The sequence below is a fragment of the Microcaecilia unicolor genome, chromosome 8 (assembly GCF_901765095.1).
Source record: "Microcaecilia unicolor chromosome 8, aMicUni1.1, whole genome shotgun sequence".
Taxonomy (NCBI): domain Eukaryota; kingdom Metazoa; phylum Chordata; class Amphibia; order Gymnophiona; family Siphonopidae; genus Microcaecilia; species Microcaecilia unicolor.
The window spans coordinates 50,157,331-50,441,055 of NC_044038.1; the positions used below are offsets into that span (position 1 = coordinate 50,157,331).

General features: G+C 44.8%; 3 protein-coding genes across 7 annotated transcripts; all 3 read left to right on the forward strand.

Moving 5' to 3' along the window:
* The first annotated feature begins 6,181 nt into the window (after positions 1–6,181).
* Positions 6,182–188,233, forward strand: SEPTIN12 (septin 12). 5 transcript variants are annotated; one of them, XM_030212735.1, is made up of 13 exons: positions 6,182–6,650; positions 59,919–61,325; positions 111,698–111,760; positions 118,036–118,197; positions 130,262–130,474; positions 173,702–173,827; positions 174,394–174,475; positions 175,161–175,298; positions 177,080–177,197; positions 177,817–177,912; positions 178,004–178,100; positions 184,919–184,970; positions 187,901–188,233. In XM_030212735.1, exons 1-13 carry the CDS (start codon positions 6,596–6,598, stop codon positions 188,064–188,066), a joined length of 2,775 nt encoding a protein of 924 aa, XP_030068595.1. In that variant the 5' UTR covers positions 6,182–6,595; the 3' UTR covers positions 188,067–188,233. The 5 variants fall into 5 exon arrangements, with proteins under 5 accessions (XP_030068595.1, XP_030068596.1, XP_030068600.1 ...); XM_030212740.1 differs by lacking the exons at positions 6,182–6,650; positions 59,919–61,325 and adding an exon at positions 96,953–96,964; XM_030212739.1 differs by lacking the exons at positions 6,182–6,650; positions 59,919–61,325 and adding an exon at positions 101,665–101,712.
* Positions 188,234–213,353: 25,120 nt separating this feature from the next.
* Positions 213,354–215,961, forward strand: LOC115475780 (myeloid-associated differentiation marker homolog). The gene has a single exon (XM_030211763.1). The coding sequence runs from the start codon at positions 213,690–213,692 to the stop codon at positions 214,548–214,550; it is 861 nt and encodes a 286-aa protein (XP_030067623.1). The 5' UTR covers positions 213,354–213,689; the 3' UTR covers positions 214,551–215,961.
* A 28,363-nt stretch (positions 215,962–244,324) lies between these two features.
* Positions 244,325–246,406, forward strand: LOC115475986 (myeloid-associated differentiation marker homolog). Its single transcript, XM_030212075.1, has one exon. The coding sequence runs from the start codon at positions 244,793–244,795 to the stop codon at positions 245,675–245,677; it is 885 nt and encodes a 294-aa protein (XP_030067935.1). The 5' UTR covers positions 244,325–244,792; the 3' UTR covers positions 245,678–246,406.
* The last annotated feature ends 37,319 nt before the right edge of the window (positions 246,407–283,725 follow it).

The window sequence follows — 283,725 nt, forward strand, 5'->3', positions numbered from 1 at the left end:
TCAGGATATCCACAATGAATATGCATGAGAGGCAGTGTATGCAAATTGATCTCATGAATATTCATTGTGGACATCCTGAAAACCTGGCTGACTAGGATTCCCCAGGACAGGTTTAAGAATCACTGTCATTAGACCATGCCGGGGCCAGCTGATGTTCCAGCAATGTGACTTCAGGTGGGTACAATTCATGGAGCATTAAGTGATACGGAGACACAAGATAAGCGCTGCAGTCATTCTTCAATAGCTTCTTGATTCTTTTTGTGTGACTGCTTGGGAGGCTCTGGACTGGAGGGGCGAGAAGAAAAACCTAGAACTGTCTTTGTATTTGTCCCTTTTTAACCTGGTACTCAAGTATCTCCAATCAAGTTTGCAATTCTATTTTGTTATCAGTATTAATATAACATTACCTGACAATTGGGTAAATTTCTCACAGCCTCGGTAGATCGTTTAGCCCAAGCCCAATCCTAGCAGCTCTGTCCTGAGCACTCCTGCTCTCCTCAAAAATCTCATCCCTCAACTAGACCAGTCTTTGCATTTCTGCCCTCTGCTTCTCTTCCTCTCACAAGCCCTCTATCTCCTGCAGCTTCCCTATCTTTCACTGACATCTGTACGTTCTCCTGGGACCCCACTGAACTGCACTGCCCTTCAGCAGGATAACAGCTGTAGGTTTCCCATTTGGTGGGTCTTCATAGCAAACCCCACAATTTGCAATAAACACCATTCTCCCCGAGCACATCATGTGTGTGCATTTCTGTTTGTATGTAATATATACTTTTCTCCTTGTTTGTTTCCCCCCCACTTTTGAGTAAATTTTCAAAGGCTGAGTCAACATCTGCACATGTAATTATGGGGAGTAAAATCATCATTGTCAACTTTATTTGATATACCACACAGTCAAAATGATATCTAAACAGTTTACAAGATTATCAAAGAAAAAATAACTAAAGTATAAGACAGACTAGGGGCCACAAAAAAGTAAAAGTTACAATGTGTTCCAAAGCACTGCATAGATAGCACTCTATTAAAGAAAAAAATGGGGGGGGGGGGGGATACTAGGAAGGAGTGCAAACCACAAGACCCAAATGATTACGAGCAAAGATAAGGAGGCTGCCACACCACAAACAAGGCCATAAGGCTGCTAACTGGATCCAGTTCAGAGTTTACCCCAGTGCATGCTGGGACTTGTAGTTATGCTTTCCTTAGGGAATGCAATGGGGAAATCAGAACTACAAGTCCCTGCATGCAATGAGATAAACCCAGCACTGGGTCAACCCTGTCCTGTGAATCTGGATCTAGTTAGCAGCCTTACCATATCCCCAAGACAGTGGTTCCCAAATAGTGGGTTCATAGAAAAAGTAGCGATTCACATCCAGTTGAAGCAAACCATTTATAAGAAAATGCCAGAAGAAATGTGCTTCCGTGGATAATCGCAGGGATTATTATATCCTTCTTCTTACCCCTCCCCTACATTTTTCCTATAATAACAACGTTATTATAATAACTATATGTCAACTTGTTATCCTGTTTTACTATGTAAGCCATACCGTTTTACTATGTAAGCTGCATTGAGCCTGCCATTGAGTGGGAAAGTGCGGGGTACAAATGTTACAAATAAATAAATAAACCTGGTCCTGGAGGCACCCCAGCCAGTCAGGTTTTCAGGCTACCCACGATGAATATTCATGAGAGAGATCTGCATGCACTGCCTCCACTGCATGTAGGTCTCTCTCATGAATATTCATTGTGGGCGTCCTGAAAACCTGACTGGCTGGGGTGCCTCCAGGACCAGGTTTGGGAACCACTGCCCCAAGATAATCAGAGGAGAAGGCTTGATTGTAATAATAACAGGTAGATTTTCTGAATCTTCATTAGTGGGTTCTAATTACAGTAAAAGGCCATGTTAAAAAAACAACACACAAACATTTAAGTTTAAAAAATGTACACAGGTATTAGATATAATGCTAACACATGCACTTTGTGCCACCACTGAACACTTTTGAGGTAAAATTTTAAAGCCATTTTTACACGTATGTGGCCACATTGATGTGTAAATGGCATCTTATAATTACGCATGTGATGACATGATGGTGCGTACATCACCAATTAGCATATACAGGGGGCAGAGTTCACAAGCTGGGGCATAAAATTTTAAAATACACTAATCCATATGCTTAATTGTGTGAGTTTTTTATAAAGACATGGATGGCCTCATTTTAGGCATGTTGTAGAAGTAGGAATTGAGATGTGCAGGTCAATGCATCTCAAGTTTCACAAGTATTTTCAAACAGAATCTGCTGATGTAGAGCCTGTTCTAATATACAGGAGAAATGGACATTTATGCACCAGCTGCCTACAACAGAAACACCCACTTTAGAAAAATAAATGTACACAATATCGATGGGTTCCACGCCAGCGCATAACCAGTTACCTTTGCTACCTTAGAAACATAACCAGCTATCATTCCAACACTATTATTGTGACCAGTTTCCCTTGCCAATTTGGCATTTGAGGAGGGAGGACAAAAACCAATGAAGGATTAAGGAGCAATCACCCCCCCCCCCCCCCCCAAAAAAAAAAAAAAAAATTCCTCCAGTGGAGTGCTGTTCAATAGCAACTGTTTCCCCAGATCCTAAATGTATTTGTTAGCAGGTGTAACTCCCAATGTTGCTCTTTTAAAGATATAGGTGTTTAGTCCCCTTCTGAAATGAGAAATAAATGTCTATTAACTTGTAGTGCCCTTGTCCCACCCAAAACACACCCAGACCACATCCTGTTGCCATTTGCATGCACTTGGGTTTAAAACATGCATATCATGGCTTTATAAAATAGAGGCCTAGACATTTTTGCAAGTTAAATGGTTAAGTGCTGGTTTATGGATGTATGAAATGTAAATAAGGCTTGTATAATGAGTTCCATGAGCAGGGCTGCCAAGAGACACAGCTGGGCCCAGTGCTGGACCCCACACACACACTTGGGCTGCCGCCCCCTATCTTCCTGTGTCTGCTCCTTCCTCGGTTTGTCGTCTCCTGCTCCTGTGTGCAGAGACCTGGGGTTATCGTGTTAACGGAATCATCTGGGTCCCAGCACACTGGAACAGGAGAGAGACAGACCCGGAAGCAGGCAGGAAGAAACTTCTACTTGCTCGAAACCTTGCCAGCACCAACCCCCCCCCCCCTTGGAGGCTGGGCCTGAGGAATCTTGCCCCCCTCCTCTCAGCAGCCCTGGCCATGAGCATCTATGCACCTACTTGTCCTCTTATACCAGTCACTCTGTTAGAAAATTACCTCTAAATGTAGGCACATATTTCAACCACATTGCAAGCCAATATTTAACCCCAGTGTACAGGGTTACCTTGCATTTGTAAATAGGTTTGTGTGGGCTGAGAAGTGCATGTGTTATTGAAAATGTACCCTAAATCTCCCTGCATATAAAGTGCAGTGGCGTAGCTAGGTGGGGCCATGGGGGCCTGGGCCCTTCAAATTTCCTCAGGGCCCCTGGTTGGCTGGCAGGGGTCCCCGGCCCCCACCAGCTGAAGATTTTGTCCAGCGCTGGTCTGCAGCACTGCCACCGCATTGCCTGCCCTGCTCTCTCTTCCCCTCACGACGGGCATGCTCCTTTTAGTGAAATCGAGCATGCTCAGTTTCACTAAAAGGAGTGCGTGCTGGACGTGAGGGGAAGAGAGAGCAGAGCAGGTAATGAGGCAGCACCAGAGACCAACGCTGGACGAAGTCTTCAGCTGCTGGGGGTTGGGGACCCCCGCCAGCCAAGATGTACAGCGGCAGAGGGGGGTGGCGAGACGGCAAGGCAACCAAAATGTCCCCCCTCCCCCCACCTTGGGCTCTGGCCCCATCCCAACTCGAGGTCTGGCTATGCCCCTTGAATCCCAGCTTTGCTTTCACCATGTCAAAAAGGAAATACAGAAGCAGCATGCCTACCATGCATGTATCTTCTGTAACACAGTTTCCAACCATGCTCTCACAATGCCTGCAGGAACGCTTCTTTTTTTACTAAGGCTACAACTGTGTGCATTTCAGGCAATTGAAAATCCACAAAGTTACAACACGTTTATGCCCAAGCATGTTTAGTTAAAGCAAATAGATCGCTACTAAATCTTTGAAACTGTTTTCATGTTACCTGCTTTTATAATAAGGGCACAGTTTTCATGCCAATAAAGTTTACTGGATGTGAATCAGAGAGAGGATGAGGGGTGTGCCTGAATTTGGGGAAGATTCCTGGTTAAAAAGAGCTTTCAAAAGAAGGCTGTTTATTTCATATTTCAATTAACAGCAGGTGGTAAACAGGACAATCGGTCCTTTGTTTTATGGCTTTTCTACATAGCCTCTCTGGCTGTGTTCCAGAGCTGGAGTTGTAATTAGGGGGAGAGATGGAGGGACTAAAATGAAATTTTCCAAAATGCCATTTGGAACCGGAAGATTTAATTGGGAAGGGAAGGAAGGTGAGGTAAAGTATGGTATGCGTTCAACAAACTGGGAGAAGCTCTCAGGCTGTCCAGATGTGAGTTTGGCAGGCTCAGTGCTTCTGGAGTGGATCACTAAAAAGCATCCTGGCCAGTGGGTATTAAGGATCCATGGGCCAATGCTCAAAATGTAATGCCGGAGCTAGAGGCAACTAGCGTCATATTAGCGCTGGCGTTAGTGAACACAGAACGCTGAGAGGGCTGTAGCTCAGGAGACAAATGGCATGCAAATGTAGTCAAATGGATGTTAATGAGGTCATTTCCTATTCCCTCCCATTGCTCAGAGAACTGCTCACAAAACAAAGCCACCCTTACCACTGAAAACATAATGCCAACTCAGAGCAGGTATTAGGGTGTTTGAAGAGAGGATTTCTCACAATGCTTTCTTTAAAATTTATCGGTTTTGATTTTTTTTTTTTTTGAAGAATGCCTGTACAAGTCTGTAAGCGCCGGTACTAAGAAATAAATGTGTGCGAGTCTGAGCAAACCTGAAAGTAAAGCACACATTGGCACCTGTTTCCTGCATTTAAATGTATTCCTTCCATTTAAATGCAGGAGAGGCTTAGTGGTTAGAGCACTGGTCTTGTAATCCAGAGGTGTCCCTTTCAAATCCCACTGCTGCTCCTTGTGATCTTGGGTAAGTCACTTAACCCTAGTGGTTAGGGTGGTGGACTTTGGTCCTGGGGAACTGAGGAACTGAGTTCAATTCCCACTTCAGGCACAGGCAGCTCCTTGTGACTCTGGGCAAGTCACTTAACCCTCCATTGCCCCATGTAAGCTGCATTGAGCCTGCCATGAGTGGGAAAGCGTGGCGTACAAATGTAACAAAAAAAAAACCTCCATTGCCTCAGGTACAAACTTTGATTGTGAGCCCTCCTGGCACAGAATATCCAGTGTACCTGAATATAACTCACCTTGAGCTACTACTGAAAAAGGTGTGAGCAAAATCTAAATAAACAAAATATTAAAAGGTTATATTTAGAGACCCAGATTGGGTTTGTCTGGTGTATGTGCACAAAAGCTGAGCTTACCACCAAACTCTTCTGCGCAAGCCCCAAGCACGTTCCCCCTTTGGTTTTTACAGTGTGCATATAATTTAAATACTATTTCCTTTGAGCATTGGCGAGTTAGTTTTCTGTGCTGTTCTGGTGGTATCGTGCTTCTGCGCTCTGGTGGTTTGGCAGTTCTGTGCTGTTGGATTTACCGCTGGAGTTACGAGCCAGAGAATGGTTTGGGGTTAAGCACTATATTGCCATTTGCTAAGTGCCAGGGGCTCTGATTTTTTAACACAATATTGCAACCTTGGCAAACAGACATTTGTGGACCCCCTACCCACCATAGACCCCCCTGGTTTATTTCTTTTCTCACAGGTACCTCCCACCCTCACATTTCACCTCTCAGAAGCAGCAAGGAAAAGGGCATAGCTTAGCTGTGGGCAGGATGGTAGTAATAATTTGTGAGGGAGCATGGGGACCAGACAAGCACCTCTCCTATGGAATGGCTTAATGGTTAGAGCTGTAACCCTATCCCCTGTATTGTGTATTATGAGACCTGAAGCACTGATTTCAAGGGCTAGAATCAGAAACTGCAAATAGCATACTGACTGAGCCCCCTCCCCTTCTCAGTAGAGAGGGAGGCTTTGCTCCTAAAAGGTGGAGGACATTCCTCCTCAGCCAATGTGATCCCAGTGCAGTGTGGCGAAGGGGGCTGGCCTGGTGGGAGGTGACTGTGATCGCCTCTCACTCTCATAGCGTGCACTGCTGCCCCTGTCTGTACAGCACAAAGCTACGCTCTCGGGAGGGCTCAGGGAAGTAGAGCTTGATCTCTGAAGCCCCTGTCCTTCCTCCACTGTCCCCATTTGTTGTATTTCACTTCTGAACTAACGAACGGGCGCTTGAAGAAAAAGAGCAGGGAAGAACTTTTCATTTGGTGCGCGTAGAAGTGAAAGGAGGCTGTGTGACTATGAGAACCGCTGGGCTCTGTGCATGAGAGGAGGGAGAGAGCACCCTACTCCTACGCCTGTGTGCAAGAGAGAGGGGACCCGCCGGGCTGTTTGCAAGAGAGAGGAGAGGAGCCCCTGCGCAGTGGTATAACGGAGAGGAGCGCGGGGAAGGCAGGATGGCGGAGCTGTCAGTCAAGGATCACCTGGAGGGCATTCTCTCGGATTTCGAAGGTATGCGCACAAATTGCACGCACGAGTGAGCCAGCGCGCTCTCTGTTCGAACTTACTACTACTACTACTACTTATAATTTCTAAAGCGCTACTAGACGTACGCAGCGCTGTACACTTGAACATGAAGAGACAGTCCCTGCTCGACAGAGCTTACAATCTAATTAGGACAGGCAAGCAAGAGATAAGGGAATATTAAAGTGAGGATGATAAAATAAGGGTTTGACTCCTTTAAACTCAGGCCAGGCAAATGTATCCGGCGGCTTTGATTTGTTGATTGTATTGAACAGGTGACACAGGACAGGTTTCCTCTTTCTGCCCTGCTAGGTAGCGGCTTACCTCATTCCTCCCAAAAGTGCCCTATCCTGGCAGCCGGTCTTCTGAACTTTGCTAGCAAGATCGCCCCACTCCACTCCACGGCAGTTGTTTCATTAAGGGATGTCGCCTTTCTTTTTTAGTAGTTTCCCATGTGGCTGACCAAAGTGCTTTAGTTACTCTTTCCCTGTTTTTTTTTTTTTTGCCGCCTGTGGCTGCTAATATCGAAGTTCCCCTGAATGCTGCTATCTGTATAAAAGAGCCATGTCCAGTAGACAGACAAGGCAAAGGGCCGGTGGTTGGGGGGGGGGGGGCGTAATGCTTTTCCCCTTCCCCTGCTACTATGATTTCCGTCCCCTTCCCCCGAGTGGGCAAACAGATGCTGCTGATAAAGAGGAAATGCAGGGATAACAATAATATGTATATGTTTTTATCAGAAGCACCTGGCTTGCTAGAAATAGCCAAAGTAGAACGAAAGCCAGGCGGAAAATAAACAGGCATTGTTTAGGTAATGTCTCCCAGTGGATTACTTTTGTGCATACCGTGACAGGACTGAGGCCTCACTCCTAAACCAGGTTATGCTAAGTATGATCCCAATACCAATCTAAAAAAATTAGTACTGGTGCAGACCCTTGCATTGTGTTAGAATGGCTTCCGGGGTGAGGGATGTTCCCCTCCCCCCCCCCCCCCCCCCCCCAATGCAGTCTCTCAGTTTGTAATGTGAACAGGTAACCTTTTAAGGGGAGAGAAATGGGACTTGATATACCCTTTCTGTGGTTTTTGCAACCAAGGGTGTAACCAGACACCCAATTTTGGGTGGGCCTGGGCCCAACATGGGTGGGCAGAAGAACTCTGCCCTGTCCCACAAGTGATTTGATCTCTCCCTCTCTTGCCTGTATGCCATATGGTCTCTCAAACATCCTCCCTCCCCCGCATAAGTAGCAGATTTTCACTGGCAGTGAGTAGCAACTGATACACAGTGCTCATGTTGGCCCCACAGCCTTCCCTCTGATGCAACTTCCTGTTTCCGCATAGGTGGGAATATATTAGAGAGAAGGCTGTGGGACCAGTGCGAACAGTATGTATCAGTTGCTGCAGGCGGAACATCTGCTATTTACAAGGTATGCAGGAGGGACAGTTGTGGGAGTTTTTTTGCTGGTAGCTTGGGGATCCCTGCCAGCCACTTCATAGGTGTGCTGCTATTGGGTGGGCCTGATCCCTGGTGGGCCTGGGCCCACCCTTGGCTACGCCATTGTTTGCAACTACATTCAAAGTGGTTTACTGGTACTTATTTGTACCTGGGGCAATGGAAGGTTAAGTGGCTTGCCCAGCTTCAGAAGGAGGGTACTCCTCGCAAATTTTTTTTTAAGCCTGTGTACTTAAAATATTTGGGATAAATTGTTTCTCTATGGGTAATGTCTCTAAATGGGTTAATTTTGCAGGATAGGTAGGCATGAACTTCACCCCTATACCAGGATATACTGGAGATTCTTAATCTCTGGGATTCACTGCTACTTTGTTTCTAGTTGAAGTGCAATATGTGGTGGGATACATGAGTACATAAAGTGCACTATATAGGTTTTACCAAGAAAATGTGACAGATTCAGAAATATTTCCCATGTTGTGGGTGCCGTATGCAGAGGCGTAGCCACGGGGGCCTGGGCCCCTGCAAATGTAATCCGGCCCCCTGGTTTGGCTGGCGGGGGTCCCCAACCCCCGCCAGCCAAAGCCTTCTTCAGCACCGGTCTCCGGCGCAGCCGCATTCGCTGCCTGCCCCCTGCTCTTCTTTCTTCTTCCTCCTCAGGGTGCACAGGAGGAGAAAGAAGAGCAGGGGGTAAGCAGTGAATGCGGCTGCCCCGGAGACCGGTGCTGAAGAAGGCTTCGGCTGGCAGGGGTTGGGGACCGCCACCAGCAAAAGTATTTGTTTGTGAGGGGAAGCGGCAAGGAGGCGAGGTGGTTGTGGGGGAGGGCAGCACTCAAAATGTGCCCCCAACCTCCGGCTCTGGACCCCTCCCACTGTGAGGTCTGGCTGCGCCCCTGGCAATATGCATATTAAAAAGAACTTCCAGACAAACCCGGATAAGTTGTCTATTTTAGACGCTTCAGAGAGTAGCTCTCTTTGACACAGTGCAAGTTTTACAGGGAGCATTAGCTGTAAATTAGAGACAAAACCATACTCCACATATCCTGGTTTAGGATTAGGAGTGAGGTTCATTCCTGTCGTAGTATGTGCCAAACTAACCTATTTGAAGAAATTGACCCATTTTACCAAGCATTTTCAACATTACGAAGAAATCTGAGCATAGTGCTACGAACAAGAGCGGATTTTTTTTTTACAGGATAGATTATATGACTTTGAAACTGGTGAGAGCCTTGTTTTGGAAGGAGTTTTGACCTGAGAGGTTTTGAAATCCTGGCTGCTCATCCCTGACCTGTCCTTGCTAAAATTAATGATGTGGATTACTCTCTTCGTTTTCCTTTATACTGATGATTCCTCTTAAGGAACAAATATACGTACAATAGATTAAAACTCACACCCCTTCTAAACTTTGGGATAATATTCCCCAATCAGACACTCTGGTTGGTGTGAAATTATGTATACTGCCTTCCTTAAACCAAAGTTCCTCCCAGGGCTGGCTCAGTGTATGGACCAGGTGAGACACTGGCCCAGGGCAACGGTGATAAAGGGTGCCGAAATCCATGTCCGGTCTACCTTCAATTTCCTAAAGGGATAGATGGTGGACTGGGATTTTGGTAACCTTTATTATCAGCGCCCCGAGCCACTGCCTCAGCTGGTACAGGTGAGGTGAGAAGGGGTAATGGAGGGAGAGATATCAGATTGCAGGTGGGGGGGGGGGGGGGGTCCCAATGCAAAAGTTGGCTCAGGGCACCACAGTCCCTTGACCCAGCCCTAGTTCCACCCCAGGCATTTACAAAGTAAAAAAAAAAAAAAAAAAGTACCAACATCTATAATCTAAAAAAGTATAATTACAAAAGTTGCTAGACCATGCCTAAAAAAAAATAAGTAAAATTTTGCATCAAAGCAGTATAGGCTTCAACATTGTTTGTGTACCTTTTAGCAGATTAAAATATACTTCTGTTTAATATGAGGACTTCGTCTGTGATTCCTAACACTTTGTTGTATAACCTTGATCAAATTGCTGAAATTTGGGAATACAACCTCTCTTTGGGGTCCTTTTACTAAGCCACATTATAAAGTGGACTTTACAGCTGTCAGCGCATGGGTTACCTGCGCACTGTGGCCACTTTTAACGTGGTAGTAAAATGGGCGTGTTCAGATTTTTTTTTTTTTATAATGGCCACTCGTTAATTTCCCCATCAGTGCATGGCCATTGCTGTGGGACCCCTTAGCACCACCTATTCAGGAGACAGTAAGAGCTCCCACACTAATCAGGTAGCGTGTGACAATGTACCAGTCGTACGTAGCGCTTCACAATTGAACATGAAGAAGAGACGGTCCCTGCTCTAGAGAGCTTACAATCTAAATCAGGACAGACAGACAGGACAAATAAGGGATAAGGGAAGGACAGACAGATAGAACACATAGGGATAGGGACTATTGAAGAGAGAAAGATAAAGGTTACGAACAAGTGAAAAGTTAGGAGTCAAAAGCAGCATTAAACACAGGTGCCTCCAGCATGTCCCATGGTTGTGCTCTTTTACCATGTGGTAGGCCCAGTACATAGCTACGGGGGGCCTTGGGGGCCTGTGCCCCTCAGCTTGGATCCAGGGCCCCTGGTTTGGCTGGCGGGGGTCCCCAGTCCCCACCAGCTGAAGCCTTTCTCCAGTGCTGTCTCTGTGCATTGCCTGCTCTGCTTCCTCTCGCGCATGCTTAGTTTCACTAAAACCGAGCATGCACACGATGTAACATATATAACATAGTAGATGACGGCAGAAAAAGACCTGCACGGTCCATCCAGTCTGACCAACAAGATAATTTCACGTGTGCTACTTTTTGTGTATACCTTACCTTGATTTGTATCTGCCATTCTCAGGGCACAGACCGTACAAGTCTGCCCAGAACTAGCCCCGCCTCCCAACAACCAGACCTGCCTCTGGCACAGACCGTATAAGTCTGCCCAGCACTATCCCCGCTTCCCAACCACCAGTCCTGCCTTCCACTACCGGCTCTGGCACAGACCGTATAAATCTGCTCAGCACTATCCCCGCCTCCCAACCACCAGCCCTGCCTCCCACCACCAGCTCCGCCACCCAATCTCTGTTATGCTCCTGAGGATCCATTCCTTCTGAACAGGATTCCTTTAAGTTTATCCCACGCATGTTTGAATTCCGTTACCGTTTTGATCTCCACCACCTCCTGCGGGAGGGCATTCCAAGCATCCACCACTCTCTCTGTGAAAAAATACTTCCTGACATTTTTCCTGACATATATCTTAGGTTACAGAATATCAACTAAGTACAGTTACATGTGCAACATGTGTAACTGCAAATTGGTGCCAATTAGCACCAATTCCAGGAAGCAGGGCAGGCAATGCGCAGAGAACAGCGCTGGAGAAAGGCTTCAGCTGGCGGAGGTTGGAGACCCCCGCCAGCTAAGGTATGTGGGGTTACAGTGGGGCGGGGGTTGTGGCAGGGAGGCGGGCCAAACTGCGCCCCCCCCCCCAATCTTTGGACTCCAGACCCCCCAAATGTTGAGGTCTGACTACGCCCCTGGGTAGGCGTACCATGCCTTAGTAAAAGGGCCCTTTTGTGCTCTGCAAGCTGGTAAATTGCTATCTTTATTTTGGGGGGGATTTATTAACCGCCTTTATGAAGAGATTCACCCAAGGTGGTGTACAGCAGGCACAGTTTAACATAAAACTTACAATTTTGTTAACAGCATTAACTGTCAAACGGTGTAGCTGTGCACAAATAATCATGGGGGAGGAAGCAGCCTGGAAGTGCTGGATTGGATTAGTTTAGATCTCTTCCATCAGAGGTAGCTGCAGGGGTGTAGCCAGACTTCTGCGGGAGGGGGGTCCAGAGCCCGAGGTGAGGGGACACATTTTAGCCGCCGACCCTCTTGACCCTCCCCCTCGTGCCGCCAACCCTCCCCCGCCGTCATCGTCGTCTACCTTTGCTGGCGGGGGAGGGTTGCGATCTGCAGGGCTTCGTTCTGTTTCTGTGAGTCTGACGTCAGGACGTCAGACTCAGAAACAGAACGAAGGAAGAAGAGGACCTCTGCTGGCGGGGGTTGGGGTCCCCCGCCAGCAAAGGTAGGCGACGGCGGGTTGACGGTGGGAGGGGGGGTCGAGAGGGTTGTCTGCAGGGGGGGTCCAGGGCCAAATCTACGGGGGCCCAGGCCCCTGTGGCCCTACGTAGCTACGCCCCTGGGTAGCTGACCAGTTATTATCATTGCCAGCCATATTGAGGTGAACAGAAGTGTGTTTTTTAGGGGGCCGAGGGGGAAGGAGGGGACCGTTTAGCAAAGTCAGCTGCATTTCAAATTGGAAGGGCCTTTTTACTGTCCATCTGGTCTCGGGGGGGGGGGGGGGGGGGTTCTCTCTTTAGTCTGATACAGCAGCTCAGTTCTGCTGGATTCTTTGGTAATGAGAGGCTGGTGAAGGGTACAGGCTGGGTCAGGCCTTCAGGTAGAGGATAACTCTGGCTCAGCCTGCCAGTGTAGGCAGCTCCGGTAATTAAGAAAGTGCCAGGCCCAGTCTTTAAAGGTCACTTACATTGGCAAGAAAATGCTGTCTGCGGCAGGAAAAATATAGTTTAACAGAAGCCTGTGTTTAAAAGAAGAGGAAGGGAAAAAAACCTTCCGATGAACAGATCTTAGGGTTACCATAGCTAACTGGACTCCATCATCAGAAAGGGTCAGTCCAGCCAGGTGACCTCAATTCCCTATTGACAAGGACTGAAACACACTGAGACAGCCAGTCCTGCTCTCCTACATGGATCCAGTCATAGGACCAGGGTTTCTGCCAGGTATTTGTGGCCTGGATTGACCACTGTTGAAAGCAGGATACCGGGCTAGATGGACTATTGGTCTGACCCAGTGTGGCTATTCTTATGACCAAACTATCAGAATAACACTGGGCCTAAAACAATTTTCTTGCACAACCTGCACCAAAAGCTGGGGTTTGTTCTAGGGAGGTCTCGGGGGTCGATGCTCAAAACTTAATGCCAGGGTTAAAGCTGATTAGCGCCAGACTACCACACATGTTAGTGTGCGCAGAATGTTCAGACGCTTCTAGCACAGGTATCGATGTGCATGCCAAAGACTGCTGCAAATTGTATTAAATGTGTTGAAATGGATGTTACTGAGGTTAGTGGAGGAGTGGCCTAGTGGTTAGAGCACCAGCCTTGCAATCCAGATGTGGCCAGTTCAAATCTCACTGCTGCTCCTTGTGATCTTGGGCAAGTTATTTAACCCTCCATTGCCTCAGGTACAGACTTAGATTGTGAGCCCTCCTGGGACAGAGAAATATCCAGAGTACCTGAATGTAACTCACCTTGAGCTACTACTGAAAAAGGTGTGAGCAAAATCTAAATAAATAAATAAATATGTGAGAATCTACATGGAATGTTGCTAGTGGAGGAGTAGCCTAGTGGTTAGTGCAGTGGAACATGGAATGTTGCTACTATTTGAGATTCTACATGGAATGTTAATGTTGGTATTCCACTAGCAACATTCCACGTAGAAGCCTGCCCTTGCAGATGAGCAACGCGGCTGCGCAGGCTTCTGTTTCTGTGAGTCTGACGTCCTGCACGTACGTGCAGGACGTCAGACTCACAGAAACAGAAGCCTGCGCGGCCGCATTGCTGATCTGCAAGGCAGGCTTCTACATGGAATGTTGCTAGTGGAGGAGTAGCCTAGTGGTTAGAGGTTAGAGCATCGCTCTTGAACTCCAGAGGTGCTTGGTTCAAATCCCACTGCTGCTCCTTGTGATCTTGGGCAAGTCACTTAACCCTCCATTGCCTCAGGTACAACGTAGATTGTGAGCCCTCCTGGGACAGAGAAATATCCAGAGTACCTGAATGTAACTCACCTTGAGCTACTACTGAAAAGGTGTGAGCAAAACCTAAGTAAATAAATAAATACTCAGTATTTCCTCCCAATGCTCAGACAACAGTGCAGAAAAAAATGCTGGCCTTAACACTGAAAACTTACCGCCAGTTCGGGGTTGGCATAGAAGGTTTTGAGGAGAGGTTTTTCTTCTGAATTTCTGATATTAAACTGCCGGTTTTGTGTTGTTTGGAAGTGGAAGGAAGCCCCTGCAGCCTCTAAGCGCTGATAGTGAGAAACAAATGTGTGAGTTCGGAGCAAAAGCTAAAGTGAAAGCACAAATGGGAGCCTGTTTTTCTATGCTTAAATATGAGCCTTTCAAAATTTAAAGGCTCAGAAGAACGTGTGCTTGCACTTCCGGTTTTGCTGGGCATGCTCGCAGGAGCTGCGCTGGCCACAAATCGTTTGTGTTCATGTTCCAGGCCACATTCCTCCCTTCATGCTTTTGGTTAATAGCGCTCATAACATTTGAATGTAATTTGCTTTGAGCATTGGTTAGCTAGGTTAACTCTCGGATCTGGGACTTGTTCACCGGGGCACATACACCCCCCACCTCCCCTCGCTCACATTCCCCTTTTAAAACCAGCCTCATCTATATATACAGTGGGGGAAATAAGTATTTGATCCCTTGCTGATTTTGTAAGTTTGCCCACTGACAAAGACATGAGCAGCCCATAATTGAAGGGTAGGTTATTGGTAACAGTGAGAGATAGCACATCACAAATTAAATCCGGAAAATCACATTGTGGAAAGTATATGAATTTATTTGCATTCTGCAGAGGGAAATAAGTATTTGATCCCTCTGGCAAACAAGACCTAATACTTGGTGGCAAAACCCTTGTTGGCAAGCACAGCGGTCAGACGTCTTCTGTAGTTGATGATGAGGTTTGCACACATGTCAGGAGGAATTTTGGTCCACTCCTCTTTGCAGATCATCTCTAAATCATTAAGAGTTCTGGGCTGTCGCTTGGCAACTCGCAGCTTCAGCTCCCTCCATAAGTTTTCAATGGGATTAAGGTCTGGTGACTGGCTAGGCCACTCCATGACCTAATGTGCTTCTTCCTGAGCCACTCCTTTGTTGCCTTGGCTGTATGTTTTGGGTCATTGTCGTGCTGGAAGACCCAGCCACGACCCATTTTTAAGGCCCTGGCGGAGGGAAGGAGGTTGTCACTCAGAATTGTACGGTACATGGCCCCATCCATTCTCCCATTGATGCGGTGAAGTAGTCCTGTGCCCTTAGCAGAGAAACACCCCCAAACATAACATTTCCACCTCCATGCTTGACAGTGGGGACGGTGTTCTTTGGGTCATAGGCAGCATTTCTCTTCCTCCAAAACACGGCGAGTTGAGTTCATGCCAAGAGCTCAATTTTTGTCTCATCTGACCACAGCACTTCTCCCAATCCCTCCCGGCATCATCCAGGTGTTCACTGGCAAACTTCAGACGGGCCGTCACATGTGCCTTCCGGAGCAGGGGGACCTTGCGGGCACTGCAGGATTGCAATCCGTTATGTCGTAATGTGTTACCAATGGTTTTCGTGGTGACAGTGGTCCCAGCTGCCTTGAGATCATTGACAAGTTCCCCCTTGTAGTTGTAGGCTGATTTCTAACCTTCCTCATGATCAAGGATACCCCACGAGGTGAGATTTTGCGTGGAGCCCCAGATCTTTGTCGATATGACAGTCATTTTGTACTTCTTCCATTTTCTTACTATGGCACCAACAGTTGTCTCCTTCTCGCCCAGCGTCTTACTGACGGTTTTGTAGCCCATTCCAGCCTTGTGCAGGGTATGATCTTGTCCCTGACATCCTTAGACAGCTCCTTGCTCTTGGCCATTTTGTAGAGGTTAGAGTCTGACTGATTCACTGAGTCTGTGGACAGGTGTCTTTCATACAGGTGACCATTGCCGACAGCTGTCTGTCATGCAGGTAACGAGTTGATTTGGAGCATCTACCTGGTCTGTAGGGGCCAGATCTCTTACTGGTTGGTGGGGATCAAATACTTATTTCCCTCTGCAGAATGCAAATAAATTCATATACTTTCCACATGTGATTTTCCGGATTTAATTTGTGATGTGCTATCTCTCACTGTTACCAATAACCTACCCTTCAATTATGGGCTGCTCATGTCTTTGTCAGTGGGCAAACTTACAAAATCAGCAAGGGATCAAATACTTATTTCCCCCACTGTATATATAAAACTCACCCTCAACGTTCTATTGTCTGCTGACGTCACTGAAGCCAAGGTTCGTATGTTCGAAGCTCTGAAGCCACGAAAATCACAGTCTCTGGGCCCCGCCCTCGCGTCAAACGTTATGACGTTGAGGGCGGAGCACATTCTCACCTCCAACGAACTACTCAGGCCACAAACTCCGGATTTCCACACTGTAGCTCTGCTCCGCCCTCGCGTCAAAATGCGATGATGTCGAGGGCGGGGCACGAAAACCGCTACCCCACACAGAGCTACAACGGAAACAACAGCGGTGCACGCCACGAACCAGGTAAACCGCGACGAGCCATGCAGCCATGAAACCCTTGCTAGCGTCCGTTTCTTTGCTCTCAGAAACGGGCCTTTGTTTACTAGTAACTCAATAAAACTCACTTCCAACCAACTTGGGACAACAGTAGGCCGCAGCTTAATTTATTAACCACTTTCAAACATAGCACATTAGAAAATAACATACATCCCGAGCTACGGGTGTCAAAAGGTAACAACATCCAAACCCCCCCAACCGCTGCTTGCTATGCCAGCAAAGCAGCAAATTCGCTTCCTGTGGTTGCCGCCAATCTCCGTCTTCCGGCTCCACCCTAGCAGCAAGAGCCCCATCTGGTGTGGCCTCCACACCTTTAATCAGGGTCACCTGACGCGTTCAATGACCTGGTTCATCCCCCATGAGCCATCGCTCCTGTAGCTCGGGTTTTCTGCTGAGACAACCCAAATCTCACCACCTGAAAAACAAGACTACATCGCAAATAGTCACACCTACCCTTGCCAACAAGACTGGGCGGGAGGGTGGGAAACCACCTCCGAGGAGCAGGAACAGCCTGATCCAAGGAGGGGGTGAGCATTTTAAGGGGCACTCATAACCTGCTTCTAACTATCCTTCCAGCCAATCCCCTAGCCGGCGAGTTCCTGGACGAACAGCTTTCTTTCAATTGCGCCAGTAGCCGTCACCCAGGACCCGGCAGCCCCCCCCCCCCCCCCCCCCCCCACTCACGTACTGAACTAGCCGCCAACAGACCCAGATCAACAGGCCCAGCCCTAATTTTTATCTGGATCTGTCGAGACAAACTCTCCGGCTTGGCTTTTCTGTGCTGCTATTCTGCTACGTGTTTTAGCGCTAGAGGTTTAAGCATCAGGCCTTTCAGTGTGGAGTAAGTCATAGGAAGTGGTGAATGTCAGTGGGCTTGTGTTTTGAGTTCTGCTTTTTTTTTTTCCTATGGGACAGCATGAGGATGACTTATTTGCAGTGGGAATGGTGAAGATGATGGCAACACTGCAAACTCTAGTAACAGAGAAGCATGAGTAATAGATGAAAGTTAAGAACCCCTGTACCTGTCCACTGCTTCCTTGTCCTTTGAACCATGTTTGTCCCCATCAGGTCCATTGGGAAGTTATTCTGTGCAGCTGTAACTCTTTATATGGAAAAATATTCCTTACACCGCTCCCAGGTCTGCCGCCCCCACTCCTTGTCTGTTCATGGCCCTTTGTTCTAAAATGGACTTTCTCGGTTCTACAGCTGCTGGTTAAGATTTGTTCCATTTTTCTGTTGGATAGAATGTTGTCCATTGTTTTCAAGCCATGTGCGTTTTGCAGACTCTTGCATGGTGAAAATAACACACTTGATTTAGTAAAATGTTTAGCAGAGTCTTAGTATGAATCAGTGGAACGTTAGCCCCTTGGCTCTTATGATTTTTTTTTTTTTTTTAACATATAAGATCAGCCAGTTGAGCCAGAGAAAGAACAGGGAGTGAAGGAGAGGGCAGGGAGTGATGCCTGAAGTAAAACAGATGTTTGCACAGAGGAAGGAGCAGAAGGGCAGGAAGATGGTGCAGTGTGTGTGTCTGACAAGAACTAAGAAGCACTGGATAAGGGAAGAAACAGTTCTTAATGGCTTTCCTAAATGGACAGGTTTTGTCTTTTTTCTGTTTTCTGGACAGAGTGAAATGAGAGTTGTTTTTGCTGTGGAGGAAGGAGGTTACTTCTGATGGGAGGGGAAGGTTACAGATTTGAATCTGAACCAGCACATCTCCAGGGAGGAATCTCTCTCTCTCTCTCTCTCTCATTTAAGACATACACACTCGCACAACCTTCATCTTAAACATTTTGGAGGGAGAATCTGGAATTTACCACTATTCTGTAGTTTCTTTGTCTTAGGATGCTACAACTTGAGACTTGGCCACTTCTCAAAATGACTCGGAACCGCAGACCCTTATTGGGATCTGAATAGAAAAAAAACTTCTAGCTGGCTCCATCTATTCAGGACACAGGTTGATCTAGGCCTGGTTTTATCCCACTGAATATGAATGAGTCCTTTCTAGTCTAGGTCCCACATACACACAGAGAAGGAAGAGTGTCTTATCAGATCCTGCTAAGGTCTATGTGTGCATCACGCACACTTCCTTCAAAATTTCTACCCCCCCCCCCCCCCCCCGCACCCCCAAACATTTGAATGGATACAGCTAGATTGCTAGGGGGTGAGGGGGGATATGAAACCATTTTAGTTTTTTAGTTGGGGAGTGCTGTGGGAAGGTGCAAAAGGGAGACCACCACAGGCCACTTTTTGACATAAAATATGCACAGTGACGTCTCCTTTTTTTTTTTTTCTTTGGCGGAAAACTCCTTCTTATACTCCCCATTTTTGTTACAATTCAGAACAGTCTGTATCAGGCACATAGCCAGACCTCAGACTTTGAGGGGTCCTGACCCCAAGATGGGTGGGGCGGGGGAACGACACACAATTTTGCCCCACCTACATCCCTGAGCTGGTGGGGGTCCACAAGCAACACCAGTGGAAGCCCCCCCCCCTCCTTGCGAAGGCAGGAAGTTGGCAGTACTTTTCCTGGGCGGCTGCTGCTCCTGTGCCATCCAAATTCCCCCCCCCCCCCACTCCACCGCTGTGCACATGGTTGGTTTTCTGTGAAACTGTGCATATGCGCGGGAGGCCAACCCCCTGTTCATGCACAAAACCTAACCCAAATTGAGAGGCCCAGACCCCCAAGGCCCTCCCTCTTGGCTATGCCACTAGTCTATATGCAAAATAAATCATTGGCTACTACTTTCAATAAAATAAATCTTTCTAGTTTTTGCTGGGGAATCATTCTGTGTAGAAGAGGGTTGGGGGGGGGTCCAGAGCTAAGACCAAACAGGGCTTATTAAAGACAGACAGGTCATTTTAAAGATGATGTTAAAACCAGAATAAAACCAGAACAGACACACATTGATGGAGATTTTATAAGCACTAGTCCGTGTGAAAGCTACGCAGGTTCCTACTTCAGGGTTATTTTATAAAGACAACACAGGCACCTTTTGTGTCTTTAAAGAAACTGTACATAAACAGAGGAAATAGTGGTTAAGAGACAGCATAAATCTGCACTCATCAAACAAGCTCATGGGGGGAGATTCTATTATGATGCCCAGGGGCGTAGCCAGACTTCGGCGGGAGGGGGGTCCAGAGCCCAAGGTGAGGGGCACATTTAGTCCTCCCCCCGCCACCACCAAGAACTTTGCCCCCCCCCCCCCGACGACGACCCTCTCGACCCCCCCCTCCCACCGCCAACCCTCCCCCGCCATCGACTACCTTTGCTAGCGGGGTATCCCAACCCCCTCCAGCCGAGGTCCTCTTCTTCCGGTGCAAGGCTTCGTTCTGTTTCTGAGTCTGAACTAAGCCTTGCACCGGAAGAAGAGGACTTCGGCTGGCAAGGGTTGGGGTCCCCCGTCAGCAAAGGTAGGCGATGGCGGGTTGGCAGCGGGAGGGGGGGTCGAGAGGCCCTTCGGCAGGGGGGTCCAGGGCCAAATCTACGGGGGCCCAGGCCCCCGAGGCCCCACGTAGTTACGCCACTGATGGTGCCTAAAATGTCGGCACTGAAATCAGTGCCAACTAAGAGTATTCTATGACGCCTAGATTTAGGCACCGATTTATAGAATAATCTTAGTTGATATTTCAGGGCCTAAAACTATGTGCATCCATTTACACCAATGAAAGTGGCATAAATCCCGGCGCTGGACCATATTCTGTAACTACTCACATAAATTTCAGAATGTCCACGAAATGCCCATAACCATTTATTTATTTATTTGCATTTGTATCCCACATTTTCCTACCTATTTGCAGGCTCAATGTGGCTTACATAGTTTAGTTATGATATTGTCATGCCCCTTATTGCCTGCATGCATTAGAAGTTCGGCCCACTTAGCAGAATACGCTTAGCAAGTTGTGCACATAAATTCAAATTAGTGCTCATTATTGCTTGTTAAGTGCTGTTTATCAGTACTCATAAGCTTGTTAAGTTATGCACATTATGTTAGAATCCGTTCTATTTCAGCACGAATCACTAGGTGCACTATTTAGAATCTGGGGGATGGTGTCTAATTTATAAAGTACATCTCAATTCCAGCCCCAGGAGACGACTTCTCAGATCACAAAGTAGACAGGAACGGGAACGGGAACGTTCTCTGCATCTGTTTTTACCCATTACCCAGGGCTGCCAAGAGGGGGAGGGGACAGGAGGGGCAAAAATGCCTTCAAGAGGGACCCAGCTCCGGGGTCTCTCTCTCTCTTTCTCTCTCCTGACGGGACCTTGGTGATCACGTCCCAACGGGTGCAGGACAGAGAACTCCTGCACCGAGCTTCCCTTGGAGGCTGGGGCGGAGCAGATACAGGGCTTCAGGCCGGGGCCTCTGGTTTGGCTGGCTGGGGTCCCCGAGCCCCGCCAGCAAAAGAAGTCTTCCTCCAGCGCTGTTTTTCACTCTGCCTGCCAAGTGGCTGCTTTTATTCTCAGGTCGCACATGCTCAGTTTTGAAACCGAGCATACGTGACGTGAGAGAAAAAGCAGCCGAACGGGCAAGGCAGGTAATGCGGCAGAGTGAATAGCGCTGGAGGAAGACTTCTTCTGCTGGCGGGTGCCATAACCTCTGGTTGCCTGTCACTATATGTACAAATGAAGCATTACATTTATAGGATATACAATGTATAGATAAATCACTATAAATATAGGATGTAACTATTCTTTTTATTTGATATCCTTCTATTTTTGTTTTTTTATTAATATTTAATATAATTTTAGAAGATTTTTTCTATATGGGTTTTATATAGAGCATGTTTTGGTATGTATCATTTTAGATTTATGTACGTACACTGATATAGACACTATATTTGTTGTATGTGCATATACATGTATGGTATATATATATATATATATAATATATAATATAATATTATATATGTTTTTTAGTGTGTAGTTAATATTAATAACAGACAATTTATATGTTTTTTATAGCCCCTGAAGCAGCCCAGTTGGGCGAAAACACGGCCTGTGTCGGGCTGTCTATATTTGATTACAAGTACAGTATATTGTTTGAAATAAACTATATTTGTCTTTTTACACGATCTGCTTTTTTTATCTTCCACCTTGGAGTTGCAGGACCGTCTGCCTTTGTGCATTTCTTGGCGATCTCTGCCAGGCAAGGTATTTGGAGTTGCGGCGGTAGTGGCGATCCTGGGGGGGGGGGGGTGGCCCTGCCCTCCCCTGCCCTGGGTCTGGCTCAGTCTCTTTGCAACCCTGCTATTATCCCTAGAGCAATATTATTAGAGTCCTTTTCACATGTAAAACAGGGTTACCCGGGAGAAAAGGGAGAGGTTCTGTGTAGCAGAATACAGTTGGAATCTTATGATTTTTTTCCTTGACTCTATAAAATAATGGCCTCTGGTTCTTTCATATGAGTGAGCTCCAGTCTCAGGCACAACCTCTGCTCATGCTTTCCTTGCGGGGACGACCAAAGTTCCTGGGGGCGTGTCGGAAGCATAGCGAAGGCGAGACTGGGGCGTGCTTAATACATGGGCGTCCTCGGCCGATAATGGAAAAAAGAAGGGATTCCCTGACGAGCACTTGGCTGACTTTACTTGGTCCATTTTTTCTTGCAACCAAGCCTCAAAAGGGTGCCCGAACTGACCAGATGACCACCGGAGGGAATCGGGGATGACCTTCCCTTACTCCCCCAGTGGTCACTTACCCCCTCCCACCCTAAAAAAACAATCTTTAAAAATATTTTTTGCCAGCCTCAAATGTCATACCCAGCTCCCTGACAGCAGTATGCAGGTCCCTGAAGCAGTTTTTAGTGGGTGCAGTGCACTTCAGGCAGGCGGACCCTGGCCCATCCCCCCCTACCTGTTACACTTGTGGTGGTAATGTGAGCCCTTCAAAACCCACCAGAAACCCACATGTAGGTGCTCCCTTTACCACTTAGGGGTATGGTAGTGTTGTACAGTTGTGGGGAGTGGGTTTGGGGGGCTCAGCACCCAAGGTATGGGAGGAATTTATGAAGTCTACTGCAGTGCCCCCTAGGGTGCCCAGTTGGTGTCCTGGCATGTCAGGGGGACCAGTGCACTATGAATGCTGGCTCCTCCCACAACCAAATGGCTTGCATTTGGTCATTTCTGAGATGGGCGTCCTCGGTTTCCATTATTGCCGAAAACCGGGGACGACCATCTCTAAGGACAACCATCTCTAAGGTCAACCTAATGTTGAGATTTGGGCATCCGCGACCATATTATCGAAATGAAGATGGACGCCCATCTTGTTGCCCTTCGCCGGGACGTCCTGTGAGGACGTCCTCAGGAAAACTTGGGCGCCCGTTGGATTATGCCCCTCCACGTTTTCATTAGAAGTCCTTGGTCCTTCCCTAGTTTTCTTGCTGTGTTCTGGTTGTCTTGTAGGTAATTTTTCTCCATTTTTCCCTTAGGGCTCCTTTTTACAAAGCTGCGCTAGCGATTCTGGTGCGGCAGTGAAGCCCATTCAATTCCTGTGGGCTTTGCTGCACTTGCCAGGTGGGAATCACTAGCACAGCTTTGTAAAAGGAGCCCTTGAACTATTATGGCACCAGACTCCAGGAATCTGACTTGTGCAAAAACTCAGCTGGACGGTTAGGGGAGGGGGCAAGGGTGGGGAAGTCAGGGGTCACAAACTGGAGACCAGCTGCTAGCTGCTTTGAAGACTAAATTTGTCACAAATTATTTTTAGAGAAGTCTGTGATTCAGGGAGAGATGCGGAACTAGGGACAAGAATGAGTGGATATAAGAAAGAGGACAGAATGAAAGCAAAGGAGAAGGAGAGTACAATGTGAGGGAGGCCCAAAGCATTGATGCTTTTCAAAGAGTGCCTAAAAATTTGTTGTTTTTTTTAAGGCTAAGCAGTCAGATCAAGCTGCAGGGAACATAGGTCTGTATCTATAATAGCACAAGCCCTTTGTCTGTCTTTCTGTGTGTCTGTATAATGCACTTACCTTCGCACATTGATTCTATTAGTCTGGAAGTGCTGGTAGAGCTTCCTACAGTGAAAACTGACCAAGAGCACAGTGCCCGTCTCAGTTGTCGGTCTTTCCCTCCATTCTCCAACCCCACTCTGACCCCTTTTCTTCATTTTCACCTTCTATGTCCTATCACCCAATGGTTCCTAAACTTGTCCTGGTGGCACCCCAGCCAGTCAGGTTTTCAGGATACCCGCAATGAATATTCAGGAGTTAGATTTGCATACAATGGAGGCAGTGCACTGGAGGGGGGGCATTGGTCCCCTGAACATTGTTTGCCCCAGGCCCGGCTTTGTCTTTCTGCAGCCCTGACCTGTAGTGCCAAGTCCCACATAGGGTTGATGGGTGCCACCGGGTACATGAAGAACACCGATAATTTTATAAACGGTTTTCATCTGTAAAATGCTGATTTATGTGCATAATGGCCTCTCATAAAACACAAGCAGTGTCTGATACAAGCTGGAGCGTGCTTGTATATTAGTCATGCAGCTCAGGGAATGGGAATGGGTAGAGTCACTACATACATGTGGATTTTATAAAATATGTACTTATTTGTGCCTGCTTAATGTGTAAATATAAGCGTCCACAATCTAAGTATGATTTCTGCAGAACTTGTGCTAGTATTTTATTTATTTATTGGGATTTATTAACCACTTTTATGAAGAGATTCATCTAAGTCTAAAATTAGGCAGTTTCCGATTAACCTATGTTGTCAAAGCAATATATTTGGAGGGTAATTTTATAATACATGTAGTAGTGCAATACCAATAAAGATTTCTGAATATGAATTTACCCTCACCCTCTCATTACACTTATCCTTCTGTCTTATTCTCATCAAGCATTAACTCCTTCCTCTGTTAGCTTCCCCCTTCACCCTCCCTTAATGCTTGCCGTGGTGTTCTGAACTTTTCCAACTCTAACTCCCCCCCCCCCCCCCCACCATGATCCTTGTCTTATATTGTTACTTTATTCCAAAGCCCCCCTCCTCCAGTTTGCCATCTCCCCTGGGTCCTTATCTCATATTATTTTACGCCAGCATCCTACCCCCTCATGTAGTTCTCATATTTCCTGGTTGCTTTCCCTAGCTCTCTGCCCCCTCCCCCTTTCTCCAGTTGTGCCCAACATCCACATCCCAGTCTTGTCCCTAAAGACAGAGAGAGTGTAAGTTCCTCAGTTTTATTTGATGAAAGCATCACTGGTGCTGTCACCCATTACGCCCTTTGACCTTTCACCTCTGACCCAGCAGGCTGTTCTTTAATCATGAGAATTTTTGTTTTCATGCCTTACAGGCATGTTATATATTTTTTTAGCATTCGCTGCCTGTTTGCAGCAGACCAGAAGAAACTTCATTCTGGTGGGGGTTGGAGAGGTCCGTAAATATCCCTCATGTACCTCATTCAGATAAGTAATGAGAGTTGAGCCTTATCACTACCGTGAAAAGAATGATCAGAATTTATCTTTAGAATGTTCCCTGTCACTGAGAGAGAGGTATGCTGACCACAGCCCCAGTGTACCCTGTTCCTGCCACAGCACAACTGCAGTGTATTCTGCTACTGCCCTAGAGATGCTAATATTTAGTACAACCCTAGTGTACCCCGTCACTTTCATAGAGATGGGTACATCGACACAACTATGGCTGGGGAGAGGTATAATAGAGGGCTATAAAATATTGAGTGGAGTGGAACGGGTAAGAGTTGAATTGCTTTTTTACTCTTTTTTTTTTTTTTTTTTTTTTTTTTCCAAAAATTATTAGGATTAGGAGCAGTGGTATACCTAGCTTGCTTGCCACCCAATGCGAGCCACCGCTACACCCCCCCCTCCCCGAGGCACGTCACTCTTACCCCTTCCAAAGTGCGTCACCCCCGTCACCCTTCCTCCTACAAAGGGGGTGCATGGAGCAGTTGCAAGACTGTCAGCTCTGCTGGTCCCCTGCCCCAGAACAGGAAGTAACGTCAGAGAGGGCAGGGGACCAGCGGAGCTGACAGCTGCGCAACTGCTCCATGCACCCCACTGCCCCGCCCTTGGTAACGCTATTGACTAGGGGCATGCAATGAAGCTACTAAGTAGTAAATTTAAAATTGGAGAAAATATTTCTTCACTCAACGTGCAATTAAAGTCTGGGAGGCCAATATTCAAACCATGGGAAGGTAGGGGAAAGGGAAGGGAAATGGGACTTGATATACCACCTTTCTGAGGTTTTTGCAACTACATTCAAAGCGGTTTACATATATTCAGGTACTTATTTTGTAGGAGATAGCTGGGTTGCCTCCCGCAGTCATCGTTAAGCCCAACTATTCAGTGCCGGGCTGTTTGGATATTCAATGCCAATCACTGTAGTCTATATTTGGCCGGTTTTAACATAACTGGTCAAACCGATATTCGTCGCTGGCTGATTATTTTTAAACTGGCCAAAGATATTCCAGGGTTTCATGCAGCCGAATATGGCTACCAAACTCACACTGAATCGGCGGATAGACAGTTATATCGGGCGATATAACTGTCTATCCGCTAACTGTCGGAAGCAGCGAGCTATCACCAGCTGAATATAGCCAGCTAAGTACCACTTAATTGGCTGATTAAATAGTTTTGAATATTGGGGGTGGGGTGGAATTCGTTGCCAGAGAAGGTGGTCAAAGCAGTTAACCAAACTTTTTTAAAACCCTGCTAAACTAACTTCATGAAAAAAAAACTCTACGCCGTTATTAACATGGACTTGAGAAAATCCACTGCTTATTTATACGATGAATAACAAAAAATCCACAGTGTGTAGATGCGAGTATAATACTTTCGAGGGCTATAATAATTATCTAAGGTGAGGTAGAGTCTCATACATTTAACCCGATAGTATTTATTTCACTCATAAGGTGAATCGCTTACTCGTGTTATTTACTTAATCATTGACTCAGCCTCCACCGCCCTCAATCCAATTACAAAAGTGGTATATATCTTATGTCTTATGCAACACTCTCAATATGATAATGCACACACCACTTATCTTATGCAGGTTGGTGCGCTCTTAAACCCCGACAGGTCCCCGTTTCGTATTGACTTTCTCAAGGAGGAGTGCCACCAAATCCGATTCCTGCCTCAAGCGTCTGTTTTACTTTTCTGTGATCTTGCCAGGTACTTGTGACCTGGATTGGCCACAGTTGGAAACAGAATACTGGGCTTGATGGACCTTCAGTCTGTCCCAGTATGGCAACGCTCATGTTCTTATATACAGTGTACCCTGTCACTGCCTTAGAGAAAGTTATACCAAGCATAGCTAAGGTATAACTTGTCGGTTCCAGAAAAACAGTTACACTTGAACAACGCCAGTGTACCCTGTCATTTCCATAGAGGTAGATATAGCTCCCAGTAGGTGCTACGGAGGTGTACTTATTTAATGAAGTGATAAGTCCCTTGCATCTATATATGAATGCACTTCAGTACGTTTTATCAATGGTACTGATGGAACTGGACCCTTTTTCCTCTTAATGCTCTAATTCTAGAGATATCTCCCTTGGTTATATATTTGTAATAGATTTATAAACCCTGCACATAGTAGAGGGATCAAAAGGCTTTCCGTTTATTATCGAATTTAGAATAACTTTACAAGAATAGCACTTGCTAAAAAAAAAGTGTTGGCAATTAAATGATGAAAGAAACCACAGCAAAACAACTGCAACATAGTAACATAGTAAATGTTGGCAGATAAAGCCTGCACAGCCCATCCAGTCTGCCATCAAGGTGGCCAGAATCGAATCTGCACAGATTCTACCCCATGATTAAACACTGGTATTTTATTTTATTTATTTATTTGTAGCATTTGTATCCCACATTTTCCCACCAATTTGCAGGCTCAATGTGGCTTACATTTACCGTAGTGGCGATTGCCATTTCCGGTCCATAGAATTGCAAATGATGTTGACATCATACTTTGTCCGTCTCTCTCTCTCTCTGACAATTTTGAGGCATGGACCATCCTACTTCCCAACTACTGGACTTGCAGTCAAAGCCCAGTCCAGTTTACAGGAAATGTAACTCCTGTAATTAAAGCCTACAATAAGGGGGCAGGGAAATCCATTAAGAGCCCTAACTCACAATAATAAAGAAGAAAGGAGGGGAAAGGAGACTATATTTTGTAGGTATGCTATCCAGATTCATCATTTAGGAAAAAAGATCATTGCGATGGATCAGAAAATACATATTTCACATACTTATTATCTTTACATGGAATTGTTCAAAAGAAATGTTGCTCTAAGGCAGCGATTCCCAAACCTGGTCCTGGGGTCACCTCAGCCAGTCAGGTTTTCATGATAACCTCTCTCATGCATATTCATTATGGATTTCATACCAAGGAAGCAGTGCATGCAAATCTGCATCATGCATATTCATTGTGGCTATCCTGAAAACCCGACTGACCGGGTCCCCCAGCACTGGGTTGAGAAGCACTACGCTAGGCCTCATAATCAAAAATTGTTTCCTTCTTTCCTGGGTAACCCTTGCTACAATCAGGAAATACAAATAAATGTGTACTGTAAAATAAAGAATGCCTATGTTTTTTTTTTTGTTTGTTTGTTAAATATGATCACAATCACTCATAGGCAAATTTTAAACTGTGGTAGCCAAGGAACATTCTTCTCTGGGGAGATCTAAATTAGGAGATATAGCCAAATTATACACTGAAATTAATCCAGTGCTTTTTTTGTAGAAGAAAAGGTGCTGGTACTCATTGTGGGCGGAGTCACCACATATGACTCCACCCTTATAACCACACCCACATTAGCCACACCCCTTATACCAGCCATAGCGCATATAAACAGACATCATTGAAAATATTATACTAGTATAGGAGAAAAAAATAGTGATTTTTTTTCATTATAAATTCTGTAAGCTGTTACAGCTCCAGTATACCCAGTGCAAATAAGACAGCAAATGTAAATTCTCAAATTGGACATATTCCAGACACTAAAATGAAAATAAAATGATTTTTTTCTACCTTTGTTGTCTGGTGACTGTTTTTCTGATCATGCTGGCTCAGTATCTGATTCTGCTGCTATCTGTCCTCTTAACTCCGTTTCCAGGGCTTCCTTTCCATTTAGTTCTTTACTTTCCGCCTTTCTTCTTCATTTCTTGCCCTACATCCGTATATAAAAGCTGGGTCCTCCGCAGACTTGACTGTCCAGTGGATCCAGCTTCTGCCTATTTTCTACATCCATGTGCAGTTTTTCTCCTCTCTTCCTTTTCCCTCATCTTATCTCCTTCCTTACTCTCTTCCCTCGCCTCCATCCATGTCCAGCATTTCCTCTCTCCCTCTGCCCTCCCCTCCATCCACCCACGTCCAGCAACCCTCCTCTCCCCCTGCCCCCCTCCAACCACCCATGCCATGCCCAGTGATTCTCCTCTCTCCCCTGCCCATGTCTAGCATGTATCCTCTCCCCCTGCCCTCCCCTCCACGTCCAGCAATTCTCTCTGCCCTCCCCTCTCCAAGTCGTGACGAGCCGGCCGGCAGTGAAGACAGCGGTACTCACTGAGGCAGGCACGCAGATGCAGGGCGCAAGCAGGTTCATCTCCTCTGATCTCACGTTGCTTCCCTCTCAGCGTGTCCCGCCTTCGAGGGTGGGACACGCTGAGAGGGAAGCAACGCGAGATCAGAGGAGACGAACCTGCTTGCGCCCTGCGTGCTTGCCTCAGTGAGTACCGCTGTCTTCACTGCTGGCCGGTTCGTCGCGATGAGGGGAGGGCAGGAGAGAGAGGTGACATGCCGGACATGGAGGGCAGGGGAGAGAGAATTGCTGGCATGGAGGAGAGGGGAGGGCAGGGGAGAGAGGAGAATCGCGACCGGCAATATTTAAACAGAGAAGGAATGAACGGGAGCAGGACCTCAAAAAAAAAAACGTGCCGGTACACTGTACCGGCGCATACCGGCACAAAAAAAAGCACTGAATTAATCATGTCTCAATCTGTTCTATAGCCACCATCTCATTCATAGTAGATGGAACAGAGTAAACATGAACCACAGGAGGCAAAGCTACTGGAGCCAAGTTCAAAATCTCCACTATATATTTAACATTTCTCTCAGAGATATATGTTGCTTTGGAAAATTAATACTTTGAAAGTTTCTGTTTCTAGCCAAATTTTCCAATGCTTCCAGTTTCCCTGGAGATGATTATTTTTAATCAGCGTAGCCTCATCTTGCTCCAATTTTTATTATTATTATTATTTTTAACTTTTCAATTTTAGATTGCAAGAAGAAATTGCTTCCTTGTGAAAAGACCTACAGTTATCATCTTAGAAGTTCTCTTTCTCAAACATTTAAACTGGGCTGAAAGCCTTCCCCAAATTTGTTAATGGCTAGCCAAAGCGTTTCCAATTAGGTTTCTCCAAATGAAACTCAAATATGTCTGCAGTGGAAAAAGAAAAAATAGTTGACGGTTCACCCAATAAAGATTATCAATAGAAATCAAACAAAATAAAACATGGAAAAGAAAATAAGATGATACCTTTTTTATTGGACATAACTTAATACATTTCTTGATTAGCTTTCGAAGGTTGCCCTTCTTCATCAGATCGGAAATAAGCAAATGTGGTAGCAGATAATATATATAAGAGAAACATCAAAGCATTACTTTGACAGAGTGGGAGGGTGGGGGTATGCATGGGGACATCAAAGCATTTCATTGATATTCTAACAGGATGTCCAATAAAAAAAGGTATCATCTTATTTTCTTTTCCATGTTTTATTTTGTTTGATTTCTGTTGATAACCTTTAAGAGTGGACTAACACGGCTACCACACCTCCCAATAAAGATGAAATTGATGAATTGCTGACTCCCAAGGCCACCAGGTCTCCTGTGGAGAGTCCAACACCAACACCTTCTATAAACACTAGCTTACACTCTGGGCCAAACCCATTATCAAGGCAGCAGGGTCAGGGTCTTCTCCGCGCCCAGAGTTACCTTAGACCTCCTCCAACTGACAAATCTCCCAGCAGCTGATCTCCCAAAGCCGAACATAATCTAGAGCTATGACAAACAAATCAATCATACCCCTTAGAGGGGAGGACTATGTAGAGGTCACTGAGGGGCGTGATTTCCCTGTCCTCTTGGCCATTCTTTTACAGAGGAAAATAAGCTGGAAAACATCATGGAGCACTGCACTAGAGATTCGTCATCTTGCTCTGACCCCTCCCCTGCTTCTTCTTTTTTTTGTTTTAATAGCAGAGTTTAAAAAGGGGTTGGACGGTTTCCTAAAGGACAAGTCCATAAACCACTACTAAACGGACTTGGAAAAATCCACAATTCCAAGAATATCATGTATAGAATGTTTGCACGTTTGGGAAGCTTGCCAGGTGCCCTTGGCCTGGATTGGCCGCTGTCGTGGACAGGATGCTGGGCTCGATGGACCCTTGGTCTTTTCCCAGTATGGCATTACTTATGTACTTGATCAACTGATTGCTGCAACTGTCAAAGCTCTAAAGAACGCATAGACATCCTGTGATAGGCACCTTATAACACACCAAGGCTACTACTGATGGGGTCCTTGTTCTTCTAGGTCAGGAGTTGTGAAAAGATCTGAGCTCAAAAGCTAGGAGTCTTGGATAAAGAAAAAGGAAGTCATACAATGTGAATCTCATTTTGAGGTGGAAACTGCCCAAATGCATATTGGGGGGGTGGAATAATGTAATAATGGAAACACTGTACACTCAGGGGCCAGTTCATTGAGGGGTTCTTTACCAAGCTGTGAGAAAAAAGGGCCCTGCGGCAGGGGCAGTTTTCCCGCACACCAGGGCCCTTTTTACCGCAGCAGGTAAAAAGCCCCCCAGACAAACATGGCCATGTGGAAAGATAACACTTACCGCTTGGTCATGTGGCGGGGAGCCCTTACTGACACCCACTGAGGTGGCAATAAGGGCTTCCATGGTAACCAGGCAGTTCGCGACAATGCCTGATTAGCACTGGGTTACCGCTTGGGACGGAACTGCCACTCACAGCTGCGTTGGGCCGGTGGTAGTCCCAATTTAGCGTTTGATAGGCCCACGTTAGGCTTACCGGCGCTTTGTAAAAAAGAAAAAACCCTCGGCTTGTTCCCTCATAGAGACAAACTGGGAAAATAGCCTCAGTGCAAATCTCAACTAAGGTCAGCTTTATGATGATTATCACAGCCCTTAGGTGATGATTTCATACAAAGCCACTTGGAAAAAAGGTGATCAAAATAATTAAATATTATTGTAAAAATTGGAAAAATATAAAAGAAGAGAATTACAAATAATTACACAAGGAAAGAGAAAATGTGTTTTCCCCCTTTTTACTCCTCCATTTTTAGCTCAATACTTGGGCAGCATGTCCAGGCAGGAATGGGTAACGTTAGTCTTCAAGGCTTATCTTTTGTGACATAAACTCACCTAAACTGTGTCGCTCTTTGGCCAGCAGAGTCTGCATGATGTAAGCAGACATCTTCTCTCCTCCCCCCCTAGAGCCTGAACCATCGGTGGCTAAGAAAGCAAATAGAATGTTAGGAATTATGGAACACCAAAATGAGAATGATCAAAAAGTCTGTGCAATTCTGGTCACCACATCTCAAAAAAGATACAGCGGAATTAGAAAAGGTACAGAGAAGGGTGACAAAAATAATAAACGGGATGAGATGATTTCCCTATGAGGAAAGGCTAAAGCAGCTAGGGCTCTTCAATTTGGTCTATAAAATACTCAGTGGAATGAAGTGGAAGGGGTAGAGGTGAATCACTTGTTTACTCTTTCCAAAAATGCTAGGACTATGGTGCACACAATGAAACTACTAAGTAGTAGATTTAAAACAAACCAGAGAAAATATTTCTTCACTCAACATGTAATTGAACTCTGGAATTCGTTGCCAGAGAATGTGGTAAAAGCAGTTAGCTTAGCAGGGTTTAAAAAAGGTTTAGATTATTTCCTAAAATTAGGAGTGGAGGAGTGGACTTTGGTCCTGGGGAACTGAGGAACTGAGTTCGATTCCCACTTCAGGCACAGGCAGCTCCTTGTGACTCTGGGCAAGTCACTTAACCCTCCATTGCCCCATGTAAGCCGCATTGAGCCTGCCATGAGTGGGGAAAGCGCGGGGTACAAATGTAATTAAAAAAAAATAAAGAAAAGTGCATAAGCCATTATTAAGATGGGCTTGAGAAAATCCACTGCTGATTTCTAGGATAAGCAGCATAAAGTCTGTTTTGCTGTTCTGCGTTTTTGCCAGGTACTTGCGACTAGATTGGCCACAGTTGGAAATGAGATGCTGGGCTTGATGAACCTTCAGTCTGTTTCAGTTTGGCAGTACTTATGTTCTTATGCATCATGATCAGGCCTGCCATCTGACTGGCCCCCAGTGAGCTTGTACCTGCACCTCCTTTGCCACAGCATTATAGCCTGAGCCATGGAGCCAGCCCCCTAGATGAGAGAGCATAGAGACATTAATTTTTAACAAAACAGGTACTGTCATGGGGAACACAAGAAGGTAAATCTGAAAGAACCTGGAGAAGTGTGCATGTGACAGCTAATATTCGGAGAGGCCATGATAGGTGGGAAGGGGGTACAAAGCATAGAGAAGAGAGGCCATGAGGAGTAGTGTGTGATAAGCAGCCACAGGAAGCCACAAAGAAAATCAAGTGAAGTACAGGAAAGTGATGATAATCCAGATGTATGTTTAGTTATTTCAGTTACCTGGTGACTTCAGGGGAGGACCTATGGAAAGATGAAGACCAAGGTGCAAGCAGGTGCCATGGATTTGCTGCATCACTATATAAGCAGTAAAGGAAAACCATGGCCAACAGATTAGCCTTCAAAATACTTTGTGTTGGAAGTCACATGCAGAAGGAGGCAAAGCCAAAGATGAACAAGGGCTTTTGGCAGGGGGATAAATAAATGAAGAGGGTGAGAGAGGGAGACCGCAAATAAGAAGTCCTCTTAAAAATGTTTCATTATGGCCACTATAGACGCTGCAGTATAATATAGTGTTCAGCTCTTGGGAAGTTGGAGGTTTGGGGGACAGTAGGAGAGGGAGAAGCAGTGAGGTGATAGGTTTTCAAATGGGGGTGGCAGCCTTTCTAGGCCCACTCCCTATCTTTCAGTTTTCCCTCATGAGTCCATTAAGAGAATGTTGGAACTTTGATGGATGTATGATCATTGTTTAAGCAGTATGACCGTGGAGGGGGTCATGCGTGTCTTTCTGTTACAGAAGAGGTGATGAGGGTGAGCTAAGTGCTGTTCCTTCACCTGCTTCTGTATGTCAGAGACAGTTACTAGGTAGTTTGTTTAAACTGAGGCCAACGGGTCATATCCAGAAGTAATCTGAGAAACCCTCCTTTCCATCTTGGAGATAAAATCACCTTTTTCTCATGGTACCTCTACAGTGAATTCAGCTTCCAGAAAATACCAGGAAAGGAATGAAAAGCAAATATTGTATACTTTTCATTAAGAAAAGTTCTTGGAATTGGGGGAAAAAGAAATGTCTTATCCGCTAGCTATACTTTCAGTTATGCTACAATATGGTTATCGGATCATCCTTCTACAGCAACCACAGTCCTCGATGGTCACAACCTAGTCTGGTTTTCAAGATTTCCACAATGAATATGCATGAGATTGATTTGCATGCTCTGCTTCCATTGTATGCAAGTAGATCTCATGTATATTCATTGTGAAATGCTGAAAACCAACTGGGTTGTGGCCCTCAAGGATGGTGGTAGCCCACCTCTGTCCTAGAAAGTGCTGATTGTATCTTCAGGAGGTTGTAAGTATTAAGGTACACATGCTGGTACATGACAAGAGTTGTGGCATTCAAACATGTCTTTAAATAAATACTGGAGCTTATCCCCTCAATTACACTGTCAGTGGTCTGAGGGGTGTAAAATTGGGACTGCAGAGGGGCACAGAGAGTGGGCCTGCCTCTGTGACCATATGGTGAAGAGATGGAAGTGGGATGGGGGAGTGAGCCTGCCTACAGGAGGAGAGTGGGTAGGGACACAGGGTACAACTTCCTGAGCCGCTACGTCAAGCTCCATCTCTGGTCGTCTTTAAATGTAGGCTAAAAGCCCACCTTTTTGATGCTGCTTTTAACTCCTAACGCTTACTCACTTGTTCAGTATCCATGTTTTATCATAACATGGGCAGGCTGCACTCGCTCACGCCCCCTCCCTCATTTTAACCTGTAGTGCCCACATACCAAGCATGACACAGGATTTTCCAGCGGGCATCCATGATGAGGTGAGGGACCCATAGGGCCCGGGCACGCGGGCGGTGATCTGGAGAGATCCCTCTGCTGACAGAAAGGAGGTTTGTCCCGGTCATGCGTTGAGCGGTATCTGCAGTGGTGTTGATAGCTGTCGCATGATGGGGATCTGCTCTGCTCGTGACGAGGATGGGATTGATGACTACCAGGACGTTCAGCTGATCTGTGACGTCTGGGGTTGCTCCTTGATCCGCAGGATCTTGAATCACGATGCTGACGAGGGGTCTGGGCGCAATCCATGCGCTGGGACCCGCTCGAGCTGCTGCTGGAGAAGGACCATCTTCTTCTCTGTGTGCCTCTTGCCTGCCGGCTCGGGGATGCGTGACATTGTAGCTTCGTTGAGGCCTGTGCTGTGCTGCTCGTGCTAGGCAGATCAGGCAGCGTTGGCTCCTCTGATGGTAGCTGTTGACCTGACGTATTATGCAGGGAAACAGCTTGCTGTCGGCCGCCGGTCTCCCTAGCTGAGGTCACCGGTGCCCGAGGAAGAGGCAGGTCGACCAAATCGATGTATCTTTCAGGGCGTCTCCTGCGTCTCTGTGACATGCGCGGGGACGCAGGGGCGGTCTCAGGTTGTCCCACTTCTGGTTGGCGTGGCGGTGACTGTACAGCTTGTGCTCGGCGAGGCATGTCGATCACGTGAGAAGCTGCGCTGCTGAAGTTTTCTTTCCGAATGTCCGTAGATGCACCGTGAAACCCTGCCGCCGAAAACCCGTGCACTTCCTGCTAAACCCGTGCGCTGCCTGCTAGCCGCCGAGAGACTCCCTCCGTCTCGTCGGCAAGCATTTAAACAGCGCACGGAGCCCGCCCGCTGAGGTCCCGCCCACTTCCGGTCTCCCCGCCAATGACGCTGGGGTCTTCCCTCTGCGTCGCCTGAGAGAGCGGGGAAGCCGGAAGCGGGTCAGATTCGGGCCGGGAGCTAACACACGAGGCAGCCGCCATGTTATGTTCAGCTGCTTCGTAATTACATCGCCGGCCTCCTTTTTCCACCTTAGTAATTCCCTTATTCCTTATTTGTCCTGTTTGTCTGTCCTAATTAGATTGTAAGCTATGTCGATCAGGGACTGTCTCTTTCTGTCCAGTGTACAGCGCTGCGTACATCTAGTAGCGATATAGAAATAAGTAGTAGTAGTAACTACCTGTGATTTCAGTAAATGCATATGATGAGCCAGCCTGTGACAGTGGGGAAGAAAAGAGGAAGTGAAAGAGGAGCCCACCTTTTACCTGCAAAAGGAGGTTAGCAGAGAGCAAGCCCACTTTGGGGGTGGGGTGGGGGTGGACACAGAGGTTCAGCTTTCCTGAGAACAGAGGGTAAGTACAGGGTGAAAGCTCTCCTTGCCTTGGATCTCTTTCTGAGGTAAGATGAGGAGAGCCTGGTACATTCCAGTCCTGCTGGGCTGTGACAGTGTAAAAAGGGCTTGTCCAGGCAGGTTTCTATGCCTTACTAATTTCTGAAAGACACTTTTGATCGCTGCCCATCAGTCTTACTCTCCAGTCATGCCATAGGGAACCTCCTGAGCGTGTGCACTTAGACTCTGGAGCAGAAGACCCTACGTTTCTTTATTTACCATCCCTGGTTTAGTCAGGCACAAAGTTGCCAAGACCATTGGAATAACCTGGGACATAAATTCACCTATCCCTAGGTATTGTGATATTTTCCTTCTGTGTAGTTCTGCGTATTAACTGCAGTACAGCAAGAGCAATACAATAGGAGAATTGGAGTATGAAGTAGTTAGTTGGTTAACAAAACAGTGGAGTGGCAATTAGGCATCCCAGTGAAAATTGGGTGAACTGTGTGTTAATTACCAGGTTTTTTGGCCAGTGATAATATCCAAGCCCCAGTGAAGGTGCTGAGTTGTGTCAGCATCTGGGTGTTTGAGGTCTTTCCTCGTATTTAACAGTTCACTCACCTACAGTGCATGTTTTCTAGTGAAAAAGGTCCCGGTACTCAAATGCCAGGCCACCCTTTAGGGGTGGGGTGATCACCTAGGGACCCACCCCACAATAGCCAAGCCCCTTGCAACCAGTCACAGAACCTATGACAAGGCAGAATTGGTGCGTAGAGCCTGAGCTCTTTCATTAAAACTTGGGGACCATGGGTCAATTTTAGCAGACAATAGAAAAGGTGCCAGTACCCAGTACCCCCTCAAAAAAAAGCCCTTCTCGCTTATCACTGGGTTCTATAGTTGGTAGTAGTGTGTACGTTGGTTTGAACATCAGTGTTTCTCCACTTGTATATTTTGAACTATTCGTGGTTATGTGGAGGCAATATTCCAAACAGCCCACTTGTGCAAAGTGTCCAGTGATTGTGGGAAAGATACTAGTACAGGTTAGTGTAAATGTGTAAGGGTATTAATTCTTGGATAATTTTAAAAGTGAAAACACCCCTATAGCAAGACTGTTTTTTTCACACGTATAGAATGACCCCTTTTTAGTGCAGATCTCTGACCCTAGTGACAGGATGTAGTGTGTTTTGCCTCTGGTTCCTCTGTAATAACACTCTGCTCTTCCCCCCTCATTTTCTCATAAAAATTTTTGATTCTCTGCCCAGTTGAGACAAAACGGTCTTTTCATGTGTCTTAGTTCCTCTGATGCTACAACCTGGTGTCCTTAAGTTTCTGGAATAATTATGTGGCTTGTCCTTTTCTACATCCAGTTTGTGGTCAGTCTCTCAGCTGAGGATTTGCCTTTTAAATTGAAATGAGATTCTGTGGTGGTATTTTATGTCTGTGCAGGCATCAGTATCAATCAAATTTGCCTTTCCCAGTCTGCACATCCTACTGTCAGCGAGTTGTGTTATGATTTTCTAGGCATGGTTCAAATAGTGTAATTGCTATAGACAGATGTATGGACAAAAGTGAACATCATCAGTATAATGGGTTAGTGGGGAAAATTACGGTGCAGATAAATATGGTTAAGAATGGACATCATTAATATAAAGGGTTGGTGGGTGCAGACCTAGTCCAGATAAATGTGGAGAAGTATGAATATCATTTATTTACAACATTTCTTCCCCTCTATTAATTAGGTGGGTTACAAAGCAAGCATGCATAGTAATTCAAACAAATCATGTACACCACAAAACCTACGCATCCAATTTTTCCTACATAAGCACCCAATTGTGGAACACATTACCAAAAGCCTTGAAAACCTCGTATGACCACCTACACTTCCGGAGAACACTAAAAACGTATCTTTTTAAAAAGGCATACCCTACCAACCCAACATAAATGCCTGATCTCTGCAACACAACAACACTAGAATTCAGAATGCACAAAACACAACTCTCCCGCTGTTCAATGACCTTATGTGGACGTCCCACCTGAACTTTATCTCATCTCAACATCACTCTGTATTTGTAAACACTGGAGTCTGCAAACGCAACTCCGGCACTATGTAAGCCACATTGAGCCTGCAAATAGGTGGGAAAACGTGGGATACAAATGCAAAAAATAAAAAAAAATATTCAACATACATTCTTTAAAATACTTTCTTCAACTTCATACAAATTTACCTAAGTATGCTTTTAACTGTTTCTTAAAAATATCAAGCTTCTGCAACAAACGAAACCTCAATGGTATCTTATCTGGGCCAATAGGGCCCACATAAAATTAATGCTGCCTTTGCAGTACCAGAAAGATGCAAATATCTCAACAAGGGAACAATCAGGCGCTGTGTATTCTGTGAACATAGGGGCTGTTGTAAGGGCACGCCAAAAAGTGGCTTGCAATAGTGTGGGCGTGTCTATTAGACGTGCACTGGACCATTTTTCCGCCATGTCTGGAAAAAGGGTTTTTTGGGGGGGAGGGGGCGGGAAATGGACATGCGGCAGAATTAAAACTGGCGTGTCTCTATTTGCTGCCTGAGCCCTTAACACCACCCATTGACTTAGTGGTAAGGGCTCACGTGTTACCCACACGATAACCGTCCAGGGCTTGCCAAGAGCTGATTACCGCTGGGAACGCTCCCACAGTACAAAATAGAAAATTATTTTTACCGTGGATTTTTGGCGTGCACCAAACTCTGAATGCTGGCCGGGTGGTAATGCTGATTTGATGCACGCTGCATGTGCGTAGGCCCATAGGTACCTTTGTGAAAGGGCCCCATAATGTCTGTGTAGGCTTATAACACTGCAAGACTTTCTTAAAATAGGCAGGAACTGAATCATGTAAGGTCTTAAAAATCAATAGTAACAACTTAAAACGAACTTCATAAGTGATTGGCAGCCAATGGAGTCATTGATATAATGGGTTATTGGGGGAAATCACAGTCCAGATAAATATGGTTAAGAATGGGGGAACCTGCAGTCCAGATAACTGAATTCTTCTGTAACCCTGAGATCGGGGTTCACCTCCACTGGAGAGGCACTGTAAAATGTAGTCATATCCTCCTACCTTTTCTTAAATGTAGCTCTTTTTATTGAAAGCTGATGTTGAATTACTTTTGAAGCACAGTAGGTGTTCTTTGGTCCCCACAGGGTCTTATTTACTAATGTGTGTTTAATGAGTTAAGCAGTAATTTGAGTTAAGCACTTAGAAAGTAATCCTGTAAGAGGGCGCCTAGTTTTACATGCCAAGAACGCACTTATTTAGAGTTTATCCTATAAAGAAAAGTGGGGGAATGCTAATTTTAACAGGTCAAATTTGTGCACTTACACCAGCTGATCTAAATGCTGTGAAATTGTGTGCATCAATCATAATATTCTGTACTTTGCATGTGTGATTGTCCGCCATGCCCAAACTCTGCCCATGTGAACACTCAACCTGCAAAAGTACATGCCATCAAAAAATAGCATTTAGCCAGAATATTTACATAAATATATAAGCATTGGTGTACTGGGACAGACCAAAGGTCCATCAAGCCCAGCATCCTGTTTCAAACAGCAGCAATTCAAGTCACAAGTACTTGGCAGGATCCCAGAAGAATAAAATAAAAATGTCATGCAATTGATTTTCTCAAGTCTATCTTAGTAATGGTTTATGGACTTTTTCTTCTATGAACTGGTCCAGATCATTTTTAAACCTGGTTACATTAACCCATTAGTGCCCAACGTTCCCATATGGGATTTTATTATGGGACATTGGACACTAATGGGTTAACCACTTTTACCACATTCGCCAGTCACATTGAGTGAAGAAATATTTTCTCTGATTTGTTCTTAATGAGTAACTTCATTGCATGCCCCCTAATCCTTGTATCTTTTGGAATGAGTAAACTAACAATTCATGTCTACCCGTTCCACTCCACTTGGTATTTTATAGACCTCTATCATATCTCCCCTCAATCATCCCTTCTCTAAGCTACCTCTGTAGCCTTTTCTCACACAGGAGTTCTTCCATCCCCTTTATCATATTGGTTGACTTTCTCTGTACCTTTTCTAATTCTGTTATCTTTTCTGAGATATGGTGACCAGAATTACACACCGTATTCAAAGTGTGGTCACACCATGATGAGAGACACTTCTCTGATTTATTTTCTATCCTTTCCACAAAATGGCTAGAATAGAGCCTGACTAAAACCAGAAACAAACCTGCAACCAAAACTGGACTCTGTTTTGATTAGAGCAGTCCTTGCTTGCTTGCTCATGCCCGTGTCGGTTCCAATCTCAAGATGGCTGCTGGAACTTCCTGCAGCAGTCCTGTGAGACTACTGTGGGGAGTCCTGGAAAGGGAAATGGGACTTGATATACCACTTTTCTGTGTGTTTTGCAACTACATTCAAAGCAGCTTACATAGTATATACAGGTACTTATTTGTACCTGGGGCAATGGAGGGTTAAGTGACTTTCCCAGAGTCACAAGGAACTGCAGTGGGAATCAAACCCAGTTCCCCAGGATCAAAGTCCACTACATTAACCACTAGGCTACTCCTCCACTCCAGTTTCACCTAGAGCTGGCCGTGCACAGGAGTAAGTGGGGATGCTCCTGAGAAAACAATGGGGCTTGTACATTAATGCAATTTAGTGCATGTTAAATGGCACATTAGTTAATTAGACCCAAAGTTTGAATCTTGAGACAACCGAGCATGAAATGACTTGTCAAAGGTCACAAGGCGTGCAAGTAGGAACTGAACCCTTGGTGCCCCGGTTTTCAGCTTGCTTGCCTAATAAGTTGCTTTAAACCTCAGATGCAAGTTCATGCCTTCAGACACCTACACTGGAGGCGAAGTGGAGAAAAAAAATGCCATTATCACATCCTATTAACTGTAATACTTTTGCTTATTTAGTATATGTTAATTATGTTTATGCGGTTTTGCAATTACCCAGAAGACATGATGCAGGAAGAGATTTCCTCTCATAATTTATCTTTGCTTCGTATCTCAAGATTAAAATTTTATTTAATTTTTTTATTTATTAGGATTTATTTACCACCTTTTTTGAAGGAATTCACTCAAGGCGGTGTACAGTAAGAGTAAATCAAACATGAGCAATAGACAATTACAACAGTAAAAACAGCAAATAACAATGCAAAGTATGGCATAGTATACTACTTACAATGTCAACACAAGACATAGTAGAACATTTTAGTTGACAATGTAGGGTATGAGCAAAGATGGAACATTATAGATAGGTAAGAGAGTAACAGGAGTTAGAAAATGAGGTGACTAATTTAAAGAAAGGTGCACATAAGGTCACAACGGGATTAATTGATTTAAGGGTCCCTTTTACTAATCTACGGTAAGCACTAATGCTTGCTTACTGCGGTAATGTGTGGATGTGCATGTGCTACTCATGCATGAGCGCTGGAGGTGGGGCAGAGAGTAGTTATGTTCTGTTTAAATTGCTTAGTACAGCTACTTTGCCGTGCACTGTTTAGCATGTGCTTAGCGTGTGAGCCCATGCTACCTACATAATGGGTGGCGGTAGGAGCTTAGAGGCCAATGGCCACACACTAATAGGAAAGTTAGCATGTGACCATTAATAGGGAAAGTAGAAAAATTGGTCCTTTAATCCCAGCAGTAAAAATGGCCTTATCCCACGGGAATGAGCTGCATAAGGACGTGGTAAGGCCACTTTTTACCACAGTTTGGTAAAAGGGCCCCCTAATACTTTTATATACTCCATATTGTGAATTTGGAAAGAAAAATAGATGGAAAATCTTTTGAAGAAAACAGTTTTTAAAATGCATGACTTGGAGAAGCTGCTGGGTGTAGACATCAGTGCTGGAATTCATGCCCTCTGTGTGTGGCCTGAATGAAGAGAAATCAAAGCACCAAATGGCTTTGTCCCACTTTGGAGTTGTCCCACAGTGGACCCAATGATTCTCAGGTCTGGGCTAGTCCCCACCTGACTCTGTTTACATAGTGACTCTGGACACAGTTACAGCTTTCTGATAAACCCCTGCTGCTTCAGCTAATTAATCTCAACATCCTCATGCTGCCCATGTTGTGGGCTTCAATGGTCTCTCCTTTCTTTATGGCATGCCTGCATGCACTGCTTTCCAAGGACTCCATTTGCCTCAGAGGGTAGGGTGAATATGAAGGGAGTTCAGTCTTCGTTTAATTCTAGTTCTTGCTATGGTGCATCCATGGCTTTCAATTCTAGAATTGCTAGGTATTTGTTTTTGACCTAGCAGTTGCCTTCTCCTTTAGGCTTCCAGCTCAATTGGAGTGGAGGAGTGGCCTAGTGGTTAGAGCACCTGTCTTGCAATCCAGAGGTGGCCGGTTCAAATCCCACTGCTGCTCCTTGTGATCTTGGGCAAGTCACTTAACCCTCCATTGCCTCAGGTACAAACTTAGACTGTGAGCCCTCCTGGGACAGAGAAATATCCAGAGTACCTGAATGTAACTCACCTTGAGCTACTACTGAAAAAGGTGTGAGCAAAATCTAAATAAATAAACCAACCAACCAACCAGGGTTGGGATCAGCTACCACGAATCTCCTCAATCACTAAGGGGCCTGTGAGGGAGTGGATAGTATATTGAAGAGCACCCTCATGGATGATGCAGTTCAGCCTCCTTAAATAGCCCACTAAATAGGTGGCAGTTAGGGCTCACTGAGTAAATAGCCACACACTAATTTTAATATTATCGCACAGCCATTTACTGGCCCATTCTAAAAAAGGACTTTTTCCTGCTGTGGTAAAAAGTGGCCCAGCGTGTGCCAGTTTCACGTGCCAAATATAGCGCAGGCCACTTTTTACAGTGGCTTAGTAAAAGGGCTCCTAAGCCTGGTCATTAGTAAGGATGTGCACAGGGCAAAAAATGTTTGGTTTGTTTCACACAGTTAAAAAAAAAAAATTAAAACGATTGTGCATTAAAACATTTTAATAATTGACATTGCATATTAATTCCTAGGTTCACATGAATTAAATTTAGTGCACACTAAAGTTTTTAAGGCACACAAATGACCTGAATGTGCACTAACAAATACACATCCAATAGTGTGTTGCTGTTCCATGATGACAGTGACTTTCAATTCTTCTCATCCCCAGGGTTGTCACTGTTGTCTCTGCTGCATCGGTAGCCTCAGCCAATCCAGGGAGCAAAAGACCTGGCATGGGACATGATTTTTCTGTATTCTATCCTCTGGGACTCAGGTCTCCCACATGATCATATTTAGTAGAGTTTGACCTGCACACTTTCCCCCGGATTCTATATAATGCACCTAGAGATCCGCGCCGAAATCCAAGCGTATTCTATAACAACGCACTTAATTGGCTTAACAAGCTAATCGGCATTGATAACAGCTCTTAGCAAGCATAATTAGAATTTACGCACACAACTAGTTAAGCGGATTCTGAAATGCAGTGCACCTAACTTCTAACTCACACAGGCAAAAAAGGACATGGTTATGGGCAGGGAAACGAGCGTTTCTTTGGTGTTCTAAAATTTGCGCATGTAGTTATAAAATGTGGCCCAGTATGCCAAAATCTACAAGCCAGGATTTATGCCGTGTTTTCATTGGTGTAAATGTGTAAATGGATGTGCGTAGTTTTAGGCGCTGAGATATTAACTAAGCGTATTCTAAAGACCTCGCCTAAATCTAGGCACCGCTTATAGCATATGCTTAGTCAGCATTGATTTCTGCGCTGATTTTCTTTTTTTTAGGCGCCATATGTAGAATCTCTCCCTTTATGTATAAATTAGTTTTCTTCTCTGACTCTTCAAAAAATCATTTTTTCCCCTATACTGCTTTGTAGAGGACAGAAGCTTAGATTAGCCCCCATGACCAAGTATTAGCACTCCATGCTGGGCAGAAGACATGGGCTTAGATTGGCCCACATGACTTGACATTAGCACTGCTGTGTCAGAGATATGGGTTTGGACTGACCCTGTGCATTGCTAATCAAATGATGGGGTTTGGATCAACGCCAATAACATAGAATTATCAGGGCTGTGGAGTCAATACACCAAATCTTCAACTCCACCTCCAACTCTTACTGGCATTAGGCTTTAAGGCTTAGCGCACACTAAGTACCCCGTGGCCAGGGGCGGCCCAAGACAATTTGCTGCCTGAGGTGAGGAATGAGCTGCCGCCTTCCAGTAGGTTGCCCTGCTGCCAGTCTCAGTCCCTTCTCTGTATTGTGGCCTGCCTCTCTGAAGTAATTTCCTGTTTCCTCGGAGGTGGGCTGTAGTAGAGAGAAGTGGCCAAGACTGGCAACAGGGCAACCTATGGGAACTGCTGCTGCCACCGTCACCGCCACCTTTTAAAGAACAAAAAAAAAAAAGAGGTAAGTTCGAAGAAGGGGGTTGGAGAAGGAACAGAGGGGGGGAGGTGCCGCCCCAGGTGGCTTAATGGTAGGACCTCCACTGCCCATGACCCATAGCTATAAAATAGGACATGCAGCATTTACCCCAGGATTGTATAAAGGTTGCCAAAGATGGGCGCACAAAGTAATTAACGAGCCAATTAACACCAATTATTGGAATTATTTGGAATTGCACTGCCTCTGCCTGTGTGCTATTCTATAAAGTTGCATGCTGAAACTGTCTCGTGCGCAACCCGGAAGGAGGCACGGGTGGGTCAGGAGCGTTCCCATATTTAGTCGTGATGTTATAGAATTCCAGGCTTGTGTGCTCAGGTTGCATGCCAGGATTTACACTACGTTTATTTGGTATTAGTCATGGGAATCTGCTCTAAGTGCTATTCTATAAAGGGCGCTTGGCACGGAGATTTCCAGCACCTAACTTTCAGCACCATTTACTGAATATAGCCCTTAGTGTGCGCTAATACAGATCTGCCAAGTCTCCCACTTTTGCGGATCATCTCCTGCACTCCCGCCAGGAAGCCGGAATCTCCTGCTGAACAGCCTCCGTTTTCAGTGACAGCAGTAAATGCCTTCATTAAATGTCATCTCCTGTTGCCGCTGGTCTCAAGGCAGCAGGTGATGTTTTATGAAGGCGTCCCCTGCTATTGCATGAAAGGGAGGCCCCTTTGGTGCTCCTGGCTGCCAGGGCGGAGCTGTGGGCGGTTCTGGGTGGAGCTATATTTGGACTGGGCAGAGCTATGGGCGGGCTAGGTGGCGGTATAGGCAGAGTGGGGCGGAGCTATGGGCAGGCCCTATATCTCCTGCTCAGAAGGCTGCCCCCCTTGGCAGCTCTGCTAATATCCATTAGTGTGTGCTGCGCTTTAGGAAAAAGAGCATCTAAATTTACTTATATTTACCAGTGCTTTAGATCCAGATCAAAAAAAATGTAATATATTATAATGTAAGGTTTTTTTTGTTTGTTTGTTTTTTTTTAATTTTGAAGCTGGAGTTGGAATCAGTACATTTTTACCAACACTGGCTCCAGCTTCACCCAAAATTGCTTCCGCTTCTGACTCCACAGGCCTGAGAATTAGGACTGTGACTGTGTAATCTGGCAAGAAAGATGGGTTAAGTTAGCCGTTATTGAGTGGTGCTAGTACTGAGTGGCAGGAGACGCAGGATTGGTTTGACACCTCTCTTCCCCCCCCCCCCCCCCCGAATAACTTGTTATTAACTGATGCAGTACTCACTCAGAAAAGTTGGATCAGCCCTCCCCCCCCCCCCCCCCCCCGACAAGTTAGGGGTATGCTGCATTAATTTCTATGCAGATGCCCCAGGTTTTTGTCATTTGTTCAAGTCCAGAGGTGATAATCTTTGTCTAGGAGGATTATATCATACCACAAATGTAGTTTCGGCTGACATATGAGGGAACAGAAAGGTTTATCTTTTGGATGAGGATTTTCTTTCACTTCTCTGTTTAGCATGGCAGCCTTAACTTTCCGGAGCACCACTTCTAGGGGTGGTGGTGATGTAGAAGTGGTGGAGGGAGATACAAACATGCATGGGATAAACACAATGGAATCCGGTTTAGAAGGAATGGTTCCATGGAATCTTAGCAGAGATTGGGTGACGACACCGGTAATTGGGGAAACAAAGCAGGAGCTGGGAAGACTTCTATGGTCTACGCCATAGGCGTAGTTTGACTGTTTCATGTGGGGGGGGGGGGCATATTAGCATATTCATTTGCATATATACATATGCTAATATGGAGGACGGAATTGAAATTTACAGGCAAAATATCACAGATGCACATTTCAAAAAGCTGACACATTTCAATTAATATATTCTGAATAAAATACTTGTTCTACCTTTGTTGATCATTTAGTTTTTCTATTTGCTTTGGTCCCAGTGTCTTCTGTTTTATGCAGTGTCTTCTTTCCAGTAGGCTTCCCTCTGCTCCCCACCCTCCCAGTCCCATCCATCTCCTGCTCCTTCCCTCTGCTCCCCACCCCTCCCAGTCCCATCCATCTCCTGCTCCTTCCCTCTGCTCCCCACCCACCCCTCCCAGTCCCATTCATCTCTTACTCCTTCCCTCTGCTCCCCACCCCTCCCAGTCCCATCCATCCCCTGCTCCTTCCCTCTGCTCTCCACCCTCCCAGCCCCATCCATCTTCCCTCTGCTGCCCCCCCCCCCCCCGCGAGGTCCAGGATCGTGACTCCGTTTACCCCCTCTCTTCCTCCCTCCCTCCGGTGCAGGCAGCAGTCTTCTTCAACCTTTCTGTGCTCCTGGCAGCGGTAGCGACGTATACACGCTGCCTTCAGTCTGCCCCGGAAGCCTTCTCTTCAAGTTCCTGTTCCCACCTATGCGGGAACAGGAACTTGAAGAGAAGGCTTCGGGGCAGAGCTGAAGGCAGCGTGTACGTTGCTACCGCCTCCAGGAACAAGAAAGGCTTAGAGAAGATTGCTGCTGCCTGCACCGGAGGGAGGTAGGAAGAGAGGGGGTAGATAGACATGCTCGTCTCTGTCCGCTTCGCTGCTTCCCTGCCCTCTCTGTCTGCGTCCCGCCTTCCTCTGACGTCATTTCCTTTCGGGCGGGACACAGACAGAGAGGGCAGGGAAGCAGCGAAGCGGACAGAGACGAGCGCGTGCCTGCTTGCTTTTTTTTTTTTTTTTTTTTTACTTCTAGCGCCAGTCCACGTCGTAATCGTTTGGGGGGGCATTGCCCCCCTCGCCCCCCCCCCCCAGTCTATGCCCATGGTCTACGCCCTGATTGTGACTGAATAGATAGGGATGGGCTGGAGTGTAAATTTTAAGGGGCTTTGACGTTAGCTTCAGAAGTTAGTACAAGAACAGTACTGGGCAGACTTCTATGGTCTGTGCCCTGAGAAAGGCAAGGACAAATCAAGCTCGGGTATACATATAAAGTAACACATACCATGTAAAATGAGTTTATCTTGTTGGGCAGACTAGATGGACCGTACAGGTCTTTATCTGCCGTCATTTACTATGTTACTATCCAGCTTATAATTGAAAGTAATCGCCGGCTATTTCCCGACACAAATCGGGATATGGCCGGTGATTTCGCAAAAGCGGCAAAAAGCGTATAATCGAAAGCTACATTTGTGATAGCTTCGCCGCTTTCCCTTCGCCTCGCCAGCAAAAGTTCAAAGGGGCGTGTTGGCGGCGAAGCGAAGGCGGGACATGGGCAGGCTTGGGCGTGCCTACCAGATGGCCGGATTTCGCGGATAATGGAAAAATAAAACCCGGCGATAAGCAGTATTTCGCCGGGTTTACTTGGTCCTTTTATTTTCACGACCAAGCCTCAAAAAGGTGCCCCAACTGACCAGATGACCACCGGAGGGAATGGGGGATGACCTCCCCTTACTCCCACTTGTGGTGGGTAATGTTGAGCCCTCCCAAACCCCCCAAAACCCACTGTACCCACATGTAGGTGCTAGGGTAATGGTGCACACTTGTGGGCAGTGGGATTTGGGGGGGATTTGGGGGACTCAGCACACAAGGGAAGGGTGCTATGCACCTGGAATCTAATTTGGTTGTTTATAAAAGATGTTTGAAGTGCCCCCTAGGGTGCCCGGTTGGTGTCCTGGCATGTGAGGGTGACCATTGCACTACAAATGCTGGCTCCTCCCAAGGCCAAATGCCTTGGATTTCGCCGGGTTTGAGATCGCCAGCAGTTTTTTCCATTATCGCGGAAAAACAAAAGTGGCGAACTCAAACCCGGCGAAATCCAAGGCATTTCACCGGGCCACACCGTATTATCGAAAAAAAAGATGGCCAGCCATCTTTTTTGAAAATACGGTTCCGGCCAGCTGTTGCGCCGTCGCCAAAATAGATCGCCGGCGACCTATTTCGCCAGCGACGTTCGATTATTCCCCTCTATGTTACTATGTAGTAGCAGACAAAATGAGAACAATCTTCCAGAAACAGAGTTTCTTATACCAGTCTTCAAGTACTGGAAACTCCTCTCTCACCATCTCCCCTTCTCCCTTGTGGTTAAATAGGAATTTGATCCTTGCCCTTCTCTATGTTCTGGTGACTTCTCCTTTTACTGGTTTCACATCTTCCATGAGGCTTTCTTCACACTGGTAATTTCCTCTAAATGAAAAGGATTAAATGTTCCCCTGCAGCACAGTGCTCTGACAAGAGTGCCAAAGTTCAAAAATGCTATGACAGATAGACTGATGTGTCCTGGGAATCTGGAGGAGGAACTCTCCTGGGCAGGGGGGTGGGGGTTCACTACCCATTTGCTCCTCTGTCACTAATGTATGATCCCTGGGTTACAAGGCCCCAAGCATCTCTCACCCTCTTCACCTTCAGGGGTTCTTCCATCCATTGAAACAACAAGAATAGCACTTCTTCTTTTTTTTTTTTTAAATAAGTTACATTCAGGAAGACTTGTGATCGGTATTAATGCTAACCACCTACAGTCATGCATAATTTTATGCTTGGAACATGCAGTCATGGTTTCTATGTAGAAAACATTTGGAGATCGGGAGCAGGGGGAAGGATGTTTGGGGGGCTAAGAAACATATGTGTAGAGTGACAAATGTTACTGTTCTGCCTATAACTTATATGCTTGTTAGGTCGGCAAAACAGACCAAAATTACGTGTATGAGCAGTGGCGTGGTCACCACTTATACATTCAGTGGTGCCCTTTAAATGTCCAGGTCAACTGAATGCAAACATAAAGTTGAGCGCTGATACTGTTGCATAAATTTAGCAATAATATATGCAGAATTTGAGTTAAAAATACATTTGTTTTCGATATAATGGTAAAGACCTCAGCGGTTCCACTTTGAGCTCAACAGTTTATGGCTGTAAGATTTACGCTCCCACCTCCTCATTGGTCAATCGTATGAGCGTAAATCTTACAGCTATAAACTGTTGAGCTCTAAGTGGCACTGTTGAGGTCTTTACCATTATATCTACTAAGTTTGGAAGGAAAAAAAACATTATTTTGAACTCAAATTCTGTATATATTATTGCTATTCTTTTTGAGTTCTTTACTTCATTTTGCCTTGTTTATTTGGTGTGTATATTTATGTATTAGGTGGGCTGACTGAAAATCAGGCCTGATAAGTTTTACTGATAAGTATTGTAGTGTGAGGTTCATCGCTGTACCTCACGTTACAATACTCACTCATATCAGTAATCATAGAAAATGGAATACAACAGCAAAAAAAGATCAACTGCTCAACTCTATAATCCTTTCCTCTCCTTCTATGCTTGTCCCATATTTTCTTGAATTCAGATCAGTGGCATAGCCACGGGTGGGCTTGGGCCCAACCACGTTGTGCTCAGGCTCACCCAGCAGTGACGCATCTCTGATGTGGCTGGTGGGACTCCCGGCATCTCTCCCCCCTCCCCCATAAGTTTTCCAGCATATCTCAGCTTCACCCGCAGCCCCCTCCCCCCATACATTTTAAGGTCTTCATTTCTTTGCAAGCAGCAGCTCATACCCACTGCTCACACAGGCCCAGAGCCTTTCCTCTGATGCAACTTCCTGTTTCTGCATAAGCAGGACTAGGTCAGAGGGAATCTCAGGGCTGGCATGTGCAGTGAGTATGAGATGCTGCTGGCAAAAGATTGAAGGCTTTAAAAAGTACGGAAGGAGGGGGGGCAAGTTGAGAGATGCCCAGTTGCCTGGAGGGGAGGGAGAGATATCTGGTGAGGGGGCAGAGTTCTCGTGCCCATCCACTTTGGGCTTAGGTCCACTCAAACTTGAGTGTCTGACTATGTCCCTGATTCGGTTATAATCCTCATCTCCATCACTTCTGCTGAGAGACTGTTCCATGCATTCACCACTCTTTCTGTAAAGAAATACTTCCTTAGATTATTCCTAAGCCTCTTCTCTTTCACCTTCATCTTCTGCCTTCTCATTTCTAGAGTTTCCTAGGTATTGAAAGAGGCCTTTCTGCTGTGCATTTATACCATGACGCTTTTTAAATGTTGTATGGTACCTCTCCTATCTCCTCTTTCCCCCAGAGTATACATACATATATTTTGATCTTTAAATCCATCCCTATATGTTTTATGGCAAAGACCAATGATAGTTTTATGAATTGCACTCTTAGTATTCTCAGGGCGATTTGTCTGGGGCTCCAAACCCAGCCTCTTTCAGGAGGGGTCACTGTATTTAGGGAATAATTTGAGCATACTAACTGAGGGAGTTTACAGAATCAGTCCTAGATTTCTTTGGTGCAGGACTGGGGTGTTGAGGGAGCCCTTCTACTAAACCATGTGAGTAGGGTTACCATATTTTGTCCCCCAAAAAGGAGGACACATGCCCCGCCCCACCACACACCCTGCCCCGTCCCCTGTCACATTTTCCCCGTCACCCCACTCCCCTTACCTTACTACTGCCCTGGTGGTCTAGTGACCTCTTCGGGGCAGGAAAGAGCCCCCTCTTTCCTGCCCGGAGCGCTGCCCTGCATGCATCCTTCCTGTTGCTGATCTTGGCGCCGATTCAAAATGGCCGCCGAGAGTCGAAGTCTCGCGAGGTCACTTCAACTCTCGGCGGCCACTTTTAATCGGCGCTGAGATCAGCAACAGGAAGGATGCATGCAGGGCAGCGCTCTGGGCAGGAAAGAGGGGGCTCTTTCTTGCCCCGAAGGCGGAAGAGGTCACTAGATCACCAGGGCAGTAGTAAGTAAGGGGAGGGGAGGCTAGCAATCTGCCCGTTTGTCCGCCCACCAGCCTGCCCGTTTGTCCAGAAATCCGGACAAACGGGCAGATTGGCAAAACCCGCCCGGTTGCCCGGACATGTCCTCAAAAAGAGGACATGTCTGGGTAAATCCGGACATATGGTAACCCTACATGTGAGGCCCTTAATAAGTACATAAGTAATGCCACACTGGGAAAGACCAAGGGTCCATCGAGCCCAGCATCCTGTCCATGACAGCGGCCAATCCAGGCCAAGGGCACCTGGCAAGCTTCCCAAACGTACAAACATTCTATACATGTTGTTCCTGGAATTGTGGTTTTTTTCCCAAGTCCATTTAGTAGTGGTTTATGGACTTGTCCTTTAGGAAACCGTCTAACCCCTTTTTAAACTCTGCTAAGCTAACCGCCTTCACCACGTTCTCCGGCAACGAATTCCAGAGTTTAATTATGCATTGAGTGAAGAAATATTTTCTCTGATTTGTTTTAAATTTACTACACTGTAGTTTCATCACATTCCCCCTAGTCCTAGTATTTTTGGAAAGCGTGAACAGACACTTCACATCCACCTGTTCCATTCCACTCATTATTTTATATACCTCTATCATGTCTCCCCTCAGCCATCTCTTCTCCAAGCTGAAAAGCCCTAGCCTCCTTAGTCTTTCTTCATAGGGAAGTTGTCCCATCCCCGCTATCATTTTAGTCGCCCTTCGCTGCACCTTTTCCAATTCTACTATATCTTTCTTGAGATGCGGCGACCAGAATTGAACACAATACTCAAGGTGTGGTCGCACCATGGAGCGATACAACCACATTATAACATCCTCACACCTGTTTTCCATACCTTTCCTAATAATACCCAAAATTCTATTCGCTTTCCTAGCCGCAGCAGCACACTGAGCAGAAGGTTTCAGTGTATTATCGACGACGACACCCAGATCCCTTTCTTGGTCAGTAACTCCTAACGTGGAACCTTGCATGACATAGCTATAATTCGGGTTCTTTTTTCCCCACATGCATCACCTTGCACTTGCTCACATTAAACGTCATCTGCCATTTAGTCGCCCAGTCTCCCAGTCTCGTAAGGTCCTCTTGTAATTTTTCACAATCCTGTCGCGAGTTAACAACTTTGAATAACTTTGTGTCATCAGCAATTTTAATTACCTTGCTAGTTACTCCCATCTCTAAATCATTTATGATTATATTAAAAAGCAGTAGTCCTAGCACAGACCCCTGAGGAACCCCACTAACTACCCTTCTCCATTGTGAATACTGCCCATTTAAGCCTATTCTCTGTTTCCTATCCTTCAACCAGTTTTTAATCCACAATAGGACATTTCCTCCTATCTCATGACCCTCCAATTTCTCTGTAGCCTTTCATGAGGTACCTTGTCAAACATCTTTTGAAAATCCAGATACACAATATCAACCGGCTCCCCTTTGTCCACATGTTTGTTTACTCCTTCAAAGAATTGAAATAAATTGGTCAGGCAAGATTTCCCCACACAAAAGCCGTGCTGACTTGGTCTCAGTAATCCATGTCCTTGGATGTGCTCTGTAATTTTGTTTTTAATAATAGTCTCTACCATTTTCCCCGGCACCGACGTCAGACTCACCGGTCTATAATTTCCTGGATCTCCCCTGGAACCTTTTTTGAAAATTGGCGTTACATTGGCCACTCTCCAATCTTCTGGTACCACGCTCGATTTTAAGGATAAATTGCACATCACTAACAGTAGCTCCGCAAGCTCATTTTTCAGTTCTAACAGTACTCTAGGATGAATACCATCTGGTCCAGGAGATTTGCTACTCTTCAGTTTGCTGAACTGCCCCATTACGTCCTCCAGGTTTACCGTGAAGTCAGTAAGTTTCTCCGACTCGTCAGCTTGAAATACCATTTCCGACACCGGTATCCCACCCAAATTTTCCTCGGTGAAGACCGAAGCAAAGAATTCATTCAATCTCTCCGCTACGTCTTTGTCTTCCTTGATTGCCCCTTTTACCCCTCGGTCATCCAGCGGCCCAACAGATTCTTTTGCCGGCTTCCTGCTTTTAATATACCGAAAAAAATTTTTACTATGTTTTTTTGCCTCTAATGCTATCTTTTTTTCGTAATCCCTCTTGGCCTTCTTTATCTGCGCCTTGCATTTGCTTTGACACTCCTTAGGCTGCTTCTTGTTATTTTCAGATGGTTCCTTCTTCCATTTTCTGAAGGTGTTTCTTTTAGCCCTAATAGCTTCCTTCACCTCACTTTTCAACCAGGCTGGCTGTCTTTTAGACTTCCGTCTTTCTTTTCTAATTCGTGGAATATGTTTGGCCTGGGCCTCCAGGATGGTATTTTTGAACAGCGTCCATGCCTGTTGTACAGTTTTTACCCTCTCAGTTGCCCCCATAAGTTTTTTTTTTTTTTTTTTTTTCACCGTTCTCCTCATTTTATCATAGTCTCCTTTTTTACAGTTAAACGCTAATGTATTTGACTTCCTGTGTTTAGCATAGGAAAATGGGCTATCATAAAATGTGTTACAGCTATCCACATGTTAACTTTAAAAAGTATTTTTGGGAGGGGGAGAGAATGGGTGTGGAAGCATTGCGCAGGTTCTGGTTACCATGCGCTAACTGATCAACACAGAGTTAACAAGGGACCACTTAATACCTCTTAAACAGGAGGCAGTAAGTGTTCCTTCATTAATTTTTTCCCAGGTACTGCACACTAATGTGAATATTAACATATGCCCTGAAAATACAAAAAAAAATAGAAAATACCCTTAAAAAAGTGCCACAGTGAATCTGGGTTTAGCTTGCGCTAATATGGGACGTTCCCATATGCTAAGCCCAGATTTCAGCATACTTTAGTAGTAGAAGGAACCCCTAGGTTGTTTTTCAACAGTAAGCCTCTTTATCAGAAATGTTTATGTATGTAGGCTGAATGAATGTTTTAGCCTTTTGTGGCATGATATATTCTCATCAAAATCTGTGAATCTCTTGAAATTATGACTTTCAGGTGAATTTTCGAAAGAGGACGCCCATCTTCCGACACAAATCGGGAGATGGGCGTCCTTCTCTCAAGGTCGCCCAAATCGGCATAATGGAAAGCTGATTTTTTGCGTCCTGAAATGCTTTCTGTCGCGGGTATGACCAAAGTTCACGGGGGCGTGTCGGCAGTGTACTGAAGGCGGGATGGGGGCGTGGTTAAGAGATGGGTGTCCTCGGCCAATAATGGAAAAAAAAAGGCGTTCCTGATGAGCATTTGGCCGACTTTACTTGGTCCTTTTTTTTTTTCACAACCAAGCCTCGAAAAGGTGCCCAAACTTACCAGATGACCACCGGAGGGAATCGTGGATGATCTCCCCTTACTACCCCAGTGGTCACCAACCCCCACCCCAAAACATTTTTTTAAACATTTTATGCCAGCCTTTATGCCAGCCTCAAATGTCATACCCAGCTCCATCACAGCAGTATGCAGGTCCCTGGAGCAGTTTTAGTGGGTGCAGTGCACTTCAGGAAGATGGACCCAGGCCCACCCCCCCACCTGTTACACTTGTGGTGGTAAATGTTGAGCCCTCCACCCCCCCCCCCAAACCCACTGTACCCACATGTAGGTCCCCCCCTTCACCCCTTAGGGCTATGGTAGTGGTGTACAGTTGGGGGGAGTGGGTTTTAGGGGGGGGTTGGGGGCTCAGCACTGAAGTTAAGGGAGCTATGCATCTGGGAGCAATTTGTGAAGTCCACTGCAGTGTCCCCTAGGGTGCCCGGTTGGTGTCCTGGCATGTGAGGGGGACCAGTGCACCTACGAATGCTGGCTCCTCCCACGACTAAATAGCTTGGATTCGGTCGTTTTTGAGATGAGCGTCCTCGGTTTCCATTATCGTCGAAAACCGGGGACGACCATCTCAAAAACGACCTACGGACGACCATCTGTATAGTCGACCTAAATTTCATGATTTGGGTGTCCCCAACCGTATTATCGAAACGAAAGATGGACGCCCATCTTGTTTCGATAATAAGGGTTGTGCCACCCCTTTACAGGGCCGTCCTGTGAGGACGCCCTCATGACAACTTGGGCGCCCCGTTCGATTATGCCGCTCCACATGTTCAGCAAATAGTTTCAATTGCTCAAAATCATGTGTGCTAGCTAGTAGGTTAAAAAAAAAAATGTTTTTGGCAAAAAAATCCTAAGTGGGCCGCATTTCGAGGTCAGGTGGACTGTATTTGGCCTATGGGCTGCATGTTGGATGCCTCTGGTATAGAAAGATTAATTTTAATGGTGTGCCAATGCTGTTAAGGCCACTGCTATTGCAAACTGAGCATTTTGAAACAATTATTTCTGAAGTAAATAGTGTAGGGATACTACCCTGTTTCCCCGAAAGTAAGACATCCCCCGAAAATAAGACCTAGTAGAGGTTTTCCTGAATTTGTAGATATAAGGCCTCCCCCGAAAGTAAGACCTAGCAAATTTTTGTTTGAAAGCAGGGCCGCCGAGAGCCGGACAAGGCCGCCCCCTCCACCCCCCCTCGCTCCCGGAACTAACCTTAAACGCCTCCTTTAACCTTCGCAGCAAGCAGCAGCAGGGCAGACCCCTCCTTCCTTCCGTGCTCCGCCCTCGCGGACGTTACATCATGCGAGGGCGGGACACGGAAGGAAGGAGTGGCCTGCCCTGCTGCTGCGAAGGTGAAAGGAGGCGTTTAAGGTTAGTTCCGGGAGCGACGGAGGGCGGGCGGGCCAACCCCGATGTTTCCCCTGAAAAATAAGACAGCCCCTGAAAATAAGACCTAGCGCATTTTGGGGGGCAAAAATTAATATGTGTGTCTTATTTTCGGGGAAACACGGTAGTAACAGTTCAGCTCATAGTCCTTCCAGTTCCAATATATACCAGAAGGAGGCGCTCTGGGAAAAACTGTGGGACTAGGAACTGTTGATTACCTCAAAGTCTTAGTTTAGGATTACAGGAGTAGCCTGAGAACCAGGGGAACTGAGTTCGATTCCCACTGCAGCTCCTTGTGACTCTGGGCAAGTCGCTTAACCCTCCATTGGCCCAGGTACAAAATAAGTACCACCAGTATATAATGTGTAAACCGCTTTGCTTTCAAACCCCAGAGAGGCGGTTTATCAAATCCCATCCCCTTTCCCTTAGCGGATCCATCTTCTTTTGGAAGTTTTCATAATCGGGCCAGTGTTGGGGGTGAGCTATCAGGATAATTGCCCTGGACCCCAAGCCTGCCTGAAGTTGAAGGAGGCCCAGCCTGTAAGTAACCTTTGGAGCCCCCCTCCCCAGTGTTTGATAAGGGCCCCATCACTTCTAACACTGGTCCTACATACAATGAACAGTATATTGTAGATGAACATAGGCCGTGGAGAAGATGCTTCTGGCAGGAGCTGCTCTGGCTGTGGGGAAGACTAGTAATTCATCCAGTGCCCAGGCTCACAGATTGGGAAGCACGTATGCATCATACTGCTACCTAGAGAATGACACGGGGACAAACTCCCTGCAGGTTTTGTCTCCATCCCCGCAGGACCTGTCTCTGTCCCCGCCCTGTCCCTGCAGGTTCTCCTCCTCATCCCCGCTTCATCCCCATGGGCTCTGTCCTCATCTGCAGAAGCCTCAAACAATTATGATTTTAAATCTTGTTATTAAATTATAAAAAGGAACAATATGCTGTGCAACTATTCTGCATAAATTACAAATGGAAAACAATAACAACAGTGAGCAGCTATAATAACCCTTCTTACCACCACCCTCTTCCCTTCCAACTCCAACAATAGGTGATTTCTACTACCCCAAGGAATCCTAATCCACCCTGTTAAAATGTCCAAGGGTACAAAATACAACCCGTTCTGTATGCCGTAGAGGGGAGAAATATGCCCTATGTAGCACTGTTATGATTTTTAAATCTGTGGATGAATAAGAAGTCATCAACAATCTCGGGATTCAGTCTAGCTCTCCTGTCCTCCGCAGTCCTTCCTGCAATAGAAGATGTCTTCTTAGAAGATGTGCTGGTAGCAGGATGTACAGGATCCCCCAATGCAAATTTTGCTAGTTGTGGCCAGCATGTTTGCTTGTTTTTTTCCAAAAGATCAAAATATTGTTGTCTGTATCACTTAAACATAAATAACAGTCCAGTTCATTAACAGATTTCAAAGTAGAAAATGACACATGGACAAAGTTTGTCCCTGTGGGATCTGGCCCCCCCCCCCCCCCCCGCAAGCTCTGTCCCCGTCCCTGTGGTTACTGTGGGTCACTGCCCCCGTGTCATTCTCTACTGCTACCTCCTAAAGTGGAGCACAAAATAGGCTGCTGTTCTGTGCCCTGAGATGTGTTATGACAATGACAGTAAGGTGGTGGTGTGAGCTGATTAATTATACCTGTCCCTCTAGGCTAGTATCCTTTGTAGGTGATAGTTTTAAGTGAATCAAGTGGTGTATGCAGCTCCTGAGGCAACACCTTTGAAGACATTGAAATAGACATAATCAAAGGCAGAGATAAGAGAAAAAAAACAATTAGATTGTATAGATTAGACAACAGGAGTCAGTTAATGAAATTGAAAGAGCCCTCAAAGTTCCTTCCCACTTAGATTATAATGAATGGATTGGGCCAGCGCTCTTATTTTCAGACCACTGATGGATGAGTTTGGGAGTGTGCCATGGTCCATGTGAATGAAGGATGGACTGGCATAATTATGTGTTCTCTGTGGTTTGGGACTTTGGTTCAGCATGGGATTACAGAACAATCAGGAGCTGCAAATGAAGAATAATCAGAAAGCAACAGTTGGAGCAGTCTAGTGCTTCCCTGTGTTCACCAAGGGAAACAGAATGAGTTTCTGTAGGATATGCCAAACATCACAGTCAGACTGGAAATAGTTTAAAGAAAAGCTATTCTGTCTTGGAGAGAATTGTACCCTCTGTGGAAAATTTATGGAGTCCTTTGAAAGCAGTGTGTGTATGTACGCTATACTATTCAATTGCAAGGAAAGCCGGGAAGGTATTTCAGCCGGGTCAGCTCTTATAACAGGCCGCTGTAAGGATTCACTGTCCTATCCTATTACATTTGTGAATAAAGTGTTGATCATCTTTTTGGTATGGCTCAATTGCCTATCCTATTGAAGATAACCCTCATGAACAAAGGTTCAGTGGTGTTACCCTTACTAGCTTTTATCCAAGATTTTCTTTCACTTGGGGGGGGGGGGTGGGATTTTAGAAAGGATTTTCATACGTAAACCTTGTACGTGTATAAAAGGCTTTTTAAAAAATATTATCCCACACGTAAAAGTATAATGATGAGACTTGTAATTTTACATGACCTGAGGATAGACGTGTTCAGGAGAGGAGCTTGGGTAGTGCAAAGGTGGAGTCGTGAAGGATGCATGTAGGTTCTAAAATACTTGCCTACCTGTGAGCTTCAACTGTACACATTTTATAGCAGCTCCAGATTTGGTGAAAATGCATGGCTGCATTTTTAACTGCAATTTCAGCTGCTTTTTTTATAAAGACATAGAAACCTATCGGCCTTATTTTCGAAAGTGATAGGTGCCCATATTTCGACCCAAATCGGGAGATGGGCGCCCATCTTGCAAAGGCGCCCAAATCGGTATAATCGAAAGCCGATTTTAGGCGCGTGCAACTGCACTCCGTTGCGGGAACGAACAAAGTTGATGGGGGCGTGTCGGAGGCATGGTGAAGGCGGGACTGGGGCGTGTTTATCGGACGAGCGGAGATGGGCGCCTTCAGCCGATAATTTTTAAAAAATGGCCGTTTTTAGCGAGAATTTAGGTCACTTTTTTTTTTACCCTTTTTTTCACAAGTAAGTCCCAAAAAAGTGCCCTAAATGACCAGATGACCGCCGGAGGGAATCAGGGATGACCACCCCTGACTCCCCCAGTGGTCACTAACCCCCTCCCACCAAAAAAGAAAACAACTTTAACTTTTTTTGCCAGCCTGTATGCCAGCCTCAAATGCCATACCCAGCTCCAATAACACCAGTATGCAGGTCCCTGGAGCAGTTGTTAGTGGGTGCAGTGGACTTCAGGCAGGTGGACCCAGGCCCATCCCCCCCTACCTGTTACACTTGTGGTGGTTAATGTTGAGTCCTCCAAAACCCCCCAAAACCCATTGTACCCACATGTAGGTGCTCCCCTTCACCCCTTAGGGCTATGGTAATGGTGTAGACTTGTGGGTTTTGGGGGGATTTGGGGGTCTCAGCACACAAGGGAAGGGTGCTATGCACCTGGGAGCTATTTTAAATGTTTTTTTTAATTTGTAAAACTGCCCCCTAGGGTGGTGTCCTGGCATGTGAGGGGGACCAGTGCAGTACGAATCCTGGCCCCTCCCACGACCCAATGACTTGGATTTGTTCATTTTTGAGCTGGGCGCCTTCGGTTTCCATTATTGCTGAAAACCGATAGCGCCCAGCTCAAACACGCCCAAATCCTAGGCATTTGCCCCACACAACCCGTATTATCGAAAAAAGATGGGCGCCCATCTTTTTTCGAAAATACGGTTTGTCCCGCCCCTTCGCATGGCTGCCCACGGAGATGGGCGCCTATGGAGATAGGCACCCACTTTCGATTATGCCCCTCCACGTGTCTTTATTTAAAAAAAAAAACATAAAAACAGGTGCCTACTCGGCCCTCCAATCTAAGCAACCTGTTAGAAAATTACTGTCCATGTGTCTAAGGGAAAAACTGTGCAATTAACTGGGCCTTTTCTTAAACATCTGTGTGTGCATGTGTAATTTTGATGCCTCTTTTCTGTACATCTGTATCCTGGGATGTCATTCTAATCTTTTTTTTTCTTTTTCTGCAGCCTTGAAGAGGTCTTTTGATATGGAGGATGTGGATGATCCAGAATTGTCACCTTCCTCCTCACTTAATTCTCCCTACAGCCCTAGTTCTGCTGGAATGATTCTTACAGGCAGCGGGGACAGCAGGAGATCTTCAGGTGCTCACCAACCAGTGTATCAGACCCACATCAGCATCAGTTCTAGTTCCAGTCCGGCTCACAGTCCAGTTCTGAAGACTCGGATCAGCAGCAGTCTGTCTTTCAACCGAGGCACCATCCAGATTGCCAAAAGCAACGGTAGCACCCGATCAAACCTTACTCGTGTCTCTTCATTCCAAACCCGGCTCAACCCCAATGGATTCTCCATGTTGGGACCAGGCAGTGACAGTGAGAGCCTTCATAGCTCCACCTCAAGCCTAGAGTGTCAGCCTGCCACCAAGTTGATTGCCTCTGTGCGGTCATCCCAGAGCCCCCTGGGCCAGCCTGAGTCTAACATCAGAATTTCCAAAATATCTAGCCCAGTTCTGAAGAAGTTCTCCTCCCATGGCAACGTTTTCCATTCTGAGATTGAACACCCAAGTGCTGGGTTGGCGCCCATGGCTACTGTGAACCACAATTCCTTGCCTTCTTTGGACTTACACATTGCTGAGGACCAGAGCCCTGATCTCATTCCTTCCCCAGATGCAGCCTACCCCTCTGCAACAGCATGGAACGCCCCTACTCAGAGCTGCACGGTGGTCCTTTCCAAAAACTCAAAGCCCATCAGCAGAGAACCTTCTTTCTCTTCGTCATCTACCTTGCCACCTCCTGATGTGACCAGACAGTCAAATTTAACTGGTGCTTCTATTCCTGTCTTCAGACCAACTCAGTCGCAGCTAAACAAGCTGCAGAAATTTCCCATCAGCCTTAAGGGTTTGGATGAGAAACCACCAGATGTTTCAAGTCTTGATTCTGGCAGAGATTCTGTGTCCAGACTGTTGCCAAGGACACAGCTGAAGGTCAACCTCCAGACAAACCCCAGCATCCAGACCAAACCCACATCCCAACAACCTATCCTTGTAGTTAAGGATGAAACAGCAGAACCCTTTAAAGGAATGCCTGTGATACCATCTCCAGTGCCTTTGCCCACTGACATGTCAATTGATGAGAGCTGTACATCAATTTCTACCCCTCAGGTACAGTTGGTGTCTCAGCTTGAAGCCGTGCAAGAAATGTCCTCAGTCTTCTGCTCCACCCCACTGCCATCTGTCCCAAAGGACTATCTAAGGTGTATGATAGAGAGAGCAAACTCCTTTACACAGACAGATGGTTTAGGATTAAAGGCTCCTGCTCCTGTCTCCACCCTCCAGAATTCTCCCTATGGTGGGAAAACATCCAGATCTTCGGGAGGCTTAGTGCAGGAATCGCACATTGCAGCACACACAAAGGAAGGTAAGCTGCTGAAAGTCCTTTTGAATTCTCAGTTTACTGGGTCTCGCTGTTAAGTGGCTAGATATGATCACACTGTATGAGAACAGTTAATCATTTGTGTTTGTTAAACTGAGAATACCAGTGCACTTGAGCCTCCAAAGTTGGCCAACCACAGAATCCGCACCTTTCCTGGGCATCTAGGAGCTGCAAGTCTCAGAATAATTGAGTTAAGTGGTGCACATTCACCATTAAAACAGCTTCGTCTATTTATTACGTTTAGATTTAGATTTAACCTGCTCTCTGTTGACGATTTCATTTGCCACCAAGCTGCAGAAATTAACTGGATGATATTCAAAATGATTTAACCGGCCAGAAATGGATGTTGACCAGTTAAATAGCTTGTTCGAGGCTATCCACAAATTTTCAGCGGCGCTTAACAAGTTTTTGCGCTGAAAATTAGCAGTTAACACCTAAGTGAAAGTTGGCTATTTTGAGGGCATTCCAGGGAGACATTGGCCCTTTGTTGATTAAGTGCTGATTTATTCAGCACTTAACCAGACAGGGTAATCACATAAATGGGACCGCATAAATCACTGTCCTATCTTTATGCGGCAACCCATGGCAGGTATCTTTCCACTTGGTCTAGGCCAGTGGCGTACCTAGCTTGTTCGCCACCCGGGGTGGGTTGCCGCTGCCCACCTTCACTGAGGTGCGTCACACCCACCTGAAGCGCATCACCCCACCACCTTTCCTCTTAGCAAGGGGGTGTGTGGCGCAGGCGCGTGGCTGTCAGCTCTGCCGGTCCCCTATCCCGGAAAATGAAATAACGTCAGAGGGAGCAGGGGACCGGCAGAGCCAACAGCCACGCTCCTGCTCCGTGCACCCCCTTGCTGCCTGTACCCAGGGCAGACCGCCCCCACCGCCCTGCCCTTGGTATGCTACTCGTCTAGGCAGATCCCCACTTGCATACTAGGATAGCCAAAATGCTCATTGAAAAGGGGTTATATAAGGTGGTCTCAGGCCTTCCCTACTCATTGGTAACTGAAGCTATTCCTCTTTAATCTTCTGGTCTTTCCCCTCACATTGTGAATATATATTGTTTGGTTTCAGGCCAGCAGGTTGGTGATGGCCAGGCATTGGCCAGCAAGGTGGTAGGGAAAAGGGAAAGGAAATGGGACTTCATATATCGCCTTTCTGTGGTGTTTTTTGCAACTACAATTAATTCCTTTTGTACAGACATTTAAAATGTTGGCACTCATATTAGGCACAGAGAGGAAGGATATTCCCATAGTGCATCTGTGTTAATCCTCTACTCATCTCACTTACACCTGACTGACTCAATCTGTCTTCCTTTATCTGGAGCCATAACACTACAGGTCACCTGGCAACAACAGGAAGTAAAATCAGAGTGCAGGCCTTTGAGCTGGTGTGCATTCACAGGCTCTGCTGCAGGGAATAGATAAAAGCTAGATCCTCTGGATCTACCCAATTCTCTGCAGTTCCACCTTAAATAGTATGCAGATGCGGTAGATCTGGCTCTAGAGAAATTGGCTTTTATCAAGGATGCACCTCCCTTCTCAGGGTCAGGGCAGATTCCCCCCCACCCCCAGCCCACAGAAGCTGTGTGGCGGATCCAGACAGTGGTGCCTTATCCATTCGGGGAGGGAGGTCCAGGGTGGACCCCCAGGACTGACAGTGACAACCCGGGCTGCCTGCTGGCCTGGCCTGGATGGGGGGGGGGGGTGAAGAAGAGGGAGTCCTTAACCCTAACGCCAGTTCTGAGCTGGCATAGGGTTAAGGTGGTAGGAGTGCCGTTGGATCAGAGCACAGTTCTCTGATCCTGCGGGCGGAATACCTTGGTGCGCCCGCATTTACCTTTGATAATCTGCCCAACAGTCCCCCTGCTGCAGAATCCAGGGCAGCGGGAAAAGTTATAGGAGATGATTGAGATATATTTGTCTGCACTCTGCAGAGCAGTGAGGAAGAGGATGGAGCAGAGTATGGTTATATAGAGAGGCAGACTGCAGAGTAAAGGGAGGGAGGAATAGGAAGAAAGTGCAGACAGAGGGACTCCCAGGGCAGTCAGTGAGGAAAGGAGTGGAGAGGAAGGCAGACTGTGTGTAGGGAGTCAGATCCTGGGAACAGACGGCAGCATACAGAATGAGGGCAGGTAGGCCTAACGGGCAGTGAGGGAAAGGATGAGAGATAGTGGCGTGGCTACGGGTGGGCCTGGGTGGGCATAGCCCCCCATTCTTGGCCCAGGCCCACCCAACAGCAGCACCCCACATCAACATCTCTCTTCCTCCGCGGCATCCTGACATCTGCCTGCCTGTCGCTGAACCCCATCCCTCCATGGTGTACCTTACAGGTGCCTGCAGAGATTCAATTATTACTGCCTGCGCCGGTCCTGCAGGCTTCCATCGGCCGGGTCCCGCCAGACAGGAAATGATGAAAGCGATGGCGGGTCCCAGCCAATGGAAGCCTGCAGGGCCAGCACAGGCAGCAATAATGGGATCACTGCAGGTGCCGGAGATGCCTGCAAGGTACACCAGGGCGGGACGGGGTTCAGTGACAGGCAGGCAGATGCCGGTATGCTGCGGAGGAGGAGAGATGTTGATGTGGGGTAGGTGAAAAAAATCTATATATTTTTAAATATCTTGTGGGGGGGGGAGGCTGTGGAGTGCCGTGGAAGGGCCTATCTAAGTTAGCTCTAGGCCCATCGAAAATACAGGGTTTGGCTATGCCACTGATGAGAGGAGAGTGTACATCAACACTGCTGGGATATATAAAATGTTGGTTACAACCCTAGTTCAGTCCACATTTGGGACTGCAACCAGGCTGAGGAAAAAAGTGGGTGGTTCTATGCCGACTCCACAGTAGGTGGGGGAATACAGTAGCTTCACAGCTGACACTACATTGACAGCCTAGAACAGCCACATAAGCAGCAAGGCAGGGCAGCCTGAGGGTGCCATTCTTCTTTGGCCACTAAAATGGGGTTGTGGCCACATAGTCTGGTAAACACTGGTGTAGAATATGTGCCTTAGGTGGGGAAGGGGCAAGAGAGAGCACCGACTTTGTACAGGATGTGTAGGAGTCAAATCCCAAGTAGGGCGAAGGGTAGGAGGAGAAGTAGTTTGCCTAGGAGGAAACCTCAAGAAATTCTTTGTATTATTTTTGATACTGGGGGGAAGAGGAGGAGGAGGAGGAGGAGGAGAGGCTGTTCTTTAAACTGCCATAAAATCAGAAGAAAGAGCTTTTAAGCATGATGCAACAGACACCTTCACACTGAGGTGGGGAGGAGAGGGAGGCCAGAGGAGGGAAGGGCTGGGAGTTAGATGAAACACATCTTAAATTCCAGTACTGTCACACTGCAGCTGGTGAGTTGGGGGTTACTTCACAGCAAAATCTGCCAGGATTCTTTAGCCTAGGCCATTTGTTTTTTATTTGCTTCCTTGGCTGAGTAGTAGGGGGCACGGAAGGGGGATGGAGGGGAAGACAGAGCACCAGTAGCATGCCTACATTCCTCTGAAGCATACACCTGAGGACCAAACGTCTTTGGAAGCTGGAAGGACCCTTCTTATCTTCCTAAATGTTGCTTCCACTAAGAACCTACAGAAATAAAGGTTAAATAAAAGCAGCAAGTGAAAAGTAGAAACTTTGCTGCCTGTGTGGCTGTTCTTGTCTTGGCTGTCAATGTGGGGTCAGTTGTGATGCTGCTGTATTCCTCCACCTACTGTGGAGCCAGCACAGGACCAGTGTCTCCCCCCCCCCCCCCCCCATCCTGGATGCGTCCCCAAATGTGGCTGATTTAGGGCTGTAACCCACATTTTGTGTTTCCAGCAGTGCTGATGTGCACTCTCCTCTCATCCTTTCCCTCACTGAACTTAGGTCTGCCAGGCCTGCACTCATTCTGCACGCTCCTATCTCTTCCGAGGATCTGACTCCCCCACACGTAGTCTGTCTTCCTCTCCGTTCCTCCCCCTTCTACTACTTGTAAACTCATGCATGTCTATTAGGAGACTTGGGGGGCCTGATGCAGAATGCTTCCTATGTGATTATCGGGGATGGAATAGCCATTCAGAAAGGATTTCAGTACAGGTGTTAAGAAGTGCAGAAACTCTGACCACGCAGTGCATTTGCTATCCCACGGCAAGCAAAAAACAAAAAAAAAAGCTTTGCCACACAACTACCCCGGTTATGCCAGGGTCTGGGGCAGTGTAGAAGGATTGGTTGAGAGAAGTGGGTGTCTACTAGCACCCCTCTCCCCCCCCCCCCAGCTTGACCACCCTTCCTCGGATACCTACATAGCTCCCCTTATGGTCTAGCGGCTCCCTGATGATCCAAACCGACCCCTCCCCACCCCACCCACAGTTCAAAACATTTCCCTGATAGTCTGGTGGCCTCCCTCCTGACCCAACCCCCCTTTCCCCAATGGAAAAAAATCCCTGGAGTCTAGTTGCACCCTCCCACTCACTGTACTTTAGGGGAGAGGCAGGAGCGATGCCCACTCAATCCTGCTTCCAGCGCCGCCTTCTTAAAAAGTGGTGCTACCCTGCCTGCCGTATAAGGCACATTTGGCAAAGAAAGGACTGAGGCCCAGATGCATCAACCATACGTAAAAAAAATCTAAAACGTTAAAGTCTTTAACGAATTTGAAAAAACGAAGCATGCACCAAAAAAACAAGTCGCACATGTTCGGTGCGGTATTAAAAACTACAATGTATCAAAGATTCGTAATCCCCGTCGGTAATCAGCCCCTAAAGCATGCGCAGAGCAGCCAAGCGTTATGCTGGCTGCTCTACGCATGCCACAAACGTCCAAAACAGCAACAAGAAAAAAACACAAACGCGTGGCTCCCTGCTTCCCCCTGCATCAATACAAAAATAAACATACATCAAAAAAGGTGCTCGTCAGAAGCGTCCAGTATGGAAGGCCTTGCCCCCCCCCCCCCCCCCCGAGGTCGCCGCTGCTCCCCGCTTCCGCTCGTATAAAATAAAAAAATTAAAACAAAACTAAAAGTTTTAGCAGCCCCGGTCCCCCTCCCTTCCTGTCTCTCTCTGTACTCCTCCCATAGCCCCGCCCTCCTGAGCTTGTGGCCGCCGCTCCCCCCCGCCTATCGGACCCCCCCTCCGCTTTACCAGCCCGTGCAGCGCCTCTCACCTCTGTGTGAAGGCGCTGCACGGGATGGAACAGCTGATTGGCGATCACTGCTGCCTCCTCCGACGTCTCTCTGTTCTTCCTGGGCCCGCCCTCCTCTGATGTTAGTTATCTACGTAGGTAACTTATGTCAGAGGAGGGCGGGCCCAGGAAGAACAGAGAGACGTCGGAGGAGGCAGCAGTGATCGCTGCATTGGCTGAAGATCCTGTATAAAATATAATGATGACAATATCTTCAGCTACACTGTACATGCAAACTATAGGTTTAGGCATAAAGCTGTGTTTTTCCTTTCCCCAAAAGTAAAATCCAGATGTGGCTCTGGGTGGATTGAGTTTTGGGATACTGCAAAAACAATTCTCACACTAAGGGGAGACTTTCATTCAATGGTGACACCTATTGGCTAGACATAGAATCCAGGGTAGAGTTTGTCTTCCCCAGGCAAGGACTTTTTGCTGCAATGGCAGGGTTCATTTGGGAGGTGAAAAGCCTTGAGTAGTTGCAAAAGAAAGCTAATGGTGCTATAACTTGGTAAAGGCAGGTTCTGGTGCTGCTGGAAGTCCAAAGGAGCAGACAAAAACTGATAGGCTGAAAAAAACCCCACAGGAAAATGCAACCAGATGGTGCTATGTAGAATTATCTCTACAGTAAAAATATGCTCGTAATTTCTGGCCTGATGGCTTTTAGGTGCTGGTTTGGCTGCTCTGCGATAGAAGAGAAAAATGTTCCATGCCCCCTGCTCTCCCTATCCTATCACATCTGGTTTAGATTTGCCAGTGTGAACATTTTGCTGCTGGGTTTCCAACAGTTAACTGAACCCAAAGCTGGATTGCATCTATGGCTCTAGTCTAGAGAGCCCACAACCATGGAACATTCATACTGTACCTCCATACATCCCTTCCTACGTTTCTAGCTTTCTGGACATTTACAGGCTTCTAGCTCTATCACAAAGAGATGAAAATGAGGCTGTCTAATGAGCATGATTAGATGACTCCTGGCCATTTAGGGGCAGTTTGAGTCAGTCCCAGTTTTAAATGTGCAAGTCATTTCATAGCTGGACTATTTTCTTTTCCTTTAGGTAGACCAAAATGGCAGTCTCTGCAAGCCATGGGACAAAACTATGACTGGCTCAGCTTAGTGCCAGCTGGTCGAAGAGTCAAACCAGGGATTCAGATCTCAACTTGTCACTAGGACATTGAGTTACTTTAGGCAAGTCCCTGTACACTTCAGTGCCTCAATTTCCCATCTGCTGTTTGTGATATTATCAAGCTGTAATTGAAAACATTGCTGCAAGATGACCAGGTTTTTCCTCTCCTGTAGCAGCTCTACAGTGGTACCTGTTACTCAAACACATTTTGTTATGAAATGCAGTCTTTAGTAATGGATCATTCTGGTTTTCTCTCAAATTCAAGTTTTATAATAGAACCAAAAATAAACACTTCTGTCTTGTAAACTGATTGCAATGCCCTAGGTACCATTCGCATTCAATTTTGACTTTTCTTTTTATTCCTGGCACTTTCCTCCCATTTCTTTGTGGTTCCAGCTCAATAAGAACCAGTGCTGGGTTCTGGCATCATGAGCCTTCATTCACAACTATCTAGGAACTTCCCCCTATTAACACCCTCTCCCAATTTACTTAATTCACCCATTATAGAGACAGTCCTTGACAGGAGTAGGGCATGCAGAAGATCTTCATCCCATACATTGTGCTGCTGGGTTCTAAACATGGCCACAAGATTTCACCATTATATGCCCCCCTTTCCTCCAAAGTTTCTAAAAACAGCTTCCACAGCACCCCCTAGCTCTGGCTGACCTGAACCTATGCCCCCACCAAATTCTGTTTGTAGGCTTAAGTTCTGTAATCTACAAACCACGTTAATGCTTTTATATTTTATGTTTATAAGGAGGAAAATATCCAAGCACCAGTTCACCCAGGCATCCAAAAGTTGGTATCTAGTGCTTACTCAAGCCCAAGAGGAATCTCCAATAATGGGCCTAGGGTTGCTGCCTGTCAGCAAAAAACAGAAATAGGAGGGTAAAGGAAATGGAAACTTGAGGAGAGAAAAATAAACCGTAAAAACAAAGCAAAGCTATCAAAACAATAATACAAATAGAAAAACAAAAACATCCAAAAATGGCAAAACAAACAAATGACATAAAACACACAAAAAGGAACAATAATGAAAAAGAAAATATGACACAGGCAAAAGAGGTTGCATACAATGTAATGAGAACCTATCCTGAAAGAGAGTTCACCATCAACTGTCAGAAAAACAACCATTTGAATGTTTCTAATCTGTCAGCCACAAAACTTAAAAATTTCTGTTATTAGGTTAATCTTTTGTAATATACAATGGAAGGAGCCATTTTGTTAAGTAACAACAAGGCCAATGCCAGACAGACTTCTACTGTCTGTGCCCTGATGGTGGATGGACATACTTGGATGGACTGGAGTGGAGCTTGACAATGTCAGTGGTTGGAAAGTAGAGTCAGTTGGCTGGGCAGCCTTGTGAGGTTTGTTCCCTGAGGGTGGCGTGGACAGATCAAGATAAAGTGTGTGTATATAGTATGACATTATACCTTATGCTATGAGTTTATCTTATTGGGCAGACTGCATGAAACAGACAGCAATGTGGAATAGAAATTCCATGTGTGAAGGGAAAGTATATACATATATACTACCGTCTGCCAGGCCAGAACGATCAGATAGATGAAGATATGGTAACAGAAATTAGAAAAGCTAGCAAATATGGCAGAAGTATAATAATGGGTGATTTTAGTTACATAGAAAACAAAAAGTGAGGAGAATAGTTGAGGATACCAAAAACGTATAAGTTTATTTACGTAAAAAACAATTGTATGTATAAAATATAAAACGGACCCGACACGGCCGTGTTTCGGCCCTAAGGCCTGCCTCAGGGGTCTTTGCAACCTCGGAAGATGTTTCTCAGAATGTATATTCCAAGGAAAATATCAGAACGATAATCTCTCAAGATCTATGTACTCCTCTCTTCTAAAAAAACATATATATAAGAAATGTGCTAAAAAGCACAACGTTCAAATAATGCTTCTCTCCAGAGAGATGTCTATGAATCGTAAAGTATTGAAATACTTTACGATTCATAGACATCTCTCTGGAGAGAAGCATTATTTGAACGTTGTGCTTTTTAGCACATTTCTTATATATATGTTTTTTTAGAAGAGAGGAGTACATAGATCTTGAGAGATTATCGTTCTGATATTTTCCTTGGAATATACATTCTGAGAAACATCTTCCGAGGTTGCAAAGACCCCTGAGGCAGGCCTTAGGGCCGAAACACGGCCGTGTTGGGTCCGTTTTATATTTTATACATACAATTGTTTTTTACGTAAATAAACTTATACGTTTTTGGTATCCTCAACTATTCTCCTCACTTTTTGTTTTCTATCTCACGATTTCGTGAGGGTTTTTACCTCCTTTTTGTTTTTGTTTTGATTTTAGTTACCCCAATACTGACTGGTTAAATGCCACTTCAGGGAGTGCTAGGGAGGTAAAATTCCTAGCTGTAATAAATGACTTCTTCTTGGAGCAACTGGTTCAGGAACCGACAAGAGGGGGAGCTATTTTAGATCTAGTTGTTTAGTGGAATGCAGGACTTAGCACATGAGTTAATGGTGTTGGGTCCACTAGAAAACTGTTCATAACGTGACCAAATTTGACTAAATAACTGGTGTGCAGTTAATTTTTGAAAGAGTAACATAAAATGAGGAAAATGATTAAAAAAAAAAAAAAAGCTGAAAGGCTCAGCTTCAGAGATTAAGGGCCCTGTTTACAAAGGCGCACTAGCATTTTTAGTGCACGCTAATAATTAGACCGTGCTAACCATGTAGATGCCAATAGTTTTTCTTTGGGCATCTACATGGTTAGCGCACACTAAAAACGCTAGTGTGCCTTCATACTTATAAATTTTTGTCCTGGATTTAAAGTACTGGTAAATATAAGTTTGTTTTTGTTTTTTTAATTTAAATTTATTACATTTAGGGCCCCTTTTACTAAGCCACGTAGGCGCCTACACGTGCTAAATTGGAGTTACTGCCCAGTTACCGCATGGCCCTTGCGGTAATTTCAATTTGGTGCGCATCCGCTACACGAGTCTGAAAAATACTTTTTATTTTCTGGCGTACATAATGGATGCGCGTCAAGTGGCATTTGATACGTGTAGGTCATTACCACCCAGATTGTTTACCGTTAGGTCTATGGCTGGCGGTACGGTCTCAGACCCAAAATGGATGCGCGGCAATTTTGATTTTGCCACACATTTATTTATGTTACATTTGTACCCCGTGCTTTCCCACTCATGGCAGGCTCAATGCGGCTTAGGTACTTATTTGTACCTGGGGCAGTGGAGGGTTAAGTGACTTGCCCAGAGTCACAGGGAGCTGCCTGTGCCTGAAGTGGGAATCGAACTCAGTTCCTCAGTTCCCCAGGACCAAAGTCCACCACCCTAGTAACATAGTAGATGACGGCAGAAAAAGACCTGCACGATCCATCCAGTCTGCCCAACAAGATAAATTCATATGTGCTACTTTTTATTTGTACCTGTCCTCTTCAGGGCACAGACCGTATAAGTCTGGCCAGCACTATCCCCGCCTCCCAACCACCAGCCCCGCCTCCCACCACCAGCTCTGGCACAGACCGTATAAGTCTGCCCAGCACTATTTTCGCCTCCCAACCACCAGCCCCGCCTCCCACCACCGGCTCTGCCACAGACCGTATAAGTCTGCCCAGCACTATCCCCGCCTCCCAACCACTAGCCCCGCCTCCCACCACCGGCTCTGCCACCTAAACTCGGCTAAGCTCCCAAGGGATACATTCCTTCTGAACAGCTAGGCCTAACCACCCTAACCACTAGGCCACTCCTCCACTCCTCCACATTCATTTTCAACAAAAAAGAGGCCTTTTTTTTTTATTTTTTACAGGCGTGCTAAAAAATGGATTAGCGCATTCCCAAAACCTGGGCCTACACTACCATAAGCCATTTTTCAGCGTGCCTTTGTAAAAGGACCCCTTAAAGTGGACTAACACGAGAACCACACTATTTTATCGAAGAATTGAATCATTATAGAGGATGTAGTGGTGCTGAGAGAGAACCAACAGTAGAAAAGTGGGGGGAGAGGGAAAGAGGTGGTGAGAAGGCACTATCACCATCAGTGTGGAAGAGAGCTCCTCTGCAGGTGATGAGAGGACTCCAGAGGTGGTTAGAGTGAGCCATTAGTGGAGAGGTGGGAGGTGTTGCTTGAGAGAGGATAAGAGTGAGCCAAGGCTGAAAAGAGTAGTAGGTGATGAAAAGGCTGGAAAGGCAGGAGGAAATCCTGGAGAAATAAGGAACCATCATTTTAAAGGTGGGAGGAAGAGAAAAATAGTTTGGTTCATGAATTTCTCACATTCTCACGTCTTCTCTTCTGTGATAGCAAACACACCTTGATAAAAAGTGTGGATTCTAGTGGTGAGGGAATCTCTCATCGCAGTATCTCATGTGCTAATGTTATCTCCCTCGCATGCCATGCATTATACATGATGTAACTGAATTGTCAATCAGAGCCTGCAGAGCACCTGTAGGCTTAACCCTTTTTAAGTTCCAGGGGCTTCAGATCCCATGTCATCCCACAGCCTGCATATCTGTGCTTTCCCACAGTCTGGGAATCGGACAGAGAAACTGATCTGGGGGCCTCCTGACATGACTGTTTTTCAGCTGATGCTTTCAAAACTGATGGTAGTACCTACAGTGCCCCTCCCTTTTGTTTGTCCAAGCAGGTTTTTTTTCCTATTCCTTTGTTTTTACAGCTCAAACAAAACCAGCACTGGGATTTGGCACTGTGACCCTTCTCATCTGCCTGGAGATGTTTTTTCTCCTACTTTATATTTATTTATCCCCCTCCCTCCACCTAACACCCCTAAAGTTGTTTCAGTAGTGCTCCTGGACTGGAGATCATGCACCAGGGCACCTTCCAGAACCCTGCAATCGTGGGCTCTGAATCTGACCACTAGGTGTCACCTTTAAGCAATTTCAACTTCTGCCTACCTCTACTTTGGTCCCTGTGTTCTGAGGGACCCTGAAAACTGCTCCCAGCATCTCCAGACCCAGCTAACCTCGGGAACGGAAAACCTGACTCTGAGGCCAAACTGGGGAGCTCCTGTACTAAGCTGCCAGGCAGACCCACCTTCTAATGTTTTTTTTTAATGTAGAAATGTTTCTATTGAACTTGTACACATGCAAAGTGCCAGATTTGATAGCATTATAAACCAAGGTCTCCGTTTACCCAGAAAGCAGGCATAGTGTGGACAAAGGCAGTATAAGCTGCCCCACCATGAGGCAGGTATAACATGAGCAGAGGCAGTGCAAGTCACAAATTACCCTGCTATAAAACAAGTACCACACTAGCAAGGGTAGTGCAAACTTCCTACATACATATTGTAACATAGTAAATGACGGCAGATAAAGACCTGAACGGTCCATCCGGTCTGCCCAGCAAGATAAACTCATTTTACATTGTATATGATACTTTATATGTATACTAGTAAAAAAGCCCCGTTTCTGATGCAAATGAAACGGGGGGGCTAGCAATGTTTTCTTCTGTGTGCATGTTGGGAGTTTGTGTGTCCCTGCCCTCTGCCCTCTCTCCCCTCCCCCCCTGAGTCCTTCACTGTTACAGAGAGCGCGATTTGATTTTGTGCTTTACTGTGTTTTCCTTCACTGACTGTTTGTGTTACAGAGAGGGTGGGGCAGACACTCATGGGGAAACCGGATATCTCTCCCCCTTCACACTTCCGGCTGGAGGCTTCATAGAACGTTGGTGGTGCCTTTTATATAGAAAGATACTTTGTAAGCCGCACTGAACCTGCTATCGAGCGGGAAAGAGCAGGGTATAAATGCAACAAATAAATAAATACCCGAGTTTGATTTGTCCTTGCCATTGTCAATGCACAGACCATAGAAGTCTGCCCAGCACTGTTCTTCTACTAAAAGTTCTGAAGCTAACGTCGAAGCCCCTTAAAATGTACACTCCAGCCCATCCATATCTATTCAGTCACAATCAGGGCATAGACCATAGAAGTCTGCCCAGCTTCCATTTTGTTTCCCAATTACCGGCATCGCCACCCAATCTCCGCTAAGATTCCGCAGAACCATTCCTTCTAAACAGGATTCCTTTATGTTTATCCCACGCATGTTTGAATTTCATTACCGTTTTCATCTCCACCACCTTCCGCTGGAGGGCATTCCACGTATTCACCACCCTCTCTGTGAAAAAATACTTCCTGACATTACTCCTGAGTCTGCCCCCCTTCAACCTCAATTCATGTCCTCTAGTTTTACCACCTTTCCGTCTCCGGGAAAGGTTTGTTTCTGGATTAATATCTTTCAAATATTTGAGCGTCTGTAACGTCACCCCTGTTTCTCCTTTCCTCCAAGGTATACATGTTCAGGTATACATATTGCCACACCAATGTGCCCCATTCCGGTTCTGGAGTGATCAGTGTGAGAAAGATGGTCAGTCTCCTGCTTTGTGCAGCCTCTCTGCTCAGATTAGCACCAGTGGAACCAAATAACGTGATGCTAACCTCTTTAGTGAGGTGGCTAAATTAAACCACTTAGCTGTATGTATAGCTAGGCAATAGACCCTCACTTTACCATTGCTTCTCCACAGCACTATCCAGATAGTTAGTGCCAGAGCATTTAAAGCAGGGGTCTCCAAACCTGATGGAGGCACCCCAGCCAGTCAGGTTTTAAAGATATCCACAGTGAATATTCATGAGAGAGATTTGCATGCAGTGGAGGCAGTGCATGCAAATATGTCTCATGAATATTCATTGTATATATTATCCATACAAAGACCACACTTTGTCATATATCATAATCTTGTTTATTAATCATACACAAAACTTTTTTTTAAGAACAATTCCATCAATACAGATGACAAGTTTTTACCCCTATCTAATCCACAGAAACCAGTATAGATGCAGTCTCTTCTACCAATACTTGTTGAGAGTCCTATCTGTGTGTGGGTTTGAGTAGGGTAAGGGAATGATTAGTTTTGTAGTTGTAGGGGATCTAGGTCAAGGGGGAAGGGGTGGAAGTAAAATGGGAGTTAAAATTGTTGTTGTAATGGAGTTGTGTGGTGAGCAATCCATGCCATAAGAAACCAATGTATGTGTGTCGTGATGACGGGGGAGCGGGACAGAGAGGGAAACTACGCGAAGGGGAGGGAACTGCCAAGGTCGCCACCGCTACCCCCCCCCCCCCCCCCCCGAGGTCGCCGCCACTGGTACCCCCCCCCCCCCCGGAGTCACCGCTGCCACCACCCCTCCACCCGGCCGTCTCTTCGCTATTCAACTTACATCTCCGCAGCAGGCAGATCAGCTGAGCTGCCGTTGGCCTTCCTTCGCTGCCTGTGTCCCGCCCTCGCTGACGTTACGTCACATGAGGGTGGGACACAGGCAGAGAAAGGAAGGCCGACGGGAGCTCAGCTGATCTCTGCCTGCTGCGGAGATGTAAGTTGAATAGCGAAGAGACGGGCCGGGTGGAGGGGCGGCGAACTCGGGGGGATGGGGGGCGGCGACCCACCAGCCCGTTTTAACGGGCTCAACGGCTAGTATATATATATATAATAAGTGTTAGTTTTCAAAAGTCTTTTACCTGAGTAAATGTGCTGTTTGAAAACTACCCCTGTTTCTGCAATTAAAAAAGTATGTGCTGTGCAGCAGGATTAACCCTAGAATGGGCTCCAGGCAACCCAGTATGTTGCCCCTTCCCACTAAACTGTAAAATACATATATTTTAAAGCTCCCACAAATGAGGCCCTATGTGGTTCTGAGTACAGAGGAAAATTCAGAGAGGAGAAAGCTGTAGGTGAGGAGTGTTACTCAGTCTGCAGCTCCTTCTGTCAACTGGAGGACCATGCACAGAGAATGGAGAATTTTAACACCTCAGTGCACCAACTCCTTCTGTCAACTGGAGGATAATGCAGAGGGAATGGAGAGAACAAACAGACCTCACAGGTAGCTGTGCCTTTGATCCCACCCAATCTTTTTACCAGCAGCTGACTTGCTAGGACAAAAATCTGTCTTGTGAGCCAATAAATTAGTGCATCTGAGAAGGCCCCTCCTAACTATTTGGGCTGTAAGCATTTACCTGCTTTGCCTCTATGCCTAAATCCTGCCCTGCTGATGGGACTTTAAGTTTGTATTGGTATTAAAGGCATCCTTAAAAAATTATTTTACTGTGGTCAGAAACATCAAAATTTTTCCTCGTGTGGCCTTATTTATGGAGACAAAGAAAGAAGACACGCACAAAAAATAAAAATAGTTGCTACCTTTGTTAAAGAAATATTTAATCATAGCAAATGTGTAAATGGCTTTTAGTTAATGAACACACATCAAACAGTGACTGACTTACAGTATAGCCGTAGACAATAATCTGCTTTTCAAAAACTTCAGTATATGAGTTTGAGTCTGAGCCCAAGCATACTTAGCAGAAGAGCGGATATCCCTCAACAACTTTGGCTGGCTTAGGAGATACTTGTGAACAGTGATGTAGCCAGACCAAGTATTTTGGATGTGCTCTTCCACACCATGCCACACCTCCCCCCCCCCCCCCCCAGATCTAAAAAGATGTAGTTTTTTTTCACCTACGTCATAAACATATCTCCTCCTCCGCAGTGCCTTGGCATCTGCTTGCCTGTCACTTAACCTCTTCCTTCCCCGATATACCTTGCAAGCGTCCCCTGTGCCTGCAGTGATTCATTATTGCTGCCTGCGCTGGCCCCGCAGTGTCTCGGTATCTGACTACCCATCACTGAACCCTGTACCTCCTCGGTGTACCTTACAGGCGTCCCCGGCGCCTGCAGCAATCCATTATTGCAGCCTGCGCCGACCCCACAGGCTTCCATCAGCTGGATCCCACCAGACAGGAAGCAGGAAATGACATCAGCAAGAGTGGGACCTGGCCAATAGAAGCCTGCAGGGCTGGCTTAGGCAGCAATAATGGATCACTGCAGGTGCCGGGGACGCCTGTGTGGTATATCGGGGAGGGACGGGGATCAGCAAAAGGCGGGCAAATGCCGAGGTGCTGTGGAGGAGGAAGATGTTGATGTGGGGTTCTGGCGCTGGGTGAGCCTAGCCAAGAATGGGTGGGCCTGTGCACACCAAGGCCCACCCGTAGCTAAGCCACTGCTTCTGAATGTCTTTGCACGACACATGCTTAAAGTTGTGCTGCACAAACAAAATTCATTTGATGGATTCAACCAACAGGGAAACAGAAGAGATCAGCAATGCCTTTCTCTCTCTCTTTAGCACCCCCATGTATCCAGACTGACTAATAGGTCAGAGATGACTTCTCTCATTAGCCCCCTGATTCTGTATAGCATGACTTAAGTTGCGTGCACAAATCCAGTCATATTCTGGATTTGCGCGTACAGCTTAAATAGTTAAGCCAATCATTGCCTATAATTGCCAATTAACAAGCAATTGTTGACACTAATTGGCATTAATAAGTGTATTCTGTAAAGTGATGCGCATAAATTCTAATGCACATAGCTGAAAAGGGGACATGGAATGGACGGGTCATGGGCATTTCTAAAATTTATGTGCATTGTTACAGAATACACCCGGTGTGCAGGTCCCTGGAGCAGGTTAAATTTAAATTTAGTCACATAGATGGATGCTCGGCGTATTCTATAAACCGCTCCGAAATTTAGGTAATATGTGGAGGGGCATAATCAAACGGGGCGCCCAAGTTTTCCTGAGGGCGTCTTCGCCGGACGTCCCTATGAAGGGGCAGGGAAACTCGTATTATCGAAACAAGATGGGCGGCCATCTTTTGTTTCAATAATACGGTCGAGGACGCCCAAATCTCCACATTTAGGTCGGCCTTAGAGATGGTCGTCCCCGATTTTTGTCGATAATGGAAACCGAGGACGCCCATCTTAGAAACGACTAAATGCAAGCCATTTGGTTGTGGGAGGAGCCAGCAGTCGTAGTGCACTGGTCCCCCTGACATGCCAGGACACCAACCGGGCACCCTAGGGGGCACTGCAGTGGACTTCAGAAAAAGCTCCCAGGTGCATAGCCAGGGCCGTGCCTAGGGTCTCTGGCGCCCCCCTGCAGACTATCAGTTGGCGCCCCCCCTGCAGACTATCAGTTGGCGGCGGCCCTCCCCCTCCCCCCCCCCCCCCCCCCCCCCCCGTGAAAATGATCGCTCACCACTTGCCACACTGACAGGAATTGTCAGCAATATTCTTAGAAACAAATTGCTATACATTGCAAAATAAGATAGCAGATGTAAATTCTCAAAGTGGACATATTCCAAACACTAAAATGAAAATAAAATGATTTTTTTCCTACCTTTGTTGTCTGGTGACTTTCTTTTTCTGATCATGCTGGCCCAGTATCTGATTCTGCTGCTATCTGTCCTCTTAACTCCGTTTCCAGGGCTTCCTTTCCATTTATTTATTTTCTTTCCTCCTTTCTTCTTCATTTCTGGTCCTCAGCTTCTGCCTATTTTCTTCATCCATGTGCAGTTTTTCTCCTCTCTTCCTTTTCCCTCATTTCATCTCCTTCATCTCTCTTCCCTCCCCTCTATGTCCAGCAATTTCTCCTCTCTCCCTGAGCACTGCCCTCCCATCCATGCTCCTCTGTCACCTGCCCCCTCCATTCATCCTTTTCCAGCAATTCCCCTCTCTCCCTGAGCCCTGCCCTCCCAATCCATGCCCATCCATGCTCCTCTGTCCCCTGCCCCCTCCATTCATCCTTTTCCAGCAATTCCCCTCTCTCCCTGAGCCCTGCCCTCCCAATCCATGCCCATCCATGCTCCTCTGTCCCCTGCCCCCTCCATTCATCCCTATCCAGCAATCCCCCTCTCTCCCTGAGCCCTGCCCTCCCAATCCATGCCCATCCATGCTCCTCTATCCCCTGCCCCCTCCATTCATCCTTTTCCAGCAATTCCCCTCTCTCCCTGAGCCCTGCCCCTCCCATCCATGCTCCTCTGTCACCCTCCATTAATCCCTATCCAGCAATTTCCCCCCTCTCTCCCTTCCATGACCCCCCCTCACATCAATGCTCCTCTCTCTCCTCTCGCTCCCATGTCCCAGTTGGCCTGGCCTGGCCCGCCCTCTTCTCCCCTTCCACTTCGCATCCATGCTCTCGTCTCTCCCCTGCCCTCCCGCTCCCATTGTTCAACTGTCCGCCCTCTTCTCTCCCCCCAACATCCCTTTTCTTTTTTTTTTCTTTTTAAATTTACCTCCGTGGCGGTTCCGGCAGCGCAGCATCAGTGAAGGAGGCGGCGCTCCCGACGTCTCTAGCCTTCCCTTCGCTATGTTCCGCCTTCTTCTGACGTCAAGGAAATGACGTCAGAAGAAGGCGGAACACAGCGAAGGGAAGGCTAGAGACGTCGGGAGCGCCGCCTCCTTCACTGACGCTGCGCTACCGGAACCGCCACGGAGGTAAATTTAAAAAGGAAAAAGAAAAGGGATGTTGGGGGGGGGGGAGAAGAGGGCGGGCAGTTGAACAATGGGAGCGGGAGGGCGAGTGAGGTGAGCATGGTGCGGCAGCGCCCCCCAGAGGGAAGCGCCCCCCTGCCATGCTTACCTCGCTTACCGTGTTGGCAAGGCCCTGTGCATAGCTCCCTTACCTTGTGTGCTGAGCCCCCCAAAACCCACTCCCCACAACTGTACACCACTACCATAGCCCTTAGGGATGAAGGGGGGCACCTACATGTGGGTACAGTGTGTTTGTGGTGAGTTTTGTAGGGCTCACATTTACCACCACAAGTTTAAGAGGTGGGGGGGGGGGGGATGGGCCTGGGTCTGCCTGCCTAAAGTGCACTGCAGTACCCACTAAAACTGCTCCAGGGACCTGCATACTGCTGTCATGGAGCTGGGTATAATATTTGAGGATGGCATAGAGGCTGGAACAAATACCTAAAAAATTTTTTTTAGGGTGGGAGGGGGTTAGTGACCACTGGGGGAGTAGGGGGAGGTCATCCCCGATTCCTTCCAGTGGTCATCTGGTCATTTAGGGCACCTTTTTGAGGCTTGGTCGTAAAAAAAAGGACCAAGTAAAGTCGTCCAAGTGTTCGTCAGGGATGCCCTTCTTTTTTCCATTATCGGCCGAGGACGCCCATGTGTTAAGCATGCCCCAGTCCCGCCTTCACTATGCTTCCGACATGCCCCGTGAACTTTGGTCGTCCCGGCGACGGAAAGCAGTTGAGGGCGCCCAAAATCGGCTTTTGATTATGCCGATTTGGGCGACGACCCTGGGAGAAGGACGCCCATCTCCCGATTTGTGTCGAAAGATGGGCGCCCTTCTCCTTCGAAAATGAGCCCAATAGTAACATAGTAAGTGACGGCAGATAAAGACCTGAATGGTCCATCCAGTCTGCCCAACAGTCACATTCATTATCAATTCAAGATTTAAATCAACAATGAAAGTGATATTATTTACTTGATCATGGTCTTTCTGGGACATAGATCATAGAAGTCCACCCGGTTCTGACCTTATGTTCCAACTACTGGAGTTGATATCAAAGCCCACTCCAGCCTATCCAAATCTGTCTTGTCATTAAAAGTCTGCCCGGCACTGTCCTCGCATGCCAAACCACTGGTGTTTCCGTCAAAACTCTCTCTAGCCCACCCTAAACCAGATCGCCATATGTGAGATTCAGCCCATACAACCCAGTCCAGCACCAGCCTTAATTGATGCAGTCAAGAGTCGTATATTCTATAAAGTACACCTAAATCTAGGCGTACTTTGTACAATACACCAAGGTGGATTTTTTCTGCATGGTTTTTTTTTTTTTAGGTGTGATTTATATATAAAATCTAGCCCTATGTGGGCAGGTGTGTTGGTCATAGGCACATAAAAGAAAAAGAGAATATTTTCCTAAAATTAAAAAAAAAAAACTTGGAAGACATATTAAGAGGTTATATGGTAACCTTATACATGTCTTCTCTTGCTCTGACTGTTTCTGCATATCTCTACTACTGTTGCAGTATCCCTAGTGGGAAGTAGAAAAACAGGCACCAGTAATATTGTAGGAAGTCAGGCAGGGGCTACTGCTGGCCAACATGACCCACAAGTCTCCAGTCATCAGCAGACTGGCCTGAAAAATGTTGTCCTTGGAAAAGCTGACCAAACAAATGTTGTGCCCTGTGTAGTGTTCAATATTGTACTAGACTATGCAATGCAATAGTGTTAGGCTGTGGAAGCCTGTACTGCACAGGATCTGCAGTATACCATGTTTTGTTGTACTGCACTGTGGCATAAGATTACTAAATACTCGTCAGATAGGTACAGAATAGAAAATCTCTTGCTTAAATAAGTCCCCCTGTGGTGTTCAGTTGTGCTTTGGTGTCCTAATAGTATGCTGTGTTATGCGATTCACAATAGGGACTGATCCAAGGTAATTATCTTCAGCTGTGTGAATCCTTTCCCCCCCCCCCCCTCCTCTGGGGGCAGCTCAGGGTCCTACCACTCCTTCTGATCTTCCCCCCCCCCCAGGTTGCCAGCATCTCATCTTCCCACAGTAACCCTGAAAAAGATAGAACACTGTGTGGGCCTTGTGAGTACAGGCCCGTGCTGGAGTGTCCCACCCCTCCAACAGGAAATCTGTCTTGGAGGGACATGGGGCAAGGCTCAGCACAGGCCCTGTGGTTACAGGCCCAGGCAGTGCTCTTTCTTCTCTGGACTGATGCAGAAGGAGGTGGAGGGAAGCGGTAACCATAGACATGACAGAGGGGAAGCATGGATGGATTTTTTTTATTACATTTATATCCTGCCTCACTTTACTAATGTACAATAAAAACATGCATATCATAAAAACAGTATAAAACACAAAACATCGCACATCTGCATCCCATACTCGGAGCCATGCTACCACACCCCAAATTCTGCTTCTCTAGGTGGATGCTTAGTCCACCTAGTGGTAGGGCCGGCCGGGGCCCGGCCCTGTTCATAATGCTTTGCACCCTAGAATGGTTTGTTCAGGGCTGGCCCAACCATTGGGCAGGACTAGACAGTTGCCTAAGTTGGCAGCTTCTTGGAGTCAGAAAATAGTAGCTGCAGCCAAACAAAAGGTCCTGATAGCCACACAAATGCAAAGAGCTTTAGCACATTTTTTAATCGGCATTTTTATAGGACTTTTGTGTGATGATCATGGTGAGTTTAATTATCAAAATGTTGTGGGGGGGGGGGGGGGGGGGGGAGAGAGCTGCAGGCTACAGCCTGAAAGCTAATAGGAGAGAGGCAAGGCTGAAAGGTCACTTAGGGTGCTCACTATCCCTGCACCAGTTCTGGATTTACTGAGCCTGTTTCAGTGGTTTTTGTTCATTTTTGCATTTGTTCACAAATTGACTGGCTCTGGTACTTGTGGAGATGGAAGATAATCACAGGGTGGGGTGTTATCTGCTCTTGGAGTTACCTGCATGTCTGTAATTTGCAGGTTTAAGGGAGACATGACTAGCTATAAATATGACCTGAACACTGACTCTCCCAGGACAGGGGTGAATCAAAGCCCCAGGAATGAGAAAGGTCTCTGATCCGTTGCTTCCTGTCCCTTATACTCGGATACAAATACATAGAGTCATATACAAATACACACACACAGAGCCATACAACAGTATGCACTTAGACAAACGTACATGTTCATTATGGATAGCCGGACTGGCTGGAAAGTAACAAAAAAAATGGATTGAGAGACACTGCTTACAATAACATACACACACTTATGTTGAACAACAGCAGGAATAGTTAAGTGACTTTCCTTGTAAACAGAAGGTCATTCAGTACAAAGTTAGTTTGTAAGCTCTTAGGGGACAAGGAAATACCCGTTCTGTCCTCTATTGGATAAATCCAATTGACATGACAAGCTCAATGTGCAGGGATCAATGAGCAATACAAAAACATTCCCAGCAAACGTTATATAAATAATCCAATTCAAGTGTCACCAGCAAGTATAAGCTTTGAAATTTTTTTTAAAACATTTTATAAATTAAAAAAAAAAATTGTGGATCCTCAGAAGCCTCGCTAGCTGAGTGCATATGTATTTTTTTTTTCAGCTGCAAACGCTGCCCATTTGCCATTGATCCACGTTTTGTAGAAATTCCTTCTTAAAAACTCATACTCGGAAAATATAGGAAAAACCAATAAGCTACTTAGCTTTCAAGCTGTCAAAATTGGAGTCTCTGCATCGGAGGCAGGCTGCATGTTGTTTGTGAAGAGTATTCAGTGCTTGTGCCTTTAAGATGGAGGCGTAGCCAGACTCTCAGTATTTTGGATGGGCCCAGAGGTAAATTGGATGGGCCCTTCCATGTGCACGTGCCTCCTCCCCTTCCCCCCAACCACACACCACAATTATCTTCCCAGAGATATTTTTTAAGAACATAAGAGGGTTTTTTTCACCTACCCCACATCTTTTCCCTCTCCTCTGTGGCATCCCATCATCTGCGCTCCTGCCTCTGAACTCCGTCCCTTCCTGATGTTGGTACAGGTGTCTTCGGCGCCTGCAGTGATTCATTCTCGCTGTTTGCGCCGGCCCCGCAGGCTTCCATCTGCCACATCCCGCCCTCGCTGATGTCATTGCCTGTTTCCTGTTTGGCAGAATGTGGCAGCGCAAGCAGCAAGAATGAATCACTGTAGTCGCCGAGGACACCTGTACCGACACCGGGGAGGGAAGGGGTTCAGAGACTGGAGTGCAGATACTGGAACGCCGCAGAGGAGAGGGGGGAAGATAGCAGCTGGGTGGGCCTTTGCCCACCCAAGCCCGCCCATCCACCCATAGCTACACCACTGCTTTAAGATATGAAAGTGTGCCCTTGGACTTCAAATCTATCCAGTTTTGCAGTTCTCTCTGATGGGCTCCTTCAGAGCATGTGTTCATCTCCGTGGTTTATGAGAGGCATCTGGGCTAGTAGTGCCCCACCCCTTTTCCTCCCTGAGAGCATGGTAGAAGCAGCTTTCTGACTTATGAATCAGTGCACGCCTCCAAAATCACCGTAATTCCATCAAGTATTTTTACCACTCCTACTGTACCAAACTTACAACCTACTATTTTACTGTACAGCATTACTTCTCAGTGTGTGCTGAAATTCCTCTCCCAGTTTCCTGAGCGTAGGTACACTGGTTGAGAGTAGACTCTGGTAGCAGAGGTTACAATACTTTACTTTTCAACAGTGGCATAGCTACGGGTGGGCCTGGGTGAGCACAGGCCCACCATTCTTGGCTCGGGCCTACCCAACGGCAGCACCCCATATCAACACCTTTCCTCCTCTGTGGCGTCCTGGCATCTGCCCACCCGTCTGTGAACCCCGTCCTTCCCTGGTGTATATTACAGGCGTCCCCAGTGCCTGCAGTGATTCAATTATTGCTGCCTGCCCAGCCCTGCAGGCTTCCATCGGCCGGGTCCCACCCTCGCTTTCATCATATCCTGTCTAGCGGGACCCAGCCGATGGAAGCCTGCAGGGCTGGCACAGGCAGCAATAATTGAATCACTGCAGGCACCGGAGACGCCTATAAGGTACACCAGGGAGGGATGAGGTTCAGCGACAGGCGGGCAGATGCCGGTACGCTGCAGAGGAGGAGAGATGTTGATGTGGGGGTAGATGAAAAAAAATCTATAATTTTTTTAATATCTCGGGGGGGGGGGGGGGGGACTGTGGAATGCTGCGCCTTGGAAGGGCCTACCGTGTTTCCCCGAAAATAAGACAGTGTCTTATATTAAATTTTGCTCCCAAAGATGCACTAGGTCTTATTTTCAGGGGATGGCTTATTCGGGAGTAGTTGGGGGACTATGGCTGTCGGGAACAGTATTGAAGTGGGGGGCAGTATCCTGCAGGAGTAGGCCGTGGCTCGCCTATCTGCCCACAGTGACTGCAGGACTCGAGCGGAGCAGAGCCGCCCTGGCAAGGCTGGGAATGGAGGAGGGGTATGCACTAGGGAAGGTAATGGAATGTGGGGCCAGGCTGCTCTGGCTGGGGGTCTCGGGAGGTTGTGAGAGGGCTTAGGGCGTAGGATCATCCCTACTGTATTACAAACGTTAAAAAAAAATTGTACGGTAGCTCCGTTCCCCGTTGGTGGCACTTTATGCGCTCCTCCTGTACATTTGCAACACTTTCCATCCTTCTAGTCTGACTTAGCCCTTGGGCGATAGAGCAGCGCCGAAAGGGCTCGGTTACTCATTTTCTTTTCTTTTATTATTTCTGCAAGGGGGATGTTTCTTTTCTTTCCGGGCTCACTTACCGGTAGTTGATCTTCACAAAAGCGTGAAGGAGGATGGTAGGAGTCCGCTGGACAATAGATTTTCCACCTCAGTCTTGTTTCTTTAATGTTATTTCATCTTTGGGTTGCAGCGAAAAAAATGAAGGTTTTTGTGTCCATGTCCCATCGGAGCCAAACAAAAACGTTGCTAGGTCTTACTTTCGGGGGAGGCCTTATATTTAGCAATTCAGCAAAACCTCTACTAGGTCTTATTTTCAGGGGATGTCTTATTTTTGGGGAAACAGGGTATTTGTTAGCTGTGGGCCCATCCAAAATACTGGGTCTGACTGCGCCCACTGCTTTTCAAGCAACAAAACTGTAACTTATTTTCTCCTTGTTCCAAATTACTACATTAAAGACGATTTGCTTAAGAATATAGACTCTATCCTGGTGATACTGTATGCTTACTGTACTGGGTTTAAACTGCATGCTGATCATTCTGGGAGTGAGGTAGCAGAACAGTGATATGGCTTGCCTGAACATTACAATATCTACTGTTACTCTCCTTGAGCTGCCACTGAACAAGGTGTGAGCTAAATCCAAATAATACTAATAAAAAAAAAATATACAGGGGCGGTCTGACCATTGGAACAATAGGGCAGGGCCAGAGGGGGCCCATTCTCTCCTAGCTTCCATCTAATGTAATCACTTTTGACAGATGGTTAGGGGCCCTTGACCCTTATTGCCCAGGGGCCCAGATCACTGTCAGTCTGCCCCTGGAAATATGTATTGTGACTTTCTCACTAATGCGAAGGGGGGTGGTTATAGAAACACCCATCGTCTGTGAACAGTGAGAAACCAGGTCTAGGGATCTGTTGAGGCAGTGGGAGTAAAACTACGATTAGTTCAGTTTGTCCCTGATGACATGAGCTTATATTGTGTCATCAATCAGTATATCTGCTCTCTTAAATACATGTGTATGGATAAGTGTTTCTACATGTGTGTATGTTATCATATAGTATACAGACTATTTAGCTCCTTTTTACATCTTTGGCAATTACTTCCCCAGATGGTTTCAGTTTCAAATGAAAGACTTAGATAGATTTTAGCCTGATTTGCCATTTCCTGCATGAGAACCCAGAGAGAGTGGAAACGAGTCTTTCTGCAGTACTAATCAGTATTTTCTATAAGAAATAACACTACACTGACACAGTGGGTAATTTGATAATGCTGCCTATATGTGAAGACCATGTAAACACCTATTATGCATCAGTGCTTATATCTTTATAAAATACCAGGGGTAAACTGGCACAAATTGTGACTAGACTGAAGAAAGTATAAATCAGGGGGGGGGGGGGGGTACTAAAACCTGTTCTAGGGGTCCACAGGCTACTCAGATTTTCAAGATATCTCTAATGAATATGTATCTTCTAATGCCAGTCAGAAAATCACAAATTTCATTAAACTTTTATAATATTTTCTTCTTTACTGAAATATTTTATGCAATAAACACTTTCTTGTGGAAATATTTACTGTTTTTACTCCATAGACACAAATCAACCTACATAGGTATGTTATAACATCATACTTACTAAACACCAAGCTTACCACCATACATACTTCAATTGAGCTAATTGCCACCACTCTTTTTACTCAAAATACAAATGCAATACAAAAAACCTAAGCATAAACAAATGTCCTGAACCAATCTGTAACAAGGTTACACTTTTAAATTAGCAAGGAGTCTTCTGAAAAACAGTGCTGCATTTGTAAACCCAAAAAGTCTTATCTTTGAGCAGTGCAATCTTGTAGGCTCCTTATTTCTATCGGCTTCATGGTTGGCTGAAGAACAGGGATAAGCCTCACAGTCCAAGCTCTGTGATGCTGTAACACAGCATTATCTCTTTAACATAAACCTCTTCAAGCCCAACGCGTTTCGCACTAGGCGTCTTCAGGGGCTCCAATTCAATGCACAATAGCAAAACAGGAATATAAATTCCCTCCCCACATGTCAACTATATACCACATTCAATATACTTAAAAGCTATATTCACCTCATTCTCTATAAGCTCTCGTATCTCTGGGCAATTGCCAAGATGGCTCCCTCCATGGGATGCCGGAAGTGACATCAGCAAAGCGGTGTTACCGCAATACAGGTTATACTCTCTCCTACCCTGTTGCTAGATTTAAGTAAAGGCAATGTGCTACATAGAATGATGCAGAGTGAGCAGCGATTGATACATGATTGGAGAACAGTGACACCTATGGGTTTGAACAAAGAAGTGGGGTGGGGGAATCTATAAAAGATAGCAACAGGGTAAGAGAGAGTATAACCTGTATTGCGGTAACACCAATGGGAGACTTTAGCCAGCGCACCTAAGTAAAAGACCCCCTAAGTGACTGGGGAGACTGGATGGGTTAATTTGGTCCTCCCTTGCCAACACTATTACTATGCAACACTTTCCAGTTTTACTAAAAGTGCAGTGTTTCCCCATCACATTCTGCTTCAAACATTTGGGGGATTTGTGTGTATTCGTAGTTGAGAACAAGCATAGCAAAGCTTAGGTTTTCAGCCAAGCAACTGTCAACAATTAGAGCATTAAAATGGCACTGGCTTCACACTTTGGACATAACTCTCCAGCTAGTCATTAACTTCCAGGAAGAGAGGCCCAAGAAGTCTGAACTATTGACTTCCTTAAGAGGTGTATATTTCATGCCCCTTATAGAATTAACATTACTTGCATGAAGATGGATTTCAAAATAATAACCTTACTTTAGCAAAGTAGATGAAAAGCATTCATACATTTTTTTAACAGCGTAAAATAGTATGAATTATTGAAATCTGTCATACAACTGCTTGCAGAGCAGAAAGTAATCCACTTTAAACAGGAGCAGATAAATGAATGGCTTACAATAGAATTTAACAGAACTAATGAGGGATCCATGATTGTGTGAGAAGTGTAGCTGGCAGTACACCAAATGTATTAACACATACAGGGGTCCTTACTTGGTTTCCTTATAGAAGATGTGGTATGTGCAAAGATCAACAGATCCAGAGCCTAATTTACTACACCATTTCCCTCATTCTGGTGCACAGCAAAAAGCAAATACTTAAAAGATTCTGTCTCCGTGACTTATATTATCTGCTTACTAATTGCAAGCTAAATGACCAAACTGCTACAGTTTCATAGAAAGAGCTCCCCTCTCAACACCTAACAGTTTCAGACTCCTCTGAGAGGGGTCACAAAATTTTCAGTTCTGCTTCATTTGTGTGAATACTGTACTTCAGGACAACTGCCGGGTATGATATATTAGAACATCTGCTATAACAGCAACAAAAAACATGGGGACCAATAGTCAGACTGCGGGAGAGAGCCTGGCTATCTCCTGCGGTCAGCACGGATATTCAATGCCGGTCAATTTCCAGTGACCGGCATTGAATATCCGTTTTATTTTTTTGCCAGTAAAATTGGAGCAATATCAGAGAGTGGATTGGTTTGTCTTTTACAATTTGGATGTGGCGGTTTTTATGAGCACCTTGATTTCTTTATAAGATCAGGAAATACCCTTTTGGAATGGCAACCTGTGGTGCAGTCATATACCGTCTCTTGGATATAATTGATGGACAATTGACAGCGAGAACAGCCTCCATGAGTTTATTACAAGATAAGCATGGACCTTTAAGTTCAGGTTGCACGTAAGATCTGAGAACTATTGATGCATTTTAATTTAGGGGGAGATTCTAGATATGGCACCTAAAACATCCGCGTGGAAAACATTGCCGATTAAGCATATTCTGTAAGTGGTGCCTAGATTTAGGCGCCGTATATAGAATACACTTAGTTGATAACCCAGCACCTAAAAATAGGCCCCTCCATTTACACCAATGAAAATGTTGCGTAAATCCCAGCACATAGATTTACACACAATGGGCCATATTCTATAACGACACATGTAAATTTCAGATTGCCCATGAAATGCCCTTTTTCCGCCCATAACCATGCCCCTTTTTGCCTGTGCACGTTAGAAGTTAGATGCACTGCGTTAAAGAATATGCTTAGTGAGTTGTGCACATAAAGTCTAATTATTGCCAATTAGTGCTCATTATTGCTTGTTAAGTGCAGTTATCAATTCTAATTAGCTTGTTAAGCCAATTAAGTTATATGCGCTATTATAGAATGTGCATGGATTTTGTTGCAGATCTCTAGCACGCTATATAGAATCTGGGGGTTACTGTCTACAGGGATCGGGGTTGATACATTGTATTGATAAGTTGTTTTTTTTTTTTTTTGAAAGTTCATAAAGATTGTTTTATGTGATGCTATGTTTTATGTGTAAATTATAATTTACTTTTTACCTTTTAACTGCAAGCATCAGATGTAACTGAGTAAAAGTAGTAAAAATTGGCAAAATTAATACTTCTGTAAAAGTAACAAATGTTATCCTGTACTTCTTTACAAATGAAAGTAACAAAACTTTTACTTAAGTATAGTAACTAGTTACATTTACTTAGTTACTGTACAATACTGGGTGTTGCATGTAAAGGCAACCTATCCTGGTGTGTTTGGAAATTCTTTTTTAATCGGGCCCCTGGCACCCAAAACTATGAGAAATATTTCTGTATCCATCTCTCACCTGCCTTGAGAAACTCTTGGTATTCCATCACAAAACCTGCACTGTATCTTCAGGAAGCTCTCTATCAACAGCTACTGGTAAAAACAGCATGAGGCCTGAGGTAAGAATTCACAAAAGAACCCTTGAAGGTGGTTTATTTTAGACAGGGTAGGAGATCACTTGAGCTAAGGATACCAGGGTATGGCCACTTGGTCAGGAAAATGGATTAAGCTTCCCTTTCACAAAATAAGACATCCTGTGTAGACACATACCCATCACTTCTGCCCCGTAGCGTCTCTAATTTCTGATTTTCCACGGTTGTCTCTTTTATCCGGTAAAGCGGAATCTGAGCTTAATAGCATGCAGTAAAATAACAACAGAAGATACGTGACCAGCATGAGGGACTATCTGAGCGTTTGGGTGGTATATGTTGCCTATATGTGTTGACACCTGTTCTTAGCCTATTTTATAGAGACACATATGTGTCTTTAAAGAAAAAATATTATGGGTAAACTGGCAGAAATTGCACCTAGATTGAAGCCGAAATCATTTACGCCTTTTTGGGAGCAAAATTAAATGTTACTTTTTAAAATACACATGTGCTTTATGCACTGTGTATGTAAATTTGGACTCTGCCCACACTCCACACCTGAACACACCCACTTGTGGGTCTCAGTGTGCGTACTCTTGTCACTGTGCATAATTTATATTCACATAGGGGGAGATTCTATATAGGGTGCCTGGAAAATCCACATGGAAATCATTTTCACCTAAGCCTATTCTATAAGATTTAAGCGCAGTATATAGAATATGCTGAATTGATATACCAGCGCTTAAAACTACGTGCATTCATTTACACCAGTGAAACATGGCTTAAATCCCTGGGCATTAATTTACGCAGACTGGGCCATATTCTGTAATGCGCGTAAATTTTAGAGCGCCCACAAAACACCCCTTTTCCCGCCCATTTCCTTGCCCATAACCACTCCCCTTTTTCAATGTGCACATTAGAATTTAGGTGCAGTGAGTTAAAGCATACGCTTAGCGAGTTATGCGTGTAAATTCTGATTGCCAATTAGTGCTCATTGTTGTTTAACTGCTATTAATGCTGATTGGCTTGTTAAGCCAATTAAGTTACGTGCATTTTTATAGAATACGCTTAGATGTAGGCGCAGAACGCTAGGCATGATATATAGAATCCGGCAGATAATCCCTAGGATAACTTTATAAAGGCCTTTTGTGCACCAAAAATCTGTTTATAAAATTACCTTCTTGACGTCCATAATCTTGACTCTGCTGGACCTGTAGTGCATCACTATTAGTACTAATATTATTAGGAGCTGGGGGCCAATGAGGGCCAGTGATGAAAACCTCTATATTGGTTCTTTTCATTAACTGATGATGGGTTGTTTTAGTCAGTACATTACCCAGATTACAGTAGATTCTCAATTATCTGACAGGTGGTCAGATGATTGAAAAGTAGGATAATACAGAAAACGTGGATGTGGAGTAAAAGAGGCAGATGCTGAATGTGCGTTTCAAAAGAGGAAGCAGTAACAAGAGTTTACAAACTTACTGTGCCTAAGAATCTTACCTAGCACTGCTGCCTTTTAACTGAAAGCGACACCAGGAAAGAGGGAGAGAAACAGGTGCACATCTAAATGAGGATGCTGTGACATCATCTAGGTATGTCAGATAATCTGGAAAGTTGAATAAGTGAGACTTTACTGTATATGGGGGCCCTGTTACTAAGTCGCATAAGCGTCTACGTGCGCCTAACATGCGCCAAAATGGAGTTACCGCCTGACTACTGCGTGGCTCTTGCGGTCATTTCATTTTGGCGCGCATCCGATATGTGTGTCTGAAATATATTTTTTATTCTTGGCCGCACATAATGGATGCGTGCCAAGTGACATTCGGCATGTATAGGTCATTACCGCCTTGTTACCGCGTGAGTCTTTACCGCTAGGTCAATGGCTGTTGGTAAGGTCTCAGACCCAATATGGACGCGCAACAATTTTCATTTTGCTGCATGTCCATTTTCGACAACAAATTTTTAAAAGGCCATTTTTACAGGTGCGCTAAAAATGGATTGGCGCACGCCCAAAACCCACGCCTATACTACTGCAAGCCGTTTTTCAGCGTGCCTTTGTAAAAGGACCCCTTAATTAGGTAATACAGTAAATTTACTGTGATCGATTTTTACTGAACTTCATGAATCAACAAGTCTGATTTATTCTGGGTACTTTTTTTTGTAAGCCTTTATTTAAAATATTGTAGTGTTTTTGTATTATACCTGAGCATCTGTTTTCCAAAGTAAATATTTCTTGCCTGTGTGGGATTTCCTAATATGTTTCATTTATCTTATGAACTTTAACATTACTCTTCTTTGGATGTCCCTCTATCTTGTCCATGTCGTTCTGGTTCTAAGGTGTAACAGTAATCCACATCCTTCATAGAGGCTGTGGGAATGCATTTAATGGATAGAGCATCAGACTGTGGTTCAAGTGAAGATCTGGGATGAGTTCACTAGTCCCTTCTCTGCCACTGATTCTGTGTGACCTTGGACAGGTCATATTAGTTAAACTGCATTTACTGTGGTGTCTTTAATCAGGATGCCTTCCAAAATGAATTTAACATTGGAAGTATGTAGTAAAAAAAAAGAACTTGAACTCCCTAAATAACAATTTTGCAAAGTATAACAAAAAAAACTGGATTTTAGGATAGGTAATTTTGAAAAGATGTGTGTTCAGGATTTGAAGTCGTCTAAATGGATAAAGGTTAATAGGAATATAGGTCAAGATGAGAAAAATAGAATGAGAAGAAGCCTACATAGAGTGAAGACAGCAAGAAAGAGCATCCCTTGAGAAAGGGAGAGTTAGAAAAAGCCCCCTTGAGTAAGGGACAATGAGAAGACCACCATGAGTGAGAGACAGCAAAAAGGAGCCCATCTTAAGGAAAAGACAGTAAGGAAAAGGGGCCTGCCCCAACAGTCAATAAAAAGGAATCTTATCTCGAGAGAGGAACAATGAGATGGAGTCTAACTCAGGGGAGGGACAGCAGAAAGGTGCCTGTCTCAAAGAAGAGACACTGAGAAAAAGCTCAGCTTAAGCAAGGGTCAATGAGAAGGAGCCTGCCTCAAGTAAGAGGTAATGAATGGGAGCCCACCTCCAGGAACGTGCCTCAGGTAAGGGGTAGTAAGTGGAAGCCCGCCTCAAGGGATGGACATTGGGAAAGAGTGTACCTCAAAAAAAGGGAGAAAAGAAAGGAACCCAATTTAAGTGAGAGCATGAAGATATTACCCTTGAAAGAGTGATGGTAGGAAGGATCCCACCTTCAATGAGGGCTAATAAGAAGGACAAGGCCATGACATAGGGTGGGAAAGAAGGAAGGATGACTGCCAAGTTCAGAGGCCAGGGAAGTCACATTACTTAAGTATGAACATCTGAACCCAGAAAGGAAAAGAAGCACCAAGAGGAAGCCATGGAACTTCAGTTACTCTTTTGACCGCCAGCTGCCTAGAGGAGCCTGCTTCAAAGGAGAGGCAAGAGGCTTCTGCTTTGAGAGAGGAACAGCAGAGGAGAGCTTAGGATTTAGAATGAATGAAATGAAACGAAACAGATGTGTACCAAATAATAAAAGCTAAAAGATGAAATCAAGCGTAAGAATACACTTGTGAGGAGTTTAAAATCTTCCATTGCATGAGTGGAAGCCAACTGAAAGTAAGAAGTGGAGTTAAATGACTGAAGTGAAAAGCACGAAAAAGAGCACATGCAGCAGAATTTTGTAGCAGTTAAAAGGAGTCAAGATCAGACTCCAGTAGACCAGCTGAGACAGGATGAGAGTAAAAGACACAGCAAGAATCAAAGGGTATAAATCAAAAGGATACAAAGGAGTGGAGGAGTAGCCTAGTGGTTAGAACACCAGTCTTGACATCCAAGGGTGCCTGGTTCAAATCCCACTGCTGCTCCTTCTGATCTTGGGCAAGTCACTTAACCCTCTATTTCCTCAGGTCCAGAACTGGATTGTGATCCCTCCAGGGGCAGGGAAATACCCAGTGTACCTGAATGTAACTCACCTTGAGCTACTTCTGAAAAAGGTGTGAGCAAAATCCAAATAAATAAATAAACAAACAAATAGGTCTGTCTTATATATGTGTGTATATGTGGAGATGGAAGACTTGAAGGAGAATAAAGAGTGCTGAGACTGTGTAGTGTCAAAGAGAGACCAGGAAAAATAAAGCCAAGCATGAGCAAAGAGAGAAGAAAGCATGCACGCAATCAAGAAAAAGCAGCAAAAATAAAAGAAGAAAGGTGAGGAGGGTTGGAAAAAGAAATGCATGGACATGATCTGTAAAATATTAGAGGGAGCAGCCAGCCAAAGGAACAAATACAGATAAAGAGAGTATATTTGAAGAAACCAAAGGACCAGGAACAGAACTGTGGGGAAAGCAAATAAACCAAGACTGAAGAACAGAACTAGTTGTTGACAAGAAAGTTGAATGAGAATCGGAAGTTAAGCCAAGTCAGAATAGTTAGCAGAGATACCAAAGGAAAATATCTAGAGAACAAAAATAAAGGCTTGATGGAAAGACTTTCAAACAGAGAGGGGTTAAGAATATGTGGCATTGAACAAAATCTCTACAAACCTGGTTGGTCATCCTGAAGCCTGGAATCTAACCCAGAACTCCACATAAAGTCAAGTGTTTGACATTTCAGTGTGAAAAAGATCATTTAAAAGAATTATAGATGATATTGGTAGGATTAACTCCTTTTCTCTATTCTGCTAATCACATAGGTTATGAGAAATGCTTTTATTAGAACTGTGAACATTAAATTGGGACCATTTCTCTTATTTGCTTTGGGGCTAGAATTATGCCACCCTACACCAACCTCCCCTATTGCCTACTCCAGTCCATGGAGGACAGATCTACAAGTCTTATCAAATACTGTCCACATCCCTGACACAGCCACTAAAAGAAAAATAAAACAAGCAGATTTCAGGGTCAGCTAGTTTAGTGCCAATAGACTACTCCAATCCAGTCATTATTGGCTGTTTTACAGAAGTGACATCATCAGTCTAGATGACATCACATAGCAACAGTAGAGCAGGTCCTGTAGCCCACAGAATTTTGGAAAGCCATTATAAAAATAAACAAAAGGTCACATTCTGTTGAAATTAAACTGAAGGACCAGTTCCTGTGACTAGTAAATTTTGTGAGAAACCTGTGGCCCCATGTTTAATAAGGGAGAGGATGAGAAGCTGAAGGTGGCTGTATTAAAAAGAGGCTTACTGATAAACAGAAATATGGATGGAAACACTCATTTGACATTGCAAGATCTGACACGTATTGAAAATAAACTGTCAGCATGGGATAACTGTGAAGGTAAGAGCTGAGAAGAAAATGAGGTGTGGGTAATTCTTCAAGCCAGGGGTGCAGTACAGCAGTCTGTGACCAGGTAACATCATACCCTAAGGACTAGACTGGAACTCTAAAATCCATAGGTGGAATGGAGATTAATATCAGTACTGGCTTAGTCTGCTGTTGATGCCATGGAGCTATAGCATTACCATGGGTTAAGCATTTCCCATAGACGTGTCAAGCTTCTCTGCCACCCGGATCCTTTTCAGTCAGCTCTTCTGTTTGTCTTTCTCTCCGGATTTAGCTCACACATTTCTCATAGTTCAAAGTGAGTTACTTTCAGGTATAGTAAGTATTTTCCAATCCCCAGAGGGCTTACAATCTATACCTGAAGCAATGGAGGCTGAAGTAACTTGCCCAAGATCACAAGGAGCCACAGAAGGATTTGAACCCTGGCTTCCTTAGTTCTCAGCCCACTGTTCTAACCATTAGATTATTCTTCCACTCCTATCATTTTTTTTAGTCATCTCTTCTCTAACCACTGAGCATTGTGAGAAGTAGCCTTGTTTTCATTAATTTAAAAAGCAGACTGAAAAATCAAGAATGCAAAGAGAAGGTGGAATTCAATACTAAGCCAGCTCAAAGTGTCCTTGATGGTTGAGGGATACATTAACCAATACCTAAGATCCCAGTGTGGAGCAAATGTGAGATCTGGGATTTAGAGGTGAGGCAATGGAAGAGTAAGTACTCGTTCTTCAGAAGCATCCCTCTCATTCTGTGGCAAAACTGGCCCTTTTCCACTAACTGCTTTCTAAAAGATATCAAAATCCAAGTGTATATTGGGCAGGCATTCAATTTAAGAGATATGATTTCTCTCCCCATTTGGGGTTTTCCATGATCTCATGCATGAGACAGCTGCCTTCCAGCAAGAGAGCTACACAAAGAGGAGAAGACCATAGTAGCTCTGAAAGTTAGAAGTACAAAGACAGCCCCATACCACACTTCAAGTCTCTGTTTTGTGTGAATCCCTGACAGCTGATGTGGGCAACCAAGTTCCTTTACTGGTAGGGAGGCTTGGTGTTGGTTACTGGAGAAGTTGTCAGTGCTTTTCTACCAACAGAAGGAGATGGGAAAGAGGGCACACATGAATCCAGTGCCTATGGCATGAGTAATTACAGATGTGGTCAGATCCAGCTGCAGTGAGGGTGGAATGATCATGCTGACTACTAGGAAGAGGAGTGATGGCTAGAAGGAACATGGTGTTAGCTTCTTTCACAGGGCAAAATTTGCCTCACTGTATTCCTCTCTCCATGAGTTCAAAATTAAACATGGAAACAACAGGATCAGTATCTCTGCCTTGTTTGGCTTTACCTGCAGTTGTGGAGATTGCAAATGGCTGATGCAGAACTGAGAAATCCATAGAGCACAGATTGAACTAGGTGGGGTTCAGTCTAAAATCAAAAGGTTCATATCTTCAGATGTAATTTATTTTTGTTACATTTGTACCCCGTGCTTTCCCACTTATGGCAGGCTCAATGCGGCTTACATGGGACAATGGAGGGTTAAGTGACTTGCCCAGAGTCACAAGGAGCTGCCTGTGCCTGAAGTGGGAATTGAACTCAGTTCCTCAGTTCCCCAGGACCAAAGTCCACCACCCTAACCACTAGGCCACTTTCTTCCCCCAGCACCAGGGATGGACAACCAAGTTGCAAGTCATTAATAGCCCCTTTCTTCCCCCAGCACCAGGGATGGACAACCAAGTTGCAAGTCATTAATAGCCCCAGTCTCACAGCGAGGCAGCCCTGCTGTGGCTAATCCTGTGCATTATATGGTACCTTTTTGTCTCAGTCGCCTCCTCCAAATTTAAAGCATGTGTAGCCGTGTTTTACTAACTCTTATGGTGTAGTTCTGATCGGTGGTGTAATTCAGTTGCACTGTGCAACCTTGTTGTATAGCTCTGTTTTCTGTTCCAGAATTTCCCCATCAACATAATTTATGACCTTCAGACAATATGAATTACAAAAACTGGTTATTTTATTAAAAATTCCTTTGCAGTGCATTCCTTCTCTGGATCTCACATGTGCACCCTGCCTCCCCTGTGCTGGTGTACCTCACATCACCAGGGCTTGGCAGATTGGATATGTAGATTAAATATTGCACAATGGCCTTTAAAAGTTTAAAACAAAGCAACATCTGTTTTGAATCCCTTCTCAGAATATTTGTAGGTAGCTCATGGTTTCCAGTGTTGTCTGGTTTTCACCTTGATGGAGTTTAGTTCTGTACAGAAGGTTCATGCAACTCATGTATGTATGTATGTTTGTTTGTTTTCTCCTTTCCCACCTTCTAAAATCTCTCTGCCTATTCTCTGTACTCCTCAGCCCTCTTTTTTTTTTTTTCTTTATGCCAAACATTTTCTCTAATTTCTTCCTGCCTTTTGTTCTGTTTCACTCTGTCCATACCTTTGTCATAGTGAGAGAATTCAAGCGTGAAGTGCTGTTGAGGGTTTGAAAATGACTGATGAGGTTTTTTTTTTCTAGGAATGTACTACAGAGGATTTTTCTAATTCTGTGGAGGGGGTGGCATGGGCAAGGGATAGACTCAAAAGCTTGATAACCTGTAAGGTGGAATTTTATCTCCTGAAAGTTGTTATCTGAGGATGGGAGAGGCCTTGCTAGTACAGCCAGCTGATCTGAGCTATAGCTGAGGTTGAGCAGGGTCATGGAAGGGCTCTTTTGTTGTCCACATGGCCCTAATGCTTCCAGGAATGAAACAAAGGCCCTAAGATGTTGAGAGTAATACCTCCTAGGTATGTAATTTTTACATGTTTGAAACCTTGCAGCGATTATATACCATTACTAGTTTAATCTGGCACTTTTGATAATAAACAGTGTTGTGTCCCCCTCCCCCATTTCACCCAAAGCCTGCATCATTGCTGCCAGATCCTAAATATCTATATGCTAAGCCTCTCTTCGTAACCGCCATTTGCTTATAAAATACATTTTTCAATTTACACCTTTTCAGTAGTAGTTCAAGGTGAGTTCTATTCAGGTACACAAATTATTTCTCTGTTGAAGAGGGCTTACAGTCCCTTTGCATCTGGGGCAGTGGGGGGGGGGGGGGGGGGGTTAAATGACTTGCCCAAGATCCAAAGTAGCATCAGTGGGATTTGAAATCTGGTTTTCCTGGATCTCAGCCACTTCTCTAACCACTATGCTACTGTTGATGCTGTAATGGGCCTCAGATGTCACTGGTGTATAAGTTAAAAAAAAATTTGAAATGAAGTTATAAGCAGATTAGATGTTTTCATCAGTTAGTACAAGATATTTTTGTTATTTATTTTAGTTTATTTTTATTTTATTTGTTGCATTTGTATCCCACATTTTCCCACCTATTTGCAGGCTCAATGTGGCTTACATAGTGCTATAAATTTCTCACCAATTAATACCATGAGAGAATGACAAAAACATTAGTGTTAGTGTCTTTCTTGTCCAGATTAGAGTAGCGTTATCTATATGATTTTCTTTATGAAGAAGGTTTTGTTGCTTTTTTTCAAAATTTGCTTTCTTTGACGTCAGCCTGATTCAACTTTGACAAAAGAATGTGCAGGTCTACTGGTATCAGCATCAGAGGGTGTCTTGCAGCAGCTCCATTTGATCTGACCCCATTGATTGATGAGCCTGATCTTTCTTTGATTTCTGCCTGAGCCCTGCTTTCCTTGAAGTGCATGGTGACTACTGATTGATGCCTGATGGCTCGGAAAGTGAAAAGGGGAGGTAGTCAATATGGTTTAGTCAAGGTAGTTTTTCATCCACCACTGCCATTCCATTTCTCCAAAGATCATAGTTTGATAATGTCACACTGATGGATCACATGCTGTAGGCAAATAGGGCTGGATTCAGTAAATTAAACCCAAACGTAGGTGCTGAAAAGATCCACTCTAAGCTAGTATTCTGCAGAGGGTGCTCACCTTTTGCAGGATACTAACTTAGCGCAGATCTCATGACTAATGCTGGGTGCTGGATTTACGCTTGGTGAAACCTGGTGCCCAACTTCGGCACAGATATGACATAACATTGCGCCTAACTTCTGGGAACACCCCCCTGATCTGCCCATACTCCTCACATAGCTACACCCCTTTTGACAACCTATATAGAATCCAGGGGATAGTCCTTAGTGTAGCTGTGTCATACAGAGTATGTAAGAGACCCTTTTGGTTTGAATTAATATTCATCTTGTCCCTTACCCCTTGGATCATGGAAGGCTCAACATTGTTCTGACACTAAGTACCATGAACTCATTCACCTTCCTTCTTGATTTAGTTAAACACCTGATTTTAAAGGTAGCTGACTCCAAAGATTTTAATATCAACCTCATAAAAAGCACAAAGACATTATTAAGCAGGAATGAAAATTTTGCCTTTCTGTTAAAAAAAAAAAAAAAAAAGTCATAAAATCCTCCTTAGTCCTGCAGCGTATTCTCCTTTCCCTAAGCCTAACCCCAAATGCAACTGCACACCAGTAGTAAGGAAAAAAATCTCTATTAGGCTTGTCTTTAGCTACCTAGAAACTTAGCAAAGGCAAGAAATAACACCACACCTTGCAAAGTGCTTTCTCTGGTGGAGAGCAGCAAAGGTTGGTGAGGAGTTTACTCTGTAACCCAAAAGAAAGTAGGAAAAGTTACTGTAAAACAAATTTTGGGAAATCACTGTATACCTGATCTGTTTTCATACTGACTGTACCCTATGTGGCAGCTGAAAGTCTCTTTCTTCCATACAGAAAGTCCAGGAGCCAAGTTTTTAAAACAATCAAGGAGTACTACTAGTCCCCACACAAATTACCCATCCTTGCAGAGCTGTCAAGTTACCCATTGGAGGGAGGCCTTTTGACCAGTAGCAGTGTAGTATTTATAGTCCATGATTCCATCCATTGAAATCGGTGCTGCAGGCCCCATAATGCACCAGGACAAGGTTGGCAGGACAAGACAAAATGTCTCCCTCCTGGATTAGGTAACTTGGCAGCTCTGTCTCTGTCCTTGGACACAGTGAAGGAGTTTGTTCAATCTTAGGGTGCTCAAGAGGCATATTTTCAAAGCACTTAGCCTTCCAAAGTTCCATAGGTTTCTATGGAACTTTGGAAGGCTAAATGCTTTGAAAATATGCCTCTTGCAAGTGTACCTATGAAACCCACAAATCGGGCATCGATGGTATCCTCTGTCCTCCAGATTCTGTTAGCTGTTTGAAGGGATGGTGGAGAGGTGAGAGAGGTCCCAGACCTTCCAGAGATGTGCTGGGATCTGCTGGTTTTGTTTGCCACTCCCCTTGTAGTTGAAAAAGCTTCAAATTTCAGGGAGTTCATAACACCAATGAGAAACATGGATGGCTTGGAGGTTATGGGGTATGTGTCAGAGTAGCAGTGTGTATGAAGGAAAAAGGAAGACTGGAGGGGGGGGGGGGAAGGAAAGAAGACAAAAGAGTGAGGGGTCTGTAGGAGGAGGTTCTTGGAAGCAGAGGGAGAGCAGCTCATGAAGCAGGGCAAATATTGTTACTGCTCTGGTGTGCCCTCAAGGCTTTATTCAAAACTCTGCTGTTTGCTCTGAGCTGTGAGAAACCTGAGAGCTTTGAGGGCTGTGAGCAAACACCCCCATGGAGCCAGCACAGGGGTCTCTCAGCACCAGCTTTAGGAATGCAAGAGGCTTCTCCTTCCATCCGCACCACACTCACATGTAAAAGTATGCATGTCTGTCGCTGTCTGGGCAACACTACCTGTGTGCATATACCTTTCTGTCTGTGTGTGCTGTTCAGCAGCTATGTGCATGTATCTGAATAGAAATCTAAAACAAGAAGGCAGATAAAGATGGCAAAGTACAGACAGAGCCTTATTCACAAAGGACTTTTCTATTCTGTACCCAATGAAGTACGATCATTAGTAAATAATGCCAGTGGTCTGCTTTTTATTTCTCCTCTTACTCCAACACAGCAATTGAAGAGCAGGAATGAATTATAATGAAAAGATTTAATAGAAATATGTAGAAATTACATAGAAAAACATCAAATTAAAAACCCAACATGGTCATGATGTTTCAGCATATTGGAGTAAAATTCATAATGATATTTAAAATACATATATGTTAAACAAAGTGGTGCTGTTTGTCACCTAAGAGGTAAAAATAAAAAATATAAATACATAATTTAAAAATTACCCTTGTCAACCTGTCTGCATCTAGTAGTGTATAGATTAAGAATGTCCCAAAATTTAGAGCTGTTTCATCATATGATGAAGCCTTCAGGAATAGGCCCAACACTAATGGGGAGATGGAAAAGTAAAGGAGAGATGAATGAGTAGGGGAGGGGTTGCTAATATGAGGAAAGACAGAAGGGGGATATAGGCATGGAAAGATGAAGGGTGGGAGGATGCGGTGTGGGGCCCAATATGCAGAGGTGTAGGTAGTTGGCAAATGAAGTGTGAGAAGAGAGGGGGCAGTGGAAAATGAGAACATAAGAATAGCCATACCGGGTCAGACCAATGGTCTATGTAGCCCAGTATCCTGTTTCCAGCAGTGGCTAATCCAGGTCACAAGTACCTGGCAGAAACCCAATTACTAGCACCATTCCATGCTACCAAAAGTTGTGACAATCCCTCCTCATTGGCTCAGAAGTTTGAGAGCTATGGTTTCTCAGCTTTGACTGTTCATGATACAGTGAATCCCACTGGCATATGTCTGTCTGTTCATCTCAAGATCTGTCCAGGGACAGGTATTCAGTGTCTTTTGAGCTTAATCAGAGTGTCCTGGGAGTATCACAAGGCCAAATGCTTCCATAGTAACAGATCCCCCATAAGGCCCTTTCTAGATGGAATACCAAAGACAGGAAAAAGAAACCACCAAGCAGGAAATTAATCATCTGTCAGAGTTAAATGCTTTCAATTTCATACTAAACACACAGAGTTAAGAAACATATTCCCTCTGAGAGTTCACACTGGCTAAAGGTGGCCCTAGAGGAGTCTGTTCAGGCTGTGGACCAATACACTTAACGATACCACTCCTGTGCTTTCAGGTGATGCTCATTCTGTGGCCATTATGTGGTCAATGCTGCTGGGTTAAGTTTAGCAAGGAATTTTTGCAATATGTATCTATTTAATATTAGCCAGCCACTGTTGCTGAAGCACTGATTTCCGGTGATGGTACTCTACGTGAGGCACTTCCCTATCATGGGCCGGTGAGCATAATTCAGAAACTCAGAATGTCTAGCAGCTGAACCATAAGGCCTTTTCCTGTGAGAAGGGGCTGTGATTTCTTGGCACTTTGGGTTACTCATTGGTGAAGGCTGCAGGTGCCACCTTCAGTGAAAGCAGAAATTTTGTGGCAGGTATGTTTTGAAATGAAGTGCACTGCTCTCTCATCTACTGACTGTTCGCAGTGTCCTTTCGGTGTCCTGTGGTTTTTAGTGACTGCTATGTTGTACAATTTAAATTTGCCAGATTTTCATGTTCTGAGCTAACTGCCCTATGTGCTGCCTTCCAATGTTGTGTTTAGTTCTGCCATAAGATCTGGCAAGGAAAATGAGGCAAAGGTGAAACTCTACTCTCTCGCATGATATTTCTGGGTTTTGAGAACTCTAAGGACTATCATGGTTGAAATATCGGACCTATATGACTAAGCTTTAGATTGGATGGCTGCCCCCTAGAACATATGGTCAACGGCCTGGGAGGCTTGAAGCCAAAGACAGAAATTCAAATGTGATCCGGGATTTTATACCCAAAGAAGGTACCCTACAAAACTGTCCCCTCCTCTCTGGAATCTGCTGGACAGTCTACTGACCTTACAATATGTCATATATGAAGTGGAAGATACATAGCTCTGGTAGGACCATAGGAGTTTTTGCAGCAAACCCTAAGGTTTATACCCTAGTAACCAAAGACAAAGAACCACATAGTTGCTCTGAAGGGGCTTGTTTCAGAACTAAAGGGTTTTGTGAGGAACAATGCAAATCAATTATTTGGCAGATAGTACGTTTTGGAATCTGGTGCCTAAGGGAAGTTGAGGGGTTTTTCACCAACCAGTACCTAGCAAGACACTCGGAGAGGGGTCCCTTCCCCTGGATTTTCTTTGTATCAGTACTTGCACAGTTTGATGTACCTTCTTTGATCAGTAGCAGAATTACAACACCTCTTCTTGACTTCCCTTAGGCAGCAGCTGTGTTAACAGCTTTACAGATCTCGAAGTCTTCTCTTATGACCACCTACTAAATCCATGTTTTCTGGATGCTTGGGAAAACTCTTCAGAGAAAACAAAGAGCATGGGACAACTATGAAACTCCTCTTTCACCACTCTTCACCTTTGATCTTATCAATAAATCTCCAAATCCTCCTGAACTCCCACCAAGTTCCCTTTCTTGAATGCCCAGGCACTCTTCTTGAGACTCTGAACACTCCGACAAAAAGTCAGGAGGAGAATTGCAGCCATAGCGGGCTCTTGTATTTTCAGAGAGTGTGTTCTCCAAAACTCAGCTCCCACTGGTGAATGTCTATAGGGAGCACTGACACCCTTACATCACCAAAGCTGAACCCCCAATAATACAGTTCATCTTTGAGAACTCAGCTAACTTTAAAACATGTTTAAGTGATGTGACACACATTTTGTAACTTAACTATCTACTGCATAAAAATCAACCTTTGCAGATTCATTTAATGCTTCCCCCCCCCCCCCTGAAAAAAAGCAGCATTCTGTCAGGAGGCCAGAGCAGCCATCATACCTTTCTCCCCAAACATAAGCACACTACACTGAATTTATAACCAGATCTTTCTACTTGCAGCCTATCCCTGAGGCCTCCTTTTCTGTAATGTCACACTGCATTAGAAAACTTTTGCAATGTCCTATTGTGTTAACGTTTATATTTTACTTCCTACATCTAAGATCTAGTTTCAATATAAGGATCTGTAACTATTTTGTGCATTCAGCTCCTTGTGGTGGCTGTGTAAGGAATGCAAGAGCAGTCTAATATTCCTCTTTTTCTGATGATGATTACCTTACTTCAGTTCTGGACAATTCCAGTATAATCAAGGGAGAGTGGTTTGCTTTAATCAGGAGACTGTGATGTAAAGAGAAATTACAGATGATAGCATTACTGATGCCTAAAACAGCCATACTAATGTTTCTGTATAAGCATCTCTCTTTTTGTGCTTCTCCGCTGATGGTCCTCTTATCATTAGAATTGTATTTGTTGACAGTGATTTGTGAGTTTTTTTGATTTGCCTTTTATAAAACAGGTACAACACATTCATCTAGGTGCTATGACATCCTTCATATCTCCTCCCATCCACCCTCCCCTGCAGAGGTGTAGCCAGACACCTAATTCTGGGTGGGCCTTGGTGGGTGGGCGGGTAGAAGAACCCCATCCCGCCTCTGCTCCACATGCAATCAATATCTCCCTCTCCCGCCCCTTCCACATGGCATATGGTCTCTGAACGCCCCCCCTCCCCCCCCCCCCCCGACATACCTTTTACATAGCAGATCTTCGCTGGCAGTGAGCAGCAACTAATACACACTGCTTGCACCGGACCCACAGTCTTCCCATTGATGCAACTTCCCAGGCCCACCTGTGGCTACACCACTCCCCAGAGCCTGCCTCTCTCCCTTATCTCTTCCCTGCCCTCTGTTACAAAATTACCTTCCATGAGGGCAATTTCCAAAAGCCTTTTATCCTTATAAATAGACTATTTGAAAATTGCCTATTCTCCATGTGGATAGCTCTTTGAGTTTGTGTGGCTGTCAGGGCCTGCTACCCTAGGTGATCTTGCCTAGTGGGTAAGTCTGCCTTAGGTATTTGGCAATAAGAATTTATGTGGCGAATATGTACTGTGAAAATGATCTCTGATCCAATCTGGGCTTTTATTTTAAGGATCCAAGCTTTTATTTTATTTAAACAAACATATTGACTATCCAGCTTGGGTTTAAAAAACAAATAAAATATGGTATGAAAAACAACAATGAATAAAAACAGTCAAAATAATAGAAACCAAATGTAAATAGAATGTAGTAACATAGGTGATGGCAGATACCGATCTTGTTGTCCCATCCAGTTTGCCCAATAATAGAAAACAGTAAATTGGAAAATCACAGTGGAGGAAAAAGACATAGATTGAAATGTTTTGCCCTGGTGAATGGCATTCATGACGATGGTTGCAGGGAGAGATGAGAGGAAAGGCAGAGTGAATGCAGTTACTTACAGGTGAGTAAGAGAAGCTTGGATCTGTACGTAGAAGCAGAGAGCCAATGTATTCTCTTGAGAAGAGGCATTAAGGACCAAAGAGAAATCGTGTAGCTAAATTTTGTATGGATTATAGTGTAGAGATGATTCATTGGGAGTTCTGTGAGAAACAGAGTGTAGAAGAAAAGAGTGGAAAACGTTTTGGTAGTGTGTTCGGGAAGTGACAGATTTGGTGGTGACTTTTTGTATTGTTTTGGATGTATGTAGTCAAGGAAAGAAAGACGTTAAAGATGACCTGAAGTTATGGAGGGATGATTGTATTAACCACATACATTTTGCAGAGGAATAGTACAATTCTAATGGAGAGGGGAATTCTGCATAAACTGGCCATTATGCACTAGCACAGAGTTCCCCCAGGAGTAAGACTGAGACACTCTCTTTACTGACCTGAGCAAGGGAACATAACTATAGCAAACTAGATGTACTGATTTATTCCAAAGAAAAGATGCAACATACAGATTGTTAGTGTTTTCTACATCATAAGTGCTTCATATAAGAGACTTGAGGCTAAGCCTCCCCTGCCCCAATTGCATCTTTCTTTTCCCCCCTCCCCCCCAGTCCAGCATCTCCCCCAAGTCCACCATCAGCCTTCCACCCCCACCTGACTCAAGGCCAATATCTAGAAATCACATGAGCCCCAGTTTTCTGACCTGCAACACAGGGCTTTTAGCCAAGAGCTATGTGGATGGCTCAGCCCCTTACTGCCCCAGCTGCAGACTTCTGTTTGTATGGGAGTGGGATGTAACTGAGTGTTCCATGCAGGCTCAAGTCTCTGTGCTGCCTATTCGTTATGGCAGTTGCTGCAGATCAGAGAACTAGGGGTGATGTGATGTCCAGATATTGGCCTCGAGTCAGGTGGGGGTGAGTGGTTGATTCTTAACTGGAGGAAGTTACGGAATCAAAGGGGAGGGGTTTGGAAAGGAAAGCTTAGAAGACAGACAGAAGCTGGACTACTAAGGGAGGGAGGAAACAGGGAGAAAGAGGAGATGCTGAACATGATGGGGAGGAAAAAGGATAACAGAGGGGAGATGCTGGACTGGGGGGATAGACAGACAGAGGAGATGCTGGACATGCAGGAGGCCTAGGGAGACAGGGAGATGCTGGACATGGGGGAAACGAGAATGGATGAGTAAAGAGGGGAGAGAGGGTGAGTTAGTGAAAGAACAACTTGGGAAGGAGAGTGAAATGGAGAATGGGAGGGCTGGGGTGTGGGAAAGAGATAGAAAACTGTAGGTACGTGCAATAAAAAGAGAAAGATTAAGGGCTGAATGGTAAGAAGTGAAATCTGGATAGAGAAGTAGAAAACATGGAAGAAAACTAAAAGGAAGAGATCAATACTAGAGAGGATGTAGGGAAAGAAGTGAAAATAAGAGGAAAGAGAAGAAACATCAAATGGACAGAAGATCCTGGCAATAGAATTTTTAAAAAGGCAGAGGAAAGCAGAAACTAGAGCTGGTACCAACATGATTAGAAATATAAATGACCAGAAAACAAGGGTAGGAATAAATGTATTTCCTATTTTGAGACTGGATTTTGCCATTTTTGGAATTTATATCTGCAGAACTGGTGTTAGGACAGGGTTGGGATCAAAATTTGGGGGAAGGAACCCAAAAGCCAATTTAGGCAAGGTTTGGACCCTCTATAGCCTGGGGATCCAGGGCAATTGCCTCCCGACTGCTAAAACCTGTCGTTTCTTTCTGTATAATATCAGCAAAATTCGCCCTTCCCTTTCTGAGCACACTACCAGAACCCTCATCCACACTCTCATCACCTCTCGCTTAGACTATTGCAACTTTGCTTCTCATAGGTCTCCCACTTAGCTATCTCTCTCCACTTCAAAATTCTGCTGCACGACTAATATTCCGCCAGTGTCGTTATGCTCATATCAGCCCTCTCCTCAAGTCACTTCACTGGCTTCCTATCCATTTCCGCATACAGTTCAAACTCCTCTTATTGACCTATAAGTGCATTCACTCTGCAGCTCCTCAGTATCTCTCCACTCTCATCTCTCTACATTCCTCCCCGGGAACTCCTTTCACTGGGTAAATCTCTCTTATCTGCTAACTCCAGACTCCATTCCTTTTATCTTGCTGCACCATATGCCTGGAATAGACTTCCTGAGCAGGTACGTCAAGCTCCATCTCTGGCCGTCTTCAAATCTAAGCTAAAAGCCCACCTTTTTGATGCAGCTTTTAACTCCGAACCCTTATTCACTTGTTCAGAACCCTTATTTTATCACCCTCACTTTAATATTCCCTTATCTCTTGTTTGTCCTGTTTGTCTGTCCTAATTAGATTGTAAACTCTGTCGAGCAGGGACTGTCTCTTCATGTTCAAGTGTACAGCGCTGCGTAAGTCTAGTAGCGCTTTAGAAATAAGTAGAAGTAGAAGTAGTCTTGACATTTACTCTTTTTGTATCTTTACAGAATGAAGGTGATGCATTTCTTTCTTTTTCTCTGTTGCATTGCATGCAGTGTATAGATTCATGAGGTTTCCATTTAAATTTGTGTACATATTTCTGAGTTCACATTGCATCTTTACCAAATATAGAATAAATGATCACCACCTACAGCAAGATGGGAATCCACGTGCGCTTCAGCTTTTATTTTCTTGCACCAGCGCTATGGTATTCGCTGCCTAAACTGATTAGGCTGAAAAGATCTTATCCTCTTTTCCTTGCTGCTTTAAATACATATTATTTTCAGGTAGTGTTTGGCCCCCACTGACAATTAAATCTTTAAATGTCTCTGCAGAGGAACCTTGTAACTGGGATGAAATAACTACGATATGTTTGGTGTGCAGTGGTAAATAAGCATGTGAGATGATTTTTTTAGTGTCTCTCTAGTACGAATGATATGTCTGTCTCCTTTTCTATTTTAAATGGAGTTCTTTTAATTAATAGTTGTTTTTATTGTATATTACTTTGTGAACCATTCTGATTTGCTTTGCAATAAACAGTATAATAAATAAACAATAAACAGTCTGTGTTCTATATGTGTGACCAATGACAGATATTTTGTTAGCACACATTTTCTATATATCTGTAGTAGTTTGACTTGTTCAGTTTCCCAGTGGGTGTATTGATCTAGTGCCCACTGCAATGTTCATGGTGCTACCTTTTCCTAGGTAAGCCCTTGTATGACGTTGTAAGTCAGTGCTGTTTTGATATGGTAGAATTGCTCTATAGGTCCTGAGTGACTTTTGTAGGGTTTTGCATTAATTCACAGTCTGCCTGGTACTAGATTTTGGATTTAGATTTTAGCTCGCATCTTTCTCAGAAGTAGCTCAAAGCAAGTTATATTCAAGTACAGTAGGTATTTTCCTGTCCCTGGAGGGCTTAAAGTTTGTACCTGAAGAAACGAAGGGTTAAGTGACTTGCTGTTGATCTCAAGGTGTACCTGTGGGGATTTGAGCCCTGGTTTCAGCTAATACAGGTAACACATATTACAAACATGTTTGCTAACTCAACAATAAACTAAAAGCAGCAGGTCTGAAGCCTGGCAGCCGGTAGGCAAATCATCATTTATTTATTTATTTATAATTTTATGAGGCAAATCATTTTATGGTTGCCAGTACCACAGGATTACAGTGCTGCTGAGCACCACATGGCTATTCGGTTTAATATATTGTATTATTTTGGTGTAATCCCACACTAATTAATTCTGAACGGTGAGAAACCATAAACATCTAACAAAATATAATAACACAGCCTTACAATCAGGAGGTATAATGTGCAAATTAGAACATCAGATCAATATATTATATGTAAGAGAATAAAGTCCTGGGTCATAAGTGCAATATCACTCGCCTGTCTATAGCCATACATCAACAGGAGTTCAATAAAGACCTACCTGCTTAGGATATTTAAATTGCTGCTGTGTGCAAGCACTGTAACAACCCTGGACTTTAATTCTCATGACTAAACCTCACTGTGTGCTCAGGTATGAAAACCATGTACAATAAATGGCCCAAAATCCAAAAATAAATTCATGTACAAAGAAATATGTTCATAATAGTGCTAAAATCACTTATCTGCATATAGTACAGCAGCTCAATAACCTGCGGCTCACAAGGTGCCTCAGGAGCCGACTCTTAATCTTGTCTGCCACTTGCATTCACATTCCAATGTGAGCTTGACTTCCACTGTTAGAGAGACTTTCTTGAAGATTCTTTGCATTACATATTCAATGATGTCAGCAACATGATGGTGTTAAACAACTGAAAACAGGAAAAACTGTGTTAAAAGCCTAAACGCAGTAAAATACACACAAACAACCACAAAACCGTATAATTGATTCAAACTATATCATGTCTCTCTTGTATAACAGCAGCAAAATCACAAAATAGAACTCCACTCGATATTATCGTTCAGACCCCACTGTTTATGTTCTAGCAGGCGCTGTGCACGATCCCCACCCATCGGTGAAGGAGGAACCTTATCAATCTCTATCCATTTAATCTGGTCAAATATATGCTGTTTAAAAAAGTGCTGTACTAAGGGAGCAGACAAGGTCAGAGTGTTTAAAATCCTTTAGTGTCCAATGCTCCCATCAATAAGCCATATGGGAACAGATGATGGGGAACATTGGACACTAAAGGGTTAATCTACTTTTATGTGCTGTCAAGCGGACTTTGATTTTTCTAGTGGTCTAGCCCACATAGAACATGTCACAAAAATATAAGAACCTCCCTCTAATAGTATGCAAGGTACGATTGCAACAGTGGAGTGCAAAAATGTAAGAAAGGGAAAAAGCCTGTACACCTCCACCCAATAGACATTAACAGGGTAAAGAGGACTTAAACTGGGTCAAAATCTCTTCATTGGCATAAAAAACCCTTTCATACTAGATTCTGCTAAGACTCCACAGAAAGTTACGTTTTAATAGATCCACCCAAAATCGTGGCAAAATTTAAAACTCTGTGTCTGATCTTCAAGGCTCTCAAAGGAAATGGTCCTGAGTACCTGAAGAATAGGATGATCCTCTACACACCACCAAGGACACTAAGGTCCTCTCAAGGTCTATCACTAACCACACCCTCTCCAAAAGACATTACAGGATGTGATACTCGCAAGCGAGCCTACTCCGGAGTAGCCCCCACACTCTGGAATGCACTCCCTGAAAGGCTCCACTTAACACAAGACTATCTCTACTTCAGGAAGCAGGCGAAAGCTTGGCTCTTCAACCAGGCCTTTCATGGAAGAAGTAACTAACTTTACCCTTCACTATCAATTAAAATGTTCTATTACGTATTGTGTTGACATTGTAAGTAGTACAATATGCCATACTTTTTATTGTCATTTGAATATTTTTACTGCTGTAATTGCCTGTTGCTCATGTTTTGATCTATTCTTACTGTGCACCGCTTTGAGTGAATTCCTTCAAAAATGCGGTAAATAAATCCTAATAAAGAAAGAAAGAAAAAGAAAGAGACACTTAGCTTTTGATTCAACTGAAGATTCAAACGTGCATGTAAAGTCAGTGTGGGTGCAGAGGCTTTTTCCCTTTCTTACATTTTTGCACTCCAGAAGAATCTAGTGTTGCAATAGTACCTTACATACTATTAGAGGGAGGTTCTTATTTTTTTTTTTTAGATACACATAACTCTTATCCTCTTACTTGCCACATAGAACATCTGACATGGACAGAATATCAAATACACAACAAAATCAGAATCACAGGTAGTCTGAAATTTAAGATGATACAATTTTCCTCTATAATGGTGAGTTCACTGAGTGCAGTCCAAAGTGGTATCAGAAAATAAACACCTGCCACGGGCCATGATGACTCCCATTATTGATTGAAGATGTAAATTGTAAGGTATAGTGCAAAGTACCCAGTTCCTGATATTAGATGTTGATCCTCTAGCATAGGCAATGCAAAGGCCCGTCTGAAAATCAGGCTGCAGTTGTAATACGTGCCAATGTGTATATATGATCCGTGCTATTTTGCTGGACGGGTCTGAATCACTTAGAACACATATATGTTTATCCATGCTGTGGTCTTGAGAGGGTTGTAATAGTAAATCCCTATTGGCGTATAATGCTCTGTAATAAGCCTTCATTATTTTTGATTCTTTTGGTACATAATTCCCTGGAGTGTATTCAGTAAGAGAGATAATAGGAGAAGGCAGCTGGTCCATCTGCAGCAGACACACAGTGAAACGGGTCCTTCCCTACTGTGTTCAAAAGTGCTCCCACTGACTACTGCTGACACAGGCGGGGCCAGCTCAAGTGACTGTGGCGCCCTGGCCAACCTTTGCATCGGTGCCCCCCCCCCCCCGAAATCTGGTATCTCTATCCCTCCCCCCCCCCCCCCTCACCTGTGATTCAGTATCCCCCCCCCCTCTCTCTCAAATCTCCCCTTTCCTGTTGGACTAGTGGGCACTGGCTCAGGGCACTGATGATAAAGGGTGCCAAAATCCCAGTCCGGCATCTACCCCTCTTGCAGTTAGAGAGGATTGGGATTTTGGCAACCCTTTATCATTGATGCCCTGAGCCAAGACATCACCTGGAGCTGTAGGTTGAGCTGGCCCTGGACACAGGTGTTGTCCTCCCAATCCTAAGAACTCTATCTCCATCCCATCCCAGCCCTGCCCCACTTCATCTTCCCCAAACAGTACAGTGTTATGAAAATGTTTCCTACTTGAAATTCAGGTGAGGGAAAGCCTGCATGAGAGTTGGCATGGCCCTCAACTGCACTGAACGCATACACCTGTGGATCTGTTTGATTTCCTGTCAGTGATTTTCTGCCTGCTGTTCTCATGTTTTACAGTGGAAGAATTCTCCAGTTACGATGAGCAACGATACCATCAGAGCACAACAACTCACCAGCGAGGTAAATGAAAGTCATCTGGTTGCCATGTCCTTCGTTGGGGAATAACAGGAGTGCACAGTGGACTCGCTATAGTTTAAGGGGCGGATATTAAGAACATATGTGTTGCCATACTGGGATAGACCGAAGGCCCATCAAGCCCCGTATCCTCTTTCTAACAATGTCCAATCCATGTCACAAATACCTGGCAAGATCCGAAACAGTAAAACAGAATGTATGCTGCTTATCCTATAAATAAGCAGCGGATTTTACCAAGTTCATCTTAATAGTGGCTTATGATCTTTTCTTTTAGGAAATAATCCAAACTTTTTAAAACCCTTTTAAGCTGCTTTTACCACATTCTCAAGCAATGAATTCCAGAGTTTAATTACATGTTATGTGAAGAAATATTTTCTCCGGTTTGTTTTAAATTTACTACTTAGTACCTTCATTGGGTGCCTCCTAGTCCTAGTGTTTTTGGAAAGAGTAGAGGAGATTATGCATTTATAATAGCAGCTACTCAATGTATAATCCCCCTCTGTGAATTTTCAAAAGCACTATCCAGTTAGTGTCAGAGCAGTCACAATGGGCAGAGCAAAGGCGTTCCACTTTACTGTACAGATAGCAGTGATATTCAGCCACTGTCCATATAGTAGAGCAGTTTAAGTTAGGAGAGCAAAAAGGCTGTTCTAACTTATTCTGCTGCTGTTGATGTAGCCAAGCTGCCTATTGGTGCTACCCATATAACCGCAGTTGCCGGAGCTGCCTATTTGGCTACCCATATAACTGCAGTGGCCATGGTTGCCTATTGGTGCTACCCATATAACCACAGTGACCGGAGCTGTCTATTGGTGCAACCCATATAACCGCAGTGGCCAGAGCTGTCTATTGGTGCTACGCATATAACAGCAGTGGCTGGGGCTGTCTATTGGTGCTACTCATGACAACCATGCCCCTAAGCCACCCCCGACATCTCTTCCTCCCCCTCCCAGGCAATCGGTGAGTCACTTAACTCCATTCCCCTGACCCCCCAATACCCTTAAATCCTCCAGGTCATCGTTGGCTGCGAGCAACAACTCATTCCCCTTGCTCGTGCCAGTTCCGAGCCTTTCCTCCAATGCAACTTCCTGATCCCATGAACAGGATGTTGCATCAGAGGAAATGCTCGGGCCAGTGTAAGCAGGGGGTATGTGTTGCTGCTTGCAGCTGGCCAAGACCTAAAGGATTTAAGGACACCGGTGGTGGTGGTGGTGGGGGGGGGGGGGGGGTGTGGGTCCAGAAACCCCAGTGCTGCCTGTAAATTAGCCAGCTGTCCCCCCCCCCCCCCCACACCAATCCTGTACACTGAGGAAATCCAGGACCTCTCATCCAGCCCCCTAGAGCAGACCAGTCGATAGGTGCTGCAGTGGCATCGTGACTGAAACCTACCACCCGTGGCCTGCATGCACTGGGAGAATTCAGCTTGGATCTAACAGTTTTCTCCAGCCCCGCACCACATGCACACTGACCAGGGTCTAATCAGGAGCTTTCTTTTCAATAGGCTACTAGGGCAAACATCACTGCAGTTCCCAAATTTAAAAAAAAAAAAGTGTTTTGTTGAGCTTTGGGTTGGGAGGATTGGGAAGGGCAGGGGAGATGCCAGACCAGGAGGGAGGGTGTAAATGACAGGTTTTATACCAGGCTGCTGGGGGAAGGGGGCATAAAGGAGGGCAGATTTGATGCCGGGCTATGGGTAAGGGGGGGGGTGTAAAGAAGGGCAGGGTTGATGTTGGGCTATGAGGTGGAAACAAAAGGGGTTCGCAGTTTCCACAAAAACTCAACAAAAGCTATGAGGTGGACCATAGAGAAGTACTCTTTGGGATTCTCTCAGGTACTTGTGACCTCCCACTGTTGGAGGCAGGATACTGGGCTAGCTGGACCATTGGTCTGATTCTGTATGGCTATTCTTATTCTTATGTTCTTAGGGAAGGGCAGGGTTGATTCCAGGGTAGGGCTAGTAGTGGGGAGTAGGGAAGGACAGGGTTGATGCCAGGCTACTGGGGGGGTGCAGAGGCATAAGGAAAGGCAGGGGAAAGGCCAGGTTGTGGAGCTGGGGGCGGGGCATAGGAAAGGGCAGGGGAGATGCTGGGCAATGAAAGTGAGATTGGAAGGGGACATAGGGAAGGGCAGGGAAGATGCTACAGGGGGTGAGGGCAGGGGAGATGCCAGGCTATGGAGGGGCATAGGGAAGGGCAGGGGAGAAGCTGGACTATAAGAGGGCAGGAGTGTACAGAAGAGCAAGGTTGACGCCAATCTGTGGGGGGTGGAAAAGGCAGAGAAGACGCCAGGCTGTGGGATAACTTGTCATTTTTGTTCCTTTATTCTGTAACTGGTGGTCGGTCTGTGTTCTCTGTGTCACCAAAATGAGAGATTCTGCTGACATGCGGTTTGTGGGGATCTATAGGAGTTTAGGTTTTCCAATAAGAAGCCTATTAATGTTCTATATATCCAGTGCTGCCTTTTTAAAGGTACAGTTTTTGCGTGGTGTTTGTCTCGAGAATTGATGGCGTTACATAGGCTCTGAGAAGCTTCTTTGCAGGATTTAGTATTTATTGATTAAAATGTCAGTTTTTGGTATGTATATTTGCTATAACTGATTTTAAAGAAGGCTGGAGCCTGCGAGAAAAACCTCCAACATTGCAGAGGTAAATCTCCAGCTTTGGGATGGGCCATCCTTGGCGTCTCTGTAGATAAATGAAACGCAGACACAGAAGAGTCTCTGTTACTGCAGTGCCTACCTTGGAGGTACTGTTCACTACCCATTACCCTTGGGATGCTTTCTCTTTCTCTGAGGAAGTCACTGGCTCTTTATGCTGGGCTGAAGCATTGACAGCTGCTCTTAAGATGGTGTAATAACTGACAGTAGAGATGTGTCCTTTTATTAAAGACGGATAAAGAATTGTGCAGTCTAAGAAGGAGCTAGAAGAAAGGAAAGGGGCAATCTTCTGCCATTCCCTCCCTCCCCCCACCTCCTATGGCATGTGATAAAGAGCAGTGGTAGTTGGGGAGAAGGAGGTGAAGGTGTCACTCTGAACTACCATAAAATCTACACGCTTAGAAATAGGAGAAAGTAAAATCCACATGTAAAAAAGAAAAAAAAAAGACATGATGAATGAAGTTAGCTGCATGTCAGTGCTTGTATAATGAATTCCTCTGCCAGGTGCCATGCTTCAGTGAGGACGGAAACAATAACACTTTCTCATCCCAGAGATTGTGACCTCTTCAGGGTGGGGCTGGGCTCACGGCCTGTATTAGACATGCTGGGGCTTAGGGCAAAAAGTGGTGAGGGGGCCCCATGACCTTGCTGCAGGTAATGGGCTCCTCAGCATCAGGTAGGATTGGGCCTCCCTCTAGTTGCTCCCCCATCCCACCCCTTGTGAAGTACAGGTAAAACTCAATATGATCTGGATTTAAACACAGCTTGCTCAGTTACCTCTGGAGGGAATGGTCTTTTCAGGGTGAGGTTAGGAGGATGGTAAGTTGGTAGAGAATATGAGGACCAGTGCAGGAACAGAGCTGGAGACAGACTTTCCCTACACTATAGCATGCTTCACCTCTGTAAGTACCAAGTAATGCTTCCAGGAATAAAATGAAGACCAAGTTCCCCTCTTACAAGGAACCTCTAATGCAGAGTGTGGGGTCCACTGGTGGAGACCAGCACAGAATGCAGTAAGAGAAAATGAATGCATCTGACGGTAATATTCATGGCACAGCAGTGCATGAAAATGAATCCTAAGATTGAATGAACATCAATATTCGTTAGTTCCTTCAGGTCATATCTAACATACGGTTAACTGGTTCTGTTCTGTGCATTGCATGACTCTGCTTGTACTCAATCAGGCCAGATTTTGCACTAGGCCAAAACATTATTATTATTTATTGCATTTGTACCCCACATTATCCCACCTTTTTGCAGGCTCAACATGTCACAGATAGTCAGGTGTTCAGGATATGAATGTGCAAGTGATCAGTTCGCATGCACTGGAGACTCAGGGGCTGATGCCGAGAGCCAAAGTCCGTGGTTATCAGAGTGTACGTGCACATTGCTGGCAGCACAGTGCAGCATGGGGTTCAGTGCAGGAGTTAACTTGTGTGGTTCACATGGACACACACTGGATTAACATGTATGGTAATTAGGCTATTAAATATTCCTCTCCAATGCATAAAAGGAAACAGTGGCTTTTGAGTGCACAACCAAATGCACAAACAGTGGATCCAAAAAAGAGTCCTCTCACAGTTGGTGTCTTCCCAAACAAGGTTTATATTTGAGTGCACAAAACATGAGAAATATTTTGCCAGATCCCCGGGTTGGCTGAGAAGGGTTGGTTGAGAAGATTAATGCCAGTTATGGGGGTAAGGGGGTTTAAATGACAATTTTTTCTTTTTTCAGTGACCATAACAAGTGCCTGCAACTTTAAAAGACAGACAGGAATTAACAGCTCATGTGCACATGTCAGAACAAAAACGAATGTGTCATTGAACATTTGTGCCTGTTCCATGCTTAAATATCATCCTTCCAAAGATAAGAAATTTTTGCACATTTTATGTGCTGAAAAACATAAGGTTACCATACGTCCCAATTTCCCTGGACATGTCCTCCTTTTCAAGGGACTGTTGAGGCTCCAGGTGTTTTTTCCAGCCCACCCATTTGTCCAGGTTACTGGGTGGGCAGGCTGGTGGGTTAGCCTTATAGCCCCCTTCCCCTTCAAACCTACTGTTAAAAAAGGGTGGCTGGAGTGTGGTTGCAGGGAGGGGGCGCTGGAAACAATATTGGTGATGGGGAATGGAAAAGGGGGAAATACAGCACATGGATAGAAGGGGATGGAGAGGGGTACATGCTGCTCATGGATGGGAGGGAAAGGAAAGGGAGTCATGCTGCTCATGAATGTTTGCTTTTTTGAAAATGTGCATATTTTCTAATTTTGTATTTAGCAGAGTACGGAAGAAAATGCATTTCTGTTACTTTTACCAGTATTTTCACTGCTTATAGAATCTGGCTTTCTGGGAGGGTCAAGGTGACTGTGCGGCAAGGTGCAGCACGGGACTGGGGGCTGGAACCGGGGGCAGGGCGACATTTTATTTTTTTATTTCCTTTTTTTTTGTCTCTGTAAATATGGTAACCCTAGAACAAACAGGCACAGTTCTGCATGCTTGAACTCAGCATCTCATTTTAGCTTACTGCATCAGGTAGATTTTGTTATTGGAAGAAGCTGCGCGCCCAGCCATTCACGCGAATTACTGCATCAACCCCTCAGTGTACTTTCTCATGCAAAAGGACCGCGTCCCCCAGGCTGCACTGAGCATGCTCAGCCAATTTGACAAACTTCTTGAATGAGAGAAAGGGCTTGATTCTGGAGCAGGGAATCCCGGAGGGGAGGGGAGAGGAGGAGGGTAGCAATTACAATTCTGGTCATGTGTGTGAGCACAGCTCTGCTCATTCTGTTGTCTGGCCCCCATAGGGGAGCTGAGGGGAGGGATCCTTCTCTTGTTCTTAGACAGGGAAGCACTGGATTCGGACTCCTTGTAAGTGGAGAAGCGGAACAGCCTGGCAGACTAGCTCCAGATCGGGTCCATTCACACAGAAGTTTTAGTACCCAGAGGAAGAGCAAAGAGCATGAGAGGGGCCCAACCTGGACTGGTTATGATCTGGGAGATCCCTAATGGCTGGCCAGAGGTAGGCTTTGAACACAAAGTGCATTTGGAGTCTACCAAGTTATTTAAAGATTCATATAGATAAGGTATTAAATCAAAAGAGGAAGGACCCCTTCCACTCTGACTTCAGGGGAGCAAATAAATCAATCTTATTGTGGAGCTGCTGACACTGAGGAACACTGTAGGGGGAGGTGGGGTTATTAAATAAGGGTCTCAGACTGCATGTATGTTGGGGGAGGGGCATCAAATACTGCAAGATACACAGTATGCATTGTATATTGGGAGAAGGAGGTTAGATGAAGCCTGGTGCACTGTATAATAGGAAGAGTGGTATTTGATAAAGCCAGGGGTGCAGTGTATCCTGGGACAGAGGAAGTATCAGATATTAGAGCACACTATATTTTGGAGGAAAAAGTGTGTTATGGGGTGCATTGTTTGTTGGGAGGAGGGGTTTCAGGAACAGTAGGGTGCAATGCATGGAGGTGGGCGGAGGGTGGAATTATCACATTCAATGCTAAAAATATATCTGCTTGTGTATTATCTGAACACTGTGCCACTGTTATTTCTAGTATTGTGATTTTAACCGTCTTTATTGTAATGTGCTACAGATGTGAGCCTGCCTCCGACTGGTTATACTGACAGTTCTTCTGATATTACTGTCCCACCCCGGTCAGCTCCCGTCGTAGCTGTCGCTGCACCCACTGCCATCTCTTTCCACACCACTGGTGCTCCATCTGCCTTCTCTGCGTCACCCATTAGCCTCCTCACTGGTAAGCCAATATATGTGTAATAGTTATAAGCGAAAAGAGAGGGGGTGTAGCTAACTGTTGTTCTTGCCCTGTACTAACTTCCACAAATGCCACAGAAAATGTTATAAAGGGTTATCTGTAAAGCCTATTTTACACATAAATTATGTCTAAAGTGTGCAAATTGAAAAGATCACACATGGTTGTTCCCGATGTTATAGTTTCGGGGAACTGGAGGTGGAATTGTGATACACATGTATATTATGATAAAATACATGGTACACATGTAGAGTACATGAACAGATTTACATCTTCAGAGCAAGTATACATTTCTGTTTGAATTTGCACTGCCGGGGCTGATTCTGGAAGCCTATTTAATAATGCACATAGGCGCCTATGTTGCTTTCAGGGCTGTGGAGCCATGTTCTATCAAAGCTGTGTGAGAGTCCTCCAGCTATGTTCCTGCCAGTGGGGGCTGCTGTTTCAGGATCACATTTTCAATAGCAAGGCACAGGGAAGTTCTGCAGGACTCCAGGAAACCTGCCTATCCCTTGCTATTGAAAAAGTGATCCTGAAACAGCACCCCCTACTGGCAGGAGCCTAGATGGAGGACTCCCACACAGCTTAAGTCAGTAAAAATGTGTCGACTCCCAACTCCAACTTCAAAATGAAAGCTTACAAAGTTATAATATATGGAATAGGAGTTAGGGCTGGAGAAAATTAGAGGAGGAGGAGTCTAAAGGTTTGGTGTACAGACTCCACAGCCCTGGGTGCCTTTATAAAACAGGTGCTTTTGTTGACTTGTCACATAGATGCTCTGTATTAAAATAACTCTATGGTGTCTGGTGTGGGAATATGAGACAGGGGCGTAGCCAGACACCCAATTTTGGGTGGGCAGAAGACCTCTGCCTTGTCCCACAAGTGATTTGGTCTCTCCCTCTCTTGCCTGCATTGCCATATGGTCTCTCAAACATCTTCCCCTCCCCCGCATACCTTTTAAATAGCAAATTTTCACTGGCAGCGAGCAGCAACTAATAAACACTGCACATGTTGGCCCCACAACCTTCCCTCTGATGCAACTTCCTGTTTCCGCATAGGTGGGAATACATCAGAGGGAAGACTGTGGGGCTGGCGTGAGCAGTATGCATCAGTTGCTGCTTGCTGCAGGCGAAGATCTGCTATTTAAAAGGTATGCAGGAGGGACAGTTGTTGGGAGTTTTTGGCTGGTAGGCTTGGGGATGCCTGCCAGCCACATCATAGGTGTGCTGCTACTGGGTGGGCCTGAGCCCAAAGTGGATGGGCCTGGGCCCACCCGGGCCCTCCCTTGGCTACACCACTGATATGAAACCTTGTCCTCATCCCATCATGCCTAAATTCTTTTATGGCTGCCTTAACAGTCACAATAATAGAGGGCTAGGTTTACTAGAACGTACTACCTTGTTAGCATGCTGTAATGAACAGTATATACCATGGAACCCATTTACTAATAACTCGTCTTAACACATTTAGTGCATTTTAGTAACTGTAGCCCAGAAATTGATTTACCAAGCAGGTCAGCTTTTTCCTGGTCATCTGGTTAAGAAATGGTTGGAGTCTCCCCTCTCCAATGTGTTGACTACTGATCTGTTTAAGAGCATTAAGTGTCCAGGAGGGCTGTGGCTGAGGAACTGGCTCCATGGAAGTTCATTTTCTGTCGTGTTTGAGGGGGAAACTATTGTCCCTTTGGGAGAAAATCTTTCCAACTAAAACTTCTATAGAATACTATTGTTGCCCATGAATTCCCTTTGCAAGATTCAGTGGTAATTAATATTTGTCATTTAGGGCATCTGAATCAGGTAACAAGAGGTATGTTTTATTTAACTTTAGTTTTTTTGTTTCCCTTGGTAACTTAAGGTAAGTTACATTAGGGTACAGTAGGTATTTTCCTGTCCCCAGAGGGCTCACAATATGTTTGCACCTGAGAAAGGGTTAAGTGTCTTAATGGTAATTACACCACCTTTCTGTGGTACAGACAAAGTGGTTTACATGTATTATATGCATTACATTTATTTATTTATTATAAGATCACAAGGAAGGAGAGGTAGGATTTGTTGAACCCGCTGCTCTAGCCATTAGGCTGCTCCTCCACTGATTCTTTGTTGCTTAACCAATCCTAAGTTTTTTTTCACCATTTAATTTGCATTGTTGTAAGCATTCAGGCCCTCATGATCAAAAGCCCCGCGCTGTTCCAAACAGCGCCCTAAAAATAGCGCCTGGACAGCACAGGGCTTTTCTGCATCGATGATCAAAGATAATGCATGCTAATCTAAGCAGCGCTATTATCTTTGATTATTGTGTTGAAGTGGGGGAGAATTGCGCCTGAGCATGCGCTCAGCACAATCCTCCCGCACTTGTTTGACAGGTCTGGGCTGTCAAAAGCCCAAACCTGTCAAACAGTTGTCTCCAGTCCCCCCTCAAACCCCCAGAAAATGTTGAGGCCGCCGGCCAAACCCTCTCCCACCCTCCCATCTAGCGACGGGGGGGGGGCTGTAGGTCCAGCCCCCCAAACCCCAAGAAATTGTTGTGGCCGCCACCCTGTTATCCATCTACGGAATCGCTCCCTTACATGGTCTGTAGCCCTGCCCACCGCATCCCAGGATGCAATGGGCAGGGCTGGGCGCCGCCATTTTGCATCGGCGTCGACAGGAAGAGGAGGGAGGCAGGCAGGCTGTGTCCCTCCTCCAACAAAAGGTAGGGGGGCCAGCCGGGGGGGCCGGCAGGGAGGGTGGGTGACCACGAACCACCAGGGATTCTGAACGCTGGGGGAGGGGAGGAGTTGGGGTGGGCTGGAGGTCCACCGGACCTCCAGCCCCCACCCCCCTCCGTCGATGGATAACAGGGTGGCGGCCACAACAATTTCTTGGGGTTTGGGGGGGCTGGAGACCCACCGAACCTCCAGCCCCCCCTCCCCTGTCGCTGAGTGGGAGGGAGGGTGGGATAGCGTTTGGCCGGAGGCGGCCACCAGGATTTATGGGGGTTCGGGGGGGGGGGCTGGAGACCCACCGGATCTCCAGCCCTCCCTGAGCATGGAAGGGGTCGGATCGTCGGAGGGACTGTAGGCGTTTGCTTTGGGGGGGAACGGGGGCCTGCCAGCATGCAACTGCATGCTGGACAGGGCTCACCAATCCTCCCCAATGATCCGCAAAGTCTAACGCCAGCTCAGAGCTGGCGTTGATTTTGCCGCGGCCAGCGACCAAATCTTTGGCGCGCTGGCCGCTGATCATTGGGGATGATGCGTTAAGCGCTGATTAGCATGCATTTGCAAGCTAATTGCGCTCGAAGCCCTGTTTAGCATGCATTTGCATGCTACTTGCGCTAAGAGCCCTCGAGTGCGTTGTTTCAGGCGCTCGAGGGCTCTGATCATGGGTCTGCAGCAAACTCCGGCGCTTGTATGGCGTTAACAGCCTCTAGCGCCGGAGTTTGCTTTTGATCATGAGGGCCTCAGAGATTAGAGGCCTTAGGTTACTAAGTACCTCGTCCTGTATGAGTGGCTTGGAAAATAGAAGATTAACATTTGCTGTCATTTGCTCAGCTTACATTTGGCCTGTAATGATATCTGAGCTATCTTTACTGACTGAAGCCACAGTGTCCACACATTCAAGGAAGGGGGTTAAAATGCCTTCCATCCATCACTTCTGTTTAAATGTGTCTGCCTTGCTTGGTTATGATGTATTTTATTTAATTTTTGCTGGTGAGTACCACAAGGTACTGGGCTATCAGGCTTTTTCCCTGGTCTGTCCCAGAGTTCCTGCAGATTTCAGAATGCAGGAGAGATGTGCAGACAAAGGTATAACTGCACCAGTAACCGTGTTTTGAAGTTGAGCCTCAAATGTTTCTAGAAAGCATTTTTCTTTAAGGTTCTGAGGAATATAGGGTCTGATATTTAGCCAGCAGCTAAATATTGGCATTTAACAGGCCAAGTACTGACTCCGCCCCCAGAACACCCTTAAAATAACCGGTTTTCAGTTTGGCGCTAACTGGTTATTTTCAGCGTCATTAACTGGTTAAGTTCGGCTGAAAATGAGTGGTTAGCCCTGAACAGGCAGTTTAACCAGCCAAGAACCATTTCTGGCCAGTTAAATTGTACTGAATATCGACACCATAGAAATGATTATAACAGGTTAATGTGTGGCAGAAGGTTAAAGGATCACTGTGCCTCACTTCTATTTGGCCAGATTGAGAGAGTGTGAGGCACTGCTTCTCTAAAATTATATTTTATTTTCATTGCACACGTTGATGTGAATATACACAGAAGCACGCACGTTCCAAGATGTAGAGACCCTGACTCACTTCTAACTAGGTAACGCTACAAAACTTCTTGAGCTACACTGAAGTTAGAAGATGTTGAGGGAGTTCTCTGCAACCAAGGGAATCATCTTTCTCAGGGTTGTGTGGTGACCTAGAAACCTCATTCACACCCAAAAATACTTCATGTACACAGACTGCACATACTTATGAGCATAAGCAGGCATGTATTATATATACACAGCAAAGGCCACAAAATCTGGACCTTACGATACCATTGGCCAATAAAGTAGAGTTGACTTTGGTGGCTTGCTGGTGCCCATCCCCTTTCATCTTTTCCTTCTCCTTTGCAATATTGCTCATAAAAATATTGAACAGAGCCTGCCCCACAAAAGATTGTTTTTTAATTAAGGCTTCAAGTTAATTGCAGTTAGGGTAACCATATTCCCCCCCAAAAAGAGGACACACGCCCCGCCCCATCACACCCCCTAAGGGTGTCCTAGCCTCACCTCCCCGTACGTTTCTGTACTGCCCTGGTGGTCTAGTGACCTCTTCAGGGCAGGAATTATTTTTTAAAAGACCACGTTGGAGCTTCTGTCACCTCCAAACATCTCTTCTGCTCTCTTCCACTGCACACCCTATCCTTGACACAATCTGGCATCTTCCCCCCTCCCCCTGCCCCAGTCTACATTAAAAGTGGTTTTCTGTTAGTTCCCAGTAGCGGTAGCCTGCTCCAAACCTTTCCCTCTGGCCTGTCCAGGGTTGCCAGGTGGAAAATTTTTTTCCAGCCTAAAGGAGCCCAAAATCCAGCCCAAAACCCGCCCAAACTCAAACCCCGCCCCTGACACCCCCGCCCCCGCGTCATCACCCCCGCCCCCGCCGTCATCAACCCCGCCCCCGCCGTCATCGGCCCCGCCTCCCCCGTCACTGGCCCCGCCTCCCCGTCACTAACCCCGCCTCCCACGTCACTAACCCCGCCTCCCACGTCACTAACCCCGCCTCCCACGTCACTAACCCCGCCCAGAAACGTCATTAACCCCCGCCCACCGCGGCCGAAAAAAGCCGGCGAAAAAACCGCAAAAGCCGGCGAAAAAACCGCCCCGAAGCCAAAAAGGAGCCCAAAAAACCGCAACCCGCCGCGGGCAAAAATTTCCCGCGGCGGGTCGCGGAAAACCGCCCAATTGGGCGGTAAAACCGCCCACCTGGCAACACTGGGCCTGTCCCACCTTCTCTGACATCACTTCCTGTTTCTGCACGGGTGGGACGGGCCAGAGGGAAAGCTTCCTAGAGCATGCGTGGCAATGTCCTCCTATCCCCCTTCCTGGGCAAGCCCAGGCACTTCCCCTTCCTTCCTCAGTTCCAAACGGTCAGATTGCCTTTAGCTCCACCACATTAAAGTTTTTTCCAGCCTACCAACCAGAAGAAGAAGAAACCAACATGCCCAAAAAAAGGCAGGACTCAAGACATGCAGGCAGTAGAAAAATAGAGGAGTCGGAGTCAAAGGTTTGGTGTACCAATTCTATATCCCTGTTAGTATGTCTCCACAAACATTCATAGTAGCATAGTAAATGATGGTAGATAAAGACTTGCAGGATCCATCCAATCTGTCATCAAGGCAGCCAGAGCCACACCTGCCAATCTGCAGGTTTCACTCCTTCATGATTAAACAATGGCATCACAAGCAGGACAATTGGCAATTTGCCTAAATGCCAGCCACAGAAAGGCAGTTACATATGACACAGTCTTGGAAGAGTGGTTTTGTATTTTGTCTGCAGCACAGTCACATTCCAGTGTCAATTCATGATTAAACCAACAATCCAACAATGCTGTTTCTACCAGAACTGGAGGGGGAGGGGAAGTTGCTCTCTATTGCTGGTCTCCCTGAAGTCCGGACTATCTGCAACAGCTTCTGCAACTGCAGTGTCTTGATAATAGCTCTCGGAAAAGACAGTTCAAGCCACAAATTCTAATACGAGCTAATATAGGACAGTTCCATCAATCCTAAAACTGATAATATATATACACACGCTTGCAAACACAAAGCCGCTAAAACGCTAAACATTTCTACACTGCAGCACTGGGAGGGGGGGGGCTCCACTTATTGCCCCACTAGAAAATAGCACATGCTGTGGTAAGTATTCAAAAGCATTTGGTGAAACCAGGTTGCCTCTGATCCTGCATTCTGCTGGATTCAAGATACTTCACTCTTCTTTCCTTTAGTTTGGTATCCACCAACGAGGTAAGTTTAATCGGCCTATAACTTTCCACCTCCTTCTTATTACCATGCTTAGAAAGATGGGATAAGACCAGGACTTTTTTGTGCCTGTACAGCGTTCCGGCACCTTTTTTCACCTGTTCTAACTTTGAGCTGCTCTCGCTCTCTCTCGCCGCTGCCTCTGCCACCAACGATAGCTGGCTGTCCTGAGCTTTTCTCCCTCCCTCCCTCCCTCCCTCCCTCCCACCTACCTGCCTGTTCCAACATGTTTTTTTTGTTCTCTTCGGAACACTAACAGAGGCAGCGTTCCACATTCAGCTACCTGCCCTGTGTCAGCTCACGAGTCCTTCTTTCTCTCTGCCACACCCCTGCGGAAACAGGAAGTTACAGCAAAGGGGGCAGGGCATGGCAGAGAGAAAGGAGGACTGCAGAGCCGACGCATGGGAAACGTTTAGCGATGCTGGCAAGGGAGGGGCGGGGTGCAGGAGAAAGATATGGGGAGGGAGGAAATTTTCACCTGACCTGGGCACAGGGGGTGGGAGCGCAGGAGAGAGACATGTTGGACTCTGGACTCAGTGGAGATTAGAAAAAGCGGGAGATGGCTGACGGGGTGAGCCCATCACACTGGTTCACGCAAAAAGATATATTAGAAATAAAGGACTGCCTATGCCTGGTCAATCTGTAAAAAGTTTAAAGCCGTTCCAGTTGGATAGGTAGTGCCTTCAAAGGTGGAGCAGATAAGATTTTTTTTTTAACTTATTGGACAGCCTTTTAATTTATTTGAAAGCTTCCCATATGTAGATATAAAGAAACAGCAGTTATAAACTCTGTATTTTGTGCTCATTTTTCTACACTGTCCTATACAATACAGATGGCAAAATTTCAGTGAGACTAACCTGTTTCTTGATGGGTTCATCTTAACTGTTGTTGTAATATGCCCTGGGAAGCCTGGTATTATAAATATTGGAAGTAAAAGTAAACTCTCCATTTATTGGGGCACATGGAATCACATCTTCACCTGGACATGGATTGAGAGGAAAGCAGGGGAGAGAGGAGAATTGCTGGACATGGATAAATAAATGGAGGGGAGGGCAGGGGAGAGATTAGAATTGCTGGCATGAATGGAGAAGAAAGCAGGGGAGAGAGAAGAATTGCTGGACATGGATGAATGAATGGAGGGGAGGGCAGGGGAGAGAGGAGAACTGCTGGACGTGGATGGAGGGGAGGGCAAGGGAGAGAGGAGAATTGCTGGACATGGAGGGAATGGCAGGGGAGAGAGGAAAATTGCAGAATATGGATGGAGAAGAGGAAAGGAAGAGAGAAGAATTGCTGGACATGAATGGAGTGGAGGGCAGGGGAGAGGGAAATTGCTGGACATGGATAGAGAAGAGGAAAGGGAGAGAGGAGATTTGCTGGACATGGATGGAGGAAAGGGAGAGAGGAGAATTGCTGGACATGGATGGATGAAGGAGAGCAAGGGAGAGACATGGATGGATGGAGAGGAGAGCAGGGAAGAGAGGAGAATTACTGAACATGGATGGAGGGACGGGAGAGAGGAGAATTGCTCAACATGGATGAATGGAGGAGAGCAAGGGAGAGGAGGATTGCTGGACGGGGAGGACAGGGGAGAAGGGAGAATTGCTGGACATAGATGGAGAAGAGGGCAGGGAGAGAGGAGAATTGCTGGACATGGATGAAGGAGGGCAGGGGAGAGAGAGAATTGCAGGACATGGATGGAAGGGGATGGCAGGGGAGAGAAGAGAATTGCTGAGCATGGATGGAGAGGAGAGCAGGGAAAGAGGAGAATTGCTGGACATGGATGGATAGAGGGGAGGACAGGGAAGAGAGGAGAATCACTGGATATGGATGGAGGGCAGGCAAGAGAGAGTAAGGAGATGCACATGGATGGAGGGGAGGGGGAAATGCTGGACATGATGCAAGGGATGGGAGAGAGGAGAAATGCTGGACATAGATTGAAGGGAAGGAAGAGAAAAAAAGAAGATACACATGGATGGAGATGAGGGAAAGGGATGAAAGGAGAAAAACTGCACGTGGATGGAGAAAATAAGCAAAAGCTGGATCCACTCTAACTCTTCCAGTCAAGTCTGCGGAGGATCAAGTTTTTATTTATGGATGTAGGACATGAAATGAAGAAGAAAGGAAGAAAGTAAAGAAATAAATGGACATGAAGCCCTGGAAACGGAGTTAAGATAACAGCAGCAGAATCAGATACTGGGACCAACATGATCAGAAAAATAAAGTCACCAGACAAAGGTAGAAAATAATTTTATTTTCATTTTAGTGTTTGGCAAATGTCCAATTTGAGAATTTACATCTGTCTTATTGTGCACCGTATAGGAGTTAACATGTTTCTTTCTGGTAGTGTTCTGCATGCAGGGTCTAGCTTAGGATTTCAGGTTAATTTTTGCCTGTATTTGAAGAGGGGCTATCTGTTCTGCATGTGTGACTGCAAGGCCAAGTGTCTGAACAGGGATCTGTTTGTTAAGTTCTGAGTTTTTGATAACATATTGTGTTTCATATTTGGCAAGACTGTTCTCCTAATTCCTGGTCTGTGTACTAATTTGGTTTGTGTCATTTTGGGTATACTGGAGCAGTACCAGCTTGTAGAAATGATTTATAATGGAAAAAAATGACAAGCTATTTTTCTTCTCCTATACTGGTGTAATATTTTCATTGATCTCTTTTACTAGCCATGGTGCATATAAACAGGCGTGTGGCTACTGTGGGTGTGGCTACTGAAGGGGTAGAGTCAGATAGTGACCCCACCCCTAAGGTTATCCATAATGAGTACCGGTACCTTTTTTCCTACAAAAAAAGCACTGGATAAGACTCAGGAGAAATCTAAGGAAGTACTTTAAGGAAAAGGTGGTGGATGCTTGGAACGGCCTTCCGGTGGAGGTGGTGGAGACAAAAACTTGTATCTAAATTCAAGAAAGCTTGGGATAAGCAGAAAGGATCTCTAAGGGAGAGGAAGGGGTAGTAGACAGCATGGATGGACAGATGATAATCTATATGGGGTTTATCAGCCTTCATTTTCTATGTTTGTTTCTCTGTCCTGTGGAACCATTCCCTTCTCCAAAAACTGAGTGAATAGATTCATCAGTGGATTCACTAGAATTGAGCTCCTTTCAGTATCCTAAAATGGATGCCATCTGCCCCCATAGCTTTGTTTACTTCTAGTTCTGCTAATTCCTTCCAAACACTATCCTGATGTGGCAATTACATCGCTGCCTTAAGTGCCCCTTCCCCTTATCTGTAGTTCTTTTTTCCTTGATAAACACTGAACAAAAGTCTTTTAGTGTTTCTTCTTTTTAACTTGTCATCCTCTGCTTGGCCCTTCTTTTCTCATCCTTTTTTTATAATCCTGCTTCTGACTTTCCTCCTTTCATGGATATAATTGAAAAAGGTTGTATCATGTCACTGTACCCCCCTCCCCCCTTTAGTTATCTTATTTTGCTTGCATCTTTATCGTTTTGCTTATCTTCCTAGTTTCCCTTAGCATTTCTAGGTATTTCTACCTGTGCTACTCGTTCGGAGATCCTTTTTGCTTTTAGTTTGCTTTTAGATCCTTTTTGCTTTTAGTTCTCAGCAACCTCCTTTCAGAACTCTGCCAGTTTTCCTTGTATAGCGATGGGTTGCCTTTCTATAGCTCCTTTTATTTCCCACCCTGCCTGTGCTGCCTTAGTGTTCCCCTGTAAAGGGGCACAGTTTAGAAGAATATCCAAGTAACCCCCCCCCCCCCCCCCACACACACACCCATATCCCCTCCTTATGCATTCTGGCACCTTTAGTGCTGATATGAAAGGGAAATAGAAGGGACTGCAGATATCACCGTGCCAAAATCAGGACCGGCTAATAATTTTCTGCCGAAACCAGACTGTGGGCAGGTGTGCTTTTTACATATTCCAGTGAAAGACATTGTTTCCTGTCAATATTCAAAGCCATTTAAACAGCCGGGTGAGGTTCCTGGCCATTTAAATCGCTTCTCCAGGGCTAACTTTGCAAATATTCAGCGGCGCTGTCCAACTGTTAGCACCCAATTTGTGGGCGCTCCAAGGGCGGAGTTGGCACTTACGTAGTTAAGTGCCAATATTCAGCTCTTAAGGGGATGGGATTTGATATAGCACCTTTCTGTGGTTACAATAGAGAGGTGTGGTAGCCGTGTTAGTCCACTTTTAAAGGTAATCATCAATAGAAATAAAACAAAACATGGAAAAGAAAAATAAGATGATGCCTTTTTCATTGGACATAACTTAATACATTTCTTGATTAGCTTTCGAAGGTTGCCCTTCTTCATCAGATCGGAAATAAGCAAATGTTGGTAGATGACAGTATATATAAGTGAAACATCAAAGCATATCAGTGACAGTCTAACAGGATGGGGGTGGGTAGGTGAGAGATATGCATGGAAACATCAAAGCATTTCAGTGACAGTCTAACAGGATGGGGGTGGATGGGTGAGAGACAGGTAGATATGCATGGAGACAAACAGAGCATTACAACTTTATGGTTTATAAGGGGCTATAATGGGTTACAGTCAAAGCATTTTATATATTATAGATAGGTACTTATTTTTTACCTGGGGCAAAGGAGGGTTAAGTGACTTTCCCAGAGTCACAAGGTGCTGCAGTGGGAATTGAACCCGGTTCCCCTGATTCTAAGGCGACTTCACTTACTATTAGGCTACTCCGCATAAGGTAACCGCATAAATAGGATCACATAAAACACAGTCCTGTCTTTGGGGTCCTTTTACTAAGCTGCGGGGAAAAGGGCCCTGAGGTAGCGGTGGGGGGCTGTTTTTACCACAGCGAGTAAAAAGCCCCTAAAAAAATGGCCGTGTGGTAAGATTACTCTTACTGTGTGGCCGTGCTTGGGGGGAGTACCTATTGCCACCCGTTGAGGGCTCCCATGGTAAGTGTGGTGATGCCTGATTACTGCTGGGATAGCACCGCACTATATAAAAATATATTTTTACGATGCGCCGGAAATGGCGCGTACTCAAGGTGGAACTACCACCGGCAGCCACGTTGGGCCGGCAATAGTTCCAATTTAGCACATGTTAAACCCACGTTGGGCTTACCAGTGCTTTGTAAAAGGGTCCCTTTATGCAATAAAGTGCTGAATATTGCAGTTAACCGCATATGTGTTAGCTGGCCGCGTATGCCCAGATATTCAGTGCCAGTGCCCGGACATGACCTGGTATTGAATACCTAGGGATAAAACTGTCAGTGGCCAAAAAACCCACTGATCACTGTTGGCTGAATATCTCTCCCTTTGTCTCTCCTGGCAGCTGAAGTGTTCTGATTCTACTAAATTCTCAGTCCTAAAACAGTCCTAATCTCAGAGCTGTGGCATCTTCCAAGTTAAAGGAAAGAGTTAATGTCAGTCACATGTGGGAGGCTATGGAGTTAGTCAGTGCTGTTTAGCCATAATAACTTATTCTGAAGGTGCTGAGCATTTTTAGACAGTGCCTAACCTGAGCTCAGTTTCTGCTTTTTTTTTTTTTTCAAGCTGTTAATTTGCTAAGTATCTGGTTTATTCATCTCTCTTCCTCTTTTGCATACTCAGAGAGGAGGCTGGAGTCTCCGAGAATAAGCATGGCAGAGCAGCAGCGGCTGTGGCAGCAGGTGACAGACAGAGATATGTTACCAACTGCTCATGATGCTGAACCAGATGTCCCGGGCTCTGAGCCTTTTGGCTACGTGGGGATTGAAGCAGTGCTGGACCAGATGAAGCGCAAAGCCATGAAGATAGGGTTTGAGTTCAACATTATGGTAGTGGGTGAGTATCTTTACTGTGATCATGATAACTGTGATGTGGGATGCTGTAAATTGTCTGTGGGAGCTGCAAAGCGAAACAGAAAGGCATCCCCAGGGAAATGCATTTAGAAAACTGGCTGTATTAAAAGAAATTGATAAGCTCCTTTTTACACAATAGGTTAAGAATGTGCATACAGCTACATATACCAAAGATAGAGGATGTATGTAACTTAAAGGCCTGCTCAGTTTGGTATATGTAAGAAAATTAAAACATAATTTTGAAGACTTTGTGTAGAGAGATGTGGTAGCTGTGTTAGTCCACTTTTAAATTTAATCAAGATTCCACACTGCTTAAGAATCCTGAAAATGGGGGGGCGTGTCAAGATGGCGCCGTGAGCGGTAACGTTTGAGGTGCTCTCCGCTCTACAGTTGCTAAAACTTGCTTTTTCTAGTTGCCTCATTACAATATGCCGCATACAAAACGAAAGGGAACGATTCGGAAGAATCCCCTACCTTCTGGAACGTCCACACCAGTAACTGTGGGCCTGGAGCGCTTCTTCCCCGCTCTTTCCCGACGTGGTGACGCGGAGTCCATAGCGGGAGAAACCGGTGAAGCGGTTCCCCGCTGGAAATTGAAACATCTCTCTCCCCGCCAAGCTCTATGACGCCTCCTTGCCCTGCAGCTGCAGCGATTCGAACGGGGCTCCCTGTGGAACCCAGAAGGGGCGATCCCGAGGAGCCCAGAGGGGAGCTCGAATCTGGAGAAAACATTGCAGTTGCCGGAGAGATGGAGGTGAGCCTGGGGAAGATTTGGCTAAAGTTGGTAGAAATGGACAAAATATTGAAACAATCTTCTGAAGAGGTAAAGATATTGAATGTTAATATACAGGAGGTGAAGAACTCCCATGAGCTGGTGAAACAAGATCTGTCTTTGAAAATTGAGGCCTTGCAGGGAGAATCAAAACAAACTGAAGAATTTAAAATTGCAGTGATAAAGGATAATATGGATTTAAGAAGGAAGATAGAGCAAGTGGAGAACTATAATAGGAGATTAAATCTTCGAATATTGAACTTTCCTAGATTGATGGGAGTGTCCCCGAATGATATGTTTTGCAGGTTTTTAAAAGAAAATTTGAAATTTCCCCAAGAAGTGTTTCCACCGTTAAATAAAATTTATTATATACCATCAACAATGAAAAAAATAGATTCAGAGAAGTCAATAGACCTGCAAAACCTTACAGATATTTTGGAACAATCAATTGAAGACGTAACAGAAAGAGGGACATTAATTGTTTCATTTGTATTTCAGCAGGATTTAAATGCAATAATGCGTTTATATTTTAAATCTACTGACCGTTTGTTTGCTGGTCAAAAAATTTGGCTTTATCCGGACGTGACTAAGTCTACTCAAGAAAGACGAAAAATATTTCTTTCTATGAGACCAAAAGTTTTGGAATTGGGGGCTTCATTTCTCCTGGCTTACCCTTGTAAATGTATTATTAGATTAAATCAGATAAAATATGTCTATTATTTGCCTAACCAACTTCAGACCTTCCTAGACAGCAAGAAATCTGTAGAGTAATAAAGAAGAAAGGAATACGGAACCATAATTAAAATTATAATGATTTATGTATATATTATGTTTAAACTTCACTATATTCCTACCCCCCCTTATCTTCCATATTGAGGTCTAAGGAAGTCATGTTATATAAAGAAAATATTTTCTTGATTTCCTGATTTAAAAGCTTATTGTTTAATGGCTGTATTATACTTTGCAGTATTGATAATATCTGTATAAGTATTAAAAGCTCAATAAAAATTATAATAATAAATTTAATCAATAGAAATAGAATAAAATAAAACATAGAAAACAAAATATGATACCTTTTTTATTGGACTAACTTAATACATTTTTTGATTAGCTTTTGAAGGGTGATCTGACGAAGAAGGGCTACCTTCGAAAGCCAATCAAAAAATATATTAAGTTACTCCAATAAAAAAGGTATCATCTTATTTTCTTTTCTGTTTTATTTTGTTCTATTTCTATTGAAGACTTTGGGGGAAATGTATTGAGTTTGGTGTAGAGACTAAAAAAAAAAAAAAACCCACCGAAGTGGAGGAACAGGAAAACCACTTCTGGAAAAGTCCAAGGGAACGGAGAGGAGTAGGGTTGTCGATAGCTCTTCCAACAATAAACATAGATAGTCATAAATAGGTAACATCAGAGATATTTATTTGTCAAATTTGTTTCTGAGACTCTACACAGAGCCGTTTCTGCACAAGTGCCTGCTTAAGGTGTCTGCCAGTGCATTTGAATAAGTTTACTTCTGCTTGTGTAAAAAAAAATCAAGCCAGTATTCTATGTCACCTCCGTTAGGGTTGTGATAAAGCATAAAAGGTGTGTATCTCTTCCGCGCCACAAAAATAAAAACTTTCCTTGAATTTGGTGTAAACATTTTTAAATCTTTCAGGCCCGGTATTCAAAAGCATGTATAGCAGCAACTACTAACTACCAATCCGAGAATATTCCGTGGCACTGTTTGAATAATATTGATACAGGACAGAGCTATCACCTTAATTATCAAAAGGCACTGTTCACCGTAGTGGAGAAAAAAAAGCTTCAGTGACGCCACCCAGCCAGCCCGAGAATATCAGACTATAAGGTGTAGGCCCGGCGCAACATCATATAGCCCAAAAAAACTCCACAGTAGCTTAGTGTCATAGCAGTTACACTGCAGTATAAGATTGTAAAGAATTGAATGCACAGATATCCTGTGATCTACTGATACATGAACCTGTCTATCATTTGAACCCTATGACACTAAGCTACTGTGGAGTTTTTTTTGGCCTATATGATATTGCGCCGGGCCCACGCCTTATAGTCTGATATTCTCGGGCTGGCTGGGTGGTGTCACTGAAGCTTTTTTTTCTCCACTACGGTGAACAATGCTGTTTGATAATTAAGGTGATAGCTCTTTCCTGTATCCATATTTTTGCACAGCGGGTGAGAAGCTGTGGTTTGAGTTTCAAATAAAAGGTTTGAGCTTGAGTGAAGTAGTAGTCGTAAGACTGTTTGAATAATGCCACTGAATGTTCTTTCAGACCGCTTCAGCTGAGGTGGAGCAAGGGTGATGTGTGGACATTCCACTTAACTCCACAGAGAGCTGGTGGTACTTAGCCACTATTGCCCCTAATTCTATAACCTTGTGTGCTTATTTGTACGCTTAGTTCACAAAGAGGCATATTTTCAAAGCACTTAGCCTTCCAAAGTTCCATAGGTTTCTACGGAACTTTGGAAGGCTAAGTGCTTTGAAAATATGCCTCAAAATTGCGTAACTGGCATTTAAATGCGCATAACTTTTAATGAACCGTTAATTGATATTGACTAGCAAGTTATAACTACTGTTGTGCTAATTGGCACTAATTAGCAATTACATGCATAACTTCTATTAGATTCTGCAAGAATCCGTAGCACGCGACTACAACGGAGGCGTGGACGTGGGAAGCATTTACGCCTACTATTGAGCTAGCATAGGTGCTCACACTGAAAGTTAGAACAAAGGACGCTGAGGGGGGGGGGGCAAGGTTCCCCGGACCCGACCTCCAAGGGGGGGATGTGGTGCTGGCAAGGCTTCCAAAGGCAGGCAGAATATTCTGTTTCTTCAGTCTGTCTCTCTCTTGATCCTGTGTGTTGGGACACAAGTGATTGCATTAACGCGATAACCCGGGTCCTGGCACACAGGAGTTAGGACAGTGACAGACCAAGAGAGGAGCAGACGCAGGAAGGTGTAGGGGGATGTGGCCTTAGTGGAGTGGGGGGTGGCGGCTGCAGCCCGGGCCCGGCTCTGTCTCTCATTGGCTCTGGTTAGAACATAAGAACGTAACATAAGTGTTGCCATACTGGGAGAGACTGAAGGTCCATCAAGCACAGTGTCCTTCCAACAGTGGCCAATCCAGGTCACAAGTACCTGGCAAGAGCCCAAAAGAGTAAAACATATTTTATGCTGCTTGTTCTAGCAATAAGCAGTGGATTTTCCCAAGTCTATCTTAATAACGACTTGCGGACTTTTAGCAGCAAAACAGGAGAAAACAGCAGTAACGACACAGACGGAAACTAATAGCAGAAGTATCCGTGCAAGTTTGTGGACACGGATAGACTGGAAAGGAGTTTACTTTTACATGCCACTTGCTCTTTTCAACAGTGAAGAGTTTGTTGACCATGAAGGCATATAGTCGAAACTTAGCCGAGTTGGGTCATGGCATAATAAAATTGCATGTGGCAAATCAATGATCTGTCTTTTCCTTCTCTGGACCACTTCTGCTGTTTATTGCTGTCTCTTACAGACTTTTAGGACATTATCCAAACCTTTTTTAAACCCTGCTAAGCTAACTGTTTTTTTTTTTACCACATATTCTGGCAACAAATTCCAGAGTTTAATTACATGTTGAGTGAAAGAATATTTTTCCAGTTTGTTACTACTTAGTATCTTCATTGCATGCCCCTAGACCTAGTATTTTTGGAAAGAGTAAACATGCGATAAGTGGTCTAATGTGGACTTAAGCTAATATTCTATAACAATTTTATGAGCAATTACTGATAATAAATTTGCATATAGCGAACATCATCCCGGTATCTGATTAAACCATTGTTACTATTCAAACAAATTTTATTGAACTTTTTAACTAATTCCAAATTACAATTTCTATTGCAAATTTAAAACTGTAAGACAATATATCAATCCGGTCCCCCGGTACCTCAAGTGAAAAGGCACCAGTGTAATATGTGCTCACTTGTCTTGAATTAAATAATTTGTACTTACTTTATCTTATATTAGAGCAGTAAAGAAACCTTTCATCCGATGATTCATCATACTTCATTACAGAACAGTTTTATTTATTTATTTATTTGTTACATTTATATCCCACATTTCCCACCTATTTGCAGGCTCAATGTGGCTTACAGAGTACTGTAAAGGCTGCTATTTCGGTTGATAACAAATACAAGATTGTGTTGAGGTCAGATGAGGTAGAAGTGAATCAGGCATCATGGGGTTGAGGGGAAAGAGGAAAGTAAATTGACCAGTACGAACATTGATTATGTTGTGTTGCTGGGTGTGAGGATTTATGTTTGATCGGTGGGATAAGCTTTTTTTGAAGAGGTGGGTTTTTAATGATTTCCTGAAGTTTAGGTGGTCATGTATTGTTTTCACTTCATACGGGAGTCCATTCCATAGTTGTGCGCTTATTGGTTTCCGGGCGTCTGCTCTGTTTGGTGGGTCAGCTACCCAGGGGTTTTCAAACCTTGGTACGGTGTCCATAAGGTATTCATATGTCTGGTCACCTGCTGATGCCAAGGCAGGCGAAACATGGACCCATGTAGAATCCGAGATGAGTGATTATAGTGTCAACTGAACTTATCTGGACAACAGTGAAAGCAGAAGGTTTTTTGGGATTTTGATACATTTGTAACATCACTTTGATTAAACAGTTTTATAACGTTGTACAATGGAAAGTCCCGCTGATGGTTGGATTAGTTCATCTGGATCAGGTGATCATAAAGGAGAGTCGGGGACCCCTTAATGGATATTCAAGCAGCCCTATTTTAGTGGTGTTCTCTAGTGGATTGAACTGTTCTTCTGTAATGAAGTATGATGAATCATCAGATGGAAACTTTCTTCAGTGCTCTAATATGATATAAGTACAAACTATTTAATTCAGGACTTAAGTGAGCGCATATTACACTGGTGGATGCTTGAAATGCCCTCCCGCGGGAGGTGGTGGAGATGAAAACGGTAACGGAATTCATATGTGCATGGGATAAACATAAAGGAATCCTGTTCAGAAGGAATGGATCCTCAGGAGCTTAACTGAGATTGGATATCAGAGCCGGTAGTGGGAGGCGAGGTGGGGATAGTGCGGGGCAGACTTATACAGTCTGTGCCAGAGCCAGTGGTGGGAGGCGGGGATAGTGCTAGGCAGACTTATACGGTCTGTGCCAGAGCCGGTGGTTGGGAGGCGGGGCTGGTGGTTAGGAGGCGGGGATAGTGCTGGGCAGACTTATACAGTCTGTGCCCTGAAGAGCATAGGTACAAATCAAAGTAGGGTATACACAAAAAGTAGCACACATGAGTTGTCTTGTTGGGCAGACTGGATGGACCGTGCAGGTCTTTTTCTGCCGTCATCTACTATGTTACCTTTTTACTTGCTGTACTGGAGGACTGGATTGATATATTGTCGTATAGTTTTCAATTTGAGATAGAGAGATGTAATTTGGAAGTAGTTTGAAAAGTTCATTAAAAAAAATTTTTTTAATAGTAACAATGGTTTTATAAGATATTGAATGGATTATAATAAACTATTCCTAGTGAGTAGAGCCCAATATTTGTTATTAAGTGCCTAACTTTAGAGAATTACCACCAATATGGACATCTATAAAGATGAAGTTGGGCTGTCTGGATAGCTGCTGAATATTGCTGCTGTCTCCAGCCACAGGAGCAGGAGAGTGACAGACCAAGGGAAGAGCAGGCGCAGGAAGGTAAAGGGGGTGGGGGGTGGCAGTGCCCAAGTGGGGGGGAGGGGTTGGCTTCTGCAGCCCAGGCCCAGCTCTGTCTCGTGGTGCCCCTGTGTCACGGTCGTGCCCTGGTTTCAGGCTCTCAGTCTTCTCGCCCCCTGGTGGCCAGACCTGGTGGCTGCATTGGATTGTGTGCTGTTTCCCGTTCCAGACTTCAGCCCAGTCCAGTCCGGATCTTCCGGCCTGCCAGACTTGTCTTGTTTGAGCCTGCACAGCACCCGTAGCTACCTGGTGATTGCTGCGGCTGAATCTCAGCTGCTGCTGGGCTTATTAGCCATTTGGAAACTCTCTGCTTTGCCTTTGCATCGCCTAAGGCCCTGTTTTGTTGGTGCTTGTTGCACTTCTGCCTAGCTTGGTTTTTATTCTAGTTCCTTGTCTGATTCTAGTTAGTCTGTGTGTAGTTTAGCTTAGGGTTATTGTTTGTTTCCTAGACTTGTTCCTTGTTTGTCTTTTGTGTTTAGTTTCTGTTTGTCTGTGTTTCTTGTTCAGTGGCTGCCTGGCAGCTTTCAGTTCTGTCTCGTGTTTGTCAGTGTTCCCTGTTTTAGTGGCTGCTTGCAGCTTCCAGTTCCTGCCCTGTCCCGTAAGTCCTGTCGGCCGCCTGCAGCCAGGGGCTCAACTCCTGGGGAAGGGCGGCTACTGCAGGTGAAGTCTTGTTGTTCCTATCTGAGTTCTGTCATGTTTTTGGTGTGGGGTGGTTTTGCCTGCCACTGCTGCTCCTCTGCAGTGACCCAAGGGCTCACTAACCTAGTTCCTGCTTTGGAAACCTAACACCCTGATTAGATCATAAGAACATAACATAAGCATTGCCATACTAAGACAGACCGAAGGTCCATCAAGCACAATGTCCTTCCAACAGTGGCCAATCCAGGTCACAAATATCTGTGAAGAGCCCAAAAGAGTAAAACATATTTTATGCTGCTTATGCTAGAAATAAGCAGTGGATATTCCCAAGTCTATCTTAATAATGGCTTGCGGACTTTTACCAGTAAAACAGGAGAAAACACGCAGTATCAACACAGACACGCAGTATCCACACTCTCCTGCTCTGAATATCGCTGGTCACCACTGAATACATGTATTCAGTGTGGCCACTTCTGCAGATAGCGGCACTAATCTGTAACATCCCCCCACCCTTCCCCTCTTCCTTTCCCTAATTCCTCCATTCTTGACCTATTCCTCTTATATAAACCGCCTTGAACCTCCAGCTGAGATTTGCGCAGTATACAAGCAGCTGAGTAGATTAGATTAGAATATACATAATTGAAATGGTGGCATTAAAAAAAAAAACTCAGGCAGATAACACACCTTATGCTTTTGTCAGATTCCATTTTGAGGGAAAATCTAGAAGACAGCTGATCACTCCATCATTTTGCTTAGCTGGCACAGGGTGTTATAGGTATTGGGGCTGATATCAGACCGCAGGAGTTAGCCTGGCTAACTCCCACGGTGATACCTGATATTCAATGCCAGGCCATTTCCGGTGACTGCATTGAATATCCGGTTTATTTTTAGCCAGTTTCAACATAACCTACTAAGTAGATATTCAGACTTAGCTGGTTATCTTGAAACCAGCCAAAGACATCCCACATTTACCAGCGGCTATATTTGGCCTCTAAAGTTAGGCTGAAAATTGACTGCTAGTCAGTTATATCACCCAATATAATTGGTTAGCCGCTATTCGGCAATATATGCATATATGTGCAGATGATGTCATAATATACATTCCGTACAAATCCAAACTGACTGAAATCACTGATGAAATCAAACTCAGCCTAAACATCATGGAATCATGGGCAAATGCATTTCAGCTAAAACTCAATAAAGAAAAAACACATTGTCTCATCCTCTCATCCCAACACAGCGCGGACAACCCCACAACTAGCAACACCCCAGACTACACCCTTCCTATCTCAGATAGCCTGAAAATCCTTGGCATTACAATAGACCATAACATAATGCTAGAGAGCCAAGTGGCATCCACAAAAAAAGAAAATGTTCCACTCCATGTGGAAACTCAAACGCCTGAAACAGTTCTTCCCGTGGGATACATTTCACAACCTGGTACAATCAATGGTCCTAAGCCACTTAGATTACTGCAATGTAATCTACGCGGGATGCAAGGAACAGACCTTAAAGAAGCTTCAGACCGCACAGAACACGGCAGCTAGGCTGATATTTGGAAAAACGTGATTTGAAAGCGCAAAACTCCTCTGCGAAAAACTACACTGGCTCCCAATCAAAGAATGTATTACTTTGAAAATCTGCACCATGGTTCACAAAATAATCTACGGTGAAGCCCCTGGATACAGTGCAGACTTGATCGACTTACCAACTAGAAACCAACACGAACATATCTAAATCTGCACTACCCAAGCTGCAAAGGCCTCAAATACAAATCAACTTACGCATCCAGGTTTTCCTACATAAGCATACAACTCTGGAACATATTACCAAAAGCCTTGAAAACGACGCATGACCACCTACATTTCCGGAAATCACTAAAAACTAACCTATTCAAAAAGGCATACCCTGCCGATCCAACCTAAATGCCTGATCTCTGCGACACAACAAAATTAAAGTACGTAATGGACATAACTCAATTCTTCCACTGTATGTTTCCCTAAAAGTGACTGTGCTACATGAACTTTATTCTACCACAACATCACTTTGTATTTGCTCTCACCGGAGCCGGCAAACACCTTCCGGTACTATGTAAGCCACATTGAGCCTACAAATATGTGGGAAAATGTGCGATACAAATGTAACAACTAAATAAATAAATATTCAGCAGGGGATGAATATTGCTGGATAGTGGTTATGGAGCATTTAACCAGCCAGGTGTCGATCCTGGCCGGTTAAATACTTTTGAATATCAGGGGAATTGTATTTTTGACTGGCAGTTTTTCATCTTGCTCCTTCTGTCTTCCAGGGCTGGGAACTGAGCTTTTATTCACAACACCCCTATTTCCTTTTACTTTATAAATCTTCTCCTCTTCCTTCTCACCCCCCCCCCCCCCCCCCCCCCCCCCCCCCCCGCATCTAGTCCAGTCATTGCAATGACGGTTCAGGGCTCCCTCCTGAGCTCACATGCTACTCTATTATCTTTGGCTAATTCTTATATTGATCTAATAAAAACGGTCATAGCCTGCACGGAATAGTCTATTTTTTTTTCTCCAGGACTGATAGGGCAGCTCTGCACCACAGCCTTTTAATTTAGAAAGGACAGGATGTGCAGACAGGATGTTTATTCATACAGCAGTAAGCTACAACTCAATGACTGCGAGAGAGGGGCTCTGACAGCAGGAACGGACTATTGCAAATCCTAGCTTTTCCCCTCTGTTAGGAATATAACAACCCCCCTCCCCCATGCAGGTGGTGTAGAAAGCAAAAGAGAGGGAGAGTTTTTTTGGGGGGGAGGCAAGATATGCTGCACGGGGGAAGTGGACAGGGGTGAGAGATGCTGCATGGGGAAGAGGAGAGGGATGAGAAATGCTGCATGGGGGAAGGAGATGCTGCACAGGGGGAGGGAAGAGGGGCAAGAGATGCTGCATGGGGGAGAGAGGGGTGAGAGATTCTGCATGGGGAAAGAGAGGGGCAAGAGATGCATGGGGGAGAGAGGAAGAAATGTTGGACATAGAGGTGAAGGGGAGGGAGAGATGGTACATGGGGATGGAGGGGAGGAAGGGAGAGGTGCGGTAAAGGGGGGAAGGGGCAAGAAAGGGACAAAACTTGTACATGGGGTGGAGGGGAGGGAGAGATGCTGCGTGGAGGGGAAGGAGTGAGAGGGAGAAATGTTGGACATAAGGGTGAAGGGGAGGGAGAGATGGTGCATGGGGGAGAGTGCAAGGAATGTTGGACATGACAACAGAGGGGAGGAATGGAAAGATGTTGAATTGGGGGAGAGGGAGAGAGAGATGTTGGACCTGAGGCATAAGGGAGGGGAGAGAGAGATGGTGGACAGTGGGAGAGAGGCAGAAATGTTGGACATGGTGGAGGAATGGAGAGAATGCTGCATGGAAGGGAGGTGGAAGAGTGATGTTGGATCTGGGGTACAAGGGAGGGGCGAGAGAGAGATGGTGGACAATGGGAGAGAGGGGGAGATGTAGGACACGGGGTTGGTTGAGAGGCAGTGAGAGATGCACAGAGGGTGATGAGAAGCGAGAAGGAGATGTTGGATCCAGGAGCAGATGGGAGTGATGGAGAGATGCTGGATAATGGGAGTGAGGGAAGAGAGAGGGAGAAATGCAGGACCATGGGGGACAGGGCAGGAGGGAAGAGGGAAGGGACAGGGAAATGTCGAGTTATGAGGGCAGGGAGGGAAGAAAGAGGGAGCACAGTTACTGGGTTAGAAGGGTGGAGGGAGGAAGATGCTGGGAACGGTGGAACCATGTGGAAGTGGCCAGGAGGGGGAGGAGGAGGGTGTCAAGGAAATGGATGAGAGAATAGCAATTACAAAGAATATAAATATGGTAATAGGAAGTAGATTAAAGATGAAAGGGAATGGCTGGGGAAGCAGTGAGTTGAGGAATGGGAGAGCTAGTGGGTGAGAGAAGATGGAAATCTGATAGGTAGCTGTAAAGTAAAGAGAAGGGTGAGAGAGGGTGAAATTTGAGTGGACAGAGAGGCGGAAAAGAAAAAAAGAAGAGACAAAAGAGCTAAAAAGGAACGATCAATATGTCAGAGATAGATGTAGTGAGGGAATAGACAGCAGAGAGGAAAAAAGAGGAGGAGTGGCCTAGTGGTTAGGGTGGTGGACTTTGGTCCTGAGGAACTGAGTTCGATTCCCGGCACAGGCAGCTCCTTGTGACTCTGGGCAAGTCACTTAACCCTCCATTGCCTGCCGCATTGAGCCTGCCATGAGTGGGAAAGCGCGGGGTACAAATGTAACAAATAAAAAGCAAATGGACAGCAGCCGCTTGAAGAAGAATTAGTAGGCGACAGCCAGGAAATTGGAACAAACATAATGGAAAAATAAAACGTTCAGACAAAGGTAGAAAAAAGTTTTTTTTTGTTGTTTTTTTTTTAATGATTTAAATGGAATATGTTTTTTTTTTTAATTTTTTTTATTTGTGAGAAGTCTTTATTTAGCTTTCACGTTTAACAACATACAATATGTAACAAACTGTCAATACATTATAACATCTAGACCCAATCAGAGTTAGTACCATTTAATACAGTTTGCTACTACAACTTTACATCCATATGTACCCTTTATAAACTTCAGTAATTTGTATAAGATTTTTCCATATATAAACACCCCCTCCCATCCCGCTTAAAAGTCATGTTACATTCCGCTCACTCACAAACAGTTCTCGCACTCTAAACATTGTTTGCAGCATTGACAAAGAACTTCCATACCGAGTGCCATTTGTTTCCATCTCACACACATATTTCAGTTTGTTGTACAATTTCTTAACTGAAGGGACCCCCCTGTTGTTTCCAATGTTGTGCAATTGTCACTCGAGCTACACCTATCACCTGTGCTGATTTGATGACAAGCCATCTACTTTTATAAATGGAATATGTTAGCTTTGGGAAATGTGCATAGCAAACATCTACTTTCATTTTGTTCAGTAGAAAAGGAAATGCATTTCTGTTTTTATTTCTCCAGTGTTGTAATACATGCTAAGTTTAATTTCTTAGGGTTCTCAGTTCAATTTTTGTGTAAACATGTTTATTTCTGATTTGTGATCCCATGTTCTGTATTTGGTGAGGGTCTGTCGGTGTGAAAGTAATGGCAGGTGGGGAAATTGGAGGGGAGACAGGGAGCAAAGGATGCCCTCCTTTATTTTATTACCTGGGCCACAGCATGTCTAACACGGGCCCTGACCCTTGCTATATAGCTGGTGGGGATCCCCAAGCTTCCCTCAGCTGAAGCCCTCCTCCAAAGGTAGCCAGAACTCCCTTCTGCCCTTCTACAGCATCCTTGAGCCACCGACAACTAACCATGCATGGGGTGCCAGCATCGGTCACTTAGGGACATTGCTGCTGCCTGCCAAGCTTGATAAAAGGAAGTTCTGGCCACCTTCGGAGGAAGGTCTACTAGTCCTTAGTGTAGTGCATTATCTGGTGCAGGAGGCAATTCTTTAGTTGACAGAGCTTGAGGATCCTCATTAGGTAAAGCATTTATATTTTGAGGTGGAGGTAGAGCGGGGCAGAGAAATTTTGTGCCCACTCACTTTGGGCTCAGGCCCACCCAAAACTGGCTGTCTGGCTATGCCACTGGCTCACTCCTGTTAGTATTCTAATATCCTGGCCAGTTGGACTTATCCAGTTAGCAGGTACTGTCAAATAACTACTACTGAATATCGGGCCTAAAAGTTTCTGGGCCAAGAGAAAACCAAGGGCTGCGGATGGGGCTTCCAATGGCAGCTGCGTTTTGCTCACTGGACGTGGACTTTCTATCAAAGCTGGAGACCACCCAGATATTCTCAGATCCCTATGGGAGGGTTGGAGGAGAGCAGGGGCAGAGAGAAGGAAGTGTGAATACACTGGCATTAGCATTCCCACTCTGATACTATCAGTCTCTTATCACAGGTTCCCAGGGTGCCTTCCCCAGCAAAACATTTCCCATACAACCAGAATGGCATTTGGGGGGGGGGGGGGAGAAGAATGGGTGTAGGCAAAAGAAGGAAATAAAAATAGAGCGTCATAAGAGAGGGAGAGCGGAAATGAAGGGACTAAGGGATGAGAGGAAACAGGATATGAGAGAGAAGAAAATTAGAGCTCTAAACGTGAATGTGAAGCTGTGGGTGCAGAGTCTGTTTACAGCTGTTCTAAAAATCACATGTGGTCTCTAATCTTACATTATTCTTTTCGTATGATCTGAACTCTTTCTCTTAAGTCATAGGAAGAGCAGGAGCAGAAAGCTCATGCAAGGCAAAAGAACCGAGAGAGCGGGACAGGATGCAGCAAGCAGGGACCCAGAGAGCAGGCGATTATCTTAGCGAAACAGAGAAACAAAAAACATGAGGGCAGAGAGCAATTATATGGCCCATGCAGTCCACCTACCATATGCCACCTTAACTCTGCAGTCCCTTCCTCTCCCTCAGAGATCCTCTATGCTTGTCTCAAGCTTTCTTAAATTCAGATACTGTTCTCATCTCCCCCACTTCAACTGGGATGCTGTTCTACACATCAAAACCCTACACATTTCCTTATATTACTCCTGAGTCTCCCTTCTTTCACCTTCATCCTAAGACCTCTCGTTCCAGAGTTTCCCTTTCAACTGAAAGAGGCCTGTCTTCTGCACGTTTATACCATGGAGATTTTTAAATATCTCTATTAAATATCTCCTTTCCTGCATTCCTTCAGGGTGTACATATTTAATCACAATTCTGAATCGCTTACCCCCTGCTCCAAACCATTTACAAAAGAAAAAAGAATAACATACTAAGACATTCATAGTAAAAAAAAAAAAATCACAACCATGATATTTAGTTATTTAAAAAGTTTATGTACTATTCGTATGGAAAAACCATTCAAAGTGATGCACAACCTATATTATAGAATATCAATGCCCAAAAAACAAACTCTTGCATACTCAAAACCCAGTGTAAATAAGACAAAACAAATCTTCTTAGATCTTTGTCCTCATGTATTTTATGATAAAGTCCATTGACCATGCTAGTATGTGCCCTCTAGACCAACTCAGTTTTTTGTTTTTTTGAAGATGTGGTCTGCAGAACTGCACATAGTACTCCAAATGAGACCTCACCAGAGACTTGCAATAGGTAGGACAATATTGCTTCCTTTTTCCTGTTGGCTGTTCATCACCCTATGCACCTAAACCATCCTTCTGTTTGGCTACGTAACATCATCAAATATAATCCCTCCCCCCCCCCCCCTTGTTTTATGTGCAAAAACTTTGCCAGCCTACACTGTACCACTCCATTGGGTTTTGCAACACAAATGCATGACCTGGTATTTTTCAGTATTAAGTCTTTTGCTGAACTGTAGACCATTCTTTAAACATTGCTAGATTCTGAGGAGGGACTTTGGGGGGAAGGGATGGTACAAATTTATATCACAGTGATAGGGTTGATCAAATTGGTGGAGGGGGTAGCATTGTATGTTAAGGAAGGCCTTGAATTTATAGACTATAAATTCTATAGGACACGAAACACATCTTGGAATCCCTAAGGATTGAAATCCCATGTGTAAAGGGGAAAAGGATAGTGATTGGAGTGTACTACCACCCACCTGGCCAGGATGAAGAGACAGATGTAGAAGTGTTATCAGAAATTAGGGAGGCTAACAAACTGGGGAACACGATAACAGCGTCTGGTAGGATTGAACAAACGCTCAGTGGTGGCTGGCAAATTACTCAGACTGTCTGAATATTCCTGCTCATATATTGTGAAGACACACTTTGACCCCTGAGGCAGGCGCTTGTGCGCCAAAACATGGCCATGTCGGGTCTTTTTCACAATAAAGGACTGCCATTGTCTCTTTCTTGAAGGCCCAGTGTTGCTTTTTCTTGTTTATATTGTATGCTTGTATGCTGTATTACCCTCTCTTTTGTGATTACGCCTGTTTATATGTGCCATGGCTGGTAAAGGGGGTGTGGCTACTCTGGGTGTGACTACTGTAGGGGCGGAACCATAACAATCCCACCCCTGGATGGGTAGGGGCTGCGACTAATAGGCTTCAGGAGGGTGCCAGAAACCCTAGCACCGGCCCTGGGAAATCCAATACGTTATTTCATCATAGTTTCCTTTTTGAAAGTTAAATGCTGAGAAGAATGGTGAAAAAAAAAAAACTTAAGAGGAGCAGCTGCGAAGGTCAAAAATTTACATCAGGCATGGATGCAGTTCAGAAATACCATCCTGGAAGCCTAGGCCAAATATATTCCGTGTATTACAAAAAGAGGAAGGAAATTCAAATGACAGCCGGCCTGGTTAAAAAGTGAGGTGAAGGAAGCTATTACAGTTGAAAGAGAGTCCTTCAGAAAATGGAAGAAGTGTCCGACTGAAAATAATAAGAAACAGCATAAGGAATGGCAAGTAAAATGCAAAGCGCTGATAAGGAAGGCAAAGAGACTTTGAAAAGAAGATTGTGTTGGAGGTAAAAATGCATAGTGAAACTTTTTTAGGTATATTAAAAGCAAGAAGTCAACAAAAGAATCAATTGATCGAGGGATAAAAGGGGCACTCGGGGAAGACAAGGCCACAGCAGACAGATTAAATGAATTCTTTGCTTCAGTCTTCACCAAGGAAAGTGTGAGAGAGATACCGGTGCCAGAAATGGTATTCAATGCTGATGAGTCAGAAAAACTGAATCAAATCTCTGTAAATTTGGAAGATGTAATGGGGCAATTTGACAAATTGAAGAGTAGCATATCGCCAGAACCAGATGATACACATCCCAGAGTATTGATAGAATTGAAAAATGAACTTGCAGAACTATTGTTAGTAATATGTAATTTATCTTAAAAATTAAGCATGGCAATCATTTTGAGTTTTTCTTATTTTCTTTAAGATTGTTTTCCTGATCTTGGATCTTCCAATTGTGGACAATTATGTAAATATATATTGTTGAGAGAAAATGTTTTCCTTCATATTTAATTTCTGTATTTTCTTACATTTATGTGATAAATGTGAATGTAATTAAGTAAAATGATAAATAAAATAAAATAAAAAAAATTAAGCATGGTACTGGAAGATTGGAGGGTGGCCGATGTAATGCAGATTTTTAAAAAGGGTTCCAGAGGTGATTGGGAAATTACAGACTAGTGAGCTTGACGTCAGTGCCAGGCAAAATGGTAGACACTGTTAGAAAGACCAAAATTACAGATCATATTCAAAACCATGGATTTAGTGAAGGGAAATCTTGCCTCACCAATCTACTACATTTCTTTGAAGGGGTGAACAAACATGTGGATAAAGGTGAGCCGGTTGATATTGTGTATCTGGATTTCAAAAGGCATTTGACAAAGTACCTCATGAAAGACTCCAGAGGAAATGAGAAAGTCATGCAATAGGAGGTAGTGTTTCTATTGTGGATTAAAAACTGGTTAAAGAATAGAAAACAGAGAATAGGGTTAAATGGTCAGTATTCTCATTGGAGAAGGGTTGGGACCACTGCTTTTTAACATATTTATAAATGATATAGATATGGGAATAACTAGTGAGGTAATTAAATTTGCCAGCAACACAAAATTATTCAAAGTTGTTAAATCGCAAGAGGATTGTGAAAAATTGCAAGACGACCTTACGAGACTGGGATACTGGGTATCCAAATGGCAGATGATGTTTAATGTGAGCAAGTGCAAAGTGATGCATGTGGGAAAGAGGAACCCGAACTATATCTACGTAATGTAAGGTCCCACATTAGAGCTACGGACCAGAAAAAGGATCTAGGCGTCATCATTGATGATACATTCAAACCCTTTGCTCAGTGTACAGTGACGGCTAAGAAAGCAAATAAAATGTTAGGTATTATTAGGAGAAAAACGAGGATGTTATAATGCCTTTGTATCGCTCCATGGTTCGACTGCACCTTGAATATTGTGTGCAATTAATGTGGAAAAGAGGAAGCCAAACTATAGCTATGTGAAGCATGGTTCCGCGTTAGGAGTCACCGACCAAGAAAAGGATCTAAGAGGCATCGTGGATGATGGTTTGAAACCCTCTGCTCAGTGTACTGCAGTGGCAAAGAAAGCAAATAGAATGTTAGGTATTATTAGGAAAGGAATGGAAAATAAAAATGAGGATGTTATAATGCCTTTGTATTGCTCCATGGTGCAACCGGACCTTGAATTCTGTGTGCCATTCTGGTCACCACATCTCAAAAAAGATATAGTGGAATTAGAAAAGGTACAGAGAAGGGTGATGAAAATGATAAAGGGGATGGGATGACTTCCCTCTAAGGAAAGGCTAAAGCAGCTAAGGCTCTTCAGCTTGCAGAAAAGGCGGCTGAGGGGCAGTATGATAGAGGTCTATAAACTAATGAGTGGAGTGGAACGGGTAGATGTGAATCACTTGTTCACTCTTTCCAAAAATACTAGGATTAGGGGACACGCAATGAAGCTAGAAAGTAGTAAATTTAGAACAAATTGGAGAAAATATTTCCTAAAAGAAAAGTCCATAAGCCATTATTAAAATGGACTTGGTGAAAATCCACTGCTTATTTGTAGCATAAGCAACATAAAATGTACTGTACTGTTTTGGGATCTTGCCAGGTACTTGTGACCTGGATTGGCCACTGTTGGAAACAGGATACTGGGCTTGATTGACCTTCAGTCTGTCCCAGTATGGCAACACTTATTTGTGTACTTATGATTGAAAGTGGGAGGGTGCAGTGATTAAGGTCTTGGGGTGCCTTGAGCAAAAAAGAATTCAAAGAGCAGGAATTATACATCATTGGAAGGAAGAGTATAAGTGAGAAGGAAGTGTGAGTGGGTGCACAAGACCTCCAGTAGTTAAACAGCTGTTTTAAGGCATGAGTCACTGGTGCTCAGGCACAGCACACATCTGTTAAAGGCTGCTGATTACTCACCTCCTTTCCATATGCTTGATCTATCTCACGTCCCCTATTCTTTGATCATATTGGAGGGGTACCCACAATGTCTTTTGGCCCTTGGGCTCCCAGGCAGGTTAAGATGTCACTGAATTGTAGGAAGCTTCAACTAGCCCCGTGACTGCTGTCCCACCTCTGTGCACTTGTCCTTCAGCATCTTCCTTGATTGCAACTTGCCAAAAGATTCTGAATGTGTTTGTGAAGAGAAATCCCTATAAATGCAGCCTAGAAAGGTTGAAAAAGAAGGCAGATATTTGTGCAGTTCTTTTCTTGCAGGGTCATTCTTTTCTTCCAGGGTCGACAAGTACATCTGGTTTAAATCAGTCCAGTGTGGCTTCAGTCAGATGAGTCTGATGTTTCTACTTAAAAGAGAGTTGAGAACCCTGGGATAGAGGAAATTACCAAAGCCAGATAAGCCTTGTTATAGGGACAAATGAGCAGAGCCCCCTGGGGAAAGCAGCTTTGCCAGAGAGGGCATTGGGGGAGGCAGGGCAGTCAGAGCCCAGCAGCATCTCTGCCCAGCTTGCCCATAGCACTGCCCTCATTATACAGATCTTGCCCTCCGCACCATGCTGCTCAGTCTTTATCCAATCCACATACCCTGCACAGTACAGAAACTGTTATTGCTAGGTGACTTTCTGAAATTTTTAGATCAGTATTTCCAGAATCTTAACCTAAAACGGTGGTTGCCAAACCTGGTCCTTGAGGCACCCCAGCCAGTCAGATTTTCAGAATATCTACAATGGAGGCAGTGCATGTAAATCTCTCTTATGAAAATTCATTGTGGGTATCCTGAAAACCTGACTTGCAGGGGTGCCTCCAGGACTAGGTTTAGGAACCACTGACCTAAAAGCTTTTTACCAGTGGGAGACTTCCCCAAAGGACATGACTGCACTTCTGTGCTGTGTTGCTGGGAGTCTTCAGCAGAGGATCATTGGCCAGCTTCCAAAAGATATTATATATGACATTTTAGTATGTGTGGGGTGGGAAGGAAGTTCAAAGAGAGAGCAGAAAATCTTCTCCAAACTCCACAGGCTTAGGGTGCTGCTGGCTCAGCAGGATAGGGGTTGCTGGGTTTGACGCTAGCTGATATGTCGACCTATTTATCTCTGTTACAAGCTGGTGGGCAGTCTGTTAAGCATACAGGTTGTGGCAAGTATAGGTTTTTTTTTCTTCTTTTATGCTTATAAATCCCCTGTGTTTTTCTGGTGATCGACACATTCCTCTGAGGGAGTTGTACTTCCTTTCTCTGGTAGGTGTGAGGGGCATATCACAGAGTCCCACTGAAATGCATGAAATGATAGAGAGTGATTTATTCTTTGACCCAGCAATCCCCTCCTGCTCCTTTGGGCTTTTAGCTAGTTGGAATCAGCTTTTGGTATTCTGTGGTGAACCCAAGGATTGGGATTTGGGTTTTAACTCACACCTTTTCAGCCGGTACGTCAAGCTCCATCTCTGGCTGTCTTCAAATCTAAGCTAAAAGCCCACCTTTTTGATGCTGCTTTTAACTCCTAACCCTTGTTCACTTGTTCAGAACCCTTATTTTATCATCCTCACTTTAATATTCCCTTATCTCTTGTTTGTCCTGTTTGTCTGTCCTAATTAGATTGTAAGCTCTGTTGAGCAGGGACTGTCTCATCATGTTCAAGTGTACAGTGCTGCATACGTCTAGTAGCGCTATAGACATGATAAGTAGTAGTAGTGGTTGGATATCATAGGCACAGTAACAAAACATTTAAATCGCTTGTCCAGGGCTAACCAGGCATTTTCAACAGCACTTAACTGGAGGAGCTGCAAAGAGGGGGGCCACAAAAAAGGGGGATGCTAGTAGAAAGAAGTATTGATAGAACTGAAAATGGAATTTGCAGAATCTTAGTAATATGTAATTTATCTTTAAAATCAAGCATGGTACCGGAAGATTGGAGGGTGGCCAATGTAACACCGATTTTTAAAAAAGGTTGCAGAAGTGATCCAGAAAATTGTAGACCGGTGAGCCTGATGTTGGTGCCGGGCAAATGGTAGAGACTATTATGAAGAACAAAATTACAGAGGATATTCAAAAGAATGGATTAATGAGACAAAACCAACCATGGATTTAGTAAAGGGAAATCTTGCCTTGCCAATCTATTGTGAATAAACATGTGGGTAAAGGTGAGCCAGTCAATATTGTGTATTCTGGATTTTCAAAAGGCGTTTGACAAAGTACATCATGAAAGACTCCAGAGGAAATTGGAGAGTCATGGGATAGGAGGTAGTGTTCTATTGTGGATTAAAAACTGGTGAAAAGATAGAAAACAGAGAGTAGAGTTAAATGGTCAGTATTCTCAATGGAGAAGGGTAGATAGTGGGGTTCCCCAGGGGTCTGTGCTGGGACCGCTGATTTTTAACATATTTATAAATGATATAGATATGGGAATAACTAGTGAGGTAATTAAATTTGCCGACAACACAAAATTATTCAAAGTTGTTATATCGCAAGAGGATTGTGAAAAATTACAAGAGTACCTTATGAGACTGGGAGACTGGGCATCCAAATGGCAGATGACATTTCATGTGAGCAAGTGCAAAGTGATGCATGTGGGAAAGAGTAACCCGAACTATATCTATGTAATGTAAGGTTCCACATTAGGAGTCACTGACCAGAAAAAGGATCTAGGCGTCATCATTGATGATAGTTGAAACCCCTTTGCTCAGTGTGCAGAGGCGGCTAAGAAAGCAAATAGAATGTTTGGAGTGGGAGTAGCCTAGTGGTTACTGCAGTGGAATTTGATCCTGGGGAACTGAGTTCGATTCCCACTGCAGCTCCTTATGACTCTGGGCAAGTCATTTAACCCTCCATTGCCCCTGGTACAAAATAGTACCTGAATATATGTAAACCGCTTTGAATGTAGTTGCAAAAAAAACCTCAGAAAGGCAGTATATCAACTCCCATTTCCCTTTCCCTTCCATTTCCATTTATTTAAAAATGAGGATGTTATAATGCCTTTGTATCACTCCATGGTTCAACCGCACTTCAAATATTGTGTGGAATTCTGGTCACTGCATCTCAAAAAACATATGGTGGAATTAGAAAAGGTACAGAGAAGGGCGACGAAAATGATAAAGGGGATGGGATGACTTCCCTATGAGGAAAGGCTAAAACGGCTAAGGCTCTTCAGTGTGGAGAAAAGACGGCTGAGGGGAGAATAGAGTTCTATAAAATAATGAGTGGCGTGGAACGGGTAGGCGTGAATCGCTTGTTTACTGTTTCCAAAAATACTAGGACTAGGGGGCACGCAATAAAGCTAGAAAGTAATACATTTAAAACCATTGGAGGAGTAGCCTAGTGGTTAGTGCAGTGGAGTTTGATCCTGGGGAACTGAGTTCAATTCCCACTGCAGCTCCTTGTGACTCTGGGCAAGTCATTTAACCCTCCATTGCCTCCCCCCCCCTCCCCGGTACAAAATAAGTACCTGAATATATGTAAACCACTTTGAATGTAGTTGCAAAAAAACCTCAGAAAGGCGGTATATCAAGTCCCATTTCCCTTCCTTCCCTTCCTTTCCCTTCACTCAACACGGAATTAAATTCAGGAATTCATTGCCAGAGAATTTGGTAAAAGCAGTTAGCTTAGTGGGGTTTAAAAAAGGTTTGGATAGCTTCCTAAAAGAAAAGTCCATAAACCATTATTAAAATGGACTTGGGGAAAATCCACTGCTTATTTCTAGGATAAGCAGCGTAAAATATATTGTACTATTTTGGGATCTTGCCAGGTACTTGTTATCTGGATTGGCCGCTGTTGGAAACAGGATGCTGGGCTTGATGGACCTTCCGTCTGTCCCAGTATGGCAATACTTTATGTACTTAAAAGATAAGAAAATTGAAAAGGAAATCAAATAGGCACAACGCCTATATCATCTACAGTATGAATCATCCAAGAATGCTTCCTAAACTTCAAGTACTTCATGCTGAATAAAAAACTTTTCCAAATGTTGAGAATCACAAAATATGTTTTGTGTTTCTTGAAGTTATTAGAGATGTTTACAAGGAAACTTTAGAAAAAATGTGGCACTCTAGTTTTTAGGAAAAGAAACTAACACACAAGTTTTAAGGGAAAGAAAGGCCTTTCTTCTTCTTTATCGGGTAACTGGAGTCACTTCGGGAAATGCTACGATGTTTTTCTCCATAAAATAAACTTGTCATTTTTATTAGCGAGAGTGACCAGTAGAATAGCTCTCATAGATATTAATATTCTGGAGTCTTCCAAAAATGTTGTAAGATCAACATCCACTGGAATTAACTGATCAAAATCCTGATTACCCTCTACGGAGCCATGTTTTTTAATAGGTAGATAATAACAATTTGATATTAACAAATTACCTGCAGTTGCTATTAACACTTCTTTAAGGTATTTTCTAAGTAAAATATCAGGATTCAAAGATAAGTTGATGGAAAGTTCAAAAATGTCAAGTTTTTATTCCTGTTGGCAGTCACCTTTTAGCTTACTGTGATGGAGCAAACGATGCTAAACTCTAAAATCAACTGGCTAACACAAACTATAAAAAAAAAATGTAAGTCTTAAATTCACACTTTAAAACACTAGAAGAAAATTCAAGTCACAACCCAGTGAATTAAAAATATTCTTTATTCCTCCAGGGTGACCAAAGGAAAACAAATTTTTAGCTTTATTTTATTTTTTTTCCCCCATCACCGTAGTAGGGATCCCAGTACTGCTGCACTGTGGTGGTAATTTTCAAACTCCATATTGGGACAAAGTTTGCAGGTTCTTTTTATACATAGACTTGTATCAGTTTGTAAAGATAAAGTGCATGCACACTTTCCCTTTCAAACTTGCCTGGGGCCATAGACACCTGAGTTGTCCTGTGAAAATAATGCATAGAAAGTTGAAAATGCAATCTACATATGTTGGGATCCCACTCCGCCATTACCCTCTGCCTAAAATGCCCTTAGGAATATCTCTTTTAAACAAGGCTAAAAGTTTGTGTTGTGGAACAGTATGCCTGCTTTTAGACATATTGAGAAAGAGAATTTTCAGACTGACAAATTTCAGGCAGGCACTTTAACCACTACATATGTGGCTTTGAAAATTGCATTATAATAGTTTACCTGCAACAGGGTGGCCCCCAAAAATTCAGGATCAGGCTGCTGGTCTCCAACAGTGGCCAGTGGTCTGGGTTGCTGGGAAAAAGTACCCAGTGGATTCCATTCCTTGCAGTTCCCTCCCAGTTCCTGGCTGGCAGCATGAGGTGTCATTCCCTAAAGCTACTTGGCTAATAGTTACTGTTTATTTATAGAGTTTGTCCATTTTTGTGACTAAAAATCATTCAAAATGGTTTGCACTCCCAAATAAATCAGATTACAAGAAAAGAGAAATGAGACAAAGGAAAGATCAAGTAAAACATAAACAGGTTATCATATTCTAATTCAGTTCATGTCTGGTTATTAACTTTTAATTTTGTGCAAAAGGATAACAGGGTTGAGATTTGCTTCAGCTCAGTAGGGAGTTTCCAACTAGAAGGGCCACTTACTCTAAATGCTGAAAGCTGAAGTGTTTTTCTTCCTTTAGTCACGCATCAGTGCTACACCCCAGCAATGGCTGTCTAGTTTGGTCATGTTTGCAGCTGACATGCTTTCTGGAAAGTCCTTTAAAGTGCCCCAGCCTCACAAAACCTGTGGAGGAGTAGCCTAGTGGTTAGTGCAGTGGACTTTGATCCTGGGGAACTGGGTTCGATTCCCATTGCAGCTCCTTGTGACTGTGGGCAAGTCACTTAACCCTCCATTGCCCCAGGTACAAAATAAGTACCTGTATATATGTAAGCCGCTTTGAATGTAGTTGCAAAATACCACAGAAAGGCTGTATATCAAGTCCCATTTCCCTTTCCCTTTCTTGTCTGGCGGTCCAGACTGTAAAAGGGATAGATTTCAGAAAACTGCTAGTGTCCTCCTTCCTAGAGAAGAAACCTGCCCCACCGCTAGGCTGCTGAAAAGGGAATCCATGACCATGATGCTAATTACAGAGAGATTAAGAACTGCTTTAATGCTTCTTTGTGAATTGGAGGAAAATTGTCACCTCAGGGAAAGGAGGAGCATGGCTAGATATAGGCATAGCTAACATAAACACCTGCTTCAGGTGATAAATTCTGATAGTACCTCAAAACGTAAACTTTGCCATACCACCATCCTCCCCAGTGATCCTACCTCCACCAGCCCCAGAGGGAACAGGTGAACTGTTAAGATAATACCTGCCCTACAGAATCCAGTGTTAAGCAAAGAGAGCCTTTGCTAAATGCTTCTGAGAGTATATAACCTTGCACAGTAGGCTGTGTTTTATGTATTTATAGAAGTGGAAGAGTAGCATTAAAATTTGTTAAGGCAGCATCACCTGACTGTGTGAAAGTAGTCCCTTCACTTAATGCAAGGTACTTTCAATGACATCACAATGCATTCTATGCTCAGACATCATATATCGCCATTGAAAAGCTCTGTACAAAGTTGATTGAAGCCAGATTGTGTACAAACACTGTAATGCAAGCTTCTGTTAACTGGAGTCTCTGTAGGTTTCCCAAAGAAGGGACCTAAGTATTCTTAAATTCCTATATTCCTATTTGTTATGTTATGCTGTGTTATACCAGACTTATCATTCGCCAACTCCCTCAATTTGAGATTCAAGGCAAGGTACAAATAAAGAAACAGATGAAGAACATAAGGAAATTACAATGCAAAAATTTTAAACAGTCAAAAACAGAAACTACATTAATTTCTACATATCCTACCAAGAATTAAAACAAATAAGTCTTCAGATTTTTATGAAAGGAATAATAACTTTTCACCAAATGTATTTCTGAAGGAAGATTGTGCTATAGACAAACTGACAATTTGACTAAAAACGAGCACACACACCGGGGCGGGAAAGCTGTGGCGAATATTAATGCAGGAAAGCGTCTGCTGGCAAAGCTCGGTGACCCCCGCCAGCCCAGGTATGTGGGGTTATGATGGGGAGGCAGAGCAAAATTTGCCCCCCCCCCCCACACACACACACTTTAGGCCCATGCCCCCTCCCAAATCTTGGTCTGGCTAAGCCTCTGGTGCAGATTTGTATCTAGAGGTCTTCAGAACCCTTGGAAGGAGGCATTGCCCTAAATGATCTACAGGATAGTAAGCTAGATGGCTCTTTGAAACAAGACTTTGAAGTGGCCTCTTTGGGCCTTCAAGTGAAAGTGTGCAACTCATTTGTGGCTAGAGCATGCCTGAAGTGGCATCAGCAGTCTGCAACACAAGATGGGTGCCATAACACCCATCTGGAAGCAGGGTTGGCCTACTTGGCAGATGCTATTTATGACATGTTAGGGTTATGGCCTGCAGTATGTCTTTTGCTGTAATGGCATGTCAGCAACTCTGGTTGCGGCATTGGGCAGCGGTTGCAGCATCAGCCACATCGAGTTAAACTGCCCTTTTGAGGCTAATGGCTACTTGAAGATCTCAGTAACTTTGTGAAAGAACTGGGGTAAACTATAGCGGTTGTTGGAAGATAAGCCGAAAGCCTCTGTTCATCTTTCTTCAGGTTTCCTTCAATCTTGATTTTGAGATAGCAGATGGTACTGGCCTGGTCGTTGGCAATATGGTTAGAAGTCCCACTTTCAGGCATGCTGATCTTCCTTTCATGCAGACAAGAAGTCCTCCTCTCAGTCAGCTAGAGCACCCAATACCTCTTGCTCTGGTGAGAGGAGGTCTTCAGGAGGTGTGGGCCAAAACCACATCAGACCAGCGAGTTCTGAATATTCTTACAGAAGGTTACAAGTTGGAGTTTTCCTGCCTGGTCATTCCTTGTTGGTCGCCTTGTTGAAAGGGAACCAAGGCAGTCGAGGTTCAGGCCACTGTAGATTCCTTGTTGGCGCTCCAGGCCGTTGTTCCAGCTCCCCAGCCCGAACAAGGACAAGGCAAGGACAAGGCAGATATTCTGTCTATTTCATTGTCCCAAAGAAAGAAGGCACCCTTCATACAATCTTAGATCTCAAAGGTCTAAACCGCTGCCTCCGAGTGTCCAGCTTTCATGTGGAAATACTAAAAACAGTCATAGCCTCGATCAAGCGGGAGAATGTCTCACCACCCTCTATCTCAAGGAGGTGAATAGGTTCAAGAGTGGTTTCTCCATCCGTAACATGAGTACACTCAATCCGTTGCCACCATCTGATTCCTGATGCCACCCTGATGATTGGCCTAGGCCATTGTCATCATATTCTCTGAAAAACCTCTTAACTTCCTTGTTCCAAACCAAATGAACGAAGGAGAAATTAGGTCTCACCCGATAGTTTTCTTTCCATTAGTCATCCTCACTATCCTAGAGACCTGCACGAGGTATCTGAGATGTTTGGGTGTGAAGTAATGGGTCAAATGATGACTGTCACCTTGCATGGTGCTTCCTGCATATCTCTTGTTCTCTACAAGCTCTCCAGAGATGAGAGAGGTCCGCACATGTTTGCTTGTCTGGTTAATGTTAGGTTAGCGAGTTTGTGTAAAATAGAGTTTCTCCTTACTGCTTGTGTACATAAATACTGAGGAGCTAGACTGGATGCCAGGGGCGTAGCCAGACCTCAGCGGGAGGGAGGGCCAGAGCCCGAGGTGGGGCTATATGCACGGTGCAGGACGTAAGACGCCAGAAACAGATGATCACAAAACGAAGGCACCGGAGTCGACCGGTGCTGAAGAAGACTCTTCGGCTGGCGGGGATTGGGGACCCCCGCCAGCAAACAAGGTACCTGATGATGCGGCGGCAGGGCGGGCGGGGGGGTCAAATGTAGAGGGGCCAGGGCGTAATCTGTGGGGGCCCATGGCCCCACGTAGCTACGCCCCTGCTGGATGCCAAGAGAGGTCTGGCTTGGCTCAGTTTTCAGTTCTCTATCTCCACCTGCTGGTTGATGGACACAGCTGTCCCACAGGTTCTGGAATAGTGAGAAGGACTAATGGAAAGAAAATTATCAGGTAAGACCTAATTTCTCCTTAAAAGAAAAATTTGCCAGTGTGGAGGGGAGGGAGAGAGAAGACACCACAGGCGTTGCCAAACAGGAAGATTTAAATCCTTCTAACATATGTATATGTGAATATTGGTCTTACTCTGGGTCTTTTTGCCATCCTGATGGAACATAATAAACTTTCAGACCTCACTGTGCACTGCCCTGCCTTGTAAAATGGCAACAGAAAGATTAAATTTATACAGAGAGAAAAACAGCCATTCTCTAGGTGTTTGCATGGAGGCAGGTATTTGCAGGGAGGGAGGCTATTTGTTGTTCATGTATATATGTTGAGCATTGTCTGTAACAGATTGCATTGCCTATATCTTTAAATAAAGATTTTGTCTTTGAAACACAAATCCCTGTAATCCTGTAGTTCCCTGTGAGGCTCTTTCAGAGCACATGTCCAGCTCCCTGTGTCTTATGGGACTCATTCTATTGGCTTGCCTTGTTCTCTAGGCTTGCTAGGCAAGTTGTTCCCCTTCTATCTCCCCATCAGGTCTATAAGAGTTAGCCTGCAGCATACCTTCTCTGTGGACTGAAGCTGCCTATTCTTGTATTTTGCTGTATGATCCCCTTCAAGCTATTGTGACACTCTCTAGATTGTAACATTGTAAACTTATAAACCGCATTACTCTGTGTGTTGTTGAATTACTCCCAGTTTCTGTCTTGCATGGAGAGAGGGCTGGTAGAGAACAGACTCCTAGTTTACAAGGCAAAACTCTTGTCCAGCACATCTGAACTGTAAGGTTTTTCCTTGTTTGATTACTGCATTAAAGAAGATTTTGGTTCAAGAGTTCTGAGTCTTCTCATAGTGATGTTCTATGCTCTGGTTTAAACTGCCTACCAATCACCTCAATGAAAGGGCAGAACATTAGGAACATGTATATACGTATTTTCCTGGAAAGCCAGTGCAAAGTAAGTTCTGAAAATCACTTGTGTTCCATCAAGGTGGTGAAAAATCCACTAGTAAGCCCATCTCTCACAGTGGGCAAACAGAATCCACCATTCTCAAGGCTTCAGTCAGTGATCCACCATAGAACAGAAAGTAATAGAAGCAATCCATATGCATTTCATGACTTTGGTGGACCAACCATCATACATATAGTACTAAACAGTTTATAGACATCTTAAAAGCAAAACAGGGAAGCAGTCTGAAACTGCAAGAGCTTCCCTAATTTGTAGTCATACTATCCTGCAGTATAAGACAAACTGTGATCTTGGTTTTTTACTAAATTACCTGCTTTGGCAATGGTTATAATATCCTATCCCAACAGGTCAGATATTAGGATGTTAACCCCTGCTCCCACCTACCCCATGTCATATTTTACAGGCTCTGTTCAATCAGAAGGACAAGGGAGTATCCTCAGCTTATGGGCTAACTCCCGTACTTGAATCTTAGCTTTAAAAAAAATATTCTGAAAAGTAATGAAGCGAGTGAAAATGGAATTCCAAAATGATGGCAGCTCGATACTCTCTGCTGGGGGTTTCGTCTATGCATGGCCTGATAGATCAATTTGTGGTTCGTGCTACAGCTTCAGGTGATGAATCATAGGTCCCCATGAAGAGCTGCGAAAGATGGGAGCTCCAAATGGCCCTTCGGGGCATGCCATGCTAAGCCTGAATCCTCGAGTCCTGTCACCACAGCCACAATAGAGTGGTGAGCTGACTCCCATTTCCACAGTGACTCCATGCAAAACTGCAATGGAGTCTGTAGTGCAAGGGATTTTAACTGGTTTTGGGAGTGGTGTTGGTGAGTCCACTGGAGAGATTTGGAAGAAGCTGGCCCTAGCAGTGGAGTGTCTGGTGGAAGTTCTGAGTTGCCCTAAGTTGTGAGGGCTCTATCTTGGAGTTGATTACTAATGCTGATCATGTCTGTGAAGTTAAATTTCCTAATTTTTTACTGACCCATCCTGCTTCTGTAATTTTGGACATGACTTGGGAAGCAATTGTTGACCCTTGTAAAGCTTTCTTGCCACAATTTAAGACTTAAAGCTGAGAATTTGAGAATTTTACTAGATGTAATTGCATTATTGAATTTTCTATTCTCTCCTATCATTTTACCATAAGAAACACTGAGAAAATGTCTTACTGAAGTTTTGGAGATTTCTACCACTAATTTAGCTCCGTTTACATCTGTTTATTATTTGCCCGCCACAAGGAGGAAAGATTCTCCACTGAAGGAGAAAATAATTTGGGAATAGATGTTCTTGATGTATCAGCTATTTTGGGACGCTCTGATTCTAATTCTGTGGTTCCATCTACTATGATTATAACTTTGGCTCTATCTTCAAATAAGGAATGGTTTGTTAAGCTTTTCTTTAAGAAAAAGCTTTTCCCAATTTGTAAAGTAAGAATGTTCCCGAACACATCTGAAGATTCACAGAAGAACTGTAAACAATTTTTGTTGTGCCCAGGGGTTTTGCAGCTGGGTACCTTGTTCGTAGAGGCATAGCTTGAGAGGGGTGCAAGGGGAATGACTTTGCCCCCAAATTGATTTTAAACCAAAACAATGCCTATGTGCCTTGCTGCTACTACTACTACTATTTAGCATTTTTATAGCGCTACAAGGCGTACGCAGCGCTGCACAAACAGAGAATCAGGTCACACCCACTAAGTTTGAATTTGTGGGGGAGATTCAGAGACAGATCTGCTAAGTCTAAATGCAGAGACAGCTATAGCACAGCCAGTCAATCTGTAAAAAAAAGCTGCCACTTTTCCCTCCCTGCTGCCACTGTCTTTCTCCCCTTCATCATGGGAAAGGCATGGACTGTCTACTTCACCTCTCCACCCCCAACACAGTCCAGCACCTTTCTCCCTTCCTTTTCCCTCCCTTTGTTCTTATGATCTTATAAAGTAAACTTATCCTGACTCTCCTGCAGGAGTCGGTGACTAAAGCAGGTAGCCTCGGGCCTTCCCTCAGCTGGGTCCCACCCTCTGATGAAATTTCCACAAGGGCAGGCCCTGATTGAGGGAAGGCATAGGGTTACCAGACACCTGGGTGTCCCCGGACATGTCCTCTTTTTAGTTAACTGTCCAGGTGTCCAGGCAGTTTTCCTAAATTGTGTGTTTGTGGGGAGGGGGGGTTGTCACCTTTTGGGTTTTAAAAACCTGTCATTCCGAACAGTGGCATAGCCATAGACCCACCCACTTTGGGCCCAGCATAATCCACTCTTCCTCCCTCTCTCCCTCCTGAAGTCTGACATGTCTCCCTCTTCATCTCCTCCTGGCAGACTGGCACCTCCCCTCTAGTTCCTTCCTCCTCCCAGTCCTCAAATATGTTAACAGCAGTGTTTGCTGATTGTAGTAACCACTGCCGGCCATCTCCTCAAGTCTTCTCTCTGCTGTTTCCCACTTCCTGTGATGCATTTCCTGCTCTCATGCAGGCGGGATGCAGTAGAGAGAATACTTCAGGAGCTAGCCAGCAGTGGGTGCCTCAATCACCGACAATACTGGCAACATATCTGATAGGCAGATGATCAAAGCCCCGCGCTGTTCCAAACAGCGCTCTAAAAATAGCGCTGGAACAGCTCGGGGCTTTACCGCACGGATGATCAGAGATAATGCATGCAAATTTAAGCAGTGCAATTATCTCTGATCATGGGGTAGAAGTGCGGCCGAATTGTGCCGAGCATGCACTCAGCATAATCCTCCCGCACTTGGTTGACAGGTCTGGGCAGTCAAAAGCCCAAACCTGTCAAACACAGGGGCTGGAGGTCCATGGGACCACCAGGCCCTGACTACCCCTGCCCCGAGCAAGACAAATCGGGGGCTAGAGGTCCGGCGGACCTCCGGTCCCCCCAATGATCCCACCCCCCCCCCCCCCCCAGGTTCAGGGAGGGATTGGAGGACCACCAGAGGGGAAGAGAGAGAGAAGGAATAGAGAAATATCAGTGTGAGAGAGAGAGGTGCTGCTCCCTGGCAGGGGGTGGAGGAATGAAACAGATTTGTGAATACAGTGGTGACAGCTGGCAGAGAGATAAAGGTGGGAGGGTTGGAGTGGAGAAAACAGAGATCGGATAAGGTAATGGGGGAAAAGAGAAGGAGAGACACAAGAACCATGAGAGAGAGAGGCCAGGAAAGGGGGTCAGCAGAGAGATGGAGAGAGATGCTGGATTGTGGGAAGGTGGCTGCGGGGAGAGAGAGAGAGAGAGATGCTGGCCCTGGTGCAGGAAAGAGAGGTGGCTAAGAGCAGGGACACACAGGGATGATTGGGACAAAGTGCAGATGTTGAACATGGGGGAGGGATAGGGACACACAGGGAATGATGGTGGACATGGACAGAGAAGAAATGTCAAATGGAACAAAAACCCTAGAAAGAGCAGAAGATGGATGGGGCTCAGGGATGGGGAACAGAGCAGAAGATAGTACTCAGGGTTTGGGAGATTAGAGCAGAAGATGGATGGGACTCGGAGTGAGGTTACAGGAACAGAGCAGAAAATGACTGGGATTTAGTAACTGTGTGGGAGAATGTTGGGGGGTAGAGTTTGGATGGGAGAGATGAAAAGGAAATTATGAGGGAATAGTGAGGACCTAGCAATTGGTAGATATGAGTGTGTGTGTGGTGGGGTATATGTATGGGTTGGGAGAAAAGAGCATCAAAATATTAGTGGCAGACAAATGTAAAGAAGAAAAGAGGAGAGAAGAAAGGGAAACTTGGAAAATAATATAGGAGAAGACTGACACAAGGAAACCGGAAAAGAGACTGAGACCAACACTATTCTGCATATGTCGATGAGGCTGTGGGGCTGGCCTGAGCAGTGTGTGTAACTATCCCAGCTCACTGCTGGTGAAGAATTGCTGTTTAAAAGGTACATGGGGGAGTTGAGAAACTGATTTAAATATTTCTTTAGCAAAGGTAGCAACCATTTTATTTTTAATGTCCTCTTTAAGTACCTGAATATTTATTTTTGTTACATTTGTACCCCGCGCTTTCCCACTCATGGCAGGCTCAATGCGGCTTACATGGGACAATGGACTTGCCCAGAGTCACAAGGAGCTGCCTGTGCCTGAAGTGGGAATCGAACTCAGTTCCTCAGTTCCCCAGGACCAAAGTCCACTAGGCCACTCTGTAAACCGCTTTGAATGTAGTTGCAAAAACCTCAGAAAGGCGGTATATCAAGTCCCATTTCCCTTTCCCCTTTTTGGGGGTGGGCTCCGTAAATATAGTAACCTTACCAAGACAGTCTGCTTCAGTCACTGACTGTTGGCCGGAGAGTCAGGAAAAACAATTTTTATATTTCAACTGTTTTATTAATCTTTGTGTGAAACAGGTACAAAAAGTCAAAGATCACCACGCATAGAATAAAAATGTTAAAATCATTCAACTTCCAACAATAAAATATTTGCAGTGCTGACTTTTCATAGTAGGTAGGGTTAGCACAGTTTGAGAGTCTATTTTGCATTTGGATTTAGCTCATGCCATTCTCAGTTGTAGTTCAGTGCAAGTTATATTCAGGTACAGTTAGGTATTTCCCTGTCCCTGAAGGGCTTACAGTTGAAGTTTGTACCTAAGGCAGTGGATAGTTAAGTGATTTGTCCAAGATCTAAAAGAGCTGCTGTTGGATTTGAACCCTGACTTCCCCGGTTCTCTTCCTGCTGCCCTAACCATTAGGTACAGTTAATACGGATAATACATATTCCAAACAAGTTTGGCAGCTCTACAATAAACTAAAGGGCCGTATCTCTGAAACTTGGATTTGGCAACCTACCAAAAACATAGATAAGCAAATCTTGCTGTCATTAAACACAGGATTTCTGTTAGTGCTTTTTTTGGCACCTAATTCCAAGGACTATGTTCAGTGTGCATATTGCCCTCAGTAACAGAAGTACGGGGGAGGGGGAAAGACAGCTGGTACAGTTGCACCACAGTGACATAGTGAAGGGGTCCTTCCCTGCTACTACTACTATTTAGCATTTTTATAGCGCTACAAGGCGTACGCAGCGCTGCACAAACATAGAAGAAAGACAGTCCCTGCTCAAAGAGCTTACAATCTAATAGACAAAAAATAAATAAAGTAATCAAATCAATTAATGTGAACGGGAAGGAAGAGAGGAGTGTAGGTAGAGGCGAGTGGTTACAAGTGGTTACGAGTCAAAAGCAATGTTAAAGAGGTGGGCTTTCAGTCTAGATTTAAAGGTGGCCAAGGATGGGGCAAGACGTAGGGGCTCAGGAAGTTTATTCCAGGCGTAGGGTGCAGCGAGACAGAAGGCGCGAAGTCTGGAGTTGGCAGTAGTGGAGAAGGGAACAGATAAGAAAGATTTATCCATGGAGCGGAGTGCTGTGTTGAAGTGCCCCTGTTGTTCCTTTACTGCTGACACAGGTGTGGCCACCCTAAGGATTTAAACGACCTGCCACACCCCGTTCCACCCCAGCTCTGCCCCACTATAGCCTCTTCAAAAATCTGAATTTCCAACCACCTATGTCTATGTAGATTTTTACCCTCCCATCTCTCTGGGCCCTTCAGCCTTGCACAGGTACCTATTTTATAAAAAAAAAGTCAGCTTCCCTTGACATCAAAACCTGGCTAAGCCTCTGCTCATTCTATTGAAGTTTCCATGTAAATGTATAGTGCAATTAGTCAGTTAAGTATGTCTTTTTCAAGCCTTTGCACCTTTCTGCTTTAATTACCACCAGGCTGTAGACAGCTGTGACCTTGGCTGCCACCAGTGTGAAATCCGTTTTAAGGTGCTATGAATAATTATTGAAGCTGTCAGTGTGTGTGTCATAAATTGCTGTTTTCCTAAATTTGTTCTTTGATGTAACTATTTTACTCCCCTATTTAAATTTTGTGGCCTATTGAGCACTATTGAATATTTGTTTTCCTGTTTTTTCCTTGCTTAAATTTGTATTTGAATTTTGCTTTGCTGTACAAGTGTGATTACTTGGTTATCAAACATATAAACGGTGAGTGACTGTACTCACTTGCAAATGTGCAGTAGAGACTTCCCTCTCTGTCCCGCTCCCGCATCAATACGTGATGATGGGAGCAGGACAGAGAGGGAAACTGCGCGAAGCCGCCGAGGTCGCTACCGCTCCCCCCACCCGGAGTCGCCGCCGCCACCCCTCCACCCAACCCGGGCCCTCTCTTCGCTACTGAACTTACATCCATTCGCCAGAACGCAGCACGCACATCAGCTGAGCTGCCGTCGGCCTTCCTTCCCTGCCTGTGTCCCGCACTCGCTGACATTATGTCACATGAGGGTGGGACACAGGTAGAGAAGGAAGGCCGACGGCAGCTCAGCTGATGTGCGTGCTGCTTTCTGGCGAATGGATGTAAGTTCAGTAGCGAAGAGAGGGCCCGGGCCAGGTGGAGGGGTGGCGGCGGCGGCGACTCTGGGGGTGGGGAGGAACAGTAGCGGCGACCTCGCGGGGGGGGGAGGGGAGCCAGCGTTGACCTCCGAAAACCCCAATACCAGCCCGTTTTTACGGGCTCAACGGCTAGTAATGTAATATTGCATAAATAACAGTAAATTTGGAGAAATAGGACTGGTATATAGGAGGAAGAGGGGGAGGCAGATGAGCCAGTGAGAAAAGGAAACAAGAAAGAGCACAGGAGGCAGAGGATGACCATAGAGAAAAAAGGGAGAAACCCCCAGGAAAATTGTTACTTAGTTAATCATGCAGGGTCCTTCGGACCTACTCCTGTACCTCCAAATCCCAGAGACTTGCATTTGATCATTTCTTTTGTAGTTTGAGCATGGAATATCCCTTTAAGTTCCATTGGAAGAATAAGGAGAAGAGGTGTTAGGTTCAAAGACAACACTGTGTGTTGTGTTATCAAAAGTGCAGCAGGTCAGGAATGAAGTGTGTTCAGGGCTTAATTTCCAGGGGAATGTCCTGCAGTGTAGTTCTGCCGCTTCTTTTCAGACTCCAGAGCCAGAGCACCAGGGGTCTTCTGTGCCAGGCAGCCTGGGGTGGGGGGGAGAGAGGAGGAAGGGAAGGAGGTAAGCCTGTAGCAGATGCTACAGAGCAAAGAACAGATACAAAAAGGTGGTGATGTCTTCAAGGCTTGAGCGTGGTCTGCATGATTGGCATTACTGCTCACAAGTTTCAAATTTGAGCCAACAGAATCCTTTTTTGTTTCTGGTACTCGGGGCTTAATTTCTGGCAGAACAAGCTGGAGCAACATCCCACCACTTTTCTTCCAGGCCTTGAGGAAGCAGAGCTGACAGTATAAATTAGTTCTGGATCCGCTATGGAAATAGAGCAGAATTGGTGGTGTAAATCATTTTCTCCCCTGTGGAAATGGAGTAGGGCCATCTGATGTGGCTCTGTTCTGCTTCCTCCAGAGACAGAAACGACCCACAAGTGTTGGAGCTGCTTATCCTGAAACTGGCCTTATACATGGTTCCACCAGTTGATAGGGGAGGGGAGGAAGCAATTATCCACGGATGGATGGAAATTAGTGAGTCGTGTTGGGACTTGAGATTATCAGGGATTGAGATTTGGGGGCTCAAGAACCACTTGAGGAAATCTTGGGGGTGGATTTAAGATGGATGACTAGGTTCAGGAAGGTAGAGAGGAGTTTGGGAGAAAGGGCCCATTCTCTGTACTCTGCTCTTCCTCCTTACCCCAGTGATCTTCCATCACCACTCACCCTCCTCTCCCTCCACCCACCACCACTGCCACCAGCACTACCACTATCACCAGTGTTCGAGGAGGAGTGTTTGGGAGTGTTTTTTGTTTTTATGGTCGAAAGAATGTTTGTGAGGAGAGGGGGGATTCTTGGAGAACTGCACCTCACACCGGCCCCTGTCTGGTATGCCCCATCCCCTCCCATTCTTCAGTTCCACTTTTTTGTCAGCAAATGAAGCCTTGAGTATATTGATAGTGCTGTGTGTAGGATCTCCATACTGGAATCGCAAGGGGAGTCTGCAGGAGAGGATTAAGGTTTATTGGCAGAGTGATGTCTAGTTCTCAATATTGGAGTCAACAGTCTTGTATTTTGAGCATGAAGCGTCCCTTTAAGTTTATAGAATGTAACCCATGATAGACGGTGGTGTAGACCAGAAGTGAACTGAAAAGACTGCTGTGGTCTGAACAGGGACTGCTGTAAGTTGGGACAGAGGTGTATTGGCAGTGCTATGCATGCAGATCTCAGTTCTGCAAAGTAAAGTTGAGGTGCCATGGCAGAACTGTGCATAGCACTCACTACTGAAGTAGTTGTAATATTAGCTTGCATTCAGGCAAGGATATTAGGCACCTTAGAAAAACCTTTCAATCTTGCATTCTCTTTTCCCCAAACCCTTGCAATCCCGTACATATGTCTCCTGCCCTCACCCCAGCAGTCCAGCATCTCTCCCTATCTAGCATCCCTTCTTACCATGGTACAGCAGCTCCTCTTTTTCCTGTCCTTTCCCTTGCCATTGTGTCGGTGTCGTGGTGGGTGGAACAACAGGAATAAGTAGGTAAGTCAGCAGTTAATCAAGGAATCATAAGTCTTAGCACATGTGTGCGCTGAAGGCTTCTACATCCAATTCTTTGCCCACTGTGTAGCAGGATGTCATGTCAGAGTGGGTAGGCACATGGCAGACTTTAAGCACGCATGTACTGAGGCCCCTGCTTCCTTGTTTAACTGCCGGCTTTCTTCGCATTCCACTGTTCCACCAGCCGCTGATTGGGACAGATAATCTAATACTCACTCTGGCTACGCACTATTTTGTCACACACCCCTCCCCAGAGCCTCAGCACTCTAAGCCACTGCCTAACTAATCTAATGGACGCACCGGCCCTACTGGGATTTAGATTATGGATTTTGCTCACAAATTGAGGTGATAGACCCAGTAATAATGCAGCTTCTAGTCAGACAGGTCCATCCAACCCAGCATCCTGTCTGACAGTGGCCAGTCTGGGTCACAAGTGCCCGGCAGATTCAAAAACGTAGGTACAATTTCTCATAGCTCATTGCAGAGAATAAGCAGTGGCTTTTCAAACTGACCTGTCTAATACTGGTGCATGCTTATGTTCCGCAACAACCTTTAAGTTTATTGCAGATTACATCAGTTATAAAGAGACATACAGACCCAGCAGAACTGCAAACCAATAGAAATATAGACGTGCTATCCTCAACACGTAACCAATCCTAAATTGGTAAAAGTATTTCTCAAACAGAAACATTTTCAACTGTTCACTAAAGGCCATATAGTCCAAAGTAATTCTAATCTCGGGCGGGAAAAAATTCTAAACCTGAGCTGCCAAATATTGAAAATCAATTGGAGCAAATACCTCACGAAGAGGAGAACTATAGCAGCAAAGGATTTCTAGAGGAAACATCCTTAAATATGGATAATAAACTAATTAGATCTTTCATATACGGAGGAGCATCCCCAAAAAGTATCTTAAACACAAATAATAATTTTCTTTGGACTTTCTTCCAGCACCTTGTTCAAACCTCTCTTGAACGCCATTGTTCCTTGCCTTGATCACATCCTCTGGCAACTAATTCTACAGCTTAATTAGGTGCTGTGTGAAAAGAAGTCTCCAATATATTTTCAGTCTGCTGCTTGTTTCATGGAGTCAAGATTCTGGGGCTTTGGGAAGCAGGGATTTGCAGTGTGTTCAGTCTGTGGGATGGTTTCCAGAGGACTGGCAGGGACTGTGTGTGAGGAGCTTTTAAAAGCTTTATAAACACTAATATCCTTCCTGGATGAACTAAGATTCAGTACTACAAGTTGGCAAGGTTTCAGTCCCATAGGGACTACGTGGAAAGACACCAATGTTTTTCCGGCCCAGCTGTCCCTCCCCCCTCCCCTTTTCACTGTAAGATATCCTCGCCATCCCTGGAAGCTACTAGAGTCCTCCCCTCCTCAAAACAAAGCCAAAGTCAAGTCAGTCTTAGTTATTTCATTACTGAGCACTATATACAGTTCTGCCAATCTTACCCTACTGAACTGAGGGCCGTATGCAGTAAACTTAAGGAGCCAGCAACGTGGTTTTTAAACCAGTTCTAGCCAGTCTAGCGAACAAGTAGTAAAACAAGACATGCACAAAAGGGTTCTCCGAGCCATTTTCCTGTCACGGTAGCAGCTAACGAAAACGGAATGCAAATTATCTACAGGTTATTATAATGAGCTAATTAGTATTATAATGAGCATGCAAGGCAGATGCACAGCCGTTTTCCAACCCCCATGCACCCTGGAAAACCTAACGGGAGGTCTGCACCTCTCAATGGAGCTGCTGTGAGCGGGCCTCATAAAGAGGAGGACGCCCATCGCGAAAATCGGAAGAAAAAAAACGTCCAAGTGCTCGTCAGGGACGTCCTTTCAAGTGCCTATCACTTGGACGTCCTTCACTCAAAACAAAAGGATGTCCCTGACGAGCACTTGGATGTTTTTTTTTCTTCAGATTTTATGATGGGTGTCCTTCTCTTGGATGTGTTTTTCTTACGTGCCCGAAATGACCACCGCCGGAGAGAATCGGGGATCGGGACAAAACTATTTGGACGTCCCTTTTGATTATGGCCTTCCAGGTCTCTAAGCAAATCACAGCATGTTTAGCTGACACCAGTGACAGCTAAACGCGCTGTGATTGGCTGAGAGAGACCTGGAGGAACATAATTGAAAGGGACGTCCAAATAGTTTTGTCTCGATCCCCGATTCTCTCCGGCGGTGGTCATTTCGAGCACGTAAGAAAAACATGTCCAATAGAAGGATGCCCATCACAAAATCTGAAGAAAAAAATGTCCAAGTGCTCGTCAGGGATGTCCTTTTTTTTTTTTTTTGAGTGAAGGACGTGTATGAAGCTGTCTTTGGCATGCGCAGAGCAGCCAGCATAACGCTTGGCTGCTCTGCGCATGCTTAGCTGGCCGACTGGCTTCCCCTCCTTAGGATTTCCTTCATGCATGCCCGTTTTTTACCGATTCGCTAAGGGATCGGTAAGGGAAGGGCTCTTTCCGTGGAGTTAGTGCATCTGGCTTTGAGACCTCTACGCATAGCACTGCCAATATAGCACTCCTTACAGGACCTGCAGGTGGGGAATGGGATTTACACCAACCGAATGCACATAAATTAGGCTCAGATTCCCCGAATCACGCCTATGCTGCTTTCCTAGCCACGCCCCTTTCGGTTGCACGCAGAAAGGTTTATGTGCACATCTGTATAGAACAGCGCTTAGCAAAATGCGCGTGTAAACCCAAATTTTGCCAGTTAGTGCCAATAATTGATAGCCCCCAATTATTGGTACTAATTGGCTCATTACTCAGTTAAATTGGGCGCATGCAACTTTGAGCGCCATATATAGATTTCCCTGGTTACTGCATAAATGCAAGGGGAGGTACACATGGGCTCGGCCTGGGTGGGTCCCACATGTATTTGCATCACTTATAGAATACTGTAAGTTATGCAGTAAAGTGCCATATTTAGGCATGCGTTTCTGCATGCTATTGGCATGGTGTCAGTGGTCGCACCTAAATGTTGGTGCATAAATGCCACTTGCATTCATATTTTATAACTGAATCTGAACACCTAGATGTCATTATAGAATTAGTGCATAGCATGCTGTAAGGGTATCCCCTGTATCTCACCTTTTGTAGGCCTGAGGCCTGGATAGGCCATGAACCGTCTTTTATGAACAACTAGTAAAACAGGCCCGTTTCCGAAACCAATGAAACTGGCGCTAGCATGTGGTTTTGTGTGTGTGTGTGTGTGTATGTGTCACAGAGTTATTTTGTATGTGTGTGTGTGTGAGGGTGGGGTGTGTGTGCAGGTTGTTGATGTGTGTCTTTTTTTTTTTTTGTTTTGTTTTGTTTTTTTGCTTGGGGGGTTGGGGGATGTGCTGTGCTATGCTGGCAAAGTGGGATGGATTGGTGTGTGGCTTTGAGGGTGTGTGTCTGTTGTATTGTGTGTGTGTGGTTTTGTCTGTCAAGGAGGTTTGTGGAGGGGGGTCTTTCTGTTGGTGAAATGTAAATGTGGTTGTAGGGGGGTCAGCCTTTGCTGAGTGGTGGATTGTTTTTTCCGGGTTTTTTTTTTTTGTTTTGTGCTGAGACAGCAGTGTTGTTTTAGATGGGCGGAAGGTAGAGGAGCACGTTCTTGGTCTGTCGGTATTTTTTGGCCGTATCAGGGCTGCTGTAGGGGAACACTGGAAGAGAAATGTGCTGTGGGAAGCAGCGCTGTCTTTTTTTCGTTGGGCTGGGGTTCTGGGCATCCTGGAGGTGGGAGACGGCTTGCCTGAGGACGGGGATGGTTGTTTTAAGTTGGTGGAAGGGAGAGGAGCACAGTCTCGGGCCATCGGGTGGTGATCCGGTATGTTTGGTCCATTTCAGGCCGGCTGCAGGGGAATGCTAGAACATGCGCTGCGGGAAGCTGCGCCGTCTTTTTCCGGGTGCTCGGGGAATCCCCGAGGTGGGAGACAGCTTGCCTGAGGCTAGGGATGGTTGGGCACGGCCGCTTTGGCAAAAGGGGAAGAGGAAGGGGGTGGGGAGTTACCTGTAGCTGCGTGAGAAAACGGGTATTCTTTGTTTTGTATTATTAGTTTGCAGGAAGAGTGGATGCCTTTTGAATGATGGAGGTGGTGCGTCGGTGTGCGGTTGTTTCGTTAGTTTGGCAGCCAGTCTCCAGCGATTCCTAGGCAGGGAAGCGTGTTTCCCTACTCCTCCCCCTTCCTTGGTCGCTGTTTGCTGCTGGCTGGGTCGCGGGTAATCCTTCCAGCTGGGCCACAGCTTGTCCTGTTCACCCACATCCCAGATGGTGACGGGCACGTTGTTTTCCGGCTCCTCTGACTCCATGTCAAGCGATCCCAAATATAGTCTTTGCTATGGGCCCTCTGGCACTCTTCAGTACTGGCAGTAGGCATTTAAAAATTTCTCCTCCCCCCCCCCCCCCCCCCCGGTCTATTTTTGCACATACCCACAGCAGGAATATTCTTCTCTCGTTCCAGCGGTGGTTCTGTGCTCTCCGTGCTGCACAGATAATGAGCCATTCTGCTGGGGAATGCTCCTCCCTTATTGTCACGTAGTTTCCTCTGATTGGTCCGTCTTACGTTGCCTAGTATTGCCTGGGAACGGTGTTGTGATGGTCCTTTGTGTTTCAGAATGTTGAGGGTGTTTTTTCTGATTGGTCTGTCATGCGAGGACGGGGCAGAGAGACATGGTCAGTGTTGTGGCTTCACCACCATGAATCCATGAACCCTTCAGGGAGTGACTGAGTGACTTCAGAACGTTGTCTTCAGAACGTTGAGTTTTATTATAGTAGATACCTTCATGGATTCTGCATGACTTACTGGAAGCACTGCACTAGCTCACGTCATCCAAAGTGCATCCTAGCGCCTAACCTTTGTCACCCCCTTAAAGAATTGCCCTCACACTATCCATCGTTATATGGATAAGTTCTTTTGACTATCAACCTTTGAATTATCTGAAGTCAGTTTTTGCTAGCCATGTGGCTTTAAGAGCTGACCTTTACCTCCTTAGAGACAGAGGAAGGGGAAGTGGGTCTTAGGACTGGAATGAGGCACATTTCTTCTCTAGTCCACTTTCACATCTGCTTGCTGTGAAGCACTGAAAGAGCATCTTCCTCTTCCAGCTGCTGCCCTGCCCTGGTTTCATGCTTCTCACCTGCCTTTTGGTGGTGTGTGATTTAAGAGCCCAGCCTCCTACCAAAGGTCATGAGGGCAAAGCCACTCTTTGACAGACTGGAAGACACTTGGATTGAAATCTCTAGGCTGTCCATAGATCCTATGATGCAGACGTGTTACATAGGTACGCAACTATGGAACACTCTTACAGGACACTTGTGGCTTTGTAGTAATGTTATGAAGTTTTAAGGAACTTCTTTTAAAACACAGATGCTTTTTATTGAGCAACAGTGGCATTTGAACCAGGCACCTCTGGATGTCAAGACTGGTGCTCTAACCACTAGACTACATCTGCATTCAAATATCCAGTGTACCTGAATGTAACTCACCTTGAGCTACTACTGAAAAAGGTGTGAGCAAAATCTAAATAAATAATATAATTTTGCCTGTGATTATGGATATAAATGATTGCTTAGATGTGCTGTTTTATACAATTTTATTATGTATGTTGTTTTGTAAACCACTTAGTTGATTAAGTGGTATATACGTTTTTTAAATAAATAAATAAAAGACAGTTTTTGAAGCTGTTTATGTGAGTAAAAAGTGTTTTACTCACATTAAACAGTTGTCTGGAAATCACCCTCCGTTGATGTGCCTGAAAGTGCGTACACTGAGAAACAGCACACGTGCTTTTAGCCATGTTCAGAGGGGCAGCACGGGGGGGGGGGGGGGGGGGGGGTTCAGATCACAGGAGAAAAATAGCACATGCAGATGCCATCTTCAAACCCACCTATGTTGTTTTTCAGTGAAAAGTGCCTGTATAAAAAATAGTTGTGAATGTCTGTCTGAAAATTTGTATCCACAAAAACTTTCAAAGTGAAGGAACCCATGTGTGATGCAAAGTGTATGGATGAAAAGAATCCACAGACTGGGTTTGCTGCACAATTCGGAAATTGCCCCCCCCCCCCCCCCCCCCCCACCCACCAAATGTGAAAAAAAAACGGCATTCTTCATTGCAAGGCCCAGGAACCAGTTGCGGCCCCATCAACCCTGTGTGACCCGTTGACTCTCCCCAAAACACAATCTCCCACCCCCTACCCCCACTTTCCTCAGACTTGCTGCTGGCATACCTCCATAACAGTTATTCTGTTTAATACCTCTACCAGACAGCTGTTGATAAGTTTGAGTGATGTGCTGCCCAAAATTCCACTCTAGTCTCACAAGACTGGGAGCATCACACAGTTCAAACATCTAGAGAGAGTATAGGGGAAGAGAAAAGCTTGAAGGAGTAGGGGTGGAGAACCAGCTTGAAGGAGATGGTGGAAGTTAGCAGAGAGTCTGCTGCTTTGTCAGGTGATAGTCTTGGCTCTCACACCAAACTTTTTGTTTTGTTTTTCATACTGGCCCTTGTTGAAAAATAGCAAAGATCTCTGCCACAGATCCTTGTGTATGGGACTAGTTAATTGTGCTGTTGCCCAGGTACAGTAGAACATAGGTTCTGTATGTTTTTTGCTGCCTGGTGGGTGATCTCCAGAGGCTTGTATGATGTTTGCCACATTCTGCATTCAGAGAATGTGTCTTAGCCTAGGTACCATGGCTTACCGCACTCCATATGAGCTCCATCTTTCTACTCTACAGGTCAGAGTGGCCTTGGTAAGTCAACGCTGGTCAACACGCTCTTCAAATCAAAGATCTGCCGGAGATCAATGAGTCCAGAGTATGAGAAGATTCCAAAAACAGTGGAGCTGAGGGCAGTTAGCCATGGTAAGAGGCTTCTGCTCTGAACCTCTCTTTACCTAGTTTTCAAAGAAACAGTGTTATCCCTTGTCAGACCATCTCTGGCCCAGCCCTTGGTGCTTCTAGAGTTGTGGGCATAAATAGGGCAGAAACGAAATTGTAGTCAAGATACAGAAACACACCTTTCACATCTCACAATAATAAACACATGCTAGTCATTGTCATCTCCCTGTCACACACCTCCTAACCTACAGGTCCTCCACTCACTAGGGCTCTCATAGGCATACCAGTACTCCTAAACCTACTGGACCTCCAATCACCACTGCCTTTCCACTGCTCCCAATCTATCACACCTCCAATTATCAGCACTGCTACTGTCCTTCCACTGCTCCCAAACCTCAGAACCTATGTTACTGTTCTGCTAGCTCTCCTACCACTGCTGATGTAGCACATCATCCTGTATCTGCCTGCACTGAGCTTCTGTCATGGGAGTAAATGCCAGGTCCATTCTCCAAGTAGACACAGAAAGATGTACACAGTCACCCTCTATCATGGAATGTTTTCTGACCTGTGTCTTTTCCATTGTCCTCTAGTTATCGAAGAGAAGGGACTGAAAATGAGACTGACTGTGATTGACACACCTGGATTTGGAGACCAAATCAATAATCAGAACTGGTAAGGGTTCTTCCTCTACTGGAAGGATGGGATTTGATAATACCACAGTCAAAGCAGTTTACATATTATATACAGGTACTTATTTTTGTACCTGGGGCACTGGAGGTTTAAGTGACTTGCCCAGAGTCGCAAGAAGCTGTGGTGGGAATCAAACCCGGTTCCCCTGGTTCTCAGGCCATTGCACTAACCATTAGGCTACTCAAAGCCTCCACTCATTTCTCCTCTGCTTAAGGTCTCACTAGAGGCAAGTTGTAAATAGCCCTCCTAGCTTCAGTCTGTATGTAATGTTTACTATAGTCTTTATCGCTAATTTCCAAAAGGTAGTGGGTACTTTTCCTTTAGAAATGGACTACTTTGCATATTTTCATGCAGGCAAATTTTGACTGGAGAACAAAATGCATGGATTGTACTGTATATTCACATCTTCATATGTCACCTTGAATCTGCCTAGGATGTGATTTGGGGAACATGGGGCCTCCAGTTACAAGTTTGCACATTGTGGGCGTAATATGTTCTTTAGCTAAATTACATTCTTTAATCTCCTCTCTCTCTCTCCCATAATTCTTTGTCTTTATTCTTTTATCTCCTGCCCTTTGTCTCATCTTTTCTCTCTTTTTGTCTCCCTGTTTTCTCTTCTCTTTCTTTTTCTCTTTATCTTCTTCATCTTGGTCTCCTTCCCCTTCAGCTGGGATCCCATTATAAAGTACATCGCAGAGCAGTATGAGAAGTACCTAAGAGAGGAGATTGTCATAAAACGCAAACGGAGAATTCCCGACTCCCGTGTCCACTGCTGTATCTATTTTGTGCCACCTACTGGACACTGGTAAGGAACCTCACACAACTTTAGACTGTTCTCAGTGGTTCAGGGGCTGTGGATGCATATGATTGTCATGAGAGACTTGTGAAAAATTCCCAACACAAGGTCACGCTGGAAAATCAAAAATAAAATGGGACAGTCAGGCCCCGTTAATGATCATTTTTAACTTCATTATCAAACTATCTAGTCATTTTCCCCAGGATTTTATATAGCATGATTTAAGTGGCGCGTGCAAGTCCAGTCGTATTCTTGATTTGTGTGCACAGCTTAATTAGTTAACAAGCCAATCAGCACTGATAATTGCTACTTAAGCAATTATTGACACTAATTGGCAATTAGAATTTACACGCAGAACTGTAAGCATATTCTATAACGTCATGCATGTAAATTCTAAGTCGCAAAGCTGAAAAGGGGCGTGGCCATGGGCATTTCTAAAATTATGCGTGTGGTTATAGAATACACCCAGTCCACATGTAATTTAGGCATCAGCATGTACACCAAGTTTTACTTGGTGTAACTGCCCGTCACTAAATTTAGTCAGGCGGACGGGCGCTCGGCGTATTCTATAAACCGCATGAAAATTTAGGCGTATTCTATTTTCAATAATTTTTATTGATGATACATACTTCCAAACAGCAAGTGCATATTACAGAGATTCCACATCATTATAGTGTCCAAACTAACAGGTTTCAACTATGTCCTTATCATTAAATGTTTTACTTTTCAAACATCTCTCCCCCCCCCCCCCCCCCCTTCTGACTATCCCGTCTTGTGCACAATTCCTCTCTCTCTTCTTATCCTATACACACCCTGTTGCAATTATTGATTATATAGTTGTATGGTGTTCAGTAATAAGCTACGAGCTGTATTTAGGCTTATTCTATAAAGTATGCCTAAATTTAGGTGCATTTTATAGACTACACCTAGACATTGAGCCTGCAAATAGGTGGGAAAATGTGGGATACAAATGCAACAAATAAATAAATGTATTTTGTTTTGGTGCTGATTTTGTAGACATCATATGTAGAATCTAGTCCTTTATGGTATTTATATCATAAATCCTGCATGTGGTTTCAATTTCCACTACTGTGCTCGAGGAGTGCTTCTGGAGAACCGATGTCAGAGAAAAGGTGGGGTGGGTTGTGTTTAAGCTGAAGCCTCTGCCACATCCCAAATGTCCTATGTGACAATCCTCGGTGCCCTAATTATTCAGAAACATGGTCGCACCAAAGAGACCGAGGGAAATAAACAACATAATATAGATCAGATAGGAGCTTTGTTCTTAATATTTATAGATTTTGTCTATTCTCAAACCCCATGTCTCCATCCCTTGAGTAAAGAACAAGGCCTCGTCATCCCCTCAGGGATGTGCCGGTGTGGAGGCGAGAGCATATGGGTTGCAAAAGAAGCAGTTCTCCATTGACAAGCCTAGGCGCCTCATACAGATGCAAGAACCCCCCACCCCCATAATTCTGGCAAGCACCCCCCGCCCCCCCCCCCCAAGGCAGACATAAGGAAAACATTCTTGGTCATTTTCAGTTACAATAAACTGAGATTTTTTTTTTTTTTGTCATGGAAAGAGAAATACTTTAGTGATGAGGTTGCTAACTCAGATCACCCTTCCTAAGCAGGGCAGACCAGGCCTATATGATAGAGATCTGTGAGATGTGTGTGACGGGTGGGGGATGGTGAATAACTGTTTGCCATGAGACTTACACCAGGCATCATAGCAGGGCTCCATGTGTTGTTTAACAGCGTACATTATAAACTTACTGTGTGGTGCATAGGTTGCGTCCCCTGGATGTGGAGTTCATGAAGCGACTGAGCAAAATCGTTAACATTGTGCCTGTGATCGCTAAAGCTGACACAATGACATTGGAAGAGCGTGAAGAATTCAAGCAGCAGGTGAGAGGCTCTTGATTGTATCTAGAGATGCAAAGAGAATGTGAATCTGTACAGCAAACTGAGTGAAAGGAGAAGAGATGGCTCAGAGTACAAGGGAGGAGGAGATGGAGGAAAGGAGATGTGTATAGAGGAAAGAACTTATTGAGAAGTTTTAGTGAAAGGAGATGAAAAGACATGATAATGCTGGAGGGGGAGGGAGAGCAGGAAGTGATGTTCTTGGGGAGGAAGAAACTGCTGGAGGAGCTTTATTGGGAGGGGAGGAAAGAAGAGAGACACGATGGAGGAAGTACAAAACGGAGAAGGAGAGCAGTAGTAAGTGAAATTTAGTGAAAGACCTTTGAGAAAGGAGAAGAGAATAAAAAATAGAAGGTTGTATGTGTTGGAGAGAAAGGGCTAAAGGGAGGCAGAAGTGGATGGAGCTTTGTCGGACAGGAACACAGGGGAGACAAGAGCTGATGAGTGAGACTCAGTAGACAGGGTGGATAGACAGAGCTGATGGATAGCTTTTGGTTGGAAGGGCGAGGATGGGATGGAAGAGGTGATGGGTTGTTCATCATATGAGCAGGGATCAGGCAGAGTCTGACTTCAAGGACCATAATCCCCAGAATGTGTCCCACAGATTCAAAAGGACTTACAGGCTTACGGAATCAGCGTATACCCCCAGCGGGAGCTTGATGAGGACATGGAGGACACAGTACTAAATGACAGAATTCGGGTAAGATCAAGGACAAAGGCATAAGAAGGCATTGGGGAGAGGTATCAGATTGGATACTCTGTGAATAGCACTGCAACATTCTTTCATACAGGAAAAAATCCCGTTTGCTGTGGTGGGAACAGATCAGGAACATCAGGTGAATGGAAAGAAGGTGCTGGGACGCAAGACTAACTGGGGGATCATTGAAGGTGAGAGCCTGGCGTTCCTTGGTATACTTATTGCTGTTGTGTGCCACAGAGGTCAATCCAAATGCAGCAGGGAGAATACATGGATATATACCTCAGCCCTGTGAGGCCATGAGAGAGGACAGGGATGGGTTTCACTAGAGGTTAGTTAGTTTGAGATAAGGAAACAGATTCTGTCTGAGAGTATTTCTAGAGCTGAATTTGCTGTTAGGGGATAGATTCTGCATCTCAAAAATATTCAATTGTGGATATCCAGGAGACATGATCAAGTTGAGGGCCTCAAGGACCATGAGTGTTATCCACTGAAATTATGGTGTTCTGGAGCACATAGGAAGGCATGTGGATATTGTATTGCTCATGACATGTTTTAGATCAGCAATATCAAAAACCCAAAGAATAGGACAATATAATAAATTCAAAAAATCATTCTCCAAACAACCTAAACAAAATCTCATGAAAAAATTTTTTCTACATTACTGTAAGGAATGGATGAGTCCTCAGTGTAATATCATTGAATATTGAGATACTGGACCATGCCACACTCAGGAAGAGAGCTGTACTGAATATGCAGGCATCAAATGCTCAGCCTCTTCTTAATCGCACACTATCACAGGACTCTGCCTTATGTGTATATAAATAAAATTATATGTAGATATGTATAAATTGTGAGTCTATAAATCCTCTTTACACCACATCATCCACTCCTTACACCACATCATCCAAATTATCATACTGTGTCGCAAGATTTGCCAATCTGGTTTACTGCCCTCCTATGATCCAGTGTCTCCCCTTTCCTCTCCCCCCCCCCCCCCCCATCTCCAGCATTTCTCCTCCTCCTCCCCACACATCTCCAGCACTTACCCTTCTCCACCCCTCTTGAAATCCAGCATCTCTCTTCTTCCTTTCCTCCTCCCACCATTGTCTCCCTACACCTGAGCTGAGTCTGTGTAGAACAGAAAGGAAATACACTGCAGTGGTGGGCCTATGGACATGCACATGCTCAAGGCCTGCTGTGTCCCAACTCCACCATCATGGTTGCTCTGCCACTATCTTTACCAGTGCTGTGTTGCCTTTCCCTAAAGTCTGATACTCTTAACAGATGGCTGCCTCCATGCCCCAGCTAAAACAGGGAGCGAAAAATCTGACTCAGAAATCAAACTGAAGACCACCAGCATACAGCCAGCCAAATACTCTTATTTAAGAAATTGTCCTATGTCCTGCCTAGCAAGAACTGAGGTTCAATTTTGCCTAAGTACCATATATGGTTTTCTTATATGGTGCTTAGGCCCCTCCCAGTGCATCCCAGGATGCAGTGGCTGGGTGCCGCCATTTTGTTCTAGGCAGGACCAGAGGGAGGAGGTGGTCCTCCTTCTTTCAACTTTGAAGGTATGTGGGAAGGTCAGGGGTGGGATGGAATTCCACTAGACTACCAGGGCCTGCCACTAGGGGTCTGACCTGGTGGGGACCCATGTGGACAGCAAGGGGTGCTTGATTGGTTCCAGGAAGCCCAGGGGGGCAGGAGGGGGGTCCACTGGACACTGGGGATTTTTGGTTCATGGAGTTGAGAGGGGGGTCCACTGGGACCACAACAGTTTTTTGGGGGCCTGGAGATGCATGGGGGGAGACAAGAGGGCTTCCACTCGAGGATTTTTAGTTCGAGGGGATGCAGGGAGGGAGCAGCTGGGAGGGGTGAGGTAGGGAGCACAAGCAGGCAGCCTTTGTAGCTGCTTGTGTTTTCCCTCCTCTCCGACAGCTCCAGAGTTGCCGTAAAATTTAGCTTGTTTAAAGCTAGGCACTCTTGATGGAATAGGGTTCTGGGTAGCTGCTAAGGGTACACATTAGAGCCACGGAAACCCCCTTTGTGCATTGCTCGCAAAATAACATTTGCTTTAGACCAACTACAACTGGTCTAAAGCAAACGTTGAAAGCTCAGTAATCTTTGTGCATCGGCCCCTAGGAGTGTATACTTACTGTATCCTATACACAGTGGTGTGCTGGAGCCGGCTCGCACCGGCTCGCAAGAGCCGGTTGTTAAATTTTCTTCCGGCTTGCGAGCCGGTTGTTGCAATTAGCGAGCCAGCTCTGGCTCTCCTCCCTCCCTCCTCCCTCCCTTCGGATCCGCCTCACCTCCTGCTTGTTTTTTAAATTCTTGGCTTCCAGCGCCGAGTCGCCGACTGTCCTGAGTCCTCCCTTGCCAATTTGCGCTTTAAAAATGGCCGCCGAGACTTCCAGAGGCGGCCTCGCGAGACTTCGGCTGAAGTCTCGGCGGCCATTTTGAAGCGCGAATCGGCAAGGGAGGACTCAGACAGTCGGCAACTCGGCGCTGGAAGCAAAGAATTTAAAAAACAAGCGGGCGCTCGGTGAGAGACCGGATCGGGAGGGAGGGAGGAGAAGAAGAATTTCATAAAACAGCTCGGGAGGGGGTGGCAGGGGGGAAAAGAGAGTCGCTGCTGGGCATGGGTGGATGGAGGGGGTCGCTGAACATCTGGGTGCATGCAGGGCAGGGGAGAGGAGGGTCACTGCTGGACATGGGTGCATGCAGGGCAGGGGAGAGGAGGGTACACTGCTGGACATGGGTGCATGCAGGGCAGGGGAAAGGAGGGTCACTGCTGCACATGGGTGCATGCAGGGGAGAGGAGGGTCACTGCTAGACATCTGGGTGCATGCAGGGCAGAGGAGGGTCGCTGGGTATGGGTGCATGCAGGGCATGGGAGAGGAGGGTCACTGCTGGACATGGGTGCATGCAGGGCAGGGGAGAGGAGGGGAGAGAGAAGAAATGCTGGACATGGATGGAGGGGAGGGAAGAGTGAGAAATGAGATGAGAAGAGGGAAAAGGAAGAGAGGAGAATAACTGCAAATGGATGGAGAAAATAGGCAGAAGCTGAGGACCAGAAATGAAGAAGAAAGGAGGAAAGAAATAAATGGAAAGGAAGCCCTGGAAACAGAGTTAAGAGGACAGATAGCAGCAGAATCGGATACTGGGCCAGCATGAGCAGAAAAACAGTCACCAGACAACAAAGGTAGAAAAAAACTCATTTTATTTTCATTATAGTGTTTGGAATATGTTCACCTTGAGAATCAGGTGCTCAACATTAAAAGTTTATATTTATTTACTTATTTATGGCATTTTATCCCACATTAAACATGAATTAGATTGGAACCTGGGATCATTTAATTTTTTTCCTGGAAAGAGTAATGCATTGCCCCCCTCCCCCGCTATAGCCAGCTCTGCAATTTTGGGGGGGGGCGCAGAGGTGGACGGGGGGGGGGGGGGGGGCGCTGAGGTGGACCGGGGAGAGAGCCTGTTGTTAAAAATTTACCAGCACACCACTGCCTATACAGCGTATGTTTGCTGTTGCTGACACAGATCTGGAGGCAGAGGAAGGTCTGCTTTTCAGTGCTGTATTAATGAATAATCCTACATGAGTGCAGACACTCCAACATGCATATGTAGAATTTTCAGTAGCCTGCCTAGGGGCAAAGGCTGGGGGTTCTTTTCTAGCCACAGATCTGGTAGGCAGCTTTCAAAGTAAACTACGCAGGTGATCTTTTACTGAAAGTTCGTTTATACCAGTATGCAATCAAAGGCAGGAGTTCCTGGCTTTAAAACGGAGAACATTTGCGCTTGGTGCTAGCCTATTGTTACAATTTTATTGTAATTCTGTTTTTTTTATGGTAGACCATATTCATTTTTTGATCCCAAGCAGTTCTTAGACATTTTAAAGAATAGAGAAGAACTGAAAGCTTTTGGTATTTTTCCACAGATATAAATGCTGTTATGTGGCTGCAGGTTTCCTCCAGGGATAGTCACTGCCTTTATATTACATATAATTTTCCTTTTTTTAAATAATATTTGTGATCCACCCCTTCAATATTTGTGGCATAGTTGTAATTTTTTCCTTTTTGCTTTTAACATAGTAAATGATGCCAGATAAATACCTGTATGATCCATCTAGTCTGCTCCAAAGTTTTTGTTTTATTTCCTTTACTATTTTTGTTTCCTTCACTTCATAATGATGTGAACTTAAGTTTATGAATAGTTACATATAGAAATCAAACAAAATAAAACATGGAAAAGAAAATAAGATGATACCTTTTTTATTGGACATAATACATTTCTTGATTAGCTTTTGAAGGTTGCCCTTCGTCAGATCGGAAATAAGCAAATGTGTTGGCAGATATTATATATAAGAGAAACATCAAAGCATCACTTTGACAGTCTGACAGAGTGGGAGGGTGTGTGAGAGGGTGGATATAAAAATTACATTTGAAAATGCCGTTCTGTGTGTATTCCTTACGCTTGCATTATTTAGCCTCTGTGAGGACACAGTTGTCAGTCAATCTGTTTACCCAGATAAATTGCTCTCATTCTGGGTATTTACATGATGTCTCTGCAAGCTTGATGGCATGCCTGTTTATCCTTTATACAGGTACATAGAATCCTAGAAACATAAATCATGATGGCAGATAAAGGCCAAATGGCCCATCCAGTCTCTTTCCTCTGTAACCACTAGCTCCTCCCTTTCCTAAGGGATCCCAGGTGCCTGTCCCACGCTTTCTTATGTGAGTGTGCATATAAATTGATAGAACATACATATATGCAATCTCTTTTCTGGTTCCTGCATGTATATGAATCACACATTCATACATGTGCATAGTACTTTCCTACTGTATGGGTAATCACCATATATATATATATATATACATGATTATAAACACATGGTTGTGCACATATCCCTAATGCATTCCCCTTTTATTGACCCAGTCCTTTCTAAGCACCAGGCAGCTGTATTTTGATTTCTTTTCAGCAAAGATATGATCAGATATGTGGCTTTTCCACTTCTCTCTAAGCTTAGTAGGGGAATAGGAGTCTTTAAGTCGGAGTTAGTAACCTGCTGTGTTGAAACATGACTTTCTTTTGTACCTCTCTCTAGAAACTGAAAAGCAGTTCATAACATGTGTTGCCTGAAGTGCCCAGAAAACATAATTTCTGTATAGATAGAGTCTGATTCCATCAAGAAAACATTCTCAGCCCAGCCTGTGAGCAGTGATCATAGGCATCAGCGGCAGGAAGGAGGTCTGCTGCCCTCTGGTGATCAGTTACCTATTTTACGACTCTATACAAAAAGCTCTTTGAAACACTTGCTGTGTGGTAGAATCAGTGAGGAAAGACTCCTGAAGAAATTGCAGAGTCATGGAATCGGAGGTAGGGTATTATTATGGATTAAGAACTGGTTGAAAGATAGGAAGCAGAGAGTAGGATTGCGTGGCCAGTATTCTCAGTGGAGGAGGGTAGTTAGTGGGGTCCCGCAGGGGTCTGTGCTGGGTCCGTTGCTTTTTAATGTATTTATAAATGACCTAGAGATGGGAATAACTAGTGAGGTAATTAAATTCGCCGATGACACAAAATTATTCAGGGTCGTCAAGTCGCAGGAGGAATGTGAACGATTACAGGAGGACCTTGCGAGACTGGGAGAATGGGCGTGCAAGTGGCAGATGAAGTTCAATGTTGACAAGTGCAAAGTGATGCATGTGGGTAAGAGGAACCCGAATTATAGCTACGTCTTGCAAGGTTCCGCGTTAGGAGTTACGGATCAAGAAAGGGATCTGGGTGTCGTCGTCGATGATACGCTGAAACCTTCTGCTCAGTGTGCTGCTGCGGCTAGGAAAGCGAATAGAATGTTGGGTGTTATTAGGAAGGGTATGGAGTCCAGGTGTGCGGATGTTATAATGCCGTTGTATCGCTCCATGGTGCGACCGCACCTGGAGTATTGTGTTCAGTACTGGTCTCCGTATCTCAAAAAAGATATAGTAGAATTGGAAAAGGTACAGCGAAGGGCGACGAAAATGATAGTGGGGATGGGACGACTTTCCTATGAAGAGAGGCTGAGAAGGCTAGGGCTTTTCAGCTTGGAGAAGAGACGGCTGAGGGGAGATATGATAGAAGTGTATAAAATAATGAGTGGAATGGATCGGGTGGATGTGAAGCGACTGTTCACGCTATCCAAAAATACTAGGACTAGAGGGCATGAGTTGAAGCTACAGTGTGGTAAATTTAAAACGAATCGGAGAAAATTTTTCTTCACCCAACGTGTAATTAGACTCTGGAATTCATTGCCGGAGAACGTGGTACGGGCGGTTAGCTTGACGGAGTTTAAAAAGGGGTTAGATAGATTCCTAAAGGACAAGTCCATAGACCGCTATTAAATGGACTGGAAAAATTCCTCATTTTTAGGTATAACTTGTCTGGAATGTTTTTACGTTTGGGGAGCGTGCCAGGTGCCCTTGACCTGGATTGGCCACTGTCGGTGACAGGATGCTGGGCTAGATGGACCTTTGGTCTTTCCCAGTATGGCACTACTTATGTACTTATGTACTTATGTACTTATGTGATATGGTATAGGAAGGGCAATTTTCAGATTCATTTACTTGGGTAAGTCAACTATCTATCTAAAAATTGCCATCACTTGGTCCAATTTAAAAATGTGGTATTGCATAATACTCACTTTTAGCTGGATTTAAAGGGAAGTGTCTTTGGAAGTGTTTTAGGCAGGATTGGTAAATAATCCATGTATATCAAGTCTTCAAGCCTATTCATGTTATTTTCCATAGACATTCCCCACCCCACACACACACACACACACACACACACACACAAACTGCTGCAAAGGTCTGCAGGTACTCTGTACCCAGGATGGTTTTCAAAGGGAAAATAGAGGTGTATCTGTCCTTTGAAAATCAGGAACAAGGTGCGAACTTTGTGCTTCCTCCTTGGAAATATTCAATCATTTTCCTGTTCTGTTTTTTTTTTCTCTTTGCAGTGGAGAACATGGCACACTGTGAATTTGCAAACCTGAGAGATTTGCTCATAAGGTAAGAGGTATTTTGCTATCATGCTAATGCACCAATCAGATAATTACGCTGGAAGACAGGCCTCTCCAAGCCTGTACAGGGGAAAGCAGAAATTGGATTGTTAAAGCTTATCATCTGTATAAATAAGTAACTAAATTAAATGTCTCCACAAACATATGTCTGAAGCAGTTCAGAGAGTAAAAACAGTATATTGATAAAAGCATATAAATATCCCACATCGAATACAGCAAAACCCTTCAAAATGGACCACACAATTTGTTAGCAACATCCACACCAGCCCATTTAAGTTTAACTAAAGACTCTCACCACCAACCCGCCTTCCCCTCACATTTTTAGGGAGTAAAAGTAGCCTTGCTTTATTTCAGATCCTTAAATAACAGGTCTCAAACTGCACATCTCAGAGAAGATTGCTCCAAAGCTTTGGGGTAATAGCCAAAAAGCTCTCATCCAGTGAACTGATGGTAGTCTTGATCAGATGATGATGTTTAAGTAGGAACATAACCTTTTCAGTGTATGCTATAAATAGGCAGTACCATTCCTCTCGAAACTCGAGGGGGGTTATCTTAAATTGAGTGTTTGTCACACTGGCAGTGGTAGAGGACCAGCTCTTAACATTCTACCTCATAACCATTCTTGTTGCAATATTTTGAAGACCCACTCTGGCAACCCTAGATACGGAAGTCCAAAGGGTTAACTACCAGTGCCTACGCTCCAAATGTTGTTTTGACTTGACTTTGTCTTCCCATAACTCCTCATAATGTAACCCATAATTGTACTGTAACACATTGTATTTCCATCATTCACAATGTATTGAAAGCCACACTGAGCCCGCAAATAGGTGGGAAAATGTGGGATACAAATGCAATAAAATAAATAAATAAATACATGATTTGCATCAGTTCAAGATGATGATATTCTGCTCTATCCGGCATTCTTTTATATACTCATTTATTGGATGATCTACCTTCTTCGTTCCTCTCATCAACCAATAATTAAACCGCCTTCATTCCTCCAGCGCCCTTAATCAACTCTACCTGTCCTGGCTTCTTGCAATGTTGCCTCTATTTCAATATCGTTGTAGCTTTCCCATCTTCTATGATATTGCAGGCCTTCTGGAGCACTGTTCAGGGCAACAGCAATTTTCATTTAAAAAGGACCAAATATCATAGCCCTTCCCTTTGAATGAACGAGTAGCACTTCACCTTTACAATCTTCTCAGCCAGTAAAGACTGTACGGCCTATCCAATCTCATCTGCCCATCCTCACCAACATATCTCATGGCATAAAGGACATTTTTCACACACCAGTGAACTTTTTTCAAATTGTGATGAATGCATGAGCCAGTCAAAGGCTTGTCTGTTTCTATGTATAGCACTCCCGTTTTTGTAACCACATCTCACATCAGTTTCTGATGATATACTTGAATATGGTGGATGATGAAATGCTGAAATAATAATCTTTACACACTCCTGATCCTCAAAATATTCAACTCTTGGTTTAACCTACCCCCATTAATATATAACTGGATTCTGATGTCCAGGGGAAATGCTGTTATGCAGACAAGTGATATTATACAGAGCGACCCTACAACCTGCAGACAGCACTGTGGACTACCATGTAAGAGATGACTAAATTTTGGCTGCTCTTCATGGGCCAGCAGGGGCTGGGAGCTGCTCAGGAAGGGCTCCTGCCCAACTAGATCATATGTAAAAGTATGTGCAGCAGGGACATAACCAGAACGTAATTTTAGAGGGGGGAGGGCTAGGGGTAGACTGAGGGGGAGCAAGCATTTCCTCTCAATTCCCCCCCCCCCCCCCCAAATCATACCTTTGCTGGTGAGGATGCTCAAGCCCCACCAAAGACATTCTGTGCCGGAGACCGGGGTCATACTGTCTGAGGAGCAAGGAAGCAAGCAGGCTGCTCCAGCCTCCGATGCCAGCACTGCCGCACATGCTCAGTTCAATTGTATGAACTGAGTATGCGTAGAAGTGCCAGTATTGGCGGCTGGAGCACCCCATCGACTTCCCGCTCGTGCTGTCTAAGCTGCAGGGGCTCCAGCTGCCAATCTCTTTGGCTGGCGGGGGTTTGAGCATCCCCACCAGCCACCCGTTCGGTGCTGCAATTTTGGAAGGAGCCTGAGACCAAAGTGGAGGCCCCCCCCCCCCCCCCCCCCCCCCCATGGCTACACCACTGACGAGCGGTACAAGGTGGCATGTACTTCTAGAGTAGGCATGCTTAGGCAAGGAGTTGGAGTGGAGCATGGGTAATGTCCTGATTTATGCTCAAAGGGCCCTTTTAAAAAGCGGCGGTAAGCCCGACCAGGGCTTACTGCTCGCTAAACAGGAACTACCACCAGACTACTACAGCACCTGGTGGTACTTCCCCACCCCCAGTGCTCCGTCATATCCGGCGCTACAAAAATATGTTTATTTTTGTAGCGCTGGGGTGTAACCTGGCAGTAATCGGGCAGCGCAACGCTCGGCCCAGTTACCACCGGGTTAGCGCAGGAGCCCTTACCGCCACCTCAGTGGGTGGCGGTAAGGGCTCTCCCCTGAAATGGCTGCGCGGCAAGTGCTTTACTTGCTGTGTAGCCATTTCCTGCAGAAAAGAAAGACTATCCTTTTACCAGCTGCGGCAAAAGGGGGCCTTGGCGTGCGTCAAAAACACGCACCGCCAGTGCAGGCCCCCTTTTGCTGCAGCTTGATAAAAGGGGCCCATAATGCTGTGCCTTCTATCAAGGTGCAATTTGTACAGGATTTGGGCTAATATTGTAGAGACAGACAGTTGCCTAAGTGCCTTTATAAAATAGGTGCCTCCCTGCCCTATTAACTTAGGTGCCCTGTTATAAAATGACACTCTTAATGTCTTATTTGTAAAGCCCTCTCTCCCTGACTTCCTGTTTTTCATTGTGTCCACCTCTCACCTCTCAGGACCAACCTGCAGGATTTGAAAGACATCACTCACTACATCCACTATGAGAGCTACAGAATACGACGACTCAGCGAGAGCAACCTCCTGCCTCAGGGCCCAGAGTATATTCCACAGTACCCCACAAGAGAGCTAATAGACAAGGATGAACTGGAGAATGACTTCTGAACCCAAGAGCCCTTGTCCCTTTCCTCCCATGCCACCTCCCCCACCAAAAATGGATTTTTCTGGCTGCTTCTCAAATTTCTACTTTTTTGTTTTTGTTTTATAAACTGTATTAAATTTTGTTAAACAAAAGTGACATTATCGTGTGTGAGTAAATCAATAAAATTACACTTCAGTACAAAATGAGTAACATTGTCTTCAATACTTTCAAGATTAATATTTTATTTATTAACCACCTTTATGAAGAGTTTGTGCAGCGCTGCGTACACTTTGTAGCGCTACAAAAATGCTAAATAGTAGTAGATTCACCCAAGGCAGTGTACAGTAGGTATAGTCTAACATAAAACTTACAATTTTGTTAACAGCATAACAATAATAAAATGACCAACTATAAACAGAAATACAATAAGGGACCCTTTTACTAAGCTGCGGTAAAAAGTGACTTGTGCTAGTTTTGACGTATGAAATTGGCGCAGGCTGGGCTACTTTTTACCGCGGTGGGGAAAAGGCCTTTTTTTAAAATGGGACAGTAAAAGGCCTTGTGCTAATATTAAAATTAGTGCACGGCTATTTACTGCCTGAGTCCTTAACCTGTTTAGCAGGCGGTAAGGGCTCACACGCTAACCCTGCGGTAATCGGGCAGCGTGCAGCAATGTTGCTACATTGCCAATTACTGCCAGGAACACCCCCAGTGGTAGAAAATAGAAAATTATTTTCTACCATAGGAAACTGCACGTGCCAACTACTAAGGAACTACTGCCAGGCTCAATTTGGCACACTGCAGCCCTACTGTGCCTTTGTAATAGGGCCCATAAATGAGGTAAATTTGGACATAGCAAATTGAAACTTAATAATAGAACTACCATGAAATAGTACTAGAAATATAAAAAATATATAATAGATCCATTATTATCTTACATCAACCCATTTACTAATAATAATAATAATTCGCAATTTAGGTTCTGGTAGTGATCTGGTGAAATGTCACATTAAAAAGTCAAAAAAGGTGTTTATCTTTTGAAACAAAGTTATTTGACAACATCAAGTCAAGCTTCTCCATGACAGAGATTGGTTGGGCTCTGTGCCACCATTCGAGGAGATGGACATTTATTTATTTGTTACATTTGTATCCCACATTTTCCCACCTATTTGCAGGCTCAATGTGGCTTACATAGTACCGTAAGGCATTCGCCAAGACCAGTAGAGGAAAAAATACAATGTGATGTTAAGGTCGAGTAAGTTATGTTTCAGGGAATTAGGGGTCAAAGTTAGGGGAGGTTATATAGTGTCCAATACGATCGTTGGTTTTGCTGTGTTGCAGAGTTGAGGCATTTATGTTTGGTCGGTAGGGTATGCCTTATTGAACAGGTAAGTTTTTAGTGATTTCCTGAAGTTTAGATGTTCGTAGATTTGTTTTCACAGCTTTTGGCAGTGTGTTCCATAGTTGTGTGCTTATATAGAAGTTGGATACATGGGTTGCTTTGTATTTGAGTCCTTTGCAGTTTGGGTAGTGGAGGTTTAGATATGTTTGTGATAATCCAGTTCTGTTTCTGGTTGGAAAATCTATGAGGTCTGTCATGTATCCTGGGACTACACCGTAGATAATCTTGTGGACCAGGGTGCAGATTTTGAAGGTGATACGTTCTTTGATTGGGAGCCAGTGCAGTTTTTCTCGGAGGGGTTTGGCACTTTCAAATCGTGTTTTACCGAATATCAAACTGGCTGCTGTGGTTTGGGCTGTCTGGAGTTTCTTTGTGAGTTGTTCTTTACAACCCGCGTAGATTCCATTGCAGTAGTCTTAGTACCATTGATTGTATTAGGTTATGGAATGTTTCCCTCAGGAAGAAAGGTTTTAAACATTTGAGTTTCCACATTGAGTGGAACATTTTCTTTATAGTGGAGTTTACTTGGCTCTCAAGTGTAAGATTGAGGTCAATTGTAACGCCGAGTAGTTTGAGGCTATCAGAAATAGGAAGGGTGTGGTCTGGGGTGTTTATGGTTCTGGGTTTGTAATTGTTGTGTTGGGATGAGAGGATGAGGCAGTGTGTTTTTTCAGTGTTCAGTTTCAGTTGAAATTAATTTGCCCATGAGTTCATGGTGTTCAGACTGTGCTTGATTTCATTGGTGATTTCTGTCAGATCGTGTTTGAAGGGGATGTAAATTGTGACATCATCTGCATAAATGAACGGGTTGAGACCTTGATTGGTTAAAGACTTGGCCAGTGAGATCATCATTATGTTGAAGAGTATTGGTAATAATGGTGATCCTTGAGGTACTCCGCAGTCTGCTTTCCACGGTGGTGATATGTTTGTCTGGCCATGATATGAAAACAATTTTAATTTTACTCCAAAAAAGCTGTCTTGAAAGTCTAGCCCTAGTAGAAAAAAACAGGGCCACATGGGGAAATGTCTTTTCAAAGATTTTGTGAAAACACTTATTTGACTGCCAGTGCCATTCCTGTAATGTTGAATCTTTGGACAGCTCCACCATAGGTGCAGAAAATATGTTCAATTGCAGCCTTGCCATCAAAGGTCCGTTTGGAGAGGTCTCACTTGTAGAGCTGAGGAAGTGTTAATCAAACTTCTCATCATTAAATTATCTGAGTACAAAGTATATGAACAGAGCAAGAACAATTTCAAAGTATGATCCCAATTCCTTTACCACAGAGATTCAGAGGCATTGTGACCTAATAAATACAACCAACTATTCATGGTAGGAGAGCAGGAGAATGATCTTAATTGAAAGTATTTGGAAAAAGGTCAAGGGAAGGCACCTAACTCCATTTTTAGATTTTTCATGAAAATCCTGTCTGTAAAAAAGATGATGCGAAGCTCACTGGGCCTGGCTTTATATGAGCAGAGTTTTGCATTTCAATTCCCATATCCCTTACAATGGGTTCCTTTTACGAAGCTGCGGCAAAAGGGGGCCTGCGCTGGAATCGGCGCATGTTTTTGATGCACGCCGAAGCCCCATTTTACTGTAGCGGGTAAAAAGGCAGGTTTCCCTTTTCTTAAAGAAATGGCCGTGCAGCAAGTGAACAACTTGCCGCACGGCCGTTTCGGGGGGTGGGGGGGAGCACTTACTGCCACATATTGAGGTTGGCAGTAAGGGCTCCCGCGCTAAGCTGGCAGTAACCAGGCATCATTCAGCACTGCCCGATTACCACCAGGTTCACACCAGCACTACAAAAATTGAAACATTTTTGCAGCGCCAGAAATGGCACACACGGGGGGAGGGAAATACCACTTGGCTGCTGCGGTAGCCCGGTGGTACTTCCCTTTTAGTGAGCTGTAAGCCTGCATTGGGCTTACCGTTGCTTTGTAAAAGAGCCCCAATGGTAGGTATGGGGCTTTGGAGACCAGAAAGCTGTTTACACACTAATCTCCAAATCAACATGGCTGAGGTTAGAGCAATGACTAATTAATTAATGTAGCTTCAGAAAACAGGTGAAGAAGCCATCACTTTTTAAAATTTTAAGGAGCAGCGCTAGTAGCACCACTTTAGATTTGGTAAACCTAAACTTTCCTGCCTGGCAGGGCCGCTGAGAGACTGAGCTGGGCCCGGGGCAAGTCCGCCCCCAGGGCCCCGCCGCCCCCCCCCCCCCCCCCCCCCCCCCCCCCCCCCGAATCACTACTCAGGCCGCCGGTGCCGCAGTCCCCAGTCTCCACCCATCCACCCCATCGACAGCCCCCCCCCCCCGTCCGCCGCAAGGCCCCCTGCATTCAAACCGATTCAGCAGCGCCTCACCTCCATGTGAAAGCGCAGCGGCAGATCACCTCTCTTCGGGCCTTCCCTCCCTGTGTCCCGCCCTCGCAGAAACAGGAAGTTACATCAGACGAGGGCGGGACACAGGGAGGGAAGGCCCAAAAGGAGGCGATCTGCCGCTGCACTTTCACAAGGAGGTGAGGTGGTGCCGAATCGATTTGAATGCAGGGGACCCGGTGGCAGACGGAGAGGGGCTGTCGACGGAGCAGAGGGTGGGCAGGTGAGACCGGGGACTGTGGCGCCGGGCTCCCCTTGGAGGCCCCGGCCCGGGGAATTTTGTTCCACCTGCCCCCCCCCCCCCCATCTCGGTGGCCCTGCTGCCTGGTAGGGTGAGTAAGCACTTCAATGCTAATTTTGTTTGGCAGGATAAAAATCCTAGGGCCTGATACTCAGCTGCTAGTGATCAATATTAAACCCAGATGTTCACTTCTTAAAAGGGGACGCACATGGTCAGGTGTCTATATCCAGTTTGCATCGGGCTCTGCTGTCGCTCTGCCCGCCCTGAATCTATGAAGCACTAACAGAGGCATGGAGCAAAGATCTGGGGTATGAACTGAAGGGAGTAAATTTTGCAAAACTGATAAAAGATATCCCCAGACAAGTGGGTGGGGCGGAGCTGCAGGAGAGTCAGTATAGGATAATACACAGGGGATACATAGCACAAACACAAGCCGCAAGAGCTGGTTGGGCAGCAGAGGCTCAGTGTGTAAAATGCAGATGAGGGAGAAACACATTTTTGCACACATTTTGGAGTTGTGACAAAGTGAAAATCTTTTGGAAAAGGCTTCATAATTTTTTTTTTTTTTTTTTAACTTTGAACATTTTTATTGCATTTTGTCTATATTTTCATTCATAACCATGTAACCTTGAATAAACATCAATTGTTATAGCTATCTCACATATGTACCTCGATATACACACTAATCTGCTGATTTGGCTTGCATCTTTTCCAGTCAGTATTGCATTTTGTCCTTTCTTTACATTCATAACCATGTAACTTTGAATAAACATCAATTGTTATAACTATCTTTCAAATATGCCTCTAAATACATACTAATCAGCTTTTTTGGCTTACTTCTTTTCCATTCAGTTACATTTGCAATCAACAACCCGTAACATATTCCCCTCTACATATCTTGGAATCTTAACTTTGTTATAACAATCAGACTATCTCTTAGCTACTATATGTCACCATGTGTTCAACTCTGTAGTCCCCCCCCCCCCCAAGCTCCTTATACCTTTCCCCCTTCGTTAATGCCCCCTATGTGATCCCCCCACAAATTATGCTAATATATATGATTTCCCCCCTCCCCCTGCCCTGGAATGCATATCGGCCCCTTTAGAGATGCTCTATCATGTGCTGTACCCTTTCCCATCCCTTCTTGCGTTTAAGTTCACCCTCCCTTCTATAGACCGTCAATCTCTCCATGTACCACAGTTGCCTTACTTGGACTTTCCATTCCCCTATATCTGGGGGGTGGTCCACTAACTTCCAACATCGCGCGATGAGACACTTTGCCGCTGCCAGTCCCCAGCGCATCATTTTACTCTCCTCCCACACCTCTCGTTCATTATGCATTCCCAGTAAGCAGGCCTGCGGATTACACACCAGGGATACCCCCATAGTCCGGACCAGCACTTTCATCACTGCTTGCCAGAATGGCACCACCCCCGGGCAGGTCCACTACACATGGAGAAATGTGCCTATCTGTGTCCTGCATCTCCAACACTCATCCGATGTCCCTGGATACATTTTTTTCAACCTTTCTGGTGTATAGTACCACCGCATGAGGACTTTATAAGCATTCTCTTGTATCAATACACAAACTGAAGCCTTCTGTACTTCCCCACATATGTGCTCCCATTCCCGCTCTGTGAAGTGATAGTGCAGGTCCCTCTCCCACGCTCCCTGAAATGGGTATGCCCGCTCATCCTCTCCCTGAAGGTAGCGGTACACCACAGAGATGGACTTTGGGACCTTTCTCAGCATGCTCCACAGGTTTTCCAACCATTCTCCCTCCTGTGGTATTCCCCCCCCATCCCTGTTTCCTCATGAAGTGTATTGTGTATGTGCAAATCTATCTCCCTCAGGGATCCCATACCTATCCCTCATCTCCTCAAAGGTCCACATTCCACTCCCATGCATCCCATCTCTAAATCTCACCACACCCCTCCGCTCCCATCTAGCAAACGTGGCATTCTCCCTACCCGCCATGAATTTAGGCTCCCACCTAAGGTGAGCCATTGTTGACACCTCTGCTAGGTGCCCCCTTCGTCTCCTCAACACTCCCCACACTTCCAGTAAATGTCTTAGGAATGGATTACACTCTTTGCCCTCTCCCCAGACTCTCGGAAGTCCACAACAATGACTTCAGCTTCCTCTGTGGCCAGTAAAGGCTTCATAATTATTTGGAGACTCTCGTAGGTTACAGGTTAATTCCCTCTTGGAGAGGGGTGGTATTAAATAAAAGGGGGCCCTACGAACTTTCAGACAAGAGCATGGATCTCCTACTGGGTAAGGCATACGCAGTGGGGAAAAAATGTATATTGAGGCATTGGATGCAAGAGGAACCACCCACCATCTGGCTTTGGAGGAATAAATTTCACGAGTTGATGTTATGGGAGGCTAGAGCAGCACGAGGCACCCCAAAAAAAAGAAAAGCATTCATTTCCATTTGGAACAGATATTTGCAAAATATTTCTCATAAAGCACGAAGTGCAGTGCTCAATAATCTGACCGTGCCATGAGAAGGAAGGAGGGGAAGGCTAAATATTTTGGGAGTGGAGGTGGTTAGTTGGAGTATGCATAGTTAGGGAAGTCCGCCTCAGAAAATGGTGTAAAGTGCCAAGGGAAACGGGACACGTTAACCTACACTCTGATAATTATACTGCGGGGAGAGGTAGAGGAACGCCATGAAGTAAAAAGTTGGTTTAAGAGAATAGAGGGGGGGGGGGAGGGGATATAGTTTTGGAAAAGGTAATATTCTATGTATATTGAAGAGTTACATGTAATAATAGCTTGGAGACGACTCCTTTGAAGAAACATATTCAGAAGTCTCGTCTGTAAACACTGTTGGGATTTAAACAAGGCAATAATACACAGAGCAAAACACGAGACAATTATTGGAGTTTAATATGAAAGTTTATGGGTTATGATAGAATTATTTATCAGACTTTTATTGTTTAATAAGGAATTGCTAGTCATGCGTTTTCATCCATAACAATAGTTAATACATAAATGTTAAATACAGAACACGGTTTGGGGGGCGGGAGGGATAAGTGCTATATTACAAAATTTGATGGCTGTACGTAATGTTGTATGCTTGAAGTGTTCCACTGAGCTTTGTACAATTGTATTGATGCTGCTATGTTAAGGTGGATTTGTACTTTTTGATTTGTCATCAATAAAAACTGTTGAAATATAAACCCAGATGTTCAATGGCGGGCCATGTCCAGGCACCAGCATTAAACTTCCAGGTTTCTAGAGCCAGCTAACACATAGACAATTAAGGGGCCCTTTTACTAAGGTGCACCTAAAAGTGGCCTGCGCTGGTGTAGGCGCATGTTTTCGACTCTCACAGGTCCATTTTCTCAGTACACCTGGAAAAAAAGGCATTTTTGTGGCCGAAAATGGACGTGCGGCAAAATTAAAACCAGTGTATGGCCATTTCAGCCTGAGACTTTACCGCCACCCACTGACTTAGTGGTAAGGTCTCACGTGCTAATTGGGCGGTAAGCGGCCAGTGCATGTAAACTGTCGATTACCGCCGGGTAAGCGCCACACGGTAGAAAATAGAAAATATTTTCTACCGCATGTTTTGGGTGCGCATCAAAAATGGATTTACTGCCCGGGGCACGCAGTAGCCAGGCGGTAGTTCCAATTTGATGTATATTGGACGCACGTAGGCAGCTATGCGCCTTTGTAAAAGAGCCCCTAAATGCGATATTCAGCACTTATGTGGTCCTATTTATGCAGGTAAGCTAGCTGGTTAAGTGCTGATTCTGTCCCTAGAATGCCCCCCATATAGCTGGTTTTCAGTTTCACACTAACTGGTTATTTTCAGTGGCACTAACCAGTTAAGTGCCACTGAAAATTAGTAGTTAGCCCCGAATAGGTGATTTAACCAGCTGGCCAGTTAAAACACATTGGAGGAAATATTTTTCACTCAGCGAATATCAGTGACGATCCTAGGTCGGCTGCCACCCGAGGCGGATCGCCGATGCGCACTCCCCCCCCCCCCCCCCCTGGGTGCAGCACAGCCCCCCCCCCTCCTGGCGCAATGACACCCCCCCTCCCCCCCAGCGCATCAACCCCCTCCCCGGGTGCATTCTTGGCTGCTGGAAGCAGCTGTGTGGCTCTCGGTGCCACTGGCTCCCTGCTCCAATCTGCCCTGGAACAGGAAGTAACCTGTTCCGGGGCAGAGGGAGCAGGGAACCAGTGGACCTGACAGGCGCACGGCTGCTCTCTGCACCCCTCCAGCGGCGTGCACCCGGAGGGGACCGCCCCCACCGCCTTGCCCTTGGTACCTCACTGGCGAATAGTTAAGCTCTGAAACTCGTTGTTGGAGGATGTAATAACTAGTTAGCTTATCTGGGTTTAAAAAAGGTTTGGACAAGTTCCTGGAGGAAACGTCCATAGTTTGTTATTGAGAGAGACATGGGAGAAGCCACTGCTTACCCTGGGATCGGTAGCATGGAATCTTGCTACTATGTGGGTTTCTGCCAGTTATTTGTGACCTGGATTGGCTACTGTTGGAAACAGGATACTGGGCTATATGGACCATTGGTCTGACCCAGTATGGCTATTCTTATGACCGCCTAGTAAATAGTCTGCATCTAAAAGCAAAGAAGGATTTGGGTATAAAAATTGGTAACTGGTTAAATATAAACAATATTTAGGAAAATTATTTTAATAACATTGATTCTGACTAGCCATGATATTTTTGCTTCTTTCCAAGCAGAAGGAAGATTTTATGCCTTTAATCTCAGCAGGTCAAAATTTAAATGGTGTAACTACTTAAACCCTCAAACTACTGAAGTCTGAGGGCTCTAATCATTGTGTAAACCTACAAGGCATGAGAGGTGATCTAGAGTAGTATACTGTAAAACCTGAGAAAGTTCAAAGAAAGTTAGATCTTCATAATTTCAGGGAGTGTTTTGAGTGGATAGGTAAGTAGAACAGCATACCATCTGCATATAGTTTAAGAATATGATATGACCCTCCTCTTCCATAGTTATACCCTAAAGACTTCCTAAAGTAAGGTTCTAGAGCCAGTTCAAAAAGAAAAGGAGATAGTGGGCATCCTTGGTGAGTACCTCTAGAGAGAATTGTGGAGGGGTAACCCCTTTGACCTGTACTGAGAACAAGAGGAAAAAATATATAGATTTAATCTAGCCAATAAACTCGGAATCTAGACCAAATGCACTTAGATCCTGAAAAAGATAACTCCATTCAACTTTGTCAAAAGCCTTCTTGGCAACTAAAGAGAAAATGGAGCTTTAAGTTAACATAGTAACATAGTAGATGACGGCAGAAAAAGACCTGCACGGTCCATCCAGTCTGCCCAACAAGACAGCTCATGTGTGCTACTTTTTGTGTATACCCTACTTTGATTTGTACCTATGCTCTTCAGGGCACAGACCATATAAGTCTGCCCAGCACTATCCCCGCCTCCCAACCACCGGCTCTGGCACAGACCGTATAAGTCTGCCCAGCACTAGCCCCGCCTCCCACCACCGGCTCTGGCACAGACCGTATAAGTCTGCCCAGCACTATCCCTGCCTCCCAACCTCCAGTCCCGCCTCCCACCACTGGCTCTGGCACAGACCGTATAAGTCTGCCCCGCACTATCCCCGCCTCCCAACCTCCAGCCCCGCCTCCCACTACCGGCTCTGCTATCCAGTCTCGGTTAAGCTCCTGAGGATCCATTCCTTCTGAACAGGATTCCTTTATGTTTATCCCACGCATGTTTGAATTCCGTTACCGTTTTCATCTCCACCACCTCCCGCGGGAGGGCATTCCAAACATCCACCACTCTCTCTGAGAAGAAATACTTCCTGACATTTTTCTTGAGTCTGCCCCCCCCCCCCCCCCCCTTCAATCTCATTTCATGTCCTCTCGTTCTACCGCCTTCGTATCTCCGGAAAAGGTTCGTTTGCGGATTAATACCTTTCAAATATTTGAACATCTGTATCATATCGCCCCTGTTTCTCCTTTCCTCCAGGGTGTACATGTTCAGGTCAGCAAGTCTCTCCTCATACGTCTTGTTACGCAAATCCCATACCATTCTCGTAGTTTTTCTTTGCACCACTTCGATTCTTTTTACATCCTTAGCAAGATACGGCCTCCAAAACTGAACACAATACTCCAGATGGGGCCTCAACAACGACTTATACAGGGGCATCAACACTCCCTTTCTTCTGCTGATCGCACCTCTCTCTATACAGCCCAACAACCTTCTAGATACAGCCACCGCCTTGTCGCACTGTTTCGTCGCCTTCAAATCCTCAGATACTATCACCCCAAGATCCCTCTCCCCGTCCATACCTATCAGACTCTCGCCACCTAACACGTACATCTCCCGTGGATTTCTATTTCCTAAGTGCATCACTTTGCATTTCTTGGCATTGAATTTTAATTATACCAAACGTAATTCTGGGTATTCTATAAGAAACGGTTTCAAATTACAAAATTGGTGAATATAACAGAAACCTTCATGAAACTTTTAAACAAAAATTATTTCTCTCATTACTCATATTATATATATAGTTACTTTTTGTGCAGAATCCAATAAAATATATAGGTATTTATTTGTTGTGCTCAGTTTTTTGGTGTATTGCTGTGGACTGAAAATCCAAGCTTAGCAGGGACACCACCCTTACATCATAGCACATCCTACCTCCATCCTAATAATGCTGTTCAATAGATGGGCAAAGTCCAAGAAAAATATTAAGACTTGATGTTCAAAAAAATTAAATAACAGCTACTTAGCTTAAGCAGAGATGTACAGAATCAAAGATCTTCTTCCTGCCAAGTTCTTGTCCACTGCAATACTTTTTTTCAAAAGAATCCTTCCGTGCAAAGTTTAAGAACAAAGAGAACACAGTCCAGCAATTCTAGTTCCCTACATGGGCCATGTTTCGCCAAACTAATGGCGTCTTCAGGGGAACTGATCTGAAATACAGGTAAAGATTTTGTAAAACCTAGCACTTCATTTCATATCTAGAAGTAAGTGTAGAACAACCATACAAAACTTAAAATATAAAGTATACTCCTTTACAGCAGAAAATACAAAATATAACTCACTGTTCAGCAGAACCAGGGAGGAGCCCCACCCTGTCTGGTTTACAAACCTACTCCCGAACGCCCACACATGCGCAGAATATATGTCAGGCATCAGCTGTTTCCAAACGGCGGGAAAAGATTAAATGAGAGCTTGCCATTCTATTTCTCTATTCAGGCCACTAGGGGCCACTGTTCGCCATCGAAAAATAAATTCTTGCTCTTTCTGAAGTAACAAACGAGAGGCATCTCCACCTAAAGGTAAAACAATCTGAAAAAGCACAACAAATTTTAAGTCTTTGATGTCATGATGTGCCTGTAACCAGTGATCCACAAGTGGAGCTTCATGTTTGCTGTTTCTTAGATTACTCAGATGTTCTCCAATCCTCTGTTTAATCCGTCTCATGGTGTGCCCTATGTACCATTTAGTGCATGGGCACACTATACCATAAACCACTTGTGAAGAATTACAATCTGTAGACTTATTCAGAAAAAATGGTTTATTCGTCCAGGGATTAGTGACTCTCATAGTTTGCCAGGCATGCTGGCAGTAGACACATCTACCACAGCTTTTATGACCTTTTATCTCAGATGCAGAGGCAGTCCACAGTCCTGGGTTGACAGATGCCAATATCTCACCTAGATTGTGATCACGCATATAGGCAAATGTAGGTGTTTGATCAAATCCAAGAGTGGTCAACATAGACCAATGTTTGTTAATAATATCCTTTATTTCATTCGTTTGGCGAGAATAAGGCAGCACACATACTATTCTGTCGTCTGTACAACATGATTTAGGTGGTGGATTAACCAACCAATGTCGGTCAGCACTCATTGCTCTCTTAAAAGCTCTTTTAATGATCCTATTAGGGTATGCTCGAGCTCTAAACCTACTGTATAAATCCGCAGCCGAACTCCTAAAGCTCTCTTGCGATGTGGATAATTTCTTTACACGCAAAAATTGACCCACTGGGATTCCATTTTTTGAAGCTACTGGATGAAAACTTTGATAATGAAGTAGCGTGTTAGAGTCAGTGGTTTTACGATATATTTCTGTAATGAAACTCCCCTCCTGCAACTGGATGGTCATATCGAGAAAATTAATCGATTGCCCTCCAATAGATGACTCAAATTTGATATTTGTATCTACTGAATTTAGATAGGACAAAAAACAGTGAAGCTCACCCAGATCACCAGTCCAAATGAGAATCACATCGTCAATAAAACGCTTCCATAGTCTAATATTAGAGAAAAATCTTGATGGATATAGAAATTTCTGCTCAAAATCTGACATATAGAGGCATGCGATAGTAGGTGCAACAGTAGCACCCATCGCAATGCCATGTATCTGAAGAAAAAATTGATCACCGAATCGAAAATAATTCTTCTTGATGATAATCTCTGCCATTTGATTTAGAAGAGTCATTTTATCCAAAGATATTTCAAGTTGCTCCAGATGAGAGTTCACCAAGTTACAGGCATCAGTGTGTGGAATACTAGTGTAGAGAGATACAACATCTAGTGATACCAGTATAGCAGGAGTTTCAATAGGTTCAATATTTTGCAAAATCTGTAACAAATGAGCCGAATCTCTAAGATAGGACAGGGCAGTTACATAAGTACATATATAGTACATAAGTGTTGCCATACTGGGACAGACCAAAGGTCCACTAAGCCCAACATCCTGTTTCCAACAGTGGCCAATCCACAAGTACCTGGCAAGATCCCAAAACAATACAATACATTATGCTGCTTATCCTAGAAATAAGCACTGGATTTTCCCAATTCCATTTTAATAATGGCTTTTGGACTTTTCTTTTAGGAAGCTATCCAGACCTTTTTTGAACCCTGCTAAGCTAACTGCTTTTACCACATTTTCTGACAACGAATTCCAGATTTTAATTACACGTTGAGTGAAGAAATATTTTCTCTGATTCATTTTAAATTTACTAACTGTAGCTTCATTGCTTTTTAAAAAAAAGGCATTACATTGGCCACCCTCCAATCTTCTGGTACCATGCTTAATTTTAAAGATAAATTACATATTACTAACAATAGTTCTGCAAGTTCATTTTTCAATTTTATCAATACTCTGGGATGTATACCATCCGGTCCTGGCAATTTGCTGCTCTTCAATTTGTCAAATTGCCCCATTACATCTTCCAGGTTTACAGAGATTTCATTGTTTCTTTGACTCATCAGCATTGAATACCATTTCTGGCACCGTTATCACTCCCACATCTTCGGTGAAGCAAAGAATTCATTTAATCTCTCCGCTATGGCCTTGTCTTTCCTGTCAAAGTATACCATAAGGTCAGTACAAGAATCACTAAAGCTGAATGACATGTAGCCTCAAAACCAGTGTGTGTTTTCTAGCAAAAAAAGGTGCTGGTACTCAAATGCTAGGCCACCCTTTAGGAGTGGGGTAATCACTGAGGGACCCACCCCATAATAGCCAGGCCCCCTGCAACCAGTCACAGAATCTATGACAAGGCACAATTGGTGTGTAGAGCCTGAGCTCTATCATTAAAACTTTGGTTCCATGAGTCAATTTTAGCAGACAATAGAAAAGGTGCCCGTACTCAGTACCCCCTCATAAAAAGCCCTGCTTAAAACAGACTTGTTAATAAGAGGAATTGTAAGCAGAGGAGTGCAGACAGCACTGGCTCAAGGGACTCTGTAGCCCCAAGCCAACTTTTGTATTGGCACTCTTGCTCCCCCCTCTCCCCCACTTCACTCTCCAGCAATCCAGTATCTCTTCCTCTCAAGTCCCCCCCCCCCCCCCCCCCCCCCCCCCCCCCCCCACACACACACACACTCTGGTGATAAAGGGCACCAAAATCCTAGTTTGTCATCTCTCTTCCCTTTCCCCTATCCTGTGGATCTCGAACTGCAGGCAAGTAGAGGGACAGAGGAAAAGGAAGAGGAAGGGTGCTAGACCAGGCTTCTGGTGCCCTTTATCAGTAGTGCCCTTGGCCAGTGCCTCACCTGGTCCGTAGGCTGAGCCGGCTCTGCAGGGCCGCTGAGAGAGGGGGATGGGGGGGCAAAATTCCCCGGGCCCAGGCATCCAAGGGGGTCTGGCGCCAGGGTCTCTTTCTGGCTTCTGATTGGACCCAAGTGATCGCGTCCCGACAGCAGCAGGAGAGAGAAAACTCCGGCACCAGGCCCCCCTTGGAGGCTGGGGAGGATCTGGAGCTTCCTCCAGCGCTGCTCTGCTGAGCAGCTAATTTTCCTCTCAGGCGCGCATGCTCAGTTTTGAAACCAAACATGCTCCGAGAGGAAAAGCAGCCACAGGGGCAGGCAGTCAGCGCTGGAGGACGGCGTCTTCTGCTGGTGGGGCCTTGGGATCCCCGCCAGCCAAGGTATTTCCTATTGTGGCAGCGATGGGGGGGCAGCAGTGGACGACGATTGTGAGGGGTGCAGCCTGCCTGCCCTGGGCCCGGCAGTGGCGGCAGCTCTGCCCCCGGCCCAGTTCAGTCTCTCTGCAGCCCTGAGCGCAGAGTCCTATGATGAAAGCAATCTGATGAGTAACAATCAAAGTAGAAAAACAAGTGAAAAGAGTTTACTGAAGTGGAGGAGTAACCTAATGGTTAGTGCAGCAGGCTTTCATCCTGGCAACCTGGGTTCATTTCTCACTGCAGCTCCTTGTGACCTTGGGCAAGTCACTTAACCCTCCATTGCCCCAGGTACAAAAAACTTAGATTGTGAGTCCCCTAGGGACAGAGAGAAGTACCTGTATATAATGTGTACAGTGCTGTGTATGTCTAGTAGTGCTATAGAAATGATTAGTAATAGTAGCAGTAGTAAAAGATAACGTGATAATAATGGAGAGATTTCAATAATTAGCTATACAGATGGGGCGAGCAGCCTGAGCCTGATAAGATGGTAAGATCTATGCTGGTGGTTGTCCCCTGGGTGCTTAGCTATAGCCCATAATACTGGAATAAACTCCCTGAGCCCATACGCCAGGCCCCCTCCCTGCCCATCTTCAAAGCCTTGCTCAAAGCCCACCTCTTCAATGTCGCCTTCGGCACCTAACCACCATACCTCTATTCAGGAAATCTAGACTGCCCCCACTTGACACTTGACATTTCACCCATTAGATTGTAAGCTCTTTTGAGCAGGGACTGTCCTTTTTAAACTGTACAGCGCTGCGTAACCCTAGTAGCGCTCTAGAAATGTTAAGTAGTAGTATGTAGTAAGTGACTTGCCCAGAGTCACAAGGAGCTGCAGTGGGAATTGAATCCAGTTTCCAGGATCAAAGTCCCGCTGCACTAACCACTAGACTACTCCTCCACCCACTAGGCTACTCCTCCAGGAAAGGAATGTTAATGTAATGCCTTGTACACTGGCCAAACCAAAAAGAATTTGTATCAGCTGCAATTAATTCAGAATGCTGCATCACAACTGATAGAAGTCTGCAAGCAGAATGACCACATCACACCCTTCCTGCAAAAACTTGCCCACCAACCTGACCACCCTGCCCAGATGGGCTTCCCCAAAGGTGCACCTGAGCCTTCCCTCACCCCCCTGAAACCTAAAAAAAATACCTGGTGGTCCAGCAGACTCCTCCTGGCCCCCTCCCATCCTCTGTCCTCATAAAAGAATAGCGGAGTGGCCAATCGGACCCCAGCCAGGCTGGGCCAAGCCCAATCCCCTAGTCACCACTGGCCCTGGTGGTCTAGTAGAATCCACCCCAGACCCCCGACAGGAGGGATGCCTACTCCCTCCTAACTCTGGCCCTGCTATTTCCAAAATGGCAGCACCCCGCCCCACCGGTGCATCCTGGGTGGGGCCTAAGCACCATATAAGGGAACAAAACCACTCGCAGAGACGGGAAGGTGGCAGAACTAGAGGACATGAACTAAGATTGCAGGGGGGCCGACTCAGGAATAACGTCAGGAAGTACTTTTACGCTGAGAAGGTGATCGATACCTGGAATGCCCTCCCACTGGAGGTGGTGGAGATGAAAACAGTAACAAGATTCAAAAAGGCATGAGATAAACAGAAAGGAATCCTGCATGGAAGGCATGGAACCAAACAAGCTTAGCGGTGATTAGATGACAACACCAGTAATTGAGTAGCAAAGCCAATGCTGTGCTGACTTCTAGTCTGTGCCCCGATCGTGGCTGGACAGATGTGGATGAGCTGGAGTAGGGCTTCGATGACAACTTCAGTAGTTGAAGAAAAAGGCCAGTGCCAGGCAGACTTCTACAGTCTGTGCCCTGGAAGTTGTGGGGACAAATCAGGATCAAGTATGAGTTTATCTTGTTGGTCAGACTGGATGGACCATGTAAGTATTATCTGCCATCATCTACTGTGTTTTGTTACTATGTTGTATCAGTTCCAGTCTCAGCTCTGAGGATCTGAGACAGTGATCTGCGTTACCCTCTAGCACAGTGGTTTACTCTTGATTTCCACATGCTAATCTTCCTTCTGATGCAGTACGAAGTTAGTGTACTAGAATCAGCATAAAACCACTGCAATGAAGGGTAGCACAGGCAAGCAAAATATATGCAAATTGCTGAGGAATTGCTCCCAATGTAAAAACCAATTTGCTAAAATTTAGCACCTGTGTGTGTTTTTATTCTTTTTCTAGTGCTCAGCCTCTATGCCAGCTCAGGGCTCGTCTAAAGATGCAGCTGGGAGCAAAAGGATCATCTGAAGTGTGTCACTTCAGATTTCCTAAGATCCCTAGAGGACCTAATGGGATCTTAACTCCTTGCCCCCCCCCCCCCACACACACACACATCCAAAAACAAATCCCTTGTGGTTCAAGTGGGCCCTGTCCGGATCCCCACCTATTTCTAAAAGTTGATAAGCAGATGTGAGACCCACTCAATCCTGACTCTGGCGCTGCCATCTTCCAAACTGTTGGCACCTAACTCTTAATGGGGAGCTCCGGAAGGGGGGGCTTTCATCACCAGGAAGAATTTTTGTGGGTGTGGGGGGAACCAGGTTGCCTTGGGGCTCCTCTTGGACCACCAGGGACTAATTTGGGGGGTCATAGGAAATGTATGGGGGGATCTGCAGAGGAGTCAGAGGTGCTAGGATGTAGAAAATTTTGTGGGATGGAGGTAGGGAATGGGAGGCATGGATCACAGAATCCTGCAGGTGAGCTATTTTTCATGTCTCCCTTCTCTTCATGTCTCTCTGAGTCAATCTTGCTCATGCACTGACAGATAGGGAGACATTTTACTGTTTTCACATCAAAAGGCTGCACATTACCATGGTGGTGTGTACTGTTTTTTTTTCTGACAGTTAACATTTTTTAACACTGAGGTAATTTGCTTGCTATTAACTTACTACATCAGGGGTAAAAGGCTTTTCAGCATTTGCAAGCTGGAAGCAAGGGCGTAGCCAGACACCAAATTTTGGGTGGGCCTGAGCCCAAGGTAGGTAGGCATGAGAACTCTACCTCCTCCCCCACCTATCTGGCATCTCTCCCTCTCCTCACCCCAGATGATTGAGCATTTCTGAACTCTCTTCTCCCCCCCCACCCATCCCTCCGTACCTTTTAAAGCCTTCATTTTTTCTTTTGCCAGCAGCAAGCAGCAAATCATACCCGCTGCACACGCTGGCCCGGAGTCTTCCCTCTGACCTGGTCCAACGTAATCAGAAACAGATAATTGCATCAGAGAGATGTCTCGGGGCCAGTGGGGGAGGGTTGGGAGGTGGAGTTGGGGGGAGATACTGGGAGTCTTCAGCTGGTGAGGCTTGGGGATCCCCACCAGCCACATCAGAGATACACCACTGCTGGGTAGGCCTGTGCTGGAAGATCAAAGGAACTGCTGAAACTCCCACCCCCTCAAAAAGTCTTTTTTTTTTTTTTTTGCCTTTCATGTTTAGGAAATTTAAGGGATTGTCATTGGCCAAAGGTCTGGAGAACCACTATCTATAAGATGTAATTTCCCTACTGCTGGATTGCCATTGTAGCAGCTGCCATCCCCTTCCCTCCCTCCCCACCCCAGTGTGTACCATCTTTGTAACATGCCCAGATCCCATTAGTAGTTACAGAGCATTCAGACCTGAACTCCTTAAACCCAGGCTCTGTCCAAAAACCAGACCTGTTTGCAGCCCTTGAAGACTAGAGCTGGGAACCCCTATTCCAAATAAAGAATGAATACCATCAGAAAAAAGGAAGAGAGACAGATTTTAATGCCTAGAATTCCTACAGGGTGGATAAAAACTGATTATTTTTAAAAATTAGGGATTTTTTTTTTACCAAAATCATATTTTTAATATCCTTCATTCCTAACTCACACTGTTTCATAGATTGGTTGCTATGATCATGTGACCACTGCTTTAGAACGCTGTCTGATTCCTGTGTTGTTCTAGATCACCGTTTGATCTTGCATTGTTCTCTGGAGCAGTTGGTGATGGCATCTGTAGACTGACAGAGAGAGTTTGCTCCAACGGTAAGAGGTTTATGGTTTGAAAAACATTTTTCATGATGATTTACTTGGTGAGTGAGAAATTTTAACAATGTGATTAAAAGTTCTTTTTTTTATTTTTGTGACTAGTGGGTTTTGTGATGCTGGAGGGCAAATGTATATATTTATGAAAGAGCAACATGCATTTGTCTAATTTAAAGGATTTGTCATTCTTTGTATATTTGTTTGCTGGATTATTGTGGGTTTATTTTTTGTCATTTATGCGTCAATATTCAAAAGAGTTTAACTGAGCAGGAGAGGTTCCTGCCTGAATAAACACCACTGAGCTAAGGGTGGCTTTAGCCACCTATGGGCACTGGACAAACTTTTGTGGATGTCATCCTCCCTCCCCACAGTCCAGTGGCACAGCTTCCTTAGCCCCCTGCCAACAAAATAAAACAGCATAAATGTGCAGAGCCATTGTCCAGGCCATGCCGGTGATGGCTCTGCTGGTGCTGCCCCTCAGAAAGAGGAAGTCTATGCCGGAAGGGGGGCACCACAGCAGAGCCATCAGCTGTGTGACCTAAACAGCAGCTCTATACTTTTTATATCATTTTATTTATTTATTGCTGGAAAATGGGGGTGGGGAAAAGGAAGCTGCTGGGCCAGGGAAAGGGAAGGAAGGAAGATGCTGGACCAGAGTGCAGAGATGTCTAGAGCGGCCCATCCCAAAGAAAGTGAAGGCCAATGAGCGAGTTTCTCATGGTGCATTTAGGATTTAAATTTAGCATGGTGGTGAAGGGCTGCTGGCTACTTTTATTGACAAGTAATGCTGTCATGTGAATCTACAAATGTATTTCTGTCACGGGGTGAAATGTTGCATATTTTAAATTCAATTATTTCAAGCAAATAACCAACAGTAAACCATACATACATCTATGGAAACAATTTAACTCTATTTAAAGACCCCTTAAGAGGTAGTGTCGTAATTTAAACATAATCAGACACGATTCTGCTAAAGTGACAACCACCTCAACACACATCAGATCCACAAAATCTTCTAAAACCCCAACTGATATTATAACAATCTAAAACTATATTAAGTTTTGATGTCCCCTCCACTGCAAAACACTATGCACAAACTTGTGCAAAAAAACACATTTAGAAACTTACCATAACACTACACCACTAGCTCCTGTCTCCCAGGACTCAAAGAGTGTCAACCTTATCTGTGCTATGGATCTCTATAAAGAAACTACATACTAGCAGAATACTGCACCTTGGTAACAAGCACAAGTCACAGATAGACCCTGAACAAATATGAAACAAGGGATCAGTAATAGAAACTTGAAGGCAAAAGGCTTAACTGAAACTTCAAGAAGTCAGACCTCACATACAGCAAACAGAGAAATAGAAACTGATAATGCAAGATATCAAATCTGGCATATTCAAAATAAAATTCTTTTTTTCTACCTTTGTTGTCTGAGCATTTTATTTTTCCATTCACTTTGGTCCCAGTGTCTCGTTTCTGCTTTCCTCTGTTTTATTTTCCTGTCTTTGCAGGGTCTCTGTCCATTTGACATTTCTTCCATGTCCACCCTCTATCTTTCCTCTGCATCCCTATTTGTCCTGTCCAGCATTTCTCTTCTGTCTCCTTCAGTATCACTATTCCACCTCTTTTCCAGCATATCTCCGCTATGTTGTTATCTTTTCCAGCATCTCCAGCTGTGTCCCGGTTCTTACCCTCCCCCCATGTTTACCATCTGCCTTCTCAGTATCCTTATCTCTCTCCCCCTTTATTCAGCATTGCTCCTCTGTGTCCTTATCCCACCCCCTCCCTTTTCAGCATTGCCTGTGTCTCTAGCTTATCTCTCCTTTTTCAGCATTGCCATCTTTTGCGTGCCTCTGAGCATGGTCCACATGTCCCTATCTCCCCTTCCCCTTTTTAGCATTGCCCCTCACTGTGTGCCTATCTACCCTCTTCAGCATTGCCCCTTCTGTGTCCCTATCATCCCTCCCTTTCAGCATTATCCCTCTCTATGTCCCTATCTCCGGTTCACTTTTTCAGCATTGCCTGCCTTTATGTCCCTATTTTACCCCCTTTCAGCAGGACCCCTATCTCATCCCGCTTATTCAGCATTGTCCCCATCTTTGTGCCTATCTTACCTACCTTTCAACATCACCCACCAGAGTCCTATCTCCCCTTCCCTTTTTCATTATTGCCTGCCTCTGTTTGCTTATCTACCCCCTTCAGCATTGATCCCTTTGTGTCCGTATCTACACCCCTTTCAGCATTTCTCCCCCTCTGTGTCACATAAGAATAGCCATACTGGGTCAGACCAATGATCATATGACAGAAATCCATTTTTAGGTGCACATGAAGGCATTATTGTCAATATAAGTATCTAGCAGCCCTTCCTCTGGCCTCACTCAGTCCCTTCATCATGACGCCAAAATTATACTTTTAATGCACTATGAGAGCATTCTTATTCATTGGCCTTCAATCTCATTCACTGGGGTAGTACATCTCACTCTTTGGGATGGGCCACCCTTGGCATATCTAGTCCAGCAGTTTCCTTACCCCCTCCCCCACTCAGCCTCCCCTGCCAGCCCAGCTGCTTCCAGCAAAAAAAAAAATTTAGAAAACAGGATAAGGGTGCAGAGCTGCTTTCTAAGCTACGCCGCTAAGTGCTCTGCCAGTCCATCCCCCTTCTGCTATGGACCTCTTGTTTCTGAGACACCAATGTCATGGCCTAGACAGCAAAAAACATGTATAGGTAGAGAGACAAGAGACTATGAGTGGGGAATAGGGAAGGGAGGGTTTGTTATTGAGAAGTAAAGAACACTATCAGAGGTTCTATACATTGTTTTATTCCATCCATAATTGCTGCTTACAATATATGTGATACATAAATTCTACATACTGTAATGCAACAACAATATTAGATATCTATTCATTGTTTTATGTTAAAGTAGGTGCATATATTTCCAGAATACTGCAAATACTGTTTTGGCTATTCTGATGTATTATTTTGGTGCATTATTCCCTGGAGTGTATACAGTGTGCTTATATCATCATCAGTGACAGAGGTTACTAGGGGTGGGCAGCTGCTGCTGCTGCACCAGATCCACTCGGTAAAGAAGATTCTGGGTTCAAAAGTGCTCCACTGTCCCTTCACTAATGACATAAAATGTTCACCGTAAGAAATGACTTGTTGTTCTGTCCAACTCCTCACCTCTTTCATCTTCTGCTGACAGAAGACTGGTATTACGAACTATCATTCACCCAAGCCTCCTACCCCTGGGTTCTGCCTCTCTCCTGAATAAGTCAAGTAATCAGGAATTTGAACTACATAGGTAAGTGGAAAGTGAGAGAGAGAAAGAGGGGGCAGACAGGTTGAGGGCAGGTGGGAGGTGAGAGAAAAAGGTAGATTAACTGCAGGACTCTATGGAGGCGTAGGCATTATCTATGAACACTTGCTACTTAAGAAACCTCCCATCAAGTCTCTTGCAGGGTCATAGTACCACAGTGTTCTTATCCAGCTAATGAAAGCTCCTTTTGATCCACAAGCTACCTGCCACTTGAAGGTCTTTTTATGGTGGTTACTTCATTGTGCAGCAGGGGTGTAACCAGAGAACAGATTTTGGGTGGGCCTAGGCAAAAAATGGGTGGGCACCAAGTGTTCTCCCCCCCCCCCCCCCCAAAAAAAAAAAAAAAATATATATATATATGCAATATCTCAGCTGACGGGAAACAAATTCTTTCCACTTTGGCAGTCTGCAGCAGGCATGCGATGAAAACTGAGCATGCGCAGATGCCGGTATGGTGGAGAGTAGCGTTTTTGTTACCATCGGGGGAAGACTTCAGCTGGTGGAGTTTGATATCCCCACCAGCTACCGCTAAATGTGTGCTACTATTGGGTGGGCCTGAGCCTTAACTGGATGGGCCCCAGCCCACCCAGGCCCACCTGTGGCTACGCCACTGTTGTGCAGGGTTAGTGAGCTCTAGGCCTTAGGAACTGATCCACCTTACACTAGGTTTTCTAATAATAGACTGAATCTGCGCAACCATCCAAAGTTCCTTCCTAAGGTTGTGTTGGAATTCCACCATAACCAGTCAATAGTCCTTCCAACCATTTTCCCTAAACCAAATGCCCATAAAGGTAAAAGCACACTGCACATTTTGGACTGAAGACAGCTTTGACCTTCTTTATGGAGCAGACTAAAGCCATAGAAAGTCCATCTAGCTTTTTTTTTTTTTGGGACCTGCCAATGGCAAAGACACACTTTCCAACTGGCTAGCAGACTGCATTTTCTTCACGTACCCAGGCTGGGCTAACTCTAGGGGGTCGTATCATAGCTCATAATGCCAGAGCTATTTATTTATTTCAGCATTTATATTCCACATTTTCCAATAGATATTGTTTCAATATGGCTTACAGAAATAATAAGGTAGTTACAAGAAAGTTGAGTGTGTTATTTGCATATGTATGAGGACAATGGTCGGTGTTTCAGTGGGATTTACAATAAGGCAGATTAGTTTAGTAGGGGACTATTTGCCTGTCTGTGGAAAGAGGGACAGAGCGCAGACTAGTTATGAAGAGTAAGCTAACAAGAACTTTCTGATTCACTTGACTGATCTGGTTTCCCCCACCCCAACAAGGTCAGCCTCCACAGAAGAGCTGCAACATGGACTTTCATCCATACATTCACATCCCACTATTGCTGAGAACAGAACTCCTGATTAATTTCCCTAAAGTTCTTAATGTAGCCCCTCTTGAGATGTTAAAACGTTACCTACATACTGTTTTGAATATACCAGTTCAGAATTTACCACCATTCTCTCAAGTTTATTATATTCCAGGGAAAGACTTGAATCCGCTTGAACAACCTTTAGAGGTTTCTCTTTTGCTTGAATCCTCTGACTCTGAATTGGCAACAGCCGCCACTCTCGTGGCGACTGTCGCATTATTGCCTGACAAAGATTGGATCTTCCGTCTGTTTTTCCGGAATAAAGAAAAACCTTTTTTAGGTTTTAATATATTGCTTTTTCCTGATGTCTCTAAGGAGACAAGAAGACGGAGGAAACCATTTTTGCTCCTTAGGCCTGAAGTTTTGCACTTGGGGGGTACCTTTTTTTTAAGATACCCATGCAAGTGCATAATTAGGCTTGAGGGGAAGAAATATGTATTTACAGATCCTGTCCATCTCTCTGCACTTGTAACCTCTGCGAAACAGGGAAAGGGCTAAAGAAGAGATATTAACCCTACTTAACAGAGAATGCTTAATCCTGTATGTTTTCCTTTATTTTTTATTTTTTTTTTTTCTCTCCTATTTCCGAATTCTTGAATCTCAATTTATGGACTTGTGCGTCATGCTTCCTGATAATTTTTCTTTTCATTATTATATATAATTTCTTATTTACTGGACGCTTTCTAAAACAAGATTGTTTCTTGTATGATATGTTAAATGAATAAATAATTAAAATAAAAATAAAAAAAGAACAGAACTCCTGATACGACAGTAGGTTTGGCCAGACATTTCTCTAGAATTTATTTGGGGTTTAGAAAAACATTTTCTGAAACTCAAAATAACTTTTTGTAATTATCAATTCTGCTATCTGATTAAGAAATTGAATATGATCACTTGATAGGGATAAAGATAATAGTTGCTCATTAAATAAAACTAGGGCCGCTTGCTAAGGTACGTTACTATATAGCGCACTTACATCAAGGGTAACTAAATAAACCCGCTGATCTATAGGATGTTTCAGTTGTTCCAGTATTTGCAACATATGAGATGAATCCCTCACATTCAACGGGATCTTACTAACTGGGTACTGCAAGAAAAAGTCCAAATATTGTGAGAGAGGCTCGAACAATGAGCCCCTCCCTGATACTTTAGGCCTGATGACACCAGAATGACGAAACATGGTTCCATATAGAGTGCAAGACAACCGATTTGAATGCAATACAAAAATTTGGAGTGAAAGAGCAAGTTATGTCTTTTAATCAATTATGGAGTGAAACTATGCCAAGTGTGAAAAACTTCAGCAAGAGAGTTGTTGATGGAAACCTGGGAGTAGTTCCTACATTGATGGAGTTGCATCCTAATAGTTCAACCGTGAATATTAGTCGTCAGTGGCTCTAAGTCTGATTTTTAAAAAACTTGGGAATTTTTTGGGTGACATTGGATTTTTAACACAGGGTTGGACATAATACAACAAATATTTTTTGTGATGTGATTGTTGTTCATAGTATAAGAAAGCAATAAAAGTAACTCTGGTTGCAGTTTAGATGCTAGAGGTATATTTGATCATAAACAGTAATAAAGTACTTTTTGGTGTTTTTAAAACGGCATTGTTAATAAAGATGGAAGATATATTTAAACACATATTTAGTGGTCTTTTGTAAGGGTTACATATTTGTTTGGGATATTCGGAAAACCTGACTGGTTTGTGGCCTTCCAAGGCTGTATTTTTGACACCCCTGCCTTAGCATGTCTGAAGATGTACTAACAAAGTAAAAACCTTTTTTTTTTTTTTTTTTTTAAATGAATGTGTTAAATCAAAAATGTATCCAAGAATCGAAGAAATGCCCAAATAAACTGAAAATGAAGCAAATAGTTTTGTCCCATACACAATTCTACTGCATCTTGTTGCTATCCCCCATGGAATTCCACAGGGCGTTCTGCCCTTCCCTACTTGCACACTCTTCAGAATTTTCTCTGGTGGCAAAACAAAGAATGAGGTAGCACTTCATTACCGTGTAGGATTATAGACTGAGGAGAAACTGACCTAACCTGTTCTTACTCAACCCATCTGTCAATCCTAAAATAAATGAGGTTTTAGGTCCAGCCCTCAAGCACAGTGTGAAGAGATGCAGAGGAATCCAAAAGCAAAAAGGAGATACAGAAAGTAAGTGAAGTCTGGGAAGGGAGGACGAAGAAAACAGAGGTCCTTGAAGAGAGAGAGAGAGGGTGAAGGGAGAGACTGTGCAACACACAACCATAAGAGAAAAGAAAGGACAAAGAAACATTCCGACAGTCCCTTCCTTTTTCACCATACAGTTCTTTTCCACTGTGTTAACCTGTGTGGCAGATACTGAATCAATCACCAGAGACGATTGTTTCTGGAGATCTGGAATTTGATATTTCTTCTGTGTTTGACATTCATTCTGCTTGTTGGATACAAAAATAGTTACCTAGATGGATTATCGTTCAGTGATCTTCCCACTTGGAATCATCCGCTTTTTTCAGATCTTCCTGTCCTGCACTGCTTTCAGCCTGGTGGCCAGTGTGAATGCATATAGTGGCTCCTACGGCGCATGGTGTATGTTCACCTGGATCTTCTGCTTCATTGTCACTATTTCCATCGTGGTGCTGGAGCTAACTGGAATTTACCGCAAGATTCCGATATCCTGGGAGGACTTCACCTCTGCATTCTCCATGCTGGCAGTACTCATGATCTTCACCACCTCCATCACCTACCCTTCTATCTATCTCAAGGGTGGCTGCAGTGGTCATGTATGTGCATGCATGGGCTCTGCCACAGCTATGTCAATCTTGTGTTTCATTGCCTATGCAGCAGAGGTGGGAATAACCAGGGCCAAACCAGGAGAAATCAGCGGTTTCTTATCCACCATTCCTGGACTCTTGAAGGTTTTTGAGGCTTATGTTGCTTGTTTGATCTTCTCCTTGCTGGATAACGGTCACTTATACAATGCCAATCCTGGCCGCCAATGGTGCATGGCAGTCTACTGCGTTTGTTTCATCATCACCACGCTCATCATCTTCCTTACCATTGGCCGACTTCTGGCTAGTCTGCCTTTCCCATTTGAGAAGTTTCTCATTGGTTATAATGTGTTAGCCGTCCTGATGTACCTTTCAGCTGCTATTGTTTGGCCAATATTCTCTTTTAGGGATTATGGCACTAGACCCACTCAGTGTGATTCTTTTCCAACTTGCACATGGAACAGCCTTCTTGGAGCAACTTTCCTCACCTACATCAACCTCATCGCCTATATTGTGGACCTTGTTTATTCCACCAAGATGGTATTTTTCACATAGTGTGGACAACTCTCAACACTGTTTTGGAGAACTATTTGGAATGTGTGTTGGAAATGAGGTACCTATCGTTAACCCCCGCTTTAATGCATTGACATAAATCAGGGATAGGCAGGTCCTGTCTTCAAGTGCACAAACTTGTCAAGGTTTCAAGATATTCATAGTGAATATGGATTAGATCAATTTGCATGCATATTCAGAATGACAGTCCTGAAACGCCAACTGGTTTCTAGTACTTGAGGACCAGAGCTGCCTGCCCCTGCCTTAGATGAATTGGTTTGGAAAAGTTAACAAAAATGTTGCCCCTTTTAATTGAAATGAGAAGCAACAGTTTCCCATCTTAGCTTTCCCAACCCAGCTTTGCTGCAGTCTTCAGATGACAGCAGTTTCCTAAATACTTTTGGATGTACAGAAGAACCATTTAACTTCTAGGACTGTTCATAGCCTAAGGCACCATGAGGATGTAGGAACTGAGGTTTAGCAAACAAACCACCTCACCATCTCTCCTTTTCCTTGGATGCGTAAGAACACAAAAGCTCACCCAGCCCTATCATAAACACATATGCACACACTGCCAAGCTTTAAAACTGAAGCTCCATCAAGCTGGTACCTGCATGGACTCCTGATCAAGCGTCCCTCAAAGTTTGTTAACAATTATATGAGAAGGTGTGCCTACGCAGACCAATTTTTAGAAGCTTTTTTTCCCCCAGGGTTATTTCTCTTCTTTGGATTTCCAGCTTATTTGGAAGCAGGGCTGGCATTTGGTGCCATGAGATGAAGAATTTGTAATCATTTTCAGGATTTTAAATTTTAGGGGTATAATTATTTGTATTATATTGGTTATAGGGAGGAGAGAGGTGGATGCATGGAGGGTAGGTTGTTTTTTTGTTTGTTTGTTTGTGCATTACTTCTACTGTTTTTTATTAACTTGTAAGCAGTATAAAAAGAAAAACTTACAAGATAAGATGTGCCTTCATGTACAACTATCTTGTTTTCCTATTTAATATCCCCCTCCTATCTTCCTTTTAGTCCAGTCATCCTAGTGACAGTGCTTAGCTGGGAGCCATGCATGAGGACATTTTCTGGAATCCAGCACTAGGTATGGCCATTGTGTCCAGGGGCTGTGACCTGTACAGCTTCCTCAGCCCGACCACTGTAGTGAGCAGAAGACCTAAGCTTGGAACTGGAAACAGGTTCTTCTGCATAGCAATGAACAGCACTGACACTGACTCACCAGGCCAGCCCAGTTTCTAAGAATTTCAAAGGCAAGTGTCTCTTTCAAAATGCAATAATTATCAGAAAGCTAACAGTGAATAATAATGATTTTATTTCTTCTGTTTGCCAATATAATTCTCTAATAAACATGTATTTATACTGCTGCTGTATAGTTCTAAAACAAAGTATATAAACCTTAATAATGCATTAATATGTGAAAATTCTGTTTGTTTTTTTTATTTCTTCTTTTGGTTTGATTCTTAGGTCCTAATCAGGGGTGGTAAACTGTAATAATTCTGCGTAACTCCTCATTCAGCATCATTATCTTGCAAACTCAATCAGTGTGCAAGTTTCCTTGAGATGGAATACCGAAGAGAATGAGATTTTCTCACGTGAAAAATGCCTCACAAATAATAATGTTTATTTATTATTTGTTGCATTTGTATCAAACATTTTCCCATCTATTTGCAGACTCAATGTGGCTTACAGTAATACATCCTGACAATCACCAATCAAGAGTAGATAGAACAATTGGTTACATAAAGAACAAGTGTAACATAATGGATATAATAAATTAAATAAATCAGAAAACAGATTATCCAATTCGATAAATCAAAAAAACAGACAGATTATCTAGTAAGTAGTGATGTGTTGGAGTTCCTATTATTGATTATTATGGTAAGTCTTATTAAAAAGGTAAGTCTTTAGTGATTTTCGAAAGTTGATAAGGTCGTGAATATTTTTTTAGGTCAAGTGGTAATGTATTCCACAGCTTCGTGCCAATGTAAGAAAAGCAGGACGCATGAACTAGTTTGTATTTTAAACCTTTACAACTAGGGAAGTGGAATCCCAAGAATGTATGTGCTGATTTTTTAGCATTCATGGGAGGTAAATCAATAAGGTCTGACATGTATGCCAGAGCATTTCCATGAATGGTTTTATGAACCAGGGTGCAAACTTTGAACACAGAACGTTCCTTAACTGGGAGCCAATGGAGCTTGTCTTTTAGGGGTTTTGCACTTTCGTATTTTGACATTCCCAAAATGAGCCTAGCTGCGGTATTCTGGGCTGTCTGAAGTTTCTTGTTCTTTACAGCCAGTATACAACGCATTGCAATAATCTAGATGGCTCAACACCATTGATTGTACCAGGCTGCGAAAAATGCTTCTTGGGAAGAAAGGTTTTAGTCTTCTGAGTTTCCACATTGATTGTAGTCTTCTGAGTTTCCACATTGATTGAAACATCTTCCTAGTTGTATTCTGAACATGGCATTCACGTGTGATATTACGATCAATGGTTACTCCAAGAATCTTCAAAGTATCTGAGACAGGAAGGGTAAAGTTTGGAGTGGTTATGGAGGTGAATTTCTTTGTATGATATTGTGATGTAAGAATAAGACTGTGTTTTTTCAGCGTTAAGTTTTAATTGAAAAGCATTCGCCCATGAATGCATAATTTGGAAGCTGTGGTTGATGTCATCCGTAATTTCCGATAGATTATGTTTGAACAGGATATAGATCATCTGCATATATGTACGGATTGAGGCCTTGACTGGATAATATCTTGGCTAGGGGCGTCATGATTAAGTTGAAGAGGGTCGGGGAGAGTGGAGATCCGTGGGGAATGTGGAATGAGGAGTTACACAGAATTATTACAATTTACCACCCTTGATTAGGATAAACGTTCACAAGTGAGTGGTAAAAGTTCTACTATTTTGGGAAATTATTTTTGTTTCTTAGGTCTCCTTTAGTTTTTATCATAATAAAATTTTGGGTGATTTTACTATGCTGCATTAAGCCTTAACACACGGTTAGTGTGCCAAAAAACAGGCTACCATGAAACTTGTTAGTGTTTTGCAGTATTTTTCCTAACACATGCTACCTTGCATGTTAGGTATTTTTAAAAAATATTTTTTGAGGGGGCTTGCCATGGGTGGAGCGTGGGCATTAACCAGTTAGCGCTTTCCCAGTAGCACACGCTAACTGGGTAACGCAAGAGTTAATGTAGTAGCACTTACAATCTCCTAAATAAGGAGGCGGTAAGTATCCTTGCATTAACTTTTTCAGTTAACCATGCTAATGCGAACATTAGCACAAGATCTAAAAAATTTGGAAAATGCCTTAAATACAGCTGTATTAGAAATTGGCTTAATGCGTGGGGAAAGTCCTGCATTAAAATGTGCCAAGCCCATTTCCTAACATGTTAGTAAAGGAGCCCCTTTATTCCTTAGGGGAGAAATTTTCAAGTCTGTATTGGAACAAAATTTATGAGTATTTTTTACATGGGGGCGTTGCAGCAGTTTTCGGGGGGAAGGTTCTGCAGGTACACTCCTTTTGAAATGTTGCAGGTATAAAGGACACAGACATTTGCATCAGCTTTTTCTGCAGGACTTTTATTTTTCATTGAGAACAGGTGGAGCTTTGAAAATGGCAGTTATGCAAGGTTTCCTTCCTCAGCCTTAACATGGCCCTAGGATTAGCACTGCCTTTCTCCCTGCAGCTAAAAGCATGCACGTGGTGGAACAATGCACACATTTGTACTTGCATTCAGAGAAGACAGTAAGCTTGGGAAACACGAAAGCTGCCGCGAGCACTGCTTTAAAACCTGTTGTATCAGCCCGAGCCCTGTCTGTACACATGGCTTCAGCTTTAGCTGCGCAGCGCACGGATGACACGGTTACTGGAGTTCCTTCCTGCATCACGCGCAGCTGCAACGGTGGGGGACAGGTAAAGGAGTGGTGGGGGGGAGGAGAAATTAGATGCTGGCTGGGAGTGGGTGTCAGAAACCCTGGCTCCATCCCTGCTGATTATTAATACACTTTTTATCCCTGTAAACCATCTTGAAAACAGTCCTTTGCATATTTATGTAGTTTTGTAATGTAGGGATGCACCTTTGATGATTCTTACCCATCCCCCACGTCTCTCCACTCCATATTCCCCGAGTTCCCTCTTCAGTCACTTGTGCTGTTTTCATACTTTTTATAGATCAGTCTGATGCTTGTGTGGGCTTCTGATATTTAATTTAGTTCACACCGCTTCGTTGGCAGCCCCTGGTGAGCTACAGTCAGCAACAGCAGGGAAGCACCTGAGTTCCTTCTAATAATAATTATAGTAACACCGAAGTAAGAGAAACCATCAAAAAACATTACCCACTTTAACCTCCGGAGGAATCAAATAAATGTTAGAACAAAAGGGGGGGATCTTAAGTTTGTAACTGTACCTGAATTATTAAAGACTAGTAAAAAAAGGCCCGCTTCTGACACAAATGAAACGGGCACTAGCAAGGTTTTCCTCGGAGTGTGTATGTTTGAGAAACAGTGTGTGTGAGAGATGGAGTGTGTGTGTCAGAGAGAGAATGAGAGAGAGACAGAGACAGCGTGTGTGTGTGTGTGTTTGTGTGAGAGACAGACCAGCTTATTTTCAAAAGAGATGGACGCCCATCTTCCGACACAAATCGGGAGATGGATGTCCGTCTCAAAAACAGGTATAATCGAAAGTTGAATTTGGATGGCCCCAACTGCTTTCCATCACGCGGACGGGCTAAATTCTCGGGGGCGTGGCCGAACGGTAGCAAAGGCGGGGCAGGGGCATTCCAGGGCATGGTTAACAGATGGACCTCAGCGCCTGATAATGGAAAGAAGCAAGACGTCCCCAACGAGCATTTAGTCCACACAAAGTTGGTCCTGTTTTTTTCACGACCAAGCTTCCAAAAAGTGACCAGATGACCACCGGAGGGAATCGGGGATGATCTCCCCTGTCTCCCCCAGTGGTCACTAACCCCCTCCCACCCTAAAAAACAAACTGTTTAAATATTTTTTCCAGTCTCTATGTCAGCCTCAAATACCATACATAGCTCCATGACAGCAGTATGCAGGTCCCCCGAGCAATTTTAGTTTAGTTGGTGCTGCGCGGGACCCATGCAGAGAGCAAAAATCAGAAGGAAAAAAAACATGTAAGTGCAGTCAGGGACCTCAAAAAAAAAAAAAATATGCAAGTGCAGTCAGGGACGTCCAAATTAAAACAATAGCAATAGGGGGATTTGAACCAGCCACCTTCTGATTACAAGACTTGTGCTGTAACCACTGCACCACTTATTGAGTTGCTTAGACCAGGGGCGTATCTGGACTCTGGCGGTAGGGGGGCCAGAGGGAGGGGGCACATTTTAGCCCCCCCCCCCGGCGCCACCGATCCCCCCCGCCATTTCCGGACCCCTCCGCCACTGCTAGACCCCCCCCTCGCCACCAATGACACTCCACCCCCTCCCGCCGCCGCCAACCCTCCCCCGCTGTTGTCACTTACCTTTGCTGGCAGGGGACCCCAACCCCCCGCCAGCCGAGGTCCTCTCTTCCATGCAGGCTGCAAGTTGCAATGCTTCCTGTTCTTCTGAGTCTGACGTCCTGCAAGTACAACGCGCAGGACGTCAGACTGAGTTCCAAATTCTGAGTCTGATGTCCTGCACGTTGTACGTGCAGGACGTGAGACTCAGAAGAACAGGAAGCGTTGCAACTTGCATCCTGCACGGAAGAGAGGACTTCAGCTGGCGGGGGCTTGGGGTCCCCCGCCAGCAAAGATTGGCGACGGGTTGGTGGCGGGCGGGGGAGGTGGAGAGGGTCGGTGGTAGGTGGGTCCAGGGCGAAATCTGCGGGGGCCCAGGCCCCTGTGGCCCCACGCAGATACGCCCCTGGCTTAGACATTCCTTCCCTTTCCATTAAGTCCCTCCAAGTTTAAACTTGGAGGGACTTAATGGAAAGGGAAGGAGGTCTAGGCAGTTGAATAAGTGGTACAGTGGTTAGATCACAAGTCTTGTAATCAGAAGGTGGCTGGTTCAAATCCCCCTATTGCTATTGTTTTAATTTGGACATCCCTGACGGCATGTTTTTTGTGTTTTTTTTTACGTCCCTGACTGCACTTGCATGGTTTTTTTTTCTTCCGATTTTTGCTCTCTGCATGGGTCCCGCGCAGCACCAACTAAACTAAAATTGCTCCAGGGACCTGCATACTGCTGTCATGGAGCTAGGTATGATGTTTGAGGCTGGCATAGAGGCATCTCAGGGGGACCAGTGCACTACGAATGCTGGCCCCTCCCATGACCAAATGGCTTGGATTAGGACCGTTTTTGAGATGGCCGGCAGCGGTTTCGATTATCGCTGAAAACCACGGACGGCCATCTCTAGGTCCAGCGATCTCACCATTTGTGTCGTCTATCTCTAGAGTTGACACAAATGATGGGATTTCAGCAGGCCGAACCATATAATCGAAACCGAAGATGGACGGCCATCTCGTTTCAATTTTACGGTTCGCTCCGCCTCTTTGCGGAGCCGTCTCCGGAGATGGACGTTTTTACACATGGGCGTTCGCGTTCGATTATGCCCCTCAGAGTGTCTGTGTGTGTGAGACTGTGTGTGTGTAACAGAGAGCTAGAGTGTGATAGACAGGGAGTGTGTCACAGAGAGTGTATGTGAAAGACAGTGAGTGTGAGCCACCCCCCCTCTCGCAGGGCCCCCCTCCTCACCCTCACCTCTCTGGTCTCAGGACCCCTGCCCCACCTCCCTCTTCCCTGCCCCCCCTGCAGCTACGCATGTCCAGCGACCCTCCCCTCCCCCCGGCGCATCAAACCCCCTCGCCACCCGCAGCTGCCAGTGGTAACGCTGTCTGGCCGCTGCTGCTTCCCCTGTTGAGCAGCAGCGGCCACTACAAAAGAAAAGAAGCAATAAATGTTTTTAAACCCAGCCCAAATCATTCACAAATGCCCGAGTCTTACAACGCAGTCTGTGCAGCCGCTCCTCCTCTCGCCTGTCACGTCACTGCGCTCCTCCAGGGTCTTACTCCAGGGGCAGTGACGTGGAGGCGAGAGGAGGAGCCGCTGCAGAGACTGTGTTGTAATACTCGGGCATTTGCGAATGATTTGGGCTGGGTTTAAAAACATTTATCGCTTCTTTTCTTTTTGTAGCGGCCGCTGCTGCTCAACAGGAGAAGCCGCAGCGACCGGACAGCGTTACTACTGGCATCTGCGGGTGGCGATGAGGTTTGATGCGCTGAGGGGGGGGGTCTGTGTTGCCACGCTTGTAGTTTTTTTTGATGCGCCGCTCCCTGTCACTTGCTTCGAAGTGGCAGGGAGTGGTGCACTGACAGTTGATTCCCAGGCAGGGGGAGGAGCCCTACTCCTCCGACCCTGCCTAGGAATCAGCTGTTAGTGACGTCATCCTGGCTACGGAGTCTAGCTCAGCAACTCCAGGAGCCACGGACACAGGCAGTCCCACATTAGAACGTTGGTGGTGAGAATTATTACATAGGATGTTTTTTTTTCTGATCAGCTGTTACCGCTTGCTCATTTGTACCTTCAGTCATTCACACTAGATATCCTAGTGACTCTTCCCCATTTTATGTACTCTCCCAGTCACTATTTGGCTCTTTTACTAAGCTGCGTAAGCGTCTGCACGTGCCCAATGTGTGCCAAAATGGAGTTACCACCCGGCTACCGTGTTGCTCTTGCAGTAATTTCAGTTTTGGCGTGTGTCTAATACGTGTGGCTGAAAAATAATTTTTACTTATGGACATGCATATTGGGCGCACGCCAAGTGGCATTTGACGCAGGTTGACACGCGAAGGTCATTACTGCCCGCTGTTCCAGTATGTGGGGGGGAAGGAAGTTTCCCCACGAATAGCCAGATCTCCACAAATTGCCACCAGTGGATACTTTCAAATATTCTTTTATTTGTTTCCAAGTTAATGACAAAACACTTCAGTCCTCCAGAGTCCAGAGCCCTGGGTTGGGGCTTCCCCAGGCAGGGCTGTTCTGCCTCTCTTAGGGTACAAGCCAGCAACACAAAGTCTCTGCCCTTTCTTGAAGGGCTGCAATAGTCCCTTTGAAAATCCCTCCTTTTCAAAGTCAGTAGTAAAATCAGTGCTTGCCTCCAAGCAGGATTTCCCCCTCCTGCCCAAACAAGGTTTTCAGTTTCAACATAGTATTTCCACAATAATCAGGGTGCAGCTTGGGGAACCAGGCTTGTAACTCTTCCAGCCACCTCCCCCACAGTCAAGGTTTCCCCCACAGCAAGCAGGTTTTAAATCAAAATAACTTCCAAACAACATAGATTTTCACCTTCAGGTGCTGCCTTCCTCAGGGCTCTCCAGCTACTACTACTACTACTACTTAGCATTTCTATAGCGCTGCTAGGGTTACGCAGCGCTGTACAATTTTAAACAAGGGGAAGGACAGCTCCCATTCCATTCTGCTTTCTTCTCCCTGCTCAGCCTGATTAACTCCCTCTTCCACCCAATCCATCTAATCCTCCTCCTGCTTCTCACCCCACCCTTCCCTATTAAAGGTGGGCTGCATGATATACTGATTGCAGGTCCAGGGGAACTGGGCTTCTTCCTTCTCCCTCCCTCTTGTGGTCAGAGACGGTATATGGCCAGCTTGCCTATCCCCTGGGCTCCCCCTGCTGGGACTGGAAATGCATTCTGGGAGATGTAGTTTAGGGTTTTACTGCTTCATTTCGTACATCTGGGATGTAGCCTTGTCACACCGGTTACCATAGGCGGTTGGTAGCCCAACTGTTTGGGGTGGCTAAAGGGGGCGGGGTTAGGGGTGGAGCCAGGGGTGGGGCTTAAATCCATAATTGTCTGATAACACACAGAAAAAAAAAATAAAAGTCACAATACCTTTTATTAAATGTAGATATTAGATATGTATCATATGTCAAAGAATAAAGTGGTTGCTCAAAGAATATACTAACCACAATCGCTCAACTGCAAAACACTATGCACATCTTTGTGCAAAAACACACTCAGAACCTTACTGTACCATAAATATTACACTGGGCAGAACCTAATACACCATTAGGGGCTTATAGCCCATTTAGTTATGTTTAAACAAAAGAGATCTGCATTAAAAAAATATTTATTTTTATTTTGACCTATAAAACCACTTGTCCCTGAAACATGCCTAAAAACATAGGCGGTCGGTGGCCCAACTGTTTGGGGTGGCTAAATGGGGCGGGGTTAGCGGTGGGGCCAGGGTGGAGCTTACATCCATAATTGTCTGACAACATACAGAAAAATAAATAAATAAAAGTAAAATAGTCACAATTAATACCTTTAAAATTGTAGAGGGATATGAACCTGGGTGCCCTAGTTTACAGTCCACTGAACTGACCACTAGGCTGCTCCTCTGCTCTACAAGGACATATAGATGGCCATTTTTTTAAAACAAAATGCTGCCAGACAGATGTCCTTGTCCCTGTTTTTTTTTTTGGGGTGGGGGGGGGGGCATTTCAGTTTGTGAAATGGCTGTTCATTTTGGGCATTCTCATGTAATTTTGAACAGAAAACCCAACATATTTCCTGTTTGAAAATGCCTGTGAGATGGACATTATGAACAAGAAATCTCAATTTGGACATCCTTTTGAAAATGATCCTTATTACAAACACTAGTTATACTGCCATTAATGTCCAAAGGCTATATAAACAGGGAAAGGGGAAAGGAAAACCTAAAAGAGAGAGAGAGAGAGCACCAGGGGCGTAGCCAGACATCCAATTTTGGGTGGGCCTGGGCCCAAGATGGGTGGGCAGAACTCCGCCCTGTCCCACAAGTGATTTGGTCTCTCCCTCTCTCGCCTGCAAGACATGTGGTCTTTCAAACATCCCCTCATACCTTTTAAATAGCAGATTTTCATTGGCAGTGAGCAGCAACTAATACGCACTGCTCATGCTGGCCCCCACAGCCTTCCCTCTGATGCAACTTCCTGTTTCTGCATAGGTGGGAATACATCAGAGGGAAGGCTGTGGGGCCGGTGCGAGCAGTATGCATGTCACTGCTCACTGCAGGCGAAGATCTGCTATTTACAAGATATGCAGGAGAGACAGTTGTGAGTTTTTGGCTGCCAGCCCTGCCAGCCACATCATAGGTGTGCTGCTACTGGGTGGGCCTGAGCCCAAAGTGGGTGGGCCTGGGCCCACCTGGGCCAACCCTTGGCTACGCTACTGGAGAGCACTATGGGCAGTGAAATCGAACTGTCCTTGACCTGTGTAATTCCATTGTTCTGGTTTCTCTGGATCTTTCACCTGCCTTCGATCTAGTAGCCCCTCCTCCTTCTCTACTGCCTGGATGACCTTGGAATTTGGGGGACACTTCTAAAACGGTCTACTTCCTACCTGAATGGCCAGTCCTACCAGGCCCCCAATGGCTCTTCTCTCTCTACATCTGATCCTATCTCCTGTGGTTTCCTACTGGGGTCCCTTCTGGCCCCTAATCTCTTTGATATTTTTCTTGCCCCTCTGGCTCTACTTAAACCTGAAAGCACTCACTCACACACACATACATACATACACACATATACATATACATACACACACACATGCATACTCACACACATACAGTCTTAGTGCTGGGAGCATATTTGGAAAGCTGTCATTCCAGTTGGATAGTTTCCATCTGGAACCTGGTCAAAGTTTTCTGAGTGTCACTGCTGTGTGTAAATGTGAGTGATAGGTTTCTGCCCTCTCAACATATCATCACCATCACAGTTATCTTTTGAACTGTTTACAACTTCTGTTTCAATATAAAGGAAAATGTGCCTTACGGTTCAGTTTTTTCCCTTCTGCAATCAGTCGCAATTGGCAAAGATGTGGCAACTGGATGCTTAAGAGTTTCACTGACTTTTCTGCTGCTTTTAGCCAAAGCAGTGCTACTTTTAGTCTTTTACTGCCCTGAAAAGCGCCGTTCTCCCTCCAGCGCTGGCAATTCCAATAGCCAGCCTTATGCCAGCTTGCATCGTCGGGGCCTCTCCTCAGGCACGTCCCACCTACTCTGCAACTTCCTGTTTTCCGCAGAGGTGAGACGCCTGAGGAGAGGCCCCGACAATGCAAGCTGGCAGAAGGCTGGCTATGGGAATTGCCAGCGCTGGAGGGAGAACGGCGCTTTTCAGGGCAGTAAAAGACTAAAAGTGACGAGATCATGCGGACAGGGCGCGGGGGGGGGGGCGGCGGCGGAGGAAAATACAATTTTGTTTTGGCATCGGGGCTGCATGTGGAGGAGGAGGAGGCAGGCGAGGAAAGGTCACAGCTTGGCTGGGGAGGCTTAGCCTCCCCAAGCCTCTTATATGGGGCGCCTATGCCAGTTACTGTGTGAGACTTTACTGCTAGAGCTATGGCTGGTGGTAAGGTTGCAGACCCAAAATGGACGCGCCGTGATTTTGATTTTGCCGCACGTCCATTTTCAGCAAAAAATTTTAAAACGCCTTTTTTACAGGTGAGCTGAAAAATAAATCGGCGTGTGCCCAAAACCCGTGCCTACACTACCACAAGCCATTTTTCAGTGCATCTTAGTAAAAGGACCCCTATATCCAAAGCCCTCAGCTAGAAGCCTGTGTCAGGTCTCCTTCTGCATCTCTGCAATTATGGGCCCTAAGGCCCAGATGCACTAAACTTTAACGACCCTTTAACGAAGAAATTTTCAACCGTAGCATGCATTAAAGGCCATTTTCTGATGACGCAAGCAGCTAACGAAAACGGAAAGCAAACGAGTCACTTACAATTGCAATGTGGACAATTCGGGATGCACTAACCATACCGACGATTACACCGAATCATTTACCATGAAATATTTAACGTGAGGTCAGAGCTGTCGTTAAGGCCTGAGCTGTCACACAGACACTGCTCCCTGCTTCTCCCTGCAGCATAAAAATCCAAGCGGGCACGTTTGAAAATATAAATAACCCACACAAACACGTGGCTCCCCTCTTACCCCTGCATAAAAAAGAAAATCAAACCAAAAAGCAAAAAAGGATCGGGAGGGGGCAAAGGCGTTCGTCAGGAGCGTCCTGTATGGACGGCCTTGCCCCCCCCCCTCGCCCGAGGTCGCCGCTGCTCCCCGCTTCCCCCTGTATTAAATAAAAAATCAAAAGTTTAGCAGCCCCGGCCCCCCTCCCTTCCTGTCTCTCTCTTTCGCCTTCTCCCACAGCTCCGCCTCCCGCCATCCTCCGCCCCTGTGCCCCGCCCCCCTGAAGTCGTCGCCGCCGTTCCCCCCTCCACCGGACCCCCCCTCCGCCTTACCAGGCCCGCGCAGCACCTCTCACCTCTGTGTGAAGGCGCTGCATGGGCAAGAAGAACATCTGATCGCCGCAAGTCTTCAGGACGTCTCTCCTTCCCTGACCTGGGCCCGCTCCCGTCTGACGTAAGTTACCTACGTAGGTTACTTACGTCAGACGGGGGGCGGGCCCAGGTCAGGGAAGGAGAGATGTCCTGAAGACTCGTGGTGATCAGATATTCTTCTTGCCCATGCAGCACCTTCACACAGAGGTGAGAGGAGCTGCGCCGGCCCGGTAAGGGGGAGGGGGGAGCAGCGGTGACGACCTCAGGGGGCATGGCACAGGGGCGGAGGATGGCGGGAGGCGGAGCTGTGGGAGGAGAAAGAGAGGAAGGGAGGGGGGCCGGGGGTGCTAAATTTTTGATTTTTGTTTTGATTTTTTATTTAATACAGGGGGAAGCGGGGAGCGGCGGGGGGGGGGAGGCAAGGCCGTCCATACAGGACGCTCCTCACAAGCGCCTTTGCCCCTTTATTTTCAACGTGTTTGTGTTTTGGTTTTTTTGTTTTGTTTTGACGTTTGTGGCATGCGCAGAGCAGCCAGCATAACGCTTGGCTGCTCTGCGCATGCTTTAGGGGCCGATTAATGACGGGGATTACACCAGTTTGATGCATTGTACTTTACAATACCGCACCGAACATGTGCGGCTTGTTTTTTTGGTGCATTCTTTGTTTTTAAAAATTTGTTAAGGACTTTTACGTTTTAGATTTGTTTACATTTGGTTGATGCAACTGGGCCTAAATCTGGTACAATGACTAACCCCCCTGCCCCCAGGGGCTGTCATTGGTTCTTATACTGACCTCAGACCTTGTGACCTAGGGAGTGGCTGAAGGACCAGGTTTCAGGCCTGAGTTCCTCCACATGACAGTGAGCCCATCTCCCAGCCTCATGTCTAACATCCAAATACTATATTATACTAACGTAAACTACTAACAAAAACTAGAGAGGCTGTTGCCCAATTATTGTCTACACTGTTTAAACCCCAGCTGCCAGCCATAGAAATCAGATGATTTGTAGTACAGTATTTCTCAGTCTTTCCCTTCTTGATGTTCTACGCTTGTAGGTAAATGAGCACACAGGATCCCGTACTTAATCTAACACCAAGCTAGCTTCCCCTCCCCTCCTTGATCTTCTAGAATACTGCCAAAGCCAGAATAGCTGTTGCCAGTGCGTTTTTTTTCTAGCAATAAAGGTGCCAGTACTCAAATGCTAGGCCACCCTTCGGGGGTGGGGTGATCACTGAGGGACCCACCCCACAATAGCCAGGCCCCCTGCAACCAGTCACAAAATCTATGGCAAGGCAGACTTGGTGTGTAGAGCCCTGAGCTCTTTCATTAAAACTTGGGGTCTATGGGTCAATTTTAGCAAGCAATGAAAAAGGTGCCAGTACTCAGTACCCCCAAGTACCCCCTCAAAAAAAAAAAGCCCTGGCTGTTGCCCAAACACTTAAAAGGCAATTCTGTAACTGGAGGCATGCAGTTACCTGCTCCTTGCACACATACCGTGAAATATAAATTCAATGTTCGTTAGGAAAAGCTTAGGCACTACAGTTTTCTTAAAAATATATATATTTTTTAATATGTCAGAGCCTCAGATGGTCCAAACAATTCAGATTTACTGTCAATGCACCCAATTCATTATCGGTCCCAGCTTTTTCAAAAGATTTGTTATATTATTCTTTAACTATTAACTTCAGAATTCAAGTTCCAAGTCACTTCATATTTCTATGGCAAATAATGCACGTATCTTAAATTTCTGCAGCAGAGCAACGTGTTCAGGTAACATTGAGCATGTAAGTACACTACATGCTATTCTATAAGCACTTAAGTGCTGGAGCTTGTAACTGCAAGGGAGGGGCATAGGCATGTCTCCAACTTACAAGCACATCTTATAGAATGCTATCAGTTACATGCACTGCATTGTTCAGTTAGGCACACCCATTTGCACCTGCCATTGACCTGGCATTTCATACCTTAACTTAAGTACATCAATGTGGGTCTATGCTACTATTCCGTTATAGCATCTTGGTACCCAGATGCCATTATAGAATAGGCCATCGATTCCCAAACCTGTCCTGGAAGAACCCCAGTCAGTCAGGTTTTCAGGATATCCACCATGAATATTCATGAGATCAATTTGCATACTTTACCTCCTTGGTCTGACTATTGGCCAGTGCTTGGGTAACCTCCAGGTAGCACCAGAGGGGTTCCAGCATCCCTTCCCACTTGAACAGCATAACTCCCCCCTTCCACCTCTTCCCAAAAAATCAAGGCTGGTCCATCCCCTCCATCCTGGAGGTACCCCAGCCAGTCAGGTTTTCAGGATATCCACAATGAATATTCATGAGAGAGATTTGCATGCACCGCCTCCACTGCATACAATTGTCTTTCATGCATATTCATTGTGGATATCCTGAAAATCTGACTGCTGGGGTGCCTCCAGGACCAGATTTCAGAATCACTGCCATTATAACTTCCAGCCTGCAATGACGGCAGATAAAGACCTGTATGGTTTGACCAATCTGCCCAACATGGTGGCCAGAGTTGTACTTTCTGCTCTGTGCAGGTTTTACCTCTCTGTCCTGTTTAAAGTGCTAAGGTTAAATAAAATTTTGTTTTGATTCCATCCTTCTCCCATATAGAGATCCTCTGTTTATCCCACATATTTTTTAATTCTGTCATTGTTCTTGTACCCAATACTTCCACTAGGAGGGCATTTCAGGTCATCACCCGAAAAAGTATTTCCTGATTACCACTTCACTGTCCCTGAAAAACATTTGTTTCTATATTAATACCTTTCAGGTATTTAAATGTCTGTATCATATCTCCCCTGTTCCTCCTTTTCTCTAGGGTATATATATTCAGATCTTCAAGTCTCTTCTCATATGTCTTTTGGTGCAAACCCCATACCATTTTTTATGCCTTCATGTTGCTTCATGTCTTTTTATGTCCTTAGTGAAATATGATCTCCAAAACTGTACAGAGGCATTAGCATCAGTGGCGTTCCGAGGGGCGCTGACACCTGGAGCGGATCGCCGATGCGCCCCGCCCCCCCCCCCCCGGGTGCAGCGCCCCCCCTTGCAGCGCACTCCCCCGGCGAAGGGACACCCCCCACCCCGGGGAAAGACACCCCCCGGGTGCACGCCGCTGGGGGGGTGCCGTGCGCCGGTCAGCGTCGTTGGTTTCCATGCTCCCTCTGCCCCGGAACAGGTTACTTCCTGTTCCGGGGCAGAGGGAGCATGGAAACCAACCACGCTGACCGGCACGCGGCACCCCCCCAGCGGCGTGCACCCGGGGCGGACCGCCCCCCTCCCCCTCCTTGGTACACCACTGATGAGCATCACCTTCCTTCTGCAGGTTAGCCTTTTGCTATGCAGCCTAGCATCCTTCTGTATTTGACCACTACCATATCACACTGTAGCACTGTTTTCTCTGGGGCGTCCTTTCCATTGAGAAAGGCTTCTTTCATGTGCATTAATACCTTAATGTACTTACAATAGCATCATTTCAGTACTTTATCTCTCCTATTCTTCTAGGATACACATATTTAGGTCCTTAAGTCTCATGTCAAATGGCTTTGGATACAGACCTCTCACCAATCTGGCTGGCGTTCTCTGGAACTCTTTTACCCTATCTATGTCCTTTCTGAAATCAAGACTGTCCTCTTTTTAGGTAACAGAATTGTACAGCGTACAAGACAGGAGCAGAACAGCTTTAGGCCTTTAAGTGCCTCTGCATGGGTGCATTTGTGCTCAAAGCCTGCTGCATTTTGTCCTGACAGGAAATTTGGGTCGGGGGGGTGGGGGTGGGAGTTGGCAAACTTTGAGCATATACAGGTGTTCAAAGGTCCCATGTCCCTCTCCAGTAGTTGGGTAAAAGCAGCAGTAGTGATGGAAGGGAGAAGAGAAGAGGGGGAGATGCTGGACACAGCTGGAAGTTGAGGCTGTTCTTCGGTTTCCAGTCTTGCAAGACTTGATACCATGAGACCAATCTCAACTTCCGGTGCAGCATGGTTCAACCTCATGGTTAGACCAGTTGCTGTAGGGAAGCAGGGATCCCCCTCAGAGGGGTTCACGAAGCTTCTGTGGACCACTCATGGCAGGCAAGCAGAGATGCCCCGCAGAGGGCTTCACATACTTGCAGCAGGAAAACAGAGATTCCATCGGAGGAATTGCTGAAGCCAGGACAAGGAAAAGAGACAGGGTGAAGGCAGAGGGGTACATATAAGAGAGAGAGAGGGTGAAGGCTGGAGAAGGAAGCCATGGGCCATGGGAGAGACGGAGAGATTGAATGAATTCTTTGCTTCAGTCTTTACAGAAGAAGATATAAGAGATCTACCTATACCAGAAATGGTTTTCAGGGGTGATGATGTGGAGGAACTGAAAGGAATCTCGGTGAAGTTGGAAGATGTACTGAGCCAAACTGTCAAGTTAAACAATGATAAATCACCAGGACTGGATGATATACACCCCAGAGTATTGAAAGAACTCAAACATGAAATTGCTGATCTGCTGCTAGTGATCTGTAACCTGTCTTTAAAATCATCTGTAGTATCTGAAGACTGGAGGGTGGCTAATGTGATGCAGATTTTTAAAAAGGGCTCCAGGGGTGATCCAGGAAATTACAGACCGGTATGCCTGACCAGTGCCAGGCAAAATAGTGGAAATGTAGACAAATGCCGTTTAATGGGACAAAGCATGCAAGGGAGGTCTTGTATCACCAATTTACTTCATTTCTTTGGTGGTGTGAATAAACATGTTGATAAGGATGAGCCAGTTGATGTACTGTATCCAGATTTTTAGAAAGTTTTTGACAAAGTGCCTCCTATCCCATGACTCCTAAATTTTCTCAGGAGTCTCTCATGAGGTAATGTCCTTCTGTGGATTAAGAATTGGTTATTGAACAGAAAACAGAAGGTAGGGTTAAATGGCCTTTTTTTCTCAGTGGAGTAGGGTGAATAGTGGAGTTCCACAGGGATCTGTACTGGGATCAGTGCTACTTAACATATTTTAAAATGATCTGAAAATCAGAATGACAAGTGAGGTGATTATATTTGCAGATTACACGAAACTATTCAAAGTTGTCAAAATGCATGCGTATTGTGAAAAATTGCAGGAAGACCTTGGGAAACTGGAAGACTGGGCATCCAAATGGCAGAAGAAATTTAATGTAGACAAATGCAAAGTGATGCACATTGGAAGAATAATCCGAATCATAGTTATCTGATGCTAGGGTCCACTTTAGGAGTCAGCACTCAAGAAAAAGACCTAGGTGTCATTGTAGACAATACGCTGAAATCTTATGCCAAGTGTGTGGCAGCAGCCAAAAAAGCAAAGAGGAAGGTAAGAATTAAGAAGGATGCAAAATAAGACCAGGACTATTATAATGCCTCTGTATTGTTCCATGGTACGACCTCACCTTGAGTACTGCATTCAGTTCTGGTTGCCCTATCTCAAAAAAGATATAGCAGAATTAGGAAAGGTTCAAAGAAGAACAACCAAAATGGTAGAGGGCAGTGGCGTAGCCAGACCTGACATTTTGGGTGGGCCCAGAGCTAATATGGGTGGGCACTATGTAAGCAGGTATGAGTAGTGTTTCATGGGATATTACAAAATAATGCCTTAGAGTGCACTTGATGAAGGATAAGTAAATAACCTGCCCAACAGTTGTCCTGTGTCAACATAAACTGCGTATATACTTAATGGAACACCACCATTTTAAATTTATTTTAAAAATTTCTATCCTGCACTAGCCCACAATTCTAGGCAATTACTAGACAAACAGCACTTAAACTTGACCAGACATAAGTCTACTATAATGGCAAACATCTCAACACACATCACAGTATCCTGCAAAATAATTATAGCAATGGCACATATCCGTCAAACTTTGCTTTATAACAAATGTAAATGCCTGATTAAACTGTGTTAAAACCACCTTTTCTAAAACTTTAGACAACAATGGCAAATTGGACACTGGCCTAAAAATATTTGGCAGATCTGTCATAGGCCACAGCTAAGATGTTTCCTCTTACAGTTTTCCCATTGAAAAAAAGTGAATTCAAATTCTGGTAGGACCTCAGTAATAGTAACATTGTCAAAATCCCTTCCCTGCCAGATTATTTGTGAAGTAACATTAAAAGCTTTTTAGAGCCTATGTAGCAAACCTTAACACCACCAATTCTGAACACACAAAAGGCAGCAGTGAATATACACAACAGCAATGTATGTCCCATTGTAAAAGCCAGACAAGTCAGATTGATATAGGTCCATAGGCGTAGTTTGACTGTTTCATTTGGGGGGGCAAAGGATGGGGCGGAGCATATTAGCATATTCATTTGCATATATACATATGCAAATGATATGCTAATATGGAGGAAGGAAGGAAGGGAAAAAGAGCTGGCTTTTTTTTGGGAATAACCATAATGAATATGTATGAGATATCAAGCCAGCTCTTTCTCCCTTCCTTCTTTCCTTCTTCCACTCCAGTAGTATTTCCCCACCCCTTTTCCCATACCATGCCAGTGTTGACCTTAGAAATGCATAAACTCTATATGTAGATCCTTCAAGAGGTAGTGTGTCATGATTTAGGCTCTACACCCTTTCTGATGTTTTGGTGCCACCTCAGTAAAGCCAACACACAATCTCTCCACTGCAACACACTATACACAAACTTGTGCAAAAACACACTCATAACCTTACTAAACCGTAACAGCACTAATTCCAAGGACAGGACGAGCTGCAACCTTATGCGTGAAAAGGCAGAACTGTATTTACACCAGGCTCTAAAACACCAATACACTACCTCGTGAAAAACACATGACACAACAGACATGACACAAGGAACTAGAAAGCAAAAGATATGAAGGCAAAATACTGAACTGGAAAGTTAACTCAAGAAGTCAGACTCAGCATGCAGCAATACCAGAAAAATTGAAACTTACATGCAAAATTTCACAGAAAGCTGACATATTCCAATTAATAAATTCTGAATAAAATACTTTTTTCTACCTTTGTTGTCTGATCATTTAGTTTTTCTATTCGCTTTGGTCCCAGTGTCTTCTGTTTTATGCAGTGTCTTCTTTCCATTTGATATTCCATTTAATAGATTCAAAATAAAATACTTTTTTGTACCTTTGTTGTCTGGACATTTTACTGTTCAATCATGCTGGTTCCAGTTTCCTCTTTTCCTGTCTTTCTGCTAATTCTCCTTCAACTGCTTGCTGTCCATTTGTCTTTTCTCTTCTCTCCTGTCTTATTCCATTCCTTCACTACACCTACCTTTGACACATTATTTCTTTTTTAGCTCTTTCCTCTCTGATCACTTAAATTTCACCCTCGTCCTCATCCTCCTCCTTTTTAGTTTTCAGCTATCAAATTCCATTTCTTTCTCTCACCCACTAGCTGCCCCATTCCTCTTCTCTGTCCTTCCTCCAACCTTTCATTTCCTTTCATCTTTAATCAACTCTCCCTTACCACATTTCTGCCCCCCCCCCCCCATCACTATCATCCTCTCATTTGTTTCCTTCCCACCTCCCCTTTGGCCTCTCCCAAATAGTTCCACCATTTGCAGCATCTTCCTCCCTCCAACCTTCTAGCCCAGCACGCCTGCTCCCTTTCTCCCATTGTAGCCTAATATCTCCCTGTCCCTTCCACACACACCCCCACACCCCAGCATCTTCCAGCCCCCACTTCCCTGTGGTCCAGCATTTCTTCCTCTCTCTCTTCCCTCCCTCCAATTGTCCAGCATTTCTCCCTCACTCCCTTCTGTCCCTGGATCCACAATCTCCCTCTTTTTCTCTTTCCCCTCTAGTGTATATCTATCCCTCCCTCTCATCCATCCCCATGTACAACCTCTCTTCCCTCTGTCTTCTCTCTCACTGCCCACATCACTCTCACTATCTCCCTTCCTTGCACCCTGGGCCCAACATCTATCTCTTTCGTTCTCTTCCTTCCCCTTTTAGCATCTCTCCCATCCCCATACAGCATCTCTCTCTGTCTCCCTCCCTCCCACTTCCATGTTCCAACATTTCCCCTTTTCTCTTGCTGTCCCTCCCTCCTCCTCCACATCCAGTATTATTTCTCCCTCTCTCTCCCTCATGCATCTCCCCCCACCAACATTCCCCACCTCTCTAGCTCACCTCTACCTAGCATTACCCCATCACCTCAACAGTGCTCCTGTGACTGTCTCTTCCTGTCTCCCTGCCACCAGCCAGCATGCTGCCTCGCTCTTCCCCGCCGGCGCTGCCTCAGTCCCTGACTCCCTGTAGCATTTTTGTCCGTCGCCGTCAGCGCTGCCATTCATTCTCACAGGCAGCCTCGTTCCCGCTCCCCTTTGCCGCGTCCACTCCTCCGACCGGCTCTCTCTGATGCACTTCCTGTTAAACAGGAAGTGCATCAGAGAGAGCCGGAGGACGCGGCAAAGGGGAGCGGGAACGAGGCTGCCTGTGAGAATGAATGGCAGCGCTGACGGCGACGGACAAAAATGCTGCAGGGAGTCAGAGACCGAAGCAGCGCCGGCGGGGAAGACACAATTATGCCCCGCCAGTTCGCCGGTGCGACTCGTTTGGGGGGGGCAATGCCCCCCTCGCCCCTCCCAATCTATGCCCATGTATAGGTCCCTACACAAAGCACATGCCAAAACACAGAACAACTCTCACCAATTACAGAATAAAGGATCAAAAATTAGGAATTGTCCCGTAGCCCAGCATCAGCCCCCGAGATGCCAAGTTACCCAGTTCCAGGCTGGAAATTTTGGGGCTGTCCTGCATTTCTGCCCACTCCATTCTGTTGCATTATGGGACTCGAAGCACTCAATGGGCACTACAAATCCCATACTGTTTTGGGATATAAGTTCAAAACCAGGATTGCCCCAAAATCTCCAGCCTGAAACTGGATAACTTGGCATCCCTGCATCCCTGCCCTTCCCTACCCTTCATATCCCAGCATCAGCCCTACCCTTGACTACCCCTTTCCCCATCCCTCCTTGTAGCTCGGCATCAGCCCTGTCCTTCCCCTCCCACTCCCCCCCATAGCTCAGCATCAGCCCACCTCTATCTACTCATAGAGGCAGATGCAGCAACCAAACGTAAAAAAATCTAAATCGTTAAAGTCCCTAACGATTTTAAAATAACGAAAAATGCACCAAAAAAAAAAGTCACACATGCTGAGATCGGTATTGAAACGTACAATGTATCAAAGAATCACAATACACATCGTTAATTGGCCCCCAAATCATGCGCAGAGCAGCCAAGCGTTATGTTAGCTGCTCTGCGCATGCCACAAACAGTCAAAACACAGTCAAATCACAAGCACATGGCTCCCAAATCAAAACAAAAATTAAAAAAAAGGGTCGGGAGGGGGCAAAGGCGCTGGTCAGGAGCGTCCTGTATGGCCGTCCTTGCCCCCCCCCCCCCACCCGTGGTCGCCGTTCCCCCCGCCCCACTTCCCCCTGCATTCTAAATTAAAAAGCAAGAATAAAAGCAAACGTACCTTTAGTAGCCCCGGCCCCCCTCCCTTCCTCACTACTCTGTCTCCCCTCAGCTCCGCCTCCCGACATCCTCCGCCCTGTGCCCCGCCCCCTCTTGGGTCGTCACCGCCATTCCCCTCCTCCATCGGGCCCCCCTCCCTCTTACCGGGCCCGTGCAGCGCCTCTCTCCTCTGTCTGAAGGCGCTGCACGGGCAAGAAGAAAGCTGATGCCTGCCTTCGCCCAGCTTCTGTTGCGCGTCTCTCTCCTCCTGGGCCCGCCCCTGTCAGACGTCGGTAACCTACGTAGGTTACTGATGTCAGACAGGGGCGGGCGCAGCAGGAGAGAGACGCGCGACCAAAGCTGGGCGAAGGCAGGCATCAGCTTTCTTCTTGCCCGTGCAGCGCCTTCGGACAGAGGAGAGAGGCGCTGCACGGGCCCGGTAAGAGGGAGGGGGGTCCGATGGAGGAGGGGAATGGCGGCGACGACCCCAAGAGGGGGCGGGGCACAGGGCGGAGGATGTCGGGAGGCGGAGCTGAGGGGAGACAGAGTAGTGAGGAAGGGAGGGGGGCAGGGGCTGCTAGAATTTTGCTTTTTCGGGGGGGGGGGGGGGCGGCGGAAGGTGGGGAGCAGCGGGGGGGGGCAAGGCCGTCCGTACAGGACGCTCCTGATGAGCGCCCTTGCCCCCTCCCGATCCTTTTTTTATTTTTTTTTAATGTGTTTTCTGACGTCCTTTGGACCAATCACAGCGCTGTTAGCTCTGCTAATGCGCTGGGATTGGCTCAAAGTTTGTTTATTTTTTCACTTAATGATTTTTCCTGGCACAGAGCTGTCCTGCCTTAGATTTCCTGCCTTTTTCCTGCGTAAAGGCAATCGGAAAAGGTTAGTGCATGTCGTTTCAATGGGGTTTTCACACTAATTGCTCATCTCCATTCCGTTTTCGTTAGCTGCTGGCTTCCTCGGTAAAAGCCCTTTGATGCATGCAACGGATCAAATTTTCCTCGTTGGAGAGTCATTAAAGGCTCATTTAGCTTTAGTGCATCTGCCTCATAGTCTGGTAACAGTCCTGCCCTTTCCTCTCTCTTCCCCCATAGTCTAACATCCCCTTTTCCCTTCCCAATCACCCACCCCCACCCAGAAGCCCAACATAAAAAAAAAATATATATATATATATATATATTTTTTTTTTTTTTACCTGGCCACTGCAGTGCTCACCCCACCCAGAAGCCCACCAACAGGAAATATACAGCTTTTCTTTAAACATTGTGAAGACCACACACACCCAGAAGCCCACCACCATTAAATATAAAACTGTTTTTCTTTTCTTTCTTTTTTTTACCCAAGTCCAGTGCAGAGAAAGTGTCCTGTAGATTTCAGAGAAGTCTACAGCCCCGATCAGTGTGTGCACTTGGTTCAGTGTTGGGGAGAAGGCCCAAGTTGGCTCCTAGCAGTGGCTGAGGTTGGCAATGGGGGGAGTAGACTTCAATCCAATGCATCTACAGTGGCTACTGACTCACTCCTGGTCAGGGGCGTAGCCACGGGTGGGCCTGGGTGGGCCCAGGCCCACCCAGTTTTGGTTCAGGCCCACCCAGCAGTGGAGGCAGCGGAGCGGAGGGAGCAGGCTGAGCTCCGATTCCGCATCTGCCTCCCCAGCCCACCACTGCCCCGCCCCCCGCCGCCGCCCGCCGTACCTTTAAATATTACAGTTTTGCTGGAGTCGCGGGCAGCCGGCATTGAAGACATCGGCAGGCTTACGCCGGTTCCAGCAGCCTTCCCTTCCCTCGTTGCAAGTCGGATGATGGCTCCGCCCTCTTCTGACGTATTTCCTGTTTCTACGAGGGCGGAGCCATCATCCGACTTGCAACGAGGGAAGGGAAGGCTGCTGGAACCGGCGTAAGCCTGCCGATGTCTTCAATGCCGGCTGCCCGCGACTCCAGCAAAACTATAATATTTAAAGGTGCGGGGGGGGGCAGGAAGGAAACGGCAGACGGGAGAGGAGGGTTGTTGCACATGGTGGAAGAAGGGGAGAGGAGGGTTGCTGGATGGAGGGAAGAGGAGGGTTGCTGGACATGGTGGAAGAAGGGAAGAGGAGAGGGCAGGGGAGAGGAGGGTTGCTGGACATGGTGGAAGAAGGGGAGAGGAGGGTTGCTGGACATGGTAGAAGAAGGGGAGAGGAGGGTTGCTGGACATGGTAGAAGAAGGGGAGAGGAGAGGGCAGGGGAGAGGAGGGTTGCTGGATGGAGGGAAGGGGAGAGGAGGGTTGCTGGACATGGTGGAAGAAGGGGAGAGGAGGGTTGCTGGATGGAGGGAAGAGGAGGGTTGCTGGACACGGTGGAAGAAGGGGAGAGGAGGGTTGCTGGACATGGTGGAAGAAGGGGAGAGGAGAGGGCAGGGGAGAGGAGGGTTGCTGGATGGAGGGAAGGGGAGAGGAGGGTTGCTGGACATGGTGGAAGAAAGGGAGAGGAGGGTTGCTGGACATGGTGGAAGAAGGGGAGAGGAGGGTTGCTGGATGGAGGGAAGAGGAGGGTTGCTGGACATGGTGGAAGAAGGGAAGAGGAGAGGGCAGGGAGAGGAGGGTTGCTGGTTGGAGGGAAGGGGAGAGGAGGGTTGCTGGACATGGTGGAAGAAGGGGAGAGGAGGGTTGCTGGACATGGTGGAAGAAGGGGAGAGGAGAGGACAGGGGAGAGGAGGGTTGCTGGATGGAGGGAAGGGGAGAGGAGGGTTGCTGGACATGGTGGAAGAAGGGGAGAGGAGGGTTGCTGGATATGGTGGAAGAAGGGGAGAGGAGGGTTGCTGGATGGAGGGAAGGGGAGAGGAGGGTTGCTGGACATGGTGGAAGAAGAGGAGAGGGCAGGGGAGAGGAGGGTTGCTGGATGAACGGAAGGGGAGAGGAGGGTTGCTGGACATGGTGGAAGAAGGGGAGAGGAGGGTTGCTGCACATGGTGGAAGAAGGGGAGAGGAGAGGGCAGTGGAGAGGAGGGTTGCTGGATGGAGGGAAGGGGAGAGGAGGGTTGCTGGACATGGTGGAAGAAGGGGAGAGGAGGGTTGCTGCACATGGTGGAAGAAGGGGAGAGGAGGGTTGCTGGATGGAGGGAAGGGGAGAGGAGGGTTGCTGGACATGGTGGAAGAAGGGGAGAGGAGAGGGCAGGGGAGAGGAGGGTTGCTGGACATGGTGGAAGAAGGGGAGAGGAGGGTTGCTGGACATGGATGGAAGAGAGGGAAGTGAGAGAGAAGAAATGCTGGACATGGATGGAGGGGATGGAAGAATGAGGAAGGAGATGATATGAGGGAAAAGGAAGAGAGGAGAAAAACTGCACATGGATGAAGAAAATAGGCAGAAGCTGGATCCACTAGACAGTCAAGTCTGCAGAGGACCCAGCTTTTACTTATGGATATAGAGCAAGAAATGAAGAAGAAAGGAGGAAAGTAAAGAAATAAATGGAAAGGAAGCCCTGGAAACGGAGTTAAGAGGACAGATAGCAGCAGAATCGGATACTGGGCCAGCATGATCAGAAAAACAGTCACCAGACAACAAAGGTAGAAAAAAAATCATTTTATTTTCATTATAGTGTTTGGACTATGTCCACTTTGAGAATCAGGTGCTCAACATTAAAAGTTTATATTTATTTACTTATTTATGGCATTTTATCCCACATTAAACATGAATTAAATTGGAACCTGGGATCATTTAATTTTTTTTTCCTGGAGACAGTAATGTATTCCCCCCCCCCCCCCCCAAGGCTCTCTCCCCGGCTATAGCCAGCTCTGCAATTTTGAGGGGAGGTGGACGGGCGCAGAGGTGGACCGGGGAGAGAGCCTGTTGTTAAACATTTACCAGCACACCAGTGTCTAGTGCCCACCCATCCAACCTGTTGGCCCACCCAAAAATTGACTTCTGGCTACGCCACTGCTCCTGGTGCCTGGGGCTGGAGGATAATGAGTGCCCAGATTTCCCCAGCTGCTAAATTCATTGCAGCACCGGCCTCCTCCGGGACTTCCGACTCCCTGACTTTGCAGCAGGTTTGGGTCCTGGCGGGGGCTGACTGAGACCTGAGCTGTGCAGGATCCAGCAAACAAACAGTGAGCGGAACACTAAAAGGAATTGCTGTTTTTTTACCTTTTGCCTGTTAGGAAGGGAAGCAGAGCAGCGACGACGAGGACGAGGTAAGCACAGCAGGGAGCGAACTACACAAAGACCCCGATGCCCGACTCCAGAGCAAAGCAGTAGCAAACACGGCAGTGCAGCAGGAGGGCTGCTACTTTGCTTGCTGAAAGTCTGTTGTAGTGCTGGTAAATTTAAAAAAAAAAACACCAGAGCTGCAGGGCTCAGCTCACAAGATTTGTTTCAGTACTTTCTACACACAGCTGACTGAGCTAAGCGATTGGAGCAGCAGCGATGTGATGTGGAGGGCAGCTGGCACCTGATTGGTGATCACTGAGACTGGGTGGGCCTGAGCCAAAAATGGGTGGGCACCTGTAGCTACGCCCCTGGTAGAGGGTATGGAACCAGTGTTGCCAGGTGGGCGGTTTTACCGCCCAATTGGGCGGTTTTCCGCGACCCGCCGCGGGAAATTTTTGCCCGCGGCGGGTTGCGGTTTTTTGGGCGGTTTTTTAGGCTTCCGGGCGGCTTTTTGGGCGGCTTTTTGATTTTTTTCGGCCGCGGGGGGCGGGGTTAGTGATGTTTTTGGGCGGGGTTAGTGACGTTTTGGGCGGGGCCGATGACATGGGAGGCGGGGCCGATGACGTGGGAGGCGGGGCCGATGACGGGGAGGCGGGGCTGATGACGGGGAGGCGGGCCCGATGACGTGGGAGGCGGGGCTGATGACGGGGAGGCGGGCCCGATGACGTGGGAGGTGGGGCCGGTGACGGCGGGGGCGGGGCCGGTGACGCGGGGGTGGGGGTGTCAGGGGCGGGGTTTGTGTTTGGGCGGGTTTTGGGCTGGTTTCTGGCCCGGATTGGGCTGGAAAAAAAATTTCTACCTGGCAACCCTGTATGGAACTGCTCTCATATGAGGAAAGGCTAAAGAGGATAGGGCTCTTCAACTTGGAAAAGAGACAGCTGAGGAGGGATATGATTGAGGTCTACAAAATCCTGAGTGGTGTAGAGCAGGTGAAGTGAATTGATTTTTTTCACTCAAAAATAGTTAAGCTCTGGAACTTGTTGCCGGAGGATGTGGTAATGGCAGTTAGCATATCTGGGTTTAAAAAAAAAAAGGTTTAGACAAGTTCCTGAAGGAAAAGTCCATAGTCTGTTATTGAGATGGACATGGGGGAAGTCACTGCTTGCCCTGAGATTGGTAGCATGGAATGGTGCAACTAATTGGGTTTTTGCCAGGTACTTGTGACCTGGATTGGCCACTGCTGGAAACAGGATACTGGGCCAAATGGACCATCGGTCTGACCCACTATGGCTATTCTTATGTTTGTGAGTGAGTGTCAGGGTGACACTGGGACCTTGTGCAAGCAAAACAAAAAAAGCTGGGGGAGGGTCAGAGGAACTAAAGAGTGCATGGTGTTTCATTTTGAAACTGCTATTTTAGTAATTACTGAGATAGTGGGGAGCCCATAGGTGCTTCATATAAGAGGCATGGGGAGGCTAACGCCACCCCAGCTTGCAGACCTACTGCCTTTTCTCCTTCCTGTTGCATCTCCCTCAGGCACACCTAATAAACAACGGAGGAATGAAAGTGAGACCATGCCTCTCTGCAGCCCCCACTGCTTCCTGTGCTGGTCCTGCCTGGCAGTTTACATAGTGGTGTGCAGAGAGATATGGTCCCATGCTTGTTCTTTGTTATTTTTTACCATTAATCATTTATTTATTTACTATATTGCTTTCCTTGCAGGCGAAACAAAGTGATTTACAATAAAATAAGAAAACAGAAAATTAAAAGGCAGAAAATAATACCATCGGTCAATAGGAAAGAGCATACACCCAGACCTAATCAAACACTAAAATATAATAATCCTACAGCAATGCTAAATGGGCTAGAGAGACAGCAGAGAGGGGAAATATTTCTTATTTATTTATTGGGATTTATTTACCATCTTTATGAAGAGATTCACTCAAGGTGGTGTACAGCAGGTACAGTGTAACATAAAACTTACAATTTTGTTAACAGCATAACAATAGTAAAATAACCAAGAATAAACATAAATACAATAAATGAGGTAAACTTGAAAACAGTAAATTGAAACCTAATAATAGAACTACCATGAAACAGTATCAAAAATATAAACATTTAACAGCACTGGAATTCAACTACCAGATATAATACAATGTTAACATAATACTAATGATAAACCTAATAAGCATGCATTAGAACATTCAACTAACATAAGATATGATGCTAAAGATTTTCTACAATATGGCTTTACCATATAGCTGAGGGACTCAGAGCAGATGTATGATGGGAACAAGATGTCAGTTGGGATAATTTGATGGTTAGCTCAGGAGGGAGAGAAAGAGATAGACAATGCTGGATGGGGGCAGAGAAATAGACAGGGGCAATGCTGAAACTAGCAGTGGAGGAGGGCAGAGAGGCAGGGACAGTGCTGCATGTTGGGGGCGGGGTGAGTAAGCCAAATAGAGAGGCAATGCTGGATGAGTTGGGAGAGAGGAGGAGAGACAGAGGAGATGATAGATGGGTGAGAGATAGGATGGCATGGGGGGGAGGAGAGACAGAGGCAGTGCATGGGTGGAAGAGAGAGGTGGGGGCTAGGGCTACGCTGGATGTGGGGAGAGAGAGGGAAAGAGACAGGGTAATGGTCAATGGTAAAGCGGAAGAGGAAGGAAGAAGAGAGGGGGGGGGGGGCAATGCTGCTTGCCAGAGGCAGAGAGACAGACAGACAGACAGACACACAGTAAATGGCAGACAGCAAAGGTAGAAAAAACATTTGGAATGAAGAGATGTGGTAGCTGTGTTAATCTACATTAATAGTTAATAAATATAAATAAAAGAAACATTTGAAAAATAAGGTGGCACCTTTTTATAGAGTTAAATTTTTTTATTTCGGAAGTTATTTATTTATTTCTCTGTTTATTACCCTCCTCTCACCTACCAACACCCATCCTGTTAGAATATCAATGAAATGCTTTGATGTCCCCATGCATACCCCTACCCTCCCACTCTGTCAGACTGTCAAAGTAACGCTTTGATGTTTCTCTTGTATATACTATCTGCCAACACATTTGCTTATTTCCGATCTGACGAAGAAGGGCAACCTTCGAAAGCTAATCAAGAAATGTATTAAGTTATGTCCAATAAAAAAGGTATCATCTTATTTTCTTTTCCATGTTTTATTTTGTTTCATTTCTATTGATAACCTTTCGGAAGTCAAAACCACCTCTTTCAGATCTAGTGTTATAATGTGCTTGTCCTGACTTAAGGAAGAATTTTTTGGCCTCCGAAAACTAGCTAAAGATAAAATAAGGTGATACATGTGCTGCCCACTTGTGTTTTGGCCCTCCAAACGTTACAAACTATTAAATGTGGCCCCTGATAGAAAAAGGGTGAACAAGCCTGAGAACCCTAGAGCATCAGATTCCCTTGAACCAGCCCTATCTTTTCCCTATGTGAATTACCTAGTAAATATACCTTTGCAGCATGTCATTACTTCCTGCCTGAAAGAGGTCTGAGCCAGATGGGATGGCCTAAAAGCCATGGATTCAAACATTTTTTTAAAGTTCATAAAATCTCCATTTAAGCATCAAAGAGCTTAAAACAGCTCTGTCCTGCCCGAGGTCATTAATCGTTCCCGTGCTTTGCCCTTTAGTGCCACGTCCTATATGGTCAGGACAACTCTGTAACTTCCTGCTTCATTAATGATTTCCTAGAGAAAACGTACTTCTCTATTACTACTGCCAGCACCTCCTACTTGACAGATGCCTGTGCCAGGAAGGATGGGCCAACAAAAGGCTTTCATCAGAGCTCTGAACAACCTTATGCTAGAATAAAGAATGAAGCGGCAAAAGAAATCAATTTCAGATAAAGAAAAGGGACAGAACAGAAAGAAACCAAGGAAAGAGAAAAGGGGGAGGTTGTTCTCCTTTCTGGTTCATCTTGTATATACTTGGCACAGCAGGGAGTGCCTTAGTTACATGATTGCCTAGCAGTTTGCAGATTGTAGGTTTCAGAGTCCACCTTCATGGGATAGTTCAGGTCTTACTTCTCTAACATCCTCTTATCAGAGTCTGATAACATCACTTTCTAGTGAACTCAGCTGTGTGGGCTGTACCCCGCCCAGGAAGCAAAGAGCTTGTGTCCATTATGAGCAAAGCTGTTCTTTCAAAGGCATTACTCTACATGTCATCCTGCAGCCTATCTTCCAGTACAGAATTGGAACCTTCTGCAGTGCGTAGCCTTCAGGTTCAAGACCCGTCGCCTTTGGTCTAGTTCTGGAGCATTAGAGGCAAGTAACACTGCAACGGTCTAGGTTTCTGGGCTTCTCTTTAACTCACACCCATTCTGATCCAAGGACACCATGCCTGTGGTTGATATGAATTATCATGCCATGATAGCCCCACTGGGAATTATCCGCTTTTTTCAGATCTTCCTGTCCTGCACTGCTTTCAGCCTGGTGGCCAGTGTGAATGCATATAATGGCTCCTACGGTGCGTGGTGTATGTTCACCTGGATCTTCTGCTTCATTGTCACTGTTTTCATCGTACTACTGGAGCTAATTGGAGTTTGCCACAAGCTTCCGATATCCTGGGAAGACTTCACGTCTGCATTCTCCATGCTGGCAACACTTATGATCTTCACCACATCCATTATCTACCCTTCTGTCTATCTCAAGGGTGGCTGCAGTGGTCATATATGTGCATGCATGGGTTCTGCTACAGCTATGTCAATCTTGTGTTTCCTTGCCTATGCAGCAGAGGTGGGAATAACCAGGGCCAAACCAGGAGAAATCAGCGGTTTCTTATCCACCATTCCTGGACTCTTGAAGGTTTTTGAGGCTTATGTTGCTTGTTTGATCTTCTCCTTGCTGGATAACGGTCACTTATACAATGCCGACCCTGGCCGCCAATGGTGCATGGCAGTCTACTGCATTTGTTTCATCATCACCACGCTCATCATCTTCCTTACCATTGGCCGACTTCTGGCTAGTCTGCCTTTCCCATTTGAGAAGTTTCTCATTGGTTACAATGTGTTGGCCGTCCTGATGTACCTTTCGGCTGCTATTGTTTGGCCAATATTCTCTTTTAGGAACAACAACAGTAGACCCACTCAGTGTGATTCTGTTCCAACTTGCACATGGAACAGCCTTCTTGGAGCAACTTTCCTCACCTACATCAACCTCATCGCCTATATCATAGACCTTGTTTATTCCACCAAGATGGTTTTCTTCACAACTCCAGCTTAACCGTATTTTAGACATTCAATGGGATCTCCAAACATATACTCTAAAAAAAGAAAAAAAACGTGTCAGTTTTAGCAGTATAGCAAATGCAAATAGAGAATAAAGAAAACAGCTACTAGATCCTAGACAAGGTTTGGACAAAGCTATCGGTGAGTTAGGTTCCCTGCTTGTGTCTGCATGGAATGAGCTAGCTACCTGTTTCTGTGTGTACACAGTCTCTGTTCATGCTCTTGAATGTTGACCTTTGCACTGGCACTTATGCATAGAATGAGCGCTCAGTACATTTGTCTCCAAATGAGTTTGTTTTACATTATACTATGATGGGAATGAACCTCCCCCTTAAACCCAGTTTGTTGGGTATGATCTCAATCTTTCAAATTCACTGCATTAGCTTTTCTTAATACTCGCATTGTACCAGAGAGTCGCTTTCTGGTCCTCACAGAGTGTGATGTGGACAATATTCAAAAGTATAGAATTATACATCCAAAAAGGGAGCAAAGTTTGAGGCATTTTGGTGGCAACGCTAGATGGATAATTTATACATGTAAGCAGCAGTGTTCAGCCATCTGGGGGGTAATTTTATAACAGACTGCTTAGATTAATAGGGCAGGAAGGTGCCTGTTTTAACCTACTGAATTTTATAAAGAGATATAGGTGGCTATCCAGCTCATTTTCAAAAGTGATCGCCGGCCATTTTCCGACATAAATCAGGAGATGGCCGGCGATCTCGGAAAAGCGGCCAAATTGGTATAATCGAAAGCCACTTTTTTGGCAACATCGCTGCTTTCCCGTCGCGTCGCCGGCCAAAGTTCAAAGGGGCGTGTCGGCGGCGAAGCGAAGGCGGAACATGGGCAGGCATGGGCATGGCTACCAGATGGCCGGCTTTCGGCGATAATGGGAAAAAAAACGTTGATAAGCAGTATATTGCCGGGTTTACTTGGTCCTTTTATTTTCACGACCAAGCCTCAAAAAGGTGCACCAAATGACCAGATGACCACTGGAGGGAATGGGGGATGACCTCCCCATACTCCCCCAGTGGTCACTAACCCCCTCCCGTACTAAAAAAAATAAAGCTAAAAACCTTTTTTGCCAGCTTGTATGCCAGCCTCAAATGCCGTACCCACCTCCATGACAGCAGAATGTGTTGTATCCTCCAACAGCCTTTCCCTGGTTGCGATGTGGCTCTCCGGTGAGTGTGACACCTTTTCTGTTAGGTGCCCTGCAAAGTCACATTAGCAATGCATTGTGGTGGGTGTAGGGTACTGGGCTGTACTCCCATGGTGCTTTTCCCTCCTGCTAACTGGGTCAGAGTGTGCCCTGTTTTGTTTCCGGTAGTCCATGAGGTAGTGGCCATTTTTGTAAGCCAGTTTTAGCTTACAACATGTTACCCACGTTAGAGAATGTTATTACCTTGAATGTGGCTGAAAGCATTGTACACCATTCTGCCAGCTCTGACGTACTGCTAATTGCAGTACCAGGGAGACTCTTTGCCAGTGGGGCACAACCTCTGATCTGCAGTTAACTGTGAGTAAACGTGCTTATTCAAATAAAGGACTTTTTCAAAGAGATTAGTCTTCAGGTGTCAACTGGTGTGCCAAAGTTATACAGCAGCAACAAGTCCTAGAGGCCTGCATGTATGCAGGTCCCTGGAGCACTTTTAGTGGGTACCGCAGTGCACTTAAGGCAGGCAGACCCAGGCCCATCCCCCCCTACCAGTAAAACTTGTGCTGTTAATGGAAGCCCTCCAAAACCCATTGTACCGACATGTAGTTGCCCCCTTCACCCCTAAGAGCTTTAGTAGTGTTGTACATTTGTGGGTAGTGGGTTTGGGGGGGGTTCGGGGGCTCAGCACCCAAAGTAAGGGAGCTATGCATGTGGGAGGTTTTTCTGAAGTCCACCGCTCTGACCCCTAGGGTGCCCAGCTGGTGTCCTGGCATGTCAGGGGGACCAGTGCACTACAAATGCTGGCTCCTCCCATGACCAAATGCCTTGGATTTCGCTGGGTTGGAGATGGCCGGCATTTTTTCCCATTATCGCTGAAAAACAAACCCGGCCATCTCAAACCCGGTGAACTCGAAGGCATTTGGCCGGGCTAAACCGTATTATTGAAATAAAAGATGGCCGGACATCTTTTTCGATAATATGGTTCCGGCCAGCTGTAGCGCTGCTGCCAACATAGATCACCGGTGATCTATTTGGCCGGTGACGTTCGATTATGCCCCTCTATGTGGCAGCTGGCCCTGATAGATGTTACAAAGAAGTCGCTGTTATTATGTATGCACTAGAAGAAAAAATATTAATCAGAAGAAATTGTTTAAAACTGGATGTTATTGGACACTTTGAGTTATTGTCACAAAACGTTTTGTAAATATGGACCAATGACGAAGTCGGGTACCTTAATCATTATTGAATAGTACATCTTTGTGATCTAAATGTTATCTTCTGATGGTCCTTAAACAAAAAATCCTTGAGGCACTCTACTATGTACTATTCTTTCTTCTGAATAAATGCCATTTACCACTACCTTTTGTCATATGTCAATCAACCAGTTGTTTATCTCAGTGACCACCTTAGGACCCATCCCCAGGTTGGTTCATTTGTTTATAAGCCTACTCTTGAGAATAGTATCAAAGGCTTTCCCATGCCCTGCCTCTGTGCTTGGATATGCATCTTGTAATTGGCTCTGTTTCTGGATTGTGTTTACTCTGCCTGCCCCTGTGTCTGGGATATGGCACCAGTGTTTGCCTCTGTGCCTCAGGTGGCTCTTGTATTCACCTTTGTACCAGTGATGGGTTCTTGGTACTTGAGTGCTACACTGTTACTTTCAGTGAACTACGAAGCTTTATTTTATCAGGACATGATAGATGTACAGTATTTATTTATTTTAAAAAGCTTTTATACTGTCTCCCCAAACCTCATGGAACATCCAAGGCAATTTGCAAATTAAAACCATCCAAAAGCTTTAAAAACCACATTAACCCCCCCCCCCCCCAATAAATCAAACAAAAGAACCCCAGTTATTCTGCTTCTAGCCCAACAAAATCCCATTATGCCACTTGCTACAGCCACCTCCTCATGAAAAGCTAGCCATCCCATCACCACCTCAACAATAATTCACTTCCAGGTTAAATAAAAGTTTTGACCATTTTCCTAAATCTCAAAGGATTGACTTCTGCATGTGCCTCCCAAGGCAAACTATTCCGTAGCCTGGGTTCCACTGCAAAAAGTGGTCATGCTCTAAACTGATAGTCTCTGCAGATAATAGTAGGCACTTGAAGCAATGCCCATTGACTGGAATGTAGCTCTCTCCCTGGTATGTACCAGTCAACTCTGGACATCCTCTTGTTGCCTTATAGGCCAGTACCAGGATTGTAAATCAGCCCTTTCTGTTATTGGTAAACGTTGTGACTGCTCTAACAAAGAGCAAGCACTGATATGCTTCCCACAGTGGGTAATTAGTCAAGACATGAGTAACCCTCTCTGAAAGCCAGAAGAACCAAAAGAGGTTTCAATCAGCTTTCTAATTTTCATTTCCAGTACATGCTTTTGGCAAGAGAGGCAATCAGGGAACAATGCACCCATCCTAACCTTCAGGTTAGTTATGGCCTTTCAAAGGGTAATACAGCATACCTTTAACATGTAAAGCCTGCTAATCTAAATCCACAAAAGCTAGAATGTCTGTTTTCTGGATATTAAGTACCAACCAACTCTCTTATGCCTACTGCCTGTTGGATTAGATATGACCACATCTGGATCCTTATGCATGGGGGCACAATCTGCTGTATATTATCAACATAAAAATACAAAACAAACTGAAGGCCTGAATTAAACTTCCTAATGACTGCGTAAAAATATTTAACAAGAAAGAGTATATACAGGTGAACCTGAGAGACTCCATATCTCATTTCATCACTGCAAACATGATGCAGTGGTCAGAGAACCAGATTCGATTCCCATTTCAGCTCTTTGTGACTCTGGGAAAGTCATTTAACCCTCCATTGCCCCAGGTACAAAATAAGTATCTGTATATAATATGTAAACCACTTTGATTCTAGCCACAAAAAGGTGGTATAGTAAATCTTATCCCCTTTGCCTGTTTGCCATTCTTCACTCAAACAACCTTTTGCAACTTAAGGCAGAACCCTCCCAAACCCAACTTACTGCTTCTATCCAGCAAAATGTCATAGTCCACCAAATCAACAGTGCTCCATAGTTCCTGTAAGATTACTACCACAACTTCTCCTTTGTCCAAAGACAAACAGATTTCATCCAAAACTGCCACAATACAGATTCTGTCCCAAAGCCTACCTTAAAACTTAGGACTAGGGTCTAACCCCCTAAATCTTCCAAGAAATATCCCCCACCTGTTGCATTATGCCCTTCTCGATGATCCTTGTCAAATAGGAGATGCTGAAATACATCAACAACTCTCAAATCTCATAGGATGCAACCCTAAGCTTTTCAAGTTCTTTCAACCACTTAGGTAACCCTTCCTATGACAATGAAATGTTGACTACTTCCCTCAGTCACTCCAGTTAGGTACCTAACCATCTAAGATAAGAATAGGATCCTGTGTAGCAGAAATTGTTCTTCATTTACTTAGCTGCTTACTTAATTCCAGCAGAGTGAGATGGAAACACTGATCCCCGTCAACCCTTTCCAATTCCCTTTCCTTAATCTCTATAACCTTCCTTAATTTAAATTTAATTTAATTTGGGCATTTGTATTCCGCTTAACCGTAAAGTTCAAGGTGAAGGACAGTATAAACTAACTAAATAGATTACACTTAAATAGCAATATCTTCTATATATATAAAAGGCAACCCCAACGTTCTGAAGCCTCCACGGAAGTTGAGGCGCCCGAGATATCCGGTGTGCCCTGGAGTGTCTGCACCGCCCTCGCGTCAAAACGTCATGACGTCGAGGGCGGAGCTATTGACACTCGAGGGCCGAAACGGCCCACCATAGGCAGCAAACAAGGCAAGTAGCTTCGAGGGACGGAGGGAGGGGGCCCCTTGCTAGTGCCCGTTTCATTCCGCTCAGAAACGGGCATTTTTTCCTAGTAACTTAATAACTCCATCAAACATATAACCATTCACAAACTTGTAATTACGTATAGGTGAGGTAGAATATTGTGATAGATAAGAGTATGCATTATTGTGCATGTAACATCATCTCCTCCCCTCCGCCATCTCATAAGGCATATAACTTCCCCTCTGTCTTGCTGCAACATCTCACTTTTTGAAGCAAAAATCATCTAAGTGCTCCACATCCAGTCTCACTCTGTATCCTTACTAGAAGGCCTTCCAATGAAAGGAAATCACAATATCAGACTATTTCCCTGATATTCAGTATTTCCTGCCCAATCAATCAGGGAAGAGCTTTTCTTAGCTTTGCAAATCAGCTCCAGATACTAGTTCGCACTTTCTTTTCTCGCACCTATTGAGTTCTTCTTCAACACCACTCAACACATCTTACCTGACATTTTTATCTTTCAACTACTGCCTAAACTAGCTTCTCTTTATCACAAATCCATCTCTTCTTTGGCAGGGCTATCTCGCTTGGAACCGGAGGCAACTAATCTTATTAAGGATCAACTCTCTCCTCAACTGAGTCTTTCTAACCCAAGGCATCTCATCAGTACCTTATCACAAAAGGACTAAATAACAGTCTTTATATTAAACTTCTTTTAAAACCTAAGGAGTCCTTTTATAAAGCCGTGGTAAAAAGTGGCCTGTGGTAGCATGGGCGCATCTTTTGGGTGCACGTTGAGCCACTTTTTACCATAGGTGGGAAAAAAAACATTTTTGAATGGGCTGGGAAATGGGCATGCACAAAAATTAAAAGGAGAGAAGGGGAAGGGGACTTGATATACTGCCTTTTTGTAGTTTTTGCAACTACATTCAAAGTGGTTTAGATAGCATATACAGGTACTTATTTGTATCTGGGGCAATGGAGGGTTAAGTGACTTAGAGGGGCATTTTCGAAAGAAACGTCTAAATTTGGATTTGGACGTCTTTGTAAAATGTCCAAATCCAGAGGCAGGGAAAACTGTATTTTCGAAAAAAAAATATGGACGTCCATCTTTCGTTTCGAAAATACCATCAAAGACGTCCAAATCCAAGAACGTCCTTAAATTTGGACATCCTTGGATTTGGACATCTTTGACTTTCGGCCTCACCTAATGACAGCGAGATGAGTGAGTGCAACGTCAATGCGCAAAGCTGGTCCTTTAGTATAGTGTTTCCCATTTCTGTCCTAGAAACATGCATATTTGGTATGATTTTCTGGATAGCTACAATGAATATACAAGAGAGAGATTTCCATATGATATAGTTTTATATGATATACCCATAGGTGTTCCTGGAGGGCATAGGTTTGATAGCATTGAGGCAGAATTACAAGATTTGCTCATTTGTTATACAATATGTTGTAATTATAAAATAAGTGCAACAAATAGATTGCAGAAATAAAAAGAGTTTTCTGTGAAAAAAAGTTTGAGAACCACAGCTTTCTTTACTGAGAGAAACCACTTTCACTTACAGTATTTTGTTCAACATTGTTTTTTGCACATATTCTCTACTACCCGTTAAACCCTTTGTTCACAGAAAACTTTTAATTTCAGTATTCCCATTGTTTTCTGTATAGTGATTAGTGTTGGTGCGACATAGCTTCCTACCTTTTACCACAAATAGATTGCATGCATACTGCATCCACTGTATGCTAATCTGTCTCATGCATATTCATTAAGGATATCTTGAAAGCCTGATCCATTTACAGCCCTTGAGCACTGGGAGTGAATACCACTAGAACAGGTGGTTAATGAGCTTTAATGAATACACTTTCCTCTTTTTTTAGTGTATAGTATATGCATGTCTGTATATACAGGGAAGGCACATGGACTCATTTGGTGCACCTATTTTACAAATGCAACATATGCACCTATGTGCCTATATAAAATTACCTCACTGGAAGGCAGACCCTGCTTTGAGGCAGATGCAAATGATCCTCCTAAGTTTGTGCATATGCATGCACATTTTATAACATACCTGCATATCTCGCAACTCCACCTCAGCACTGCCCAATCTCTGTCCTCAGGAACACCAGCATGTATACATATAAAAGTATGTACTATGTGCCTGTAGTGCATAGTTTTCTGCATCTTTACCCATGGGTAATTTTATAGCTTGAATATATAAAATCCTGTTCTGCAAGTCATTTATAAAATTAGCAACTTGTAAGATAGATAAAGATAACTCTCAGAGCAAATGGGTTTTACTTTGCTCTCTGGAGCCACCTACTGGTTATAGTATAAAAATTCTCTCACGGCGTACTGAATTGGCCTTGTTAGAGTATACGAATCTTATTTGAAAAACTAGTGTAGTTCACTTGAAAGCAGAGAAGTAAAGGTTAAGTCACTTAAATGCCTCAGATATAGACTTAAGGCTAGATTTATTAATGTACGTTAAAGCAATGTAACATTATTTAACACAAGATTCATTATTCTCAGTGGGTCCTATTTACTAATAATGCATATTAATCACATTGTCAAATGCAAATTAATGTGTTAAAACACACATTTGTTAAATCGAGCTCTTACACTGTAAGCCCTCTGGGAACAGGGAAACACATACTGTATCTGAATGTAGCTTGCCATTAGCTAAATTAAAAAAAGAAATGAATATAATGTAATATGATACCCTTTTCTTGTACTGGATAAATAAATTTCTTGACTAGTTTTCCTCAGGTCCCAAACAGAATGATAAAAGATGACATGGCTAGAAAGTACAAGGGAATACAAGGATTTCACAAGAGACTTTCTTTGGGGTTTTTTGTAAACATACTACCAGAAATAATTCTGCACCTCTGTAACTTACTTATCACTAACACCTTCCTCTTTTGGTTGTTTTGGGGGTTTTATGTAGATTTAAATATTTGTCTTTTCCAAACCCAAGCAGTTACCATTCAAGTACTATAGCTATTTCCCTGCTAAAGAGGACTCTGGTTTAGGTTTGATTTTTAGATTTAATTAACTGCCTTTCCAAATCCAGGTACAGCAGTTATTTCCCTGTAGCAGAGGGCTTACAATCTAAAATGTACCTGAGGTAATGGAGGGTGAAGTTTATTGTTTATTAAAATTTGCTATACCATTTTCATTGCAAGCAAATTAAATTGGTTTACAGATCGAAACCAGAAAAGAACACCAATGTAAGATAAGAAAGACCTAACTATTCAAACATAATTCAGTCATACAAGAGATAAAAAAAAATATTCAGATAAAGCAAAAATGAAGTTCTCATTTAAAATCCCTGACTCTTGCTGCAGAATCTACCTGGGCCCACACAGTACAACCTGATGAAAAAAATGAGTTTTCAATGAAGCATGAAAGGACATATATGATGTTTCAAGCCGAACATATTATGGTAATGAGTTCCAGAATGCAGGTGAAAGGAAATAAAAGCACTCTGATCTAGTGAATTCCCAGCTAACTTTAGACAGGTGCAGGAGGACTTGCCTAAGATCACAAAGAGCTCCAGTGGGATCCCTTCATTTTTTCATTGTAGCATGTTACTGGTTGAGAGAGGTGATCAGTGGAGTGCCTCAGGCATGGGTGGTGCAAAGGGAGAAGCAAATGCAGGTGATGGAGGCCATTAACGCTGGACTAGTGCCCGCATTTGCTGGTGCCGAATGCTCAGAGCAGACAAGTGCGTGAAACAATAAACTCACTGGCTCTGAGTGCAACGAGCATGCAAATGCACACTAAGGAGGTCATTCCTACCCAATGCTCAGCGGACAGCGCACCAACCAAGGGTACTCCTCCCATAGCAAACCCTAAGCCAGCTGGGAGCTGGTGTTAGAGTTGTGCCGAGCCATGGGGAATAATAGGAAGACCGGGAAGGGTAGGAACCGGGCCTTATCTGGAGGGTGACAGACTTGCTGGACTTGCTTGATTTGGATTAATGAGACAAAGCCTACATGGATTTAGTGAAGGGAAACCTTGCCTAACCAATCTATTATATTTCTTTGAAGGGATGAACAATTTAAACATGTGGATAAAGGTGAGCCGGTCAATATTGTGTATCTGGATTTTCACAAGGCGTTTGACAAAGTACCTCATGAAAGACTCCAGAGGAAATTGGAAAGTCATAGGATAGGAGGTAGTGTCCTATTGTGGATTAAAAACTGGTTAAAAGATAGAAAACAGAGAGTAGAGTTAAATGGTCAGTATTCTCAGTGGAGAAGGGTAGTTAGTGGGGTTCCCCAGGGGTCTATGCTGGGACTACTACTTTTTAACTTACTTATAAATGATCTAGAGATGGAAGTAACTAATGAGGTAATTAAATTTGCTGAAGACACAAAGTTATTCAAAGCTGTTAAATCACAGGAGGATTGTGAAAAATGACAAGAGGACCTTACGAGATTGGGAAACTGGGCATCTAAATGGCAGATGATGTTTAATGTGAGCAAGTGCAAAGTGGTGTATGTCCACGAAAGAGGAACCCAAATTATAGTTATGTAATGCAAGGTTCCACATTAGGAATCACCAACTGGGAAAGGGATCTAGGTGTCATTGTTGATGATACTGTACGTTGAAACCCTCTGCTCAGTGTGTGGTGACCACTAAGAAAGCAAGTAGAAAGTTAGGTATTATTAGGAAAGGAATGGAAAACAAAAATGAGGACATTATAATGCCTTTGTATCACTCCATGATGCAACCACACCTCGAATATTGTGTTCAATTCTGGTCATCACATCTTAAAAAAGATATAGTGGAATTAGAAAAGGTACAGAGAAGGGCGATGGAAATGATAAGGGGGGTGGGATGTCTTCCTTATGAGGAAAGGCTAAAATGGCTAGGGCTCTTCAGCTTGGCGAAAAGACAGCTGAGGGGAGATATGATAGCGATCTATAAAATAATGAATGGAGTGGAACGGGTAGATGTGAATCACTTGTTTACTCTTTCCAAAACTACTAGGGGGCACGCAATGGAGCTCCAAAGTAGTAAATTTAAAATGAATTGGAGAAAATATTTCTTCACTTAACATGTAATTAAACTCTGGAATTTGTTGCCAGAGAATGTAGTAAAAGCGGTTAGCTTAGCAGGGTTTAAAAAAGGTTTAGTTGGCTTCCTAAAGGAAAAGTCCATAGACCATTATTAAAATGGACTTGGGGAAAATCCACTGCTTATTCCTAGAATAAGCAGCATAAAATGTATTGTACTGTTTTGGGATCTTGCCAGGTATTTGTGTCCTGGATTGCTCACTGGGTGCTGGCAGCGAGGGGATGTGCAGAGCAGGAGCACGTTATCAGCTCTGCCGGTCCCCTGTCCCAGAACAGAAAGTTGACATCTGAGGTGGCAGGGGACTGGCAGAGCTGACAGTGTGCACCTACTCCGTGCACCCCCTAGCTTGGAGGAGGGGGTGCATGTCACTCTATCGGGGGGGGGGGAGTGCTCTGCTCCACTCTGGGTGCCATACAAGTTTTAGGTATGCTGCTGCAGTGCATGCATTTTAAGGAATGCCCCTGACCCGCCTATGTCCCTCCTATGGCCACGCCCACTTTGCAGATCCATGTGGAAACAGTCGCTATTCTAGTAATGGGCGTATAAGTGTGTTTTTACGTGGATCTGATGTTTCTGCCCCATTTTGGTGCCTTGCATCTATTAGAATGCCTTTCCATGCTGAAGTAGCACCTAACATTTGGCACCATATATAGAATTCCTCTGTAAGTGACTCACATGCTCATTTGATAGAATATTGCTGAACACGCACCTAGCACTTATTCACATGTATAAGTGCTTGTATTCTATAATCTTAGCATACAAATGGTGCTTTCATTTAGGTGCTATGGTTATAGCATTAGGGGGTTATTGCCTCCTGATACTTTAAACTAAAAAGCACTTATACATACAGCACCATGGTGAACTTGTAAGTGCCTTATGAATATTGGGCTCTGTATGTTTAATTTATTCTCAACATCAGGAGGGTTTCAGGCCTTCAAGAACTGGTGCTGACCATTTCTTTTTTAGCCAGTGACATACAGTTAAAATGAAAATTCACAACAAGGGCATCTGGATGCACTAAGAAATTGTGTGTGTGTGTGGTTTTTATTAATGGGGAGAGGAGGAGGAGGAAGGTGGTGAATGCACGTTCTAGAAACCTAGGCACTTGAGACTTCTCCTTCTGGCAGGAGCCAGCACAGTTCTCCCTGGAGCATCTATTTCTGTGATGAATGAGTTTCTATAAATAGAAACCGAGTCCCCTTAAAGCTGCCCTGTTCACTGAAGATTGCGATTACATAGGCAAGAGCCGCAAAGACTGTATGTACAGTGTGCATGCTGGTGGGGGAAAGCTGAATTTAGGTCTGATGTTTCCTTCCAGATGGCACTGCAGTGCCCTGGAATTATTCTTGTTGTTGTGGTGAAAAGATGACTGAGGATGTTACCTCAAATTACCTGAGCTCCAATGCTATCATCATTCTTCTGTCCTACAGACATCCCGTACCCCAGTACAGCAGTAACCCCCCAAATCTATAATTTAGTTCATTAGCTCACTCCCTTCCATAGCTCATCTTTAGAAGATTCATCTGGTTAACTTCAGTTCCTACAATCAGCTGTGGCTTCAGAGGAAGTGGGATGGAGGGGATGGAGCAGACAGCAACACAGGGACCTGGCCCTGCTGCTATTTTAAAATTCTCTCATCTCTTTTCTTTCATTATTTTAAGTCTGTCTCTTTAAGGGCCAGGACCAGCAGAGCAGTTCAAGCACAGTTCACCAGTGGCTTGCATAGAGGCAGGAGTCTAAAGGGGAAGGGACATTTTGCCCCTTTATCCTTACTGAAATCCTAGGACCCAACACCCAGTGACTAGCTAGTTAATCATCACCCTCCAGAGATTGATCTCCCACCTTGACACTGCCACATGCCATATGGCATGCTGGGGCAAGGGCCATATGTTGGCATTGTAGCTCATTTGGATTTGCAGCTGTAGGGGGACAGGGGGAAAAGAAGCTTGTAATTAGTGGTAGCCCCCTCCTTTCCCTTACCCCCACCCCCCTTTCACTGGATAGTGACCCTCCAAGACCCAGAGCCCCTTCCTAGAACTGAGTAAGCCCCCTCTGGAAATAGGGGCTATCCACCCTGCCACAAGAGTGAGTGGGGGGAGGCCTGATGTCCCATTTACCAGTGATGGTGAATGTTGCGGTTGGCTTCTGGGACTATATACCCAGGGGTACTTACCACAGACTAACTGTAAAATCAGCTTTCAACTTATGGGTCAATTGACTGCAACTGGAAAACAAAAAAAACATATTTTTGTGCAGTTTGGTGGAGAATATACCCCTGCACGCTGCTTCAGGTGTTGGAATGAGCAATGATTTTTTTTTTTCTTGTTTTGTTTTATGATTTAAGTTATAAACTGTTCATTGTGTTTTTGTAAATTGTATCTGCTGGAATTGTGGGACTAGATTTATTCTATTTTGTGTACTGAAAGCCAAGCGATAAACCTTTATTTTAATTTTGTCTATATCAGGATTTTTTTGGCTTTTTTTAGGGTCTTTTTCTCATGATAGATTTATATAGTTTTTTGACATGGTGATCCTGAGATTAGGTAGCTCCATCTGCTGCCCAATATAAATTTATAGACAAGGAACATTGCAGTCTTTCCTGTCATTTGAATCTATAATGATTAAAATTTTGGATACAGTTTACAGCTTGCCTTTCAGTCGAGTATTCTAGCAGATAGTTTTCTTTTTTTGTTTGTGATTTCAGTTACCCCAATACTGACTTGATAAATGTCACATCAAGAAATGCTAGTGAGGTAAAGAGGTTCATTTTCAAAGCACATAGACTTACAAAATTACATAGGTTACTGTGGGGTTCATTTTTGAAAGGGAAAAATTTCCAAAGTGTCATAAGGCAACATTTGGACAAATTTCTTCTCAAAACGTCCAAATTGGTATTTTTGAAATCTATTTTGCAGATGTTTATCTGTACTTTTCAACACAGTCTTCTTAAATTCTACAACTTAAGGTAGACAAGACTTCAGATCCCCGGTGCTGTTCTGTGCTTTTATATACAGCACTGCTCCGCTATGCTGCTGGGTATATTTTCCCAGTGCGGTATCAAGTTGGGAATCCTCATCAGTCCTGAATACCCTTCTTTTTATGATTTTCTCAATTTTTTATATAAATACTTCTCAACTTAACTCTTATCTTTTTTTCTTTGGGCTTTCTCACTGGTTCACTCTACAGCAGTAAGAAATTTAAAAACAGTGGGAATAGAGAGAGAGGGAGAGTTAAGGTTTCTTTAAGTAAATAAGCTAAATGATTGGCTGTGTCCAAGGCGTCTGACGTATTATAATCAGCTGACAGGCGCCATGTTTGTAATCTGAAATAGCTAGAAGATAGGTCGGATCTAGCACGAAAAAAGGTAAAATCAGAAGCCGAGACAAAACAGTGAGTACACGAGATTGAAATACACAGTTCGATATTGAGCACAATATGTTTGATTTTTAGGGCAATGTAAAGGTTCAACTCCTGACGAAGAAAATGCGAAACAGGAGTTCGCTGTAGAGCGAACCAGTGAGAAAGCCCAAAGAAAAAAGACTATCGATTGTGATATATGCATGAATCATACTTTGTCTTAAATCCGCAGGCTTTTTTTCCCCTTTTTTCTCCCTCTTCTTCTTTGGCTTCTTTAAGCTCCCAATGTTGAATCTAAACTTTACATTTCATTGCATTGTATTGTATTACAATTGCTGTTATCTGTTATTATTCTTTGCAGCAAAATTAATAAAAATACTAAGACTAAAAAAAAATGCTAAAAGGAGCAGCTGAAAAGGTTAAGACTAAATCAAGCATAGATATTTAATAAATGTCATCTTGGAAGCCCATACCAAATGTATTCCATGTATTAAAAAAGGTGTAAGGAAGGTCAAACAGCTGGCGTGGTTAAAGGGTGAGGCGAAAGAAGCTATTTTTTATTTATTTGGATTTTGCTCACACCTTATTCAGTAGTAGCTCGAGGTGAGTTACATTCAAGTACATTGGGTATCTCTCTGTCCCTGGAGGGCTCACAATCTAATTTTGTACCTAAGGCAATGGAGGGTTAAGTGACTTGCCCAAGATCACAAAGAGCAGCAGTGAAATTTCAACTGGCCACCTCTGGTTGTCAAGACTGGTGCTGTAACCACAAGGACAGCTGGAGTCTGCACCTTCTCAAAAATATAAGCAGGAAGGAGTCAGTCCAGAGGGTGGCTATTAAAATGGTCAGTAGTCTGTTATAAAGTTTATGGGGGCAGATTTAAGGACCTCAATATGTATACTTTGGAAGAAAGGTGGGAGATATGATGGAGACATTTAAATATTTCCATGGTACAGATGCACAGGAAGTGAGTCTCTTTCAATTGAAAGGAAGTTCTGAAATGAGGCGGCATAAAATGAAGGTGAAAGGGGCAGTCTCAGGAGTAATCTAAGGAAAAACGTCTTTACAGACAATGTTGTGGATATGTGGAATGGCCTCCCATGGGAGGAGGTAAAGACGAAAACTGTATCTGAATTCAAGAACTTTTGGGACATGCACATTGAATCCCTGAGAAAGGAACAGATAGTAGATGGTATGGATGGGCAGACTTGATAGGCTGTATGGTCTTTATTTGTTGTCATTTTCTAGGTTTTCTCTGTCTCTATGTAAAAAATGGAAAAAGGATCTGGATGAAGCAATGACAAATTGGCTACAAAGCATCGATAAGACAGGCAAAAAGAGAATTAGAAAAGAAGCTTGTTTAGAGACAAAACCTCATAGTAAAATAAGACAACTATAATGTCTCTGTATCGTTCCAAGGTGTGACCTCACCATAAGTATTGTGTGCACTTCTGGTCACTGTATCTCAAAAAAGATATATCAGAATTAAAAAAGGTTCAAAGAAGGACAACCAAAATGATTAAGGGGATGGATTTCCTAATATGAGGAAAGGCTTAAGATGTTGTGGCTTTTGCGCTTGGAAAAAAGAAAGCTGAGGGGAGATATGATAGAAGTCTACAAAATCCTGAGTGGTGTAGAACAGGTAAACATGAATCGATTGTTTATTCTTTCAAAAAGTACTAAGACTAGGGGTCAGCCAATGAAATTGCAGATCTGCTATTAATACTCTGTATCCTATCATTAAAATCATCCACAATACCTGAAGGTTGGAAAGTGGCCAACATAATGCTAGTGTTTAAAGAGGGCTCAGGGATGATCTAGGAAACTACAGACCATCAAACCTTTGATGCCTGTGTCAGGCAAAATAGCAGACTATTATTCAGAACAAAATTACTGAATACATAGATTTGGTTTAGTGGGACAGAGTCAACATGGATTTAGCCAAGGTAAATCTTGCCTCACCAATTTGCTACATTTTCTTCAAGATGTGAATAAATGTGGATAAAAGTGCAATTGATAAAATGTATCAATATTATCAAAAAGCTTTGGACAAAGTCCCTCGTGAGAGACTCTTGAGGAAGTTAAAAAGTTTTATGAGTTTGAAGGCAATGTCCTGTTTGGATTGCAAACTGGTTAAAAGATAGAAAATGGAAAGTAGGGTTAAATGGACAATTCTCTCAGTAGAGGAAGGTAAATAGTGGAGTGCCATAGGCATCTGTCCTGGGACCATTTATAAATGATCTGGAAATGGGAACGACAAGCTACATGATAACATTTTCAGATGGCTCGCAATTATTCAGAGATGCTAAATCACATGCAGACTGTGAGAAACTGGAGGACCTTGGGAGACTAGAAGACTGGGCATCCAAATGGCAGATTAAATTTAATGTGGCTACATGCAAGTGAGAAGAATAACTAGAATTATGGATATACGAAGCTAGGTTCCACATTAGGAGTCACAACCCAAGAACAAGATCTAGGTATCATCATGGAAAATTCATTGAAATCTTCTGCTCAGTGTGCGGCAGTAGCCAAAAAGCAAATGGAATTTTAGGAACTGCTAAGAAAGGAATAGATAATAAAATAAAGAATGTCATAATGCCTCAATATTGCTCCATGGTACGACCACATTTTGACTATTGTGTGAAATTCTGATTGCTGCATTTCAAAAAATATATAGCAGACTTAGAAAAAGTAGAGAAGGGTGACCAAAATGATTAAAGGGATGGAACAACTCTCATATCAGTTCAGGCTAAAAAGGAGAGTGTTCTTCAGCTTGGAGAAGAGATGGCTGAAGGGAGGTTTGATAGAGGTCTACAAAATCCTGAGTGGAATGGATAATTTGAATAATTTGATTACTCTTTCAAAAAGTGCAAAGACTGGGGGACATACCATAAAGTTATACAGTAATTCATTACAGCAAATAGGAGAAAACATTTTTTCACTTAATGCATAAATAACTCTGGAACTCATTGCTGGAGGATGTGGTAAAAGCAGTTAATGTAGCTGGGTTTAAAAGGGGTTTGGACAAATTCCTGGAGGTAAAGTCCTTAAACCATTATTAAGTTAGACTTGGGAGAAAGTCACTATGGGGCCCTTTTACTAAGCTGTGTAGGCACCTACGCCAGCCCAAAATGCATCAGTTTTCAGTTACTGCTTGGCTACCGTTTGGCCCTTGTGGTAATTTTGTTTTTGATGCATGTCCGCTAAGCGCACCGGAAAATGTTTGTATTTTCTGGTGCGCAGGTGGTAATCAGGCAGTAATCGGCATTTTACGTGCATAGACCATTACAGCCCGGTTACTGCATGAGACTTTACCACTAGGTCAATGGCTGACGGTAAGGTCTAAAACGCAAAATGGATGCGCGGCAATTTTCAACAAAAAGTTTTAAAAAAGGCATTTTTTACAGATTAAAAATGATTCTGCATTCACTCAAAACATGCGTCTACACTACCGCAGTGCATTTTTCAGCGCGCCTCTGTAAGGGCCCCTTCTTGTCCCTGAGGTTAAGTAGCATGGGATCTTGCTACTTTTAGGGATTTTGCCAGGTACTTGTGACCAGGACTGGCTGCTGGTGGAAACAGATTTCTGAGCTAGATGGGCTTTTGGTATGACTCAGTATGGCAGGAGTGGATGGTATGTGAAAGGTGTAGGTGCAGCTCTTCCTAGTTGTGGCAAAGTTAATTTTCACCAGTTAGGAAGTTGGAGGAGAATGAAAGAAATAACATTTCTTGGCCCATCATTCAAATAGAATGTAAAAGTTCAGAAAATAACTGTTAGTACAGATGTGGTTCTAACAAAATGCATCTCCATGCTTAAGTGGGTATTTGTAAACGGCTAGGCCACCAACAGTGAGACTGGATCAAGCAAGAGATGCAGTGGTTTGCTACTCTCAATTTTCCTGAGGCCTAGAGAATAGTTCTTAATATTGATCCAAGGCCTTTATTTACCTGTTCAGAATCCAGCCAGTAAACAGTTCATTTCCATCGTCTTGTCTGTTAGGTTCAGTTTTAGATATGGATTTTAGATGTAATTATGCACTTTTCTCAATGTGAGCTAAAAGTGGATTATAATCAAGTACACTAGGTAGGCAAAATTAAATGTTTAAAAAGATTTGTAGTGGTCTGTATTTCTGAATGCATGACCAAAATTCATATCCAGAAGACTATGTAATGCTTATAATAATTAGTTCAGAAAAAGCATATACCAGCCAGATTTCAGCTGTATGAAATAGTCTGTTTCCAGGAGAAAAAGTCACAGAAGAACTCAACAATTACAGAAAAACAATTCTCAGAGCAGTGCAAGGAGTAAACTGTATATGGTTAACACATGATACTTAAGAAGTGCCAGGCTGGGCTATCAAACCTAGTGCCAACAATGGCCTATCCAGGTCACAAGTACCTGGAAGGTTTAAAAAGACATAGGTAGATTCCATGCCACTTAGCCCCAAGGACAAGGAGTGGCTTTCCTCAGGTTTACTCAGTGGTGTAGCTAGATGGGACCAATGGGGCCTGGCCCCCCCAAAAATTTTCTCTGGGCCCCTGGTTGGCTGGCAGGGGGCCCCAACCCCCGCCAGCTGAAGGCTTCATCCAGCGCTGGTCTATGGCAGTGCCGCTGCATTGCCTGCCACGCTCTCTCTTCCCCTCACGTCGGGCACACTCCTTTTAGTGAAATTGAGCAGGCATAATGTAAATGCTACCCTCAGCAATGGATTTCAAATGGCTTCTTATACAATGGGGGTGTTGCATTCACAACCTGAGTCACAATGGGGACATTGCAGTCACAACGTGAGTAAACTCTTTGAAAAGTCACACAAAACAGAACACACCTGGTTCAAGTTTCCAGTAGAGGCATAAAAAAAGTTTTAACAGCTTACCACTGAAGCTCAATTATGTAAATAAACTGCTTTTGCTATTTAGTGAATCATCATTTGTTAAAAATAAAAACAAACTGTTATGGGAAGGCGCCATGCTGTTGTGGCCTGTAACCATAGCAACGAAAGACGCTTGGAATCCAAAAATTGAAATGCCAGACAGAGAGACTAGATCAGACAATCTGTCTACACATAAACAAACTGCAGAAATGATGGATGTACTGACTCTTAAATCTAGCTTGGAGGAGGTCACCTTGACCCCCTATTATAATGTAGAGAGCTGTTCTGTATTTTAAGTCAAACACAGTAACTCAATTTAGATTACATCTGGCTCAGTCTGTTGGTGGTTTTTTTGCAGACTGGGGTAGCACCTAGCAGTTTCCACTTGCCACTTTGGGCTCACAGATTAATTAGAACCAGACTCAGTACCAGGAGGTGGTTTCCCCTTCCAAATCACAGGCACTGCCACTGCAGAGGCCACACACCAACTTTCCTTCTGTAATCCTACATTCACGAACCCTAATTTGAAATTCCCAGTGTCTGGAGTACTGTCAACTGGCCGAGGGAATGGCAGTCCTGAACTCTGGACACTGTTTGAGATGTTTTAACTTCTGATACAATCCTCAGCAGGATACAGGAGTCAGAGAAAATTAAGGGCCCAATATTTAAAGCTATTATCTGAATAAATGACTTTTAGTCATGAGTCTCCATAGATATTCAGAATCATTATCCAGGCAGTGTTGAATGCCTTTGCAGACTGTCTTAGCATTATTAAGATAACACTGGAGTGGAGCACGGGCAGAATGAGGGCAGAGTGACAGTTTATCCAGAGAGCAGTGATATCAGACCACTATCCAGATAAAGTAAGGATAGAAAATTGGCTGTGTTAATTTTATCTAGAGAGCTATCCAGATAGCAGTTTGCTGCTTTGTATGAATAATTCAGAGTGCCATGCACTACTTTGATAGCAGCACTGAATACCCGTGAATTATTTAAACACCAGGGTCAATGTTAAAAACAAACATCAACCACAGAGTTTAAATCAAAACCCATACATTCTTAATCATGAGAATCATTCAGATGACCACAGTGTTTCCTTTTGACTACCTTTTAGTGACCCAAGGAATTGCATGTTAATGTGAGCAAGTGGTAGTCTTCCTGCCACCCATACTTCCTGAGACATGCTGCACTGTTGCAAACAGGTACCAGTGATTCCACTTTAACAATAGCAAAATCGTTGTCTACAATGGGCATCTGGTGGAGTTAATGACTTGAAAGAAAGTTAGGGCATGACTCTCGACCATTCCAGTGTTTCCCTTTGTTACGAGTCGTGTTGTATGATTGTCTGTCTAGTGACAAGAGGAGTGAGATCGATGAACTTATGTATGGAGGGTCTGCTCTGAGATGATTATTCTAGTTGTCACTAGATGGTGCTGATCAGCTAAGTTCACCTCTCAAAGCTGATGAACAGTAATTATTGTTAGACTTAAAGCACCAGTGTGGTATATAGTGCAGTTTTAGTTACATTTAAGTTCTTGGTAATTCAGTCATGTCTTTTACTCTTGTACGTCTTAGTGGAAAGCGAATGAAAAACACACAAGCATTCAGTGAAAGAAATGCTGTGTTTTCCTGGCTGCCACCTCTTGTCTTCTTTACCCCTCCTACTCCCTCCATTTCTCCCAGGACTCCATCTGCATCTCTCACCCTACTCCAAGCCCTCCCTCCTGGCTGCCTCCATGTCTTCCTGTCATCCAATTTCTCAATATCCCTCTCCATGTCACCCTGTCGTGTGTCGCTCACCTCCTCAGTTCTGTACCTAGCTTCTGTCTCTCCCCTTTCCCAAGCTGCTTGCTTGGCTGGTGCTACAATATTCCATTGTTTTCCCTGGCACTGAGCACCAATGGCTCAGCTTCAGTTGTTTGTTGGCACTTGGCTATGGTGGGCTCTTCTTTTGCTGGGTGGGTGGGAGGTACAGAGAAGGAAGACTTATAGGTCACCAGAGCGTGGAGTGACAGTTCAGAACCAAACCCTACAGCTTTTGTCAGCAGGTATACCCTGGAGGAAAGGAGAAACAGGGGTGATATGATACAGACATTCAAATATTTGAAAGGTATTAATCCGCAAACGAACCTTTTCCGGAGATACGAAGGCGGTAGAACGAGAGGACATGAAATGAGATTGAAGGGGGGCAGACTCAAGAAAAATGTCAGGAAGTATTTTTTCACAGAGAGAGTGGTGGATGCTTGGAATGCCCTCCCGCGGAGGTGGTGGAGATGAAAATGGTAACGGAATTCAAACATGCATGGGATAAACATAAAGGAATCCTGTTCAGAAGAAATGGATCCTCAGGAGCTTAGCCGAGGTTGGATAACAGAGCCGGTAGTGGGAGGCGGGCAGTGGTGTGCTGGAGCAGGCTCTCACAGGCTCTCGAGAGCCGTTTAAGTTTTTAAGAATTTTGGGAGCCAGTTCTCCATGGCTACTTTAACAAATGGATCCCAAAATGTGGACTTGGGCCCCTCCTGAATTCTCTTTTACTTTGCTGGCGAGAGAGAGCCCCCTGTTAACAATTTACCAGCACACCCCTGGAGGCGGGGCTGGTGGTTGGGAGGCGGGGATAGTGCCGGGCAGACTTATACGGTCTGTGCCAGAGCCAATGGTGGGAGGCGGGGATAGTGCTGGGCAGACTTGTACGGTCTGTGCCCTGAAAAAGACAAGTACAAATCAGGGTAAGGTATACACAAAAAAGTGGCACATTTCTTGGGCAGACCGGATGGACTGTGCAGGTCTTTTTCTGCTGTCATCTACTATGTTACTATGTTATGTATAGGTAGCAGGGACTTCAATAATACTTTTACATGTTGCCCAGCACAGATCTAGACTAGGCTCTTGCTGATTTGTATCTGGCAAGATATGAGTATGGGGGAGGGGGAACTGCAAGCTTCTACCCCTGGCTCTGTTGTGAGGGCTGCATATATATAGGTTTTCCCAGGCCTTTTGAGACTAGTTTTCACAGAAGACAGTGGCCACCAGACTTTGATACCAACACCTGTCAATTGAGATAACAACTATGGCAGGGCCTCAACCATGTGTAAAACAGGAAGTGTGCCAGCATTACATCCTATTGGTATATTGTTATTCTGAAGAATAAATTTGAGGATTAATTTTCAATATAGCCACTATAGCATTTGCAAGTATTTTTTTTTTTAATGTAGATTAACATATGAATGTGATCATGTATTTTCCTTGACCGGATCTCATTCTAGAGCTTTGCTACTTCTGATACTGCTTGTTCTGTTCTGGTATTTAGATGATGTAAAATGAGATTATGTACTCTCTTAATCAGCACACAGCTCTTCCCTTTTACATCTGTTTTCCTTTCTCCTTTTCCAATTGGGGGGGGGGGGGCAGGATGAATTTACAATCTCCTACCCCCTAATCCATGCTAATCTGAAGGGGTGGAAGGGATGAACAGAAAGTTAAATTCAGCCATTCTCACTTCCTCACTTTTTACCCCTTAAACTAAGCGACAAAAATAGACCTGTGCCAAGTCCTGTTTCAGATTCCTGTTGCATTTTCTTCTTGAACAAGCTCACTCAGTAACAGAAATAAGTATTACATATTCTATTAACTACCTAAAATATAAATTGCAAAACAGGAATTAAACAAAATACCTATTTTGGATCGCATTGCATCTCCACTTTAAATAAAGGTTATCTGGAAAGAACATAACACAACATAACAATTGCCACAGTGGGTCAGACCAAGGGTCCATCTAGCCCAGTATCCTGTTTCCAATAGTGGCCTGTCCAGGTTGCAAGACCTGGCGCATTCCCAAAAAGTAGCACGATTCCGTGATATTATCCCAAGGATTCCAAGCTACTTAACTCCAGCATTTCATGCTACTTAACCTCATGATTCCATGCTACTTAACCTCAGGGATAAGCAGTAGCTTTCCCCAGGTCTGCCTGAGATTGCAGATATTTAGAGGGTGATTTTTAAAAAGTTTTATGTAGGAGTTAGATGTTCCAATGGAGCCAGACTCATTCTGCCAGAAACTGCTACTGCAGTTATCTGCCAGTGCCTCTCTCACTGTCATTGATGGGCAGGGAGGTAGACACTCTGGTACCTCAGGCTGTTCTCTTCTACTGCCTCATACCTAGTTTGACTCTTGATCAATATCTGATAGACAATTTAAGCTATGTGCAGTATAATGTTTCACACAGTTCAAAGCACTCAGGCCCCCAAGACGAAAGTGGAGTGTGTAGTGTTTCCTCCAAATCCAATCAACAGCAGCAGTGAAGGGAGTTGGGGGTGGTGGAAACCTAAGTCGGATGGTACGTGAGGAATAGTTGTGGGATGAGAGGGAACTTGACTGGTGGAGAGTGGTGAAGGAGGCTGGGAGATAAAGATATAGGTAGAGGAGGGAGTTGTAAAACTGCAGAGAGACTAAGGATGGGAAGGAGTTAAAGGAAAGAGAAGAAAGACAAAGGTAAAAAAAAAAAGTCTAAACTAAAAGAACAAAGTCTAGAATTGTGTAATTAGTGCTTACCACTCCTCTTCCTGTGGCACCTATAAAGCAGCCATGCATTTCTAGGCTTGTTCTGTGTTAGAACATGCAATGTTGTCCGTGCCCAGGAATGCAAGCCTGTGCTTTCTCCATCTTGGGTTGGGTCTCATTTCCTTTGCCTACCTCCCTGCCAAAAAGAGGGATATACTTCACACTGGATGAACTGTACCATATTTTCTAAAGTATTTGTATACTTCACTGTATGGTAATAACAGTAAGAGATCAGTTTTCAAAGGCAGTTACTCACGTAAGGGGTCATGGATTTGATACACTGCCATTCTGTGGTACAACCAAAGCAGATTACATTTGTTAAATACAGGTATTTTCTCTGTCTTATAAGTACGTAAGTATTGCCACACTGGGACAGACCAAAGGTCTACGAAGCCCAGCATCCTGTTTCCAACAGTGACCAATCCAGGTCACAAATACCTGGCAAGATCCCGAAAAAGTCCAATATATTTTATGCTGCTTATCCCAGAAATAAGCAGTGGATTTTCCCCAAGTCAATTTAATAATGGTCTATGGACTTTTCCTTTAGGAAGTCATCCAGACCTTTTTTTTAAACCCCGCTAAGCTAGCTGCCTTTACCACAATCTCCAGCAACAAATTCCAGAGTTTAATTACATGTTGAGTGAAGAAACATTTTCTCCGATTTGTATTAAATGTACTACTTTGTAGCTTCACCATATGCCCCCTAGTCCTAGTATTTTTGGAAAGAGTAAACAAATGATTCACATCTACACGTTCCACTACACTCATTATTTTATATACCTGTATCATATCTCCCCTCAGCCATCTGCTCTCCAGAGGGCTCACTATCTAAGTTTTTGTACCTGTCCAACGGAGGATTAAGTGACTTGCCCCGGACTGCAAGGAGCCACAGTGGGAACTGAACCCAGTTCCCCAAGTTCTCAACCCATTGCAGTAACTATTAGGCTACATTTGTAATCTGTTTTCCTTTGCTCTGCTAAAAGTACACCTGGGCTTCCATAGCACACCCACCTTTAGTGGGGTAAAAGGAAGTTTTTCAGGGGTTGTGCTTAGACAGGGGAAGGAAATTCATTGCCTACTTTCACATTCTCAAGTGTACTGTGTATGTGCCTTCTTAATTTGTGCTCACTCTTTCATAGACAGAGTTTAGCAGACTTAATTTTTCCTATTTTTAAAAAGCCAGTTTCCCTTTGAATTTTTAAAAATTATTTATTTATGTAGATTTATCTCATGCCTCTTTTCAGTATTAGCTGAAGGTAAATTACATTCAGCTACACTAATTATTTTTCTGTCCACAGAGTGTCCATAAAGTTTGTACCTGAGGGAAGAAGAGTGATCAAAATGATAAAGGGAATGGAACTCCTCTCATATGAGGAAAGGCTAAAGAGGTTAGGGCTCTTCAGCTTAGAAAAGATGGCTGAGCGGAGATATGATTGAGGTCTACAAAATCCTGAGTGGAGTAGAACGAGTAGAAGTGAATCAATTTTTACTCTTTCAAAAAGTGCAAAGACTAGGGAACACTCAATGAAGTTATATGGAAATACTCTTAAAACAAATAGAAATATTTTTCCACTCAACAAATAGTTAAGCTCTGGAACTTGTTGCTGGAGGATGTTGTAACAGTCTGGTGCTTTAACCACTAGGCTAGTCAATATTTGTACAACTGTGCAGGTTATTGAAAATTGGTCCAAAACCTATTCTTCTCCCAGATCTTTCTTGTAAGAGCTTTTGAAGGTAAGAATGTCTAGGTAAGGGGGGTTATTTTTATGAAAAAGTTGTATTTTAATTCCTCCCTATGAAACACAACCTATTCTGATATCTTCTTGTCTGGACAGTAAAAATTGAAGGATATCCCAGGGAGATGAAGGGGTATAAAAATCAGAGTAGGGCAGTGACAGGTATTCAAAGTAATTGCTATCAATCAAAATATTGCAAAGGGCTCTGAGAGCAGTACTCCTGGGAGAATTCTGCGCTAAGGAGTGCATGGTTCATAGTGAGGTATCCTTGAAGGATACTATTATAATAGGCCATTTAGGGAATCCCATTAGAAAGGTTTCAACAAAGATAAAAGAAAGTCAGGAATGTTTAAGGGTAGAACAGAGCAAAGGTTGCAAATTATCCTTGTCAACTTGTAAGCAACTTTTAGATGCAAGGAAAACCCACAAGTGTCTGTATACAAATGCTAGAAGCTAAAAAATAAGATAGGAGAGTTAGAGTATATAGCACTGAAGAGGTAGATATAATTGGTATCTCAGAAGCCTAGTGGAAGGAGGACAATCAATGGGACACTGTGTTACTTGGATAATTGGAGGGGGTTACGCCGTATGTTAAGAGAGGATTAAGTCAAACAAAATTAAAATTCTGCATGAAACAAACAGCAATGTGGAATCCTTAAGAATAGAAATTCCTTGAGTGAAGGGAAATAATATACACATAGGGCTATACTACCGTCCATCAGGCCAGAACGATCAGACAGATGAAGATATGTTTACAGAAATTAGAAAAGCTAGCAAATTTGGCAACAACATATAATGGGCAATTTCAATTAGCTCAATAATAGTTGGTTAAATACCACATCAGGGAGTGCTAGGGAGGTAAAATTCCTAGATATAATAAATGACTGTTTCTTGGAGCAACTGGTCTAGGAACCAACAAGGGGGGGGGGGCTATTTTAGATCTAGTCCTTAGTAGAATGCAGGACATAGTACAAGAGGTAATGATGTTGGGTCCGCTGAGAAACAGTGATCATAGCATGATCTTTAATGTCTTTTGCTTTAAAACTATCATGTATTTCACGTATCTCTAATATATCCAGAAATGCTCTTTAATGTCTTTTGCTTTAACATCATCATGTATTTCACCACCATGTAACCCAAAACCCTCTGTAAAACCAATTGTATGTTCTCTTCTACCTCCATCATCCATGAAAAAGAATTGTAAGCCACATTGAGCCTGCAAAGAGGTGGGATAATGTGGGATACAAATGCAATAAATAAATAAATCAAATTTGACTTAATAACTGAAATGCAGTAACTAAGGAAATCTACTGTAGCAGCATTTCATTTTCAAAAGGTTGACTATGATAAAATGAGGAAAATGGTTAAAAACAAAAGCTGAAAGTATCAGCTGCAAAGGTTAGGAGTTTAAATTGGACATGGACATTGTTTATAATATCATTTTGAAAGCCCATACCAGATGAATTCCACGTTAGAGAGTTGCACGGGGACAGAAAGCTTATCCAACCCCACCCGTCCCTGCTGGAATCTTACCCGTCCCCATCCGTCCCCACTGGAATCTTACCCATCCCCACAAAAATGTAACCCGTCCCCGCAAGAATTTAACTCATCCCCACCCATCACTGTAAAATGTAATGGTACATAAAAGAAAATTCCAGTCAGCTCCCTCAGTCTCTCTCTGGATTTGAGCCACAGCACTGTAGGCAAGGAAGGAATGGAAGCTGAAACTTGGAACACTCTCATGTGCACATGTAAGATTTGTCTCTGATTTACTGGCACTGTGTGCTGAGAGGTCACCACATGCACGTGCCAGTAGGTCAGGTGACATCTGATGCTCATGCCTGTGTCAGAGCTGAGGTCTGCTCATCAGCCCGGGAGCAAAGAGGATTAATTGTAACATAGTAAGTGACAGCAAATAAAGACCTGAATGGTCCATCCAGTCTGCCCAATAGTCACACTCATTATCAATTCATGATTAAATCGAGTGTGATATTATATACTTGATTATGGTCTTTCTTTTGTGTTTCTGGAACATAGACCATAGAAGTCTATCTGGCCCTATCCTTATGTTCAAACTGCTGGAGTTGTCATTGAAGCCCACTCCAGTCTATGCATCTTCTCATTTGTGGGACACAGATCATAAACATCTGTCCAGAACTGTCCTTATGTTCCAGCCACTGAAGTTGCTGTCTAAGCCCTTTCCAGCCCATCCTAAACCAGGCTTCCATATATTAGACACAGACCATACAAGTCTGCCCGGTATTGGCCCTAGTTAATCACAGCCAGAGTCGCCATCTAAGTATTACTTCACACATCCACACAAATGCAGCCATTTAAGGTTAGGTTTCTTTTATAACTTCCATTTTCTAATTAGAGATCCTCTGTGTTCATCTCATGCCTTTTTGAATTCCATCATCATTTGTGTCTCTACCACCTCCTTAATGGAAGACTTTCCACATTTGTGCTGTTAAAGCAAGGAGGAAGAGGAGGAGACAGCACTAAAAGAACTTGGTACTCGGTAGATGAGAGGCTGGTGCTGGTGTAGCTTACACTTCCACAGGAACCCCATAGGAACTGCTTCTGTCCCCGCGGGAACCCCGCAGAACTGCTTCCGTCCCTGCAGGATTCCCACAAACCCCGTTCCTGTGCAGCTCTCTATTCCACGTATTAATAAAGGTGGAAAGAAGAACAAACAACAACCAGCATGGTTAAAGGGAGAAGTGAAAGAGGCTATTAGAAAGAACATCTTTCAGAATATGGAAAAAAGATCCAAATGAAGAAAACAAGAAGCAACATAAGCACTGGCAAGAGATGCAAAGCTCAGATAAAGAAGGCCAAAAGAGAATACAAAGAGAAACTTGCCTCAGATGCAAAAACTCATAGTAATAACTTTTTCAGGTATATCAGAAGCAGAAAACCTATGAGGGAATTTGTGGGACCATTAGATCATCAAGGAGTAAAAGGGGCACTCAGGGACGACAAGGCCATAGCAGAGAGGCTTAATTAATTCTTTGTCTCAGTCTTGACTGAAGAAAATTGGTAGCATGGACTGTTGTTACTAATTGGGTTTCTGCCAGGTACTTGTGACCTCCATTGGCCACTGTTGGAAGCAGGATACTAGGCTAGATGGACCATTGGTCTAACCCAGTATGGCTATTCATAAGAACAGCCATACTGGGTCAGATCAATGGTCCATCTAGCCTAGTATCCTGCTTCCAGCAGTGGCCAATCCAGGTCACAAATACCTGGCAGAAACCCAGTTAGTAACACCATTCCATGCTACTAATCCCAGGGCAAGCAGTGGCTTCCCCCATGTCCATCTCAATAACAGACTATGAAATTTTCCTCCAGGAACTTGTCCATTTTTTAAACCCAGATTCACTAATTGCCATTACCACATCCTCTGGCAACGAGTTCAAGAGCTTAATTATTCTTTGAGTGAAAAAACATTGCCTCCTATTTGTTTTAAATGTATTTCCATACAATTTCATTGAGTGTCTCCTGGTCTTTGTACTTTCTGAATGAGTGAAAAATCAATTCACCTCCTCCTGCTCCACACCACTCAGGAGTTTGTATACCTCCACCATATCCTTTGAGTTCTTTCAATAACCTGGGGTATATACCATCCAGTCAAGGTGATTTATCACTCTTTAACTTATCAATTTGGCTCAATACGTCTTCCAAGTACGCCAACATTTCTTTCAGTTCCTCTGCATGGTCACCATTCTTAAGATGGAAGAAATTTACCTGTACCAGAAATATTTTCAAGGGTGACCATGCAGAGGAACTGAAAGAAATCTCAGTGAACCTGGAAGATGTACTGGACCGGATGATATACTGTACATCCCAGTGTATTGAAAGTACTCAAATATGAAATTGCAGATCTGCTGTTAGAGATCTATAACCTGTAATTAAAATTGTCCATAGTACCTGAAGATTGGAGGGTGGCCAATGTAACGCCTATTTTTAAAAAGGGATCCAGGGGTGATCTAGGAAATTACAGACTGGTAAGCCTGACATCAAGACTGGGCAAAATAGTGGAAACTATTATAAAGAATAAAATCTCTGAATACATTGACAAACATGGTTTAATAGGTCACAGTCAACATGGATTCAGTCAAGGGAAGTCTTGCCTCACCAATTTGCCTCATTTCTTTGAACGCGTGAATAAATATGTGGATAAAGATGAGCCGGTTGATGTAGTGTATTTAGATTTTCAGAAAGCTTTTGACAAAGTCCCTCATGAGAGACTCCTGAGAAAATTAAAAACCCATGGGATAGGAAGTAATATTCTATTATGAATTAGGAATTGGTTGATGGATAGAAAACAGAGGGTAGGGATAAATGGCCAGTTCTCTCAGTGAAGGAGGATGAATAGAGGAGTGCCCCTGGGATCTGAGACCGATGCTATTTAACATATCAATATATATAAAAGGCGAGTGTTGTACTCACTCGCAAATGCGCAGTAGAGACCTTCTCTGCCCCGCCCCCGCGTCAATACGTGATGACGGGGACGGAACAGAGAGGGTCTGTACTGCTTATTTCTGAGGGAGGGACACCGCCGTCTAACGCTCCCCCCACCCGAGTCGCCGCCGCCACCCACCTTCTACCCGGTCAGGCCCTCGCTCCACTATTGAAACAGCGAGGGTCCGGGAACGCAGCACTGAGCTCTGCTGAGCTGCTGACATCGCCCTTCCTTCTTCTTCTCTGTCCCGCCCTCGACGACGTTACGTCACACGAGGGCGGGACAGGCAGAGAAGAAGAAGGAAGGCCGATGTCGGCAGCTCAGCAGAGCTCAGTGCTGCATTCCCGGACCCTCGCTGTTTCAATAGCGGAACGAGGGCCCGGCCGGGTGGAAGGTGGGTGGTGACGGCTCGGGGGGGGGGACGCGAATTCGGAGGGGGAGGGGCAGCGGCAAACTCGGCTGCGGGGGCGGGCCTTTCAACCCCCCCTTCCTATAATAGCCCGTTTTTACGGGCTGAAAGGCTAGTTTATTAAAGATCTGGATAACGACAAGTAAAGTGATTAAATTTGTGGATGACACAAAACTATTCAAAGTTTTCACAACCTGCATGCATTTTAAGTTGCCGTAGGTGATAGAGACAATTTTTGAAGGTTGTTTGAATTTGTGGGATCAGGGTGAGTGATGAGTCTAGCAGTATCCCAAGATTCCTGACCTGTGATTTTAGAGGGAGTTCATACTTCCCAAAAGGTATTTTGAAGTTGAGAATTTATCCACTAGTGTTTGGTACCCAAAGAATCTCTGTTTTATTTGGGTTCAGGCAAAGTTTGTTGTTGTTTGCCCATTTCTGAGTTGTGGTAAGGCAGGCAGGCAGTTTACTCAGAGTTGTGGGTAGATCTGGTTCAATGGATATAAGTAGTTGCAAATCATCAGCATAGATGTAGAATCTTGTGTCCATTGTCCGAAGCAGCTCAGCCAGAGGCTTGAGGTAGATATTAAATAAAATGGGAGACAGTGTGGATCCCTTTGGCACCCCACAGTCCAGTGCCCAAGGTAATGATGTGCTGTTGCTGAACAGAATTGATTGTTGCCTATCTGACAGGATTTGAACCAAGTAAATACTGTGCCACTGGTACCTATTTCTGCCAGTCGTGTAAGCATGATATTATGATCCACGGTGTCAAAGGCTGCAGAGAAATCGAGCAAAACTAGTATTGAGGCAGATTCCCTGTCACAATTTCTGTGCAGATCATTAAGAAGGGACACAAGAACTGTCTCTGTTCCGTACCCAGGTCTGAAGCCAGATTGACATGGGTCTAGTCAATTACTTTCAATTAGCCAGTCATTGAGTTGACTACAGACTGTCCATTCTGTAAGTTTTGCCAGGAAAGGAATGTTAGAGACTGGTTGGTAGTTTTCAAGCTTGTCTTCATCCAGTGAGCTCTTTTCAGGGGGAGGCACACCACAGCTCTTTTTAGTGTTGTTGGCAGTTGCCCTTCCATAAGAGAAGAGTTAATAATTTTAGTGGCCCCTTCATTGAAGCCTGTGCTTGCTTGTTGTACAATCTTTGCTGGGCAGGGATCAAGAGGGCAGGTTGTAGGCCATAGACCTTTCAGGATATTTTCAAGAGCTTCCTCTGTGACCTGGTTGAATGAGTCCCAGATGGCTATGCATAGTGGGGAAGAGAGAGTGTTCTCTTCATTAGCTGGTAGGAGCTTTGATGGGAATGTCTGTAGGTCCTGATGGAGACCTTAAATTTTGTTGGAAAAGTAAATGGCAAAATCATTGCTGGTTAGTTGTGACTGGGAAGGCTGGTTCTGTTGTGGGGTTTGCAGTAGGCTATTTCCTATTTTAAATAGCTGCTTGGATGAATTTGCAGCTTGTTCTATGTGTTGAGAAAAATATTGTTTTTTGGCTGTTGTTACGGCCTGGCGGTACATTGTCATGTGTTTCTTACAGTTGAGCCTGTCTTCATCTAGATGAAATTTTCTCTATTTTCTTTCAAGTTCCAGGGAGAACCACAAGGAACGTTTGTTTATGGCGCATAGGACCTTCTTTAGAAGGGCTGTTTTTTCTAATACTATTGCTAAGCATGCATTCCAGATATCAACCTGTTCTGTCATGGTCATCGTCTTTTCATCCACATGGGAGTTGGACAAGGCCTCTTGAAAGTTTTCAGCAGTCAGATTTCTCATTTCGGAATTCCTTCCAAGTTTTGAATGGGCCCATCTGTTTTATGTAGTCCTTAATAGAAAATGTGATTAGAAAATTGTCAGTCCATGATAAGGGTGTTATTTCTATGCCACCAACCTTGTGTTCCAAGAGGTTGGCCCCTTTGCAGAACACCAAGTTTAGCATATGGCCTTTTTCATGGGTTGGTAATGAATCCTAGAGCAGCCATCTTATCAAGGAAGGCAGCAGTAGTGATGTCTGGAGTTTCGATGTATAGGTTTAAAGTCTCTTATGTTTAAATCTTTTTATTCAAAACAAAAGTGACAGTTGCAAATACAATTCACAGGTAAAATTGAAAACTTAACATGTCTGCAATCCAACTCCAATAAACATATAATGTAGAAAAGCATATTTCAAACTTCCCCCCTCCCTTCCCTCCCTATTCCCCCCCTCTTCCCCCCCCCCCCAATACATTCAGGCAGTGCATCAGAAAGGCGTGGCACATTTCAACACTATTTCACAGAGGCATTAACTATTAAGGAGACTGCTCCTGGCTGCGGGCTGTAGTGTGTCCCAGAAACGACTCCACACCAACCGCAAACGTCTGCCCTCCGGTGACTCAAAGTTCTTGATTCCCCGTCTCTCCAGTTTTAGTCTCTCAATCATTTGCACCCTCCATTGCGCCATAGCTGGGGCGGTCGACTCCCTCCAGTTCAGTAGCAACACTCTCTTTCCCTGCAGCACAGATCTCCTCAAGAAGTCTTTCAGACCCGATACATGAAGATCTCCTAGTTTAAAGTCCTCAAATAAAAGCAGAGGCTGCAGAGGCACTGAGTTGTTCCAATATTTTCGGATAGCTGCTAGGATCTCTGTCCAGAAGCTTGCCACTAATGGGCAAGTCCAAAACATATGGCCCAAAGTAGCTGGGTTCCTGCCACACTTTGGACACGCCCCTGTAGCTCCAAAACGCGCCTTGAATGCTCTATTAGGCGCAATATATAGTCTTAGCGCAAACCTGTATTGCAGCTCCCAGTCTCGGGAGAAGGTGGCCTGTCTCAGGATGCTTGAGAAATTCTGTAAACAAACTCTCCGAGACCTCCACCGCTAAGTCCACTGCCCACTTCGCCGCGTAGCCCGCATAGTCCAGATCTTCTGTCGTGTCCAACAAATTTCGATGGAAAAATCTCAATGGTACTGTATTTTGAGAGCCCAAGGTAAGGGCCGAGCTTAAAATATCTTGAACATCCTCGCATAGGTTCTCCCAGCCGAGCGATGCTGCATAATGCCGCACCTGGTAATAAGCAAAAGAGTCCTGAGCTGGTAATTTAAACTCCTGCTGCAGTTCTTTAAAGTCTTTAATCTTCCCCTCCTCATTCAGCAGCTGATATATATAGTGGATCCCGCACTTCTGCCAGGCAAGGAGAGTCTTTGAAGATGTGCCTGCTGGGAAATCTGGGTTGTTTCTCAACGGCAAAAAAGGTGTTGCTGCAGGCGAAAAATTGTGGCGCCTGCACAGCCACCTCCAAGCTGCTCTTGCAGAACTAATAAACGGATTTTTCCGAAGCTCCAGCTGTGGTTTTCTGCCTGTTGTGTGTACCAGCCATCCCAGATGCTCTTCAGGGGCCAACGATGTTTCTAGTGCAGTCGGTGTGAAGTCCTGGGTCCCCGCCAGCCAGTCTCGAACATGCCTCAGAACACAGGAAACTACCAAGTACCTAATATTCAGTAATCCCATTCCCCCATGAGCCTTTGGTTTTTGTATCACTACCATCGGCAGTCTAGGGCGACGATCCCTCCACAGAAAGCCTTGCACCATGCGATGTAATATCCGCTCTTCTCTGCGCCGCAAATACAGCGGCAACATTTGAAATAGGTAGAGCCACTTAGGCGCTATCATCATGTTAAAAAGTGCTATACGGCCGACAAGTGAGATGGGATAGGCGCCCCAGAGTTGCAGTAATCGGCGGGTTTCCGCCAGCAGTGGGAACACATTCATTCTATATAACTTAGCTAGATCGGTCGGGACCATAACCCCCAGATATTTTATTTTCTCAGGTGCCCATCCAAAAGGGAACCGGTCTCCACAGCCAACTTTTACCTCCTCTCCTAGGGGCAGGCCCTGTGACTTTAGTAAGTTTAGCTTAAATCCTGACATCGCCCCATAACCCCTCAGAACCTCTAACAGGCAATGGAGTGTCGAATGGGCAGGGTCTAGAATTAGTAAGAGGTCATCAGCATATGCAAGTATTTTGGGAACTGCCCCCTGAGTTTGTATGCCCCGTATCCGCTCCGCCGCCCGAATCTCACATAAAAGAGGCTCTAAGGAGAGCACAAATAGCAGAGGAGACAGGGGGCATCCCTGTCGTGTCCCACATCGAATCTCCATCTCTTCTGTTCTGATCCCATTTACTATCAGCATAGCTTTTGGAGATGCGTAAAGCGCTCTTATAGCCTGCAGGTGCCAACCCGTGATCCCCACCCATTGTAACACTTCGAACATAAAGGGCCAAAACACTCTGTCGAAGGCGCGTTCCGCATCTAGGCTAACTATCAACCCCGATGTGCCTCCCACTGTGTTGTGTATTACCGCTGCTAGTAATTTGCGCACATTTAGAACTGACTGGCGACCTCTCACAAAGCCTACCTGATTCTCCTGAATTAACTGGGGCAGCAAAGGGGCCAGTCGGTCTGCCAGGACTCGTGATAGGATCTTCACATCAACGTTTATTAATGAAATCGGCCGATATGAGCCAGGGTCCAATAAATCCCTCCCACTTTTTGGCAGAAGGCTGACTAACACTATATTTGCCTGAGGGGGAAACGCCTCGTGCTCTATGATTTCTGTATAATATTCCCATAATGGTCCCAGTAGCTGGGGGCCTAGCATTTTGTAAAATTCGCCCGAAAAGCCGTCAGGCCCCGGCGCTGAATGTAACTTTAGGGCCTTGATGGCTCTCTGAACTTCTTTGGCCGATAATGGCACATTAAGCCCCTCCACTGCTTCAGCCGGGAGCTGCGGCATGCCTGACTGAGCTAAGTAGTCCCTTATTCCTTTTCGCTCCCCAGGTTCTCCTTGATATAACGCAGAGAAGTGCCTCCAGAAGGTCTCCGCCACCTCCTCAGCTCTAGACACTCTCTGTCCTGCACTATTTCTCAGGACCGGTATATAGTGTGACCTGCGCGCTCCTTTCACCAGGCGAGCTAGCTGCCCTCCCACTTTGTCTCCATACTTGTAAAGTTTAAACTTTCTATAAATAAGGGAACGGGTCGTTTTCTCGTGCAAGAGTTCATTTAGTGCAACCCGCGCTGCCATCAGTGAATCATAATTTTCTACTACAGGGTCTTTAATGTATTGTCTCTTCGCCAGTCTAAACTGGCGCTCTCGAGTTAGGATCCCCTTTGCGATCTGACGATTTCTCTGGCTCACATAGGCTATTATGTCTCCTCTTATCACAGCTTTGGCAGCTGCCCAGAAAAGAACTGGGTCTTCCGCATGCTGAGCATTGAAAGTGCTATATTCCTCCCATTTTTTAAGAAGATATTTCTGAAATTCCGGGGAGGAGTATAGATAGGCCGGGAAGCGCCAGTGTCTCGCTGCCTGATAGAATGGCTGTGCCTCCAGGTCTATCCAAATCATGGCATGATCTGACAGCTCCTCAGGTCCTATCTTTGCTGCCTGGACCTGCGAGAACAGTTCTTGGGAAAGTAGTACCGTGTTTCCCCGAAAATAGGGCATCCCCATAAAATAAGACCTACCGAGGTTTTTGGTGCCCTTAGAAAATATAAGGCCTCCCCCGAAAGTAAGGCCTAGCAAAGTTTTGTTTTTCCCGGTAAGTAGGGTCCCCCCCCCCCCTGAGATTGCCGGGCCCCCCTCCGTCGTTCTGAAACTAACCCCCCACCCGAGGTCGTCCCCCCCCACCCGAGATGGCGCCCCCACCCGAAGTCGCCGGACCCCAACCCCCTCTGTCGCTCCGAAACTAACCTGCACTTAAGCCTCCTTTCACTTTCCTTCCAGTTCGCAGCAAGCAGCAGCAGTAGGAGGGCAGGCCACTCCTTCCTTCCGTGTCCCGCCCTCGCCTGACGTAACGTAACATCAGGCGAGGGTGGGGCTCGGAAGGAAGGAGAGGCCTGCCCTGCCCTGCTGCTCCTGCGAACTGGAAGGAAAGTGAAAGGAGGCTTAAGTTCAGGTTAGTTTCTGAGCGACGGAGGGGGGTGGGGTCCGACGACTTCGGGTGGGAGCGCCATCTCGGGTGGGGGGGGGGCGACCTCGGGTGGGGGGTTACCGGTAGTTGCAGGAGCGACGGAGGGAAGGTGGGCGGGCCAACCGTGTTTCCCCGAAATATTAAGACATCCCCTGAAAATAAGACCTAGCGCCTTTTTGGGCGCAAAAATTAATATAAGGCAGTGTCTTATATTCGGGGAAACACGGTATGTAATCTAGTCTAGATTGGGTACGGTGGACCCTCGATGTATGGGTATAATCTTTCTCATCCATGTTCAGCAGCCGCCATGGATCAACTAACCCTGCAGCTTGACAAAAAGATTCTAGCAGTGTGGGCCCATCAAGCTCCCCTCTTCTCCTTGGTCCCGTACGATCCAGCCCCCAGTCAAATACCTGATTCATGTCCCCTGCTATCAGTATGGGCAGATCTGGGTACTGTTGACACTTGCTTAATAGCTGTGAGTAAAACTGTTTATTCATCCCAGTTGGTGCGTAGACAGCCACCAAGAGTCTATCTCTGCCCTGCAGGTGTATCTTAACTCCAACATACAGTGGGGGAAATAAGTATTTGATCCCTTGCTGATTTTGTAAGTTTGCCCACTGACAAAGACATGAGCAGCCCATAATTGAAGGGTAGGTTATTGGTAACAGTGAGAGATAGCACATCACAAATTAAATCCGGAAAATCACATTGTGGAAAGTATATGAATTTATTTGCATTCTGCAGAGGGAAATAAGTATTTGATCCCCCACCAACCAGTAAGAGATCTGGCCCCTACAGACCAGGTAGATGCTCCAAATCAACTCGTTACCTGCATGACACACAGCTGTCGGCAATGGTCACCTGTATGAAAGACACCTGTCCACAGACTCAGTGAATCAGTCAGACTCTAACCTCTACAAAATGGCCAAGAGCAAGGAGCTGTCTAAGGATGTCAGGGACAAGATCATACACCTGCACAAGGCTGGAATGGGCTACAAAACCATCAGTAAGACGCTGGGCGAGAAGGAGACAACTGTTGGTGCCATAGTAAGAAAATGGAAGAAGTACAAAATGACTGTCAATCGACAAAGATCTGGGGCTCCACGCAAAATCTCACCTCGTGGGGTATCCTTGATCATGAGGAAGGTTAGAAATCAGCCTACAACTACAAGGGGGGAACTTGTCAATGATCTCAAGGCAGCTGGGACCACTGTCACCACGAAAACCATTGGTAACACATTACGACATAACGGATTGCAATCCTGCAGTGCCCGCAAGGTCCCCCTGCTCCGGAAGGCACATGTGACGGCCCGTCTGAAGTTTGCCAGTGAACACCTGGATGATGCCGAGAGTGATTGGGAGAAGGTGCTGTGGTCAGATGAGACAAAAATTGAGCTCTTTGGCATGAACTCAACTCGCCGTGTTTGGAGGAAGAGAAATGCTGCCTATGACCCAAAGAACACCGTCCCCACTGTCAAGCATGGAGGTGGAAATGTTATGTTTTGGGGGTGTTTCTCTGCTAAGGGCACAGGACTACTTCACCGCATCAATGGGAGAATGGATGGGGCCATGTACCGTACAATTCTGAGTGACAACCTCCTTCCCTCCGCCAGGGCCTTAAAAATGGGTCGTGGCTGGGTCTTCCAGCACGACAATGACCCAAAACATACAGCCAAGGCAACAAAGGAGTGGCTCAGGAAGAAGCACATTAGGGTCATGGAGTGGCCTAGCCAGTCACCAGACCTTAATCCCATTGAAAACTTATGGAGGGAGCTGAAGCTGCGAGTTGCCAAGCGACAGCCCAGAACTCTTAATGATTTAGAGATGATCTGCAAAGAGGAGTGGACCAAAATTCCTCCTGACATGTGTGCAAACCTCATCATCAACTACAGAAGATGTCTGACCGCTGTGCTTGCCAACAAGGGTTTTGCCACCAAGTATTAGGTCTTGTTTGCCAGAGGGATTAAATACTTATTTCCCTCAGCAGAATGCAAATAAATTCATATACTTTCCACAATGTGATTTTCCGGATTTAATTTGTGATGTGCTATCTCTCACTGTTACCAATAACCTACCCTTCAATTATGGGCTGCTCATGTCTTTGTCAGTGGGCAAACTTACAAAATCAGCAAGGGATCAAATACTTATTTCCCCCACTGTATCTCCCCTCGCTATCTTTGAATAAGGGCGTTACTTGACAGGCCAAAGCTTTATGTATTAAAATTGCTACCCCTCCTTTTCTGCCTACCGCTGGGGAACAGTACATCTCCCCCACCCACTGCTTTTTTAGCTTTTCATGCTCCTCTTGGGAGAGTCTCGTCTCTTGAACGCAGGCTATCTGGGCCCCGTGACGCTTCAAAGCCTCCAATATCTTTGTTCTTTTTATTGGGGTCGTGATCCCACAAACATTCCATGAGATCACACGAACCTCACTCCCCCGTGGCTTGCTCAAAACCCTTGTCTGGTGTTGCAGTCATATTATCTTCTCTGCATTCCCGGGAGAGCCCAGCCTCCCTCCCAGGGAATCTTCCCGTTAAAGTCCTAAGGTCAATGTCTTTACACTTTCTCTCATGCCCCCGCCCTTTCTGTATCAAGTGTTCTTTACTACAAGTGCCCCACCTTTC

Excerpts from the sequence above, each read along its gene's own strand:
- SEPTIN12 (XM_030212735.1), top strand. The coding sequence starts at position 6,596 with ATGGCGGAGCTGTCAGTCAAGGATCACCTGGAGGGCATTCTCTCGGAT. Across the intron at positions 111,761-118,035 it reads CACAACAACTCACCAGCGAG|ATGTGAGCCTGCCTCCGACT; the intron begins GTAAATGAAAGT and ends AATGTGCTACAG. Across the intron at positions 177,913-178,003 it reads TACTAAATGACAGAATTCGG|GAAAAAATCCCGTTTGCTGT; the intron begins GTAAGATCAAGG and ends TCTTTCATACAG.
- LOC115475780 (XM_030211763.1), top strand. The coding sequence starts at position 213,690 with ATGGATTATCGTTCAGTGATCTTCCCACTTGGAATCATCCGCTTTTTT.
- LOC115475986 (XM_030212075.1), top strand. The coding sequence starts at position 244,793 with ATGCCTGTGGTTGATATGAATTATCATGCCATGATAGCCCCACTGGGA.